General features: G+C 44.7%; 2 protein-coding genes, 1 long non-coding RNA gene, 1 other non-coding gene and 1 pseudogene across 6 annotated transcripts; 2 read left to right on the top strand and 3 right to left on the bottom strand.

The window, feature by feature from the left end:
- Window positions 1–13232: 13232 nt before the first annotated feature.
- Window positions 13233–14058, top strand: LOC105476093 (small ribosomal subunit protein uS12-like; annotated as a pseudogene).
- A 2931-nt stretch (window positions 14059–16989) lies between these two features.
- On the top strand, window positions 16990–184345 carry LOC105476092 (matrilin 2). Of its 3 annotated transcripts, none has more exons than XM_011731742.2 (19): window positions 16991–17186; window positions 35051–35218; window positions 77083–77652; window positions 88490–88612; window positions 108118–108240; window positions 126617–126739; window positions 142024–142146; window positions 150848–150970; window positions 154265–154387; window positions 154639–154761; window positions 163963–164085; window positions 165416–165538; window positions 168640–168762; window positions 175493–175906; window positions 178574–178726; window positions 180377–180448; window positions 181214–181291; window positions 181673–181771; window positions 183787–184345. In XM_011731742.2, exons 2-19 carry the CDS (start codon window positions 35077–35079, stop codon window positions 183840–183842), a joined length of 2814 nt encoding a protein of 937 aa, XP_011730044.2. In that variant the 5' UTR covers window positions 16991–17186; window positions 35051–35076; the 3' UTR covers window positions 183843–184345. The 3 variants fall into 3 exon arrangements, with proteins under 3 accessions (XP_011730045.2, XP_011730044.2, XP_011730043.2); XM_011731741.3 differs by having other exon boundaries at window positions 181157–181291; XM_011731743.3 differs by lacking the exon at window positions 142024–142146 and having other exon boundaries at window positions 16990–17186; window positions 181157–181291.
- On the bottom strand, window positions 151458–161544 carry LOC139355799 (uncharacterized). Its single transcript, XR_011606860.1, has 3 exons — window positions 160996–161544; window positions 159340–159505; window positions 151458–153395 (listed from the first exon to the last, which is right to left on the bottom strand). It is a non-coding gene; the product is annotated as an uncharacterized lncRNA (long non-coding RNA).
- Window positions 184346–190559: 6214 nt separating the features above from the next.
- Window positions 190560–194569, bottom strand: LOC105476091 (ribosomal protein L30). The gene is made up of 5 exons (XM_071067965.1): window positions 194471–194569; window positions 194310–194362; window positions 193907–194052; window positions 191762–191892; window positions 190560–190655 (listed from the first exon to the last, which is right to left on the bottom strand). Exons 2-5 carry the CDS (start codon window positions 194328–194330, stop codon window positions 190606–190608), a joined length of 348 nt encoding a protein of 115 aa, XP_070924066.1. The 5' UTR covers window positions 194331–194362; window positions 194471–194569; the 3' UTR covers window positions 190560–190605.
- On the bottom strand, window positions 191186–191317 carry LOC112425642 (small nucleolar RNA SNORA72). The gene has a single exon (XR_003016761.2). It is a non-coding gene; the product is annotated as a small nucleolar RNA SNORA72 (small nucleolar RNA).
- Window positions 194570–203085: the final 8516 nt, after the last annotated feature.

Below are 203085 nucleotides of genomic sequence, written 5' to 3'. Positions count from 1 at the left end.
TCAAGTGGAATTGGGATGTATTTGATACACTTTTGCCTAACAGCATGGAAAAGAGTTTTCCTTTCCCTGCAAGCTACATCCTGCTACTTTGAACTTCCAAGTATGTCTAGTCACCTTTTAAAATGTAAAAGTTTTCAGAAAAATGAGGATTGTTTTCCTTGTATCGCTTTTTATCTTGACTACCTGAATTGCAAGAGATTTTTATATATTCATATGTTCCAAAGTCAGCAACTCTCCTGTAGGTTCATTATTGAATGTGCTATAAATGAAGTATTTTGCAATTAAAATGAGGTTTGCTCACATCCAAGATGACCTTGTGACTCTGTGCTCATTGTGTCTGAGGACCTTTCCCTCCACATACGGCCAGGCAGATGCACCCAGTTCAGCCTAAGGAGTAGGCTTTATTGCTTGTTTTACACACAGCGGTGGGGTTTTTTTTGTTTTTTGTTTTTTGCTTTTTTTTTTTGAGACAAAGTCTCGCTCTGTCGCCCAGGCTGGAGTGCAGTGAGCCCTCTGCCTCCTGGGTTCAAGCAATTCACTGCCTCAGCCTCCTGAGTAGCTGGGATTACAGGCACCCGCCACCATGCCTGGCTAATTTTTGTATTTTTAGTAGAGATGGGGTTTCACCATCTTGGCCAGACCGGTCTTGAACTCCTGACCTCATGATCCACCCACCTCAGCCTCCCAAAGTGCTGGGATTACAGGTGTGAGCCACCGCGCCCGGCCTACACACAGTGTTTTTAATATCCCAGTCCTGATAAAATCAGCATCTTAGGCCAAGAGGAATGGGGGTCAAACAGACTCGAGCTTCCAACGTTCCTAACTGTGTGTTCAGCTGTTTTGCATATGTTTGCTTTGTGTCCATAGTGTACTTTTAATAAGCGGTTAAGATTTTTGCTACAGTCCAAGGGAGATTAAAATAAGAGAGGTAGGAAGGGGCATTTTTATCCCAAAGAATCAGCCTCAGTTATTTCTTTTGGTGTATCTCATTGGCATTCTTTTTTTTTTTTTTTTTTTTTTTTTTTTGAGACGGAGTCTCGCTCTGTCGCCCAGGCTGGAGTGCAGTGGCGCGATCTCGGCTCACTGCAAGCTCCGCCTCCCGGGTTCACGCCATTCTCCTGCCTCAGCCTCCCGAGTAGCTGGGACTACAGGCGCCCACAACCGCGCCCGGCTAATTTTTTGTATTTTTAGTAGAGACGGGGTTTCACCGTGGTCTCGATCTCCTGACCTTGTGATCCGCCCGCCTCGGCCTCCCAAAGTGCTGGGATTACAGGCGTGAGCCACCGCGCCCGGCGGCATTCTTTATAAACTCTACGTAAGTAATTCTGTTTCTTGAAGTTTTATGTCTAGAAGATTGACACAAAGTGAAACACATGAGTTACTAGAAATGGAGAAGGTGCTGGGGGCAGTGGCTATAATCCCAGCACCTTGGAAGAACGAGGCAGGAGGATCGCTTGAGCCCAGAAGTTAGAGACCAGCCTGGGCAACATAGTGAGACTTCATCTCTGCAAAATTTAAAAATTAGCTGGGTACCATAGCATGTGCCTGTAGTCCCAGCTACTCAGGAGGCTGAGATGGGAGGATAACTTGAGCCCAGGAGGTTGAGGCTGCAGTGAACTGTGGCCATGATCATGCTACTTGCACTCCAGCCTGAAAGACAGACTGAGACCTTGTCTCAAAACTAAAATAATGGAAAAGTCCTATCAGATAGTTTCATGATCCCTGGGGAAGGGACATAGGAAATCACAGTTAATTGCATGTTGTTCCCCATGATTTTTTTTTTTTTTTTTTTTTTTTTTGAGATAGAGTCTCGCTCAGTCACCCAGGCTGGAGTGCAGTGGCGTGATCTCAGCTCATGGCAAGCTCCACTTCCCGGGTTCATGCCATTCTCCTGCCTCAGCCTCCCGAGTAGCGGGGACTACAGGCGCGCGCCACCATGCCCTGCTCATTTTTTGTATTTTTAGTAGAGATGGGGGTTTCACTGTGTTAGCCAGGTTGTTCTTGATCTCCTGACCTCTTGATCTGCCCGCCTCGGCCTCCCAAAGTGCTGGGATTACAGGCGTGAGCCACGGCGCCCCATGATTTTATAGCTCTTTGCCTAATTATTTTTGCAGTATAAAAAATGATACATGGTCAGGCAAGGCACAGTGATTCATGCCTATAATCCCAACATTTTGGGAGACCTCATCTGAGGTCAGGTGTTCGAGACCAGCCCAACCAGCCAACATGGGAAAACCTCATTTCTACTAAAAATACAAAAATTAACTGGGCATGGTGGTGCACACCTGTAATCTCAGCTCTTTGGGAGGCTGAGGCAGGAGAATAATTTGAGCCCAGAAGGTGGAGGTTGCAGTGAACTGAGATTGCACCACTGCACTCCAGCCTGGGCAACAGAGCAGACTCCATCTCCGGAATAAAAGAAAAATGATGCATGGTCAAATGGAAGGAAGTGCTGATTTTGAGAGTCACATAGCGTTCTTGGAGAGAAAACAAGACTGCTGATCTCATTCATGCAGCACTCAAATAGCACCATAGACTCTGAGATATCCCTTTGTTCTCAAAGATCCCATATGCTGGCTTTTCCTGACTTGTTGCATAACCTAGGCTAAGGTCAAGAGCTGCCTCCATATTTACCTCTGCAGAGTAAGGAATTGTTCCCTTCTTGTCTCCACTATGGGAAGGTTGTGATGCTGGATTAAAATGACCTAGCAGAGCACATTACATGCCTTAGCAGTTACTGTATCTATTTGTCTCATTGCTAATCCAGATAAATACTTTTCAATGTATTTCAAATCCATTTTGATATCTAGCCCCTTTCTCCTATTTTGTTGTCCACAGAGAAACAAGCAGTTACTCCTGCAGTTTTTCAAGTCTCTTTGCTGGGGCAGAAGAAAGAGGAAAGCATACACACCCTTTGACTTAAATTGTGGTCTGTCCACCCTAGAAACAGCTTCCGCTGAACAAGCTAGTCAGATTTCCAGGATGCCAAGTTATATAAAAGAGGCTTAAGGCCAATAGTCCCTCTCCTTCCTGCACCCTCTTCCTGCATGAATACTATGTGCGCCAGCTCCTCCAGAGGCTGGTATCCTTGTTCCTGCCCGCTTCCTTTCATCCTCAAGAATGCAAGAAATGGCCAGGCGCGGCGGCTCACACCTGTAATCTCAGCACTTGAGGAGGCTGAGGTGGGCGAATCACTTGAGGTCAGGAGTTTGAGACCAGCCTGGCCAACATGGTGAAACCCGTCTCTACTAAAAATAGAAAAATTAGCTGGGCATGGTGGCATGCACCTGTGATCCCAGCTACTAGGGAGGCTGAGGCATGAGAATCACTTGAGCCGGGGAGGCTGAGGTTGCAGTGAGCCGAGATCGTGCCACTGCACTCCAGCCTGGGATTGAAAAAATAGGAGGGAGGGAGGGAGGGAGGGAAAGAAACTTCCCCTACTCCGAGACTTTCTGCCCCCTCCCCGTTTTTCACTCTAGCCCTTGAGAGAGAAGAAAGAAGAAAGAGGGAAAGAAAAGGAAGAAAGGAGGGAGGAAGGAAGAAACGGAGGGAAGAAGGGAGGGAAAAGGAAGAAAAAGAAATTTCCCCTTCTCCGAGCCTTTCTGCCCCCTCCCCATTTTTTACTCTAGTCCTAAACATATTTGTGTAGTTTGACTGCTTAACCAAACATTCCATTTGTCTTTCCTCTCTACCCTCAGTTCATTAACCAACAATACTGATTATTAATGATCTCAATAGAGATCATTATAACTGTAACCATTACAGTTATAACCGTAACTGTATAAACTGTAACCATTAAAGTTTTCTCCATAGAGAGATGTATTATTGTATTTGAACTATTCATTTGAGGAAAATCTTGCTGTGTGAAGTGAGCTTTTTTTTTTTTTTTGGTGACAGAGGAAAACTAATGAGACTATAAACACATATACTTTCTCTCTTTGATTTTTAGAGATGTGTTTAGGTTTTGCAGCCAGTCTGGAAACTGACTTAAATACCATTAAACTGCATTGGTGCTGGTCACGTGGGCAGTCTCGGGTTCTGGAGGGGAGAGGGCAGGTGTCTTGGCCAAGGTGTTGAAAGAGCAACTCATGCAAAAGAACTGCCAGCGGAAAGTGCAGGCTAAGGCTTTTCAAGGCTCCCTCTTCAGACCTAACAAACACCAAAAACAGTGCCCATGGCCCTTATAAAAGGGGTTTTTGGCAGCTCAGATACATGTGTTAAAAGGGAAGGAAAAAGGAGGATTGCAAGGATGTCTCCACACCCATGGAATCACTTAGTGTTTCTGTACCCTGGCCAAGTTTTCTGCCAAATGGCTCATGGTGTATGGAAACCAGCCAGATCTGCAACCTTCTGCCCAGAAGCCCACGCAGGCCTTCTGCTGACTAAAGTACCAAGACAGCAAGCAAGAAGCTGTGGCTTGGCCAACCCAGAAAAAGTTAAAGTCTTAGCACCATATACTCATCTATGTGACCCTTACCAGCGAGAGCAGCTGATGCTTTAGAATGAAGAATTTGGCTTAAAAGAGCACAACAACAGACTCAAGTTTTGTTTTATTCCACCTAAAACTTAGATAAACTTTTTAAAAGTTTATTTAAACAACAAGATGCTTGGCTTGAAGGGAAAACTAGATAGGATTCCTTTTTTAGAGTAATTTATTCCTACTTAAAGACAGATTGCCTTACTTGTAACAGCTACGTACAAGAAAGTTATAAAATTGTCATTGGTTTTACAATTAAAATTCTCCAGTTGAAAAGGTATGCAAGGATTTTTGTTTTTGTTGTTGTTTAAACAAGAACAAAATAACTTGCTGGAATATAGAGTTGAATGAGCATGCCACTAATGGAGAAAGGGTGTATTTTCACTGACACAATATTTTTCCCCATCCCATTTCCACTTGATGTCAATCAAAACATACCAGCTATTTAGTTTTTAAAAAACGCGACAGGTTGGGGCTGGGCACGGTGTCTCGCGCCTGTAATCCCAGCACTTTGGGAGCCAAGGGGGGCAGATCATGAGGTCAGGAGATCGATGCCATCCTGGCTAACACGGTGAAACCTCATCTGTACTAAAAATACGTAAAAAATTAGCCGGGCGTGGTGGTAGGCAGCTGTAGTCCCAGCTACTCGGGAGGTGGAGCTTGCAGTGAGCTGAGATCGCGCCACTGCACTCCAGCCTGGGCGACAGAGCAAGACTCCGTCTCAAAAACAAAAACAAAAAACAAAAAACACAACAGGTGGGGCGCTCTGTCTCATGCCCATAATCCCTGCACTTTGGGAGGTATGTGGATCACTTGAGCTCATGAGTTCGAGACTAGCTTAGGCAACATGACAAAACCTCGTCTCTACAAAAAATACAAAAAAAAATTAGCCATTATGATGGGTGGCCTCTAGTCCCAGCTACTCAAGAGCCTGAGCTGGGAGAATTGCTTGAGCCCGGGAGATGGAGGTTGCAGTGAGCTAAGATTGTGCCATTGCACTCCAGCCTGGGTGACAGAGTGAGACCCTGTCTCAAAAAGAAAAAAGTGAACATGCTTATGCACACGTAGCAATTACTTGATGTACAGTAAAGCAATGGGGAAGGAGGAAATGAAGGAATAGAGAAACCTATACTGTAGTAGTCAGGATATGGTGGAACCACATTGCAGTTTTCTAATTGGGAATATAATCTTGGTCTGTAAGAACAGAGTTCTGGAGTAAAGAAGCAGGTTCCCTTTTCAGTAGACACCTCCTGTCTGCTGCTGCAACACCTCAGTTGTATCTTCATCCTCCTTTTCCAACTGTGCAACTGTCTGTTTCATTGGTTGCCTATCAAATTGGAATCTGATCTGCCTCATTGACAAACCCTGTCCTTCACAATAGGCTTCCAGTAGTTTACTAAGATGTATGCCTCTTTCCTTTTTGTTTTTTTTTTTGTTGTTGTTTGTTTGTTTGTTTTGAGACAGAGTCTCGCTCTATCACCTAGGATGGAGTGCAGTGGCACGATCTCGGCTCATTGCAACCTTCACCTCCGAAGTTTAGGCAATTCTCGTGCCTCAGCCTTCCGAATAGCTGGGATTACAGGGGCGTGCCACCACGCCCGACTAATTTTTGTATTTTTAGTAGAGACAGAGTTTCACCATGTTGGCCAGGCTGGTCTCGAACTCCTGGCCTCAGGTGATCTCTCCACTTTGGCCTCCCAAAGTGCTGGGATTACAGGGGTGAGCAACCACACCTGGCCTAGTTTACTGAGTGGCGTATGCCCCTTAAACTGCACCACAGGCTAAGAGCAGTGGTTCATGCCTGTAATCCCAGCACTTTGGGAGGCCAAGGTGGGTGAATCACTTGAGGTCAGGAGTTCGAGACCATCCTGGACAACGTGGTGAAACCCCGTCTCTACTAAAAATACAAAAATTAGCCCAGGGTGGTGGTGCGTGCCTATAGTCCCAGCTACTTGGGAAGCTGAGGTAGGAGAATCACTTGAACCCAGGAGACAGCAGTTGCAGTGAGCTGAGATTGCACCACTGCACTCCAGCCTGGGTGACAGAGCGAGACTCCATCTCAAAAAATATACATATATGCAAAAATTAAACTTGCATCACAGAACCATCCTGCCCTGCTACCTTCTAATTAATATGATCATTGTTCTGTCTTGACTCTTTTTTTTTGAGATGGAGTGAGTCTTACCCTGTTGCCCAGGCTGGAGTGCAATGGCACGATTTCGGCTCACTGCAACCTCTGTCTCTTGGATTCAAGCGATTCTCCTGCCTCAGCTTCCTGAGTAGCTGGGATTACAGGCACCTGCTATCATGCCCGGCTAATTTTTGTATTTTTAGTAGAGACAGAGTTTCACCATGCTGGCCAGGCTGGTCTTGAACTCTCGACGTCAGGCAGCGCGATCTGTCCGCCTCAGCCTCCCAAAGTGCTGGGATTACAGGCGTGAGCCACCACCCTGGCCCTGTCTTAACTCTTTCCTTGGGCTTTTTGTTGGCCATGGCCAGCATCTCAGCTGCTGCTTCACAAAAGAGGTATCAAGTCTGCACCAAACCAGGAGCGGCAGAAGTAGATACAGTTTGTTTTGTTTGTTTGTTTGAGACGGAGTCTTGCCCTGTCTTCAGGCTGGAGTGCAGTGGCATGATCTCAGCTCACTGCAACCTCCGCCTCCCCAGTTCAAGCAATTCTCCTGCTTCAGCCTCCCAAGTAGCTGGTACTACAGACACGCGCCAACACGCCCAGCTAATTTTCGTATTTTTAGTAGAGACGGGGTTTCACTGTGTTGGCCAGGATGGTCTTGATCTCTTGACCTTATGATCCACCCGCCTCGGCCTCCCAAAGTGCTGGGATTACAGTGAGCCGTGGTGCCCAGCCTTTTTTTTTTTTTCTTCCAAAGTCATTAACAGTGTAAACACAACTTTTATTAAGATGGAAACCTCTTCACCCAGGAATTAAAAATTATGTATCCCTTGATGTATGTCAACATGTAGCAAGTATATTGTTTCAATAGAGCAAAGATAGTTTTGTAAGAACTGTGTGATTGAGGGTAGGATGCACATCGTTCACCAGCAATGAGGGTTGGAGCTGCGTTTCTCAGGAAAGGCTAGGATTGAGTGTGACATCATCCTGGCTGCTACTTACTAGTCACAGGTCTGGGCTGCAGTGTCTCAGCCCCTGCTATCCAAGTGACACGTTCCAATTTCTGGGCTCGTAGATGGGGATGTCCAAGCTAGGCCTGCTCAGGAGCAGATGAGTCTTTACCTGTGCCTAAGGAAAGCCCTGGCTCTGGGAAGACAAGGAGCAATGGGTCTGCTGTCTGTGACCAGCAACAGCATAAAGGACCATGTTGTCTCATGTGGCAGGGACACCCCTTGCACCCAGTGTGGTGGCCTTTGTGTGATACCCATTTTATTCATTTTAACTAAAGGAATGTATTTCTTTTTTTTTTCTTTTTTTAATTCAGAGACAGGATCTCGCTATATTGCCCAGGCTGGTCTTGAACCCCTTGGCTCAAGTGATCCTCTGCCTCAGCCTGTTGGGATTATAGGCATGAGCCACCATGCCTGGCCAAGGAATGTATTTCTAATTACACTCTTTCTCTATTTTACTTCGCAGGGTGTTCCTTGACTTGTTTTTAACTGTAGGTCTTTTATTAAATTTACCTTTCCTACATTTAGTTGCCTTCAGTAAAAAATAATAGCAGCTCTAAATCCCAGTCTTCTCTATCTTGACAGTCAGTTGACATTTCATATTCATTGTGCCTAAAACGGAAAATTGTCCTCTCTTTCCCCGAGATCTGCTCCTGTTGATTTAATGTGTGTCCTTTGGTGCCCTCCCTGTCATTCCTGCCTTCCTGACTTAAGATCACAGGTCCTCTTCTCCTCGCCCCTCTTTCTTTCCCTGCAGCTTCTACCCTTTTATAAGGTAGAAAAACATTTACCATTTATCGAGCCCTTCCTGTATGCAGGCATGCTTAGATATATTGTTAACTCTCTCCCCATTTTACAGGTGAGGAAACCGAGGGTTTTAGAGGTAAATAACTGGGCCAAAGTCATATAGTAAGTGGCAGAGGACTTAAATGCAGATTAATACATCAAAGTAGGTAATGCATTTCTTTGAGACATCGAGAATTTCAGAATTCTGTACATATAACTTCTTGCTGCTTCTTAACAACCATCAATTTCTACTAATTTGATTGAATACATCCCAAGAAGGAAAGCAGGTTATACAAAGCTGTGTAAACTGTAAACTTGGGGTGAATCTTCAACTTGAGGTTCGTGTTAAATAAGTAAAACTGTCAGTTTCCCATTTAATTAGACTGGAAAATGCTCTGCAAATATCAGCTTTTCATTGTTACAAAGAATGTATTCAGGCAGGAAGAGGGATCAACAGAGGTGGACCTTTTAGAGTGGTTGTTTTTAAGGGAGCAATTTCCTTTTGAGGAAATTGGGCACCATTTTAAACTATCTTTGTTGAGAAGAATATACATATTAAATTTCAAGCATAATTCAGGCTAGTAAGTAGAACAATGACATAATTTGTACTGTCTTGGAGGAATAGTCTAGGGCCACCTTACAACCCAACTTCCTTCCCTGCCCCTGCCCCAGAAAGCCAGTATCGCTGTCTATTTTCTCACCTATCCAATAGAGACAGAAAAGAGTAGTCACTTCCCATGGGAGTGTAGGCTTTTTTTTTTTTTTTCTTCCCTGTTGAAGTTAATGCACTGTATCATCTGTGTCCCTGAGAGTTAAACTTCCTTAAACATCTTAATAGAAAATCCAGGTATGAGCTGGGCATCAAGACACATTGCAAACTTGTAGGTTTTAATAAAATTATGTAAGTAATGGATCGCAAGTAAGAACAGAAAATAAAGCCAATAACTCATCCTTTTGGTCTCCATGTGAAAATGACTTCCTTCTAGAAGCCTATGGCCTACTACTGGCATTCTTTTTTTTTTTTTTTTTTTTTTTTTTTGAGATGGAGTCTCTCGCTCTGTCACCCAGGTTGGAGTACAGTGGTGCAATCTCGGCTCACTGAAACCTCTGCCTCCCCGGTTCAAGTGATCCTCCCGCCTCAGCCTCCCGAGTAGCTGGGACCACAGGTGTGCACCACCATGCCCAGCTAATTTTTGTATTTTTAGTAGAGATGGGGTTTTGCCATGTTGGCCAGGCTGGTCTTGAATTCCTGGCCTCAAGTGATCCAATCCCTTTGGCCTCCCAAAGTGCTGGGATTACAGCATGAGCCACCGTGCCTGGCCCTGGGTGGCATTCATTTTATGTTCTTCCATGGCATCCTCAGCATCCCCAATCAAGGTATATCTTCTGCTCTATGGTTACTGCTTTTCTTGTTGATAGTCCGCCAGTAGATTATCAACTCAGAGAGTCTATGTGTTACGTATTGCTCTGTTTGTGTATGCCATATATCTGGTAGATAGAAGGAACTCAAAACATATTTACTAGAATAAAATAAAATAAGCACATAAGGAAAATTAAAGCCAGCTGTAATCCCATCCCAGTGACTGCAACAAATTTTTAAAAGCAACTCAGTGGAGCTCAAGTTCCCCAGAGACAACTCAGAAGCGCCTACTAGAAAAAAATTCCATTCCACCGGGCGTGGTGGCTCACGCTTGTGATCCCAGCACTTTGGGAGGCCAAGGTGGGCAGATCATTTGAGGTCAGGAGTTCAAGACCAGCCTGGCCAACATGGCAAAACCCTGTCTCTATTAAAAATACAAAAATTAGCCAGGCGTGGTGGCACATGCCTGTGGTCCCAGCCACCCAGGAGGCTGAGGTGGGAGAATCACTTGAGCCTGAAAGGTTGACGCTGCAGTAAGTCATGACTGCACCACTGCACTCTAGCTTGGACAACAGATTGAGACCCTGTCTCCAAAAAAAAAAAAAAAAAAAAAAAAAAAGGGAAAAGAAAGAAAAAAGAAAAAAGAAAAAAATTCATTCATTCCTATAGAGATGATGCAAGGAGACCGTGGGAAAGTCACTGCTCCAGCAACCCTGCCAAAGCCACAGCTGGAGTAGTGTGTGCTGGGCTGGGGGTCTTTTAGGGGAGTGTCTTGACTCTTACAAGAAAGTTGTAAAGGTGATAATAGCAACACAGTCATAAAAGGATTGCTTTCCGAAGAAAGATTAAAGTCCTGCTAAGATGAGAGGCTACCTAATAGTCTGCCTAAATTTGAAATCAAAAGGAAACCAGCATTCTTAGTTCTCACTATTCTTGTGATCAAGTCCCATTCACGTGAGCTTAATTCAGTAGGAATCTGAATCCACAATTAAATTGCTAGATGTGTCTCCTCTTAGGAGCTTTCTCTTTTCCCTTTCCTAGTAAATCATTGTTAAAGCAATAAATGACCAAATCTAAGACACTGGTGGAACCCTGAGACCTTGGATAAATGGGGGGAAAATTCTCAACAGCTAATATGCAACTTAAAGATAGTGACCTGTTCACCTACTTCCTGGTCACTTCAGATTTAAATGAAATCCCTGTAAGACCATGCATTATAAACCTTGTTTGTCTTTCATCCTTTATAAGAAGATCACAAAATTCCAATAGTAAAAGCAATATAAATTCCTCTGTGGCAGGTAGCGTAGACTCAAGCACAGAAATTCCCACTGCAGGTAATTTCTGCAGTGGAAATGATTTTTTTTTTTCTTCAGATACTGTCTCATACTGTCATCCAGGGGAGAGTGGCATGACCACGGCTCACTGCAGCCTCAAACTCCTTGGCTCAAGTGATCCTCCCACCTCAGCCTTTCTGAGTAACTGGGATTACAGACGTGCGCCACGATGCAGACATAGACTTACTAATATCCTTTTTTTTTTTTTTTTTTTTTTTTTTTGAGACGGAGTCTTGCTCTGTAGCCCGGGCTGGAGTGCAGTGGCCGGATCTCAGCTCACTGCAAGCTCCGCCTCCTGGGTTTGCGCCATTCTCCTGCCTCAGCCTCCTGAGTAGCTGGGACTACAGGCGCCCGCCACCTCGCCCGGCTAGTTTTTTGTATTTTTAGTAGAGACGGGGTTTCACCGTGTTAGCCAGGATGGTCTCGATCTCCTGACCTCGTGATCCGCCTGTCTCGGCCTCCCAAAGTGCTGGGATTACAGGCTTGAGCCACCGCGCCCGGCCACTAATATCCTTGACAGAAGGTAGTTAGTTGAGTATCACAAGGATGAGGCTATCGGCTTCTAATAGCAGAGCACTTTGTGCCAATTTCTAGGTTTAGGAATGAAAGCAGCAGCAATCTGTGTTGCTGAGCGATGCTTCCATAAATAGCAGGTCCATCCTCCACTTCCAAAGTGAAACCTAGTCTGCAGGTAGTTTCACTAACCTAGAAATTGGCACAAAGTGGTCTGCTATGAGAAGCCGATAGCCTCATCCTTGTGACACTCAACTAACTACCTTCTGTCAAGGATATTAATGAGTCTATGTCTGCATGGTGGCGCATGTCTGTAATCCCAGTTACTCAGAGAGGCTGAGGTGGGAGGATCACTTGAGCCAAGGAGTTTGAGGCTGCAGTGAGCCGTGGTCATGCCACTCTCCCCTGGATGACAGTCTGCAGGTAGACAGGCAGTGTTTCAGCCTTGTCAGTATCCAAGAAAACAAATCATATTTGTACTTACTATTGCGTATGCATTAAGGCTCCCCACTTCACTCTATTCTCTCATTCTTTAACATTATTATTATTATTTTTTTTGGTAGAGATGGGGTCTTGCTGTGTTGCCCAAGCCAGGCTCACACTCCTGGGCTCAAGGGATCCTCTTGTCTCAGCTTCTCAAGTAGCTAGGACTATAGCCATGCACCACCGTGACTGCCTATTATCTCTCTTTTTTAAAATCTGAGACAGGGTCTTGCTCTGTTGCTTAGCCTGGAATCTGGAGTACAGTGGTGCAATCACAGCTCACAGCAGCCTTGACCTCCCCAGCTCAAGTGATCCTCCCATCTCAGCCTCCCAAATAGCTGGGACTACAGGCACATGTCACCACATCCAGCTAATTTTTTTTTTGTTTTTTTTTTTTTTTTTTTTTTTTTTTTGAGACGGAGTCTCGCTCTGTCACCCAGGCTGGAGTGCAGTGGCGCGATCTCCACTCACTGCAAGCTCCGCCGCCTCCCGGGTTCACGCCATTCTCCTGCCTCAGCCTCCCTAGAAGCTGGGACTACAGGCACCTGCCACCACGCCCAGCTAATTTTTTTGTATTTTTAGTAGAGACAGGGTTTCACTGTGTTTGTCAGGATGGTCTCGATCTCCTGACCTCGTGATCCGCCCGCCTCGGCCTCCCAAAGTGCTGGGATTACAGGCGTGAGCCACCGCGCCCAGCTCCAGCTAATTTTTAAATTTTTTGCGGAGATGGGGTTTCACTGTGTTGCTCAGGCTGGTCTCAAACTCCTGGGCTCAAGTGATCCTCCTGCCTAGGTCTCCCAAAGGGCTGACATGACAGACATGAGCCACTGTGCCAGGCCTTACCTCATCCTTGATAGGAAGCTGCATCAGTCTGATTCCACAAAACTACAAGGCTCTAAAATCCAGGTTAAAGCCAGTAACCCAGTCCCTTCTACAGCATGGCATAGGGCAAGATCTATTAACAAGCAAAAGGCCCAGTCCTTGTCCTCAGGAGCTCGTGATCCAAGTCAAGATCACATAAAAACATTTGAGTCCCCTTTGAAATGAGTATTGTTTTCCTGAACAAATTTTCAACTTGCTGTAGTTTTTTCCTGATCACTTTCATCCTGTCTTTCCAAGATGGGATATGTTTATTTAGAAATGATTTCACCTGCGACAGCTGCTTCTCTCTTTTGCTCAGGTCTGTAGCACTGGCAGGATGGGCAAGTGTCGTGGACTTCGTACTGCTAGGAGGCTCTGTAGTCACCGATGAGATCAGAAGTGGCATGATACAGTACAAGAAAGCCCATCTGGGCACAGCCCTGAAGGCCAACCCTTTTGGAGGTACTTTTCATGCAAAAGGAATTGTGCTGGAAAAAGTAGGAGTTGAAGCCAAAAAGCCAAATTCTGCCATTAGGAAGTGTGTCAGGGTCCAGTGGATCAAGGATGGCAAGAAAATCACAGCCTTTGTACTCAATGATGATTGCTTGAACTTTACTGAGGAAAACGATAAAGTTGTGGTTGCTGGATTTGGTCAAAAAGTCATGCTGTTGGTTATATTTCTGGAGTCCGCTTTTGGGTTGTCAAAGTAGCCTATGTCTTTCTTTTGGCCCTATACAAAGGCAAGAAGGAAAGACCAAGATCATAAATTTTAATGATGAAAACACTGTAGTAATAAATTTTCATATGCCAAAAAAATAAAAAATAAGAAATTATGCCACCTAGGACAATGGTGCCATCAGTCAGCCTGTCCTCAAAGGAACCCTCTGGACATGGACCCAGCTGTCCATGTAGATGGGGTATCCCAAAGGGAGCACTGCCCTGCCTACAGGGTTCCCCTCCCTGGGCTGGAGTCCAAGCTCATCCACTACCTTGCAACATTCCCTTAACCCTGCAACTCCAGCTCCAACAAATTGGCAGCTGGCCGGATATGAAGATGTTTCCTTTCCTGCCCTTCTGCTTGAGGGAGACGGGGAGGAGCTCCAATAGTTTACATGGGACTCAAACACTGTCTGTCACCTAGGGAAACAGTGCACGTGAGATGACATTGCAATTTTACATGTCTCCTCATGCATTCAGTAGAGCTTTATTTTAGGTTATAGGTCTGTGAGGCAACATGTCTGTTCTTCAGTTTCCTTATACTGTACTCTGGTTCCCTTTGGATTTGACAGTCTCATTTCAATCTGCCCTCTAGGCCAGATAGCTAGGTCTCAAGTAAGAAGGATTCTAAGGCAAAACAAAAAAGTTCTAATGTTTACAAGGGGCAAAGGGATGCTTATGTTTAAAGTCTATATTCGAGGCTGTTCACGAGTGTGAGGCCTGGGTCAAATGACTCCCCCGACCCAAATCCCTACTCCACAATAGACTCTCTGTGGAGACAGAGAACTGAGAGTTGGTCCCAAATATAGCTTAAACAGATACCAATTCCAGTTAACTCGTGAACTCTTAGGAGTTCTCAGATAATACATATCTCATTTTTGTCTGCTTACATGAGTGCCCATGTAAGAACTGAAAATCTGTTTTTTTTTTTGGGGACAGGGTCTCACTCTGTCACCCAGTCTGGAGTGCAGTGGTGCGATCTCGGCTCATTGCAACTTCTGCCTCCCATGTTTAAGTGATTCTCCAGCCTCAGGCTCCCGAGTAGCTGAGATTACAGGCGTGTGCCACTACACCCAGCTAATTTTTGTATTATTATTAATTTTAATTTTTATTTTTTGAGATGGACTCTAGCTTTGTTGCCCAGGCTGGAGTACAGTGGCACAATCTTGTCTCACTGCAACCTCTGCCTCCCAAGTTCAAGCAATTCTCCTGAGTAGCTGGGATTACAGCCTCTTGAGTAGCTGGGATTACAGGTGCCCACTACCACACCCAGCTATCTTTTGTATTTTTAGTAGAGATGGGTTTTCACCATGTTGACCAGGCTGGTCTAGAACTCCTGACCTCAAGTGATCCATTCGCCTCAGCCTCCCAAAGTGCTGAGATTACAGGCGTGAGCCATCGCCCAGTCCCAGAACTAAAAATCTTAACCCCACACTTCTGAATAAGGTTCTCTGTACATCTAGGACATGGCAGGACCTCTAGCAGAAAAGGCAATTTTGGCCTTTTCCTAATCTATAGCCTTAATTATCAACTTGCAATTCATCCTGAAGGTAACCCAGAAATCATTTCATTGTTTGTTCTGACTTTATATTTCAGGACATTGAACTTGCTTTTGCTTCATTTTTTTCTGGCAGACCTGAAGATCATCCCACAAGGTAGAACAACTCATTTGACCTATTTGACTTGGCCCCAAGTGCGCTTTGTACATAGATGAACTATTCTGAAGAATTCCAGTAGAACTCCCTGGGGGGAAAACACCCATTTTAATTGGCATACACCAGAGTCACTGGAATCAGCTACTAAATTACAATTTCCTTACAATTTGGAAGGGTTTGGGGATTGTTATTGTTTTCCTGGTAAATTACTGGATCACACTGGTGTCTTGGAATAAGGCAACACATTTTAAATTTAAGTTTCCATAAACTGTAGCTCAATTTCCCCAGTTCCTAGGGGATTTTCACTGGCCCAGACTCAGGAAGAATTTTCTTCTATGGGATCCAAGACTTCAGAGACCAAACATTTCCTGAAGACTTTCCTCTGCTTTCTGACCTCCACCTACCTCCTCCCAAAGACATAACAAAAAAATGATTTCTGATCAGTGCAGGCAGCCAAGAGTGCCCAGTGGGCCTAAGGTATTGGGTAAAGGGACAGGAATCCACAATTCTTTCTTGGTATTAAGGTACCATTGAGTTGCCTGATGGCCCGAGTATGTTAACCCCTTGCTTCATGGCTGGAATTTTAATTACCCCTCCTGGAGCTTTTCCGAAGAATTGATTTTGTACGTGGCATTTATTCACATTTCAGAAACCAACTCTATCATCAAATAGGAGTGACGGTTAATTACAAAACAAAGTTCACCCAAAGCACCAAATTATCAGATTGTGGCACATCCAAAAGTTTTGAAACTAGTTAATGCTGCTGTCTCTGCTGGTAGTTTGTTAAAACCTGAACTGGGTTAGTGGTTTGGGAACAGAATTTTGGTGCTTTATAGGAGATGTCCTGGTCTGTTGTAGAGCCACTCACCCCAGCCTCCAGGAACTGGGGAGCTAGTAGAGTGGGGTGCCTGCCACTTTGACTGTCACTGGCCAATCCTGTCTTTTGCATCCCTCCAAGGCTCCATGGGGACATCTAAGGTGAGGTTCCTCCATTTTGCAAAGTTGAAAATATCTCTGCTCATAATTTCAAAAGTCTTGTCTGAACTAGACTTTCCCTGCTCCCTCGGGGTAGGAATTTTGTCTCCTCTCCATCCTGGCATCTTTACCTCCTCCCCACCCCGGGGCCTGGTCCCCAGCCAGTGGACGCTCTGTTAATATGAACTGGCACTGGTGGGGTGCTCTGGGCACTGGCAAGACAGCTCTTGGCGCTAGTCATCAATTAGCCCAATTCTCACCACTTTTTTCTCCATCCCCGTCATCAGTGGGTGCATCCCGCAGATCATGACCCCAAGTTCTAGATATAAGATTCCTGCCATGTCTCCTTTCCCCCGGAAGACCCCTCCCCGAACTCCCACCCGACAGGCCCCTAAAGCTGCCTGTATTCTGAGCCTAGGGCTCCCGACCCCTGGAGTCCGATGCCCGCCTGGGCTCAGGCACGGACAGAGAGGAGCCAGGTGGCAGCAAGCAGGGTGCGCCGCCAGAGTGCCCAGCTCCCGGGGCTGCCCGCAGGGTAGGGCCGCCCTCGCCGCCGCTCCCTCTCCGCGCCTTCCCCATCCCCAAAGAGGACACCCCTCCTTCCGCCCGGCCCGCTCCCCACCCTTCCCGCGGCACCGCCTCCCCAGCCGCCCGCCCTTGCCCAGCGCCTCCCAGGCAGCCAGCGAGCGAGGGGAGCGCTCTGGGATGGGACTTGGAGCAGGCGGCGGCGGCGGCGGAGATAGAGGCAGAGGCTGGGGCTCCGTCCTCGCCTCCCACGAGCGATTCCCGAGGAGAGCAGCGGCCCTCGGCGAGGCTAAGAGGCCGACGAGAAAGACCCGGGTGACTGCGCTGCTGCCTCGCTTCCCAGGCGCCGGCGGCTGCAGGTGAGCGCGGCGCGCTTTCCCCCGGCTCTGCGCGGCCGGGCGGCCCCGAGGTGCAGGCGGACCGACCCACCGACAGACAAACCGAGCTCTGGCTGCCCGACGCGCAGGCGCCCTCCCCAGGCCCGCACTGCGGCCCCCAGCGCCCCGGGGCCCCGGCGCTTTCGACCCCTCCGAGGACAGCGGGAGAGGGAGGGAGGCGCTGCCCGACCCCTCAGCGGGAGAAGTCCCGCCACCCCGGCCGGGAGAGCTGGGCGCGCTCCCTGCGCAGGACAAGCCGCGCCACAGCCGCCCCGGAGTGCCCCGTGGGGGCGCTGTGGCCCGCAGCGGGGACGCCCAGACCCCGGCCACTGCGACCGGGGGAAAGGGAGACCTGTTGAGTGGGTATGCGGGGTGATTCCTATTCCACTGACAGCCGATGGCTCCCTCTTCTCTCCTTAGAACCTGGTATTTTCATGCCCGTGTCATCTGGATTTTGTTCTTGGGTTCTCTATGGCAGCTAAACCTCCAGCTTCCCCATATTATGGAAGAGGCAGAGAAAGGGGAAGGCATTTTGTGGTAGTTGCTAGAAACCCCAGAACAGTTTGGAGCCGTTTGGGGAGAGGACAGAGAAATGGGGACTGTCCCTGGTAGGGTGTCCAGGACTGGGGACACAGGAAGGTGCTCTCCTCAGGGACACTCGCGCCCACCCTGAACAAACCCAATTGACCAAGTTTCAATTAGTCATAAATCAGGAAGCCATAATGCATCTGCACCAAGCACACTTACAATCGGCCTAAAGGAACGGTCGAGAGCAGAGACTGGGGTCAGCCTGCTTGGGTTTCAACCTCAGCTGTGAAGTTGGGTACCCAACTTGAAGGTAACCAACTACTGTAAGCCTCAGTTTCCTCATCTGTCTAATGAGGATGGTAATACCCACAGAGCTGTGAGGATTAAGTGAGATATGGCGACCGGGCGCGGTGGCTCACGCCTGTCATCCCAGCACTTTGGGAAGCCGGGGCGGGCGGATCACCTGAGGTCGGGAGTTGGAGACCAGCCTGACCAACATAGAGAAACCCCGTCTCTACTAAAAATGCACAATTAGCCAGACGTGGTGGCGCAGCGCCTGCAGTCCCAGCAACTCGGGAGGTTGAGGTGGGAGAATCGCTTGAACCCAGGAGGCGGAGGTTGCGGTGCCATTGCACTCCAGCCTGGGCAACAAGAACTAAACTCCATCTCAAAAAAATAAATAAATAAAATAAAAGATGGCAAGTAAAGTCTTTAGAACATTTCCAGGAGCATCCTAAGATTAGGTGAGCTCAATTGCTTGTCTTTCCAGAAATAGCAAGGAGCTGCTATGAGCAGTGAATGTACCTCTTCCCCAGTTCAGAAAGAGAGGCTCTCCATGGATACGTGAGGGTAGCAGATAAGCCATGCCTATTCAGCTGGCCATGCAGGAGTCCACACCGGGGCAGTTCTCCCTGCTTGCTTCCAAAGGGACCACCTCATAAAACCATTTCAAAATACCAAGATGGGTTTATGGCCTGGAATGTTTCCTCTCAGTCCCTGAAACTGGGCGCTTAGAATCCTCTGTGGAGAACGAGATGCTTGTGGCTCTTCACCTTGCATTTTCCTATCTGTCCACACTTTTTACTTTTATTTCTGCCAATAGAATTCAATCTCAGGCCCCCAAGTTACCAGGACACTGTCTTCTATAAATCGGGGCTCTGGGGTTCCCTGTTGCCAGAGTGCAGACCCAGGCAACCCAGGGCCACCAAGGCCTGAACTTGCTTGTCGGAGGTGTCAGAGCAGAGTCGGAATCTGAAACACCCTCAAGCAGCTGTCGTGCCCTAAGCTCTTATCAGCGAGTGCCATATGTCTTTGTTTAGCAAAAGGTAAAAGTGTGGCCTGAGATTTAAAGAAAAGGAGAGATGTTTGCTCTTTGAAATAAGAGAGCCATTGGAGGTTCTGGAAAAAAAATTCTACAGTTTATCTAGAAACAGTTCTGACGAGAAGGCAAGGCATGAGGTGGGGAGAGGAAAAGGGGGAGTGACAGGCTTAGGCCTCAGGAAAAGCAGGTCGAAGAGGGTGTGATGGGTGTAACACTGGCCTGAGCAAGGTGTTGGGTGTGAGGCTGGACAAGCAGTGGGAGAGGCGAGTGGGGGAGGTTTAAGATCAGTCAAGCTGGCAGAGTGCCTCTAATGCTGTCCCTGGCACTCACTGCCCTCTGGTCTGTAGCACATGCAGGAGCATCCCTTCTAGGGATTCCCTGTCTTCTAGGGAAGCTATGGAGGACTCCCCTGTTTAAAGCATATGGGAAGATAACTCAGGAGGGCCAGGGAAAGAGGGAGGCTGAGAATATACCAAGGGGAGAATGGGGAATGCCATTGCTATTGCTAGTGAATTGTGCCAGGGAGGTCCTTCCAAGGGACCACTTGCCACTTGGAGCTTCAGCCCATGAGGTCATCCTTGAACCTTGCCATGTGGCTCAGCAGACAGCCACCACTGCCTGAAGGGAGCTCAGATGGAATGGCAGGCCTGGGCCAAATTCCAGAGGCCTGGGCCATTGTCAGTAATTGGTGGTAGTGACTATGACAGTGGCTTTGACATGGATGAGATGGGGTTGGGGTACAACCCAAAGGACACTGCTCTTAGCACCCGAAGGACGTGGGTTCCAGTTCCAGTCCCTCATACCTGCAAAGATTTTGGAAAGTTACTTAGACTCTCTGTGCCTGACATCTGTTTCTTCATCTGTAAATGAAGAATAGATTTTTTTGGGAGAATTAAATTAGTTAACATGTGTTCAATGCCTAGCTCAGAATAAATGATCGATATTTGTTAGCTATACTTGCTATTATTGTCTGAGCCTCGGTTATGTCATCTGTCAGATGGACATTATACTACGTCATAGGGTTGTTGTAAGGGTTAAATGAACTAATTAGTGTGAATGTATCCAACAGTGTGCAAAGGGTGTAAAGTACTCAAAGTGAGTCAATTGAAATGGAAAATTTCACAAAATACCTGCATGTAAAACTCAGTGGCTGAGCAGGTGGATCAGCTAACATTTTTGGAAAGTTATTCTAAAAGTACTGTCAGAGAAACCTTTATCTACTTATGGAAAGTGGGGCTCACTGCCCATGGGGATACCCTGTAGTTATTTTATGTTGTTGTATTAGTTGCCTATTGCTGCTATAACAAATTTCGCAAACATAGTGGCTTAAAACAACCTAACGTTGTTATCTTGTGGTTTTGAAGTTCAGAACTCTGAAATGGGTTTCATAGAGCTAAAATCAAGGTGTCAGAAGGGCTCTGTGCTTCCTTTTGTAGGCTCTTGGAAACATGTCTTTCATTTTCTGACTTCTAAAAGCTGACTGCATTTCTTGGCTCCTGGTTCCTTCTTCTATCCTCAAAGCCAGCAACAGCATCTTCCAACCCTTCTCTCCATCCTGACTCTCCTGTCTCCCTCTTACAAAACCACACCTAGAAAATCTGAGCTAATCAAGACAGAGTCTCTCCCTGTTGCCCAGGCTAGAGTGCAGTGGTGTGATCTTGGCTCACTGCAGCCTCTGCCTCCCAGGTTCAAGTATTCTCCTGCTTCAGCCTCCCAAATAGATGGGATTACAGCCATGAGCTACCATGCCCGGCTAATTTTTTTTGTATTTTTAGTAGAGACAGGATTTCACCATGTTGGCAAGTCTGGTTTCGAACTCCTAACCTTAGGTGATCTGCCCACTTTGGCCTCCCAAAGTCCTGAGATTACAAGCGTGAGCCACCACACCCGGCCCAAAGTCCCTTTTGCCATGTAAGGCAACAGTCACAGATTCTGGGGATTAGGCCATGGACATCTTTGACATATTATTCTGTCTGCCAGAAATATTAGAATATTAGATTGGGCATGTGGTAAGAAAAACTATTTAGAAAAAAGAAAGAAATATTAGAGTATTAGAGAAAATGATCTAAATCAAAGAGTTTTAGCTTACTGCTGTTTAGGGCTTCTCCCTGTACCCTCCCAGTTAAGTGAGTTTGTTTTCACATCTCTTTTTTTTTTCTTTCTTTCTTTTTTCCCCAAGACAGAGTTTCTCTGTGTTGCTCAGGCTGGAGAGCAGTGGCACAATCTCTGCTCACTGCAATCTCTGCCTCCCAGGCTCAAGCGATCCTCCTGCCTCAGCCTCCCAAGTTGCAACACCACGTCTGGCTAATTTTTGTATGTTTAGTAGAGACAGGGTTTTACCACGTTGGCCAGACTGGTCTCAAACTCGTGACCTCATGATCCACCTGATGCAGCCTCCCAAAGTGCTGAGATTGCAGGTATGAGCCATCACGCCCGGCTGTTTTCACATGTCTTAAAGACCAAAAGCTCAAGACCAGAGGGGTCAAAGCTGTGGATCAAATCTCCATTTGTCAGCCCAGGGCTTCTTGAAACTCAGTTCAGAAGTGGCTCCTTCCTGTCCTTTTTGGGCTTTCTCCCTCCCCTTGAGTAACCCTCAAATTTGTTTCTTTTTTTGATTTTTTTTTTAAACTTTTAAAAATAGACACAGGGTCTCGCCATGTTGTCCAGGCTGGTCTTGAACTCCTGAGCTCAAGTGATCTTCTTGCCTCAGTCTCTCAAAGTGCTGAGATTACAGGCGTGAGCCACCACACCTGGCCAGTAACCCTCAACTTTGGCCCTTAGAACAGTCTCTGTTTCTCCATCAACAGCATTTGCCGACTTTTCTAGCTGCTTCTCCTCCTCCATTTCTAACGAAATAGAAAAAATGCCCCCACGTCCAGAGCAAGATCTCTGTGAAGCAAATCACTCTAGTGACATTCGACCTCCCTGAAATTCCCAGACGGTGTCTGTACTAGTTTCCTATTGCTGCTGTAACAAGTTAGCACAAACTTAGTGACCTAAAACACAGATTTATTATCTTACAGTTCTGTAGGCCACAATTCTATAATGGTTCTCATGGGGCTAGAAATCCAGGTGTCAGCAGGGAGAATTTGTTCCCCTGCCTTTTCCAACTTCCAGAGGCTGCACACATTGCTTAGTTTGCTTCCATCTTCAGAGCCAGCAATGTCAGGCTGCATCCTTCTCTCACTGCCACCCCTCAGATCTCTCTTCTGCCTTCTTTTTCTTATACTTTTTTTTTTTTTTTTTTTTTGAGACAAGGTTTTGCTCTGTTGCCCAGGCTGTCGTGCAGTGGTGCAGTCGCGGCTCAATGAAGCCTCAGTCTCCTGGGTTTCAGTGACCCTCTCACTTAGGCTCCCAAGTAGCTGGGACTACAAGGATGTGCCACCATGTCTGGCTAGATTTTTTTTTTTAATTTTCATTTTTTGTAGAGATAGGGTCTCTCTATCTTGCCCAGGCTGATCTTCAACTCCTGGGCTCAAGCAATCCTCCTGCCTTGATTTCCCAAAGTGCTGGGATTATAGACATGAGCCATCATGCTCAGACCTCTTCTACTTTTTTTTTGAAACGGAGTCTTGCTCTGTTGCCCAGGCTGGAGTGCAGTGGTATGATCTCGGCTCACTGCAACCTCTGCCTCCTGGGTTCAAGTGATTCTCCTGCCTCAGCCTCCTGAGTAGCTGGGATTACAGGCGCGAGCCACCCTGCCTGGCTAATTTTTGTATTTTTAGAAGAGACGGGGTTTCACCATGTTAATCAGGCTGGTCTCAAACTTTTGACCTTGTGATCTGCCCACCTTGGCCTCCCAAAGTGCTAGCATTACAGGCTTAAGCCACTGTGCCTGGCCTACAAACTTCTTATAGAAGTATACATACAAAAAAGTACACTAATCAAGGATGCAGCTGGATTAATTTTCATGCCATAAACCCATATGTAACCAGCATTGTGATCAATAGAACATTGCCAGCACCCAGAATCCCCCCTCAGGCTCTTTCTGTGCACTAACAAACCAAATATAACCAAAATCCCGATTCCTATGATTGTAGATACATTTTATCCATTTTTGAATGTTATTTTGTTCAATATTATATTTGTAAATTTCTCATGTTATCATACGCCATAATTAATTATTTTTTATTGCTGTGTAATATCCCATTGTATCGCCACACCACAGTTGTTCTGTGCTATTGTACAGGGCTATTGAGATTGTTTCCATTCACACTTCTCCTTTTTTTTTTTTTTTTTTGAGATAAGGTCTCTCTCTGTCACCCAGGCTGAAGCACAGTGGCATGATCATAGTTTGCTGCAGCCTTAACCTCCTGGGGCCCAAGCAATCCTCCCACCTCAGCCTCCTGAGTAGCTGGGACTATAAGTGTGTACCACCATGCTCAGCTAATTAAAAAAAATTTTTTTTTCTGGGTCGGGCGCAGTGGCTGATGCCTGTAATCCCAGCACTTTGGGAGGCCGAGGCAGGCAGATCATCTGAGGTTGGGAGTTCGAGACCAGCCTGACCAACATGGAGAAACCCCATCTCTACTAAATATACAATATTAGCCGGGTGTGGTGGCGCATGCCTGTAATCCCAGCTACTCTGGAGGCTGAGGCAGGAGAATCGCTTGAACCTGGAAGGTGGAGGTTGCGGTGAGCTGAGATCGCGCCATTGCACTCCAGCCTGAGCAATAAGAGCGAAACTGAGTCTCAAAAAAAAATTTTTTTTTTATAGAGACGAAGTGTCACTTTATTGCCTAGACTGCTCTCAAATTCCTGGGTTCAAGTGATCCTCCCACCTCAGCCTCCCAAAGTGCTGGGATTGTAGGCATGAGCTTCTGCTCCTGGCCTACACTTCATTTTGAAAGGGAGTGATTACCTACCCATATCTCAATTGTCATAAATGCAATTCAACCTGCAGAAATTCAGGAAGGGAAGATTGTATTTAGCACTGGTGCAAATGTGTTCATTAGGAGAGACTTAAAAACGGTCTACTGGTTAGGATTATGTTCAGCTGCAAGTTACAGAAAAAATGAAATGACAGTGGGTTAAAGAAAGAAGTTTATTTCCGTGTTGTGTTCAAGAAGTCTGGAGACAGTGAGTGTCCAAACTGTGTGTGTGGGGTGAGGCCCCATGACCTGTGCCTGGTTGCTTTTAGCATGCATAGCTTCCATTTCCATGCAGTCTCACCCAGGATTTCGGGATGACTGCTGAGTACTAAACCAAAAAATAAAAAAATAAAAAAACAAAAAAAACTTGATGTTAGAGAGGCAGATAAGGCATTTGAAAACATTGTTTTATGGAAAAAAAAAGTTTTATGGAACATTTATAAAATGAAAAGAGCAATTTTTCTAAATTAACATGTTATTTTATAACTTAAAATGTTTTAAATGTGTTTTTTGACTAAATTGATACATTATTATAAGTAGATACTTGATATTTCATCTGTATCCTTTAAAATATTCAAGTTGACCAAGAAATTGTATGTGGGGTCTTCCAATCAGGAAAAATAGGAGCCAGGCACAGTGCCTCACACCTGTAATCCCACCACTTGGGAGGCCAAAGCTGGAGGATCATTGAGCCCAGGAGCTCGCCACCAGCTGGACAACATGGCAAAACCCCATCTCTACAAAATATACAAAATTGTGGTGGTACTGGTGTAGTCTCAGTTACCGGGGAGGCTGAGGCAGGAGGATCGCTTGAGCCTGGTAGGTCAAGGCTACAATGAGCCATTATTGTGCAACTGCACTCCAACCTGGGCATGCAAGATTGTCTCAAAAAGAAAAAAAAAAAAAAAAAGAAGTCCGGGCATGGTGGCTCATGCCTGTAATCCCAAAACTTTGGGAGAGCAAGGCGGGTGGATCACCTGAGGTCAGGAGTTCAAGACCAACCTGGCCAACATGGTGAAACCCCATCTTTACTAAAAATACAAAAAATTAGCTGGGTGTGGTGGCGGTTGCCTGTAATTCCAGCTACTCAGGAGGTTGAGGCAGGAGAATCACTTGAATCCAGGAGATGGAGGTTGCAGTGGGCCGAGATCACGCCACTGCACTCTAGCCTGGGCAACAAGAGCGAAACTCCATTTCAAAAAAAAAAAGAAGAAGAAGAAGAAGGAAGACATTATCCTCCTGTAACAGGCCCCTACATTCAGGCAAACAGTATGGAGAGGAAGACATGGGCTTGACTTCGGTACTTTTTGGATGCAGAACCAGGGCCATTTTGCTCAACTAATATTTTGTTAATTAATGAAAGATCAATACATATGTTTGTTCAAATTAATAATTTTTTAAAAAAATTATTCATACAATTTGGTACCTAGCACAAGGAGCAAACAGAGGTGACAAGGTGTGTGCTGCAGCAGACAACAAACCCATTGTCAGGGGTCTATGAAGCAATCAGTTCTCATTAGAAAAATGAGAGAATATTTTACAGCATGAGTCACATGTGAGCTGAGGCTTGAGGACTGAATGCAATTTCAATGAATGTAGAATGTAGACATTTCAGGGCAAGGGACGGCATGGATGGAGGTGCCCTGCCATGACAAGAGTCTGAGTTCTTCAAGCCCTAATGGGGAGGCTGGGGTGGATGTGGGGGGCCATTATGAGAGGTGGGCAGTGGTCAGTCAAGGAGGGCCTTGAATGTTAACATTGCACAGTGAGGCCACAGGCCGATTCAAAACAACAAGGGAAGGGCCAGTAGGTGAGGGACCCAAGGCACAGAGGGCAGTTCTGAGGCTCCTGGGAGTCTGATTGAGAAAGGGTGAGGGTAGAACGTTCGCTGCAGCAGTGGGAACCATCAGGAGGCCTGGACAGGGGAGCCGTACAGAGGCGGGAACACCAGAATTTATCCATTCACAAATGTGTTGAGGATGCAGAGGACACGTGGAGGCTGGCTCCAAGTTTCTGGTCTGGATGGCTGGGCGGATGTGGTTAGCAAGACCATGAAAGGATTTGAGGAAAAGATGACTTTGTGTCTGGACAGGCTGAATTGGCAAGCAGGCCTGCACCACTGGGTGGAAGTTACAGACAGCATCAGGTCAACATCGTGGAGAACCGAGGTCTGACATTTAGAGCTGCCTGAAGATCGTGGATGGCCTTGAGTCCTAACCAGATGTCTCCCCGTTTGCCAGGGATTCCAGGATTAGGCAGAAGACAGGAAGGTACACCTGAGATTCACGCAGCTCCAGTATCGTATGATTCTCTGTGAATGCACAGAACAGTTGGTGTGCATACCTGCTATGCTGACAGAGAGATCTTGGGCAAAACTATTGAGCCTGATGTCTAAGAATTTATCATTAGAAAAATCTTTCTTTTTTTTTTTTTGAGACCGAGTCTCACATTGTCACCCAGGCTGGAGCACAGTGGTGCCATCTCAGCTCACTGCAACCTCCACCTCCTGCATTCAAATGATTCTCCTGCCTCAGACTCCCAAGTAGCTGGAATTACAGGTGTGCACCATCATGCCCGGGTAATTTTTATATTTTTAGTAGAGATGGTGGAACAGGAATTAAAAGAAATTAAAGAATGTGTAAGCAGAAACTCAGTTGTATATAAGAAAACGCAATTCCCCCTGAGAAAGAGAAAGAGCCGGAGTCCTTTAAAAATTAACTGCCTGTTTTTCTGTGGCGAGTGAGCCTTATCTCTCCTCCTTTCCCAGGCGTTGTGAAGACCCTGTTTCTCTAGCTGTGCAACTGCAAGGTCACTAGACAGATAAACTCAAATCGTAAAACGTGTTTTTCCTTGGAAAGTAAGAAATGATGTAATGCATGTGTCTCAATTAATTGAACAATTGTCTTTGTTTCTTGCTTCTGTAATATGCTTCCCCCTGAACAGATCTCCCCCCACCCCACGAAATGCTTAAAAAGTAACTTAACTCTTTGTTCAGGGCTCAGTCCTTTGGATGTTAATCTGACTGGGCCAGTGCACTTAAATAATAAATATCCTCCTCAACCCCATCGGTCTCTCTGATTCCTTAAAAAATCCCGCTACAATGGGGTTTCACCACGTTGTCCAGGCTGGTCTCGAACTCCTGGCCTCAAGTGATCCATCCTCCTTGGCCTCCCAAAGTGCTGGGATTATAGGCGTGAACCACCACACCTGGCCTGAAAATCTTATTCTTAACAAGTAGACTGACTGCCTGAGAGGGGCCAGGGTACAGTCTTGTCTCTGCCAGGTAACGAGCTCTGAGGCCTTGGAGCGGTCTTTCCACCTGTAATCTTAGTGTTCCATCCATCAAGTTTGGAACTCATCCACCTCACAGAATGACTGTGGAGATCAAATGAGAGATACTGTGCAAAATGCCCAGTTCACTGGCCAGCCCATCCAGACACTTAATAAATATTAGTGTCCTGTCCCCTTTCTCTTTTTGTCTGGAGGTGGGGTTGCCACTGGAGAGGGGATCTTGCCACCTTCTTCAGGATAGCAGGATCTTGCCAATGGTCTGGTTTAGATGAAGAAACTTGGCTCCCAGACCATGCCTCTTATTTTATGGATGACTAGTTAAAGCCCAGAGAGCTGTTACCTAGGTGAGGTCACGCAGGTGTGTAGAACCAGGCCTCTCGTCTCAAGGACCGCAGCATACAGTTCCGGCTCTGGAGGGCATTCTACTCGCCTGTCGATTTACTTGCAACAGTGATGCTTAGAAGAACCCGTAGCTAAGACAGAATAATCTCCTTCTCTCTCTCTTCCCCCACCCCCTTGGTAAAATTAAATGAAAAGACTCATTGTCCCATGGAGAAGAGAAAAATTGCTAAAACAAAAGTCAAAGCCGTTGTATTATTTTAAAATATTCTTTCCATGTTCCCAAATGCTTCATGGAATCTGTTCAGATTGAATTAACCTCTATTTCTTAGCACAGCAATTCTTCTCAGATGCCCATATATGAAAGGAACTGTTCTCAAACACCATTCCATTTTCCAGTTAGAAATGGGTCCTGATATTCAAATGCTGACAGCTGTAAATGCCAAACTGAGAAACAATCATTGAGATGGATACATGCACTGACTTATTTTTTATTTTTTTTGTTTCACTGCCATTGCAGTTTTTAGGAAAAAATCTATCTTGTCTGGTATTGATATTGCCACACTGATTTTATTTTGGCATCTATATAGTATCCTTTTCCCATTCCTTTATTATTTATCTTTTTTTTTTTTTTTTTTTTTTTGAGACAGAGTCTCACTCTGTTGTCCAGGCTGGAGTGCAATGGTGTGATCTTGGGCTCACTGCAAGCTCCGTTTCCCAGGTTCAAGCAATTCTCCTGCCTCAGCCTCCTGAGTAGGTGGGATTACAGGCATGTGCCACCATGCCTGGCTAATGTTTTTGTATTTTTAGTAGAGACCGGGTTTCACAATGTTGGCCAGGCTGGTCTCAAACTTCTGACTTCAGGTGATCTGCCCGCCTCGGCTTCCCGAAGTGCTGGGATTACAGGTGTGAGCCGCCATGCCTGACCCTTATTATTTATCTTTTTTACAAGCCCACAGCTAACATCATAATTCCTTTTTTAAATTTCTTATGTTTAATTTACTTTATTTAAAAATATTTTATATTAAAAATATTTCTACTTAAAGTAACTTTAGAAAATTTCATGTTAGTTTTCAAGTCACTGTAAGATTTTCTTTCTATTTTTCTTTTTTTTTGAGGCAGGGTCTTGCTCTGTCACCCAGGCTGGAGTGCAGTGGTGGTGATCATGGCTCACTGCAGCTTCGACCTCCTGGGCTCAAGTGATTCTCTCACCTCAGCCCCGCCCCCCAGTAGCTGTTCTAAGTTTTCTTCCTTTGTGCCACCATGCCTGGCTAATTTTTGTATGTTTTGTAGCAATGGGATTTTGCCATGTTGCCCAGGCTGGTCTCTAACTCCTGGGCTCAAGCGATCTGCTCACCTTGACTTACCAAAGTTCTGGGATTCCAAGTATGCACCACGGTGCCGAACCGAGGTTCCAGTTTCTTCACATCCTCACCAACACTTGGTTATGTCAGTCTTTTAAAAATTGTTTTTTAATTTTTTCATATTCTCAGGTCATATTATACTCTTTTCAATTCCAGCTTATATTATGCTCTTTTCAATTTTATCTATTCTAGTAGATTTGTTGTGGCATCTTATTGTGCTTTTAATTTGTATTTTTCTAATGACTAACGCTGTTGAACATGTTTTCATATGTTTATTTTTCATTCATGTATCTTCTTTTTTTTTTTTTTTTTTTTTTTTTTGAGACGGAGTCTCGCTCTGTCGCCTGGGCTGGAGTGCAGTGGCCGGATCTCAGCTCACTGCAAGCTCCGCCTCCCGGGTTTACGCCATTCTCCTGCCTCAGCCTCCCGAATAGCTGGGACTACAGGCGCCCGCCACCGCGCCTGGCTAGTTTTTTGTATTTTTTTAAGTAGAGACGGGGTTTCACCGTGTTAGCCAGGATGGTCTCGATCTCCTGACCTCGTGATCCGCCCGCCTCGGCCTCCCAGAGTGCTGGGATTACAGGCTTGAGCCACCATGCCCGGCCCATCCATGTATCTTCTTTGGTGATGTGACTATTCAAATCTTTTGCACATTCTGAAGTGGGTTGTTTATCCTCTTCTAATTGAGTGATAAGAGTTTATATAGTCCCAGCCAGGCACTGTGGCTCACGCCTGTAATCCTAGCACTCTGGGAGGCCATGGCGGGCAGATCACCCGACATCAGGAGTTCGAGACTGGCCTGGCCAATGTAGTGAAACCCCATCTCTACTAAAAATACAAAAATTAGCCAGGTGTGGTGGGACATACCTTTAGTCCCAGCTACTTGGGAGGCTGAGGCAGGAGAATCACCTGAACCCAGGAGGCAGAGGTTGCAGTGAGCCAAGATCGTGCCATTGCACTCCAGCCTGGGTGACAGAGTGACACTCTGTCTCAGAAAAAAAAAAAAGAATTTATATAGTCTGGATAGAAATAATCGATCAGAAACATATTTTACAAACATTTTCTACTAGTCTGTGACTTGTCATGCCATTGCATTTTGTTTGTTTGTTTTGAGACAGAGTCTCATTCTGTTGCCCAGGCTGGAATACAGTGGTGTAATTATGGCTCACTGTAGCCTCGACCTCTCGGGCTCAAGCAATCCTCCAGTCTCAGCCTCCCAAGTAGCTGGGACTGCAGGTGCGTGCCACCCTCCCCAGCTAATTTTTTTTTTTTTTTTTTTTTTGAGACGGGGTCTCACTCTGTCCCCAGGCTGGAGTGCAGTGACACAATCGCGGCTCACTGCAAGCTCCGCCTTCCGGGTTCACGCCATTCTCCTGCCTCAGGCTCCCGAGTAGCTGGGACTACAGGCGCCCGCCACCACTCCTGGCTAATTTTTTTGTATTTTTAGTAGAGACGAGGTTTCACCGTGTTAGCCAGGATGGTCTCCATCTCCTGACCTCGCACCTCGGCCTCCCAAAGTGCTGGGATTGAGCCAGCATGAGACACCACGCCCAGCCTAATTTTTGTATTTTTTGTAGAGACAAGGTTTTGCCATGTTGCCTTGCCTTAGCCTCTCAAAGTGCTGGGATTACAGGAGTGAGCCACTGCACCCGGCCTTTTGCCATTGCATTTTGATAAAAAGAAAGTTTTAAATATTTTTAGATACTAATGTGTATTTAACAGTTATGGATTTGTATGTTATTATTAGGATAATATACACAAGTAAGCATAAAATCTGTCTAATATACATTAAGTGGCTTAATATGACAAAATTAGAAGTGTATGCTTTCTTTTTCTTTTCTTTCTTTCTTTCTTTTTTTTTTTTTTTTGAGATGGAGTTTTGCTTTTGCTCTTATTGCCCAGGCTGGAGTGCAATGGCATGATCTTGGCTCATTGCAGCCTTCACCTTCCAGGTTTAATCGATTCTCCTGCCTCAGCCTCCCATGTAGCTGGGATTACAGGCATGCACCACCATGCCCAGCTAATTTTGTATTTTTAGTAGAGACGGGGTTTTTCCATGTTGATCAGGCTGGTCTCGAACTTCTGACCTCAGGTGATCCACCCACCTTAGCCTCCAAAGTGCTGGGATTACAGGTGTGAGCCACCGCCCCCAGTCAACAGTGTATACTATTGATTGGTTTGATTACAGAATAATACCAATAATAATAATAACAGCAACAACAGGCCAAGTGTGGTGGCTCATGCCTGTAATCCTAGCACTTTGGGAGGCTGAGGTGAGTGAGGAGTTCAAGACCAGCCTGGGCAACATGATGAAACCCCACATCTACTAAAATACAAAGAATTAGCTGAGCATGGTGTGGCGCACCTGTAGTCCCAGCTACTGGGGAGGCTGAGGCATGAGAATTTCTTCAACCCGGGAGGCGGAGGTTGCCATGAGCCAAGATCACACCACTGCACTTCAGCCTGGGCGACAGCGAGACTCTGTCTCCAAATAGTAACAACAACAACAACAACAAATAGCTAACACTTATTCAGCACTTCCTATGTGCCAGACAGTGTTTGAAGTGCTTTAAATGTATCTACATATGAACTGATTTATTCTATACAACAATTAGGTCTACTGTTACCTCCATTTTAAAGATGAGGAAACTGAGGTCAAGAGAGGGTAAGTAACCTGCTCAGGGTTAGACAGCTAGCATTATTTTGCTTTGTTTATTTTTAACTGCTCACTCTTCACCTATCTTCAGTGCCTTTTTGTTAGCAGTGGTGACTTGGAAATACAAACATTTCTTGAAATCCACATTAAACCCAAACCACATGCAATGATGTTTGTTTTTTGGAAATGATCACACACCACATCATATTCCAAGTGTTTGATTTGAGTGCAAATGCCTCAGAGTGGAAGTGGGCCTTGAGAGCATGTTGTATACATTTTGAAACAAATAAGCCTGGACTTTTTATCTGTTCAGTTTGGAGAAAGGGGAATAGTAATAAAATAATAAATCACATATAAATGATGAAACACACTGAATAGTGTTTTATAAAATAAGGTGAGGGCATGATGGCACACCTGTAGTCCCAGCTACTCGGGAGGCTTGGGTGGGAGGATCACTGGAGTTCAGGAGTTCAAAGAGGCAGTGAGTTACTGTGCCACTGCACTCCAGCCTAGATGACAAAGTGAGACCCTGTCCTCCCACCCCTAACAAAAGCCCTGAGATGATAAATAGCAAGGCAGCTTGAAAGTAAATAGTAAGTTTAGGGTTTGAGAAAGAGGCAAGATGTTCTGTTTTCTTCCTTTGTTTAGAAGGAATCTCAGAGTTAAAGCTATGAGAAGGGACCAATCTAATTAGTAAAGAGTTTAAATAGGCTGGGTGTGTTGGCTCACACCTGTAGTCCCAGCTACTTGGGAGGCTGAAGTGGAGGGATCGCTCAAGCCTGGGAAGTTGAGGCTGCCATGAGCCATGATCACACCACTGCATTCTAGCCTGGGTGAGAGAGTGAGACCCTGTCTCAAAAAAATAGTTTAAATGGTTTAAAAAGGGCTGGGTGTGGTGGCTCACGCCTACAATCCCAGCGCTTTGGGAGGCCGAGGTGGGCGGATCACAAGGTCAGGAGATCGAGACCATTCTGGCTAACACGGTGATACCCCGTCTCTACTAAAAATAAAAAAATGAGCCGGGTGTGGTGGCGGGCGCCTGTAGTCCCAGCTACTCGGCAGGCTGAGGCAGGAGAATGGCGTGAACCCGGGAGGCGAAGCTTGCAGTGAGCCACGATCGCGCCACTACACTCCAGCCTGGGCAACAGTGTGAGACCCCGTCTCAAAAAAAAGAAAAAAAAAAGATTTAAAAAGGGGAGTGTGGAGAGTAGTTATTTGTAGTGAGCTAGTGCTGGGGTCCCCAACCCCCGCCAGAATCGGTCCGTGGTCTCTTAGGAACCAGGCCGCACAGCAGGAGGTGCGCAGTGGGCGAGCTCAGCTTCACCTGTATTTACAGCCGTTCCCCATCGCCTGCGTTACCGCCTGAGCTCTGCCTCCTGTCAGATCACCAGCACCATTAAATCCATTAGATTCTTTTTTTAAAAAATTGCTGCTGCACAAGTTAAGGCATTAGATTCTCATAGGAACATCAACCCTATTGTGAACTGCACACTCCTTATGAGAATCTAATGCCCGATAATCTGTCACTGTCTCCTGTCACCCCCAGATGAGATCATCTAGTTGCAGGAAAACAAGCTCAGGGCTCCCACTGATTCCTACATTATGTTGAGCTGTATAATTATTTCATTACATATTGCAATGTAATAATAATAGAAATAAAGTGCACAATAAATGTAATGCACTTGAATCATCCCAAAATCATCCCCCCGACTGGGTCTGTGGAAAAATTGTCTTCTATGAAATCAGTCCCTGGTGCCAAAAAGGTTGGGGACCACTGAGCTAGTGGGTTCTGGAACTTCACCTCTTATGAGCAATGTTACTTTGGGCAAGTTACTTAACTTCTCTGAGTTACTCTATGAATTAAATCACTTAATACGTTGAAGGCACTTGGCCCAGTGGCTGGCACATAGGAGATGCTAAATAAACATTCACTATTTTAAATATAATCTTAAGGCATAGTAAAATTATATTAAAAATAGTGAGCTAGTTCAACACAGCAAGTGTGAAAAACTGGACTCTGAAGGTTGACAGGCCCAGGTCCATTCCCAGGTCAATTCCTGGAAGCAATTTGCTGAACAAACAGTTTGCTGAAATAGCGAGGTTTTTTTTTTTTTTTTAAGTTTTGAAACATGGTCCCTGCCTCACCCCTGCCCTGTCCCTGCCTCTGACAAGGAAACAACTATGGCTTTTTGTGACTTGATTTCTGGGGGTTTTTCTTTCAGTTTTCTACTAATCAATGCATTGGAAAATTGACCTGTTAGTCCTGGGTTTGAATTTGTTTTACTCTTTTTTTTCTTTTTTTTTTTTTGAGACAGAGTCTTGCTCTGTCACCCAGGCTGGAGTATAGTGGTGCAATCTCTGCTCACTGCAGTCTCTGCCTCCTGGGTTCAAGCGATTCTTGTGCCTCAGCCTCCTAAGTAGCTGGGACTGCAGGCGCGAGCCACCATACCTGGCTAATTTTTGTATTTTTAGTAGAGACTGGGTTTTGCCATGTTGGCCAGGCTGGTCTCAAACTCTTGGCCTCAAGTGATCTGCCCACCTCAGCCTCCCAAAGTGCTGGGATTACAGGTGTGAGTCACTACATCTGGACTTTTTTTACTTTTTAAATGAGTTTAAAAAAATATTGTTTTGTAGAAATGGGGCCTTGCTATGTGGACCAGGCTGGTTTCAAACTTCTGGCATCAAGCAATCCTTCTTTCTAGGCCTCCCAAAGCACTAGGATTACAGACATGAGCCATGGCACCCAGCCTTGACCCTGGGTTTGAACTCTGGCTCTGACACTTGCTAACTGTGTGTGACCTTGGGCAGGCCACTGACCCTTCCTGAGCCTTATGGGAATGTGGGAATAATATTAGGTAATTGAGCAAGTTAATATAGGTAAAGAATTTATAATAGGGATTGGCACATGGCCTCAGTCTAATACCAGAGTCAAAGCCCATAACCATTGTGCCAACACTCTCGTAATAAATGTATGTGGGAGACAGGGAGGCAGGGAGGCTGGCTATGTGATGCTACTTTCTGTCAACTACACATTAATTTTATATGTATAATTTATATAAACCAATTGGTGTCATCTACTATTATTAGACTGAACGAATATTGTTACTTGGAACTCTCAGATATATAATAGTTTTTTTTGGTTCAAATCTAAAATGTAAAATGTGACTATGAGTAATTGATAATGAACTTAGCTGATAAGAAACTTCAGGATAGATTTTTCTCAAGTTTTCCATTCAGTCTTACAGTGATTACAGTGATGAAAAATTCCAACTATGCATGCCCTGCTCAGAGTGTCCAAGAAGAGCCTACCAATGGGGGCTACTTAAGCTCTCAAAGACCGAACACACAAACAGCATTTTGAGTACAAGTGGCCTGTTTGAACTCTGAAAAGGCGGGGCGGCAGGCCTGCCGCTCCTGGAGTTCAGGGAGACCCAGAAATCTCACCCTGCCGCCTTCCCGTGTTGTGTTTGTCACAGCCTTGCCCCTCTTGCTCGTCTTGAAAATGGAAAAGATGCTCGCAGGCTGCTTCCTGCTGTTCCTCGGACAGATCCTCCTCCTCCCCGCCGAGGCTAGGGAGAGGTCACGTGGGAGGTCCATCTCTAGAGGCAGACACGCTCGGACCCACCCGCAGACGGCCCTTCTGGGTGAGTGACAGTGCCCACCCCCAAAAGTGGGCAGGTGGGGGTGGTTCGGGGAGGGCTCAGGGACAGGGATTGGTGACTGTTTGGGAAGCTCTCCTTTCCCTGGGTCCTCGTTGGATGTGCTGGGCCTGGGGTCCTCACCGGTGGTGAATGCATCTGGAGTTGAGGACATGGTTGCACACGAGTTTTCAGAATAAATTTTCCTTTGAAGCTTTAATTGAATCTGAAGCTCATGGCTTTTCTCCAATATTCGGGGCAAGATTTCTCATCTGAAATGTCCTTGTTGTTGGACCTATCTGGGCAAAGGTGTTATGAAAATTGTGTATTAGGTTTGCCCAGCTAGATCTGTTAATAATGCTTCCCTGCGTGGCAGCAGGGAAGAAAGAGCTGGCCTAGAAGAGAGGCGGGGACATTGTGAGCTGAATCGAGGTATTAGGAATGGAAAATGCCAGGGGTCTATTCATCTGATCCAGTGAACATGTTTCCTAGAGAAAGAAAATGTCATGAAAACATACAGAAAACGTATAAATCAGCTGATTCTAAACAAGGGCCTTGGTAAGCCTGGCTTGTGGAGGTTATAGGAAGGTTGGGTAGTGCCAAGAGAATGAGTTTTGGCATTGACCTGGGTTCAAGTCTTGCCTCTGCTACTTTCCAGATGTGATATAACCTCCCTGAGGCTATAGATGTGATACAACGTAGGTGATATAACCTCCCTGAGGCTCAGTTTTATCATCTGTAAAATGGAAATGTGAATGCCAACCTTGGAACATTTCTGTGAGGAATAAATGAGGTAACACAGTAAGGAAAAGCTTTACCACAATTATCATTCGAATAAGTTCTTTGAAACTGTATTTGACATTTGTATCTTGTTGGCCAGCCACTTGAATCTGACCCCCTACAAAGGCTGCTAAGAGAACTGCCCAACGACCTGGTAGCCTCAGCAGCATCTGAAATTATAATCAGGGACCACAGGGACCTAAAGAGCCCTGTTTTCAGAGGTCAGAATCTTTATTGATGTTAACTAAATGAGGACCCCAGTGGTAGATCTTCCAGGTTCTTGAAAGTCCTTGTTTCCACAGTGATGTAAACAAGACTTTTGCAAATGTGAAAATGAGTGGGAAGTGTTTAATATGTTAATTGAAACGTTTTGAAAAACAAATTCCAAGATGATTAACAACATCTCTCTCTCTCTCTCTCTCTCTCTATATATATATATATATATATTTATATATATATATAAAACTGACGATGCACACAATCTCAGCTCATTGCAACCTCCGCCTCCTGGGTTCAAGCACATCTCCCACCACAGCCTCCTGAGTAGCTGGGTTTACAGGGGCACACCACCATGCCCAGCTAATTTTTGTATTTTTAGTACAGACGGGGTTTCACCATGTTGGCCAGGCTACTCTCAAACTCTTGGCCTCAAGTGATCTGCTACCTCGACCCTCCAAAGTGCTGGGATTACAGACATGTGCCAGTATGCCTCGCCAAGATACCTGATTTCTGGATCACCAGCAGTGGCTGCACAGTTGGGTTTCTGATGGGGCTGGTCTCAGGAAAAGCCACCACACACTTGCCTGGCAAAGCACACTGCTTCTCTGGGCTCCAAGTCTCTCTCTCCCTCCTTTCCTCCCTCTGATACACACACACGGACCACATCACCCCCACCTGCCCTAGTTGTCAGCATTCGCTGTCGTCCTCCTTCGCCTAGAAGCCCATTTTGCTAAAGGCACCAACCTTGCATCCAGCATTGATTCCTTCTTCTCATTTTTCAAGAGAATGTGTCAGAGACAAAGAGGGGGATGAGACACAACGTATCTTTTCCACCCCAACACTGCAAGTGGGCATGGGTGTTTTCACTCCATGAGCTGTGCAAGTGGCTGCTCCCAGATATGCTGGAGGGCTGCTTGACTTATGAAAATGGTGGAGTGGGCCAGGCATGATGGCTCACGCCTGTAATCCCAGCACTTTGGGAGGCCGAGTGGGCGGATCATGAGGTCAGGAGTTCGAGACCAGCCTGACCAACATGGTTAAACCCTGTCTCTACTAAAAATACAAAACTTAGCTGGGCATGGTGGCAAGTGCCTGTGATCCCAGCTACTCAAGAGGCTGAGGTAGGAGAATTGCTTGAACCTGGGAGGTGGAGGTTGCAGTGAGCCAAGATCGTGCCACTGCACTCCAGCCTGGTGACAGAGTGAGATTCCGTCTTAAAAAAAAAAGAAAAAGAAAACAGTGGCGTGATAATCATGAAACCGGAAGGCAAACACTATGGCTGTGGCCTGGATTCTCAAGTGCAATCTGCTTTTGTTCTGATTTTGATGGGGAACAAAAATGGAAATGCATGCTCATTGGTAGTCCTTGCCCTGAGGGTATGACCTTCTCTTCATTCTTAGAATACTATAGTGTTTTGTATTTTATGCATGTTTGCTTCTCTTGGCTCTTGGACTATTTGTTCAGAATATGGCGCAGGCCACATTTCACTTTTTAGTGGCAAATCATTTTGGCTAAAGCTATGGCATCCACTGGCATGATTTATTTTACTGGTTATTTGCTTGCAAATATGTTCCTGAAAGTTTAACAGAGTAGAAACAGCAGAATGGTTTCTTAGGTTAATTTTTTGTTTGAACTTTCTGGGTTTTAAAAATGTTTATCTTTTATGTTTAAATTCAGATCAGAGTCTCAGTAACAACTTGAGTCCGTTTGAAAAAATAACGCATCTATTTATCCACCCATCGTGTGAACATCTGCAGGCTGTTCACTCCGCAGCCTGTGATGTCTGTCCACATGGGCTTATCTCTTACCTCATTCATTTATCTGGAATTTCTGCTCTGTGCCAGACACTGGTTGTGGGGCGGGGGTAGTGTTTAAGATGAATAGACACCATCAGGAGGTGCACAGAGTAGTGGAAGAGACAGGCATGTGAAAAGATCATTAATTTGGTAGAATCGGTGTGCAAAAGTAGAGGCATAGCTACATTATAGCTCAACTCTTCCTGCTGAGCAGGCTTAGTGTAAGGTAGTGGTTCTCAAGCTTTGGTCTCAGGATCCCTCCTTTTACACTAAAAATTATTTTTATTTTATTTTATTTTATTTTATTTTATTTTGAGACAGGGTCTCACTGTCTCCCAGGCTGGAGTGCAGTGGCATGATCATGGCTCACTGCAGCCTTGACCTCTTGAGCTCAGTTTTCCAACCTCAGCATCTCAAGTAGCTGGGACTGACTACAGGCACATGCCACTACACCCGGCTAATTTTTGTATTTTTTATAGAGACAGGGTTTCGCCATGTTGTCCAGGCTGATTTTGAACTCCTGAGCTCAAGCAAGCCCCCCGCCTCAGTCTCCCAAAGTTCTGGGATTCTAGGCGTGAGCCACTGTGCCCAGCCAAAAATTTTTTTTTTTTTTTTGAGACAGAGTCTTCCTCTGTCGCCCAGGCTGGAGTGCAGTGGCCGGATCTCAGCTCATTGCAAGCTCCGCCTCCTGGGTTCGCGCCATTCTCCCGCCTCAGCCTCCCGAGTAGCTGGGACTACAGGCGCCCGCCACCTCGCCTGGCTAGTTTTTTGTATTTTTTAGTAGAGACAGGGTTTCACTGTGTTAGCCAGGATGGTCTCGATCTCCTGACCTTGTGATCTGCCTGTCTCCACCTCCCAAAGTGCTGGGATTACAGGCTTGAGCCACCTTGCCCGGCCGCCCAGCCAAAAATTATTAAGAATCCCCAAGAACTTTTGTTTGTTTGTTTTTTAAGAATCCTGAGGACAATCAAGGGAGTTTTTGTTTATGTAGGTTAGATCTATTGGTATCTACTTGATCAGAAATTTAAAAATAACAATAATAAAATCAGAATGTGTTAACAAACTATATGTGTATAAAAAACTATATTTCCTGGCCAGGTGCGTGGCCAGATGCAGTGGTTAATGCCTGTAATTCCAGTATTTTGGGAGGTCAAGGTGGGAGGATCACTTGAGCCCAGGAGTTTGAGACTAGTCTGGGCAACATAGGGATAACTTGTCTCTACAAAAAAATTAAAAAGTTAGGCTGTGCACGGTGGCTCATGCCTGTAATCCCAGCACTTTGGGAGGCCGCGGTGGGCAGATCACTTGAGGTCAGGAGTTTGAGACCAGCCTGGCCAACATAGTGAAAACCCGTCTCTACTAAAAATACAAAAATTAACCTGGTGTGGTGGTGTGCGCCTGTAATCCCAGCTACTCGGGAGGCTGAGACAGGAGAATTGCTTGAACCCGGGAGGCGGAGGTTGCAGTGAGCCGAGATCATCCCACTGCACTTCAGCCTGGGTGACAAGAGCGAAACTGTCTCAAAAGAAAAAAAGAAAGAAAGAAAAAATTACCCGGGTGTGGTGGTGCACACCTATAGTCCCAGCTATTTGAAATGCTTAGGCTGCAGGATCACTTGAGCCCCAGAGGTTGAGGCGGCATGAGTGAGCCATAATGGTGCCACTGCACTCCAGCCTGGGTGACAACAGTGAGACCCTGTCTCCAAAAAAAAAAAAAGAAGAGTGGCACTGTTTTACAGTTTTGCAAATCTTGTAATGGTCTGGCTTCATAGAAGACAGCTGGATTGTCATTTCTTGACCATTCAAGCTGTCATGAAATGTTTTCGTTAGATGATATGAAAATGCATGGATATGTAGTTGGAAAAAGGAAGAGCATTTAAATAGCCTTTTCATATAATTGTGAATGTTCTTTGATACTACACCAAAACTTGACAAAGAGTAGTTTCTTAAAGGTTAGTTGCAATGTGAAATCTAAAACCAGATCAACAAACTTTTTGTTCTCTATATACCCACAAGAGAATGTGAGTATGAAAGGCAAACATTCATGCTATTATGGAAATAGTTCTGACCTCATGGATCCTCTGAAAAGGGCTCAGGGACCCCCAGAATTCCCCAAACCACACTTAAGAATGGCTGGTTTAAGGGTATCATTCCCAGTGAAGGTCCTGACCATGGAGAGCCCTGTGGGACAGCAGGTGGCAGAGGCATGAGGATGGAGTGTGGCAGTGGGGCTCTGATGTGGTGCTGGGTCTGCCAGGCAGGTGGTCTGAGCTGGAGATAAGCCAGCAATCACTTAGGACCTTGAGGGCTCCAAGGAAGATTTTGAGCTTCATTTTGCAGGGGTGGGAGCCGTGGAGGGCTTTAAGCAGTCAACAGTGGGTGTCGCTTTGTCTTTGCACCCACTGTACTCTCTGGACAGACTTGACCTTCCTGGGTTGTGGCAAAGAGCAGGGATCTAAATAGCAGGCTGCAACAGGAGAAGGAACGAGCACCTGCTCTAGGCCAAAGGTCGCTCCAGGCAACAACGCTGGCAGGTAGAGTCAGAGAAGCTGGCTGTGCTGTACCCAGAACCCTTTGCACTTCGGATTCTTCCCCTTGACCAGCCTTATCAGTGGCACCCATCCCCTTCCACACTCCTCCCTAGGCCCTCCTCAAGGGGGCGCTAACTTGAAGGCATGCTGCCCCACTGCTAATGGCTGCCTGCTTTGTTTGTGCACACTTTTCCTCTTTGTTACACCACTTTCCTTTGAGAGGGTGGACCTATCTCCTGAGCAACCAGTGGGGTATATCAGCCTTTTTGGAAACCTTAATCCTCCTTGCCCAAACTCCCAGAGTATTCTTTATTTTTTTTATTTTTTTATTTTTTTTAAGATAGAGTCTTGCTCTGTCACCAGGCTGGAGTGCAGTGGTGCAATCTCGGCTCACTGCAACCTCTGCCTCCCGGGTTCAAGCGATTCTCCTGCCTCAGCCTCCAGAGTAGCTGGGATTACAGGTGCCTGCCACTACGCCTGGCTAATTTTTGTATTTTTAGTAGAGACAGGGTTTCACCATGTTGGCCAGGATGGTCTTGATCTCTTGACCTCATGATCCACCCGCCTTGGCCTCCAAAGTGCTGGGATTACAGGCGTGAGGCTCCGCGCCCGGGCCCCACTATATTCTTGATTCCCACCACTTCACAAATTACTCTACAGCCAGCCAGCTTGTGGTCTGTGGTGGTGGTCTGTCTTATGAGGTCTTGTTGACATTCTTTTCTAAATTTACCAAACTGGCTCATTTTATTTCTGCTAATTAACCTTGAAACCCTTTTCTTTTCTTATTATAGATTCCCCTTTGGATCAATACTACACACTCAGAAGTTATGTTTGTGTTTTAAGAGAGCATTTTGTGGCAATATGGCGTCAATTCTAGAAGTGGGAGACAAAGATTTAAAAGGAAGTTGGCCCTGCAGTCTGGTCAGGGGATGGTGGGGCCTGAGCTCCCTCCCACCCCCAACCCCACCTCACACACTGCTGGATGAATTCCAGAGGTGTTCCAAGGGTAGATACCACAGCATTTAGTAAAGTTTACATATAACAGTTAATTTACTACTTAAAAGCTAACGAAGAAAATCTAAGAATTCACCTGTTTTTTTTTTTTTAGACAGGATGTTATTCTGTTGCCCAGGCTGGAGTGCAGTGGCACTCTCATAGCTCACTGCAGCCTGAGCTCAGGCGATCCTCCCAACTCAGCTTCCCAACTAACTAGGACTACAGTCATGCACTACCACACCCAACTAATTGTTTAATTTTTTTGTAGAGACAGGATCTTACTATGTTGCACAGACTGGTTTCAAATTCCTGGCCTCATGCAATCCTCCTGCCTTGGCCTCCCAAAGTGTTGGGATTATAAGTGTGAACCATTGCTCCTGGCAGAATTCACCTTATACAGCCCCCAAATTCTGCTTTTGGGGAATCACAATGTATTAAGAGGCACTTATTTTCATTTTTGCATATATCTCTAAACCTGACATCAAAATATTCATAAAATTGCAATACATTTCATATAATGAGCTGAAACCTCTTAAGTGAGCCATGTGAAGTTGTTGGCTGCCTGGAGAATTAAATGTAAACATGGCCTGCTCTGTGTTGCTAATGGAAATTTTTACCTAGGTTGATATTTATTAACTTTTTTTTTTTTTGAGACAGAGTCTTGCTGTGTCACCCAGGCTGGAGTGCAATGGCATGATCTTGGTTCACTGCAACCTTCGCCTCCCGGGTTCAAGCAATTCTCTGCCTTGGCCTCCTGAGTAGCTGAGATTGCAGGCACCGGCCACCATGCCTGGCTAATTTTTGTAGTTTTAATAGAGACGGGGTTTCACCATGTTGGCCAGGCTGGTCTCAAACTCCTGACCTCACGTGATCTGCCCACCTAGGCCTCCCAAAATGCTGGAATTATAGTCATGAGCCACCGTGTCCAGCTCCAACCTACATTTTTAAGGCTTAGAAATCCACTCAATGGATTTCTACATCCCAAAACAATACCTTTACTTGACTTTTATTGGCCTCTTCTGTGAAGGAGGGAAAGCAGATGCCAGAAGCCATGAGAGTCTCTGGCTCTCCAACCAACCCATGGAAGCCGCTAGGCTTACATTTCCTGAAGCCGTTTTGCCATAATTAAAAGTTTGTCTCTTTCCCTGAGCTTTCCAGAGCTTTGTCCATCCTCTTCCTTCTACCTGGAATATCCTTCCCCAAACAAGACCCATTCTCATCCAGGGCCAGGTCAAATGCCGCCTCCTCCCTCTCCAGGCAAGACCTCCATTGAGGGACCACACACATTGCAGGTCCTCTGCCAAAGTGCCAACCCTCCCTGCCTTACATTCCAAGGGGTAATAGTGATACCTACCTCAGAGGGATTCACATTTTAGCTATTTTTGCACTTGTCTCATTTTACTACTAGACTGTCTCTTCAAGATAGGGACTGAATATTTTTCATTTCTCATAGCACCTATGAAAGGCAACTCTAATTTACTGAGCCCCTGCTGTGTGTTGGGATGTGTTATCTCACCTAATCCATAGCAGGAGCAAACACTGCAAGGTAATTATTGTTATATTCTATTTTCAGGCAAGGAAGCTGAGGCTCAGATAGGTTAAGCAGTTTTAGCAAACTTGTCAAGACTTCTGCAAACCTAGACAGAAAATGTCCTCAACCCCCAGCCCCTTTATGGAAAGGATGCATGGCTTAGGGGCAGATATGCCTTGGAGCAAAGAGAAAAGCACCTGTACTCCTGCTTGCTCCTTGACCCAGAGTTTTTATGTAGACCATAGAATGCCCTGCCCATCTGTATTTGGCGGTGCTGCTACGCCTGTCACACCTGGATTCTACTGACCTCCAGCCCTGACTGTGGTTCTGCCCAGGGCTCAGTGTGTATTGAACAAGTAAGTGAATGAGACGTGCAGAAGGCTGATTTCGTCCTTATTTGAATGATTTCGATCTTGATTAAACTTCTTCTTAGCAAGAGGTTATTTTATTCTCCTGGACCTCAGTTCATTCATCTCTAAAAGGAGGAGGTTGAAGTCAATGATCTCTCAGGTCTCATCTAGGATGTGGTGATGTCACCAATTCCCCTGACACCCTTTCTGTGTGGGAACCCTGATGAAATCCGCAGCTTTCCCTCACTCTGTCCAGGTAGGAAAGCCAAGGAGGAATCATATTCTGGAAGCCAAGGAAGGAGAAGTTTTGAGACACAGGATGGTCAGTAGGATCAGGCAGGACAGCAGGGATGGGTCAGTGGGATCAGGTAACACAGCAGGGCTGAGCAGTGGGTTCAGGCAGAACAGTAGGCTGGGCAGGGGGATCAGGTAACAGCAAAGTTAGGCAGTGGGATCAGTTAATGCAGGGCTAGGCAGTGGGATCAGGCAACACAACAGGGCTGGGCAGTGGGATCAGGCAACACAGCAGGGCTGGGCAGTGGGATCAGGCAGCACAGCAGGGCTGGGCAGTGGGATCAGGCAGCACAGCAGGGCTGGGCAGTGGGATCAGGCAGCACAGCAGGGCTGGGCAGTGGCGTCAGGCAATACAGCAGGGTTGGGGAGTGGGATCAGCCAACGCAACAGGGCTGGGCAGTGGCAGCAGGTAACGCAGCAGGGCTGGGCAGTGGCATCAGGCAATGCAGTAGGGCTGGGCAGTGGGATCAGGCAACACAGCAGGGCTAGGTAATGGGATCAGGTAACACAGCAGGGCTGGGCAGTGGCATCAGGTAACACAGCAAGGCTGGGCAGTGGCATCAGGTAACACAGCAAGGCTGGGCAGTGGGATCAGGCAACACAGTAGGGCTGGGCAGTGGGATCAGGCAACTCAACAGGGCTAGGCAGTGGGATCAGGCAATATGGCAGGGCTGGGCAGTGGGATTAAGCAGTGAGGTGGGGTTCTTAAACTTCATTGTGCATCAAAAGCTCCTGGAAGGCTTGTTAGAACACAGATTACTGGGCCCTGTGCACAAAGTGTCTGATTCAGTAGGTCTGGGTTGGGGCCTGATAAGTGGTATTCCTGGAGATCTCAGTTTGAGAACTATTACTGTAGAGAAACCTATAAGGTTGGGTGGGAATGGGCAGGAGGAAAAGATACTAGCAGGAGATGCTGTGGGACACGAGCCAGAAAGACAATACAAGATGAGTAACATCTGCAGAAAATTGCAGCTGCAGAGTATAAACTAACTGTAATCTGGGTCCAGCCCTTCTGAAACTTTAAAAATAAGCTGCTAGCATTGTCCAACCTTATAAGGAATTGGCAAAGGGTGGGCTTCAAGCCTACATGGGAGCCAGCCTCTTACAGCACAGCGGTTAGCAATACACATCTAAAGAACTAAGTGGCTGGCATGTGTCTTTATCATCAGAATTGATTATACAAATGAAGGTTGATGCATTGAGCCTATCAAATTGTTTTAAATATAGCAAAGGTTTTCTTTTTTAAACCCTGTGAAGTAAAACCGCCTCTGTTTCAGTGCTCAGCTGCAGTGCATCGTGGGCAGCACAATGACAGTTGGAAACGTGGACCCCATGGAGGGACTGTCATGGCCGCCCTCAGCACAGACCTGCTGTTCCCTATCAAATTCATCATCCGTGCCTATGCTCTGTTTAATATAGAAACGAACCTCTCTCTTATCAATCATTTTTTATAAACTATATGAAGTAAAATTCTTCATTCCTATCTTGTGATTAACACTGGGAGAATCCAAAAAGCACAGCATCTGACCTCCAATAAGCTATAAAGTTAAAAGCTTTTCTAGGCAATGAATATATAACCTGATTTTTTTCTCCTTCAGATCCTCTCTCTCCCCTTCTGTCTCCCTTTCCTTTGTGTGAAACTCTTTCTTTATCCCTTTCCTTTTCTATAAACGTCCTTGATCTTTCCCTCTCCAGTCCTCCCACTTCTTCATTCCCTTCATTCTCAGGATGTTCTCTCTTCAGCTTGCCCATGTGTTTTGCACCTGTAACTCATGTGTGTGTTGGGGAGTAGAGGTGAAGATTATCCCTTCCATGAGTGACAGTCACCTTTCTTTTCTTTGCTAGCTGGTGCTTTTAGGAGACAAGGTGTACAACCTTACCCCTAAGGAACCAGTCCTGTCTCTCGTCTCTCTAACTAATGATAATAATGATAACAATAGTAGTGATGATGGCTCGGTGCGGTGGCTCATGCCTGTAATCCTGCCAGCTGGGGAGGCCGGGTTGGGTGGATCACCTGAGGTCAGGAGTTCGAGACCAGCCTAGCCAACATGGTGAAACCTGTATCTACTAAAAATAGAAAAAATTAGCCAGGCGTGGTGATGGGCACCTGTAATCCCAGTTATTCAGGAGGCCGAGGCAGGAAAATTACTTGAATCTGGGAGGTGGAGGTTGCAGTGAGCTGATATCACACCACTGTGCTCTAGCCTGGGCAACAAGAGTGAAACTCTGTCTCAAAAAAAAAAAAAAATTGTAGTGATGACAAGCCACCATATGCCAGGCACTGTGGTAAGCAGCTCACACTTCACTCTGCATGTACTATTATCCCTTAAATGTCTCATACAAGGTCATTCAACTACTGAGCAGCCAGAGGTAGAATTCAAGAAGCAAACTTGCTGTTTTCTCTACTTAAACTCTTGTCACCCAGGCTGCAGGGCGGTGGTGCGATCATGGCTCACTGCAGCCTCGACCTCCGGGCCCAGGTGATCCTCCTACCTCAACTTCCCAAGTAGCTGGAATTACAAGCATGCACCACCATACCCAGCATTTTTTTTTTTTTTTTGTATTTTTGAGAAAGACAGGGTTTCACCATGTTGCCCAGGCTTGTCTCAAACTCCTGAGCTCAAGTGATCCTCCTGCTGTGGCCTTCCAAAGTGTTAGGATTATAGGCGTGAACCACCACACCCCGCCTACTTGAACTCTTTTCTCTAACCCCACCCTCCCTGTTTTATCCAACTGAATTGGTCTCATCTTTCAGGTCTCAGCAGAAGCGCTTCTAATCTTCTAGGTTAGGATTAAATACTCCAACTATTGCATTCTCATGGAGTGCTGTATGTCCCCAAAACTGCACTTAGCCTGTACAGCAATTGCCTGCTTAATTGTCCATGTGGTTTGTCATTGTACCAGCATGGCCGAGCAAGGTGCCTGGAACACAGCAGGTATTCCATAAATGCCTGTAGGAAAAGTCAATTAACTGACTCTTCCTCAATAAATATATATATTCTAGAAATTTGAGTTGTGTATTAGTTTCCTAGGGCTGCTATAACAATATACTGCAAACTGGGTGGTTAAACAACAGAAATATATTGTTCACAGTTCTGGAGCTAGAAGTCTGAGCTCAAGGTGTCGGCTGTGTTGGTTTCTTCTGAGCCCTCTCTCCGTGGCTTGTAGGTGGCCGTCTTCTCCCTGTGTCTCCATGTGGCCTTTTCCTCTGTACCTGTGAGTGTCCAGACTTCCTCTTCTTATAAGGACACCAGTCACATTGAATGAGGCCTGCCGTAATCACCTCATTTTCACTTAATCACGTCTTTAAAGACCCTAACTCCAAATCCGGTGACATCTTGAAGGCCTGGGGGTGAGGACTTCACCATCTGAATCAGGGGCAGGGAGAAGGACAGAAGTCAGCCCATGACAAGCTGCTTTGCTTTTCACTTTCCCGGTTTGTGGAGGACAGTGTGTCATCTTTCAACATGTTTCTAAATAGCCTCTTTTTCCTTTCTGATTCACTTGATGTTCCCACTTCAGGGTGACATGACAGATGCTGGGGAAGCATGTTCAAAGACTTGAGCGGTGTGTCACTTATTACTTTACCGTCGCATATTTCAGAGTCGTTAAAGCAGCTCCAGCAAGCGCAGTGGGCTGTGTAGCCGGAATCCTAGGGCTGCAGATAGGACACGAGTGCACTCTAACCAGGGTGTGAAACCAAGTCCAAGTAAGATTTTTCAAAAGCCAAGAATTAGCATGACTAGCTCAGTCCTGTTTCAGTATATCCAGGGGAGGCTGATTTATAGGGAAAGATGAAAGGAGGACAATGTGTATATTATTTTGGCTGCTCAGAAGGCCGTGGGGCTGGACAGGGGGGAGGAGGAAGTTATTATAAGCCTACAGCCAGCCAATTAGTAAGAACATCAAAGAGGAAGCTGGATGGCCAGATGGACCAAGAGCTGGGGCACAGGCAGGCTCTTCGGGAGAAACAAGATCAATGGATGCTTCGGACAACCTGAGTTCAGAGCCGGGAGAGGCCTTTGGAAAGGCATGATGGATTATGTGCACTGTGGGTCATTGCGCCATGAGAAGTCCCGGGCGGATGAGCCCCAGAGGCCCTTAAAGTCAGAGTGGACCGTTAAGTAAACTGCGGAGGAATTTCTTCTAGGAGGGCTCAGACTTGGCAAAGGCTGGGAAGGGCTGCTTTCCATCTCCAGCTCTTAATTCCCAAGCCCTGACACTGGGGCTCGCTTGTTCCAGCCTACTCGATCCATTTATTGAATAAAGATATACTGAGAACTGGCCGGGCATGGTCCGCCTGCAATCCCAGCACTTTGGGAGGCCGAGGAGGGCGGATCATGAGGTTAGGAGATCGAGACTGTCCTGGCTAACACAGTGAAACCCCGTCTCTACTAAAAATACAAAAAATTGGCCAGACGTGGTGATGGGTGCCTGTAGTCCCAGCTACTGGGGAGGCTGAGGCAGGAGAATGGTGTGAACCCGGGAGGTGGAGCTTGCAGTGAGTGGAGATCGCACCACTGCACTCCAGCCTGGACTACAGAGCAAGACTTGGTCTAAAATATACATGTATACACATACACACACACACACACACACACATATACACACACACACTGAGAACCCCCTTATTCCAAGGTCTGTGCTAGGCCCAGTAAAAGATGAGGAATCCTTACATCTTTGGGACTTGGTGGGGTCACAGGGGAAGCGTCCTTCTCTCCTAGGTACCTTTCATCCGTTTGCACCCAGATGTGGCCTGTCCCATGTGATTGTGCCACTACTGGTTGAAGCAGGCCTTTCTACTCTCCTCTTCCAGTTAAAGCTGAATTTGTCTCCAAAGTGAAGAAGAACAGGAAAACCATCAATTTTATGGAGCTTTTTAACTATACCAAAATGGTTTCATTCTGATACACTTTTTTTTTTTTTTTTTTTTTTTTGAGATAGAGTCTTTCTCTGTTGCCCAGGCTGGAGTGGAGTGCAGCGGCCTGTTCTGGGTTCACTGTAACCTCTACTCTTGGGTTCCAGCAATTCTCCTGCCTCAGCCTGCTGAATAGCTGGGATTACAGGCACGCCCCACCACACTAGGCTAATTTTTGTATGTTTAGTAGAGATGGGGTTTTGCCATGTTGGCCAGGCTGGTCTTGAACTCCTGAGCTGAGGTGATCCACCCACCTTGACCTCCCAAAGTGCTGAGATTATAGGCGTGAGCCACCGTGCCCAGCCCTGATATACTATTTTGTTTCATTATTTGCCTGGGTTTTATTGATTCATCCGCTCAACAAATATGTATTGAGAAGCTACAGTGTGCAAGGCATTGCTTTGGGTGCCAAGGATACTGCAGGGTCAGGCCAGGGTCACATCTGGCTCACCACCAGTCAGGCTTTAGGGTTTGGTACAAATTCCACGGCCTCAGGCACCATGGGTGCATAGGATCAGCAAGAGAAGTCCTTAAAGAGATGGGAAACTCACTCATCCCCTTCTGTAGAGGGGATATATTTGACAACAAATTAAATATCTTTAAAATCCATTTGTGCATTCAAGTTTTTCATTTCTTCTTAAGTCTATTTTGGTCATTGATAGCTTTCTGAAAAATTGTCTCATTTGTCTACATTTTCAAATCTGTTGTTATAAATTACAGCTCATAATACTGAGCTATGTTTTAATAGGGAACATGTGTTTTATAAATACATGTTTATAAAAATAGAGTCCCACTATGTTGCCCAGGCTGGTCTGGAACTCCTGGGCTCAAGCAATCCTCCTGCCTCAGCCTCCCAAAGTGCTGGGATTACAGATGTGAGCCACTGTGCCTGTCCAGGGGACACGTTTTTTTTTTTAACAAAAAGTGCCCAATGCTAGGCCGAGTGTGGTGGCTCACACCTGTAATCCCAGCACTTTGGGAGGCTGAGGCAGGCAGATCACTTGAGGTCAGGAGTCTGAGACCAGTCTGGCCAACATGGTGAAACCCTGTCTTTACTAAAAATACAAAAAATTAGCTGGGTGTGGTGGCGGGCACCTGTAATCCCAGCTACTTGGGAGGCTGAGGCAGGAGAATCACTTGAACCCAGGAGGTGGAGGTTGCAGTGAGTGGAGACTGCACCATTGCATTCCAGCCCAGGCAACAAGAATGAAACTCCGTCTCAAAAGAAAAAGAAAGAAAGAAAGAGAGATAGAGAGAGAGAGGGAGGGAGGGAGAGAGGGAGGAAGGAAGGAAGGAAGGAAGGAAGGAAGGAAGGAAGGAAGGAAGGAAGGAAGGAAGGAAGGAAGGAAGGAAGGAAAAGAAAAAGAAAAAAAGAAAAAAGTGCCCACTGTTTTATTCTCATAGATCACAAAGGTCTTAGCAAAAATTCTAAAGAAACACTGAGACCTGGGGGATGGGTGTGTGTTGCCAGGAGAGAAGTCTCTATTGCCTCTTGGGTTTCTCTGATAATACCTGGCTTTTGTAGAAGAGCTTCACAGTTTTTCAAAGCACCCATCCCTTGCTTTACTTCTCCCATCTCCCTTGTCTGTCTGATGCCTCCAACTTCTCAGAATTGCCAGGGCCAGGGCACTGCTGGGACCATGGTGTGGGTCTACATTGCAGTAAAAGGCTCGTTACGCACTCCCCTCAACACAGGAGTCTCCTGTTTTCAGGCAGCTTAAGAAAGCAGTCTTGTCCGTGAAGGAATGCCCAGCCTTCTTGGTGCAGATGCTGGGTTTGGGGACCCAGCTGTTTGCAGGAGTTGTCTAAGGATGTCAGCTGCCCAGTACCTAGGGACTGTGAGACTCCTGGGATGTTAGGGTCCCCACACCAGCAGGGGGAAGACACTGGCCCCAAGAGAAGTTGAGTTTAGGGCAGCCAGTCCTGCTGGGAGAAAGGAGAGCCTCAGATGCCAGCAAGCTTGTTGCCAGCCATTTTCTGACAACCCTGTTTATTGCACCATGTACGGTAATCAACATAGACTTCCATCTGCTCTGAGGGGTGAGGGTGGTGCTCCATGGAACACACACATGCACACCTTCACCCACCCTTTCCTGTACCTTTATAATTTGTGGCATAGGAACACTATACCTATTGCCCTTGGGTGTGGTTATAGTGCCACAAGGTTCTCTGTGCAGTACCTGAATGACAAGATCATATTTTGTGTCAGTTCCACGGGAAAGGGCTCTTCCTTACAGACATTGGAAGGGTACCAGTAGAATCTTAAGTTCTAGGAAGGCAAGTGTTTTTTGTTTGTTTGTTTGCTTGCTTTTTTGTCTGGCACATGATAGATGCTCAGCAAATATTTTCTGGATGGGTGAACAAATGGAAACTGGAATGAAATGGAGATGCCTAGGTGGGTGGCAGGAAGGACTCTGCCTCTCCTGGTCTTTGCCCTGTAGATGCCAAATATTCTAGGTGGGAACTGGGAAGTTGGCAGATGCAGTTCTATAGAGAGTCAGTGGAGCAAAGATTGGAAAAACATCCAGCCTGTGTCAGCTAGCAAAAGAGGGGTTTTGGGTCTATTTTGGGGTCAGAATATTAGAGGAGGTACCCTGTAACCTCAGGGGTCAGAGCGTGGTTGACTAGGAGGCTCCAAATAGTAAATGAAACCCAAGGGGACAGAGATAGGACCGCTTGATCCATCCTTATAGGTTCAGAGCTCTGTCTTATCAAATGTTTTCCCTTCATGTATTAGCATGATAATCAACTCTCTCTACTTTGGTTTGATAATGCAATGCATTATATGGATAGATTTTCTAATGTTGAACCAATCCTTGCATTATTGGGGTAAACTTTACTTGATCATAATGTACCTTTTAATACCTTACTAGAATTATTTTGCTAATTTATTTTTATATTTAGATTCATAAATTAAACTGGCTAGTATTCCCTCTAATTTTCATTTCTTGCACTGTCTGGTTTTGGTATCAAAGTTAAGTTAATTTCATGAAAATAAATTGTGTTTGTAAAGTAGGTATTAGCTATTCCTTAAAGAGCTGGTAAATTTGCTCATAAAACCATCTGGGTTGAATCCCTTCTGTAGGGGAGATATGTTTGAAACTAATTTAATTTCTTTAAAAGCCATTAGTCTATTTGACTTTTCCATTTCTTTTGAGTCTATTTTGGTAATTGATATTTTCCTTGAATATTATGCCATTTGTCTACATTTTCAAATCTGTTGGCATAAATGACAGTTCATAATACCGAGCTGTGTTTTAATAGGGAACATGTGATTCTTTAATCAAAGGTGCCCAGTGCTTTATTTCTGTAGATCACAAAGTTCTTAGGAAGAATTCTAAGGAAACACTGGGGGATGGGTGTGTGTGCTGCAGGGAGCCGAGTCTCGATTGACTCTTGAGTTTCTCTGATAATATCTGGCATATGTAAAGAAGCCTTACAGTTTTTCAACACACCTATTGCTTGCCTTATCTCTTTTGTCTTCTCAAAGTCCTTGAGGTGTAGATTTTATAATGATTCTCAATTTATAGATAAGGAAAAGCCAGTCAGAGATACCAGTTTATCTATAATATAGATGAAATCAGAAGCCACTCCTAGATCACACCATTTTAATTAGAAGAGAGTTTAGAGATCATCTCTTTGAGAGATTCTTAACCTGGGATCCATGGACCCTCAAAGTGCTCTTGGGTAGACTTCAGTGGCTCCATGCTTTGGATGAGAACAAAATTACGTTATTTTTCACTAAACTCTAAGTGCAATTTAACGTTTCCTTCTATTATGATTGCAAGCAACAAATACCAGAGTAGTAGCAGTACTATGTCTCCAATAGAGATCACAGATATTTTCATGGCACATTGTAGCCATCAGAGATAACTCAAAATATTGTTTACATTCGTCTCTACTTCAAAATTACACATTAGTAGACCCGCCTCTTGATCTTGACATGTTGTTTTTAAAAGTACGTGTTACTGTATACCAAATTTGTTTTTTAAAATATTTTGATAACTGCAGTTCAAATAATTGGCCTCCTTTCTAATCCTTTGCATTCATTTACTTGTTTATTGTGATAAAATATACGTAAGATAAAATGGACTATTTTAACCATTTATAGTACATGTTTGATGGTATTGAGTAAATTTACAGTGTTGTGTAACCATCACCACTATTTCCAGAGCTTTTCATCATCCCAAATAGAAACTCTGTACCTAATTAAGAAATAACTCCTCATTCTTCCCTTCCCCATCCCCCAGTAACTTCTATTCTACTATTTGCCTAAACACCTCATATAAATGAAATTCTGTCATATTTACCCTTTGGTGGTTAGCTGTTTTCATTTAGCCTAATGTGTTCAAGGTTCATCCATGTTGTAGCGCGTATCAGAACTTCATTCTTTTTGTAGTTCAAAAATACAGTACATTTTAATCCATTCATCTGTCAATGGCCACAGGTTGTTTTCACCTTTGGACTATTGTGGGTTTTTGTTGTTGTTGTTGTTTTTTGAGACAGGGTCTCATTCCTATCACCCAGGCTGCAGAGCAGTGGTGTGATCAGGGCTCACTGTAACCTTGGCTTCTCTGGCTCAGGTAATTTTTCCACCTCAGCCTCCTTAAGTAGTTGGGACTACAGGCACACACCATGCCCGGCTAATTTTTTGTATTTTTAGTAGAGACAGGGTTTTACCATGTTGCCCAGGCTGGTCTTGAACTCCTGGGCTCAAGCAATCCACCTGCCTTGGCCTTTCAAAATGCTGGGATTACAGGCGTGAGCCACTGTGCCTGGCCACCTTTGAGCTATTGTGAATAAGGCTGCTGTGAACATTGGAATACAAATATCTTCTTGAGTTCTTGCTTTCAATTCTTTTGGATATACACTAAGAAGCAGAATTGCCTGGAAATATGGTAATTCTATGTTTAACTTTCTAGGAACTGCCAAACTGTTCTACAGTGGCTGCAGCATGTTACATTCCCACCAGCAGTACACGAGGGTTCCAATTTCTCCACATCCTCACCAATACTTGTGTTTTTCATTACAAAAAAAAAAAAAAAAAATTACCATCCTAGTGGGTGTTGCATTTTATTTTAGGCATGTAAAAACTTTATTCTGAGAAGGAGTCATGGGCTTCTCCAGACTGCCATGGGGGTCCCTGATACAAATAAAGATTAGAAAACTAGGATGAGGGAACTCAGAGCTCAGAGATACTGTCACATGTCCAAGGTGAGGTGATGGACTAGCAGCAGCCCAGGCCTTAGAACTAAGTTTCCTGGGTCTCAAAGGAGCCCTTTTCCCTCCTACCAGATGGTCTGTTCTCATGTACATGATCCACCCCAGCCAGTCGTCAGAACTGAGTCAGAGCTGGAGCTAAGCCATTGACCAACCAGCCACCAAAGCTGAGGCCAGCACCAGACACAGACTAGATAGACATAATTAATCCCTGTTTGCAAATCGCTGCAACGTAGAACTACCATGCACCACCACGGCCGCTAAATCCTTATCCAGCCTACAAACATCCACGAACGCCTGTGTGCAGATCAAACTCCATATTCAGTTGGAGTGTTTGGGGGACACTTACCGGGACATCAACGGACAATTTGGTTTATAGGTATGAAATTCAGGAGGGAGAAATAACCCTGTGTATGTTTCATTTAATTATAGAATAGGTGTCTTGATCTCTCGTTTCTTTTGGGGACCCTCTATTTCCGCAGAGGCAGGTTCAGATGGCCTCTTGAGTTTTCTTACCGAGCTCCGTCAGCCTTGGCTCCTGAGCTTTTCCACACTTGTCAGCTCGGTTTTTGAAATAACCGTAGCTGACTTTTTTTTTTTTTTTTTTTTTTTTTTTTTTTTTTTTTTTTGAGGCAGAGTCTTGCTCTGTTGCCCATGCTGGAGTGCCGTGGTACAATCTCAGCTCACTGCAACCTCTGTCTCCCGGGTTCAAGCGATTCTCTTGCCTCAGCCTCCCGAGTAGCTGGGATAATAGGGGCCTGCCACGATGCCCAGCTAATTTTTGTATTTTTGGTAGAGACTGGGTTTCACCATGTTGGCCAGGCTGGTCTCGATCTCCTGACCTTAGGTGATCTGCCCGCCTTGGCCCCTTAAACTGCTGGGATTACAGATGTGAGCCACCATGTCCGGTCATCATAGCTGACTTTTTTTTTTTTTTTTGAGACGGATCTCACTCTGTTGCCCAGGCTGGAGTGCAGTGGCTCGACCTCGGCTCTCCGCAAGCTCCGCCTCCTGGGTTCAGGCCATTCTCCTACCTCAGCCTCCCAAGTAGCTGGGACTACAGGCACCCACCACCACGTGTGGCTAGTTTTTTTTTTTTTTTTTAGTAGAGATGGGGTTTCACTGTGTGAGCCAGGATGATCTTGATCTCCTGACCTCGTGATCCACCCGCCTCAGCCTCCCAAAGTGCTGGAATTACGGGCATGAGCCATGGCACCCGGCCCATAGCTCACTTTTAATGAGTTTTAATTCTAGCTCTCCACTGTGCAACCATGAATAAGTAACTTAACCACTGAAGTTCAGTTGTCTTGTTTGTAAAATGAGGATAATAATGATGCCTCTCTCACAGAGTGATTATGAGGATGGAATAAGACAATACACATAGAGGACTTGGCACAGAGCCTGGCACAGAGTAAGCATTTCATTAGTGCTGTCATTGTTGATTTTAACGTTTATTATTAAAAGTCACTCTGACACCTATAATCCCAGCACTTAGGAGGCCGAGGCGGGTGGATCACCTGAGGTGAGGAGTTCGAGACCAGCCTGACCAATCTGGTGAAACCCCGTCTCTACTAAAAATACAAAAAATTAGTGGCAGGCACCTGTAACCCCAGCTATTCGGGAGGCTGAGGCAGGAAAATTGCTTGAACCCGGGAGGTGGAGGTTGCAGTGAGCCAAGACTGTGCCATTGCATTCCAGCCTGGATAACAAGAGCAAAACTCCATCTCAAAAAAAAAAAGTCACTTTGTAAGTTGCAAAGTGCAACTGTACTATGAGATCTTTACAACTAGGAATTAAACCAGTTACGATGACCCATGCCTGTAATCTCAGCACTTTAGGAGGCTGAAGGGAGAGGACTGCTTGAGCCCGGGAGTTCCAGACCAGCCTGGGCAACATAGTGAGAGCCCATTGCAAAGAAAACCAAAAAAAAAAAAAAAAACCTTAGGAATTAGAGCTTCTCATCTCTGGGCCTAAAACATCTGATGGAGTAGCTTCTCAAGAACTGTATACTGAATGAATGAATGAGATGACATTTACTAATAGTAAATGTTTTATTAACTTTTATCTTTTATTTACCTATTTGACCATCTCTTGTACTGATTTAAATATAAAATAGCAGTTTTTCTCTTTCAACCTTTTTTTTTTTTTTTTGAGGCAGAGTCTCAGTCTGCCAACCAGACTGGAGTGTGGTGGTGCAATCTTGGCTCACTGCAACCTCCGCCTCCTGGTTTCAAGTGATTCTCCTGTCTCAGTCTCCTGAGTAGCTGGGACTACAGGTGTGCCACCATGCCCAGCTAATTTTGTGTTTTTAGTAGAGACAGGGTTTTGCCATGTTGGCCAGGCTAGTCTTGAACTCCTGACCTCAGATGATCCACTGGCCTTGGCCGTTCAAAGCGCTGGGATTACAGGTGTAAGCCACCATGCCCACACCCCCTAACCTTTTTTTTTTTTTGAGACAGGGTCTCACTCTGTTGCCCAAACTGGAGGGCGGCACCCTGATCTTGGCTTACTGCAGCCTCTGCCTGCCATGCTCAAGTGATCCTCCCATCTCAGCCTCCCAAGTAGCTGGGGCCACAGGTGTGCACCACCATGCCCAGCTAATTTTTTGTATTTCTTGTGGTAGAGATGGGGTTTCACTAGGTTGCCCAGGCTGGTCTCAAACTCCTAAACTCAAGTGATCCACCTACCTTGGCCTCCCAAAGTGCTGGGATTATAGGTGTGAGCCACCATGACCAGCCTCTTTCAACTTTAAATCAAGTATCAGTCTTAGAATCAATTCTCTATAGAATTTGTCATATGAGCCAGTCTGCTCTCTATTTCTATGAGTTTGGCTTTTTCAGATTCCACATATAAGTGAGGTCATGCAGTATTTGTCATTCTGTGCCTGGTTTCTTTCACTTAGCATGCCATGGGGCCAGGGAAGTTTTTTCTTTTGTTTTCTTTTTCTTTTCTTTTTCCCTGCTCCAGCTCAAAGGATGGGGCTGGGTAATCTTTAGATGAGTCGGGGGAAGGCCTCAATGAGAAGGTGACTCTTCTTCACATACCTAAAGGCAGTGACAGGATAAGGCACCAGAGTAACGTTGCAGGCAGAGAGAACAGCAGGCAGGAATATGCATGAATTGTTCAGTACAGCAGGGAGGCCAGTGTGGTTCTTTCTGAGTGAGTGAGGGGACCACAGTAGGAGAGGAGATCAGAGAAGTAACAAGCGGGCCTTTAGTGGGGCCATTGAAACAGCTTAGGATTTTCTCTGAGAGAGATGGGAGCCATTGGTAAGGGAATTACATGATTTCACTTTTTTTTTTTTGAGATGGGGTCTCGGTCTGTTGCCCAGGCTGGAGTGCAGTGGTACAATCTTGGCTCACTGCAACCTCCGCCTCCCAGGTTCAAAGGATTTTCCCACCTCAGCCTCCCCAGTAGCTGGGACCACAGGGGCGTGCCACTACGCCCGGCTAATTTTTGTATTTTTGGATAGAGACGGGGTTTCGTCATGTTGGCTGGTCTCGAACTCCTGACCTCAGGTGATCCGCCTGCCTTGGCCTCCCAAAGTGCTTGGATTACAGGTATGAGCCACCGTGCCTGGCTGATTTGGTTTTTAAAGAATCACTTCTGCTGCTGAATTGGGAACAGTCTGCAGAGAGGCAAAGGCAAGCAGTGCTTAGGAGGCTAATGCCGTTGTCCAGGGGCAGGATGATGGTAGGGTTGAGGAATCTCTGGAGTGTAACAAACACTAAGAATTTTTTTTTTTTTTTTTTTTTTTTTTTTTTTGAGACGGAGTCTTGCTCTGTCACCCAGGCTGGAGTGCAGTGGCCGGATCTCAGCTCACTGCAAGCTCCGCCTCCTGGGTTTACGCCATTCTCCTGCCTCAGCCTCCCGAGTAGCTGGGACTACAGGCGCCCGCCACCGCGCCCGGCTAGTTTTTTGTATTTTTAGTAGAGACGGGGTTTCACCGTGTTAGCCAGGATGGTCTCGATCTCCTGACCTCGTGATCCGCCCGCCTCGGCCTCCCAAAGTGCTGGGATTACAGGCTTGAGCCACCGCGCCCGGCAGAATTATTTTATTTTGTGGCAAATGTCCTAAAGCTTTCTTGAACAGTACCAGGTTGCTGGCAATGTATAGAGACAGCCTATAGAGTACCCTGCGGTTTTAGCAAGGGAACATTCATGTAATATAAAGGCATGCAGGTTGTACGCTTGTATAGTTGTGTGTATATTGGTTGTTTCCTGTAGCAAAATCATGAAGACTGTGAGTTCTAGAGTTAGAGTCCCTAGACTCAAATCATGGCTCCACCAGTTACTAACTGTGTGACCTTGGGCAAATAAATTACCCTAACTTCTCTGAGCCTCATTTTTCCCTCTAGTAAAATGGGGACAGTGGGTTGCTGTGAGGAGTAATGAGTTAGCGCGTGTACAACATTTAGCATTGTACTGATATATAACCATGGCTCAATAAAATGGTAGCTCTCATTATGGATATGGATATAACCATTTGTAAAGGTCAAGGAACGTCTCTATTTAACTTATTTTATTTATTTATTAATTTTTTGAGACAGAGTCTAGCTCTGTTGCCCATGTTGAAGTGCAAGGGTGCGACCTTGGCTCACTGCAACCTCCACCTCCTGCATTCAAGCAATTCTCCTGCCTCAGCCTCCGGAGTAGCTGGCATTACAGGCATGCGCCACCAGACCCAGCTAATTTTTTGTGTGTGTGTTTTCGGTAGAGACAGGGTTTCATCATATTGGCCAGGCTGCTCTCGAACTCCTGACCTCCAGTGATCCGCCCGCCTCAACCTCCCAAAGTGCTGGGATTACATGTGTGAACTAATTAACTTAGTTTATTTAGAGCCATAGCATACTGGAGCTGAAAAAGAACTAAGACACTTCGTTTAGTCCAACGCTCTCATTTTACAGGGGAGAATGAAAACTAGAGATAGAAAGTTACATAGCCAAAATAAAATCAAATAAAGTTATGGGCCAGATGCGGTGGCCCACGCCTGTAATCCCAGCACTTTGGGAGTCCGAGGCAGGTGGATCATGAGGTCAAGATATCGAGACCATCCTGGCCAACATGGTGAAGCCCCATCTGTACTAAAAATTCAAAAATTAGCTGGGCGTGGTGGCGTGTGCCTGTAATCCCAGCTACTCGGGAGGCTGAGGCAGGAGAATCGCTTGAACCTGGGAGGCGGAGGTTGGAGTGAGCCAAGATCACACCACTGTACTCCAACCTGGTAACAGAGTGAGACTCCATCTCAAAAAATAAAATAAAATAAAATAAAATAAAAATAAGGTTATGCGACCAGTGTCACCTAGCTGGTAGCAGAGTGGGGACCGGAACACAGGTCTCTGGACTCCCAGTCTGGTACTTTGTCTGCTATGCCACATTGCTTCCATATAACCCTTAGTGCAACACCAGGTGAGAATAATAATAATAACAATAAAGGCTTATTTGACTCTTACTTTGTGCCAGGCACTATTCTAAGTACACATATTTGCTCATTTTATCCTCATGACGACCCTATGAGGCAGGTACAATTATTGTCCCCATCTTGTGGAAGAGGAAACTGAGGGTGAGAGGGATAAAGCCACTTGCCCAGGGTGTAGAATGAGTGTGGTTTGGGAGACATGGGCAGTAGGCTGCTGCCCCATTACACTGCACAACCTGCTACTCCCTTTATGTAACAGGGAAATTGAATCCAGTCTTTCAAGTCCTTTTTCAGCCTTCAAATTTGCAGACCCTAAATGCTTTTCTATTATCGGGTCTTGAAGAAATACCTTTCCACTTCATTAAAACTGCTATCTTTTCAGCTAGTCTTCATCTTTAATGATCATCTACAAGAAAGACTATTTGCAGAAGAGCCTAGAAACCAAGTCACCAAGCCTGTGAGAGATTCCTGAAATGTTATTTCTAGCTTCCATAGCAACCCTACATAGGGCGTTAAGCTTAATGGAGTCAGCGAGAGCAGCTGGAGCTGGGCATTGAAGCGCTGAGAGCGCTGAGGAAACAAATCGTTGGCTCAATAGTTTTCCTTTTGTGTAATATACTGTCCCAGTGTGTTTAGGGAGTTACGACTTCTGCCAAGTTAAGTAAGAATGGAGGAAATGAAGCATTGTATCAAAGTGTACAGTGTTTCCAAGCAGATCAGAGGATGAGTACATGTCTACCTCTAGGGGAGTCTCTGCAAAGACGTAGGGGTGGGGAGGAGAGGCAGCTCCACTTTCCCCAACTTTGGGTGACTAGGCCTTCAGGTGAGCTTTGTGAGGACTGAGCATGCCCGGTTGCATTTTCTGTTCCAACCCGTTTGCCGACTTCAGCAGAGAGTGGGGGTGCTGCGTGAGCGAGGCATCAAAGAGGCCGAGATGCTGAGGATGACAGAGGCAGCGATGCTGAGACTGACGGAGCCACTAGGGCCAGTGCAGGAAACGGAGCTCACTAGGTATTTCAGGAAGAAAAAGGTTTAACTGCCGGGCGCGGTGGCTCAAGCCTGTAATCCCAGCACTTTGGGAGGCCGAGACGGGTGGATCACGAGGTCAGGAGATCGAGACCATCCTGGCTAACACAGTGAAACCCCGTCTCTACTAAAAAATACAAAAAACTAGCCGGGCGCGGTGGCGGGCGCCTGTAGTCCCAGCTACTCGGGAGGCTGAGGCAGGAGAATGGCGTGAACCTGGGAGACGGAGCTTGCAGTGAGCCGAGATCTGTCCACTGCACTCCAGCCTGGGCAACAGAGCGAGACTCCGTCTCAAAAAAAAAAAAAAAAAAAAAGAATAAGCCTAAAGTAGGAAGGGCACGTCTAAAACCCTTCAGTGCTCCTCATTTCTCCTAATGAAATCCAGACCTTTTATTTTTCTGGGAACAAGTTCTTGCTCTGTTGCCCAAGCTGGAGAGCAGTGGCACAATAATGGCTCACTGCAGCCTCACCCTCCAGGGCTCAAGGGATCCTCCTGCTTCAGCCTCCCATGTAGCCGGGACTATAGGCCTGCACCATTACACCCGGCTACTTTTTTTTTTTTTTTTTAATCTTTTGTAGAGACAGGGTCTCAAACTCCTGAGCTCAAGTGATCCTCTTGCCTCAGCCTCCCAAAGTGCTGAGATTATAGATATGAGCCACTGTGCCCTGCCTGAAGTCCAGACTTCTTATGCAGGAGGCACATGCCGTCCACCCACATGGCCCTGTCTTCCCCAACTTGTCCTTTAGGACTCAGCCTTGCCACATCACCTGTGGTTACCTGGGTGCGTGTGCATCCCACTCTGTTCTGGCCTCCAGCCTTTGCATATGCTGCCTTTTTACCTAAATGCACACCTCAACTTGTTGCCTGGTCAACACCTGCTCACCTTATAATAACATCATCCTATTATAATATTCATCACCTTGACCAGGGATCTTCCCCCACCCTCTATCTTGGGACAGGTGATCTACTCCAGGCTCTAGTCACTCGTGCTTTTGTTGTTGTTGTTGTTTTGCTTTTTGTTTTTAGAGACAGAGTCCCTCTCTGTTGCCCAGGCTAAAGTGCAACAGTGTAATCATAGCTCACTACAACCTTGACCTCTTGGGCTCAAGCGATCCTCCTGCCTCAGCCTCCCAAGTAACTGGGACTACAGGTGCATGCCATCATGCTTGGCTTATTAAAAAACTTTTTTTTTTTTTTTTTTTTTTTGTAGTGATGTGGTCTCACCATGTTGCCCAGGCTGGTCTCTAACTGCTGGGCTTAGGCAGTCCTCCTGCCTTAGCCACCCAAAGTGCTGGGACTATAGGTGTGAGCCATTGTGCCTGGCCTGCTCATGTTTTTTATGAATCTTAATGAATCTGTCTTCTCTGCAGGGTTATACGCTCCTCCCAGGCTGAGACTGGTTCTCATACTCTATCCCTAGCACCCAGCACAAAGAGGGGGTTCCTGCAATGTTTGTACAACTCAACCAAACCAAAATGATGATAGAATTGTCTCCAAAGACAAACTTTGCCTTTGCTGGCACAGGGGTGTGGAACCTTGTGCCCTGTTGTCTAACTAGCCCCTTCCTCCTTGCATACCTGCCCCTCCTCCCCTCCTCCTTCCAGGGAAAGGCCCTGAGGCACTGTTTTGGGACCTCCACCTCCTTCCTCTCCTGTCTTGCAGCCCAGCCCTGCATTGCTATTCACAGGTCTCTCTGCTCTGCTCTGGCTTTCACTTGCTGAATTCTCAGAAAGCAGATGAAGCAATTTATTCAGTTAAAGTGCTCCTGTGGGTCAAATGCCAGTTTGCTTTTTAAAACCTGCCTATGCTGCTTTTTACTTTGCAGAGAGCAGAAATAAATTGCCTGATTTGTTTCCTGGTGCTTTCTGCACTCTCTTGTATTGAGGGATGGGGTGTGTGTGTGTGTGTGTGTGTGTGTGTGTGTGTGTATTACAATTTTAAGAACATATCATTTCTCAATTTGAGAAAGGAAGATAGTGAGGGGGTTTGATAGAGAATATTAAAATTATTTTGTATGTATTCAGTCAGCTCATTTTTTAAAAGAAAAGATTTTAATATCACTGGCTATTGTTTTTATTTATTTTATTTTATTTTTTGAGACAGAGTCTCACTCATTTACCCAGGCTGGAGTGTAGTGGTGCAATCTTGGCTCACTGCAACCTCCACCTCCTGGATTTAAGCAATTATCATGCCTCAGCCTCCCAAGTAGCTGGAATTACAGGCACACACTATGACACCTGGCTAATTTTTGTATTTTTAGTAGAGACGGGGTTTCACTATGTTGACCAGGCTGGTCTCGAACTCCTGGCCTCATGTGATCTGCCCACCTTGGCCTCCCAAAGTGCTGAGATTACAGGCATGAGACACCGTGCCTGGCCTGACTATTGTTTTTAATTTTAACTTTAATTTTAAGTTCAGGGGTACATGTGCAGGTTTGTTATGTAGGTAAACTCATGTGTCACGGGGACTGGTTGTACAGATTATTCCATCACCCAGGTATTAAATCTACTACCCATTAGTTATTTTGCCTGATTCTCTCCCTCCTCCTACCCTCTGATGGGCCCCAGCGTGTGTTGTTCCCCTCTATGTGTCCATGTGTTCCCATCATTTAGCTCCCACTTATAAAAACCACTATTTCACAGCTTATTTATACTTCTCTTTATCAATTAAGAAAAAGACTGTTTGTATAGCAAACTCCAAGAGAGGATGTGAGGGGCATTTTTTAGTGAGACTTGAGCAAACTACTTTACGTTGCAAGGAAATTCAATTCATTGGAAACTTTTTCCTCCAGGACTAAACTGGGGCAGCTTTCATTTTGGCTCCCTCACAAAGAAAATTGTCCAGGGTCTGGAAACCACAGTTGTTGAACCTCATATGATGTCTCTTTTCTTTCAGCTCATGCAACATTTACTAGAGGAGACTGGTGTGATGTGGCGTGTTTTTCCTTTCCTTTTTTTTTTCTTTCCATTTTGCTGGCTCGTTGGTGCACACTTCCTGAGGGCCTGAGAGGGCTGTGTTCCTAAAGGAATTTATGACAGTCAGCAGGGACAACTGAAATTTGAGCTGGTGTGAACCCAGAATCCCTCAGGGCCCTGCTGGCTGGAGTCTCTGCTTTAGGGAGCATCGTCGCTACCCAGAGATGCACACCCATTCCCCAGCACCTTCATAAAACAACAACAAAAACTTGTCATGGCATTGCCAAGCATATTTTGCATAAAAACTACCCAGGATGGATTCTATCTCCATGGGCAGATGGAATCCATCCCGAAAGCATCTTTCTCTGCCAGCACACTCACCTCTCGCTGCTCTGCAAATGCCCTTCTGGGTAGTAGCTTGTTCAAGGGTACACAGAGCAAATCCGGCAATTCTGAAATTTCAGCTTTTGTTTGTGAACGTCGGCTCTGCTCAGGAAGAACTTGTCAGAATGAAGGTTGACATTCAGCCTGTGTCTCAAGCATTCTTGAGAGAAACACACAGTGCCTGGCATCTTGAATGGCATCAGCTGCTTGCTCCCCAGCTCTCTGGGATAAGTGGGTCCATGAGAGAAAATGTACACAGCAGGGAGAAGACTGCACCAGCTCTGGCAGGACAGGGAGCCTGGCTACCCCAGCTTCCTTTTCCCGAGCCATCTGCTACTTTTCTTTTTCTGCAACTAGGCATCCAAAGCAGGGTGTATGCGGGGGAAGACCCTGGAAATCACCTCCATCTAGATGTACATTGTTGCTTTTATCCTCAGTAGTTGGTCAAGGAGTAGAGTGTATTCTCTATATATCTCTATTGGGTTCATCCCCCCTTATTCAGAAGTAGAATCTCTAGGCTGGGCATGGTGGCTCACACCTGTAATCCCAGCAATTTGGGAGACTGAGGCTGGTGGATTGTCTGAGCTCAGGAGTTCAAGACCAGCCTTGGCAACATGGCAAAACCCTGTCTCTTTCAAAACTACAAAGTCAGGTGTGGTGGTGTGTGCCTGTAGTCCCAGCTACTCGGGAGGCTAAGGTGGGAGGATTGCTTGAGCCTGGGAGGCGGAGGTTGCAGTGAGCCACGACTGCACCACTGTACTCCAGCCTGGGTGACAGAGTGAGACCCAGTCTCAAAAGAAGAAAAACAGTTTTAAAAATACGAATTTTAAGAAAAGAAGAATCTCTAGTGACTGTTCAGTGTGATCTGAAGTTAGGGTGTTCTGCTTAAGCATAGATTGTGCCTATTGAATAATAATTCCTCTTACCCTGCCTAGCTCTACAGTCGCCTCTATACTTGTCTCAATGACCCCTGCACTGTGAGCTTTGTGAGGCCGGGGCCTGACGGTACAGCACTAACCATTGTATTTTGCCTGCGGGGCCTTCAGTACAGTGCCTTCTATGTGCCAGCCCTGAGCCAGGCATTGATGAAAGATGAGTAAGTCCAAGTCATGATCTCAAAGGTGGCTTGTAGATTGATGGGACTTGCAGGCCAGTAAATACCGTAAGTATCTGTGGGTCGACATCACGCACGTTAAGTTACTCATTCAGCTTACTGTCATCACGACCTGGTGCTGAGAAGGCACATTTGAACTCTGGTAGGTGCAGCAGGTGAATCACTGGGGCCTGAGCGATGCCTCCCAGGGCATTGGCCAGGGCAGAGGGTGAAGTGGGGACATTTGCACTTAGAGGACTGTGTCTTGAGTTGAGCTTTATCTCCTGAGTCGCATGCCAGCCTCAGCTGCCAGTCAATGTGTTATCTGGTGATGGGGAGGGTAAAGGGCTCTTCACTCTTGGACACCTACTGGGAGCAGTGGCTAAAAATGCAGGTATTAGAGTCAGACTGACTTGGGGCTTAAATCCCTGTTCTGCCCCCACTCATTAATGCCCTTACTGTGCACTTGCCACTTAACCCCTCTGAGCCTCACACAAGTGGAGGGCAATGGTGCCTATCTTCTTTATTTTCTGGATCTAATTGAATGCCAGATATATATGTCATGCACATGATCTGATAATGGAACAGAATATTTGCATCAGGAGACACAAGAGACTCCAGGATGTATGACTGCCATATTTCCAAGGCCACTCCTGGTTTGGGGGAAGAAGGTGGCAGGACCTCAGAATGGGGTGCCCTGCCACTATCTTCTTTTCTAGACCCTTGGCAGATGGTCTCTCAGGCTCACATATCCCTAGAGGGAGAGCTCTCAGAATTGTTGTGCTTAAGAATCACTTGGAGCAATTACGAATGCAGATTCCTGGGCCTTAACCCCAGATATTCTGATTCCCTGGGTCTAGGGTACAGCTGGGAATGCAGTGGTGCGATCGCAGCTCGCTGCAACCTTTGCCTCTCAAGTTCAAGCGATTCTCCTGCCTCAGCCTCCTGAGTAGCTGGGATTACAGGCGCCTGCCACCATGCCAAGCTAATTTTTGTATTTTTAGTAGAGGCAGGGTTTCACTATGTTGGCCAGGCTGGTCTCAAACTCCTGACCTCAAGTGATCCACCCACCTCGGCCTCCCAAAGTGCTGGGATTACAGGCATGAGCCACTATGCCTGGCCGTCCCCACCTGTTTCTGATGTTATCGAGCTGTCAGGTATCCCAGCTGCTACCCGTTCTTTATTGTGCCTCTGCTGACCAGCATTCCCAGCCCATTCCAGCTCATGGCAGGGTATCTGCAATCTTTCTCTTCCCTGCCCTCCCACACCCCCTACCCACAAGCTTTACCTGGAAGCTCATGTACACACCAAAGGGAATAAGCAAGGACCCAGACGGGCAGCCAGGTGCCTGGCACTAGACCGGGTACTAGGTATTCATAGGAGACACTGCATGTGGCCAGGTAGCTGCAGGAGATACTGGTGGAAGACGGTCAGACAGAGGTAAGCAGGAAGTGTTGGGGCTCAGAGGAAGGCCATTGAGGCCAGTGGAGAGTGGCCCATCAAGGAAAGGTTTTCAAAATAGATGACCACAGGCCTGAGTCTTAAGCTGAAGAGGCAGCTGAGGGCATGCCTAGCAGAGAGGGCGCTGCGTAGGGACTACAGACAGGCAGTGTGACATTGTTGGGGTATAAGGTATAGGGCAGGGAGTGGTGGGCTGGTGGAGAAGGCTGAGTTCATGAGTTCATTCTCCCCTGTACATCAGCAACCTTGCCATTAGTGACCCTTAGGATGGTGGCTTTTGAATAAATTGCTTTGATTGAATAACTCCCCGAGACTCATGGATACTGGCAGTTTATGTATTTATTTATATATTTATTTGTGAGACAGAGTTTCGCTCTGTTGCCCAGGCTGGAGTACAGTGGCGTGATCTTGGCTGACTGTAATCTCTGCCTTCTGGATTCAAGCAATTCTCCTGCCTCAGCCTCCTGAGTAGCTGGGACTACAGGAGCACACCACCATGCCTGGCTAGTTTTTGCATTTTTAGTAGAGCTGGGGTTTTGCCATGCTGGTCTTGAACTCCTGACCTCAGGTGATCTGCCCACCTCAACCTCCCAAAATGCTGGGATTACAGGCAGGAGCCACTTCACCCAGCCCGATACTGGGAATTTAAAGCTGTCATTTCCAGCTCTTGGGACTCAGATCAATGAAACTCACCAAAATACTCATTCATGGGAAAGTTCTGGCAGAAAGAAGAAGATTAAGGTCCATTTTTTGTCAGGAGAGTCTCTCTCCGGAAAAGCCATTGATGAAATGACTGGGGCATAAGGTTGGGAGGAGTCTAATGGGAGTGATTGGAAAGTGACGTCTTGAGGACAAATCGGTTTCTTTTCATAAGCTCCCTCCAGTCTATGTGTGATGGGAAATTGGGGTGCTGTGTCAAGAGGAATCCTGTGATTGAACTTTGATTCTGAGACCAGGACTGATTAGGGCTGTCAGCCACAGGTGCCAGGGCTGGGGACATGGGGGTGACATGCAAGACTTGGACTTCATCCTGGCTCCAGATTTTATCATGTGACCAGCTGTCTCCCTTTCTTTGGTTTATGCAGTTGATTTCAAACCCTACATGTAGGGCTTGACATTCTTACCAATTACACTTCATCATATTAGTTTCTACTCATTATTCCATCCCTCAGAAACCCTTTCTGGGCCTGACTCTTACTCAGATTATTAGCAGTTCCTCCCAGCGTTGTATGCAGTGGTGTAGGGAGAACCACAAATGCCTCCAGAATTTGCAAAAATGTTTGGAAAATGTTACCAAGTGGGAAGATTTGCTAATGAGTTCACAATATGTCTTAGACCCATTAAGTAATCCAGGGTGTCTCCCTAATACAGTAGAAGCAAGTTTTCAGAATATTCCCCAGCGTTTTTTTCAGAAAATGTGAATAGAGCACGACTGAGTCAAAGAAAGCTCTAGCTCATCAACTGCCTTCTGCAGTGTCAGGCCTGATGCAATGCCGCAGCTGGCGACTGACTAATAAGGGAATTGGAGAGGGGAGAATTGATTATTTCCTGGCCAAGGACCATGGTGCCTTAATCAAGTGCCCTAAATGCAGGGGACTGCAGGGGAAGTCGCACTGGGGTACAAAACAAATATAGTCTAAATTACATCTGAAATAGCCTTTCAATTGTCCTTAAGTACTGAGAGCTGGTCACAGTCTGGAGGCACACAGGGACAGAAGCACCTGAGGAGGCTCAGGGGTTGCATCTTGGGTGTCTGTGGACATGCTCTTGCGGGAGCACAGTGGTGGATGGGATCCCAGTGCTGTGTCGCATGGTCATCTTTGCTCTCAGTCCATCTGTCTCTCTGTCTGTCTTTGACAAGCTCATGTAGTTCAAGTCTCATAAATCAAATGCTTATAGCCGGGGTTCCCAAGCCCCAGGCTGTGGACCAATATCAGTCCGTGGCCTGTTAGGAACCAGGCTGCACAGCAGGAAGTGAACGGCAGGCGATCATTACCACCCGAGCTCCACCTCCTATGAGATCAGTGGCGACATTCCATTCTCATACGAGCGCAAACCCTATTGTGAACTGTGCATGTGAGGAATCTAGGTTGCGCGCTCCTTATGAGAATCTAAATAATGCCTGATGATCTGAGGTGAAACAGTCCCCCTCTTCCCCACTCTGTCCCTGGAAAATTTGTCTTCCATGAAACCAGTCCCTGGTACCAAAAAGGTTGGGGACTGCTGGCTTATTGGATGCAATTTCCTTGTATTCTGATGTGCTAGTTTTATATTCTTATGGTGGAGGATCCATACCACTTTCACGGTTTGATGAGAATATCTCTTCCAATCTTTCTATTTGTTTTGCTCTGACCCCATGCCCACCTGTCAGCCCTCCGTCATGAATGTGGTTTTACCTGGAAGCTCATGTGCCGACCCTTCACATGGCCAGCCTTGTCTGCCTGCCCTTATTTCTCACTGAAAAAGAATGTTAGCCCTTATAGTCAGACAGTGTCTCATATGATTAGCTAGTTTACCTCTATTCATTTTTTCAGACATGCTTAAAATTGAGTATTTCAATCTTTGTTGCAGAGCACCAGGCTCTAAGACCAGGTTGGTAGAAGGATTCTATTTCATGTGCCAGTTCTGACAGATTGTTTACTGGTACTTGAAGTGCCACGTTGAAAGGATCCAGACTGAGGGGGACAGGGCCAGAATTGATGAACAATATCTGCCAGGGACTGAAGAAAAAGGCATTGCTAAGCTTGCCTTAGAGCCTGAAATAGTCAAACATTCCCTCTCCTTCTCTACCAAGAGATAGTCAACCACTCCCTCACTGTCCTTCTCTCTCAGCTCGTATCATTAGAGACCTCCTTCCAGACTGGCTTGATATGTTTATATTTATCAACAACAGCACACTGTATCTTTTTGGTCTGCCTGCTTCATGTATCCCATTATTATTTGTGTCCCTTTCACAGTCAGAAGTCTTTTCCTTCCTTTGTATCCCCAGGGCCTGACATACAATAGGTATGTTGAATGACTGGCTCTACGTAACAGTTCTACCTAATTGTTCTGCATACAGGGAATCTGCCTCATTAGGGTCAGTCATTTGCCTCACTGAGATCCATACTACAGAGTTCCCTGGATCCTTTTGATCTGTGCCATCTAGGAATAAAACATGCATTTTTGCACACCCCCTTTTTTTTTCTTCCTTAAACTCCTGCTGGCTCATTATGATCATGGCTTGCTGTCTCTCTCTCTCTCTGTTCTTCTCTCATCATAAAACAGCTTTTTCTCCCCAGTGTCCCTTTGAAACTCTTGGTGAGCTAGTTTTTTCTCTGTCCCTTTAGGAAATTTTAATCATGTTTTTAATCATGCTTCATAGTGTTTTGGGTCACCCTTAGGTAATTTTTAAAATCCTCTGGTTATTCCTAGTTCAAAGAACAGTTTTAGCTCTTGGCTTACTGCTGCTCTGTCCAGCATTACCCTTGTCATAATTGTTGGTGATTTCAATATCCACATGAATCATGAATCATCCTTTAATAGCTTTGAGATTCTTTTCTCCAATATTCTGGTCTTCCACCAGATCTCAACCACTCACTTCTCTCTCTCTCTCTCTCTCTCTCTCTTTTATTTTCAAGATGGAGCCTCGCTTTGTTGTCTAGATTGGAGTGTAGTGGCACAATCTCAGCTCACTGCTACGTCTAGCCTCCCAGGTTCAAGCGAGTCTCCTGCCTCAGCCTCCCAAGTAGCTGGGATAACAGGTGCCCGCCACCACGCCTAGCTAATATTTGTATTTTTAGTAGAGATGGTGTTTCACCATATTGGCCAGGCTGATCTCGAACTCCTAACCTCAAGTGATCCACCCACCTTGGCCTCCCAAAGTGCTGGGATTACAGGCATGAGCTACTGTTCCCAGCTAGATTTCAGCCACATTCTTATCTTGACCGTGTAATTACAGTAACTTTAATCCTGCCATAATCTCAGTTTAAACCTATCTTCCCAGCTTACCCCTACTAGTATTCCAGCTCCAACAATTCTGTGACCTTATCTGGACTTTCAGTTAATTGATCCTGCTATTTTTTCACTGTCTTTCACCTCGATTCCTCTATTTCCTGCTTCCCCAGCTTTAATTCCATAGGGAATCACTGTCAACTACCTTTGCCCCTTTCCTGATTCATCATTCTCGTTTGGCTACATGATAACCCTGGTTACATTCAACTTTTGCCAGCCTTCCCCCATATCTGTGTAGCTGAATGTGGCTGCAGCAAAACATGCAACCACGTGGATTGGTCTCATGTGAATTTCATAACTGCAGCCTTCACGTAGGCCTTTAATGCAGCCTGGAAATCATACTCTAGTTCCCTAATCCCTTCACTCTTCCACTGTCCTAGAAACTGTTACAGTTTTTTTCACTTGTATTATTACATTTTTCACGGTTCTCTTGTTAAGTGCCCACAAACCATCTGCTCGTGGGAACTTTGCTGGGAATTGATATGGAACATCACATTTTCTGAAATCAATTTTCCTGGGTGTTTGACTATTGTGCAGACTATAGTCCTTCTATTCCCCACAGCCCTTCAAAGATTGGTGACCTCTCTCTCTCCATCACACCTATCCCATCCTTCATTCTCCCCCTGACCCTTGCTCCTACTGAGCTCTCCATAAGCGCTTGTCAAGGAGTGAGAATGGAAACCACCCACGGCTTGATTTGCTGGGCTGCTGCTATCCAGGGAGGCAAGCATCTGTTTTCATCATATTATTAGTTTTTTTTTTTTAAGCACTTGGCAGGAGGTAGGCAAGTTTGGGCCATTGCTCTCAGGCCCTGAGTCCAGGCAAGGAAAGAACTGACCCCAGAAAGCCAGTGCAGCCCTGGTGCATCTTGCATATTCTGGAAATGGCAGATCTAAAAGGACAAAATCCTTTCATATTCATCATGAGTATAGCTTGGTGGTTAAGAGTGCAGACTACGGAACCATCACGATGGGTTCAGATCGCAGCTCCTCTACTTCCTAGTGATAAAAGAAAAAAATCAACCAAATTAAATTTAAAGGAGTTTAACTGAGCAATGAACAGTTTGTGAATCGGGCAGCCCCCAGAATCACAGCAGATTCACAGAGACTCCAGTACAGCCACGTGGTGGGAGATTTATAGACAAAAAAAGGGAAATGACGTACAGAAATCAAAAGTGAGGTACACAATGGGTGGATTGGCTACAGGCTGGCGTTTTTCTTATTTGAACACAATTTGAACACTCAGCAGTGTATGAATGGTTGAAATACGGCCGCTGGGATTGGCCAAGACTCAGCTATTGTTACAGATGCATACTCCTAAGTTAGGTTTTCAATCTTGTCTGCTTACTAATCTTGGTTGCAGTTTTTCCACAAAGACTGAAATATAGAAGCATGGAGTCATTCTCAGGCCATATTTGGTTCACTTTTACACTAGGTAGGAGAACTCAAGCAAGTTATCTCACCTCTCTAGACTCACTGTCCCCATCCATTAAAGAACAGTAACAGCACCTACTTTCTAAGGTGTGTGTGAAGAGTAAACAAGCCAACACCTGTAAAGCATTCAGAACAAGGCCTGGCGCTAATTAAGTGCTCAATAAATATTAGCTATAAATTACGATTATTTTCTCTTTTGAGTCTCACAACAGTATTGTAAGGTATTATTATCCCTATCTTGCAGAGGAAGAGACTGAGGGTCACACAGGTTAAGGAGAGGCTCAAGATCATTTGGACAGAAAGTGGCAGAGGTTGGGCTTGCATGGGATCATAGGACTCTAATACTGTTTCACTTAGGATTTCAGAGCCCCCTTTGGTCTCCAGATGAAATGATTTTACCCTTGTCATGGAGATTCATACTCATTCCTTCTCCAAATGTGTCCTAACTTCCCCAGGCAGATGGCACCAAATATTTACAGTATGATTACACGGCCTTGATTGAATTTAGCCAGAACGGGAGAGAGGCTGATTAGTGACAAGGCTGCAATCTTGAGAGGAGGAAATAGTTCTGAGGTTGCACATTGTCGTTCTGCTGGAGTAGGAATGTTGCTTAAAATTGTCCTGGCTCAGTTCCCTTTCTCTGGAAGGGTAAAAGACACTCATTTGCCCAATACATGGACTTTGGAGTCAAGCTGACAGTACTGGAAGAGCTGTTAACAGAGTCCAGATCATCACTTTATGGTGAGAGGGAGGACGTTTTATTATGGGCCCACAAACCGTCTTCCAACTGTGGCTGAAAACCCTGTCATGAGAGGCCAGAAGGAAGATCATTGTATGTTCTTCTCCCAGGCCAAGGAGACAGGATGTCCTTCATCAGAACCAATTGTCAGCATAAGAAGAACACACACCAAGGAAATCCATTTCCTGGAAACATCTCTCAACAGTTCCCATGTGGAGAATATGTGAGGCTTTTCACAGCAAATGTTTTAGAGTGTTCCCAGGTATCTGCAAAGCTCCTATCATAATAGCTGGCTGTATTGATAATTTCCTAAGGGTGCCTGCCATGAGACAATGGAAAGGGCATCAGGTCTGACCTGAGGGCCTTGCAGAGATAGAGTCAACCCTCTGGGCCTCAGTTTTCTTTTCTATAAAGTGAGTGACTTGGACTCTGTTGGGAACCCTCCACCTCTAAGAGTCTACTAGTCTATGATTCCATGAATCAAACTTCAGAAGTGGTTATGCTCCCTCATAAAATGGCAAAGATTTGGGTCCTAGAATCTCTGACTCCATTAGCAGGACCACACCTCCTCTAGAACTTTTTGGCTTCGTGTTTGTCATCATCTTTTTGAACTAACTGCTCTGATTCAATCTCTTTCACCTGACGACTTGCTTCCACCAGAATTCCATTTAATTCCACAGATGTTGAATGAAGACTTTCTGTGTTTCCAACTGCATGCCTACAAAGATAAATGAGACTGGTTTCCTAACCTTGGGGAAGTCCAGTGAGATAACAAGGTCAAGACTTTATAGAACTTCTTTTCTCCAGAGAGCTCTCTATTTCTTTGACTTGTGTGTGTCCCCAGACCAGTAACATTGACTTCACCAGGGAACTTATTAGAAATGGAAACTTGCGGAATCAGAAGCTCTGGGGTTGTGGTGGTGCACTGGTCTTGCTTTTTTTTTTTTTTTTTTTTTTTTTTGAGATGGAGTTCCACTCTTGTTGCCCAGGCTGGAGCGCAATAGCACGATCTTGGCTCATAGCAACCTCTGCCTTCCAGGTTCAAGTGATTCTCCTGTCTCAGCCTCCTGAATAGCTGGGATTACGGGCATGCACCACCACAACCAGCTAATTTTGTATTATTATTATTATTATTTTTAGTAGAGATGGGGTTTCTCCTTGTTGGTCAGGCTGGTCTTGAACTCCCAACCTCAGGTGATCCGCCTGCCTCGGCCTCCCAAAGTGCTGGGATTACAGGCGTGAGCCGCTGTGCACTTGGCCTGGTCTTAGTTTTTAAGAAGTCCTCTAGAGAATTGAGATGCATATTTGAGTTTGAGAACCATTGAACTAGCCCTTTCAGGGACAAGCTATGAGACTGTGGTTCTGAGCCCTCAGGGACCCAAGGAGACATTTTGAAGAAAATTCAGTTACTTGGGCTGCCAGGACTTGGTGTTTTCAACTCAGAATTAGACCTTTCTTGGAACCTCCAACAACATTTTGAACCTTTGTGGTGTTTTTGTAAATGTGCAGGTGTTGTGGAAACTACCCATTTGTTTTGTAGGGAAAGAATCCAATTTAGCACACAATTCTCCATGGAACTTCCAGGCTTCCCTTTAAATTGATTGTGATGCTTGGATAGATACTGACACCATGACTAAGACCCATAATAAAGGCCCAATCCAAGGAGGATCCGCTACTTCCAAAGATCTCCAAAGGAAGAGAGTTCTCAGAGTGCAAGTCTTGTGTGACTTTCCCTCCCTTCAAAGGTGCCTTAATTAATATCCTTCTCCATGGCAGGGTCTAAGCCTGGCCCCTCTTTTCAGCAGATAAAGATTATTGGGTCACATTCTCCCTGCAATAAGTTCAGACATTAAGGGTGGGGAAGGTGTGGCTCTTGGAGAGGGGCCTGCCTTGGGAATGCTCTCCCTTGTCCTCCTTCCCGGGATCTGCAGATCCATCATCCACTGCCCCAATCCAGGGCTATATATAGGCTAAACCATAGGAGCCTTCATGAAAATGAGACACCCCCGCCTTTTTTTTTCTTTTTTCTGAGACGGAGTCTTGCACTGTCACCCAGGCTGGTGTGCAGTGGCACCATCTCAGCTCACTGCAACCTCCACCTCCTGGATTCAAGCGATTCTCCTGCCTCAGCCTCCCAAGTAGCTGGGACTACAGGCACGTGCCACCATGCCTGCCTAATTTTTTGTATTTTTAGTAGAGATAGGGCTTCACAATGTTAGCCAAGATGGTCTCGATCTCCTGACCTCATGATCCACCCACCTCGGCCTCCCAAAGTGCTGGGATTACAGGCGTGAGCCACTGCACCTGGCTGAAAAGCACCCCATTAAGGTGCCTCTTAGGGTGAACTCAGCCCCTGGGACTCAGGGCTTGGCTGGATTTCAGTTCCTCTCACCTCCTTGAGCAGGTGCCTGTGTGCAGCACCAACCACACAGCCATAGCTGTAACCCTGCCCCTACCCAGCCTAGGGCTGGACACGAGTGAGGGCTGATGGAGGGGTGGGCAGGGGAGAAGCTATACATGCAGCCAGCACATGTCGGGAGTTCCCACGTACTGGATCCTTCATCACATCATTTCCTTAAATTCTTACAGCTGCCCAATGAGGTGGATAGTGGTTGCACCTCTGTATGTTTTTTTCTTTTTCTAAATTATGAAAGATTTCAAACCCTCAGTGCTCCCATGTTCTCATCTATGCAGTGGGTATGAGGCTTCTTGCTCCTTTCTCAAAAACTTGTTCTGAAAATCAAATGACACCACAGTGACAAAGTGCTCTGGAAAAAAGATGTTAAAACATCCTGCAAATGTTAGGTTTCATATAGATCTTATCGCTGAGACCTCAAAGGTTCAGTTTCTGGGTCCTCTGTTTTGAGACACTCACCCTGGACTCACCCAACCCCCAGGGTTATGCGTGGGTATGGCAAAAGGTTGGTTTCTTGCCAGGCTACTGGTGTTTGGGGGGTGCCTCCTCTCCTAAAATCATTAGACTTGTAAGGCAGCAAGGATGAGGTGTGTGTGCAGGCACTCAGGGACGAGTCACAGTCTGGCAAGCTGGCCTGGACAGGATGACCTCACGGGCCTTTCCCACTTCTCATTTTTATGACTAGCTTCACTGTTTCATTTTGGCTTTCTCTCTCTTTCTTGCAGCTGTGGTGATTAGGATTTAGGGCAAGCATTTGGGATCCCTTTTCTAATCCCTTTCAAATCCTGCTTCAGCTGCAAAGTCCGGGAAGGGAGGAGAGAACGGGGGAGGAGGGACCCACCCTGGTGAAAGGCAGTAGCTCAGAATATCCGAGAAACTCCAACAGGAATGTCCAGCCTCCACCCACTGAGGCTGGAGGCCTCTCATCTCATCCAATATCATCCTAACGCTAGAAACACAAAAGGGATGAGTTTGTCTATGGACTCAAACCTTTTACAGCCTTCTTGCTTAGATGCTTAAGGCATAAATATGGTAGTCATGGTGGTAAGGGAAAGACTTAACATTTGCCTTTTTCCAATTTAACTGTGTCCTTTGTTGAAATATTTCTTAGGTCCCCTTTTCTCCATTTCCACTACTGTCCTGGGATTAGATCTGAGTCCCCCTCTCAATGAGATTAGTCCAGAAATTGTGTAGACCATCCATCTTGCAAACCACTGCCAGACTCTGTTGACTTTTCATTATGTAACTTCCCTATGGGAGAGGTGAGTTACATAATATGATGCTAAGATGCCCCTCACTGGTGGCATCATATACATAGTTCTCAGTCTGAAAGGAAAGGTCTTTTTAAACTGGCTTCAGGCCATCTCTCCAACTAATTCCTGCCTGAAACTCCTAGTATTCCCTCTACTACAAGGTCTCATCGCTTATTCTGTTACCCACCACACTCATTCCATCTTGGGCTTTGGTTCATGTGATCCGCTCCATGTGCGCCTTCTCTCTAATCTAATCACCATGCACCTGTAAGGTCAGCTAATGTCCCATCTCCTTGACCCCAGCCCATTCATATCCCTATTCTCTTAGCAGCTATTGTCAGGACCACAGTTTTCATGACAGTTATTCTTTCATGGTTTTATTAGTTAAGTCTCCCCAGGTAGACTGGAAGCTCCTTAACTTTGGACCCTGTCCTAAGCTTCTGTTATATTCTCTGCAGTGCCCAGCCAAGCTTATGTGTCATGCGGTAAAGAATAAAATAATTTTGACCCTGATCAGGTATTTGGTTACATAAAAACTGCATTGGCGACTTTCTGGAAACTAACATGTTGATTTATCTTGCAAAAGGATTGCTATCTGATTATAGCCAGTAGTCATGATCTTCCAGCCATGCACAAATATAACCTTATACTTCCATGAGTGGGGAGGAAAATTGATGAAGACTGGAGGTTTCAAAGGTGATCATCAGCCCCAGGATTTCCAACAACAGCTGGTCTGCACTGGGTCCTTAACTCTCTTTTAATGTTTTTATATTCGTATTTATATATTTTTTTAATGCAATCTTGCTCTTGTCGCCCAGGCTGGAGTTCAATGGTGCTATCTCAGCTCACTGCAACCTCGGCTTCCTGGGTTCAAGTGATTCTCCTGCCTCAGCCTCCTGAGTAGCTGGGAATGCAGGTGCCCGCCACCACACCAGGCTAATTTTTGTGTTTTTAGTAGAGACAGGGTTTTACAGTGTTGACCAGGCTGGTCTTGAACTCCTGACCTCAGGTGATCCACCTGCCTCCCAAAGTGTTGGGATTACAGGTGTGAGCCACCACGTCTGGCCTCTCTTCTAATGTATTTGACCACTCCTTTTTCCCCAGAGAGCTCCTGTGAGAACAAGCGGGCAGACCTGGTTTTCATCATTGACAGCTCCCGCAGTGTCAACACCCATGACTATGCAAAGGTCAAGGAGTTCCTCATGGACATCTTGCAATTCTTGGACATTGGTCCTGATGTCACCCGAGTGGGCCTGCTCCAATATGGCAGCACTGTCAAGAATGAGTTCTCCCTCAAGACCTTCAAGAGGAAGTCCGAGGTGGAGCGTGCTGTCAAGAGGATGCGGCATCTGTCCACGGGCACCATGACGGGGCTGGCCATCCAGTATGCCCTGAACATCGCATTCTCAGAAGCAGAGGGGGCCCGGCCCCTGAGGGAGAATGTACCACGGGTCATAATGATTGTGACGGACGGCAGACCTCAGGACTCCGTGGCCGAGGTGGCTGCTAAGGCACGGGACACGGGCATCCTAATCTTTGCCATTGGCGTGGGCCAGGTAGACTTCAACACCTTGAAGGCCATTGGGAGTGAGCCCCATGAGGACCATGTCTTCCTGGTGGCCAATTTCAGCCAGATTGAGACGCTGACCTCCGTGTTCCAGAGGAAGTTGTGCAGTAAGTCCTGCTCCTCTGTCACTCTTCTAGATAAACCATTAGAATTCATTCATTCATCTTCAGGTGTTCATTCTCTGTTACCATGTCCCAGATACTGCGCTGGCAATGGGTTTTCAACAAAGGCCAAGATAAACACACTGTGCTCCAGGGGCTTACACTTTGACCAAGGAGACACTCTTTTTCTTTTTCCTTTTGAGACAGAGTCTTGCTCTGTCGCCCAGGCTGGAGTGCAGTGGTGCGATCTCAGCTCACTGCAAGCTCCGCCTCCCAGGTTCACGGCATTCTCCTGCCTCAGCCTCCCGAGTAGCTGGGACTACAGGTACCCACCACCATGCCCGGCTAATTTTTTGTATTTTTAGTAGAGATGGGGTTTCACCGTGTTAGCCAGGATGGTCTCGATCTCCTGACCTTGTGATCCACCCGCCTCAGCCTCCCAGATTGCTGGGATTACAGCGTGAGCCGCCGCGCCCGGCTGAAGACACATATTTTTATTTATTTATCTTTCAGAGACAGGGTCTTGCTCTGTCACCCAGGCTGTAGTGCAGTGGCATGATCAAAGCTCACTGTAACCTCGAACTCCGGGGCTTAGGTGATCCTCTTGCCTTAGCCTCACAAGTAGCTGGGACTACAGGTGTGCACCACCATGCTGGCTTATTTTTTAATTATTTGTAGAGACAAGGTTTCGCCATGTTGCCCAGGCTGTTCTGAAACTCCTGGCCTCAAGTGACCCTCCTGCCTCAACCTCCCAAATGCTGGGATTATAGGCATGAGCACCCAGCTGAGACAGACATTAAATATCTAATTATACAAATAAATAACTATAGTTGTCACAGTGTAATGGAGGAAGAATTCAGGACACGATGGAGTGTACAACCCCGGGACCTGACCTAGGCCTGGGTGCTCAGGGAGATTGCCCTGGGGAAGGGACACATAAGTCCAAGCCACAGAATGAGGAACAGTAGATAGACAAAGTTTTTCTTCAGCACATGGAGCTGCCCTGGAATTCCCTAAGTTGGAATTCATGAGTTGGAGTAGGGATAGGAATGGAAAGGCAGAAAAAGTAACAATCTCTCCTTGGATGGTGTGGAATACCATGGCATTTTTGCCCCATGGTGGTGCTGGCAGAGGATGTTTTCTCAGCTGACAAAGAGGTCCAGCGTATACGAGGACCAAGGTGTGGTCCTGGCAGCTCCCTGCCTGTTAAGATTGTAGGGGCCACTCCTCACCTGCCAACTCTTTCTGCAGGAAGATGCTTCTCGGAGCTGCATTCTTCTATGTTGCAAGCTTTCTTCCCTCTTTTGCTTTCTAACCCTCTTTCCATAGGTCTTCTCTCTCCCTTCCTTCCCGCGCACTTTCCAGTTATCTCTACCCCTGCTCCTGCCCCCCTCTTCTCAGCAGGTCGGCCTGCATTCTCTGCAGTTTCCTGCCTCTGTGGCTGCCTTTTTGTTTCTTCCTCCTCCGGGAGGGCAGGGGGCCAGCAGCCCAATCCGGGAAACTCGCGTCCTGATTTGGTAAACAATGTCCCACCCTGACTTATCCATTCCCAGTGGTCCCTGTCCCCTCCAGCTACCATGAATCTTTGATGGGGAAATAAAAAGAAATAATCTATTTTTAAATGTCTATTTGTAAATGATCTATGTGTAAATATCTATTTGTAAAATGTAAAATATCTTTTCCTAGAGCAGGGTGGAGAATGAGCTTTAGAGCCAGACTCCGCACCCACTCCCCAGGAGGGGCACCCGGGAGGGGGTTCTCAGAATGTGACATATTCTAGACCCCTAAGATACAGGCCCCAGGGGAAAAAGGTGTCCTTTTGATGTGTATTACACAAAATCCCCTGCTGAGAACTAACCTCAACAAGTGCAGAGATCTCATTTGTTCTTGACTCCAGAATCAAAAGATTTATTTAAGAAATCAATGCCGTGAAGAAGAAAGAACCTTTTTCCTTGCAATGCCACTTGGAAAGTGTTCAGAAGTGCCATTTCCCTGGCACTGCAGAGGTCGTGTTGTGGTGTGCCGTGGCCCAAGTCAGCTGGAACACTTTAATCAGCAGGACACACTGCAAGCATTTCCAAGGTTTATGACTTTAAATGACTTCTGCAGAATTTATGTTTCCCCTTTCCTGAAAATATTAAAAGGGAAATTGGTTCTGTAACCATTTTGACAGTTTATTCATTTGTGTTGGAAAATGTTAATGGAGGGGTTCTTTTTATAATCATTCTGGATTTATCAGAAAATGGAAAGATAACATGATGAGGCTGAGGAGCTAGACAGTGGGACTGAGCACCCCCCTCCGCTCCCATGGTGTTGAATAGGATATACCAATGTGGACTTGTCCATGGAAAAACCATCTCTGTGTGCTCTATGGCAAGGCAGCAAAATGAAAAGGCAGTTTGGACTTTTCCTCCCTTCATCTTCTTTGTTATAATCTGGAAGCTCTAAGAAAACATCAGTGTTATCCCATTTGTTCCTGTGGCCTGAGAAATGAATCCCCTGTGAGGCCCCCCATCCACTCTGCAGGAGACAGGGCTGCTGTCTCTCCCTGCACTGCACTGCCAGGCTTTGCTCAGCAGACTCAGCAGCAGTCTTGAAAGGCTGAAGAGGCCCCAGGGCCTCTTTATCAACTGCACAGTAAAGACTGCAGTAACTAACATTTATAAAGCACTTTCCCGGATGTTATCGCAGAAAGCCCCAGGAGGCAGCAGCACACTCCTGCCTTCTCTTTTTACAGGTTAAGGAAGTTGCTAAGTGAATCACCTGAAAAACAAATAGCCAAGATATAGTTGGATGCTAATTCCAAATCTCTTGCTCATTTCACTCCTCTTCATGTTGGGAATTATAAATTCCTCTTTTAAGGTAAACTATTTTCTGATGGCCACCTCCACAGTCCAGCCTGGCCAGGTAAACCTACCTTGCAGTTGGCATTCATCTGAAATAGGTGAAACTCTGAAGGGAGCCTTCGTAGGAGGAAGAGGAGCTGACTCTAGCTGTACAATCTTGAGCAAATCTTTGTGCTCTCTGAGCCTCAGTTGCCTCATCTGTAAAATGGGATTTTATATGCAGAAAGTAGATGAGTGAACAGGTGTTGTAAATGGTAGAGCCCTATTCAGTGTGCACTGTGTTATGTATTATTACAATCAAATACACTGAGGACCGATGGGCTAGGCAGATGGCCTCAGTTTTGATCTGCACTCAGATGATTAGACAACAATGGTGAGCATTTTCCAGGTTGCAGATGACATCTCTGGGGTTTCAGAAGTTTCATTTGTTCCTTAAACATTCATTAAACTTGTAAACCAAAAAGTATCTGAGACAAGTCCCAATCAATTTAAAAGTTTATTTCGCCAAGGTTAAGGACATGCCTGGAAAAAATGGACACAAAATCACAGGAACAATCTGTGGTCTGTGCCTTTTTCCAAAGATGATTTTGAGGGCTTCAGTATTTAAAAGGGAGAGAGGGAGGGCATGGTCACATTACTGAACCCACATGTTGCAAGAGAAAAGGAGCAGGTAGGGGAATAGTCAATTATATAGTCCTCTAGCGCTCAGTAAATCAACACTTTACATAAAATAAGGTGAACATAGAGTAGCTACTTATGGAGATATTTAACCTTTTATCTGTAGCGATGTGCTTAGGAACAAAAGCAAAGGCAGTTTCTTGCATTACTCAGCTTTTAGCTTAATTTTTTTCCTTCCGGCATAGTGAATTGGGATCCTGAGATTTTATTTTCCTTTCACAAACTATACCCCAATAATAGCTAATCTTGTCCTGTGCTAGGTACTTTTAAATACAGTATTCCATTTAATACTTAAAATAGCCCTCTGAGGCAGGTACTATCATTATCTTTTTTTTCTTTCTAAGAGATAGGGTCTCACTATGTTGTCCAGGCTGGCCTCGAACTCCTGGGCTCAAGCAACAGCCTCCCAAGTAGCTGGGACTACGTGTCACTATACGTGGCTCTATTATCCCTATTTTACAGAACTGGAAATTGTCAGGGTCTGCCTGGGGGCTCCAGGAGAGCTTTAAAGACAAGGTGATACTAATCATTACTAACATTTCTTGATATTAATGTATGCATGTGTTGTTTCAGGCTATTAGCATATGTTAACTCACTTTATTCACACAACAAACCTGTCAAGTAGATGCTCTTTTAGTTCCCATTTTATGGAAGAGGAAATTCAGAACCAAAGAGGTTAAATAACTTGTCCAAGATCACACACCTGTAAGTGCTGGAGCTTGTTTTTTGTTTTTGCTTATTTGTTTGTTTTGTTTTGTTTTTTGAGATAGGGTCTCACTCTGTCACCCAGGCTAGAGTGTAGTGGCATGATCATAGCTCACTACCGCCTCAAAGTTCCATCCCAGCTTGGACTACAGGTGTGTGCCACCATAAATGAACAATTTTTATGTAAATCTTTTTTTTTTTTTTTTTTTAAAGAGAAAGAAACAGTGTCTTACTATGTTACCCAGGCTGGTCTTGAACTCCTGGGCTCAAGCAACCCTCCTGCCTCTGCCTCCCAAAGTGCTGGGACTACAGACATGAGCCACTGTGCCTGGCCTGTAAGTGGCAGAGTTGAGACGTGAGCCCAGGCATTCTGCAGGCAGAACTGAAAATCAATGCTGCATCTGCAGATTGGGACAGGCAGTGTCTGGGTGTGATCAAGGCAGGACCTTTATCATACAGTGAGGAATTGATTAGACTCTGGAGTCAGACCTCGCTGGGTGAGAGTCCTGGCTTTGTCTCTTTGGCTGTCTGGCTGTGAACCTGAGCACAGTGGAGGCTTTATACCTGCAGCCAGGGACTTCCCATACCAGCCACAGCAAGGGGAATCCTGAGGTTGCATTCTCAGGCCAGCCCTGAGACCACCAGGGAGAGAGGCCAGGTGCCCTGTGAATTGAGGTCTGTCTACGAGATGACCAAAACCCACACATCCTGGAGTCTGCCATTTTTGCCACCCAGTAAGAGAAAACACTGAATCTAGGGGCTGCAAACGCTGTCCCAAGTGTTCTGGTGATTCTTGCCACCTGGGCAGGACTGCTTTTAATTAACTTCTAGATGCTGACTTTATCAGCCTCGTCTGATATTTTGGAGCAGGGAGTCAGGCTGTTCCTACCCTAATAGCCCCACCCCACCCAGGCCAGGCACAGTTTAAGGCCCTAATAGTATTCCTAGGACACACCCTTCATGAACTGGCCTGGGCAAAGTCTACAGTGATTGTACCCCTTTGAGGCCCTGTTGTGAAGTGGGGAGGCTGGACTGACTTCACAAACGTTGAGTCTACTGTACTCAGTAATACAAGACCTCCAGCCCACCTACCCACACTGACCACTCCTTTAGTCATTCATACAATCATTAAAAAAAAAACTGTTCTTATTTCCTAGTCAACATATCCAATCCCACCAATGAGTTAGGCTGCTGATGAGTTATTCCTTCCTGCTGAACACAAGGCCTTGCCTGAGTGTAAACCCAGAGGGCCCTCTGAGAAATGAGGCTCATAGGACTGTTTCCAGCAGGCCGGTGGAGGAGGCAAGACTGTGGTCTCCCCTTAGCTCTCATCACAAATGCCCGTCCCACAGAGGGCAAGGCATGAGGCCTGGATGCTCTGAAAGGCACTCAGCACTCACCCACAGCATTCTACAGATGGGAAAGTTTTATTCTGGTTTAGTGAAGATGTTTGGGATTCTTTTGGTTGAAAGTGTGAGGAATTCCATTTTTTTCTAAAAGGTAGGGCTAGTGCATTATATTATCCATGGAAACAAGGACGGCAGTCGTGGGGGTCGTGCTTTCACTCCATCTCCCCTCCACTCCTCTCCTTCTCAGGTCCGCAGTCAGGAAGCATGGTCCCCCACCCCAGCCCCTGAGGCTCACTCGTCCTCAGTTTGAGCCCCCTTTTATTCGGTTCTGGTTCCTAAATGCCAGTAAAGGACTCTGATTGTCAAACCCTATACCAACCAACAGTGGTCAGGAGTGGGACTACCTCAGACCACCACAGCAGCTACCAGATGCAAAGTGTCTGGAGTGAGACGGAAAGGCAGTTTTTAGAAAAAGCAGATACCAGATTAAATAATAGTAAATGTCTGTACTGAGGTCCCTAGAGCCCGTCCATGCCTCTACAGGTAAAGAAATAGCCTACAAGAGCTACCTGATTTCCCAGAACTTCCCTCACTTGTTCAAGGTAGAGGGGAACTAGAACACAGTCTTCTAGCTCCCAATCCAGTGCCTTTTCCATTACACCAAGTTATAATGTTCTAGTTCCAGTTTCTCTTATGGCACCTGGCCAACATAAGCCTTAGTAACAAGCTGTCACTGTAAAACCCAATGCAGTAGTTCTTTTAATTCCCCCTCCCCACCACTATTTTTTTTTTTTTTTTTTTTCCCGATGGAGTCTCTCTCTGTCGCCCAGGCTAGAGTGCAGTGGCACGACCTCTGCTCACTGCAACCTCTGCCTCCCAGTTTCAAGCAGTTCTCCTGCCTCAGCCTCCTGAATAGCTGAGACTACAGGTGCCCACCACCATGCCTAGCTTATTTTTATGTTTTTAGTAGAGATGGGATTTCGTCATGTTGGCCAGGCTGGTCTCAAACTCCTGGACTCAAGTGATCTGCCCACCTCAGCCTCCCAAAGTGCTAGTATTACAGGCATGAGCCACCATGCCTGGCCTAATTTCCCCATTTGATAGGTGAAGAAAGTGGAGTTCAGAGAAACCAAGTCATTTGCGCAAGGTCATAGGGAGTGGCGAAGCTAAGCCTTCAGGCGGTCTATTTCCAGCAGCCATCCTCTCCTCACTGCTGCCGGCTGTCCTCCAGATATTTTCTCTCCATCACAGCTCCTGTCTTCTTATTTTGTCTGTTAGGGTCTCAGCAAGAAGACAGGCACCAGGTACATCACTTGGGCCTCCCACTCACGGCAGTGGGTGACTGCCGTGTAGTTGGCTGCCTACACACGACACTTCCTTAATTACGGAGGGAGACAGTGACATGCTGTGAGTGCCTCAGAAATGCCCTCTGCCCTTGGGTAATTTGACTCCAGCAATCCATGAAAAGAAGAGAGTCTCTCAGGATGCAAAGCAAATGCAAATTAAAAGTGGGATAATGATTACCCTTCACCATAAGATTGTCAAAACTTAAAGTTTGATGACACCAAGTACCGAAGTTTTGAGGGGATGGGCATCATTAGGACCATCATTGCTGATATGAGCTGTCTTGGAAGGCAATTAGGCCATATCCATTTAAAGTGAGACCCAGTCCTAGAGAAACCATCGCACATGCCTTCAAGGAGACATGTTCAGGAATGTTCATCACAACATTGTGAAAGTAAAAACTTGGCCGGGCGCGGTGGCTCAAGCCTGTAATCCCAGCACTTTGGGAGGCTGAGACGGGCGGATCACGAGGTCAGGAGATCGAGACCATCCTGGCTAACACAGTGAAACCCCGTCTCTACTAAAAAAAATACAAAAAACTAGCCGGGCGAGGTGGCGGGTGCCTGTAGTCCCAGCTACTCGGGAGGCTGAGGCAGGAGAATGGCGGGAACCCAGGAGGCGGAGCTTGCAGTGAGCTGAGATCCGGCCACAGCACTCCAGCCTGGGCGACAGAGCGAGACTCCGTCTCAAAACAAAAAAAAAAAAAAAAAAAAAAAAAGAAAGCAAAAACTTGGAAGCCACCCAAATGCTGACCAATGGGGAAATGGCCAAATAAAATGAGGACAGTCATATGACCAATGGATAAATCAATTGGGAGGGATAAACTAGATCTAAGATTTTGATTAAATCTAAAATACAGTTAGTTTTCATTATTCACAATAATTGTGTTTTATAAAGTCACTACAAACACTGAGTTAGAAAATACTAAACCATTGCTCCTGTGGGAATATAGGGTTAGGTTCCTGCAATCCTCTGGTGACAATATTTTTTGTCAACTAATCAATACATAGCCTTGTTTTATGTATGTTTCTGTTTAAAAACATCTCATTTGTTTTTTGTTTGTCTGTTTTTTGAGACAGAGTCTCGCTGTGTCTGCAGTGGCACAATCTCAGCTCACTGCAACCTCTGCTTCCTGGTTTCAAGCGATTCTCCTGCCTCAGCCTCCTGAGTAGCTGGCATTACAGGCGCCTGCCACCATTCCTGACTACTTTTTGTATTTTTTTTAGTAGAGACACGGTTTCACCGTGTTGGCCAGGCTGGTCTCAAACTCCTGACCTCAAGTGATCCGCCCACCTCGGCCTCCCAAAGTGCTGAGATTACAGGTGTGAGCCACCATGCCTGGCCGAAAACATCTTATTTGATATATACCATTGATTCATTAACATTAGACCCAGAGCCAACGATAACTCCTGACTGAATGAAACTTATCTAACACATATTTTCCCTGTACGGCACATTGCAGCCTTTCTGCACTGAGGAACACTAGACAGCACATCACCATTTTAAACAGCAAAATCACTTACAGAAATGAAAAAAAAAATCGTGGTGCTAAGTAGACTGCGAAAAGGATACTTGTTTATAGAATGAAAGCTGAAAAAGAAGGCGGAGTGGCACCTTATCCAACCTCAGCTGGGAACATCTGCACCAGACAACACATTTTTTTTGTAGTCTCAGCTACTTGGAAGGCTGAGGCAGGAGGATCACTTGAGCCCCGGAGATTGAGGCTGCAGCGAGCTATGACTGTGCCACTGCACTCCAGCCTAGGTGACAGAGCAAGAGCCTGTCTCACAAAAGAAACTAAATGTAGAGGTATTTTAAATTGAGTGCTTATGCACTCTGAGCATGTCCACTAGTGACCGTGAAAATGCTGTGAGTATTGGTTTGGGCTTACAAATACAGTTTAGTGAGTAGGCAAATTCATAAATGTGGAATCTGTGAAGAATGAGGATCAACTGAACATGTCGTCACAGTTTGACATCTCTGAAACTGGGGTGCATTTTAGATTCCATGAAATACAGTACACGTATCAACATGAATAGAATCTGTGATTAATGTTGAGTGAAAACTGAGTTGAAGGTCAATATATATAGGATGAACTTACAGATGCAAAATAAAACAAAATGCCACCATAATTCTCCTTTGCTGTAAAATGGTTAACAGGTATCTTCAGCATTCCCCAGGCACTATTCTCAACACTCTACCATCTCCATTAATTTACCCTTTTTGAGGTTCTTATGAGGTAGTTGCTATTTTTATCCTCATGTCATATAAAGAGGTTAAGAAAATTGCACAAAGGGCTGGGTGTGGTGGCTCATGTCTGTTATCCTAACACTTTGAGAGGAGGAGAATTGCTTCAGCTCAGGAGTTTGAGACCAGCCTGAGCAACATAGTAAGACATCATCTCTATTTTTGAAAATGAGAAAACTTCTATTTTATTTAAAAATAATAATAATAAAAGAAAATTGTACAAGGTCACAAGAAACCTGTTTGTTTCACCTTGAAGTAAAAATCACTGATTGGATCTACAAACCTTCCTAGTGTTATTTGTATCCTAACAGGAACTAAAACACAGACAATCAAACTCAGAACAGTACATTCTAAATTGTATTGTTGTGAAATAAAACAGCTTCACTTCCCTAGTTCATTTATTGTCCACCATATTTCTTACTCCAATGTAAAGAGACATAAACTTCAGATGGATTTAATCACAGCTGAGTTTTCATAAGTGCTGGATTAATGGAATTGTTCTAAGCTTTTGAGAGCTCCTTTTATTTTAGCTTCATAAAAATGTATTTCTACATATAGACACCTTTTTTGTTTATGAGAACACTTGCATAACTTGTTGTTTGTACTGTTGCTTGTTAATTTTAAATACAATCAAGTTACATTGAGTAAAGTCAGAAATTAGGACATTAAAAAAAGAGAATTTTTATGAGCTACAGACAGACTTGTGCAAGAACCAATGTACCAGAAGGCTGAGGTGCTTCAGAAACTAAATGCAGAGGGCAGGCGTGGTGGCTCATGCCTGTAATCCCAGCACTTTGGGAGGCCAAACTGGGAGGATGGCTTGAACCCAGGAGTTTGAGACCAGCCTGGGCAACGTAGTGAAACCCTGTCTCTACAAAAAAAAATTTAAAAATTAGCCAGCCATGGTGGCATACGCCCGTAGTCCCAGCTACTCGGGAAGCTGAGGTGGGAGGACGGCTTGAGCCCAGGAATTTGAGGCTGCAGTGAGCCATGATTGTGATACTATACTCCAGCCTGGGAGACAGAGCAAGGCCCTGTCTTAAAAAATAAATAAATAAATAAAAGAAAAGATGCTAAATAAAGAGATAACATAAAGATTATAGAAACATAAAACATGTGAATGCATTTTTTACTCCAAATTTTGGTGTATACTTTTGCATATTAAAAAAATTACATTACCCTTGAAATATGATTTTGAGAAACTATTGGTTCTTTAACATGTTCTTGCTTATTTAATAGCTTTTCCTCCAGCCCCATTGCTGCTTCCTAAAAATCCACACTTAAGCCAAAGCCCCCTCTGATGCTGGCAAACTTTTCTGATTCCCCACATACCCACATGGGTATTAAGTTGAATACTTAATACATGGGTATTAAGGTGAATTGGAAATTTCTTGCTTTTATTTTTTTATTTTATTTTTTTGTAGATCAAAACCAATCAAGTATCAGCAATTTCATATAGTTCAGCCTAACACCGTTTCTCTTTGATTTTCCATGCCCTTTATCTGGCCCTGTCTTGTCCACCTTGGACTGTGAGCCCCCTTGAGGGTAGGGACTGCAGCTTGTTTTTGAGTCCTGCCCATAGGAGAGAGTAGGTGCTGAATAAATGCTTGCTGGCAGGAATGGAGTGAGAAAGGGTGTCACCGTTGACTTACCTTCCTGTGTCTTCCCTTTCAGCGGCCCACATGTGCAGCACCCTGGAGCATAACTGTGCCCACTTCTGTATCAACATCCCTGGCTCATACGTCTGCAGGTGCAAACAAGGCTACATTCTCAACTCAGATCAGACGACTTGCAGAAGTAAGACTGCTTTGCTGATATATTTGTGGTTTCTTCCTCTTCCCTCTTCCCCTCTCTTCTTTTATCTGGGCTCATTTTATTCATCTGTGATGCCTCACTCACCCCAGTTATCATCTCTTGGGGACAGAAATAAAGTTTGGTATTTTCTGTTGACGCCATCACAGTGCCTAGTCCAGAGCTGGGCACACAGTAGGCCATCAGGAAGAGTTAGAAAGCTAGGTAGAAGCACCATCTCAGAAATAGCCTCTTTGAATGTATGAACTGGTCTTCTTTACATCCACGCTTGTTCTTTAGCAGGCACGACCGAAGAGCCTTTTCATCCACTGTCTTTATTAACTGTACCCTAAGGAACTGTTTCTGTATTTTATTATCTTCTATAAAGCGTGGATTTAGGAAGAGTTATTAACCTTGGCTGGGAGTGATTATTCAAGTTCTGTTTTAGAGGGGTACAGGGACCCAGTTGCTTTGGTGTGGGACACTTTATAGGTGTCCCAGATTTTAAAAAGGGGGTAAACAGATGTAAGATATTAGAACTCGCATTCTCTTTTTTGGCTAAGTGCCAAAGACTAGACAATATACTGATATTTGAGCCAGCACAAGGTAGTCTACCCCTTAAAGGACAGAATTACCCATACACAGAGTACCATGTCCTTACTTTTTAAAGTTATGGATAAAGCCACTGAGTTAACCCACAGATGACCAGGCTACCAAAAGCAAGGCATGAGGAACCCACATGGAAGCAAATAAAACTCAGCTAATCTGACACTTAGTTCATGCACTGAGTAACTGTTGCAATGTGTCATTGTTGCAATGTGTCATTGTTATTATACCTCATGGCAAGCAATTAAGCATTCATGGAAAGCAGTTTGCACAAATGGCTGTAATTAGTGTCACATTTATAGAGGCAAACCACCTTTTTCATGTTTCTTCTCACTTTTCTTCAGTTTCAGGGTTGAGTGGTTGGCTGGAGTTCTCTCCCTGCCCCTCAAGATTAGGTAACATCTGCTTGACCCTCCAGTTTTGTGTGGCCTGTGCAAGCCCAAAGCCCTCTGGACTCTGAATCGCAGGGGTGGGGTGGGGGATATGTGTTCTTAGGCTCCTCTCAGACCCCAGGATCCCAAGTTGAGTGCAGCCTGAATCACCCTTATCTTCCACTTGAAGCTCTGACGCTTCCTCAAGACCCACAACAAAGTCACTTGCACCAAATACTCATGGGTTTCCTAGAGTTTCCTAAAGAACTGGGGGAGATTGCGAAAGGACATCTCACACACTGCTCAGCAAACAACCTAGAGATCTCTTTAGACACCCCCCTCTGTACACCTCCACCTCTCCAGGTGTTCTACCTCCCCACAACCATCCTCTGGAGGCATCCCTCATCCTCTTCAGGCATCCTCCCCTCTGCCCTAGATACTTCTCTGGCCCATCTCAGCCTCCCATCCTCTTGCCCACTCTCTTCCTGCCCTTCTCCTTCTCCTCCTCCTCCTCTTCCTCCTCCAACTCCTCCTTCTCCTCCTTTCTTCTTTTCCTTTGATTTGTTTTTTTAAGACAGGGTCTTGCTCTGTCGCCTAGGCTTCAGTACAGTGGCACAATTATGACTTGCTGTAGCCTCAACCTCCTAGGCTCAAGCAGTCCTCCCACCTCAGCCTCCTGAATAGCTGGGACCACAGCTGCATGCCACCATGCTGGACTAATTTTTGTAGAGATGAGGTTGCTCAGGCTGGCCTTGAACTCCTGAGCTCAAGTGCTCCATCTGTCTCAACCCCCCAAAGTGCTGGGATTTACGGGAGTGAGCCACTGTGCCTGGCACCCTTCTCTTCTTAGGAGCACAAAGAATTCCTCCCCTTGTCTCATGTCCCACTGAGTGACTGGGATCTGGGAATCTGCTGATATTTATTTTCTGTGGGCTGGCCTAGCCAAGCCAGAGGAATTCTGACACCAGCAAATAAAAAATAAAATGTTCTTGCCCTGATTTTATGAGCAAGGCCTTCCCCCACACAGCAAGGTTTGCCAGACCCCTGCCTGGGCCTGCCACAGGCCCTGATGTCCCCCAGCTCTCAAGTACTGCTCTGGCCTTGGCTTCCTCCTGCCTAGGGATGTGCCACAGGAGAATGTGAAGCAGACCCTGCCGGGACTTCAGACAGACTGACCATGTGGAGGGGCAGGGAGGCCTCAGCGGAGGAGGGCTAGGAGCTCAGGGCAGGGCTTCTCAAACTTCAGTGACTAAGAATGAGCCAGGAAGCCGACTCCTGGGCTTACCCTTAGAGATTCAGAGTCAACAGGTCTGGATTTTCAATGAACTGACGAATGACTGCCACACTTTGAGATTCACTGGCCTCAGGCAGTGACGGGTCCCAGGGAGGGGCTTAGCCGAGCTCTGCTGTCCCATCTGACCCAGCTCTCCAGTCACCCTGAACCAGTTAAGCCATCTTAACCTTCAGCCAGACTTAGCTTAATAAATGTGCAGTGATAAAGGACAGCTGTCTCTCTTTCAGAAGATGATAACACTAATAACTCTTTTGCTTTCCCAAAATTGGTGTACCAGGGGCCTTGGTGGAAGAACAAGGCCTTCACTGTCCACAGATCTGGGCTTGAACCCTGACCTTATCACTTACCAGCTATGGCTGCCTCACTCTGAGCTGGTTATTTAAACTCCTTGACTCTCAGTTTCCTCACCCATAAGATGGGAAGGGTGGTAACAAATCAATACCTGTCTCACTGATTATGTCCTTGTTAGGCCCTGTTTTTGGTCTGGGGGACAGTTAAAAGCCATGCCAAGTAAAGGCTGTGCCATCTACTGACCCCTGCTGATGAGCAGGGAACTCTGCCTGCCAACACCGAGAGAAACTCACAGTGGGCCTGGAGAGGAGGGATGCACTCCACTTCTGGAAGCTATTTCCACTTAATTTCCATGTCCTGGGCGTAGCTGGATAATCTCCCAGAGGAAAAGCCATGTGGCTGACACCTCCTCCCCAAAGCACCTCTTACTCCCTAAGAAGTGCTTGCCATTCTTTCTTCCATACAATCATTGATTGGTTCATTTATTTTTTCATTTAACAATTGTTTTTGAGCATAAAAATGTGCCAGGCAGCATGAAAAGTACTGGAAATAAAATAGTGAATAACACAGCAATATTCTTTCTTTTTTGGAGCTCACATTTTTGCATGGGAGTGAATCAAATAAACAACCAGGGTAATTGCAACCAAAAGTGACTACAATCCATGTCCACCTCAGTGTGCAACACACGAGGTCAGGCCTAACTATAGCCACTTGTTAGGTGTTTACCATGTGCCAGGAGCTTTCCTGCGTGCTTTATATCTGCTGTCTCATTTAATTCTCACAATGAGCTCTTAAAGTGGGTTTTATCACTCTCGTTTTACAGATAAGCAAAATAAGGAACAAAAAGGTGAGACGATTTACCCAAGGTCACATGGCTAGCAACGTGATCAAACCAGAATCCATGTCCTGTTATGTCCTCGCTCTTGGCCATCATTTGAGACTGTCCCATAACCCTAGAGGACCCCCAGATGGCAGCAGGACAACCCTTCAATCAGAAAACCTTCTCCAAGCCGGGAAGACAGATAGGTTCCTTAGCCCACTAATCCCGGGGAGACTTAGAACTAATTCAGGACTAACATTCAACACATTGTTACTTCCCCAAGGTCACTACCAATTGCTGTGGTACTGTCACTGCACAAAATCACAGTGGGAGGGCTTCTTCAGCAACTGCCTTTGAATACACACATGCATACATGCTATAGAATATATACATATGTATATGTCCCCACCATCGTATATTTGTAATTCATGTGGAGAGGGGAAGCAGACACAGTTGATTGATACATTCTTCCAATGGTGGTGGACCTTGGCTATTAGACTTCTGGCTTCTTTTCCTATGGAACTTCAGAATTCTGTCCCCTGCCAGTGTCCCAGAAGGGTGATGGTTCTTATAGAATCAGGTTATTACAAAACACCTGAATCCCATATTCAGACAACCTGGATCAGCAGTTGAGCTGAAATCCTACTTGTCTATAATTTCCACTTTTGATCCTATTTCTGCCATCTGAAGCCGTATACCAAAAAGTTATTTCCTTATCCAAATAAAAAGAGAAAGCCCTTCAATTATTGAAGAGTGTTATTCCCACACACTGACCCCATTCCTATCAATTTTCTCTTCTTCAGGGGAAAAAACACATCTTTTGATGACCTAGTTTTGGGTCTCTTCATTGTCCAGGTAACCCTCTTCTGGGTGGATATTAGTTGTCTAAAAAGAGCCTTTCCATCTGAAGACTAGATCAAATGCATTAAAGAATCTTAACTTCCATCTTTTCTTGGCCTTTTGGCTAAGATCAAGGTGTAGAATTTTACCTTCCAGGTTGTGTCTATATGGGCAATTTTGAATGTACTGGATGTCAACATTGTGGATTACTTCTGCCTTTCAAAAAGTCTTCCCTATCCGATACCATTATATGAGATATATGCAAAAGCATCAGCATAATACTAGAACAATGGAATTTTATGTTCCTTCCTTTTCCCTTTAAAAAAAAAATGGGGGGGAAGAAAACCTCATGAAGTGTGCCCCTCTTCACATGCTTCCTCTTCCCCAAATTCCTGTCCTACTAACAAGAAAGAACTTTATCTTGTTTCTTTTTCTTGACGTATTTTTCAAAATAAGGAATTTTCCCTTTCTTCTGGAACATTTAATCTATCTGAAAGCTGACGATAATGCAGCATTTAGAAAACTTCATTTGGCAGAAAATGTAGACTTTCTTATCCAGCTTAAATTTTTTTTTTTCTCTCAAGAACGATACCAAATGCATTTTACTGCTCTCATTCTTTGGAAATGTTCCCAACATTATTTTTCCCAAGCTACATAAGTGATTTAATAGATTTATGTTAGAGTTTAAACAAGGAGCATGACCCAGAAAAACCACTGAATTATTAGAGAGAGATCATCATAACCAACATTCTTCATGAATTTAGATGTGAAAATTCTTAAAAATTTAGCCACTAGATTTCAACAATATATAATAAGAACAATACATCAAGACCAAATGGAGTTTATTCCAAGAATGCAAGTTTGGTTTAACATTCAAAAATCAATCAATATAATTAACCATAGTTAATTATGTGGTGTGGTGGCTCATGCCTGAAATCCTAGCACTTTGGGAGGCTGAGTTGGGCGGATCACCTGAGGTCAGGAGTTTGAGACCAACCTGGCTAACATGGCAAAACCCCGTCTCTACTAAAAATAAAAAAATTAGCCTAGTGTGGTGCATGCCTGTAATCCCAATTACTCAGGAGGCTGAGGCAGGAGAATTGCTTGAACCTGGGAGGTGGAGGTTGTGAACCGAGATTGCACCACGCATTCTAGCCTGGGCAACAGAGCGAGACTCCGTGTCAAAACAACAACAACAAAAGCCACTAAAACTAATAAATGAGTTTAGCAAGGTTGCAAGATAAAAAGTCAATATACTTAAAAAATTACTTCATTGTATTTCTGTATACTGGCAACAAAAGTCAGAAATTGAGATTTTAAAATACCAGGTATAATGGCATCAAAAATAAGTAAATTAGGGATAAATTTTAGAGATGTGTACGATTTACACATTGAAAATATACAAGATTTCTGGGATTAATTTAAAAAGACCTAAATAAATGGAGAGAGATACCATATCATGGATTGGAAGACTTAATATGGCCAGATGTCATTTCTTCCCAAATTGATTCATATATTCAAAGCAATCTCCTTCAAAATCCTCGCAGACATATTGTTTTTAGAAATTGACAACTGATTTTAAAATTTATATGAACATGCAAAAAAAAACTAGTATAGTCAAACCCAGTCAATTCTCATTATTCCCAGTAGTTATGATCTATAAAATATCCATAAACACTAAATTGCAAATTCTGAATCATTGCTCCTAGATGAAACAGAGTTGGGTTCCTGAGAGCTTCCAATCACAACATCCAATCATAAACTTGTTTGATGTTCTGTTAAAGACACATTTTTGAGTATATACTGTTAATTCATTAACATTGAAAGCTATTGTTCATGTCTGAACAAAGTACTTAGGAACAATAGACAGCATTTCAGCACTACTCTTGGGGGCCATTTTCAACAGCAAAATCACCAATGAGAAGTACAAAAAGGCAAAAAATGTGGCACTGCATAGACCACAGAAAGGATGCTTGTTTATGGGATGAGAGCTGAAATAAGAAGACAGAACATTGCCTTGTTTGACCTTACCTGGGAATATGTGTACTGGGTGACTCAAATTTTTTGCCACTCTGCGTATGTCCATGAATGGCTGAGAAAGTGTCATGGATATTGACTTGGGGTTACAAGCAAATTTTAGCAAGTAGGCAAATTCACAAATATGGAATCTGTGAATCATGCAGATTAAATAAAACTTTGAAAAAGATAAAGTTTGTCTTTAAATTTTGTTTAAACTACCTGATTTAAAGACTAATTATAAAGCAACAGTAATCAAGACGGTGTGGCATTGGTATAAAGATGAACATATAGAGCAATGGAACAGAACAGAATTGAGAAATAAACCCATATGTATGTGGTGAAATGATTTTTGACAGAGTGGGAAGGCAATTCAATGAGGAAACACTAATGTCTTCAACAAATAGTGTTGCAGCAATTGAATTGCCATGTGCAAAAAAGCAAGCAAGCAAACAAAAGGAAAATAAATCTTGTCTTTACCTCATACCATGTATAAAAATTAATTCAAAATGTATTCTAAGCCTAAATGTAAGAGCAGACACTATTAAATACCTTGATGAAATGGTAGAAGAAAAATCTTGGTCACCTCAGGTTGGCAAAGATTTCTTAAATAGTACACAAAAAGCTACAAAACATAAAAGAAAAAAAATCAGTATACTTCATCATGATGAAAACATTTGCTCTTCAAAATACTCTGCTACTAAAATGAAAAGGCAAGCCACAGATTGGGATAAAACATTTGCAAAACATATGTCCAACAAAGGACTTTAGAATATAAGGAATTCTATCACTCAGTACCAAAAAGACAAACACCACCATAAAAATGGGCAAAAGATTTGAACAGACACTAAATCACGGAAGACATATGGGTAGCAAAGAAGCACATGAAGAGATGCTCAATGTTATCAGACACGAAATACCACTATACCTCCACTAGAATGGATAATTTTTTTTTTTTTTTTTGAGATGGAGTCTCGCTCTGTCACCAGGATGTGCAGTGGCACCATCTCAGCTCACTGCAAGCTCCGCCTCCCGGGTTCACGCCATTCTCCTGCCTCAGCCTCCGAGTAGCTGGGACTACTCCGCCCGCCACCTCGTCCGGCTAATTTTTTGTATTTTTAGTAGAGATGGGGTTTCACCATGTTAGCCAGGATGATCTCGATCTCCTGACCTCATGATCCACCCGCCTCGGCCTCCCAAAGTGCTGGGATTACAGGCGTGAGCCACCGCGCCCGGCAATTTTTTTTTTTTTTTTTTTTGAGACAGAGTCTTGCTCTGTTGCCCAGGCTGGAGTGCAGTGGTGTGATCTCGGCTCACTGCAACCTCTGCCTCCTGGGTTCAAGCAATTCTCCTGCCTCAGCCTCCAAGTAGCTGGGTCTACAGGCACACGCCACCAAGCCTGACTATTTTTTTTTTATTTTTTTTTTTATTTTTAGTAGAGACAGGGTTTCACCATGTTGGCCAGGCTGGTCTTGAACTCGTGAACTCAGATCATCTGCCCACCTCAGCCTCCCAAAGTGTTGGGATTACAGGTGTGAGCCACTGCGCCTGGCCAGAATGGATACATTTTAAAAGATTGATTATACCATGTGTTTGCAAAATTGGGAACTGGAATGCTCATACACCACCAGTGGTCATGTAAAATGGTTCCGCCACTCTGGAAAACAGTTTAGCGATTTCTTACAAAGTTAGATATTTATCTGTTATGTGACCCAGCCATTCCACTTTTAGATATTTACTCAAAAGAAATAAAAATTTATGTCTAAACAAAGATTTGAACACAAATGTTCACATCAGCTTTACTTGTAATAGCCCCAAGCTGAAAACAAGTCACATGTTGATTAACAGGTGAATGGGTGATACATTGCAATACATGCATCCTGTATAATACTCCTCTGCAGTGAAAAGAATGCGCTATTGACACTTGCAGCAGCCTGGATGCATCTCCAAATCACTGTGCTGAATGAAAGGAACCAGATCAAAAAAACAGTACATACCATGTGGTTCCATTTGTATAAAATTTTAGGAAATGGTATCTACTCAATAATGACAGAGAGCAGATTAGTGGGGTACTTGGGCTGAGGAGTGGGGAGCAGCAGGGAGAGGGATAGCAAAGCGGCATCAGGAAACTTGGGGGATGATGATGATGCTTATTATCTTGATTGCAGTGATGATATATTGATAAGCCTGATTTATCAAACTGCACACTTGAAATACGTGCAGTTTATTGTATGCCAGTTGTCACTCAATAAAGCTGACATTCATTAATCAGAACAAGGTTTCGGAAGCAAGTAGTGGTGCTGGACCAGACTACCTTTCTGGAATAGTTTGTCTGTGGCATCAGTGGAGGAGGAGAGAAGGAATGTAAGCGGGGATAGATTATGGAGCAATTTGATTCTCAAGCTAAGTTCCAACAGTGTCCTTTGTTGAGTAGGGGAACTGAACATGGTGTGTCAAGGGCAAAACCAGGTCATTTTAGTAAATTGGGGCTGGTAACAATGTGTGTGCTGGATTAGAGATAGAGAGTGGGGCAGGGATGCCTTCACTTATCCGCTCATTCATTCAATACCTGTGGATTCCCCTCTATGGGCCTGGCACTCTTATGGCGTATTTTTCTTACATATTAGGGACCCAAGAAACATTCAGATCTTGGTTTCCCTTTTGCCCCCAACACAGAGAGAAGAATGTGAAAGATGGAATCAGAGAACAATTCTAATCGGTCCAGTCAATTCAGTGTATGTTTCTTATACCCACAGAATTAAGTAGGAGACCACAGCAACCATCCCAGCCTCAGGGAGGAGTTTATGACATCAGATAGGTGATGGCTGGTGGGGTCAGAGTAATTGAGACTGACATAACTTCAGAGAGGAAATCTAGTTTTCAGGGCAAACGGATGCGCCCAAGAGAGAGCCCACACACGTGGTTGGGTGCAGCTGGAGATGGAGAATTTGAGTTCAAGGAAAAGGTCTAGACAGTACGTGCTTGGTGGTGGTCATTGACCCTGAAAATAGATGAAATCTTGGAGGGAGAAAGCGGGTGTGGAAAGTGAAGGTCAGGATGTGAGCTCTGGGGCGGCCCACAGTCAGAGCTTGGGGCAAGGCTGGAAGGGTGAGCAGGCCGCACGCACACACACTCAAAGCAGCTGCCTTCCCTGACGATCAACAGCAGCCACCTGAGCTGTGGCTCAGCTGCTGTGAGCCGAAGCAGCGGGCTTGCTAAATGCCGTCATCCAGCTTCCCCTTAACCCCGGCTGTCAGACCTGGGCCTGGGAGCTTAGGGATCATTATGTGCAGTTTGCTCACCCTCTGGCTGTACCAGGACACAGCGTTTCCTACGAAAGAAGGAACCTGGGGTGAGTAGAGCCCCATGGGAGAGGTGACTAAATGTGAGTGGAGAAATGCCAATTATGAAAAAAATGTACACATCAGGGGAACATCAGCTTGAACCTTGTACAGCTTTTCCTCCGCTTGGCTGTTTTTATGAGCACCCAGGCAAATGGTTCTCAAAGTGTGGTCCCTGCGGAAAACAGTATCAGCTTTGCCCAGAACTTACTAGAAATGCAGGTTCCCAGGCTTACCCTAGACCTACTGAATCAGGATCTCTGGAACTGGGGCCCAAGAATGTGGGTTTTCCCAAGCCCTCCAGGGAATGTCGATGTTCGCTGCAGTTTAAGGACTACTGACTTAGATGTTTTAAATAAGATCTCTCCCTGGGAGCCTCCACTCAAAAGGGGGTTTATATTAACATAATGTGACAATGGTTTGGAAATTGAAAAGCACTCTACAAGAGTAGGACATTATTCTTGTTTATTTATTATTTTTGTCAACCTCATTCACTCAGATTTACCTGTATTTTAAAACTTTGTTTCAAAGATTCCCCCCTTCCTCCTTTTCCCTTCCCCAAGGAAAACCAAAATCTTGTTAGTGAACAGGAGAATTGATTGAGAAAAACTTCAACTGCTGCAGGAAAGGAGGAGACTAGGCACAGCTGGAGTTTGCCTGAAAGGATAGTTTTTCTCAGTGACATTGGGTTTGTTTTGTTTCTTTCAGTGTAGAAGCACGAGGCTGATGACTCATCTACCATGGACATCTTTAAATCCAAACTGCAGTTGTCAAAATAAGATTAGGGCTTTCAGACATGATGAAAGAGAGGGCACGGTCTCGAAAAGGCAAGCTTGGGTTTTCCCTGCATTTGTGGAGCCCCTAACTGGTAGCAAGCTTTCCTGTGGGAGTGGTCAGAGACCCCATCGTTACCCAGTTGAGTGAAATGGCAACCCTGATAACCCATTTCTCCTTCTCTCTTGCTGTGATAAACAATTTCTTTCTTTCTTTCTTTTTTTTTTTTTTTTTTTTTTTTTTTGAGACGGAGTTTCTCTCTGTTGCCCAGGCTGGAGTGCAGTGGCGCGATCTCGGCTCACTGCAAGCTCTGCCTCCCGGGTTCACGCCATTCTCCTGCCTCAGCCTCCCAAGTAGCTGGGACTACAGGCGCCCGCCTCCACGCCCGGCCAATGTTTTGTATTTTTAGTGGAGACGGGTTTGCCCCGTGTTAGCCAGGATGGTCTCGATCTCCTGACCTCGTGATCCGCCCGCCTCGGCCTCCCAAAGTGCTGGGATTACAGGCGTGAGCCACCGCGCCTGGCCGGATGAACAATTTCTGATTTCTACATCTCAGGTTAAATAACACCAAGAGCTATAAAAAGTAGAGGGTATGTTCTAAAGGTGTTTATTTACTTTAACTCCAAAGACGAGATTAAACTGTCATTGTTGTCAACAGCATGCAGTGCAGCTTGTCTAAAATTCTGAAACATTGGTAAAAACCCTTTGATTTAGCCCTGGATGATGGCCAAAGCGTTCACCCCATTCTTCGTGCTCCCCCGTCAGTTCTCCCTCCTTCCGGTGTAAGCAGATGAAAGTTTCCAAATTCTCTGGACTGAGATGCAGGCGCCAGGATTTCTAAGGGAAGGCGCTTACATCTAGGGTGCATGGGAGCCTCTGGGGAAACGGTGGTTGGATTTGAGCACAGCTTAGGGGCTCTTGGCAGCAAATCTTCACTCATTAGTTTCACCTGGGAAGACTGAGCTAACCCTCTTAAAATTCTCCAGGCACTGAAAGAAGCAAGCAGATTTTGCTGACTGTCAGATACATGCTAATGGTTGCTCCCTGGCAAGGCATAGCTCAAATTTGGCCAGGTCTTTTGTTATGAAATTCCAAATTACCTGCTTTGCTGTACCACTTCAATTCAGCATAGAACTAAAAAACCAAACTTAACCAGAGATACATTTTTAGAATGTTAGGATCTAATATTCATGTTTGTAGGATTTTTTTTTTTTTTTTTTTTTTTTTGAGACAGGGCCTTGCTCTGTCACCCAGGCTGGAGTGCAGTAGCACAATCATAGCTCACTGCATCCTGGAACTCCCTGGCTGAAATGATCCTCCCACCTCAGCCTCCCTGATAGCTGGGACTACAGGCGTGTGCCACTGTGCCTGGCTAATTTTTTGATTTTCTGTAGAGACAAGATCTCTTTCTGTTGCCTAGGCTGGTCTTGATCCTCCTGCCTTGGCCTCCCAAAGTGCTGGGATTACAGGTGTGAGCCACTGTGCCAGCCCCTAGTTGTAGCTTTTATAGGTACCTAATAAAGTGAAACTATTAGAATTGGGATGTGAGCAAAATTTGGTTGAAGTTCACCTCTCTCCCATGCTTAAGTAGGCATGCGCTACTGACACTTTTCTTTTCCCCCTTGATTTAGGAAAGGAGAAGGATGCTAACATGTGTTGAATACTTACTGTGAGCCAGGCACGGTGGCCTACACCTGTGAGCCCTGCAGTTTGGGAGGTCGAGGCGGGTAGATCGCTTGAGCTCATGAGTTCAAGACAAGCCTGTCCAACATGGTGAAACCCTGTCTCTACAAATAATACAAAAGTCAGCTGGGTGTGATGGTGCGTACCTGTAGTCCCAGCTACTCAGGAGGCTGAGGTGGAAGGATTGCTTAAACTCGGGAAGCGGAGGTTGCAGTGAGCCTAGATATTGTGCCATTGCACTCTAGCCTGGGTAACAGAGCCAGACCTTGTCTCAAAAAAATTAAAAAAAAAAAAATCTACTGTGAGACAGTTGCTTTGCCCATCTAGATGATCTCACTCAACCCTACAAATAAGATATTTAACCTCTTTATTAAAATGGAATCTCTCTAAAGTCTCTTACTGGAAGTCGTCACCCAGCTGGGGCCAAGTCTGGCTCCAAAGTCGGTATTTTTTTCACCTGCCTGCCTCACCCCTACCTTTTCTGAGGAGATGTAACTGACTTCCTGTCCTCCCCCAGTGGTAGTTCCCTTTATCATTTTTCATATCACCTCTTTCAGGTCCAAATAAAAATTTGGAGAAGGTCGAAATCATCTTTTCATTTCACACTGTTAAAAATGGAAGCCTGCTCTCTCTCACCACTCTCACCTCCCCTTTCCTGCTTATAACGTATCACAGATTTTTACCTATTTGCTTTGTTTACTATCAATCTTCTGTCAGTGATGTGCTGCTAAATGTTTAACAATCAGGTCTCCAGGAGACAAAAGCTCTGATTTGGAGTGTCTGCCAATTTCCGTGGTGTAAATACTCCCACCATGGACATTTCAAGCTACCAAGATGCACATCATCCTGTGAGTCAGTACGAGCTGCCTCTAGCACATGACGGGTCCCTCACTGGACCATCAGCTCTATAAGGGAAGGAATTTTTTTTTTGTCCACTCATTCACTGTTGTTTCCCCAGCACTCTGAACCATTTCATCATGGAATAGATTTATTCATTCAGTCATCCACAAATCCTTTTAAAATGGGCCACATGTCAGATGCTAGATATCTGAACTAGTGCACTGAGCAAGACATGCACTGTGGCTGCCCTATGTGGCAGGTGAAATAGACATGAAATAATTAGTTGCAAATGAAGTATTAAATTATCATTGTGATGAAGATTACGAAGGGAAACTCTGAGGGAGGACTTCACCCCTAGTGGTAGGTCAGAGCTTCCTGAGAAAGCAGACTTTCAGGTGAGTCCTAAAGGAGGTATGAGAGTTAGGTAGGGGAAAGGAGGTGAGGAAGAGGCTTGGGCATTCTAGGCAGAAGGAATGGCCAGTGCAAAGGTCCCAAGGTGTGAAGAAGCTTGATTTGAAAATGGAGAGGGCCGTGTAAATGGAGCAGAGAAAATAAGAGGAGGCTTGAGATAAGACTGGAGAGGTGAAGGGGTGGGCCTTGTAGCCCCCTTGACCATCACATTAGAGTTTGTGGACTTCATCCTAAAGCAGTGATAAGCCATTAAGGGTTTTAAGCAGAAGAGAGGCAGGAGCAGATTACTCTGGCTACAGGAGAATGCTAGGCTGGGATGAATACAGTTAAGAGGTTGCCATGGCTGTTCAGCCAAGAGATGATGGTGGCTCCATGGTGGCAGGGGAGATGAAGAGAAGTAAATCCAGGATTGACTGGATCTGAGGGGTACAGGAGAGGGAGGAACCCCATGACTTTCAAGTTTCTGTTGCCATCTTTGGCCCCAGGGTAAAAGTTAGCTATTCTAAAAATTCATCTTTGCTAAAGGGAAATTAAAGAATACTTCAGAATCATCTCCAGCTGTCCCATTTCTGCCCAGTGACATTTATTAATTGAGACAGTGCTCTAGGCTGCCCAGCAAGGGAGGCTGTCAAGTCAACAATAGATGGCTACTAAGCACCAACTGTGTGAAGTGCATGGCATTATACAGGCACCGTAAGGAACACAAAAACTTAGAGAGATGGCCCTGTCCTTCACAGAGCTTACAAGAGTAGGTAAGAGAGAGGAGTTAGGAACACCTGACAACCCTGTGCTTGTGTCACATGAGCATGAGTTCATTCATCCATTCAACAAGTACTTGTTGAGCAAGGACAATGTGCCAGGCACTGTGCTAAATACCGGGACGCGGTGGATAGCAGGGCACACAGGTTCCCTAACTGTCATGACAGCTTTTCTGGAGTCCATAGCTGGGGGCTGGCTCTGAGATGTCATTGTGCTCTTGATGCAGGACAAGTGAGCCCCAAGGTGGGGCTTAGCCCATGAAGGTTCTTGGCTTTATCCAGGAAAGAATTCAAGGGCAAACAGAGGTAGAATTGAACAGCTTTATTGACAAGACAGTGTTACAGCCCTGGCAGTGTTACGCCTCTGTGACTGCTCCTGCAGAGCAGGGCTGTCCTTATATGCAGAGAGTAGGTAGTAGCTCAGGGCAGTTTTACAGTCATATTTATACCCACTTTTTTTTTTTTTTTTTTTGAGATGGAGTTGCCCAGGCTGGAGTGCAGTGGCATGATCTCAGATCACTGCAACCTCTGCCACCCAGGCTCAAGTGATTCTCCTGTCTCAACCTCCCAAGTAACTGGGATTACAGGCACCTGCCACCACACCTGGCTAATTTTGTATTTTTAGTAGAGATGGGGTTTCACCATGTTGGCCAGACTGGTCTTGAACTCTTGACATCACATGATACACCAGCCTTGGTCTCCGAAAGTGCTGGAATTACAGGTGTGATACCAGTGGCCTATACCCACTTTTAATTGCGTGCAGATTAAGGGGCAGTTTATGCAGCAATTTCTAGGGAAGGGATAGTAGCTCTTGGGTTGTCAGGTCATTGACATGGAGAGGGGTGGTAACTCCCAGGTGTTGCCATGGCAATGGTAAACTGCCATGTGACACTGGTGGGCGTGTCTTATGGAAAGCTGCTTCTGCCCCAGTCCTGTTTTTGCTAGTCCTCAGTTTGATCCTGTGTCCAAGCCCCGCCTCTGGTGTTGAGTCCTGCCTCCTACCTCACTCTGAGCCCTCTTCTGGTATGTGAGTATCTTTTGCTGGGGATGAGGAGAGGCAAAGAGACTTGTAGAGAATTTTGTTCCCATCTCAGTCATCTTCTGAGGACCCCACATCTGATGGAGGAGGTGGTTCTTAGGATTTTAGGACCATCCCTCCTGGGAGGCAGGGCACCTGGGCCTTTTTCATTGTTCATTCAGCAAATGAACTCTTATGGAGGCCAAATACATGTGCTAGGACACTGTGCTAGGCTCTAGGGGGGTCAAAACTGACCTGTTTATATTGGGGCAGACAGCCGTGATCAAGTCCTTCCAATACCATGGGATCAGTGCCTAAATGCTAGAGCGGAGCCATGTCTATAGTGCTGTAGGGACACAGGGGAAGAAGCCTTAAGTCCAGCCAACTTGCAGGAGGCTTCCCACAGGAGGTGACATTTGACTGGGGCTGTGAGCCATTCACAGGGGCCACCAGGTGGAGAAAGTGGAAGGTTGTGCCGGGGTAGGGGGAGCTCTGGATGCAGTGCTTGTCATACTTCAGTGAAATCCTCCTGGCCTCAGAGAGAAAGAAGGGCTGTTTTTCAAAAGCATAAGGAATCATCCAAAAACATCTGTATTTGTTTCAAAAGGAAATAGCCACTGCCAGAAAAACAGCAAAGTTGTTTTGTCAGAACCCAGTCTGTATTTATTCCTTTGTCTTTGTTTAATTAGATTAATCCCTGAATGGTTTCCCTTGGGTCGGTACAAATCACTCATGGCCATAAATCCCCAACAATTCTAAAAACAGTAAGGAAGGACAATCCGCATGGAGCCAACTGGCAAGCTTGCTGTTTGTGGGACAGTTCTGGGATGCAAGCAGTAATCTCACACCCGCACGTAGGTGTTTGGGGTTCTTTTAGCCTCTTGGAGAGGTGAGCAAGGACAAAAATCACTCAGATTTGTTTAGAAGAGGAAAGCTGAACCTTAGGGTCTCAGTCATTAAAGGGGGAGACTGACTCCTGGATCTGGGCCCCTTCCCCACGGAGGATTGTGAGGACCTTTTATCTGTTAGGTTCGATGACATTCAGCCTGGCTGCACACTGGGGCCACCTGGGGACTTTGACAAACACCACTGCCCAAATCCTACCCCCTACCAGTCTAATTTAATTGTGGTGGGGAGTACCTTGGCATGGAGATTTTCAAAGGTCCCTGCTGCTTCTGCAGATGGGAGCTTGCAGTTACTCACAGACTCTTCTGCGGATATCCCAGCCCATCCTGAAAGGAACAAGCATGTCCTTGCCTTGCTCTGCCTACCCTGTGCAGGGAAGCCTTTTAGAAAAGAAGATTGTTCCTTCAAAGTCCTGGTTCATTGCTTTTGAAATGGTACTTTCAAAAGGGTTCACTTGTAATAGGTTGATTTTTTTCTTCCTCCATTATTATAAAAGTTCCTGTTAGAAAATGTGAAATCAGACAATTATAAATAAAAGAATGAAAAATCACCTGTGTTCACGCCACTACTTGGTAACCATGGTAGGCAGAGTTCCTGCCAGACCCCTGATGGGGGCAAGGCAGCATCTGCAGTAGAGATTGGGAGGACCCAGGTGGAGAAGTTGCTGCCACCCTTCCAGAGCTGGTTCCAACATGCTGGAGTGTCACCTCCTAGTCGTCAGGACTTTGTGCAGGGACACTGCCCACCCACTTAGGGAGCTTAGAGTCTGGTAAGCTCCAAGACACAGTACATCCATCACTCCATAAACACATAGGTAGTTAACATTATGATTTATGCCGGAAGGGAAAGTTTTCTTGGCACTTCTCTTAGGGATTTTTATCATGTCCTGCCTCGCATGTTAGTTATTTAGGTGGCATCTAACAGCCACTCTGGCATTTCTGTTCCTCAAATGGGGTCAGTTTGTTCTTCAGGACCTTTGCATTCACTGTCCTTTTGGCCGAAAATACTCTTCCTAAAGCTTCTTGTTACTACCCGCTAGTAGAATACAAGCTGTGTGACAGCAGAAACCCCTTGTCTGTTTTGTTCACCACGATATCCCCAATGCCCAGGACATAGTAGGTGCCCAACACATATTTACTGAGTAAATGAATGACTATCGTATGATTCAGACATTTCTTATATTTCTGGCCTAGCTGATTTAGGTTTTGTCATTCTTTGATTACTCACTATGATTTTTGTATTAGCTGAAGTTTTCTTCTGGTTATGGGTGTTGTCCTTACATCTGAATCCATTGGAAATCTACATTGGACATTCTGGTTGGAGTTCCTAATTGGAAATGTAAGATATAAACATACTGCTGAGAGGTAAAACACTTTGTGTCTATAAGGCTTTTTTTTTTCATCTGCTTTATTGATTTGGGAGTGAAAATACTTCCTTTAGAATTTTAAAACCAGAATTCTTATTTGTAGAATCTTAGACCTAAGCGTTTTTTTTTTTTTTTTTTTTTTTTTTTTTTTTTTTTTTTTTTTTTTGAGACGGAGTCTCGCTCTGTCACCCAGGCTGGAGTGCAGTGGCCGGATCTCAGCTCACTGCAAGCTCCGCCTCCCAGGTTCACGCCATTCTCCTGCCTCAGCCTCCCGAGTAGCTGGGACTACAGGCGCCTGCCACCCCGCCCGGCTAAGTTTTTGTATTTTTAGTAGAGACGGGGTTTCACTGTGTTAGCCAGGATGGTCTTGATCTCCTGACCTCGTGATCCGCCCGTCTCGGCCTCCCAAAGTGCTGGGATTACAGGCTTGAGCCACCGCGCCCGGCCGACCTAAGCGTTTTTAAAATGCAATGATGTAAGTTTTCATGTTTAAAATTGTTTAATGCATTTAATAGAGATGTTGAATCAAATCAGCTTTTATCTTTTTAAAAATCAATGTGATATTTTATATTTATCTAAAAGCATAATAAACTATGAAATTCAAAGATCTAGAAGATGATATTAAAATGTAGCCATTGGATTCAGTAATTAATCAAGCTTTCTAGTAATTAAGTTTTTAAAAATCATACCTGTTGTAGTGATAGCTTTTTTTTTTTTTTTAGACAGAGTCTCGTTCTGTCACCCAGGCTGGAGTGCAATGGTGTGATCTTGGCTCACTGCAACCTCTACCTCCCGGGTTCAAGCCTTTCTCCTGCCTCAGCCTCCCACCTTCCGAGTAGCTGGGATTATAGGCGCGTGCCACCACGCCAAGCTGATTTTTGTATTTTTATTAGAGACACGGTTTCACCATGTTGATCAGGCTGGTCTCAAACTTCTGACCTCAGAAGATCCGCCCGCCTCAGCCTCTCAAAGTGTTTGGATTACAGGCTTGAGCCACCGCACCTGGCCAGTGATAGCTTTTAACCAGAGAAAATTCTCTTCAATATATTCAACCCCTTTAATGCTCTCTGATTGTCTCCCGTTTTAATGGTAAAATCACTGGTACAGCTAGCTGTTTCATGGTATCCGAGCTGTTCTCCTTGCTGGGAAATAGTGTCAGAGACTGAGTCAGTGATGGATGGAAGACGCCTTTAATATTTTCATCCACCAACATATTCTTAGTTCTGTTGCAGTAGATGCATACTATAATCTGTTCCTATATTGCATGTGAATAAACAGCCAGAGCTTAGCACTTTGTGGACACGGAATAAATATTTGACCAAAATAAGACCACGAATAGGCATGTATGTATTTCTCCTTGGTAATGTTTGTTACCTCTACCTAACCTCTTTTGGCTTCTCCATTTTCTTCGTTTGTTCCTAGGATGAATAAATAGAGCACAAAGAGGGTTTTCAAAGAGCTTTGTCTCATTCCTCCTTATACCAGCAACAGAGCGAGACTCCATCTCAAAAAAATTATTTAATGTATTTCATAGAGGTGATGAGTAATTCCAACTTTGAAAAATGTGTTATATTTATTTTTATATTATTTCTTTATTTTGAAACAGAGACTCGCTCTGTCGTCCAAGCTTGAGGGCAGTGGCACAGTCTCGGCTCACTGCAACCTCCGCCTCCCAAGTTCAAGCGATTCTCCTGCCTCAGCCTCCTGAGTAGCTGGGATTACAAGCACACACCACCACGCTCAACTAATTTTTGTATTTTTAGTAGAGATGAGGTTTCACCATGTTGGCCAGGCTGGTCTCCAACTCCTGACCTCAAGTGATCCGCCCACCTCGGCCTCCCATAGTGCTGGGATTACAGGCATGAGCCGCTGTGCCTGACTGAAAAATGTGTTTTTATATACACGCAGAAACTCACCTGGAAAGAAAACTCACCAAAATGTTAACAGTGGTTGCCTCTGGGTAGGGGGATTACAGATGGGGGGATTACAGGTGAATTTTGTTTTATCTATTTTTTAATGCTTTCCAAATATTCTACTATGATCACACATCGAATCCTATAATGTTTTTAAAAGTTACTTTGGTGAGGGCTCTGGAGCTGCTTGTTGCTTCACCCTGGGCTGGAGGCGTTCTCAGATGTGCCTGACGTTGTGTTCTAACAGCGTGACTTTGCCTCAGTCCAGGATCTGTGTGCCATGGAGGACCACAACTGTGGGCAGCTATGTGTGAATGTGCCGGGCTCCTTCGTCTGCCAGTGCTACAGTGGCTACGCCCTGTCTGAGGACGGGAAGAGCTGTGTGGGTGAGTATCCCTCCGGCTGGGCTTGGTGGGGAAGGACAAGTTAAGCATGGTGAGGAGGAGGGGAGACTCACATGTACCTCCCACATATTCATTTCCTCACCTTTGGGTTTCCACAAAGTGCTCAGTTGTTTAGTGTAGTTGTTAGGCAGAATTTGAACTTTAAAAGCTTCATTTATGGCTGAGGTCAGTGTTTTCTCATTCTGGGTCTCCAGCAAAAGGAACACATATGGTAATCCATGCAAATGTAACTGTGTGTTACTGCGTCTCTTGAAAAGGATCGGGTGGATTTTCTTCAACTTTGGAGGGTATGTTTGGAATGGCCTGACTTACATAGAGCTCATGTGTTATATATGAAATTTACTTGGGTGAGTTGCTGAGTGACACCTCAAAGACAACAGGCAGCTTTCCTCCCTAATGTCACCTATAGCTCAGTGAGAGGCCAAAGTGACTTCCAGGTGGAAGAGCCCAGCCATATGGGCTCAGCGTAATCAGATAGCATGGCCAGAGGAGACTAGCAGTAGCCTCAAACACAAGCCCAGGTAATGAGGCTCAAGGGCAGTGTTTGATGCTGCAGACATCCGCCGTTTGTCTACAAAGCCTTTGCAACTTAACATGGCCTCATTCCTCCTTATACCAACAAACAGTGCCTGGTGGATAGTAGGTGTTTCATAAACTGAACTGAATACTTATGAGGCAGAAAATCTAGAAGGAAAAGAACTTGACTGACATCAAAAGTGGAATGCTAAATCCTGCATTTTGTCTTCTGTGTTCTATTGTTTTCAGGGCCCTATTTTATTTTGCTTCTCACAAACAAGGTATGCTTATTTTTTTTGCACATAGAATTTGCATTTCCCAGCACACCTTAATTCTTGGCTAGGGATATGGAAGGCAAAAACAAAACAAAACAAAACAACAACAAAACAATAGCGTAGGTGGTAGCCTGCAATTGGCAGGTGAGTGATGAGAGTATCATGAGTTTGTTTTTACACACTGGTAGGAATGAAGGCAACCTTTGCCTCTGACTCTCATCAGAGGGCCACAAATGCAGCTGGTCTCCTGGGCCTTAGGGTTGTTTTTCTTCTTAATCTGCGGGTGGTGGTCATGATAGAGTGGCAGGGTACCACACCCACTACCACTAGCAAAAAAGAAGCCAACATATATACCTATGGTTATTTTTGCTTCATTAATTTTTATTATGCAAGTAATACCCATTTGTAGAAAAACTTAAACAGATGAGAAAAATCACTATTAATAGGTTATTGTATTTTCTACCAGACTTTCTCCATATAAATATCTACTTTAAAACATTTTGTTGGCCAGGCGCGATGGCTCACGTCTGTAATCCCAGTACTATGGGAGGCCAAGGCGGGCAGATCACTTGAGGTCAGGAGTTTGAGACTACCCTGGCCAATATGGTGAAACCTCATCTCTACTAAAAATACAAAAATTAGCTGGGCCTGGTGGCATGCCCCTGTAGTTTCAGCTACTTGGGAGAGTGAGGCAGGAGAATCACTTGAACCCAGGAGGCGGATTTTGCAGTGAGCTGAGATTGTGCCACTGCACTCCAGCCTGGGCAACAGAGCAAGACTCGTCTCAAACAAACAAAAAATATTTTGTAAAGATTTAACAAAATGAGGTCACACTGTCTATTTTGTTTTATAACCTGCTTTCCCCGCCTGCCTCCGCCCCACTGTTTGTTAATTGGGTAGAAACTCTGAGTGCTGTGCGGTCAGGAGGAAATCGAGCCATTTTGAGTTAGGCGGGTGGAGGAGCTTCAGGAAACAGGATGAGGGTAATTGGTTGATTAGGACAAGGGGAGGGACAGCAGAACACAGGGCTTGCTTGGTCACAGGGAATAGATGGGGCAGGAAGCCCACCTTGACCCATGGGAAACTGGAGGCCACTGAAAAACCCATTTCTCTGAGTGTTTCCAAATAATTACCTGCTTGTCCATGTGTAGTAGAGAACCATTGTATCTCTGAGGATTTTGCTGTAATTTTTGGGATTTGACATTTATTGAAGAGCTACATGCATGAGAGGGTAGATGCTGTCATTGCCAGAGAGCTTTGGCGTGCTGTTTATTAGAGATGGGCGTCTCTCTGTGGCTGCTTGTTTGCGTATAAGAATGTCTGCATTTTCTCAGAGGGGATCCACTCCGAAGAGTGGGAAAATGGGAGAGACTGCATCCCATTGCAACCCAGGTCTCCTCCGTCAGATGATCCTAGCATCACCAGCCTTACCACCTTTCCCCAATGCCCTTTGTAGTGATTCACCAAGCACCCGATCTGTTACAGGCTGGGAGTGAGATGATTAAGCAGCCAGGACCTTTGTTGCCAGTAGCCTTTCTTAGGGACTCCAAACTAAATCCCACAAGGTTATTTGCTGCTCAATAGGGCTATGGTGAGTGCAAAGCAAATGATAGAGAAAATAGAGGCCACAGAAAGTCAGAGAGAGACATCCTAATGGCTAGGCTGGAAGATCTGAGTGTGAAGGAAGGGTGGCAATTGGACAAATGTCCAAGGCAGGGGGAGATATGAAGGGCAGTGACTGTGGAGGTGGCAATGCTCTTCAAGCATTAGAGCTAAGGCTGGCCTGGGAGGGGCAGGGCCAGCTCCCGGGAGCTGGTAGGTCAGAGTCTGTTACAGTGAGAAGGCCAAACTGAAAGCTAACCAGGTGGCCTAACCTGAGGGCTGGAAGGGGCTTATCAAAGATGGAGACTCCAGATACCAGACTTAGAGCAGAAAATTTAGAGGAGAGAAGAGACTGGTGAGGACTCTGGACATATACCATTAGTAGCTGATCTGAGGTGGCCTGTGTATAGATGGCAAGGTAACATTAAGAACAGAGTGATCATACCTCCCAGTTAATATAGGATAATACCAGTTTACGTCCTGTGGACCAATTCTTTTTTTTTTCTTTTTTTTTTGAGTCTTGCTCTGTTGTCCAGGCCATGATCAGAGCTTTGCAGCCTCGATCACCTGGGCTCAAGTAATAGTCCCACCTCAGCCTCCTGAGTAGCTGGGACCATGTGTGTGCACCACTGTGCCCGGCTAATTTATTTTTTTTAGAGACAGGGTCTCTGTACATTGTCTAGGCTGGTCTCAATCTCCTGGGCTCAAATGATCCTCCTGCCTTAGGCCTCCCAAAGTGTTGGGATTACAGGTGTGAGCCACCTCACTTGATGCCATTTCTTTTTATTTTTAGACAGGGTCTCACTCTGTTACCCAGACTGGAGTGCAGTGGCGTGACCTCGGCTCACTGCAATCTCCGCCCCCCAGGCTCACACGATCCTCCCACCTCAGACTCCCAAGTAGCTGGGACCGCAGGTGCATACCACACATCTGGCTAATTTTTTGTATTTTTGGTAGAGATGGGGTCTCGCTCTGTTGCCCAGGCTGGTCTTGAACTCCTGAGCTCAAGCAAGCCACCTGCCTCAGCCTCCTTAAGTGCAGGGATTACAGGCATGAGCCACTGCACCCGGCTGACCCCATTTCTTACCCAGCTGACCTCATTTCTTGATGGCACATATTTTCACTTTGAAAATGGTTCCAGTTTGGATGGTAAATTACATAATCACCCTAGTTAAGGCTGTCCAATTTTGACTTAAACTGTTAAGCTCAGCAGAGAATTCCTGTATGCATGAAGTAGAGATGAAGCTGAAGACAACAGAAGGAACTGGATTGTTCAGGGTTTTGAAAATCAGATGTAAAACCTAGATTTTATCTCTGAAGAAGAGCCACTGAAAGGTTTATATTTGGGTGACAAATGCAAAGCTTCATTTTTAGGAAGTGTAACCTCATGGGGAATCGCAGGGTATATTCCAGGAGAAGGATGACAAGAAGTGGGAATACCAGATAGGGGACTGTGGCAGTTATCAGGTGAGAGAGGACAGGAGCCAGCCAGGATTTGAGGTGTGACTGTAGGAAAGGAGAGGGAGACAGTAAGGAATTAAAGGAGGTGCTATACATAAACGGAACAAGGAAAAGTCAAAAGTAACTCTAGGCCAGGTACTGTGGCTCATGTCTGTAATCCTAGTACTTTGGGAGGCCTAGGTAGGAGGATTGCTTAAGCCCAGGAGTTCAAGACCAACCTGGGCCACATGGTGAGACCTCATCTCTACCAAAAAATAAAAAAATTAGCTGGGCATGACTGGGTGCGGTGGCTCATGCCTATAATCCCAACACTTTGGGAGGCTGAGGCAAGCAGATCACCTGAGGTCTGGAGTTTGTGACCAGCCTGGCCAACATGAGGAAACCCGGCTCTACTAAAAAAAAAAATACAAAATTGGTCGGGCATGGTGGTGGTCATCTGTAGTCCCAGCTACTCTAGAGGCTGAGGCAGGAGAATCACTTGAACCCGGGAGGCAGAGGTTGCAGCGAGCCAAGGTTGTGCCATTGCACTCCAGCCTGGGCAACAAGAGCAAAACTCCGTCTCAAAAAAAAAAAAAAATTAGCCAAGCATGTTGGCACGTGCCTGTGGTTCCAGCTACTTGGGAGGCTGAGGTGGGAAGATTGCTTGAGTCCAGGAGATCAAGGCTACAGTGAGTCATGTTCACACCACTTTACTCCAGCCTAGGCAACAGAGCGAGACCTTCCCTTAAAAAAAAAAAAAGACTCTATGATCTTGAGCTTCCATGACTCTGAGAGTGATGGCAACAGTGATAGAAGAGTGATGGAATAGATTTTCAAAAAGATAAGGCCAAGTGTGGTGGCTCATGCCTGTAAACCTAGGATTTTGTGAGGCCACGGTGGGAGAATTGCTTGAGACCAGGAGTTCTAGACAGGCCTGGGCAACAAAGCAAGGGCCGTATCTACAAAAAAATTAAGAAATTAGCTGGGCATGGTGGTGCACACCTGAAGTCCTGGCTACTCAAGAGGCTGAAGTGGGAGGATTGCTTGAGCCCAGGATGTTGAGACTATAATGAGCCATGATAGTGCCACTGCACACTAGCCTGGGCAACAGAGGAAGACCTTGTCTCAAAAAAAAAAAAAAAAAAAGGTTGGGGTGATAATTAGTAGTCATAGACAAGGTGAATTTTGAATTCAGGTCAGACACCACAAGAACATGTCAAGAGGAAGCAGAAAACTCAGCATTAACATGACAGAGAGAGGTTAGAGTCAATGCTGCAGTCAGGAAGCAGCATAGTTTATTTCTGAATTTTCAGTTATTTTCTATTTTAAATATTTATGTATTGGTTCATTTGTTTTGAGGGCATCTGGACCTTTAAAACAGTGCTATCTGAGCTGAAATCCCAACTCTGCTATTTGCTAGGTGTGTTAGGCCATTTGCATTGCTATAAAAGGAATACCTGAGATTAGCTAAAAGAAAAGGTTTAATTAGCTCATGATTCTGCAGGCTGTATAGGAAGCGTAGTGCCAGCGTCTGCTTCTGGTGAGGGCCTCAGGAAACTTCCAATCATGGAAGAAGGTGAAGGGGAAGCAGGCAATGTCACATGGTGAGAGCAGGAGCAAGAGTTGGGGGGAGGTGACACACTGTTTTAAGACCAACCAAATCTCACATGAACTAACTGAGCGAGAAATCACTCATCACCAAGATGATGACACTAAGCCACTAATGAGGGATCCACTGCTGTGATCCAATACCTCCCACTAAGCCCCACCTCCAACATTGGGAATCACATTTCAACATCAGATTTGGAGGCAACAAACATCCAAACCATGTTATTCCACTCCTGGCCCCCCATATCTCATGTCCTTCTCACATTTCAAAATACAATCATGCCTTTGCAATAGTTCCCCAAAGTCTTAACTTGTTCCAGCCTTAACTCAAAAGTCTCAAACTCCAAAGTCCAAAGTTTTATCTAGAGATGAAAGCCTTCCACTGATGAGCCTGTGAGATTAAAAAAAAAAAAAAGTTATTTACTTCCAAGGTACAACGTGTTATAGGCATTGGATAAATATTCTCATTTCAAAAGGGAGAAATTGGCCAAAAGAAAGGGTGATAGGCCCATACAACTTTGAAACCCAGCAGGGCAGTCATTACAGTTTAAAACTCCAAAACAATCTCCTTTGACTCCATGTCCCGCATCCAAGGCATACTGGTGGGAGGGGTGGGCCCCCAAGGCCTTGGTTGGCTCTGCCCCTGTGGTTGCAGGGTATAGCCCCTGAGGCTGCCCTGACAGGTTGTTGGGTGCTCATGGCTTTTGCATGCTAAGGTTGCAAACTGCCAGAGGCTCTACTACCATTCTCAAGTCAGGAGGGTGGTGGCTCCCTTTCCACAGCTCCACTAGGCAGTGCCCCAGTAGGGGCTCTGTATGAGAGCTCCAACCCTACATTTCCCTTTGGCACTGACCTAGTAGAATCTCTCTATGAGGCTTCGCCCCTGCAGCAGGCTTCTGCCTGGACATCCAGGCTTTCCAAGACATCCTCTGAAGTCTAGGGAGAAGCTGCCAATCCTCTTTCATGCCTGCATTCTGTGTGCCTACAGACTTAACACCACATGGTACCCTCTAAGGTTTATGGTGGCTTGTACTCTCTGGAGCAGCAGCCCAAGCTGTACCTGGGGCCCTGTGAGGCATGGCTGGAGCTGGAGCAGCCTGGATGTGAGGAGCAGTGTGCTGAGGCTACACAGGGCAGTGGTGCCCTGGACCTGGCTCCCCAAACCATTTTTTTTCCGTAGGCTTCTGGGCCTTTGATGGGGGGGTGGGGTGCTGCCTAGAAGATCTCTGAAATGCCTTTGAGGCCTTTTTCCCATGTCTTGGATATTCGCACTTAACTCCCTCTTAGTTATGCTAATCTCTCTAGCAAGTGGTTGCTCCACAGCCTGCTTGTATTCCTCTCCCAAAAACGCTTTTTCTTTCTCTGCCACATGGCTAGGCTGCAAATTTTCCAAGCTTGTACGTTCTGCTTCCCTTTTACATATAAGTTCCAACTTTATTTATTTGCTCCCATGTCTGATCATAGGCTTGAATGCTTTGCTGTTTAGAAATTTCTTCCACCAGATAGCTACCTTAGGTCATCACTCTTAAATTCAAACTTCCACAGATCCCTAGGGCATGAACACAACACAGCTAAGATCTTTGCTAAGGCATAGAATTGGTGACCTTTACTCCAGTTCCCAATAAATTCTTCATTTCTATCTGAGATCCCATCAGCCTGGCCTTTACTGTCCATATCTATCAGCATTTTGGTCACAACCACTTAACAAGTCTCTAAGAAGTTCCAAACTTTCCTTCATCTTCCTGTCTTCTCCTAAGCCCTCCAAACTCATCTGACCTCTGCCCATTACCCAGTTTCAGAGCTGCTTCCATACTTTCAAGTGTGTTAATAGCAACACCCCACTCTCAGTACCAGTTTTCTGTGTTAGGCTGCTTGCATTGCTATAAAGGAGTACCTGAGACTGGGTAATTTATTTTAAAAAGAAAAAGTTTAATTGGCTCACAGTTCTGCAGGCTGTACAAGAAGCATGGCATTGGCCTCTGCTTCTGGTAAGGGCCTCGGAAAGTTTACAATCAAGGCAAAAGCCTAAGGGGGAACAAGTATGTCACATGACAAGAGCAAGAGTGAGAATTGGGGCGTGGGGAGGTGCCACACTCTTTTAAACAACCAGGTCTCATGTGAACTAACTGAGCAAGAACTCACTCATCACCTAGGAGGTGGTGCTAAGCCCACCTGGGGGATCTATCCCTGTGATCCAATACTTCCTACCAGGGTCCACTTCTAACATAGGAGATCACATTTCTTTTCTTTCTTTCTTTTTTTTTTTTTTCTGGAGACAGAGTCTTGCTCTGTCACCCTGGAGTGCAGTGGCACAATCTCGGCTCACTGCAAGCTCCACCTCCCGGGTTCATGCCATTCTCCTGCCTCAACCTCCCAAGTAGCTGGGACTACAGGTGTCTGCCACCACGCCCGGCTAATTTTTTTGTATTTTTAGTAGAGATGGGGTTTCACCATGTTAGCCAGGATGGTCTGTAGCTCCTGACCTCGGGGGGATCACATTTCAATGTGAGATTTGGAGGACACAAACATCCAGACCATACCACTAAGCACATGTCTTTAAGTCTTTAATTTCTGAGCCTTATTTTCCTCACCCATAATGTAGAATAATAATATCTACATTGTAAGTTTTTATGGGATTAAATAAGCTAGTGAATGACATTCCCAGTATACTCTAGGAACTTAGCATCATTATTACAACACCTATTATCATAATATCCTGTATATAGTGAAGTATGGAGCGAGAAGAGAGTGAAGGACTGAGCCTTGGATTGCAGCCACATGTAGGAAGCAGGAAGTTGGGGCAGGAAAAATATTCATGAAGAAGTAGCTGAAGGCTGGGGGAGAGACAGAAGAATCATGGAACATGATAGGAAGATAATTTCTTGGCCAGATCAATATTAATGTCATGCTCCAGCATGGCCAAAGGTAACAGGACTTAGAGAAAAAGCCATCAACTTGAGTCACAGATTCACATCTGCAAACATTTCAGAACTCTGCCAGGGACTTTGCTAGGCTTGAGGAACACAAGGGTGACCAGGAGGCCATTGATAATGGCAAAGGGGGGATGGGTAAAGGGCAGATTTCAAAAGTCAGGGAGTGGGTGATGAGAAAGTGTGGGCAGCAGGTTCAAACTATTTATTTAAAGAAATTTGGTAGAAGTTAAGCATGTCCAGCTGATGCAGGGCAAGGCACGTCCCAAAGTGGAGCTTAGCCTACCTGGGTTCTTGGCTTTGCCCAGGAAAGAATTCAAGGGCAAGCCAGAGGTAGAAGAAAACAGCTTTATTGAAGAGAAAGTGTTATAGCTCCGTGACTGCTCTTGCAGAGCAGGGCTACCCTGTAGGCAGAGAATAGCAGCTTAGGCAGTTTTGTAGTCGTATTTATACCCACTTTCAATTGTATGCAGATTAAGGGGAGGTTTATGCAGAACTTCCTAGGGAAGGGGTAGTAATCATTGGGTCATTGCCACAGAAAGGGATGGTAACGCCCAGGTGTTGCCATAGCAACAGTAAATTGACACGGCACACTGGTGGACCTGTCTGAAGGCTGCTTTCACCCCAGCCCTGTTTTAGCTAGTTCTCAACCTGGTCTGATGTCTCTGCCCCGCCTCTGGAGTCAAGTCCTGCCTCCTACCTCACAGTTACTAGTGAATTTATGCGGTAGGTTTTCAGTTTCAACACTTTCATAGCAGTGGTTCTAGTACTTCTTTTGTTACCAAAACATTAGGGGTTCAGTCTAGGTCCTTTTGCTTGTTGCACAGAAAGCCAATCGCTGAGACAACAAGTATTACCAGGAAAGAAGGTTTCAATCCGGTGCCAAGAAGATGGGAGATCAGTCTCAAATCCATCTCCCTGACTGACTAAAATTGGGGCTTAGGCTGGATGTGGTGGCTTATGCATGTAATCCCAGCACTTTGAGAGGCAAGGTGGGAGGATCACTTGAGATCAAGAGTTTGAGACCCGCCTAGACAATATAGTGAGACTCCTGTCTCTGAAAAGAATTAAAAAAATCAGCTGGGTGTGGTGGTGCACACCTGTAGTCCCAGCTACTCAGGAGGGAAGACTGCTTGAGTCTGGGAGGTTGAGGCTGCAGTGAGCCATGATTGCAACACTGCATTCCAGCTTGGATGACAGAGTGAGACCCTGCCTCAGAATAAAATAAAATAAAAATTAGGGGTTTATATAACAGGGAATAAATGTATAATAACCATATGGGGGAAAACAGGAATTAGGGAGGAGTATGGAAGAGGAGTTTGTCAACACGCAGCAGGTGGTTGGTTAGGCAATCATAAATGGTGAGGGGTCTGGCATGTCATTGTGCAGACGCAGTGATCTAGTAAGTTTCAGCTCCTTGATACTGTCAGGGAGGCCTGATGGTTTGTTTCTTGAGAAGGGTTCTCAGATAAAACAAATGTAATTTTCTCAAGTTTCAAGACTGGAAAGGTAAATTTCTATGTTTATTCAAAATAAACCGTAAACATCAGTTCTGTGAGACAATTGGGCCAGTTTCACTTTGATTCATCCCTGAATTATTACTGTGACCTGCATGAAAATTCAGTTCTTAGTCATGGACTCAGCATTTTTTTATAGATTTCCACATGTTTGAGTAAGTGGAACGTTCAATTCCAGCACCAGAGTTCCAACTCCCTGAGAGCTCATTTCACCATTGGCAGTCCTGAATTTATTTCCATATTCAATGGTGGATTGCTGACTAAGAACCTCCTTTGCTTTAGTGGAGTCCCTGAATTTATAATTCATCAGCTGCCACTAAAGTCACATTCATTGCCATCCAAAACTGTTTTTCAAAGACCCTTTATCTTGATCTCTGAACATGAATTTTCTGCTGTACTTGCTCACCTGGTGTTTACAAACTGCCTTTTATTTTGGGGGAACTTTGGTCCTGTTTGCATCTTATCTACGCAGGCAGATTGTAAACCCTTGAGGGCAGAACCACTTGTACTTTTCATCTTTCACAGACTGGACTTGAAATACATTTTTCTTGAAGCACTGACTGAGGTTGATCGCAGTCTCATGCATTCATGTTTTATAAAAAATATTTTCCCCACTGACTGATTTTTAAATTATAAAGTCATTTTTGTTTATTTAAAAAAAAGTCAGACCAGGCATGGTGGCTCAAGCCTGTAATCCCAGCACTTTGGGATGCCGAGGCGGGCAGATCTCTTGAGCTCAGGTTTGAGACCAGCCTGGTCAACATGGTGAAACCCTGTATCTACAAAAATAACAAAAAGTAGCTGGGGGTGGTGGCACACACCTGTAGGCCCAGCTATTCAGGAGGCTGAGGTGGGAGAATTGCTTGAGCCCAAGGAGGTGTGTGCCACCACTCCCAGCTAATGGCCAAACCCCATCTCTACCAAAAATATATAAAGAAATTGGCCAGGCATTGTGGGACATGCATGTAGTCCCGGCTACTTGGGAGGCTGAAGTGGGAGGATGGCTTGAATCTGGGGGGCCGAGGTTGCAGTGAGTCGTGATTGTGCCACTGCATTTCAGCCTGGGTGACAGAATGAGACCCTGTCTCAAAAAAAAAAAAAAAAAAAAAAAAGGAAGACAGAAGGAAAATAAAAGAAATTTTCTCTGGGTTTTAAATCCTGCATTTGGAATTCCAATTATGCCGTGCAGAGGAGAGGTTTTGTGAGTCTGACTGTGTGTGTGTGTCTAATGTATGCTCAGCAAGTAAATTGGTTCTACCATTTCTCTAGATGACAAATTTTGTTTTTCTTACTTTGTTATCAAAAAACTTTAAAATCCAAGTGCTCCTCTCTAAAGTATCCTGTTTCTGCTAATGCCATACCCTTGCAGACTGAGTCCTGCTGAGAAAACCTTATAATTGGAACAGCTTATAAATCAGAAATCATTGATTTTAGGGTTTTATTACTGGCAGCAAGGTATCATGTATTCTTAGAGACAGTGGAGTGATTTCTCACACATTGGGCAGAGAATGAATGTGGCAAGACTGACTTCTGACTCTGGGATCTTAGCACTTGTGATCTGGAGGGCTAAAGAGCTACAGCTGGGGAATTACTCTTTCCATTTGTAAACAAGAGTGGAGAAATTTCAGGCATAAATGACTGAGAACAGATTTTGTTGAAGTAGATGAGAACTTGAAACAATAGAGCCATCATTGAGTTACGCACAAGGTCACCTCCATACATCTGGCTCCCTAATCTTGACCTCTCTTTTTATGAGTACAATTTTGCAACCAAGGAAGTTGTGCAAAGAACCCAAACCACTTGGCAAATAACATTAGAGCTGAATGCACTAGTACTCTCTTGGCCTTAACAAACTGTTAGGTTCACGTGCGTGGCAGGGGGTTCTTCATGTCTAACCGCTGCACTGATGGCCTTATCTGCTGTCTCCAGAAGCCTAGCAGTGCATCAGTGGGTGGATCTCAAACTGAGATGAGATTTGACACCTTGGAGTTCTATAGACCAGAGACTTGGGACCCAGGAATGCGTGAATCCTGCCTTGCCAATCACATCCTCCCCCTTAGTTCCCCAGAGATCTGTATACACAAAGAGCAAAAACATGAGAGTCAAGATCCAGAGAAGCTCTCTTATCCCATGAATTGGGCCTGTGGTTAGCTGAATTAATGGAAAATATCATTCAGAAAGGGGAATCCTAAAAAACTACATGTGCAAACCCATGCTAGTCATTTTATTTTTGTTTAAAACACATAAACGTATACTTAGTAAAAATCACTTTTATGCTTTTTAAAAATACTAATTTTAAGTTGAAGAAAAAATATATTTACAAATCTTTTTTTTTTTTTTTTTTTTTGAGACAGGGTGTAATTCTATTGCCTAGATTGGAGTGCAGTGGCGTGGTCTTGGTTCACTGCAGCCTCAATCTCCCAAACTCAAGCAATCCTCCCACCTCAGCCTCCCAAGTAGCTGGGACCACAGGTGCACACCACCACGTCCAGCTAATTTTTGTATTTTTTGTAGAGATGGGGTCTTGCTATATATCCCAGGCTGGTCTCGAACCCCTGGGCTCAAGCAGTCTGCCTGCCTTGGCCTTCCAAAGTGCTGGGATTATATAAAAATATTTTTTGCATAAACCATACCCATAATGTATTGTCTATGATTTTTTAGTTTTGGTTCCTTTAAATTGGAGCAAGGATTTCAAGACATCTGTAAAGCAATCTAACAGCAGAACTCTTGTAAATTTTAGTGGAAAATTTCCCAATGTTTTACATTTATTTCATCCATGCCTGGTTCTATAGCAATTTTGGTTAGCAAATTGCTTTAATTTTTTCCAAAGCTTTCAACATAATTTTTATTTTTAAAATCTCAATTTCTTTTAGTGCTTATATTTTATTGGTTTTTATTTTATTTATTTATTTATTTTGAGACAGAGTTTCACTCTGTCACCCAGGCTGGAGTGCAGTGGCACAATCTCAGCTCATTGCAACCTCTGCCTCCCGGGCTCAAGCAATCCTCCCACCTCAGCCTCCAAAGTAACTGCAACAACAGGTGCCCACCATCATACCTGGCGAATTTTTGTATTTTTAGTAGAGACGGGGTTTCACCACGTTGGCCAGGCTGGTCTTGAGCTCCTGGACTCAAGCGATCCACTGCCTTGGCCTCCCAAAGTGTTGGGATTACAGGTGTGAGCCGCCCAGTTTTTTTTTTTTTTTTTTTTGAGGTGTAGTCTCGCATTGTCGCCCAGGCTGGAGTGCAGTGGCGCAATCTCGGCTCACTGCAACCTCCAACTCCCAGATTCAAATGATTGTCCTGCTTCAGCCTCCTGAGTAACTGGGATTACAGGCACCTGCCACCACGCCCAGCTAATTTTTGTATTTTTAGTAGAGACGGGATTTCACCACGTTGGACAGGCTGGTCTTGAACTCCTGACCTTGTGATCCGCCTGCCTTGGCCTCTCAAAGTGCTGGGATTACAGGCTTGAGCCACCACGTCTGGCCCCAGCCCAGTTTTTATAATATTTAAATTACTTACAATAACATGTACAAATGACATATACAGGTTGGGAAACAAAAGCAACCTTGCCTCTAACAATGGCTCTCAAATGTTAGCATGCCTCAGAATCACCTGGAGGGCTTGCTGAAACACGTATTCCCGGGTCCTACTCCCAGAGCTTCTGATCAGTAGGTCTGGGATGCAGCCTGAGAATGGGCATTACTGACAAGTTCTCAAGCGATAGTTGATGCAGTTGGTTCACAGACCACACTTTGAGAACCAATGTTTATAAAAATACATCTCAGTCAATGGAAGAAGTACACAGGTGTCCTAGAGCCCATGTGTTCCACCAAGGCTGCTTTATCAGCATACAAGTCAGCCATTGCGAGGCATGTACAGGTGTTTTATTTTTATTTATTTTTATTTTTTTGAGATGGAGCCTCGCTCTGTCGCCCAGGCTGGAGTGCAGTGGCGCAATCTTGACTCACTGCAACCTCCGCCTCCTGGGTTCACGCCATTCTCCTGCCTCAGCCTCCTGAGTAGCTGGGACTACAGGCGCCCGCCACCACACCTGGCTAATTTTTTGTATTCTTTAGTAGAGACGGGGTTTCACCGCATTAGCCAGGATGGTCTCGATCTCCTGACCTCGTAATCCGTCCGCCTTGGCCTCCCAAAGTGCTGGGATTACAGGCGCAAGCCACCGCGCCTGGCCACAGGTGTTTAAAACACAGGTGTTCTAACTGCCTTGAGTGTGTAGCATGCCCTGGGTTTTCAGGATTCATATGGTCAGAGGGAATAAAAGCATTGCTTGATCAGGAGTTGGCTAAAGAGTTATCAATTAAAAGAGCATCTTAGTACAACTTTTTTTTTTTTTAAACATCCGAGCCAATTTGGATACTCTATTCTAAAACATTCTGGAAAAGGGGAAAGTTTAGAGTATGTGGCTTAGATCCGAAGCCTAAGCCAAGCCTTCAACACCTCTCTAAATTATTACATTAGTCTAAATTATGGGGCCAGCATAATTATGAGGTATCATACCTCTGAGGGACAGAAGTGGCTGGGCTCAGATTATACCCCATGGTATAAGAGAGAGGTAGAGTCTGAGTTTCTGACTTTTAGGTATAGTGACTTGATCACTCATCATTGCAGCACCATCAATGTCCTACAAGTTGGAAGTCAGATCAGCAGCTCCTGTTTTTGTAGGGGATACTAAGAAGCGGGTGGCCATAGATAGGACTGGATGACTGATGGCAGGCACCCATATCCGGGATTGGGAGAGTTTCATGATGGTGAGTCCAGCCCAGCATGAGGAAGTTGAAGCTGGGGATTGTTGCCTGCTAACACAGGCCCATGCAGGCTCTGGTATGGCCAACTCCTGTGACAAACAGACTGGACCGTGTGCCAGGGTTTAGCCTTCCTCGATCTCAGTGTTCCCAGTGTCACCATTGATTCATTTAATGGTCCCTTGGTTCTTGAGAAATGAGAAATGAACTGTTAGAAGGGGGTGGTGCTAGCTCAGTCGTTTTGACTCCACTCTAGCAAGCGGCTAACGTTCCATGACGTTCAGACCCTGAGACGACATGAATGCCCTATCCCCAACATAATGACTTGTGAATTTAACCTGCAAATACTAGGTTCTACTAGAACTCTTTTTTTTTTTTTTTTTTTTTTTTGAGACGGAGTCTCGCTGTGTCTCCCAGGCTGGAGTGCAGTGGCGTGATCTCGGCTCACTGCAAGCTCCGCCTCCCGGGTTCACGCCATTCTCCCGCCTCAGCCTCCCAAGTAGCTGAGACTACAGGTGCCCGCCACCACGCCCGGCTAGTTTTCTGTATTTTTAGTAGAGACGGGGTTTCACCATGTTAGCCAGGATAGTCTCGATCTCCTGACCTCGTGATCTGCCCGTCTCGGCCTCCCAAAGTGCTGGGATTACAGGCTTGAGCCACCGCGCCCGGCCCTACTAGAACTCTTTAGGGAGCTGAAGTTACAAAAACAATATTTAGACTGAAACTTTTTTTTTTTTTTTTTTTTTGAGACAGAGTCTTGCTCTGTCGCCCGGGCTGGAGTGTAGTGGTGCAATTTCGGCTCACTGCAACCTTCATCTCCCGGGTTCAAGCAATTCTTCCTGCCTCAGCCTTCTGAGTAGCTGGGATTACAGGCACCTGCCACCACGCCCAGCTAATTTTTGTATTTTTAGTAGAGACAGGGTTTCACCATGTTGGCCAGGCTGGTCTTGAACTCCTGACCTCTGGTGATCCACCCGCCTCGGCCTCCCAAAGTGCTGGAATTACAGGCATGAGCCACCACTCCCGGCCTAGACTGTAACTTAATGAAGCTTTGGAGCAAAAGAATAAACTTAACACAAGTTATTACCCTTTACAAATCTTTAGTGTTTTCCCTTTGCATCTTTTTATTACTATGCTAAATATGTCATCTTCTCCATGCGTGGTTTTGCTTTTTAAAATTTTACATGTGTATTAATTTTGTAGATTCTATTTCCTTGTTATTATTTACACACTTTTGATACTAATATATCCTAAAACATTGTAGGGAATACTTTTTTTTTGAAAAGGGACTTGTCTTAAGCTCCTGAGCTCAAATGATTGCCCTGCCTCAGTCTCCCAAGTAGCTGGGATTTCCAAAAACTTTTCCTTTTTTTTTTTGAGACAGGGTCTTGCTCTGTCGACCCCAGAGTCGATCCTAGGTGCACTCTCTTTTTCTCATTTCATCTCTAATCCAACAGGAATCCTGTTAGCCCACCTTCAGTATTTACCGGGTGTGTTAGTTTGCTAGAGCTGTGCTCTGGTTTGGATATGGTTTATTTGGCTTCACCAGGTCTTGTGTTGAAATTTGATCTCTGTGGCCAGGCACAGCGGCTCATGCCTGTAATCCCAGCACTTTGGGAGGCTGAGGTGGGTGGATCTCTTGAACTCAGGAGTTTGAGGCCAGCCTGGCCCACATGGCGAAACCCTGTTCCTACTAAAAATATAAAAATTAACTGGGTGTGGTGGTGCACACCTGTAGTCCCAGCTACTTGGACGGCTGAGGCAGGAGGATCACTTGAACCCAGGAGGTTGAGGCTGCAGTGAGCAGAGGTGGTGCCGCTGCACTCCAGCCTGGGTGACAAGAGAGACCCTGTCTCAAAAAAAAAAAAAAAGAAAAGAAAAGAAAAAAGAGAAAATAAATTTGATCCCCAATGTTGGAGGTGGGGCCTGCTGGGAGGTGTTCGGGAACACCAGTCATATTAATTAGAGCTCACCACCCTAATGAGCACATTTTAACTTGGTTACTTCGGCAAAGACCCGATTTCCAAATAAGACCACATTAGTAGGTACCAGGGTTTAGGACTCCAACATGTCTTTTTGGGGGACACAATTCAACCCATAACTTCCAGAACACCACTCCCCCTCATCCCCTGCAACATCCCGGTTTAAGCCTCCACCCATCCCCGCTGGGATCACTGGAGTCACTTCCTTACTGGTTTTCCACTCTCACATTTGCCCTCTCAGTCTGTTCTTCTGGACTCATGGGTCCAGAACCCTGCAGTGACTCCCAACTCATTCAGACTAAAACCTGAGGTCCTTGCATGGCCCATGGGTCCCTCCTGACTGCCCCCTTCTCATCTCCTACCTCTCTCCCTCCTCCAGCCACCCTGGCCTGTTTGCTGATCCTCCAGCCCCCCAAGCAGAGTCCCACCTCTTGGCCTTCACACTTGCTGTTTCTTTTGCCCAAGATACTATCTCCCAGATACCCTCATGGCTCGTATGTTAGTCAGCACTGTTCCTAACCACCCACCTTCTCAGAGAGGCCTTTCCTGACCACCTCTATTACATCCCACCCGCTACCCACTCCCCCACTGACCCTACTCCTATTCATTGTTTTGTGTTTCTCCAGAATTTTCTTTATTTCCTAATAGTCTATGCTATTTACTTATTTTATTTCTTGTCTGTTCCCCAGTTCCACCATCATTATCCAAATGTAAGCTCCTCGGGCTGGAATTTTGGATTGTTTTGTAACTCGTTCTATCCTTAGCACCTAAAACAGGACCTGGCCCATAGTAGGTACTCAGCAAATACTTGTGGAACTAATGAAAAATCAGCCAGTCTATTTTCTCATACATTATTAAACCATTTACCCTTATTCAATGTTCATCTTATTTTCTAAGGTTTTTTGTTGTTGTTGTATACAACGCTGTTAATAGCTTATTGTATATAATATCACCCTTTTCCCAGCTGTTTCTTTGGGTTTCACATCCAGGGTGAACATTATCAAATTGCCTTCTGAAAGGATCTTTCTCAATTTATAATGCCCCCACCATTAGTAACGCTGCTGCCTTTCTACCACTGGGTTTTCTCTCATCTTATTTTTGCCAGTTTACTAGCTGTAGGTGCACCTTGTGATGATTTTGATTTGCAGTTCTTTTTTTTTTTTTTTTTTTTTTTGAGACGGAGTCTCGCTCTGTCCTCCAGGCTGGAGTGCAGTGGCCAGATCTCAGCTCACTGCAAGCTCCGCCTCCCGGGTTTACACCATTCTCCTGCCTCAGCCTCCCGAGTAGCTGGGACTACAGGCGCCCACCACCTCGCCCGGCTAGTTTTTTGTATTTTTTAGTAGAGACGGGGTTTCACCGTGTTAGCCAGGATGGTCTCGATCTCCTGACCTCGTGATCTGCCCGTCTCGGCCTCCCAAAGTGCTGGGATTACAGGCTTGAGCCACCGCGCCCGGCCTGATTTGCAGTTCTTTAACTTTTAAATGCAATAGTTCACTTGTTCTTTAGTTTATCTTCCTGTATGAATTGCCTGATATAGACTCCTGATTTTTTTTTTTTTGAGGAGGGCAGAGACCTTGGGTTCATATCTGTTTATTCTACTCTTTTTGGGGGGCAATAATATTAATCCTAATTAATATCTGTTATCAGTATGCCCTCATCCTACCTTTCCCTTTTCCTCTGTTTGCATTTCTAATTCTGAATGTGTTTTATTCTCTCCAGCTGTGGACTACTGTGCTTCAGAAAACCACGGATGTGAACATGAATGTGTAAATGCTGATGGCTCCTACCTTTGCCAGTGCCATGAAGGATTTGCCCTTAACCCAGATAAAAAAACGTGCACAAGTAAGTTACACATATATGCACACACAGAGAAATGTTGATGTTATTGCTGTAGTAACTGTGGCCATGGAAATCTCTCAAGTATAGATTAGCATGTAATTATGTCATGGGGGTCTAATACCTTTTGCCCCATTCCTCTTCTGTCAGAACTTTCATGACTTGGCTTAAGACCATAGACCACTGTATCTCAACATCACTATTCAGGGAATATGATGAAGGTACCATGACTGTTCCTTCAGCATCTGCTGAGCGTGCTGACAATCAGACGAACTTACTTCATGCTAACTCAGCCTGACTGTGCCCATCAGCACTAACAGGGCTTGAGATGTTTTCATTGAAGGTTTGTGGCTTGTGGGCTTTAGCTCTGACTCCACACAAGAAAATCGCTGAGCCAAAAAGAATCGTAAGTGGTTTCTTCTGGTGGACGGCAGTTTGCAAAGAACTGCTCATTTTTTGCTTGAGATATTTAGTTCAATTTGATTTTAACTATATACATAAAAATCAGAATTAATTTCACCTCCCAAAATCTGAACATAAAACTCTATAAATTAAAGATGATCATTAGTTTTGCACAAAAGATAATAACTAGTTGCAAAAAGATTCCAAAAGTGTTCTATTAAATATAAAGGTATATCAGGAGACTTAAGGGATTGTGTGTGGATTATTATCCTTCTATAGGGAGAATCACTTGAGAAAAGCTTGTTTTTTAAGTATTAGGGCCAAGCATTTATAAAAAGTGAACTTTAATAACAATCTAGAATAATGTAAGGCACCTCAGAGACATGCATCAGTGAGAAAACAGGATTTTAATTCATAAACAGTTCATGTACCTACAACCTTTCTAAAATGCTAAAATATATTCATTATGTAAAACAGGATATGTCTACACAAAACCTTTTTCAACATAAACTTACTTCCTACTCTTCAATACCTAGATGTCAGCAGCTTACAAACACCAGAGCTGGAGGTGTGGGTGATGTATGGAACTATAAGGGACACATTAGGTCAAAAGCATACATTTCTGGAGCCCCAGCCATGTGCCAATAGAAATGAATAAGGCAAAGTCCTTAATGGAGAAGATACTGTGGCTGAGTCTTGGAAGTGGAGCTGTCATTCACTAGGCAGAAAAGGGTGAGGTGGGGGTTCCAGGAGAAGGAAAGAAGTCGAAGATGTGAACCAGGCAGAGAACTGTAGTCTCCATGCCCCGTGCATGACTGGAGTATACTGTGGTTTATTTGTTTTGTTTATTGAAAGAGTAAGTAAATGAATGAGTGGGCTTTTGTGTTCCTGGTCTCCCTTCCCTTCTGAATATTCTGAACTATAAAATAGCAGCCTGGGCTGTCGTTGTGGTTGGGGAGTTGTGGTTGTTGGGCTGATGAGTCAGTGTTCCTCATCAAAGAGGAGGTCGTGGGCTGCCAGCAGCCAGCCTTGGTTCCAATCCCAGCTTCTCTGCTTTTTCTTTTGGTGATCTTGGGCAAGTTATTTATGCCTCAGTTTCCTCAGTTACCATAGAAGATGATAATACTGCCTACTACATAGCATTATTCTTTCCTTTTTTTTTTGACACTGGGTCTTACTCTATCACCCAGGCTGGAGAGCGGTGATGCAACCTCGGCTCACTGCAACCTCCACCTCCTGGGTTCAAGCGATTCCCCCACCTCAGCCTCCCGAGTGGCTGAGACTATAGGCTCGCACCACCACACCCAGCTAATTTTTTTGGTATTTTTTGATAGCAATGGTGTTTCACCATATTAGCCAGGCTGGTGTCGAATCCCTGACCTCAAGAGATCCACCCACCTCAGCCTCCCAAAGTGCTGGGAATACAGGCATGAGCCATAGCACCCGGCCATAGCATAATCTTGAAGACTAAATGAGGCTGGGCACAGTGGCTCCCGCCTGTAATCCCAGCACTTTGGAAAGAGAAGCAGGAGGATTACTTGAGCCCAGGAGTTTGAGACCAGCCCTGGTAATGTGGAGGGACGCTATTTCTACAAAAACTTTTTTTTTTTTTTTTTAAATTAGCCAGGCATGGTGACAAGTGTCTGTACTCCCAGCTACTTGGGAGGCTCAGGTGAGAAGACCACTAGTTGAGCCTAGGAGGTTGGGGCTGTAGTGAGTCATGATGGCACCACTGCATTCCAGCCTGGACGACACAGTAAGACTTTGTCTTAAAAAAAAAAAAAAAGGCTAAAAAGGGACGATGTGGGCTTCAAAGACTTTATTTCTTTATTTATTATCATTATGTTTTTTAGAAATAGGATCTTGCTCTATCACCCATGCTGGAGTGTAGTGGTGCAATCCTAGCTCACTGCAGCTTCCAACTCCTGGGCTCCAGCAATCCTCCCACCTCAGCCTCCCAAAGTGCTGGAATTATGGTCATCATGAGCCACCACACCTGGCCTCCAAAACTCTAAATTTTTATTTATTGTGCATATACCACATGTCTGGGCTAAGTTTAAAGGTGCATAAACCGTTCAAGATTTCTACTGCAGGCTGGTGAGGGACCCTAGCCATAGCCACACTGAGTAGCTGAGTCATGGTGCCAGGAGTTATGTGACCAACAGCCTACAGTGTGATGCAACCAGGACTACAGCAGGAGTTAGAGGAAGGAGACCAGTTAGACCAGAACAGGTGAGATGCTGCCTTGCAGGGATGAGGGCTGGAGAAAAACACATATCCTAGCCAGTCTCCTACCTGCCTCTCCAGACTGCACCCCCTGGCTGGGGTCACCTGATTTCCACCCCAGCACCAGCCCTAGTTCCCAGAGTGGCACCATCTTCCCCACCCTGTGGCTCAGCATGCCTCCTGTCCCAGATCCCCAGCCCAGGGTGGTGCAGGCAAGGAGAGTGTTGGAGCCCTGGAATCGGACCCTGGAAGTAGATACCGCAGCGTAGGGGGACTGGGAGAGGAGGTTTGGCTAGGAGCCACGGGAGGGGCTGATCCAGCTGTGAGGTCTCACCAGCTAGGCAGCGAGCCCAGCAGTGCAGTTGTCAGAATCAAGACCCAGAAGTGGGCTGCCCCAATGCGTGGGCAGGGAAGAGGGCTGGGAGATTGGAGGGTTCCGGCAGGCAGCCTCAGGGCAGTACATCCCTTAGAAGAGCCCTCTTCCCACCATGCTTGGGGTGGGCAGGAGCCAGACCCAGGAGGAGGGAGACAAGAGGAAGAGAGGAGACAGAGTACTTGGAAAGCTAAAAGTAGAAAGTAAGGCAAAAGCTCAGTCGTAAGAGTGAAACGCTCAGGAGTGCTCCAGATCTGTGGCAGGGACAAGAACTGAGAAACAGGGACCAGTTAAAATTACAGAAACAGGATAGAGGCAGAAGCTCAGATCCGAGGCAGCCACCCTGTTAGTACGAAGGCCTCCCACCGGCTTCCAGCCAAGTCAGCCTGGCTACTGCTGTGATGTTGAAAGATTTTTTTTTTTAATTCTACTTCTTATAAACTTGCAAAAAATAAAATAAACTCAGTTTCTTAAATTTCAGCCTATATTTTTAACCAAAAGTATATTTGAAAGCGAATCAAATTAGTACGTATGCAATTATTGTCTAAAATATGTAGACTAGTCAATGTAATAAACCAAGCATGGTTAATTTATGATTAAGCCAAAATGTACATAATAGGGCTTCATGTTCATGAACTAGTACTATAATTTGAAATATGTAAGTGTTGTTCAAAAAAGCACTACCTTTATGTCAATTTCTTACCCTGGAGCAGCCCATCCAAAGCTAGAGGGGAGAAAGGTGGAAACAGGTACCATCAGTTTGCAAAATGTTAGCAAGACTTTTTTTTTTTTTTTGGTATTGTTGTAAAACATACATAATAGAAAATTTATCACTGTACCCATTCAGTGGCATTAAATACATTCACATTGTGAAAAACGCATATCCTAGCCTGTGTCCTTCCTGCCTCTCCAGACCACACCCCTTGGCTGGGGTCACCTGATTTCCACCCAGCTATAACTATCCTCACCATCCATCTCCAGAACTTTTCGTCATCCCAAACTGAAACACTGTACCCATTGAACAATAACTCCCCATTGCCTGCCCTGCCAACCACCATTCTACTTTCTGTCTATGAATTTCACCACTCTCGGTACTTCATGTAAGTGGGATTGTACGGTATTTGTCCTTTGCTGTCTGACATATTTCACTTAGCATAACGTCCTCAAGGTTTATCTGTGTTGTAGTATATATCAGAATTTCCTTCCTTTTTAAGACTGCATAGTATTCAATTGTATGTATATACCCCATTTTGTTTATTCATCTGTTGATGGACATTTGGGCTACTTCCATCTTTTGCCTATTGTGAATAATGCTACTATAAACATGAGTGTTCCAGTCCTTGCTTTCAGTTCTTGTGGGTTTTTATACCCAGAAGTGGAATTGCTGGTCATCTGGTAGCAAGACTTTTTGAGATCCAAATTGAAACCCTTACTCTTTAGCCAAGCATGAGAAAGAACACTCAGATATCCAGGGTCTTTTCACCAGAAAGATCTATAGAGGACTTCAGTCCGCTGGACAGGGATTCATGTTTTTGGTAGCAAGGAGACTGTGGGCTTTGAGTCTAATGCTCAATCATCTAATGCCTGTAATGATGAATAAAGGCAATTGTGGACACCATCTTTTGCATGTTGCCATTTATTATTTTTGTACTTGGAGGTCATTATGCTCATTGATTTTCAGTCTCCAGTGATAACTTGGTTGACATTTCCATCCTTATTTTTCAAATAAGAATGTTCTGCACAGAGTAAAGCACTGAATGAATATTTTTGTGTTTGCACTAAAAACAAAACACAGAAGGAAATAAACTTTTTAAAGTAGAGATGAGATCTGCTATGTTGCTCAGGTTGGACTAGACCTCCTGACCTCAAGTGATTCTCCCAGCTTGACCTCCCAAAGTGCTGAGATGAGCCACCATTCCTGGCCGGAAATAATTTTATACTGAATCCGCAATAGAAGAACTACAAAGTATCGGTTGTCAGGTTTCTTGGCCAGGGCATAGATAACATACTGAGTGCCACTACCTTCCTATAGCCTGTAATATGTCACTTTTGTGACTCCCTATGTGCATAAATCAAACACTTTCAGCTGGAAGAGGCCTTAAAGTTCAACCTAGTTCTTGCCCAACTATCCATCCTACAATACTCTCACTGTGCCATCATCCAACCTGCACTTGAATACCCCTACTGACAGGATATTCACTACACCCCATGGCAGTTCGTTCCACTTTGTATAGCTCTGACTCTTAGAAAGTGATTCCCTAGACGGAGCTGATATCTATTTTCTTGCTCTTAGAAATAAATCAAACAAATTTGGCTACTTGCATTCTTTGTGGCCACTAAGAATGAGTCATATCAGAGTAACTTTATTTCATTTAGTAGACTAGCCAGGCGTGGAAAATGTAGTAGCGACCATCTAAACTTTAATAGGCATTTGACCAATTTGTGTGTGGAGAAATTTGTGCTCAAGGAATGATTGGTTGGGTTTGTAACTGGCCAAATGTCTGTAACCACAGGATGCTGATTGTTGAACTGAGATCCTCCTAGAAGGAGGTTTTTAAACAGTTTGCTGGGAAGAAGCCTTATGGAGGGCATGGGAGCTGTCTTCCATTCGTAATGTCCCCCATGTTGCTTCTTGGTGTGCAATGTTTATGTATCTAAACCCTCAAAAAACACACTCCAGTAAGAGTAATACCAATAACCTTTATTCATTCCACAAAATATTTGTTGAGTAGCTACTATGTGTCAGATATGATTGTAGACACTGGGCATGCAGTAATAAATTATACAGACCAAAAAAACCCCACCAATATCTGTCCTTATAGAGCCCACATTCTATTGGAGCAGGATAAGAGAATACTACAGGTCTCAACAGCAAAGTAATACTAGCCTTTGATTAAAGATTTGAAGGCAGTGACAGAGGGAGGAAACCTGAGGCAGAGGTAGAAATGAAATTCTATGAAATAAAATGATCTGTGATACTATCACACAGCACCAGTACAAAATGGATATTGTTTTAGTCCATTTGTGTTGCTATAAAGGAACACCTGAGACTGGGTAATTTGTAAAGAAAATAAGGTTTATTTGGCTTCTTATTCTGCTGGCTGGAAGATTGGGCATCTAGTGAAAGCCTAAGGCTGCTTCCACTCACAGCGGAAGGTGATGTGGAGCCGAGTGTGCAGAGGTCACATGGTGAGAGAGGAAGCAAGAGAGAAAGGATGGGGAGGTGCCAGGCTCTTTTTAACAACCAGCTCTCATGAGAACTAACAGAGCCAACGTACTCATTACTGTGAGGACAGCACCGAGCTATTCATCAGGGATTCCCCACCAGGACCCAAACACCTCCCATTAAGCCCCACCTCCAACACTGGGGATTAAATTTTAACATGAAGTTTATGCGAACAAACATCCGAACTGTAGCAGATATGCACCTGAAGATATATATATTGTTTTCAGCAATGTTCCCTGATTATTTTCTTCTGCAAATCACAGGACACTTCCTACATGGTCCTTTTTTTTGTTTTGTTTTGTTTTGAGACGGAGTCTAACTGGTCGCCCAGGCTGGAGTGCAGTGGCCCTATCTCGGCTCACTGCAAGCTCCGCCTCCCGGGTTCATGCCATTCTCCTGCCTCAGTCTCCCAAGTAGCTGGGACTACAGGTGCCTGCCACCACGCCCGGCTAATTTTTTGTATTTTTAGCAGAGACGGGGTTTCACTGTGTTAGCCAGGATGGTCTCAATCTCCGGACCTCATGATCCGCCCGCCTTGGCCTCCAAAGTGCTGGGATTACAGGCGTGAGCCACCGCGCCCGGTGCATTGTTCCTTTTTGTATATTATTTGGGCCATTTTCCATGGCAACTAGTTTCACAATTACAAATGTGTACATTTATTTTTAGTACTTTTTCTGATTACAAAAGTAATACAGGCTTGTTGAGGGAAACTGGTTCCTATAGAAATGCAATTCTATGAAATAAAATGATCTGTGATACTATCACTCAGAGAAAACCATTGTTTTTGTGTTTTGTTTTGTTTTGTGAGACGGGGTTCTCACCATGTTGCCCAGGCTGGTCTTGATCTCCTTAGCTCAAGCAGTCTTGTGCCTCAGCCTCCCAAGTGTTGAGATTATAGGCGCACACTACTGCACCTAGCTGATAATGATTGTTTATGCCAATTTGGAACATTTCTCTCCAGTCTTTTTTTAATGTATGTATATGGATTTTTTATAGAGTTGAGATCATGCAGTATAACAATAAATCATAAGCATTTTGACATGTCACTTCAACGTTATCAAAAACATTTTAATAACTGTGTAAAATTCTGTTAAAGGCATATGTCAGAATGTATTCAGGTTTTTTTGGCTGCTCAAATAGTATTGTGATAAACATTCTTATGCTTGAATCTTTTTTTTCTGATCATTTTCTTAGGAACACAACAAAAAAGGAAATGTATTGAGTCAAAGGCTATTAACATTTTTAAGGCTTTTGATACATATTCAAAATTATTTTCCAAAAACATTGTACTGATTTATACTCTACCGTAAGTGTTTAAGGGAGCAATTTTTATTTTTAAATTAAATTGTTTATGATTTCAATAGGTTTTTGGGGAACAGGTGGTGTTTGGTTACATGGACAAGTCCTTTAGTGGTGATTCTGAGATTTTCGGTACACCCATCACCTGAGCAGGATATGTAATACCCAATGTGTAGTCTTTTATTCCTCAGCACCCTCCCACCCCAAGTCCATTGTATCATTCTTATGCCTTATGCATCCTAAAGCTTAGCTCCCATTTAAAAGTGAGAAGTGGGATATTTGGTTTTCCATTCCTGAGTTACTTCACTTAGAATAATGGTCTCCAACTCCTTCTAGGTTGCTGCAAATGCCATTATTTTGTTCCTTTTTATGGCTGAGTAGTATTCCATGGTGTATATAGACACTATATTTTCTTTATCCACTTGTTGATTGATGGGCATTGGCGCTGGTTCCATATTTTTGCAATTGCGAATTGTGTTGCTATAAACATGTGTGTGCAAGTATCTTTTTCACATAATGACTTATTTTCCTCTGGGTAGATACTCAGTAGTGGGATTGCTGGATCAAATGGTAGATCTACTTTTAGTCCTTTGAGGAATCTCCACACTGTTTTCCATAGCAGTTGTACTAGTTTACATTCCCACCAGCAGTGAAAAAGGAATTTGTCTATTTCATCTTAACACATGGACACATGGTAGGGAACAACACACACCGGGGCCTGTAGCAGGAAGCAGGGAGAGGGAAAGCATGCGGAAGAATAGCTAATGGATGCTGGGCTTAATACCTGGGTGATGCGCTGATCTGTGCAGCAAACCACTATGGCACATATTTACCTAACAAACCTGCACATTCTGCACATATACCCTAGAACTTAAAATAAAAGTTGAAGAAAAAAAAAGTGTTTCTTAAGGGGGCAACTTTAAAAAATTTTGCTGATTTTCTAGGAGAAAATTGCTTCTTTATGCTTTTTTATCATGTCTTTAATACCTGTTCTTCATAAAATTATCCAATTATGTATATCTAATTTATAAATGTATATTTATTGGTGTTATTATTTGATTACTGAATATTTTCCAATATAAGTGATTGTAAGGGAATCCTACAAATTTCATAAAGCAAGGACCGTGCCTCTTTGTTCAGTGCTGATCCTAGTGCCTGCCCCGTGGCAAATGCTCAGGAGTGTTTACTGAATAAATGAATGGACAGGGAACTGAACATGTCTTCATATATGAGACATTGAAGAGAGAGGGAATAATAAAGATCTGAGCTAAAATAAAAGGAATAGAAGACATAAAAGCAATAGAGAAAATTGGTAAAAACCAAAATGTGGTTTTTTTAGAAGATTAAAAAAATTGATAAATGTCTAACCAGACTAGTCAAGGAAGAAAAAAGAGAGAAGACACAAATTCCTAATTAGGAATGAGAAAGTGGACATCAATACATATCCTACAAACTTTGAAGGATAATACAGGCCAAGCATGGTGGATCATGCCTGTAATCTGAACACTTTGGGAGGCCAAAGCAGGAGGATCACTTGAGGCAAGGAGTTCAAGACCAGCCTGGGCAACATAGAGCCCATCTCCACCAAAAAAAAAAACATATATATATGTATATATACACACACACACACACACACACACACACACACACACAGAGACACACACACACACGTATACACACACACACATATACAGAAAAATCATGAACAAATTTATGCCAATAACTTTGACAACTTAGATGAAATGAACAAATTCCTTGAAAGACACAAACTACTAAAGTTTACCCAAGATTAAATAGAGGCTGGGCATGGTGGCTCATACCTGTAATCCCAGAACTTTGGGAGGCTGAGGTGGGAGGATTGCTTGAGGCCAGGAGTTCTAGATCAGCCTGAGCAACATAGCAAGACCCCATCTCTACAAAAAATTAACTGGGCATGGTAGCAAGTGCCTGTAGTCCCAGCTACTCAAAAGGCTGAGGCAGGAGGGTTGCGTGAGCCCAGGAGGTTGAGGCTTAAGTGAGCCATGATCACACCACTGCACTCCAGCCTGGGCAACAGGGTGAGACCCTGTCCCCTGACAGACTAAAAAAAAAAAAATATATATATATATATATATATACACACACACATATTTATATATATATACACACATATATATATATATACACACACTATATATATATATAGTCTGAATAGATCTCTATCTATTAAAAGAAATGGAATGTGCACTTTAAAACCTTCCCACAGAGAAGACTTCAAACCTAGTTGGCTTAACTGGTGAATTCTACCAAACATTTGAAGAAAAACTAATACTAATTCTACACAAATTATTCCAAAAAATTAAAGAGGAAAAACAATTTTCAACTGATTCTATGAGGCTATCATTGCCCTGATGCCCAAACCAGAAAAGAAAGACATAAAAAAAGAAAACTAGACACAAATATTTCTCATGAAATACCTGCAAAATTTCTTTAAATAGTTTCTAGCAGTCAAATTCAACAATATATTAAAAAGTACAATACATCATGACCAAGTGAATTCCAGGAATTCAAAGTTGGCTTAACATTCAAAACTCAATCGATGTAATTCATAATATTAACATACTAAAAAGTCAAAACCGTATGAGCCATCTCAATAGATGCAGAAAAGACATTGGATAAGATCTGACATTCATTTATTCTTCAAATAAACTTTCAGCAAATTAGGAATGAAGGTAACTGCCTCAATCTGATAAAGTACATCAATGAAAAAACCATCAGCTAACATCATACTTACTAGTGAAAGACAGTGCTTTCTTTCAGGAATAAATTTTCTTTTTCTTTCAGGAATAAAATTTCTTTTCAGATCAGGAATAAAACAATGTCCACTCATACCACTTCTATTTAATATTGTACTGGAAGTTCTAGCCAGTGCAATAAGACAGAGAAAGATAAATAAATGATACCTAGATTATAAAAAAAAAAACAACCATCTTTATTAACAGATAACTTGATCACCTATGTAGAAAATCCAGTGGAATCTACAAAAAAGCTACTAGAACTTTTAATAGCAAGTGAATTTATCAAGGTTGCAGGACACAAAATTAATATACAGAAATAAGTTAATTTTATATACTTACAATGGACAATCAAAATATGAAATTTTAAAAATATCTTTCAGGCTGGGCGCGGTGGCTTATGCCTGTAATCCCAGCACAATGGGAGACCAAAGCGGGTGGATCACTTGAGGTCAGGAGTTTGAGACAAGCCTGGCCAATGTGGTGAAACCTTGTCTCTACTAAAAATACAAAAATTAGCCAGGCATGGTGGCAGGTGCCTGTAATCCCAGCTACTTGGGAAGCTAAGGCAGGGGAATTGCTTGAACCCAGAAGGCAGAGGTTTCAGTGAGCTGAGATTGCGCCACTGCATTCCAGCCTGGGTGACAGAGCAAGACTCTGTCAAAAACAAAAACAAAAAACAAAAAAACAAGAAAACAAGCCTCTCAATAAAAATGGGCAAAATATTTGAATAGGCACTTCACCAAAGAATATATGGAGATGGCAAAGAAGCATTTGAAAATATATTCAACAACATTAGTCATTAGGTAAATACAAAGTGAAGTCATATTGAGATAATCATGCCCACTAGAATGACTAAAATTACCAAGTGTTGATGAGGATACGGAGCAACTGGAACTCTCATAAATTGCTGGTGGGAATGTGTAAGCAGTTAAGCATACATGTCCCATATGACTCAGCCATTATGCAAGAGGAATGAAAGTGTATGTACACACAAAAACTTGCACATTAATGTTCATAGCTGCTTTATTTGTGATAGCCCCAAACTGGAAACAGGTAAACAGCCCTTCAGCAAGTGAATGGATAAACAAATTGTGTTATAATCACATAGTGAAATACTACTCTGCAATAAAAAGGAACAAACTATTGACACACATATGAATATGGACGAATCTCAAAATAATTATGCTGAATGAAAGAAACCAGACCAAAAAGAATACATACTATATGATTACACTTATTTAAAATTCCTCAGGGAGATAAAAAAAGAAGATAAAAATAAAATTCTAGAAAATGCAAACTGATTTATCTGGATAGAAGATAAATGGTTATTTGGGACTGGAGAGAGTAGGGAAGAATAATTAGAAAGGGGCAGGAGGAAAGTTTTGAGAGTAATGCATATGCTTATTATTTTGATTGTGGCGATGGTTTCATGGCAGGTTACATATGCAAATGCATCAGATTGTTTTTCTTGAGTATGTGCAGTTTGGTTTTTGTCCATTATACCTCATAAAAACTAAAAAAAAGTAGAAGAGACTGTATTATTCCAAAATTGCTATGCCATAAAGCACAAAGAGAGGCTGTGGAAATGTTCTGGCCCATCACTATCCAGTGGGACACTCTGGTGGATGGAATGCTCTGTTTGCATCAGACAATACAGTAGTCAGGAGCCATATGTGGCCATTGAGCACTTGAGATACAGCCAGTGCAACCCAGCAACTGAATTTTTGTTTCTTTTTTTGTTGTTGTTGTTGTTAGAGACAGGCTCTTGCTTTGTTGCCCAGGCTGGAGTGCAGTGGTACAGTCATAGCTCATAGCTCACTGCAATCACCAACTCCTGGGCTCATAAGATCCTCTGGCCTCAGCCTCCCTTGTAACTGGGACTATAGGCAGGTGCCACCATGCTCAGCTAACTTAAAAAAATTCTTTTTTTGCCGGATGCAGTGGCTCATGCCTGTAATCCTAGCACTTTGGGAGGCTGAGGCGGGTGGATTGCCTGAGTTCAGGAGTTCGAGAACAGCCTGGGCAACACAGTGAAACCCTGTCTCTACTAAATTACAAAAAATTAGCTGGGTGTGGTGGCGTGCGCCTGTAGTCCCAGCTACTCAGGAGGCTGAGGCAGGAGAATTGCTTGAACCCGGGAGGCAGAGGTTGCAGTGAGTTGAGATTGTGGCACTGCACTCCATCCTGGGCAACAGAGCAAGACTCCATCTCAAAAAAAAAAAAAAAAATTCTTTTTTAGAAATGGGGTCTTGCTGTGTTGCTCAGGCTGGTCTCAAATTTCTGGGTTCAAGCAATCCTCCAGCCTCAGCTTCACAAAGCGCTGGGATTACAAGCATGAGCCACCACCCCAGCTGAATTTTTATTGTTATTTCATTTTAATCAATTTTAATTTAAATAGACATATTAGGCAGCATGGTTCTAGATTAAGGGAGACTAAGCAGATACGAAAACAAAATACAGTCTCTGACTCTAGACTAGATCCTGTACTGGAAGGTGAAAAATGCTCTGATGAACATAATTAAGTCAACTGACAAGATTAGAATATGGATGGTAGATTAAATGTAAGTATTGTATCAATGTAAACTTATGAAATTTATAACCATACTGCAGTTATATAAGAGAATATCCCTCCTCTTAGGAAACACAGACTGTTTTTAAGGGAAAGGACCAGAATGTATATGATGTACCCTTACATAGGTCAGAGAGATGACCAAGTAATCACAAGAATGGGGTAAAATGTTAACGAAGGTGAATCTGGGTAAAGAGTATATAAGTGTTTCTTGTACTATTTTTATGTTTATAACTTTTTGTAAGCTTGAAATTGTTTTAAAAGGGAAAGATTTTTTAAATGCCTTTATATATGACTATGGTATTGCAATTATATTGTTTATAAAGACTCCCAGTGTTTTAAAGCTACATTATGAAGCATTTATGGACAAAACAATACAATGTCTGGGCCAGGTGTGGTGGCTCACTCCTGTAATCCCAGCACTTTGGAAGTCTGAGGCAGGTGGATCACGAAGTCAGGAGTTCTAGACTAGCCTGGCCAAGATGGTGAAACCCCATCTCCACTAAAAATACAAAAATTAGCTGGGCGTGGTGGCAGGCGCCTGTAATCCCAGCTACTTGGGAGGCTGAGGCAGTAGGATTGCCTGAACCCAGGCGGCAGAGGTTGCAATGAGCCAAGATTACGCCACTGCACTCCAGCCTGGGTGTTAGAGTGAGACTCCATCTCAAAAAAAAAAAAAAAAGAAAATTAGTCAGGCATGGTGGCACGCACCAGTAACTCCAGCTACTCGGGAAGCTGAAGCAAGAGAATTGCTTGAACCCGGGCGGCGGAGGTTGCAGTGAGCCTAGACTGCACCATTGCACGTCAGCCTGGGCAACAGAGCGAGACTCTGTCTCAAAACAAATAATAATAATAATAATAATAATAATAATAATAATAACAATATAATGTCTGGGGTTTGCTTCAAAGTAATGTGGGATCTTACTATAGAGAGTTGGAACGTAGTTGAAAGCAGAGCAGCCATAGATTGATTCTCCTGAAGCTGGGTGATATGTACATGGATTTATTATACTACTCAGTCCATTTTTGAAATTGGACATGATTGTATATTTTGCTTAACGTTTCCATAAGTTTAAATTGGGAAAAATTGGCATCTTACTCAACATTTTTTCCTTTCAAGAATATTGTATATCTTTCCCTTACTCAGTTTGTTTCCTCTGGTATGGATTGGGAACTCTCATTTATACCAAATTATTTATTAGGAAGATTATTTATGCAGTTCAAATGTTCCTTAAAATAATAAAAACCCTCATCAAAACAAAGACTCCTTTTAAGATTCCATCAGTGGTCATTTATTTCAAGCAATTTTAAACAATGTGTTCAAGTTCCACTATGGGAAAATACTTTGCTCAAATTCTGCAATAAAAGTTTATTTCCATATTTAAAAATACTTATACAAAAAATATGAAAAAAAGAAATAAAAAATAAAGAACAAAAACAAAAAAATACACAAGTAAAATTTCATTATGACAAATTTCATGAAATACTTTTTTAAAAAAATATTTTGGTCTAAATTAGTGTATCCCTAGAGGTCACATTCTCTGTGAATCTTGAGGTAAAGATCCTGTTTATGTGCAGCCGAGCCCAGTAAAGTAACCAGGAGGTGTTTCGAACTCAGAGTATTTATTCTTTTCACTCCTAGGCCTTATTTTTCCCAGGATATGAGTTTGTGTCTTATTGTTTGGCTCACTGTTTGATGGGTATAAGTGGTTTGGAGTTTGGCTTTGGGAACGTTTAATTGTTTTAATTGCTTAAATTCAGTAAAACACTCAGCTAAACCATTCTCAGCCTACAGTCTGGCAAATACCCCATTTTCATTTTAGTGGCTCCTACATGAATCAAGACAAGGACAGCATGTTCACAAATTTGTTGGTTGCATAAACGTTTTTTAATATGTCAGGAAGTTTGTCTTTGCCTAGCAGAAGAGTCTAGGTATAATAACAATAATAATAATAGAAGAAGAAGGAGGAAGAGGAGGAGGAGGAGGAGGAAGAGGAGGAGGGGGAGGAGGAGGGAAGGAAGGAAGGAAGGAAGGAAGGAAGGAAGGAAGGAAGGAAGGAAGGAAAGAAGGAAGGAAGGAAGAGAGAAAGAGGAAGGAAGGAAGGAGGGAAAGAAGAGGAGGAGGGAGGGAGGGGGGAAGAGAGGGAGGAGGGGGAAGGGAAAGAGGGGGAAGAAGGGGGAGGAGGGGAAGGAGGGAAGAGGAGAAGAAGGAGAAGGAAAGAAGGAGAAGAAGTTTCTCTTAGGAGAGGCCGTATCTCTAAACATGGAAGTAGCTTTATTAGGAGACCCCTTCATAGTGTGACTCTGTGAGGTGTGGGATTTTACCTGTTTAGGAAAATGAAGACTGGAAATCCCTGGTTTTCATATGGTAGCTGTATTGATTGGTTTGCCATTCTTGTGATTTTTCCTTCTTGCCAGAGATAGACTACTGTGCCTCATCTAATCACGGATGTCAGCATGAGTGTGTTAACACAGATGATTCCTATTCCTGCCGCTGCCTGAAAGGCTTTACCCTGAATCCAGATAAGAAAACCTGCAGAAGTAAGTTACAGTGGGAGCTGGAGAAGGGCTTGTTCTGCTAAATGCTCCTCTAGTTAGTTTTCCTTTCCGTGCAAATCTTAAGCAAGATGTACTTGTATTCAGCATTGTTTCTATTAACATTATTCTGCTGTTTACTTTACTTTTTCACTAGATCCTATTATGTGGATTATTTTTGGATATTGAATAGGTCTGGTCATTAGATTCAATTAGCCAAGTGGGGACCCAAGCTGAAGCTCCCACCTATGTGAAATGCAGGTGCACTCTCCCTCCCCCTTATTCCCGTAGCATTGCGATCTTGGAAGAAGAAAAGAATGGGCCCAGAGATGAGAGGTAGAAGGAGCTGGTTTCTTCTAGTCCTACAAGATAAGACACTTGATGGATGCTAAGAGGGAGGACATTGCAGCTTTATTCCCTTTGATAGGAAAGAAGAAGAAAAATGAGTCTCTAGGACATCCCAGCAGGATTCAAGGGGTACAGGGTGTCAGCGGGATGATATTGAGGATGTGCTGAGTGCCTCAAATGCCTGTCATCTGGCACATCAAGGGGCATGATTGGGGATCTGAGCACAGGCCCCAGAGGGCACCTGTTTAAGACAAACCATTCCTGAGAGACTGCTAGAATGGACAGCCCACAAGGACAGAGGCGATTATCTTTTTCTCACTGCTGAATTCTCAAAAGCTCAAAGAGTACTTGGCATTCACAGATGTGCACAATGTTTGCTGAATGGGAATGAGTGAGTGAATCTTTCTATGATGTATCATCCTGGAGAAATTGTGGGTATTTTTTTTTTTTTAATTCATCAATCTTCTTAGAAAGATAGCCTTCTTTAGGCGTGCAAGTTGTGGATTTTTTTTTTCAGGAAATCTTTCCCTAGTCAGTCCACACTTATGCACACTGAATTGTTTGGGGTCTGCTGACAATGTCATTCATAGAACTCTCTGGAGCGTCCATTGAGGGATGTAATTTTCTGTATGCTCCTTCACCCATTTCTTCCTGATGGTGTGTACAGCAGTGTTCTGCATGGCAAGACTGTGTTTTCAAAGGTTTCACATATATCTTTTTTGAAAAGCACCATGAGCTGTTTAACTGAATCCAGATGAGTCACATTCTGCTCATAGCACAGATTAACTTTTATACTCATTCTAGCAAGTGTTAAACTGTGTATAGTGGCAGATGGTTGCAAATCCCGGATTTTGAAACGGAGCCTCTCTTATAAAACTATTCCCACTGCCTTGTGAGGGTACAAACCCTGGACACATTCAAGCATTAAATGAAAATTTTAATGGAGAGCATTCAGATGTGAAAACAATTAGATAAGCTATTTTCCATAAGACCACACATGCCTGCAATAGGTCAGAGGGCCAACTTTTCTGGTCTGGCCACTCTGTGCTATTTACACCTTTTGCTAGGAGTGGGTGTGTGAGGGACTGACTGCGCCCAGGGGAAGTCACTCCCAGGTGGACTCACATTTGCAGACCCAAAGCTCTTCTGTGGGTGGGGATTCGATCTGGTTCAGCTCAGATGCTCAGTGCAAGCTTCCTCATGTGTTACTAATGGAGGGGGAAAAAGGAAACAAGTCAGGCCTGGGGCTATGGACGGAGGACATTTTCTTGACGTTCTGCATCTCTTACCAATTGTCTGAGTCCCTCGACTTCTGCTACTCCCTCCACACCCTTCCTGGAGAGGCACTTGGAATAAGAGGAGGTCCAGTGCAACGCAGGTATGCATGGGAAGAAGAAGATTGAGAATGGAAGGGCGAGTAGAGAGGGAGTGACCATTTGGGAGTGGTCTGAGTGCTACAGATTGGTCCCCAGGTGGGCCTGTTTGCAAGCTAGCTGTGGCCCAGACCAGAGTCCCTAATGCTCATCCATGTATATTCAGTGGGTATAGCACCTCTTTAGCCAGGCACCCTACTTCCAAGAAAAACGAAATTTGTTCCTAAAGGCTCGTGTCCTCATCAGCCCTCACCCAGTGTCCTGCCTCATCGTTACATTTTCCATTGTCTTTGCTGTGAACCCAACCCTGACTCCTGAGGTCAGCCTGCAGGAGCCGCCCCTGACTTCATGCTTGCACTCAGTCCATTAGGGCAAGACAGCTGTAAACGGAAGCGAGTGCTCACTGTCTCTCTGGAGCATTATGTGGATGAGGGAAGCCAAGAAATTGGGCTTAAAAATCTGGAGTCCGTTATTAGAAGCCTGAGGTCTCTTGAGTGATCTAAGCATTACAAATCTGCAGCCCAGGGTACAGCCGTTTACATTTAATAGTAGGTTGATGGATGTGGGCAATTTTCAAATCTAATATGAAATCTGTTTTTAAAGGAATTTGATGTCATCCAAATTAAACTGGGGGAAAAAAGATCAAGGCAGAATCCTACCGAAGAAAAGACTCTTGGCCAGGATTTGTTCTTGCTCCTCATCTGGGCACAATTTCTCCTCCTGGAGAGTGCTGTCATCAGTTTACAGCATGAATTATTAAGGCAACAGTGCAAAGCACAGAAACTGTGATTGCCCTTCCTGCCCAGGTAGAGCCCTAGGGCCAAATCAGATGTGGTTCATCCCCTGTGCTGGACTCCAGGATCCCTGATTCTGGTACCATGATGAGTACTCTCAAGAATCGGTGTGAAGCCCACGGGTTTGACTGAGCCAAGAGACGTGACGTCCAGGCTTGGCAATGTCACTCATATTGGTTATGTGTCCCTAAGCAGCTACTTTCTACTTCTCAGGACCTGGATTTCCTAAACTGTAGGAACAGGACTTCCTGCCTTAACACCCTGTTGCCTCTCCAGTTTTTTGGAAACTTACTATCTGTGCACTCTGTTGGTATCAAAATGTACTGCCTGGGGATCTTTCATGGTTTCAGTCTTACCTCCTCAGGCCTCCAACTCTTTCACAAGTCAGCACTCAGAAAGATCGTTTGATTTGTTTGCTGACAGTCCTGTCATCTGACCGCACAGAGCTTTAGTGGACACTTTGGGCCTTACCAGATTAAGTTGTGTCCCTCCTGACCTGTGGGTACCACATCAGAGCACCTATCGTGGTACCAGATACAGGATGCACAGTAGGTCCTCAATAAATATTTAGTGAATGAATAAGTGAGTGAGTGAATATCTAAGAAGCACACACATGAGGAAATATGACAAAAGGGTGGTGAGAAGGCAAAGAGCCACCGTTAAACCTCTGCTAAAAAGAACCATTTGGAGAGGTTTTTTTTGTTTTTGTTTTTGTTTTTGTTTTTTTCAGACACAATCTCCTTCTATTGCCCAGGCTGGAGTGCAGTGGAGCAGTCTTGGCTCACTACAACCTCTGTCTCCCAGGCTCGGGTAATTGTGTCACTTTGGCCTCCCGAGTAGCTGGGACTACAGGCGTGCACCATCATGCCTGACTAGTTTTTGTATTTTTAGTAGAGATGGGGTTTCACCATGTTGTCCAGGCTGGTCTCAAACTCCTGGACTCAAGTGATCCACCCACCTCAGTCTCCCAAAGTGCTGGGATTACAGGCCTGAGCCACCACACCCAGCCAAAAAGGGTGGTATTTGAATTGCTGTGAGCCAGATTGCTGGGTGATAACCTCTTTAAGAATCTAAATGTTTTTCAGTTGAATTGCCTCATGTGTAAATCATTCTTTAAAAAAAAAAATCTTGCTTGAAACATTGTTTACTAATTTATTTTAATTTTTTAAAAATGTTTTTCTTTTTATATTTTTATTATATGTGCTGCCGAAGTGAGCACTCCTTTTTATATTTTTAAAATTGATACAACGCAGTTGTACATCTTTTTGGCATTTATTTTTAAAAAATTGACAAAAATGGTATACTTTTATTGTGTACAATATGTTGTTTTGAAATATGTAAATATAAATTTTTCTTAAAGACAACATTGGCTTTTTTATTGTGGCAAAATATATATAACATAAAATGTACCATTTTAACCATTTTTAAGTACATAGTCCAGTGGTATTAAGCACATGCACATTACTGTGTAACCATCACCACCTTCAATCTTCAGAACTTCTTCATCATCCCAAACTAAAACTCTATACCCATTAAACAGTAATTCCCCAGCTCCTCCTCCTCCATCTCCTGGCAGCCACCGATCTACTTTTTGTCTATGAATTTGACTATTCTAGGTGCGTCATATAAGTGGAATCATAGAATGTTTGTCCTTTTGTAACCAGCTTATATAGCTTGACATAATGTCTTCAAGGTTCATTCAGTTGTAGGACGTGTCAGAATTTCCTTCCTTTTTAAGGCTGAATAAGATTCCATTGTGGCCGGGCGCGGTGGCTCAAGCCTGTAATCCCAGCACTTTGGGAGGCCGAGACGGGTGGATCACGAGGTCAGGAGATCGAGACCATCCTGGCTAACACCGTGAAACCCCGTCTTTACTAAAAATACAAAAAAAAAAAAACTAGCCGGGCGAGGTGGCGGGCGCCTGTAGTCCCAGCTACTCCGGAGGCTGAGGCAGGAGAATGGCATAAACCCGGGAGGCGGAGCTTGCAGTGAGCTGAGATCCGGCCACTGTACTCCAGCCCGGGCTACAGAGCAAGACTCCGTCTCAAAAAAAAAAAAAAAAAAAAAAAAAAAAAAAAAAGATTCCATTGTATCTATACATCGTCCTTTGTTTATCCACTCGTCCTGTGACAGACCCCTGGGTTGCTTCCACCTGTTGGCTTTTGTTGATTAATACAGCTGTGAACTTGGATGTGTATACCCAGAAGTGGAATTGCTAGATCATATGGTTAATTCTAGATTTAATTTTTTGAGGAACCGCCATGCTGTTTTCCACAGTGGCTGAATGCCGGGTTTTAAAGAGAGAGTTGACTAAAGATCATTTCCCCTTTCCCTGATGGTGTAATGGAGTGATTCCTACAGGCCCCAGACTGCGGGCCTTCATGTTCTGTGTTTGTCTGTCTGTCTGTGGCTGGTGTTTCATCTCATTTTTCTCCATCGAAGCTCTTGGCTTGTTTCCTGGCACTCAGTTACGGCCTGCACAGGTGAGGCTGCTGCTGAGTCAGGTAGGTGAATGGAAACTTTACACAGCTAACAATATCTTGCCTCTCCTCACATGGGAGTGGGTTCTAGAGAGAGAGCGCCAAGGGTCAGTGACTCAGCAAGGTGGTGTCTCTTCTTCTAGGCCATCCATGCGTGTTGTAGCCTTCTCCCCATGCACTCTGTCTGCAGCCATTCTGCTCATACTCTGGGCGTGAAGCAAGCTCCAGCCACCAGTCACCTGGGAGGGCACCTCACAGATTCTTTTTTTTTTTTTTTAATCTTTTTTTAAGGTGGAATCTCGCTCTATCACCCAGGCTGGAGTACGATGGTGTGATCTTGGCTCACTGCAACCTCCATCTCCTGGGTTCAAGTGATCCTCTCACCTCTGCTTCCTGAGTAGCTGGGACTACGGATGTGTACCACCATACCTGGCTGATTTTTGTATTGTTAATAGAGGCGGGATTTCACCATGTTGGCCAGGCAGGTCTGGAACTCCTGACCTCAAGTGATCCACACCTTGGCCTCCCAAAGTGCTGGGATTACAGGCATGAGCCACCGTGTCCAGCCGGATCCTTTAATAGACCCTTTGAGAGGTCCCTCAGGTCTGGGTCCCACTCACATCTCCATTTTTACTAGCAGTGGGTCTTGATCAAGTTATTAACCTCACTATACCTCAATTTCTCAGCTTTGAAATATGAATAATAATCACACATATCTTGCAGGGTCAAATGAAGTTATGTTTGTAAAATGGTTGGCACAGCATCTGGCATTTAGCAGGTGTTTAACAAATGGCAGCAGCTATGATTATCATTACTAAAGTTACTATCAAATTGCCACTAATAGTGAGAAAAATAAAGATGGCATGGTCCCTGCTTGTGAAACTCAGTCTAGTGAAAGAAACAGACTTTGAACCATCACAGATACAAAATATACTACGTAACCATTGTGATGAATGCTATGAAAGAGAGGTCCTGTAGAAAGAACTGACTTCATTTGGGAGGTCACAAAGGATGACCAAATGACGCTGAGCTGACTGTGAAGGAAGGTAGAGGTTAGCCAGTGCAGCGAGGAGCCACTGAGGCAAGAGGGTAATGTGTCATATCTTCAAGTGATTTGTGGATGTGAACTTCGTCAAATAACTTTTGGGCAGATACATGGTAAGAATAAAATGTATTCATTACTTTGTGATTTCAGATCATTTTCCCTGTATCAGTTATAGTGTTTTTTGTTCACACAGAACAGGAAATCCAATTAATGGTGTCTTAAGGACATTTATTTTGTACCTAACAAGTCCAAAGGTGGTTGGTCCTTTGGATGGCTCAGTGACTCAGTGATATCATCAAGAATCCAGACTCTTTCTTTCTATTCTGGCAAAGCATGTTGCATTTTCATCTTCATCCTTGTCACCTCTTGGTTACAAGATGGTTGCTGCAGCTCCCAGCATCATATCCTCACACTAGTAGACTCAAAGGCAGAAAGGACAGAGGACAGAGAAAAGCGTTTCTCTTCATACACCTTTTTTTTTTTTTTTTTTGAGACAGAGTCTCAGGCTGGAGTGCAGTGGCACAATCTCGGCTCATAGCAGCCTCTGCCTCCTGGGATCAAGCGATTCTCGTGCCTCAGCCTCCCAAGTAGCGGGATTGCAGGCGCGTGCCCCCATGCCCAGCTAATTTTGTTTTTGTTTGTTTGTTTTTAGTAGAGGTGGGGTTTCACCATGTTAGCCAGGCTGGTCTCGAACTCCTGACCTCAAGTGATCTGCCCACCTTGGCCTTCCAATGTGCTGGGATTACAGGCACAAGCCACTGCTCCTGGCCACCTTTGTCTTTTCAGGAAGAAAAATTTTTCTTGAAGGCCCCCAGTAAACTTCTTTTGTTTCATTGGTCAGAACTAGGGCATATTCTCACCCCTTGACCAATAACTGACAAAGAAGAACATGGTTGCCACGCTGGCTCAGACCAGCCATGACTCATGCTTGGGGGTCATGGGGTAATGGTTATTGGCAAGACAACCAACAGTGTCTGCCACATCCCCAGAGAAAGAACAATGCTGTGCAGTTAAACTGATCCAGCACATCCAATGAGGTCGGTGGTGACCTTTTCCCGCAACGCCAGTCTCATAAAGGGTCTCCACAAGCTCATTTTGTGTCCTTTTCCAGTTCTCCGTCTCCCCTGGAGCCTGCTATGTATGGGGTCTTACGGCTTTAGCATTTTCTACCAGTAAAGGAATTGCTTATTTGCTGGTTATGACAGTTTCCATCTGCTGGCAGAAACACAGCATGGATAGAGCGACCTTACCATAGGACAGAATTGCAGTAGTCTGGGGCAGCATCAGAGATGTGCCTCCTCCAGTCCCATGATAGGATGCCAGCGTGATCTCAACAGACAAAGGTGAAGCATTTGGACCCTTCTTCATGAAACTACCAACTCCTGCCTCCCTAAATAACTGGATATTTTGCAAGATCACCATTTGTTTATTCTGCCTCGTGCCATCCAATGTCACTATCAGATGTCACTGTAGACAGAACTCTCTACATGCTTTGAGCCCTAGTGATCAGGTTAATTTGAGAGAGAGACGATTTTCTTAGTTTTTCTATCTTTCTTGGAAGGAGGTAGGCTGGGGAGTGTGGCCCTCACCCCAGCTCTCAGCTCTTTGGCCATTGACTCAGTTCAGCTCAGCTCAACTGAGCCTTGGCTTGCTCTTTGGCCATCAAAGAGGGAAAATGCTAGAGAATCCACAGGTATACTTCAGGTGCCAGGCTCTCTTTTAAGCAAGCTCCGGGAGAGCAGGAGCTGTTTTCTCTGCATCCTATAGCTCACCTGGTTTCCTGAAGATTTAGTGTAGTTTGCCTGCCTTTCCACCTCTACTGCAAAGTCTTCTTCAAGACATAACTCTGGCCTTGTCACCTCCACCAAAATCCTCACCTCCAGTCACCCGTTTAGAGCCTTCACTGATCCATCCTGGGGCTTGCAAAGCCCACACGACCAGCCATGCTCAGGTGGGCCAGCTCCCTCTGCCTCCCAGCCTCATCTCTCTCCCATGCTCCAGCCATACTCAGCTCCTCACAACTCCCCAGGCATGCCTCTCGCCCTCATCCCCGGGCATTTGTGTTCACTCTCCCCTCATCCCGGGGCATTTGCGTTCACTGTCCCCTCGTCCCGGGGCGTTCACGTTCACGGTCCCCTCGTCCCTGGGCGTTTGCGTTCACGGTCCCCTCGTCCCCGGGCGTTCACGTTCACTGTCCCCTCGTCCCCAAGCACTTGTGTTTTTTGTCCCCTCACCCTCAGGCGTTTGTGTTTGCTATCCTTGAGTCCTCACATTCTCCTTCCTGTGGAGCTCCCTTACTTATGGAACTCCTCCTCCTCCCTGGGGCCTCCAGTTGGCCTCATCTCTTCTTGGAAGACCCTCTCACCCCAGGACTCACTGAGGCCCCTGCTCTGTGCTCTGCATTGTCTTACAGTTGCTGTCCTTGCCTGACTCCTCACCAGAGCCTGAATCCCTTGAGGCAAGGCCTCCATCTTAGTCGTCATTAAATCCCTGCATCTAGCTCAAGGCCTGGCACTTGGTTGGCAGACGCATGATCTGTCCCAGCTCACCTCAGCAGGTGGCACCCACCAGCCCTCTCCATGGGGGTTTGTGGAAGCCCAGAGCGGCTGCTGTCAGCCCTGGGAGAAGCCCAGAGTCTGAAGGAGGGTCTGCCCTTCTTCCCCTCAGGGATCAACTACTGTGCACTGAACAAACCAGGCTGTGAGCACGAGTGCGTCAACACGGAGGAGAGCTACTACTGCCGCTGCCGCCGTGGCTACACTCTGGACCCCAACGGCAAAACCTGCAGCCGTGAGTGTACCCTAGGGGTGGGGGGGCTGATGGAGGGTGGGGTCCACTCACACGCGCTGGCGGGCTCACTAGCAACCAGTCATTTCTGGAGCCCCTGGGGTTTCCTGATAGTCCATCAGGTTCATCATCCATAGAATGTGACTATTAATACTATTGGCCTACCCAACTTGGGTTTCAAGGATTAAAAGAATTAATAGGAATAGGCGGGCATTGTGGCTCACGCTGTAATCCCAGCACTTTGGGAAGCTGAGGCGGGCGGATCACCTGAGGTCAGGAATTCAAGACCAGCCTGGCCAACATGGTGAAACCCCATATCTACTAAAAATACAAAAAATTAGCTGGGTGTGGTGGCGGGCACCTGTAATCCCAGCTACTCGGGAGGCTGAGGCAGGAGAATTGCTTGAACCTAGGAGACAGAGGTTGCAGTCAGCTGAGATTGCACCATTGCACTCCAGACTAGGCAACAAGAGCAAAACTTTATCCCAAAAAAAACCAAAAAACAAAAAACAAAAAAAACGCGTAAAATACTTAGAACAGTGCTGCTAGGCATAAGCACTCATTAAATGTTAACTAATATTAGTATTTGCTGTTGAGCGCATTTATTAGGTCAGACAGGCCTAATTTCAAATCCAACCTCTCCCACCTACTAGATGTGTGTGACCTTGGGCAATTTATTTAACTTCTCCATGCTTTGATTTCCCATCTATGACAAAAAGCAAAACTAATAGTCATATTGTTCCTGCAGGGTTTTTATAGGGAGAAATCGGGGCCATTTCGATACGTTAGCCTGGTGCCTGACACAGGGTAAACTTCCAATCAAGGGGAACAGTTGTGGAGCCTGTGAGAGTGCCAGTGCCTGGCGCCACACTGGGACAAGAGGCCGGAGGGGACAGACCTTGGAAAGCAATGGGCTACAGAGGCTGACCTGAAGGCAGAATCAAGAAACATGGGATTTTCTGAGAAGGCTTGTCTTAATTTTCTTGTGTCAGAGCCACAACAAAGCTCCACTGGGTGATGTAAATGTATGGGAACTTGCAGGCTCTGCCAGCTGGGCAGCTCCATGGTTTTTTATGAGGTACCGTCTCCACAAGTCCTGGCCAGCAGGGTGGGAGCGCCTGAGTGTGGCGATGGACCCTATGCCCTTGGCATGCAGGAGAGGGCCCCACCTCCATGACATGGCCTATGCAGAAGGGGCCCTTTGTGTGCCTTTCCACTCAGCAAGCTCCACATCTGCTCCCCTTTGGAGACAGAGATAGATTGTGAATAAGGACAATGCAGCTGTTGAGCACTGGGCTCCACACGGCCGGCAGGGAGGTTTCCCAGATGAAATAAGAGGTCCAGGGCAGTCCTCAGGAAAGCGGGCCCCTCCAGTGTCCAGAGAGAACAAAGTGCCTCGGTAAAGGCTTTCTAAGGACTGATCTCGGAGGCCAAAGGGCTTTTGAACTGGAAAGTTAGTACCAAAGTCAGTGCCTGCTGTGTGTTGCCTCTGCATGTCTGTGAGTCCTCATGAGAGGCCGGCGGGGAGCGGGTCTCCCATTCGACGGGAGATGCCCTGGTGACCATGGATCTGTGTGTGTCCTGTTTCCTGGAGTGTAAGGTCTGCCTGCTGATGGCCCTGGCAGTTTTCCCAGGGCAGGTGGTCTTGACCTGACTGAGCCCACACAGATCACCAGGGACTTGGCCTGACTGCCCCTCCCAGCATGCTTCTGGGGGCCAGAAGAGTTCTAAGGACGGACCACAAGAGATCCAAACCTTCCCTTCTCTCTGGGATCTAGTCAACTCAAAGTACAAACCAAGCCATTTCTGTCTCGCAGTTCTTAGAGAAAGCCATGGGCTTCTGCTTTCCCTGAGGGATCAGGGAGCCCAGGCCATAAAGACAGCAAGCGCTTCTGAGGCACTCACTCTGCAGGCAATGCCCTGAGCATCCTCCATCCATAAACTCCCTGCATCCTCACAGCCGCCCTACTAGGCACCCACATTCTTGTCCCCATTTAAACCACAAGGGGAAACTGTGACACAAAGAGATTAAGTCACTGTCCTAGGGTCCTGTGACTAGCAAATGGCAACATCGGGATGTGAACACAGGCATGTATCTCCCAAAATCCACAAGTGTTCACAGGAGGTACATCCACCAGTGGAATGTTCCAGAAGGCACTGGTCCCAGGCTCTGTGGGAGTCAAGAGGCCCACTTGGCAGTCCTGCACAAGGCCGCCAGTGTCTGTCCAGTCTCTGGAGGTGCATTTTCTCCATCAGGGAAACCGGGGAGGCAGCCTGCAGGGCTGTTAGTGGGAGCCGTCCACCACAGCTGTGTGTTCATTAGCCTTCGGCGCTTGCTGCCCGGAGGACCAGCTGTGCAGCATTCGGATGCCAGGATGGGCCACACATGCAGGCCCAGGCTTTGGTTTGTTTTTTTAATCCGGATGTCCTGATGATGGGGGTAAAACAACGAAATTGATTTCATTGAGAATGACAATTCTTTTTCATTTTCAATTAGAAACGAAATGGTACAACTAATTCTTAGCACTACTTGATAATAATAATGTGTTCATTAAGTGGTTGCCGTATGCCAGCTACTGTTCTGAGCGCTTTACGTGAATCAATTCCTCTTATTCTCACCCTGTTCCTATAAGAAAGCAACCATCAACATCCACATTCACAAATCAGGAAACGATGGCAAAGAGGCCGTGGGACTGCCCAGCATCCATAGCTAAGAAGTGGCAGAGGTGTGATTTGAATCTAGGTAGTTTGATGCCAGAACCCGCACTCTAAGCACTACTCTATCAGCTGTGTGGCTTTGACCTTGACCTTCCTGAGCCTCACTTTCCTCTCTGTGAAATGGGAATTGCACCTGCTCTCAGAGGTGCCCTGAGGCTGTGGATTCTGTGCACCATGGCCCTGGCAGAGTACTGCTGTCATTAATACCAGGGACAGCATTTCCCAGCCGTTGGGGTTGTATGCTTTACTCTTTAAACAAAGAAATGGGAAAGAAGGCTGGGCGTGGTGCCAGGCACCTGTAACCCCAGCTAGTGACTCTGGAGGCTGGGGCAGGACAATCACTTGAACCCAGGAGGCGGAGGTTGCAGTGAGCTGAGATCTCGCCACTGCACTCCAGCCTGGGTGAAAAGGGAAAGAAAACCAACAAGCCAGGCTGATTTTCTAGAGGGGCCAGGGGTGTGGGGTAGAATGACACCTTCCCCGTGGCTCATTATGCCTCCGGTTTTGTTTTTCAATCTTGGTTGCTGGTGGGGTGTTGCCCCCTCGGCTCCTCTATGCTTTCACATGTGTGAAATGCAGGAGTGGACCACTGTGCACAGCAGGACCATGGCTGTGAGCAGCTGTGTCTGAACACGGAGGAGTCCTTCGTCTGCCAGTGCTCAGAAGGCTTCCTCATCAACGAGGACCTCAAGACCTGCTCCCGTGAGTCCCTGCACGCTCCTCTCATAGGGGAAGGTTTGCACCAGGAGTGAAACCTATGTGACTGCAGAAGGCACAGGTTGTACGTGGGCACTCCTCCCCTGCCCCTTGCTCTGCTCCGGGAGATGGTGGGGATGTCCACTGGGACTGCATGCCTTCGAGGGAGGGTGGGGTGGGCATGATGGTCACTTGATCCCATCACCGTCGCCCAGAGGTCTCACTGATAAAGGGCTGCCTGGCTTTTGGTTTTGCAGGGGTGGATTACTGCCTGCTGAGTGACCATGGTTGTGAATACTCCTGCGTCAACGTGGACAGATCCTTTGCCTGTCAGTGTCCTGAGGGACACGTGCTCCGCAGCGATGGGAAGACGTGTGCAAGTAAGTGTCTGAAGGACAAGCGGGACCTACACAGGTGTTCCGTGGGTGCGGGTGTGGGCGCGCTACCGACGTGTATATGTGCCTGTGTGTCCTGTCTCCAGGCTTTGCTGGGCCCGAATGAATGTGTGTGACGGCATCTCTTAGCCATTGAGCCTTGGTGGCTACTCCACCCCTCCCCTCAAACTGCCTTCCCCCATGCCCTGAAGTGGATTTTTGCTGTTTCCATAGCCCACCTCCCTGTCATTCCGAAGCTGGACAGAGCCCTAGTCCTCAGCTCTCTCTCTGCTCTACCCCCAGCCGTCTAGTATGGCACATGAATAATCATGTGGACCCCTCGCTGACTGCTGGCTGCGTGCTGAGCACTGGGCTAAGCACACATGCTGTTGCATTCAGGGGACAGATGAGGGAAAAACTGTAGCTCGGATTAAGTAAAGAGCCTAAGGTCACCCGCTAGTAAGTGGTGGGTTCAGACTCTGCTGGGTGTGATTCCAAAGTCAGTCCTGGGAGAAGAGGATGCTCCTGAGAAACGCTTTGCTCTGCTTTCTGATCCCGGTGATCTCACAGCACATGGTAAGGCTGGCAGTGATGGGTCCTGGGTACACATTTCCTTGCAGCTGGTCCCAACCCCTGTCTCCATTAATTAAAAAAAAAAAAAAAAAAAATGCTCCCAGACCTCCTTCTCTCCTTCACTGAAGAATGCTGGTGTGTTTGCTGCCCTGCAATTCTGTTTCTAAGTGGACCAAGATAAAGAATTGAAACATAGTCATTTTGAGAGAAGGGATCAGAAATGGAAGAAAAGGACCACAATGTATCTTCCCCAGCCTGCTGGTCTTTCTGGTTATAGGGCCAAGTTCCCTGACCACTGGTACAATTGTAGGCACAACCTAATTTATCCACCTTTTTATATCATCCATTCATCTAGGCAGATGAGCTGGCTGCACAGCTGGGCGTGCCTCTCTATGCTGCCTGTGAGAAAATATTTCCAGTTTGGGACAGATCCTTGAATCTCAGCAAATGGGTTATCCGTGTTATAGCTTTCGGTGGCTCCCCGCCCAGCTGCCTCCCCGACTGCTTCTGCAGCCAGCTCAGGGAGGGATTGGGCACAGGGGATGCAGAAAGAGGGTGGGTGTGTTGAATTGCATCGACATTGACAGCATGCCAAAGCCAGATGTAAGGGGTTTGTTGGTTTGTTTAATTCTCCATCATTTTAGATTGTTCTGAGAATAAGAGGAGTCCTTCTTCTGTCTACCTCGTTCCTGTGATAATCAAGAATGGACTATAAGATGGTTATAGGACCCTAAGAAATTCTCATGAGTCCTTCTAAACAAATGCAGCCCCATCTCCTTTGAATCATGTGCCCCTTCCTCTCCCCTGCCCAGGTCCACACCTGGATTATGACTTGGCCACTTTTAAGTGTTGCCCATGTTCTCATTTAATGTGGGTTTCTAACCAATGGCACAGAGGAACCATCTACATGAGTAAATGTTCAACAATGCAATGAATAGTGAATTTTGTTATTTATATATGGTTGTGTCTAGATGAGGACTTGTGAGATAATCAGATAAGTTAGAATTGTCCTCAGGAACTGTACATGAGAGATGCATTTAACCCACCAGCTGATACATATGTGTTGAGCTATTCCTCTAATTGAAGACTTTCTGCCTGCCCCAGAATGATTCATTCTGACTGTCCTGTCCTGTAATAATGGGCTAGGTTTTCAGTGTGGCCACAGCTAACTGGGGGTTGGGATGTATGTTCCCCGGCTCTACTCGAGATGACAAAGAGCCAGACGGCATGACTGTACCTTTTTGGTAAAGCCTGCGTGGGGGCAGCCAGGCCTGGCTCAGCAGATAAGAATGTTCTTGGCTCTTTATAGAGACAGCCTCTACTTAGAGCTTTGATAGCAAGTGGTCTTAAGAATGTGTCACTCATCTTCTGGAAAGTTCTCTAAAGCGTGGAGGGTTTCCAGGGGCCCTGGGATGAAATGGGCACTGCTGTCCCCCTTACCCCTTCAGGCACCTTGGGTTCTCTGGCCTCTGGAGTGATGTGCCCTCCCTTCCTCCAGTCCCCTGACCCCAAGCTCTGCTTTCCCAGATTCTCCCAGAGGCCTTTTTGCCTCTGGCGGTTAGATGCACAGACTCAGGGTGTTGGGGGGAGAGGATGAGGCGATCTCTTTTACCAGCTTCAGCTGAGAGGACTTCTTCCCTCTCTAGACAGTTCCCTGAGATTGACCTTGTGCAAGGGGATCCCAGCACCAAGAAAGACTCCACAGGCCTGATGTGCATGGACTACACAGGCCACTGGCCTGCGAGCTCCTGGAGGTTGGAGGTCAGAGGCCAACATGAAATGACTGGGAGTGTGAATGGACAGAGGCCACCCCACAGCCCCTGGCACAGGGTCCGCTCTGCACTTGATAACCCTCAGTGGCTTTCCACTGTCTCCTAGAATAAATTTCCATTACACTCCTTGATTTGGCAGAGTGAAGAACCCCCTCTTCCACTTCTTTAGCCTTGCCCTGGGCCCTCCCTGAAGCCTCCTCCTGTTCTTCAGTCAAAGTGGCAAGTCCCCTCTTCTCTGAACAGGCCTGGTGCCTTCCAGCCCATCCCAATGTCACCCCCATGGGCAACCTCCTCCCCTACCTGATGGGCTGTCCTCTCCTCCTCCCATCCCAGACTCTGCTGGGGCCTCTCTTCAGAGCTCTCCTGCCTGGCGTCATCCTGGGGTTCTCTGTGCACACGTCTGAGAAACAGTGTGGCAGAGCAAAAACAGTACTAAACTGGAAGTCCAAAGACTGGGTTTAAATCATGTCGCTTCTACTCTGGGCAAGGGAATTGGCCCTCTCGGGGTCTGAGTGCTCATCTCTAAACTAAGAATGGTCATTGCTGCCTTTCAAGGCCACTGTGTGGTTCGGGAAGACTGCTGTTGCAGTGCTATGTGAACTTGTGAACTGCCGTGACCCCTAAGGGATTCCTCTTCTTGTCTACCCTCCTCAGCATCAGAACCCCCTGCACTGAGGAGACTCAGAAGGTAACTCCTGGCATTGCTGCCTGGAGACACATCTCCCAGGGCCATGCCTGCTCTCCTTGGAGGGGCCCCAGAGATGCACAACTCTGGAAGGGGCCTGGACTCTTTCCAAGGGCTGTCCTATGAGGGACCCTCCCTTCTGCAAGCGGAGGACACCAACAGGGATCAGAGCCATCAGCCTAGGGCACTGGGGCATCTCTGCTGGTGATACTCCCAGTCCAACTACTACAGACAGATCTGTGAGGGCCTGCTAGGCTGAGGCAGCTCTAGGCAAGGCTAGGGGAGTGTCTTAGTCTACTCAGGCTCCCATCACAAAATATCATAGACTGAATGTTTTTTCTTAACCACAGAAATTTATTTCTCACAGTTCTGGAGGCTGGAAGTCCAGGATCCAGGTGCTGGCATGGCTGGGTTCTGGTGAGGGCCCTCTTCCTAGTTTGCAGACAGCCAGCACCCCACTGTGTCCTCATATTGCATGAGTTGTAGGGAGAGAGAGCAAAGAGTACAGGCAAGTTCTCTAGTGTCTCGTCTTATTATAAGAACACTAAACCTATCAGGTCAGGATCCTGCCCTCACAACCCCATCTAAACCTAATGACCTCCCAAAGACTCCACCTCCACATACCCTCACATCAGGGCTAATATCAGATGTGAATTTTGGGGGAAACAGTCTGTAGCAGGGAGTAGGGGGAGGAGACCACCCTCACTGTCAGGTATTTATATTACAGGCTTGATGCAACAGAAGGAAGGTAGAGATTTTCCCTTATTTTGTGGGAAACAGACACATGGAGGAAAACGATGCCTCCAAGCTGGCCCTGGTGGGGGAGTCAGTAGCAGAGCCAGGACCAGAGCCGAGTCCCCTGATTTCAGGATCTTTTGCCCAGTGTGAGATGCCCTGGAAAAGCACATCTCAGTTCAGCTGCTTCTTGGTTTGTCTGAGAAAAAGCCTATATTAAGTTAGCAAAGGATTGGCTGCTCCTAGTTTTATTACAAGAAAAGCCAGGAAGCAGTGTAATTCTATCTGTCGGCTTCTGGTTACTGTCTTGGCAGATGGCCGCTGTGGCTTTCCATCTCTGGGGTTGGGGTTGGTTTTAACAGCGTCTTACGTGGAGCCCCAGATGCAGGATTGCTGTCTGTCATCACGGCAGAGGTGCAAGTCCACAGAACACGTTGCCCCACAGTTGCTGCGCCACAGACATATGTGACTCACCTGTGTCAGCGTGCAGGGCTGCTAGACGTGGACCCTAAAGACCTGTGCTACATCCTAAAACTTCTCATCATCCTGAGCACACACTGCAGAATCCATTCACGATGAGGGTTTAATTAAAAACGTAGGCCTGGGTCCTTATGTGTAAAAGGAGGAGAATCCTTCTTTGAGAGGAAGAATGTTTTCTTCCTCCCTCTTAAGATTTCTCATACGTCCTCCCACCTGTTTCACTTAAGTGATGGCTCCTAATGGAGTCTGTCTTTGCTCTCCTCTCTGGGTTTGAATCTAGGTACTTCCTTAAGCACTTGGTTCCTTTACCCTCGTTCTCTACGAATATTTACTGTGTACCTGCAGTGTGCGGGGTGCTGGGGATCTCTGGGGTTGATGCAGATTCCGTTTGTGCCCTGACAGCGTTTAAAGCTTCTTGGGGAAGAAGGATAGCAGAGACAGCGTCCATTCCATGGGGTGAGAGTGGTGATGTGGGAAGGAGGGGGCCGCGGGAGCCTCCCCTAGTCTAGAGAAAGAGATGTTTAATCAGACACCCAGAGAGCGAGCACAGTGAGCCAGCCAAAGATGGAGGGGAAATGCTTTCCTAGGGGCCAGAGAGCAAACTGCAGGAAGTTCCGTGCTCTGAGTATGGGGTACTGAGTGCAAGAGGGAGGCGGGTGAGAGACAAGGCTGGGGACGCCGGCGGGACACACATTACCCACCTACAGCCTGCAGAGTTACGAGAGACTTCCTGGCAGGCATCTCTTGAGAAAATGATTTTTGTCTAGTTTGTCTTCTGAGAATCTGCCAGGCTGCCTCAGCACACCCTTTTAACCTAGGATGATCCGTGGATGTGCAGCTGGACCAGGGACACGGAGGTAACAGGTTTGAATATAGTCCCATCTCTGCCCCCAGGACAGCTAAGACCAGTCCCCTCTGAAGGTTCAGGGACATTGGGAAAGTCACTTCCCCTCTGACCGTCAGTTTTCTCATCTCTAATGAAGGGGTTGGACTAGTTCATATCCAATAAGTTGAACTTCCAGCCCCCAAACAAGGATATTGCCTGGCTCAGATAAGTGTTCCGTAAACACTTGCCGAATGAATGAACTTACTGTGGTGCCCACCATCGTCTCCCAGGCTGAAGACACCCGGTGGTAGTGAGTCAGGGTGGTGGCTCTCTTTGCCTGATAGGGGACCACTGAAGCATTTTCCTATAGGGGAATATCTTTGCCCTAAGGAGAAACTGACTCCAAGTTGGTTTCCAGACTTGGTGGATAGAAAGCTAGTGCCTATGGCCGGGCGCGGTGGCTCAAGCCTGTAATCCCAGCACTTTGGGAGGCCGAGACGGGCGGATCAGGAGGTCAGGACATCGAGACCATCCTGGCTAACACGATGAAACCCCATCTCTACTAAAAAATACAAAAAACTAGCCGGGCGAGGTGGCGGGCGCCTGTAGTCCCAGCTACTCGGGAGGCTGAGGCAGGAGAATGGCGGGAACCCGGGAGGCGGAGCTTGCAGTGAGCTGAGATCCGGCCATAGCACTCCAGCCTGGGCGACAGAGCGAGACTCCGTCTCAATAAAAAAAAAATAAATAAATAAATAAAAAAATAAATAAATAATAAAAAATAAAAAATAAAAAAGAAAGCTAGTGCCTATGGTCAGGAGGTTAACTATCGTCCGACTTTGGCATTCTCTAATTTCCCATCCGTGGTTCTTTGAATTTATAAGTGGCCCAGAACATTCCTGCAGGGCAGAAACTGGACATTTTGCTGAAGAAATATGAGTCGTGCATTTTGCAAGGGGGTGTGTGGGAGAGAGTGGGAAGCCTAGCTGGCCACAAACATCTACACACCCCATGGGTTCTTATTTAAAACATCTGCACAAAACCCCTGTGAGGTGGATCTAATTACCCTCAATTTTCAGAATAGAAAACTGAGGAAATGTTTCCTTTTGTTCAACAGGATTTCCTAGGGGTCTGTTAGGTGCCAGGCATTATGGCCACTGCCAACATCTCACCTCTGATGATTCGTTGAAATCATCTGTGGGGCTTGGAAAAAGTCTAAAGACCCAGGCAGCATCCCAGAAACCCTGAATCAGAAACAGAAACAGAGACTGTCTTACATTGTTGGTGACGGTAGAGATTGAAATAATCTCTTTGGAGGGTGATTTGGAAATATTTATCTGCCTTTAAATATTCATACCCTTTACCTAGGCAATTCTGCTTCTGGATGTATAACTTTCAGGTATGCCTTCACATTGTACATAAAACTACATGCACAAGAATATCCATTGCAGATAAGTTGTGGTGGCTCATGCCTGTAATCGCAGCACTTTGGGAGACTGAAGCAGGAGGATCACTTGAGGCCAGAAACTTAAGACCAGCCTGGGCAACATAGTGGGACCCCGTCTCTACAAAAAATATGAAAATTAGCTAAGCATGGTGGCATGTACCTGTAGTCCCAGCTACTCAGGAGGCTAAGGTGAGAGGATCACATGAGCCCAAGAGCCAAGGCTGCAGTGAACCGCAATGACACCACTGCACTCCAGCCTGGGCGACAGAGCAAGCCTGTATCTCAAAAAAAAAAAAAAACCCAAAAAACAAAACAAAAAAAAAACAGCTTGCTCAGAGGGGTCTGTCTAGATTATGGCTTGACAAGGCTGACATGAAAGAGCTATAGCTATTTTATTACCGTGGAAAGTGGAGTAGTATTGTTATTATAAATTCATGGTAGGGGGAAAAAAACACCTTACCTCCATGGCCATCCAGTTGTCTGTATCATGGATTACTTAATTGTACTTTCCATTCTTACACTATGTGAGGAACTACCCCAAGCCATTGGGAAATGTTCTGCATTAGTAGTGAGTCTAGAATTTGCCTAGAAAAGTAAGTCACGCTCAGGGCAAGCAGGAGTGTCCAACTTGGCTTTGAGCCTCCTCTGCAGCTGTAATCGCAGTTATCAACCTTTTCCCATTCTTCAAAGATGTTGGCAGTGCTTCTGCCCAAAGAAAGAGAGGCAGAATTCCCTTCACGTTTGAAAGCTTGCTTTAGAATATAGCAATGCAGTATAGTCAGAGAAAACGGGGATTTATTTATAAGGTTACAATTTTTGTCTGGTTCTTTCTCTTGTTAACAATTGGTCTTGACAAGCCATTAGCCTTCCCAACCCTTAGTTTACCTAGCTGGTGAGGGAGAATAACAACAGCTGCCTTAACTAACCCAAAGGTGGTTCTGAGGAGGCCTCTCCAGAGAGATACTGCAAAGATGCTTTACCAAAAAATATGTGTGGTTTGTGCCTGATTATAAAGGTCATTATGTGCTTTGGGGCCTTTATTTAAGAACTCCAATTCGTGTCCATTTTAGAAATTCTACTCAATCTGAAAGGATTGAGTTAACTTTCAGAAATATGTATGGTTCCTATAAAAAGTCACCACCCACCTATCCTCAGTATTAAGCTTTTAAAATAACAGCCTGGTTTTCACAGGTTCACAAACCTTCTAGTCCCCCAGAAGCCACCCAGCCCTATAAGATGGCAACACCATCCTTCAGTTGCTCAGTCCAGCAACCTCGGAGTCTTCTTTGACTCTTCCGTCCTATCCATATGGACTCTTTATTAATACATGAGCAAATTTTATAGTCTCTACCTTAAAATACAGCCAGTCTGACCACTTCTCACCAGCCTGGTCTGGACCACCAAGATCTTTGCACAGGGCTGCTCCTAGCTGTCCGAGCTCCATTCTGTGCAGAGTGATCCTTTCAAAACAAACCCATTTCATGCCACTCCACTGCTCGAAACACTGCAGTGACTGCCCTTCTCCTTCAGATCTGACCCCTACTGTGAACCCCACATGGTCTGCCCCAGCCAGCCTTGCTGGCCTCATCCCCTGCCAGGCTCCTGGATGCTCCAGTCACAGTGGTCTCCTTGCCTTTCCTGAAACACACCAACCAAGCAGCTCCTGTTGCTGCAGTTTGCAAATGCTGTTCTTTCTTGCTGATCATGCTCTTTCCCAGACACCACCACTCACTTCCTCTCCTTCTGCAGGGCTCTGCTCAGTGTCACCGTATCTGACACACCATATAACATAACAAGCCCTCCCTACTCTCCAGCCCAGCAGCCACTCTCCATCCTTCTTTCCTGCTCTTCCTCCATAGCACTTTTTCCCACATGACATATCACATGTTTGTCTGTTTTCCACGCATCCCTCTTCCCCTGACACCTGCTGCCAAATGTAAGCTTCACAAAAGCAGAGACTTTGTTTTGTTCGTTGCTGTATCCCCAGAGCCTAAAACAGTACCTGGCTCATCACAGGGACTCAAAAAATATTTGTGAACTGACTGAATACGTGAATGAATTGGTTACCTAAGTGTAATATATACATACATACATAAGTAGATATGTAAATAAGTTGATATTATAGTTATATAATAGCCAATTAGGTTAATCTTATTTTCTAATATTTATAAGTAATTTATCTCGCATTCTGTAACTTGTATTCTCATGTTTTTTGTTCATTTTTCTTGTGGAGATGATCATATTGTTTGAATTTTATGTGCCATGTACATATTAAGAATTCTTGCTCACTTTGGGAGTCTGAGGTGGGTAGATTGCTTGAGCCCAGCAATTCGAGACCAGCCTGGGCAACATGACGAAATCCCGTCTCTACAAAAAATTAGCCAGGTGTGGTGGTGTGTGCTTGTAGTCCCAGCTATCCAGGAGGCTGAGATGGGAGGATCACTTGAGCCCGGGAGGCGGAGGCTGCAGTGAGTTGAGATTATGCCACCACACTCCAGCCTGGGTGGCAGAGTGAGACCCTCTCTGAAAAAGGAATTTTTGCTCATAGACACGCTTTATATTCTGAAATGTGTACTGTAGGATAAGGTACTGTTTTAATTCAAGGTGTCTGAAATGTCTTTTATGATTGAATAAGCCACTCAGTATGAGTCATTTTCTTCTTCTGTTTCTCTAATTCCCATTTGATTCTCAGAACTGGACTCTTGTGCTCTGGGGGACCATGGTTGTGAACACTCGTGTGTAAGCAGTGAAGATTCGTATGTATGCCAGTGCTTTGAAGGTTATATACTCCGTGAAGATGGGAAAACCTGCAGAAGTAAGTTTGTACTGGAGCTGGCTCCTACTACTCTGCCAGACCACTGTGTGAAATTGCTATCCTCACCTCTGTATACATCAGTTCCTCTCAGAAGTCAATGCCACACGGCAAAATGTAATGTAGTGTCCTGGATAGGACCCTGAAAGAGAAAAAGGACATTAGGGAAAAACTAAGTAAATGTCAATAAAATACAGACTTTAGCTAATAATCATGTATCAGTATGGGTTTATTAATAATAACGGAGGGACCACACTGATGTGAGGTGTTAATAATAGGGAAAATTGGTGTAGGGTATATGGCAATTCTTTGCACTATCGTCTCAATTTTTGTGTAAATCTAAAACTGTCCTAAACAATAAAGTCTATTAAAAAAATGGACAAACAAAGTGGATGCCAGAGCTATTACTGAAGTTCTTCATTTATATGCTCTGTGGCAAGAAACAGTGGTTTGGCAGTATACTCTAGTGGAAAGATGGACAGTCAGAAATCCAAGATTCAATCAACTTCTGTCTCTGCCATTCATTAGCTGGGAAAGTTGTCTAACTTCTCTAAGCCTCTCTGCTTATTTATCTTTAATAATGTTGTTGTTGTTGTTATTTCTGGTAGCACAAATCCTTCCCAGAGGGCACCTTGTGATGAAGCCAGTTTTGCCTTTCAGAAGGCAAAGCCTCTTAGATGGGGCTGCAGCCAGCCAACCCAGGACAAGCAGCCTTAGAGTGACTTGCTGGCGTAAATCTCAAGACACATCTCTGAATAATCAAAGGGGAGTGTGTGACCCTGGTTTCCAGCCCTATCAGTTATCTTTTTGTCAACGTCTCAAAGCACTTTATAAAGAGCAACTCATGTTGACACTTTTGTAAGGAAAGATGGGTAGCTGGAGTAATTACTCTCTCATTTTTTAGACAGCAAAGCTAAGACTCCAAGAAGTTAAGTTATTCTCCTAAGTCATACACTATGTCAGGCACAAAGCCAAAGTGAGATTTCAGTGCTGCTAATCTAAATTGAGGTTTCATCTCCTAAGGAATCATATCAACAGTGTTTCCATTCTGATATCAGAAACTATGTCTACAGAAAGCTGATGATGGACTGCATTTTAACACTAAAGTAGTGCTGGTGAATGATGATGGTGAAGACTGTGAAACAGTTTGAAGGGTTAGCCCGAATTAGAGCCCCTAAACTTTGTTCTCAATTGTATCTTCCTGCCCCGCAGACCACTGAGCTCAGGGGGCAGTAGAATCCGGTAGCGGACTTCAGCAGATGGGTCCTCCAGGGTGAAGTCCATGTGAAATGCATGTTGGCGAAATTGTTGAAACTTGCTCTCCCGTCTTCAGGGAAAGATGTCTGCCAAGCAGTAGACCATGGCTGTGAACACATTTGTGTGAACAGTGACGACTCATACACATGCAAGTGCTTGGAGGGATTCCGGCTCGCCGAGGATGGGAAACGCTGCCAAAGTAAGTAGCCTTGAGGTGGAGAAGAACTTTTCCCTCTGTGGACTCAGAATTAGAGAACTGCATTTAGTCCTTAAAGTCCTCCTTTATTACCACTGTCACAAGTGTCAGTTCCTGCCTTGGGTGCTCTGAAAGTGATTAGCTAGAGATCAGTTCAGTAGCCTCTTGCTTTTTTGGGAATTTCTCAGTCAAGGCCTGAGTTTTGGGTCCTTTGCTTCTCTTCATTTTCTGCCGGCCGTCAGCTCTTTCCACAGCAGCTGTGTGGGTGCCCAGAGCCTCGCACGGTGCCTGCCTAGTCACTGGACTGAATTAGAGCCTCTGCTAGCAATCACAAGGATCAAAAGTTAATTACAGAGCTTTCTCCTCTTGGCAGACCTTAAAAGTAAGAGCAAAGGGTGAAAGGGTGTATTTGTCCATTTTCACACTGCTGATAAAGACATACCTAAGACTGGGCAATTTACAAAAGAAAGAGGTTTGATGGACTCACAGTTCCGCTTGACTGGAGAGGCTTTACAATCATGACAGAAGGGGAAGGGCACATCTCACACAGTGGCAGACAAGAGAAGAGAACTTGTGCAGGGAAACGCCCTTTATAAAACCGTCAGAACTTGTGGAGATTATTCACTATTAGAATAGCACAGGAAAGCCCTGTCCCCATGATTCAATTACCTCCCACCAGGTCCCTCCCACAACACATGGGAATTTTGGGAACTACAATTCAAGATGACATTTGGGTGGGGACACAGCCAAACCATATCAGAGGGATGTCCTGTGGATTTTATTTTTCTATTATTTGTATCATTTGCTTCTATAGGTCATCCAGAACAGGCTCTGAGAGTTTAGTTAGAAGGTATATTCACCAGAGTTCTCCAGAAAAACAGACCTTCTCTATGTATATCTTCATCTTCTATTATATATAAATATAATAGAAGACATATATAATATACATGTCTTCTATAGTCTGTTCTATCTTCTATTTATATATATCATAGAAGATATATTTATACACACATATATATGTACGTGTGTGTATATATATATATGTATACTATGGTCTGTTTCTATCTTCTATTAATATATCATCTCCACAGGAAAAATGGACACACACACACACACACACACACACACACATATATATGGTGAGAGAGGAAAACATTGGTTGATTTTAAGGGATTGGCTCACAAAATTGTCAGGGACTGGCAAGTTCTAAATCTGTAGGCAGCCTGGAGACCCAGGCAAGAGCTGATGCTGCAGCCCAAGTCTGAAGGCAGTCTAGATGCAGAATTCCCTTTTCCTCTGAGGACCTCAGTCTTTTTCTCTTTAGGCCTTCAAGTGATTGGATGAGGCCCATCTACATTATGGAGGGTAATCTGATCTGCTTTACTCAAAGTCTACTGATTAAATGTTAATTGCATCTAAAAATTAGCTCACAGCATCATTTAGACTGGTGTTTGACCAAACAACTGGGCACAATAGCCTAGCCAAAGTGACACATCAGATTAACCTTCATAGTACCCAAAGGAAGAGAGGGATGTCATACGAGCTCAGTGAGGTGGGCTTTAGGAGAGTACAGAGCAGGGATTTTTCCCCACCATGAGATTCTGAGGTGGTAATTCCCTATTTGGCGGGGAAGGGTGGTTGACAAAGTCTACTTGCTTTTGTGACACTTTGCCCCAGTGGGCAAAATGACCCTTTTTAAATTAAGTCAAAATAAGTTCAGTTGCTTTTGAGGTTGATTTTTGGGAATTTTCTCACAGACTCCTTTGAGATAACTGGGGACATTCCACAAGCCAGCAAGGCTGGGTTGGATGGATCTCAGTACCTCGCTTCTTCCACCGGGAAGAGGGACTCCTGCCTTTACCGAGAAGTTCTGTGTGAACGACTGGTGCCTAGGATGCCTGTGGTGCCCTGGCCTGACGCTGCAGGGATTCCCCTCACAACTGCAGGTTCAGCTTCACACGGCAGTGGCCCTCTTGTGGGGATTTTTCTATAATTCTGCCCATTGTGGCTGTCTGTGCTGCTTTGTTCATGCTTTTCTTTTTGTTTGTTTTTGTTTTGAGACAGGGTCTTACTCTGTCACCCAGGCTGGAGTGCAGTGGCACTATCTTGGCTCACTATAACCTCCACCTCCTGGGCTCAAGCAATCTTCCCACCTCAGCCTCCTGAGTAGCTGGGACTACAAGCATGCACCACCACACCCAGTTAATTTTTGTATTTTTTGTAGAGATGTGGTTTCACCATGTTGCCCAGGCTGGTCTTGAACACCTGAGCTCAAGAGATCTGCCTGCCTTGGCCTCCCAAAGTGTTGGGATTACAGGTGTGAACCACCACGCCTAGCCCTCTTGCTTTTCTTTCTGCAAACATCTGCACACTCACACACACTGTTTATTCATTCAACACATTTTTTGCTCAGTAAATTAAGCTACTGTACACAAGGTACAACTTCTACCTCTGGAATTTGATCCTAAATCAGATTTCACCATTCCTGCTTCCTAGAGGGATGTGTACTCACTGATTCCAATTTTGTGTGAAGCCTCTCCTTTTAAGGGCTAATGACAGGAAAGAGCCATAGGCTCTCAGGCTATGGAGGAGCACTCGGGAGACAGCTGTGTCATCAACCTGCCAGATGACCGTGGGCAGCAGTGAAGCTTTCTGAGGATCTGATTCTTCATTTATACCTTGAATATAATTACCCCTGTCTTCTTCCTCTCACAGGGTGTTGTGAGGGCTAAAGGGCTGTAAGTACTTCGAAGAGTTTAAATTACCTCACACATGAGAAATGTTCATTAGACAATCTGAACTGGAGTGTTTGGGATGTCTGTGGCAAAATAAATTAGAAGCTAAAGCACATCTAATAATAGGATAGTAAATCAAGGACACCTAATCACCCATCATACCATTCAGACTCATGGGAGCTGGAGCTTTCTGAGAGGAGCTTTTTCCCCATCCTGAGTATGAGACTAAAAAAGACATTATGAAGGAGGTTTGAAGAGAGGTGTATTTTCTTTAAAAGAGATTACTTCCACCATCTCTACTCACATGACTATTCAGTTCACCTCATTTCTACACTGATGGGATTGTTCAACTCCCTACATTTTCCTCAGGGAAGGATGTCTGCAAATCAACCCACCATGGCTGCGAACACATTTGTGTTAATAATGGGATTTCCTACAGCTGCAAATGCTCAGAGGGATTTGTTCTAGCTGAGGACGGAAGACGGTGCAAGAGTAAGTGATCTGAACTTGGCTCTCTGCTTTAATTTGGTTTTGGAGCAACTGCTTTTTGGAGTATTTTCAGGCAACAAGTCCCTCACCTCTGCTTCTCCCATAAATATAAATGCATATGCACAAATACAGAATGGGGAAGCGAGGGCTTAACTGCAGCCCCTGTGAAAACACTTTCAGTTTTAATTGACAGTAAATTCATTATCAGCCAAGAGGCTAGGCTGATCATAGGCTGAACAGCAATGTCTGGATGAGGGAGGTGGAGACAGCTGTGCTCTGCTCTGGGCTGGAGAATTACCTTCAGTTCTGGGCATGGTACTTTAGGAGAAGAGAGATAGATCAATGGTTTAAACATTAAAAAAAAACACACACACACACACAAAAGAGCAAAAGGAGCCTTTTTTTTTTTTTTTTTTTGAGACAGAGTCTTGCTGTGTCGCCCAGGCTGGAGTGCAGTGGCTGGATCTCGGCTCACTGCAAGCTCTGCCTCCCGGGTTCACACCATTCTCCTGCCTCAGCCTCCCAAGTAGCTGGGACTACAGGCGCCCACTGCCAGGCTAATTTTTTGCATTTTTAGTAGAGACGGGGTTTCACCGTGTTAGCCAGGATGGTCTCGTTCTCCTGACCTCGTGATCCACCCGCCTCAGCCTCCCAAAGTGCTGGGATTACAGGCATGAGCCACCGCGCCCGGCCGCAAAAGGAGTCTTGAGAGAATTATTTTATAATCTGAGAGAAGATCTTTCTAAACATGACATGAAATTTAAAAGCCATAAAAGAAAAACAAAGGAAAATATATAGTAAGAGAGTAAAGCCGTGATACCTTTTTTTAACCTATTAGTTACCAGAGATCAAAAAGTTTGATTCCTTATGTTGGCAAAGGTATATTGTAGTAGGGAATGATAAATGGATCAGTGGGTGTCTGAATTGGTATAACCTTTCAGAGGGCAATTTGGCAATGTTATGAATCCAGTTCCACTTCTAGAAGTTTATCTTACAGATATGTGCATGTTTACAAAGCCATGTACAAGGATATTTTATACAGCACTATTTGTAGCAGCAAAAAACTGGAAACAAGCTAAATGATCACCCATGAGCCTGGCTGAATAAATTAAGGCACATCTATGTAATAAAACATGACGCAGCTGTTAAAACAACAAGCAGCTCTAGATGTATCCCCAAGATATTTTAAGTGAAAAAAGCATGGTGCTGAATGTTTTTTATAGTTTGTTACCATCGATATATTTTGTAAAACACTCTAACATACAGTCTCTCTTTCTCTATATATACGTGTGTGTGTATACCATTATAACACATATAATGTGTATACCCTTATACACACACACACACACACACACACACACCCTTTTTCTAATATTTTTTGTTCCAAATGCATGTATTATTTTTTAGAAAAAAAATAAGATAAATACGATTTAGAAATAAGAATCATGATCTTGTGAGGAAGTTCAGTATTAAGCAGAAAAAAATTAGGAAACTGGGGATCTTTGTAGAAAAAAACTTTTGAGGGCCGGGCGCGGTGGCTCAAGCCTGTAATCCTAGCACTTTGGGAGGCTGAGACGGGCGGATCACAAGGTCAGCAGATCGAGACCATCCTGGTTAACACGGTGAAACCCCATCTCTACTAAAAAATATAAAAAACTAGCCGGGCGAGGTGGCAGGCGCCTGTAGTCCCAGCTACTCGGGAGGCTGAGCCAGGAGAATGGCGTAAACCCGGGAGGCGGAGCTTGCAGTGAGCTGAGATCTGGCCACTGCACTCCAGCCTGGGCGACAGAGCTAGACTCCGACTCAAAAAAAAAAAAAAAAAAAAGAAAGAAAAAAACTTTTGAGGTACTAAATACCAACGTGACTGTCATCTCACTCATGATTTGTATGATACCCCATCCCACCCCACCCTACCCTGGAAAGAAAGGACACTGGGAGAAGCTACAGCTCAGCACGAGGACAAAGAAGCTTTCTACCAGGGAAGCTGCATGTCTAATTAGTTCAGCACATAAGCTTCAGCTCAGACAGATCTGGATCTGAACTCTGATTCATACTACCTGTGTGACCTTGGTCAAATTATTTAACCTCAGCCAGGCACTGTGGCTCACGCCTGTAATCCCAGCATTTTGGGAGGCCAAGGCGGGCAGATCACCTGAGACCAGGAGTTCGAGACCAGCCTGGCCAACATGACGAAACCCTGTTTCTATTAAAAATATAAAAATTAGCTGGGTGTGGTGGCACGCATCTATAATCCCAGCTACTGGAGTGGCTGAGGCAGGAGAATTGCTTGAACCTGGGAGGCAGAGGTTGCAGTGAGCCGAGATCACGCCATTGCTCTCCAGCCTGGGCAACAGAGCAAGACTCCATCTCAAAATAAATAAATAAACAAACAAACAAAAATTAGCCAGGTGTGATGGCATGCACCTATAATCCCAGCTACTTGAGAGGCTGAGGCCAGGAGATGGAAGTTGCAGTGAGCCAAGATCATGCCACTGCACTCCAGCCATGGTGACAGAGCAGGGCTCTGTCTCAAAAAAAAAAAACAAAAAAACCAAATTATATAACCTCTCTGAGTCCCAGTTTCCCCATCTATAAAATGAGGATGATACCTCACAAAGCCATCACAAGGAATACATGAGATCATGTATCCAAAGGTGCTGAACAGCCAGGTGTGGTGGCTCACGCCTGTAATCCCAGCACCTTGGGAAGCTGCAGTGGGAGGATTGCTTGAGCTCAGGAGTTCAAGACCAGTCTGGGCAACATGGTGAAACCCTGTCTCTACAAAAATTAGAAAAATTAGCTGCTTGTGGTGGTACGTGCCTATGGTCCCACTTACTAGGGAGGCTGAGGTGGGAGGATCACCTGAATGCAGGAGGCTACAGTGAGTTGTGATTGTGCCACTTCACTCTAGCCTGGGTGGCACAGCAAGACCCTGTCTCAAAAAATTTTTTTTAATAAAAAATAAATAAAGGTGTTGAGCCCAGTGCTGACACACATAAGTGCTCAAAAAATGATCACTATTACTATTCACAATAGCAAAGACATGGAATCAACCCAAAATGCCCATCAATGATAGACTGGATAAAGAACATGTGATGTATATACACCATGGAAGACTATGCAGCCATGAAAAGAAATGAGATCATGTCCTTTGCAGGGACATGGGTGGAATTGGAAGCCATTATCCTCAGCAAACTAACACAGGAACAGAAAACCAGACACTGCATGTTCTCACTTACAAGTCAAGCTGAACAATGAGAATACATGGACACAGGGAGGGGAACAACACACACTGGGGCCTGTTGCAGGGAGTCAGGGGAGTGAGAACATCAAGATAAAAAGCTAATGCATATGGGGCTTAACACCTAGGTGATGGGCTGATAGGTGCAGCAAACCACCATGGCACACGTTTGCCTATGTAACAAACCTGCATGTCCTGCACATGTATCCCAGAACTTAAAATAAAATTAAATTTAAAAAACAACAGACAGGCCAGGCGCGGTGGCTCATGCCTTTAATCCCGGCACCTTGAGAGGCTGAGGTGGGCAGATCACATGAGGTCAGGAGTTCAAGACCAGCCTGGCCAACATGGTGAAACCCTGCCTCTACTGAAAATATAAAAAATGGCCAGGTGTGGTAGCACGTGCCAGTGGCTCTGGCTACTTGGGAGGCTGAGGCCGGAGAAGCACTTGAACCCAGGAGGCGGAGGTGGCAGTGAGCCAAGATTGTGCCTCTGCACTCCGGCCTGCGCGAGAGAGCGAGATGCCATTTCAAACAACAACAACAACAAACAAACAGAATTATCACTATTGTAATCATCAACAGCAGAAATGTCCAAAATGGGGCTTCAGTGGTAAGGTGACAATTCCTCAACAGGAGAGGCGTTGAGGCCCAGGCCAAATGGTCACTGGGTGGGGATGTTGAAAAGAAGATGTAAGCAACAGCGAGGCTGGAGTAGATGATCTTTAAAGGGCTTATCCATGCCTGAAGTTGTAGAACTTTCTGAAAATTATGTTCTGAAAGCAAGTCACAGCTCCGTTCCAGTCTTATCAACTTAACTATCAAAAAGAAAATGCCCAAGAAAAGTGGGAATTACCCTCTGGCAAAAAAATAGCTAACAAGTGGGGCTGTCCTTTCTGTGTCTGAAAGCAAATATGCGGGCCCTGCTATCCCTGATGTTTTTCCACTCTGCCTTGTTTTGTGTTCCCTGGAGAAGGCTTCTGGACCCCATTCTGTGTGTGGGGGTTGCAAGTGCTAGTTTTGTTCTGTAAGAAAAATGTGTACAGAAAAGAGGAGAAAACAGACTCACTGCTGGAAAATTATTTCAGTATTTTTGAAATCTGCTGAAGAGCCACATGCATGCTGCCTGAGTCTTTTTTTGGTTCACTTAGGAACAGACTATGAATGTAAATGAAGCTTTGAGTTGGCCTTTTCCTCTTTCACTAATAAAAGATCGGATAGGTTGAGTGATGAGGAAAAGCACTTAATGGAGAAACAGAAGAACCCAAACCCCCAACATGCTCTCTCTCTCTCTCTCTCTCTCTCTCTCTCACACACACACACACACACACACACACACACACACACACACACACACACTCTCTCTGACATTAAGCATGTTATACTGGCCAAGCACAGAAATGGTTTTGCATGTGTGTGTCTTTACATGCTTATATTGTTGTGCCTCACTTTGAAAGATTAAACAGTTGCTTGATATATAAAACAGAATGTTTATCACAGATTGTGGATTGTTTGAAATGAGATCATCTGGCCCAACGCAGTGGCTTACACCTGTAATCCCAACACCTTGGAGGCCGAGGCGGGTGGATCACAAGGTCAGGAGTTCGAAACCAGCTTGGCCAAGATCATGAAACCCCGTCTCTACTAAAAATACAAAAATTAGCCAGGCGTGGTGGCATGTGCCTGTAATCCCAGCTACTTGGGAGGCTGAGGCAGGAGAATCGCTTGAACCCAGGAGGCAGAGGTTGCAGTAAGCTGAGAAAGCGCCATTGTACTCTAGCCTGGGCGACACAGCAAGACGCTGTCTCGAAAAAGAAAAAGAAGAAGAAATGAGATAATCCATTTTGGATCTGTCCATTTTTCTTTTGCAGTCCTAAATAATAAAAAGCCTCTCCATACCCAAATTGCTTAACATAAAGCTTTTATTTCTGTCTTACTATCAACCATCTATTAATAGTTGCCTGAGACCGGGCACAGTGGCTCATGCCTGTAATCCCAGAACTTTGGGAGGCCAAGGCGGGTGAATCACCTGAGGTCAGGAGTTCAAGACCAGCCTAGCCAACATGGCAAAATCTCGTCTCTACTAAAAATACAAAAAAACTAGCCAGGTGTGGTAGCGTGTGCCTGTAATCCCAGCTACTTGGGAGGCTGAGGCAGGAGAATCACTTGAACCCAGGAAGTAGAGGTTGCAGTGAGCCAAGATCACACCATTGTACTCCAGCCTGGGCAACAGAGCAAGACTCCATCTCAAAAAAAAAAAAAAAAAAAAAAAAAGCCTGAAAAGTTTCCATGTAAAGAATTTATGGTGATAATTTTTTGTTGTTTTTTTACAGAGAGACGCAGGGTCTTGCTCTGTCACCTGGACTGGAGTGCAGTGGCACAATCATAGCTCACTGCAACCTATAATTCTTGGGCTCCAGTAATCCTTCTGCCTCAGCCTCCCAAGTAGCTAGGGCTACAGGCATGCATTACCAGCTAATTTTTTAGCCCAGCTAATTTTTCTTTTTTTAAGAGAGACAGTCACTCTGTTGCCTAGGGTGTTCTTGAACTCCTGTGCTCAAGCCATCCTCCTGCCTCCGCCTCCCAAAGTGCTGGGGATTATAGGTGTGAGCCACCGCACCAAAGCTAATAATTATTTTGTCAGCTTTAATAGGTCAGTAGGGTACTTACACGTGTGCTACCCAATGAACATCACCTCATTCACTTAGTCTGTCACCACACATTTACTGAACACCTTTTTTGTGCCAAGTATTGGGGGATGGGGCACAAAAATGAATGAAACACAGTCCCTGCTGAAGAGGAACTCACAGACTGGAGGAGGAAACACATCATTAAATAATTATTGTACAATGTGGAACACTATATAGAGTACATTAGATTGTATGCAACTTGGTGTCAGGAATTGTGTCTTGGTCACTATTGCAATCCTGCTACGTCCACTGCCTTGTACAAAGCAGGTCCTCAATAACTTTTTGGTTGAATAAATTAGTAGTGTTAGGGGTATATAGAAAGCAATACAAGCTGAGTTACAAGGAAGGCTCCCCGGCAGAGATGATGGCTGAGCTGAAGAAATCTCTTTCTCCATTGACTGTCAGAATGCCAGCACTAGGGTGACGTCACCCTCCTGGAGTAAAGTTCTGGGAGTCTTTTGGGTATTGTTAGACCCTTCCGTGTTCTCTACACCCAGCTCCTCCCAGACCTGTCAGTGTTCCAGGGTACAATATAGACTTGGTTTCCTAGACAATTGTACATCTGCCATTTTGCTTGTGAAAAATACTATTTTTATCAATATGACAAGCCAACCATAAAAGTATATGTGAAAATTATTGTTGCTTGTGGCCCTCCCAACACCTCATCTGTCCTGTGTATTATCTAAAGAAGAAGAAAACTGGTTCCCCAAAGTGGTTATGCCTCCAACTGAAGCATCATTTTATTCTACTCTTGTGCATAAATGATTTTTTATCTTTTTTTTTTATCAACTTTCCTTTTATAGAATGCACTGAAGGCCCAATTGACCTGGTCTTTGTGATCGATGGATCCAAGAGTCTTGGAGAAGAGAATTTTGAGGTCGTGAAGCAGTTTGTCACTGGAATTATAGATTCCTTGACGATTTCCCCCAAAGCCGCTCGAGTGGGGCTGCTCCAGTATTCCACGCAGGTCCGCACAGAGTTTACCCTGAGAAACTTCAACTCAGCCAAAGACATGAAAAAAGCCGTGGCCCACATGAAATACATGGGAAAGGGCTCTATGACTGGGCTGGCCCTGAAACACATGTTTGAGAGAAGTTTTACCCAAGGAGAAGGGGCCAGGCCCCTTTCCACAAGGGTGCCCAGAGCAGCCATCGTGTTCACCGACGGACGGGCTCAGGATGACGTCTCCGAGTGGGCCAGTAAAGCCAAGGCCAATGGTAATATGGGGTGGAGGTGCGGTTTACACCACTCAAGGTTCAGGTTTCTTAAACTCACTCAGTGGTCTCTGCTGGCCATAGGGGGAAGCTTCTTTGAGTATGCAGAAAGGCCTCCTGGCAACTGCCATTATATATCTTTACTACCCTGCCACCTAGAGGCCTTAAATAAAGTGGACCCCACAGGAGTTAAATAAAGTGCTCAGGAAGAAGTCTGGTGACTAGAAGGTTAGGCTAAGCTGACCACAGGCGGGTATCCTCTCCCTCTGATTTACTAGCCAGTGTGTGATCTCCAATGTGAGAATCACCTAGAACATGCTATTCAACCACAGACATATATACAATAGTTCCAAAACACTGGTCTGGTTGCTCTAGAATCAACTGAAGAGCTTGTTAAATTGTTTCTGATGGGAACTTTTACTGATTATGTATATATATTCTTGTATTTTTTAACCAATACTTCAAGCGAACATTCTGAAAATGCAATAGCCTTAGGATGGATAATACTCTTGTGTTTGCAGGAGGCAAATTTAGCTTTTCAGAAAATCAGATGATGGAAGAGATTATGACTCTAAGCTCTTGTTGCTCAGTAAAGCCCAGCCTCTTCTCGGGTTTTGCTGACCTGAGGGTAACTTCAGTTGCACAGATGTGAAGCGTGCTTGAGGAGTATGACCCTTGGCTAAAGGAAACCCAGAAGCTAGGATGATTGGTAGAGACAGTTTATGGTGAAGTTTCTAGATTCCTTGACGGAGATAAGAAAAATTGAAGTAGTGAAGTAGTTTGTTTAAAAACTGCCTTTTTTTTTCTCTCTCTCTGGTTTTTTTTTTTTTTTTTTTGAGACGCTGTCTCGCTCTGTTGCCCAGGCTGGAGTACAGTGACGCAATCTCGGCTCACTGCAAACTCCGCCTCCCGGGTTCATGCCATTCTCCTGCCTCAGCCTCCCGAGTAGCTGGGACTACAGGCGCCCGCCACCATGCCCAGCTAACTTTTTGTATTTTTAGTAGAGACGGGGTATCACCGTGTTAGCCAGGATGGTCTCGATCTCCTGACCTTGTGATCCGCCCGCCTCAGCCCCACAAAGTGCTGGGATTACAGATGTGAGCCACTGCGCCCGGCCAAAAACTGTCTTCTTAAAGTACTTGTTGAGGACACACTGCTTTAGCAAGTCCTGTAAGAGGAAATAAGGTATGCACAGATCAAGGCCTCATCCAAGACTTTATGGACCCAGGGCCTAGATCAGGCCTGGCACATAGTAGATGTGTGACAACTACTTGCTGAGTGAATGAAGAAAGGAGTGAGAGTACTGGCAGTCCCATTGGTGAACTCCATTCCTCCTCACAGAAAGGCTGGTTCACATCGACATTCACTTGCTGTCTTTGTGAAGGAGGTCATTTTATTGATACTGCCTACCTTCCTCTTTTTCTAGCCCGAGAGTGGTAGCCACAAATTGTCCTGCCCTGAATCATCTGGGTAGATTGTAAAACTGGCTGTTCACGCTAGCCTAGATTGCTAGAGCTCATGTCAAACTCATAGGCCCCCTAGTCTGCATTCTTAAAAATAATTAGGGGAAGCATCTTGGTCTCCAGAGACAGTGGTTAGCACTTTCATCTCACTGAAACTAATCTACCTTACCCTTTGCTCCATTTAAATGTCTCTACATATCACCTAAAGATAGGTGGTAGGAGAAACTGATGTTTATTTGATTCTTGAATCAACAAGATTTATATGAGGTGACATCCTCTTATGAATTTAACTACTCTTATGTATAGCAAACAGAATCTTAAAATAGTAGTTATCCTTTTTAGGAAGTTATGCGTAACATCACTGGGCTCCCGGACAAATATGCTGAACTTGGTTATTGACCTTACACAGACTCAGAACAAGGCATCATAACTCTTGCCCCTTGTCTTGAGCCATTTTTAAGTACGTTTTTAAGAATCTAGTCTAATAAATTAGCTAGAATAAGTTATCAGTGCTGAAAAATGTTTGGACTCAAGCAGAACATATTCTTATTGTGTTTTACTTTCAAATGAAGAGTATATAGGGGAAGGGAGTCTAATGATCAGTGTAAGAAAAGCTTTTGAAGCAAACGCATATCCCTGTTGAAATTTAAGGCTGATCTTGGGTTTGTTCTTTTTCCTGACTTTAGGGGTTTCCAATGGTCTGCAGATTCTCCTTTTCAGCTTAGCACTTCCTCCCAAGGTTGTGTCGTCTTAAGAGAAGTGGGCAAAAAGCAGCTTCACTTGGCCTCAGGTCACTTACATTTGAGTAGAAACTAGGTTATTAGGTCATAAATTGACTTGATTCTTAGAATTCTTCCAGAAGAGATTCCCATTTAGCAAGCCATAAAATAGTGCTCACTTCTATGAATCCAGAAGGCTAATTCAGAGGGAAGTTGCAGATTCGTTAAACAGCCCAGCCCAGAGCTGAGGAACAGGTTAGTAGTTTAGCTCGCCAGCATCTCCCAGATGCCTCACTTCTCTCTTGGATCCCTCCCTTTTGTTCACAGGACAAAAATAAAAATGGTAGAAAAGTAAAAAGGAAGGTTGGCATGCACCTTTCAAATCACACCACTTAACATCTAACTGGCTTTGGGTGCAGTACACACAACTTCCAGACCCTGGGAACACAACTCTAACTACCTTCCTCTTAATTTTTCCTGCACCCTAGGTATCACTATGTATGCTGTTGGGGTAGGAAAAGCCATTGAGGAGGAACTACAAGAGATTGCCTCTGAGCCAACAGACAAGCATCTCTTCTATGCTGAAGACTTCAGCACAATGGATGAGATAAGTGAAAAACTCAAGAAAGGCATCTGTGAAGGTACTATAGCTTACGCAAAGACCTTCGCAGACAGGGCAGCATGAACTCTTTTTTTTTTTTTTTTTTTTTGAGATGGAGTCTCACTCTGTCACCCAAGCTGGCGTACAGTGGCACAATCTCAGCTCACCACAACCTCTGCCTCCTGGGTTCAAGTGATTCTCATGCTTCAGCCTCCCGAGAAGCTGGGATTACAGGCACCCACCACCACACCCAGCTAATTTTTGTATTTTTAGTAGAGATGAGGTTTCACCATGTTGGCCAGGCTGGTCTCGAACTCCTGACCTCAAGCGGTCCACCCACCACAACCTCCCAAAGTGCTGGGATTACGAGCGTGAGCCACCATGTCCGGCCCATACAAACCGTTTACTGATAAATTCTCAACCAAAAAAAGTGTCTCCTTCATGGGCAGGACCAGCAATGCCTAGAAACAGTACAAAAAGAAGGGCTGGGCACCATGGCTCCCGCCTGTAACCCAAGCATTTTTGGAGGCTGCGGTGGGAGGATTGCTTGAATCCAGGAGTTCAAGACCAGTTTGGGCAACAAAAGTAAAACCCTTTAGGAAACAAAGTCTCTGAAAAAAAATTTTTTTAAATTAGCTAGGCATGATGACACACACCTGTAGTCTCAGCTACTTGGGAGACTGAGGAGGGAGGATCGTTTGTGTCCTGGAGGTCATGGCTTCAGTGAGCCATGATTGCGCCACTGCACTCCAACCTGGGTGACAAAGCAAGACCCTGTCTCAAAAAAAAAAAAAAAAAAAAAAGAAAGATGGGGGGAACAGGGGAGGTGGGAAAGAAAAAAATAATAGCTACCATTGTTTGAGCCCTTGCTCTGCGCCAAGCAGTGTAATAAGTGTTTTGACATACCAGCATGCTTCATCCTCACAAACACCCTAGAGAAATGATCATTTAACTAAAAATCAATTATTATATAAATCAGGAGAGCTGAGGTGCAATTTCAGAACATACCTATAATTGAAGTGGAAAGGGACATAGTCCTTCCAAGCCCACTGTTAAAATTAATGCCTTTCTGCGTGGACTATTTGTTTACAGAATATTAGACTGCCCTTTAGACTTTAGATTTTTGTTATGCATGCTTTTCTCCAGTTTACTAAGTGTGCCAGGTATGCTTACGGATAGCAGTTCTGCCCATTTTTCCTTGTACTCATGTCCCCGGTTCAGCAGTTAGATCCTAGTCTAGGTGCTTTGTCTTACCCCTCTAGAGAAAGAACTCTTGAGATGAGGGGTAACAGGGAGGGAAGGCCTTTCAGATTTCTGTGAGTAGAGAATGTTTTGCCTCTTGATTGTTTCATTCAAGTTGAAATGCCTCAAGTGGAGCTGCTGCCAGTGCAACTAAAATCCCTCAACAACTTCACCTTTTTTTCTGCCCTACTTTCTAGACATGACCTTTTTGGGAGCATTCTTAAGTAAGATGTACTTAAGGGGTCCAAGCTTCTCTTACGAGAGAGAATTGCCCTAGAGTGGTCATAGGTATCAATTGCTTTTTTGAATCTTTGGTGTTACCAAACAAAACCAAAAGACCTTAGGTTATGGCAGGTAGGTAAGGAGGTGGTCTGGGACCAGCTTCCTGAAGAACACACACATGCCTGTGGACAACCGTCACTCCTTTTGGTCATCTTTTTCTGCTCAGCTCTAGAAGACTCCGATGGAAGACAGGACTCTCCAGCAGGGGAACTGCCAAAAAGGGTCCAACAGCCAACAGGTACAGTTTTTAAGGCAGTGTTTTTAGAAATGTTGGTGGGTGCTTCTACCATGGTTTCCCTCCAGATAAAAGTTGTAAAGAAGTGAATGTAAGTATGTTCAAATTATGATGATTAAGGCCTTTTTTCCCTCAAAAAGATAGTTAACTTTTACTCTTACATTAAGCCATATTTGGTAACTAGCATCGTTTCAGGTGACAGTGTTTTTGTTGTTGTTGTTGTTTTGAGACAGAGTTTCATTCTGTTGCCCAGGCTGGAGTGCAGTGGTACAATTTTGGCTCAATGCAACCTCCACCTCCTGGGCTCAAGTGATTCTCCTGCCCCAGCCTCCCGAGTAGCTGGGACTACAGGCGCCTGCCACCATGCCTGGCTAGTTTTGTATTTTTAGTAGAGACAGGGTTTACCATGTTGGCCAGGCTGGTCTTGAACTCCTGACCTCAAGTGATCCACCCACTTTGGCCTCCCAAAGTGCTGGGATTACAGGCATGAGCCACTGCGCCTGGCTGTTTTTGGTTTTTTGCTGTTTTTTTATTTGTTTTTTTAATAACGATGTTTACTCCACTGAAGGTAACAGTCTTTTTGCTTCAGTATGTCCCAAAGTAAAGCTCGGCACCAAGTGCTAGGAATACCAAGTACCTTACTCTGCTGATGGCTGTTTTATAACCAAAAGCGTTAAGCAGGTTTGATTGCAGTTTTCTTTCTCTTTACAGAATCTGAGCCAGTCACCATAAATATCCGAGACCTACTTTCCTGTTCTAATTTTGCAGTGCAACACAGATACCTGTTTGAAGAAGACAATCTTTTACGGTCTACACAAAAGCTTTCTCATTCAACAAAACCTTCAGGTAATTCCAAGTAAAATATTACTATAAGATAATTTCAGCCTTTCAGCTTGCCAACAACCTTAGCTTAGAAGGAAAGGAAAGAAGGAAGTAGGAAATGGTATAGAGGAAAAGAGAAGAAAGAACTTAAGTAAAATGAGAACTGAAACATAAACTAAAAGAAACTGGAGCAGTGTTCCTCACTAATCCACAGTAAGGGCCACTTCCAGTGTTGGAAGCATATACAGCGCTTTCCTGGTATTACTTTACTGGATCTGGCTGCATGGAAAAAGTGGAACATGTCTTTCATTATGGTTTCCTCCATATGCTGATTCATTCCTATTATTATGTGTCTGGGAAGTCTGGTGGATTCTAGAGGTGAACACTTTCCATCTGCTTTCTCAGGAAGCCCTTTGGAAGAAAAACACGATCAATGCAAATGTGAAAACCTTATAATGTTCCAGAACCTTGCAAACGAAGAAGTAAGAAAATTAACACAGCGCTATATCCTTTTCTTGTATTAGGCTTTTGTATGGAATGCAAAGAATATTATCAAAACTTCACACACACTCTATGTAGGTTTTATCAACTGAAGTCAATCCCGTGAAGTCACGAAGAACAGTGAATTCCAGGAAAGGCTTTTTGCTTTAAAAAGCAGCCTGACAGGTGTTTGAGAGCCAAGGGCAAGCCAAGCTTAGTAGCAACAGTCAAGCACTTAGTTGCCATCGGCCCTTCTAGGGGGCTTAGCAAGAAGGCCTGTCAGTCAGCATACAAAGTAAGGAAAAGAGACTGACCTAACTCCCTCTCTGCTAGGAGGGTATGTAGGACATGAATGAGGTCTGAAGTGCATCAAAGGTACAGCAAGTATAGGCAAACAGTGTTGTAGAATGAAGAGGTTTCAAACTCAGTCTAAACTCCAAACTTTTCCTTTAGCCCAAAGGAACACCACAGCCACATACGGATTCAGTGTGTGTAGTTTCTGGAGGACAGGGATTGTTTTTTTTTTTTCCTTGGCAGCAGAGATCTTCTCTTATCAGCACTCTAAAAAATGAAACATTCCACCAAGGGAACAGCAGGATCCAGTGATTCATTAAAACAATATTACAAATGAAAGGAATGCTTGGTGATAATAAAGAGGATTCAGTGCTTTTGCATATTGAACACCCTGCCAAATGCTCTAAACTTAAAATTACAGTAAGCGTACTAAAGCTGTCTGATATCTCAAGTGCATCAACTAGTCTACAGGGAAATGGCTTAATTCTGAACTATCTATCTCTGTGCCAATGGGCTTATGTAATAAGGAACAACAGCATAGAGCAATTCCATTTCTGAAAGTTGGAAATATGCTCCCTCAAGTAAAATGAAATAATCTTCCTGAGAGTGGTTAATATACATTGACGAATCTGGGCTCTCATTCTGCCCTCAAGTGGGCAGATAGAGGGTATTGAGGAGCTTACAGGGTAGACCAATACCTATTCTAATGCCCTTTTCCTCTCGCTTGCCTGTCCCACCCCAAAGTTCTACTCACAAGAGACTAAAGAAGGTATATTTTTACATAGGTCAGAATTCCTCAAAACTGTGGCCTTATGTGGCATCATGGTGAAAACTCCCTATCTCCCTCTGCTTCTGACTTCGTATCTTACTTTCCAAGGTTGAATTCTTTCATTGTCTTCTCTTCACCACATTCTCAATATTATCAATTCTGGCTCCTAGCAGTGTGCTATGGCAAACTAATTTACAAGCATTAAGAGTGGAAGTGGAATTACAATTAAAAAAAAAAAAAAAAGACTGCAGCTGGGTGCTGTGGCTCACACCTGTAATCCTAGCACTCTGGGAGGCCAAGGTGGCCTTGCTTGAGCTCAGGAGTTCGAGATCAGCCTGGGCAACATGGGGAGGCCTTGTCTCTAAAAATTAATAAATAAAATAAATAAGGCTGGGCGCAGTGGCTCACGCCTGTAATCCCAGCACTTTGGGAGGCCGAGGCAGGCAGATTACCTGAGGTGAGGAGTTCGAGACTAGCCTGGCCAATGTGGAGAAACCCTGTCTCTACTAAAAATACAACAAAATTAGCCAGGCGTGGTGGCGCATGCCTGTAATCCCAGCTACTCGGGAGGCTGAGGCAGGAGAATCACTTGAATCCTGGAGGTGGAGGTTGCAGTGAGCCAAGATCGCACCATTGCACTCCAGCCTGGGCAACAAGAGTGAAACTCTGTCTCAAAAAAAGAGAAGGAAAAAAAACCAAAAATAAATAAAATTAAAATTAAAAAGACAAATTCACACTGAGCTGTCTGGCTTTGATGATGTTTTTAAAAAAAACGCAAAATATTTGTCTTAACAGAAATGTTAAATGCATTCTATAAATTTACAAGTCAGGGTTTTAAAATACTCGACAGAAATGGGGGAAAAAAACCCAAAACCTTTTCTATTTCAGAAGCCAAAATTTTACATGGATAAATCAAGTTATATTTAAATGCAAATAAAAATAGACAATTCTTCATCTTCCTTAATTTGAGATTTACTAGAAGAAATGACACAGAGAATGGAAGCCCTGGAAAATCGCCTGAGATACAGATGAAGATTAGAAATCGCGACACGTTTGTAGTCATTGTATCAAGGATTACAATGAAAGCAGTGCAGAGCCCCAAAGCGCAGGCTATTGTTAAATCAATAATGTTGTTAAGTAAAACAATCAGTACTGAGAAAGCTGGTTTGCCATAGAACAAAGACAAGAAGTAGACACTAACTTGTATAAATTTATCTAGGAAAAAAATCCTTCAGAATTCTAAGATGAATTTACCAGGTGAGAATGAATAAGCTATGCAAGGCATTTTGTAATATACTGTGGACACAACTTGCTTCTGCCTCGTCCTGCCTTAGTGTTGCAATCTCATTTGACTATACGATAAAGTTTGCACAGTCTTACTTCTGTAGAACACTGGCCATAGGAAATGCTGTTTTTTTGTATTGGACTTTACCTTGATATATGTATATGGATGTATGCATAAAATCATACGACATGTACTTGTGGAACAAGTTGGATTTTTTATACAATATTAAAATTCACTTCAGAGAATGGTATTCAGTGCAAAATTCTTAGTTTAACTTTAAATGGAAGATATCTATATATGAGAAATGGCCAATATGCCTATGAAAAAAATGCTGAATCTCATTAGTAATCAGGAAAATGCAGGTTAAAACAATACCATTTTTCACCCATCGGCTTAGCAAAAATGAGGATTTTTTTAAACAAGTGTTGGTAAGGATGTGGAAATGTGAGGCTCTTCTAAGAATGTAAATGGAGCCGGGCACGGTGGCTCAAGCCTGTAATCCCAGCACTTTGGGAGGCCGAGACGGGCGGATCACGAGGTCAGGAGATCGAGACCATCCTGGCTAACCCGATGAAACCCCGTCTCTACTAAAAAATACAAAAAACTAGCCGAGCAAGGTGGTGGGTGCCTGTAGTCCCAGCTACTCGGGAGGCTGAGGCAGGAGAATGGCGTAAACCCAGGAGGCAGAGCTTGCAGTGAGCTGAGATCCAGCCACTGCACTCCAGCCTGGGTGACAGAGTGAGACTCCATCTCAAAAAAAAAAAAAAAAAAAAAAGAATGTAAATGGCATTCTTTGTAGAGTAAGTCTATTGACATCTCATAAAACTGAAAATACACACAACCCTGTAAATCTAGCAACTGCACTCAGTTATCTAACTAGATGATTTCAGCACATACATACAAAGAGACCTGTATAAGAATGTCACTAGACTCTGTAAAAGCAAAAAACAAGGAACAACTTAAACATCATCAGAAGGGAAACTGATAAACTCTGGTGTAATCCATACCACAGAAATACACCACCACATGTACAAGAATGTGCTACATCTACACAAATGCATGGTCAAACTCAAAACAAAAATGACTTTTAAAAGAATGACAAAATGTTTAGCACACCATTCCTGAAAATTAAAAAAAACCAAAAATGTCACTAGTTGTTCAAAGACATGTAAATATGTATATGTAAGTATAGGAAATGTTCTAAAAGGATATACCTAAATTGAGAAAATAGAGAAGTGAGAATAGGGCCAAAGACTTCAACTTTATCAACTCAAGAAGGAACTTATAGCAAGAAACACCCTAAGTGGGAGCTTCAATAAGAAACGAAGATAGCCAAAATGACATCCTTTCCATGGAAGTCACTGTATTTTAGAGTCCAAATGATGCTTTACAAACAAGACATGTTGAATAAGCTTATGTTTACGTATTTAAAGACAAGTATTTCCATTAGAATGTCCTCTTAAGGGACAGTGCAGGAGAATTGGAAGACCATCTCCTAGGCCTCGACTTTATTTGAAAATCATGATTCTTTCTGGGTATAGAAGTTTTGATTCAAAGTATTAAACCTTTAGTTTATATTACATTTGAGTAATCCATTTGACCCTGAAAACACAAGTTTTCATTAGGAAGTAATACTAGTTTGGGTTGACATTACTTTTGAGGTAGTCATGCATCACTTAATGATGGGATACGACCTGAGAAATGTCATGTTAGGTCATTTCATCATTGTGTGAACATCAGAGTGCACTTAGAAAAACCTAGATGGGGCCGGGCACGGTGGCTCACACCTGTAATCCCAGCACTTTGGGAGACTGAGGCGGGTGGATCACGAGGTCAAGAGATTGAGACCATCCTGGCTAACACAGTGAAACTCTGTTTCTACCAAAAATACAAAAAGTTAGCTGGGCGTGATGGCAGGTGCCTGTAGTCCCAGTTACTCAGGAGGCTGAGCTTGCAGTGAGCCGAGATCGGGCCACTGCACTCCAGCTTGTGGGACACAGCAAGACTCCGTGTCAAAAAAAAAAAAAAAAACCAAACAAACAAAAGAAAAACCTAGATGGGTATCCCACTACACACCTAGGCTATGTTATATACCCTATTGCCCCTAGACTACAAACCTGTACATCATGTTACTGAATACGGTAGGCAACTGTAAAACAATGGTGTTTTATCTAAACACAGAAAAGGAACTTTTCAGCCTTATTATAATCTTATGGGATCACTGTTGTATATGCCGTCCATCACTGGTGCATGACTGTTGTGTATGCAGTCATTATGGTGGTGCATGACTATCAGTTCTGGCATTGCTGCCAAGGTGGCTCAATTCTACTTTACTCTCTGTTGTGTTCAGGCTCCACCTAGTGGCTCAAAAGACTGCCTCCTCCTTTTCAGCAATTAAATACCTTTGAACCTAACATTTTCTCTCTCTGCCATGAGAATTTTTTTTTTTTTTTTTAAGCTATTAAACACATTTCTCCTGGGGGAAGAAAAACCTCATGGCAAAAAAAAAAGGAAAAAAAAAAAGCCTCCAACCAATGCATTAAAATCTACAGATTAATACAAGATATTTAACTTGAAGATTGTCTAAAATGTTATTTCTCAATTTTCCTTGTTTCTGCCACTTGTACATCTCAGTGTAAGGGTTCTGCATTCCATTTTCATCACTTATTGGATTTAATCTGCAAAATAAGGCTAATAATAATATTGAGTGGTCAGAGGACTAAATGAGTTAACATACACACTATTTTGTAAGGTACTTAAAACTTTTATTATTTATTTTTTGAGATGGAGTCTCGCTCTTTCACCTAGGCTACAGTGCAGTGGCGTGACCTTGGCTCACTGCAACCTCCACCTCCTGGGTTCAAGCAGTTCTCCTGCCTCAGCCTCCCAGTAGCTGGGATTACAGGCACCCGCCACCACACCTGGCTAACTTTTGTATTTTTAGTAGAGGCGGGGCTTCGCCATGTGGCCAGGCTGGTCTTGAACTCCTGACCTCAGGTGATCAGTCAGCCTCAGTCTCCCAAAGGGCTGGGATTACAGGCATGAGCCAACATACCCGACCACATTATTTATTTTTAGAGACAGGGTCTTGCTCTGTCACCCAGGCTAGAGTGAAGTGGCACCATGATAGCTCACTGTAACCTCAACCTCTTGGGCTCAAGCAATCCTCCTGCCTCAGGCACCTGAGTAGCTGACACCACAGGCCTGTGCCACCAAAATGGGCTGTTTTTAACTTTTTTATAGAGAACGGATCTCATTACATTGCCCAGGCTGGTCTCCAACTCCTGGCCTTAAGTGATCCTCCTGCCTCAGCCTCCCTAAGTCCTGACATTACAGGCGTAAGCCACAGTGCTGGGCCCTAAAACATTTTAAATGTTCAGTATTAACTGTTATATTTTTACTCTTTAGCAGCCAAGAGTATTGGACACAAAGATGGTGCTAGAGCTAAGTATATGTTGAGTGAATGCGAGGACAGAATAAATGCTGACCTGAGGAAAGTAATCTGGCAGATTCCCACCCCTAAACCATCTTTTGAAGCAAACAGGCAGTAGTAAATTAAATAATGGTAAATGCATAAGAAATTTAAGAACTACTATTAACAAACTTCTGAACTAGAAGGGCACAAGTGTATCAATAAGAGAATTAAGTAAATGTTTAAGCCCTAGTAGTCATTATCCACTCTAATTTTTGATAAGTGACACAAAGTTGAATACCTTGAGTCCCTGTCCTGCAGAATCTTAGTTAGAGAGAGGTAATCAATGCCATGAAAAAAGGTTCTAAGGTAACTCAGAAGCACCTGTTTTAGACTGGGTGCTAGGCTGACCCTCAGAACAAGCACAGGTCGGCTCAGAAAAGGGAGGAATGGGGGAAGGAAACCAGATTCCACTGCAGGTGAAGGGAGTAGCAAGTCTAAGTAGTAGTTGGTAGGTGGAAGACAGGGGATGGAAAACTTTTCCATGACACAGATGATTATCTTCCAGACAACCCAACTATTAATAGTTGTATTCATAATCAGCCTAAAATTTGGTTTCTTCTCTACATTCCTTTTGCTCCTGCCACCATCCCATACCAACTGCAATTCTTAACACATTCTACAATATCCAACCTCTTCTTTCAGATTTCTATTTCCATATCTAAGAGTTCAGCAGAGGTATGGAGTAAATCCAATTGGCTGGAATTTCCTACAATCCTCTGAATATTAGAGCTACCCAGACACACTGCTTTCATTATAATCAGAAAAGAAAATTGAAATGTCACCTTATACTTTCCCAGATCTTCCTGGTGTCACTTTCTCTCTTACAGCAGTTTTAAGAGCACTTAATCAAAGGTAACATAGGCCAGAATAAGTGAGGAATGTTTCCTATCTACTAGCTTTAAACTTCTTGTCTCTCTAAACTTTCTTGCTGAAAGAAAGAATAGTTGTGACTGCACAAAAAAACGTGTAATGAAAAGGCAAAAACCAAATGATCTTATAGCATATCATTAATAGAAGGCCCTAGAAATCATAAATTTTCTAAAAAACCATCATTCCAAAATGCCTGCAGTCAGAAAACCACAACAGAAACCACGCAAAGAAAGGGTACACCAACATTCTGCAATATTGTAGTCTTCAGGTCACCACCCTTTGAGAAATTATATTCGAGCTAGTCAACCTGAAGGAAAAACTAACCCAAATAGTGTGAAAAGTCAACTTATGGGAAAAACTGACCAAGTAGATATAAAGCACACAAACTGCCTTAACCACGAGACTGAAACATTTTGAACTATGAAAACACACTATTAGAGACCAGTAGTCAGACCAAGCAATTCTTATCAAAGATTCAAATATTTTATATCACTTTCGCCACACTGGTCTCTGGATATGTAAACATGAACACCTTAGAACACTTAAAATCGTTCATATATTCAGTGACTCTTAACCAGGAGAGAAGCTGGTTTAAAAATGTGGTGACATTTGGGGGTGATTACAATGACATGGAAGGAAAACCAAGAATGAAAAATACCTGCAGTATCCACAGCCCTCCACGACAAAGAATTGTCCCATTACACAATGTCAGTAGTGCTCCCAAATTGAGAAATACTGAGTAAACTGGTAAAACTACTAAAAACCAGACTCTCCAAAGTATTAATATATCCACAACCTCAGATTAACTTCGGACACAAACTAAAATCATGAGCTATTCCCTTGAAAAAAAACAAACTCCTAACCCCCACCTATCAAATTGGGAACATGACCCACCCAGGGCTGTTATATAGCTATTAAGAGCTGGGGTCCTCTGACTCCAAGTGCAGTAAATGCTTGATTGTCTGCATACTATTTAGAAGGCATCCTCATTTACTGTCTCACTCATCTACCATCAAAAACTGCCTGAAAGAGGGGAGGGAGAAAAGAAGGAGCAAGGAGATTGAGTCTAAAATCCAAAAGACATTGTCTTTTCTGACACTTCTGTGGCCTCCCTCCCTCAAAGCCCAGCTGACGACATAGGGCATACGTTACTAGCACCATTCAACTCTGTAAATTAACATCTAACTAAATCATTATTTCCCCTCAAATTAATTCCTTTGAATGTTCCAAAGGATATTAACGTATGAAGGACTCCCTGGGACATACTCTTGGGGGATGCAGTATAGTTTCCAAAAATGTGAATACTTAACGTACTTCACAGTGTATCTTTTAGGAGTATATGATTTAAAACATACTTGGGCAAACATGGACTTAACTACTGATTATCTGGGATTACTCAGAAATTGTCCAAGTGCACCAACTACTTACCTTAGGAAAGATTATTCATTAAAGTAAAACTTTTCTTGACCTATGACAGCATTTTGGATGGAGAAACATTTCAGTTAATCTTTTTTAGCTACTCAGATTTGGTAAATTGCAATTCTGGCTAAATTCTGGGCATTTAACCTTGTTGCCTCCTAAACACACTCAAATATAAAATGCAAACAACGTCCTGAGAATGGTATTACAAAACTTGAGCATCTTAAAACTCTAGTACTAGAAAGGAACCCAGTGCCCTCCCTTTACAAAAACTGGGCTGGGATCGGTGGCTCATGCCTGTAATCCCAGCACTTTGGGAGGCCAAGGTGGGGGGATCATGAGGTCAGGAGACCGTGACCATCCTGGCCAACATGGTGAAACTCAGTCTCTACTAAAAAAAAAAACAAAAAAAAAAAACAACCCCGGTGTGGTGTGCACCTGTAGTCCCGCTACTCAGGAGGCTGAAGCAGGAGAATCACTTGAACCTGGGAAGCAGAGGCTGCAGTGAGCCAAGATTGCACCACTGCCTCCAAAAAGAAACAAACAGCAACAACAGCAACAAAAAAAACCCTGGAAAACAGAAATCAGGATGTGTAACTACTGAAAAGTCTTGCCACCACATCTGCCTCATCCTCTCTAATCCAACCTTCAGGAAATTGTATTGAAACAAAAATAGAGAAAAATACTGAAATAGATACAATGTTTTTAAAACAATTAAATTTTATTAAAGGAAAATTTTGCATGGTTTACTTTTCACCAGTCTGTTCTGGCATGCTTCTAATGATGTCAGAGTCACCTAAAAAATAAAAATATAGTAATTTTACAATTTATTTAATAGCAACTGGTACCATAAAATTTCTCTACCTTTGGTTATCCCTTCTGTAGACAATGGTCTGCAAATTAGCACTGTTTTTTTTTTTTTTTTTTTTTGAGACAGTCTAGCTCTGTAGCCCAGGCTGGAGTGCAGTGGCGCGATCTCGACCTTGGCTCACTGCAAACTCCGCCTCCCGGGTTCACACCATTCTCCTGCCTCAGCCTCCTGAGTAGCTGGGACCAAAGGCGCCTGTCACTGCGCCCGGCTAATTTTTTGTATTTTTAGTAGAGACGGGGTTTCACCGTGGTCTCTATCTCCTGACCTCGTGATCCGCCCACCTCGGCCTCCCAAAGTGCTGGGATTACAAGCGTGAGCCACCGCGCCCGGCCAGCATTGATTTTTTGCAAAAGTTATCACATTACCTGTACTGTCATTTTTCTTAAGGTTAATCAAAGATAACCCAGAATCAGAGCCATTATATGATCACACAAAACGATCATATAATAAAATTGGTTTATCACCAGCATTTATAAAACCAGACCTAGGGAAAGAACTAGGTCTGGGGACACACGCATGGTCTTAATATAGCGAATGTTTAGCCTGTCCTGACTATTACAAAATCAGAACAGCGAGAATATTCGCAGTATTCTATGAATCAAAGATTCACAATTGGAAAACAAAATGATGTAGATTTTTTGGCACTTTTTTTTTCCTCAAGCTAATTTTACATGTCTATTCTCTGGAAGCAAGAATTACTTTCTTCTGTTTTGCCAGATTATTCTCCCCTTATAATTTCACCTTTTACCAAATCTCTAAGTCATTATCGCACAGGTACTTTATCAAATGAAATTTATTATCTGACAGTAAAAATTTTAATTTATAATAAAGCCAATTATAATGTGTTGACATTCATAACCAATTCGCTACAAAAGACAACTACAGGATTTGCCTTGCTATATCCATATTCTATCTGAATTTAGGAACCAAAGACATTTGCGTAGTAAGAAATACTTGTCCAGACATTACATTAGAAAGGCAAAAAAAAAAAAAAAAAAAAAAAAAAAGACTTTATGATTTAAAAAGCATACCTGGATCAATGATAGCCAGTGTGCACACTCTGTAGTATTTTCCGCATGCTGTGCCCAGTTCAATATTATTTCCACTGTAGTGATGGACACCAGTTTTAGCCAACATTGCATAGTACTCTATTTCAGATTTCCTTTGGGAACCAAAAAAAGGCAAATAAATAAATGCAATACCAAGTGACTGACAGACTAAATGTTACTACTTCTTTTACTAGTGTTAATGTTCTTAAGGCCTTCAAAAAGTAACAAAATCACATACTACCCTTAAAAACATCATATTCATTATCCATCCTTTGCAAGTGAAGGGGCAACCAGCAAATATCTACTCAACCCCTACCATGTTTAAGACAGTATTAATACTCACAGAAGACGGTAGGATGCAAATAAACAAAAGCAAAGCATTATTTGTGCAGTGGCACGATCTTGGCTCACTGCAGCTTCCACCTCCCGGGTTCAAGTGATTCTCCTGCCTTAGCCTCTCAAGTAGCTGGGATCACAGGCATGTACCACCACACCCAGCTAATTTTTTATATTTTTGGTAGAGATGGGGTTTCACCATGCTGGCTAGGCTGGTCTCGAACTCCTGACTTCAAGGGATTCGCCCGCCTCGGCCTCCCAAAGTGCTGGAATTACAGGCATAAGCCACTGCACGCAGCCCTATTTTTTTTTTTAATCTAATGAAACTGAGCCACAGAATAGTAAGTGGAGGATCCAGAATCCAAACCTTTAAAAAATAAGCCATTTCTATCACTATCCCCCATTGCCCAGAATTCTAGACAGGGAGTGACACCATTTTAAAGTTAAAATTTCTGGCCTCATGCGTGTAATCCCAGTACTTTGGGAGGCCGGATCATTTTGAAGTCAGGAATTCCAGATCAACCTGGCCAACATGGTGAAACCCTGTCTCTACTAAAAATACAAAATTTCAGCGTCAATTTAGTAGACACTAATGGTTTTAGGAATCGGAAAGGAGTCCTATACTATCTTGCCACTCAATTAGGTAGATCCACACACCAGCAATAGTGCTACAATGTACTAGTTTAAAAAGAACCTCAAGCTGGTAGCTCACGCCTGTAATCTCATCAGTTTGACAGGCTGAGGTGGGTGGATCACCTAAGGTCACGAGTTCGAGACCAGCCTGGCCAACATGGCGAAACCCCATCTCTACTAAAAATACAAAAATTAGCCAGGCATGGTGGCGGGTGCCTGTAATCGCAGCTACTCAGGAGGCTGAGGCAGGAGAATTGCTTGAACCTGGGAGGCGGAAGTTGCAGTGAGCTTAGATTGTGCCACTGCACTCCAGTCTGGGTGACAAGAGCGAAACTCTGGCTCAAAAAAAAAAAAAGCACCTCGGGCCCCATCCCAAATCCAATGAAATCATAACTTGCATTTTAACATTACCCATGTGACTCCTTTGCACAGTGATGTTTCAGAAGCACTACTACAGAAGACAGGCTTTAAAGTTTCAAAGAATGGTTAGGGAAAAGCCCAACCCATGGGACAAGACAGAAAGGGCCCTCCAGGCTTTGACAATAACTAGACACCCTATATAAAACGCTGTAAGCAGCTTATGCATTACCACAGAAAATTTGGTCACATGGTTTATATTCTGCAAGGTCCAAGTTTCTTTAGCTTATTTACAACACCCCCTAAGTTCAATTTCAGGAACAGTGAGTCAAGCATAAACCTTGACTCAGAACTGATTTAGTGGGCTAAACTAGGTGATTCTATGATAGCCTGCAACGCCATGGCCCAGCCTCAACTTTTCTTACCTAGTTTTTTGACAATAAAACAGGTTCACACAATGAAGCATTAGACACCTCAAAGCTAAAAGAACCAAAAAAGCAGGACACAAAATACATGGAAAAAACAAATAATGTGTCTGTGCTTCCATCAAACCCCAATGTCCTGTTTTCACTCCTCCTGCCACACACACGTTTCTCCCCCAGAAATAAGCTCACAGAAGGGGAGCACATGATTTGGGGGTGGGTGGGGGAGACGGCAACGAAGGGCCAAACACCACAATCGCTACCATAATTATCCTGCAAGTGTTCGAGTTCATGGTACTCAGATTACAAGTTTACTCTCCTGTATATTCGTTCACGATGAATTCGCTGTAGGCGACGCTCGTTCAGGTTCTTCGATTACCTCAAAGCTGGGCAGTTGTTAGCGAGAATGACCAATTTCGCTTTGCCTTGTCTGATCATCTTCAGAGTCTGCTTGTACCCCAGGACGTACTTCCCACTTTTCATAACGAGTTGGAGCCTAGAGTTGATCGACTCCAGCGACTTTTTCTACAAAGCAAACATTAAACACGGACCTAAGGGCCTCGTCTGCAACCACTTCAAAACTGGACCCAGCTTTTTGAAGCCAAGCCTCTTAACTCCCGAAGTCGAGGACCCCAAGTCATTGAGAGGGCCACTGGGATTCCCTCTGGGGCCCTCCAAATGCCAGCAGACATGCTGTCACCCCAGTGGGCTCACATCTGCCCGCCCCGGCCGAGACATCTCTCCACGTGAATCGGCTTCCGGGCCTGGCCCGCCTCACTCACCGTCTTCTTTGCGGCCACCATCTTCCTGCCTCAGGTGCGGGACGGCCCCCAAGCTAGAAGAGACAGAGGACAGGACAGGAAGTTTAGGATCCGGAGTTCCAAATGGCAACCCGCAAAGCTCCCCGCGCTGCCTAAACCTTGGTCAGCAGGAGCCCACTCACCAAAAGCAGCCACTAAGATGGCCGGGGAGCGAGAAAGGAAGGAGTTCCCACAATGCAAAGCTCTTCACGGCAGAGCCGGAATTGCAGGACCGGAAGCGGAAACAGATCGCAAGCAGAAGGGGCGGAACAAAAAGCGGAGGGCCGCTGCGGGTTGCTATTGGTACCGCTAGCTAGAATGGCTGCGGGAGCAGTACGCGGCGTCTCATACCTTTAATCCCAGCACTTCAGGAGGTCGAGGCGGGAGGATCTGTTGGGTCCAGCTCAAGGCCAGCCTGGGCAACATAGTGAGACCACCCCCGTCTCTACAAAAAATAAATAAATAAATTAGCCGGGCGTGGTGGCGCGCTCCTGTAGTCCAGTTACTCCTAGCTCCGCCGGAGGCTGAGGCGGGAGGATCGCTTGAGCTCTGTAGGTCGAGGCTGCAGTGGCCGTGATCGCGCCACTGCACTCGGCCTGGGCGACAGAGTGAGACTCTGTCTCAAAGAAGGGAAAAAAAGAATGGCGGCGGGGGTGTTCGCTTTCCTTCTTTGCGGGCCTTTAAGCTTCTCGGCGTTGTGTTGCTGTTGGGCTTGGAGCTGCGATCTAACGAATCGAGGAGCTTAGAACCCGGAGGGAGTTGGAAAAGCAGACTGAAGGTGAGGTGGGAGGGTCGATGAGAAGAGGCTGCGGCGGCTGCGACCACGGTCTTAATGCGACTGAATTCACCTTTTCCCTGAGGCGCGGCTCTTGGAGAGCCTTGTGGATGACTCCGCTGCGCCGCAGCCCCCGCATTTACTCTCCGCTTGGTAGAAGCAGCAGTGTCCTCACCCCTGCGGTCACGCAAGTTACCTGTCCCCTTCCCCTGGAGAGCTGTGGCGCCCTGCGCGAGTTTCCCAAAATTCGCCTTTTGTGTCTGTGTTAGCGTGAACTTGTGAGCCGAGTTTGCACTGAGAGCGCGAAAAACAGGTCTAATTTTTAAAAAGTATTTCTGCTGTTAACGCTGGATCTTGGTATAAATGTCCAGAGACAGACCACTGAAAATATTAGGCGCTGAAAATCCCCACCTAATCAATCAGACCAGTGGGTAAGCTACGTGAGGGAAACCTCTTCCCCTCCTTAATTAAGCCTCACCAAAAAACGCGTGCTGTACCAGGAATCATTTACATATATGTATTTAATACTCACAAAATTTCCATGAGATAGTAACCCTTTTATTGTCCATTTTACATATCTAGGGCTGTTGTCAGAGCTAGGACCAGAGCCCAGGTAACTTAGGTCTCTTCACAAAGTTGATTCAGGCCGGATGCGGTGGCTCACACTTGTAATCTCAACACGTTAGAAGTCCGAGGTGAGCGGATCACCTGTCAGGAGTTCGAGACAGTCTGGCCAACATGGTGAAACCCCTTCGCTACTAAAAATAAAAAAAAAATAGCCAGGTGTGGTGGCTCGTGCCTGCAATCGCAACTACCTCGGGAGGTTGAAGCAGGAGAATCGCTTGAACCTGGGAGGCAAAGGTAGCAGTAAGCTGAGATCGGGCCACTGCATTCAACTGCCTGGGTGACGAAGCGAGACTCCGTCTCAAAAAAAAGTAAAAAGGCCGGGCGGGGTGGCTCACGCCTGTAATCCCAGCACTTTGGGAGGCCGAGGCGAGCGGATCACAAGGTCAAAAGATCGAGACCATCTTGGCCAACATGGTGAAACCCTTTCTCTACTAAAAATACAAAAATTAGCTGGGCTTGGTGGCGCGTGCCTGTAGTCCCAGCTACTTGGGAGGCTGAGGCTGGAGAATCACTTGAACCCAGGAGGTGGAGGGTGCAGTGAGCAGAGATCAGCAAAGATCATTCCAGCCTGGTGACAGAGTGAGACTCCATCTCAAAAAATAGTAATAATAATAATAAATAAAATAAAAATAACGTTGATTCAAGTGTGTGCCCCTCTTTGCTGAGAAATTAACCAAGTTGAATTAGATTATCATAGTACTTGCTTTAATATTTAGTCATAAATTACTTAATACTGCAAATCCAGATAATTGTCTTCCTCTATTACCCTAGTTCTATAAACAAACTCTTTTTGTTTTTTACTAATTTTAGAACTAACAGATAACTAGTTCTCTGACTTAAAGAAACTGAGACCTGGAGAAGTTGTGGTGCTGCTACCTGATAGAGTAAAAGTTGAAACATCAGTCCCCCTTTTAATCCTGTGTTCTTTTTTTTTTTTCCTGGTCCACGTTTCATTTGCGGTTGTCATCCTATTATAAAAAACTGAATCCTCAAGAGCATTTTCCATTGCAATTCACTCCAAGTACCATTTGGAAATGTTTACAGTCTGCCACTGACATTAGACATTCAGATATGAATCTTTTTTTTCCATTATCGTCAAACATTTTTCTTGATATGCAGAGAACTACACCCTACCTTCAGTAGGCTAATAGTCATGTTGAGAAGGCAAGACCTATAAAGACAATTAGTACAACTCTAACTGCCATGTGAAGTTGTCGTTACAGATGTTACGTGTTTATTCCACAAACAGTACCGTGTGCCATCAGCTGTGTTGAGCCTGTGGTCATAAAAGATTCCTTCAGAAACCTTGCTGTCTATTGTCTGAAGGAAGGTATAAGCAAATAGCATAATGTGTTTATTTAACAAATAGATATGATGAATTCTTCCTCACTCCAGGAAATAAGAATATACAAAGACATGGTGACTGTTCTTAAAGAGCCTACTATCTAGCTAGGCCTTAAAGGACAGTAATATAGGAATAATTAATTTTGTATAGACTTTCTTGTACTTTTCACAAACCTTAACTCATGGTTACAATAACCTCATAGACATTATTATCCTTACGTTACAAGGGCTAAGATTAGAGAGAAAAGTTGTTAAATAATTTAGTAAAGGTTAGACAGGTCAGAGCTGAGATTTGAAGTCAAGCACTTTGCAGGATTAACTGAAATCAAGGAGGGGATGCATTCTAGTCAGAGAAGAGCAGAAGCAAAGCTAAAAGGTGCTCGCTTCAGCAGCATGTATACTAAAAATTAGAACGATGCAGAGAAGTTAGTATGACCCCTGTACAGCAATGACACACAAATTCGTGGGGAAAAAAAAAAAAAAAGCTAAAAGGAGACAAGAGTGGTTAGAACAGTTTGGCTGGAATATAGCATTCATGAGAAGGAAAGAGAAAAAAAGAATACAAAAGAAAAGTGGAATGTTAAAGCTTTAAATGTTACAGTTGTAAGTTTGCTTTAGAGTGGAATTATAAGAAATCATTTTACACTCAAATTTTACTGCCTTTTCTAACCTTTTCCCAGAAATTTATTTAAATCCCTGGAAATTCCTTGTCCATTACTGAATCGCCTTTGGGAGAATGAATTCTGAATGGAAGAGGCGTGTTGATCAGTGATGCCATTGGGACCTGAAAACAGTGAAGGCTCTAAAATTAAATAGCCACCAGGAAAATTAAAGTTAGATATAAAATATTAAATTATTTCTAGAGATGGGATCTCACTATGTTGCCCAGGCTGGTTTTGAACTCCTGGCCCCAAGTGAACCTCCTGCTTCAACCTCCTAAAGTACTTGGTTATAGGTGTGAGCTGCTGTGCCAAAGTTTTTATTTATTAATTTAGGAGAGAGGAGATGGAAGGAGAGCAGAGAAAAGAGCACAAAGCTTTTTTTTTTTTTTTTTTTTCTTGAAGGACAGATTGACAGTGTGTCAAAACAGAATGAACATTACCTATATAAGCATTTCGTGTGAAGATATACAAGATGACAGTGGCTTCCTCAGGAAAATGGGATTGGAGGTTGGAAGGAGGTAGAGAAGTACTTTTTATTAAAATTCCCTTCTGTGCTATTTGAGTCTTTTGGCCCAGTGATTCAACTTTTAGGAATTTATCCTGCAGAAGCAGTCACAGAGTTGCTTGAAGACATGGGAACAAGAGTATTTATTTCAGCTTTATTTATTTGTTTTTTGAGACCGAATCTCCCTCTGTTGCCCAGGCTGGAGTGCTGTGGCGTGATCTCGGCTCACTGCAACCTCCACTTCCCGGGTTCAAGCAATTCTCCTGCCCAGCTAATTTTTGTATTTTTAGTAGAAACACGGTTTCGCCATGTTGGCCAAGCTGGTCTTGAACTCCTGGGCCCAAGCAATCCACCTGCCTCGGCCTCCCAAACTGCTAGGATTACAGGCATGAGCCACCATGCCTGAGCAGCATTATTTATAACAGCAAAAAATTAGAAACATCAAATGCTCATCATTCTTAAACAATATACAGTCATGCACTGCATAACGTTTTGGTCAATCATGGACCACATACACAACAGTGGTCCCATAAGATTATAATACATTCTTTTTACTGTATGTCTTCTGTGTTTAGATACACAAATGCCACTGTGTTACTGTTGCCTACAGGTACAGTAGCACGCTGTACAGATTTGTAGCCTAGGAGCAACAGGCTACACCATATAGTCTAAGTGTGTAGTAGGCTGTACCATCTAGCTTTGTGCAAGTTCACTCTGATGTTCCAACAACAATGAAATCGCCTAACGATGTAGTTTGCAGAATGAATCCTAGTCATTAAGTGATGAATGACTATATATTTGTATAGGCATAGAAAACAGACTGGAAAACTATATATTTGTAGAGGCATAGAAAAAAGTCTGGAAAAGTCAGATATCATCAAAATGTAGAGAGAGGAGAAGAGTGGGTCATGAGAAAGGGACCTTTACTTTTTCTTTAGGTTTTTTTAGTACTGCTTGAATTATTTTACAGTAAGCATTAATTATTGTTACATAAAAAATCCTTTTTTAATATTAATAAAGTGTTCATTTGTAATAAATGTGTCATGAAACATCAATTACTCCTCCATATAATACTTCTCAAAGTCTGGCTCTCAGATCACCTGCATCAAAATCAATGATTCAAACTCCTGGACCCCACCTAGGCCTATGGAAGAAATCTCTGGGTGTGGATCCTGGGAATCTGAGTTTAGCAGTCATCCTAGATTATTGTAATAATTACTAAAATTTGAGAATTAGAGACCTAAAGAATGAGACAGCCAAATTGGTTCTGAGACATACCTGCTTAGACAGAGGTATAAATTAAACAATAATGATCCCTTGTATTGAGTGCTCTACTTTCAAAGCTTTTTTTTTTTTTTTTTTGAGACAGAGTCTTGCTCTGTCACCCAGGCTGGAGTACAATGGTGCAATCTTGGCTCACTGCAACCTCCACCTCTCAGGTTCAAGCACTTCTCTTGCCTCAGCCTCCCAAGTAGCTGGGATTACAGGTAACTGCCACCATGCCCAGCTAATTTTTTGTATTTTTAGTAGAGACGGGTTTTTGCCATGTTGGCCAGGCTGGTCTTGAGCTCCTGACCTCGTGATCCACCCGCCTCGGCCTCCCAAAGTGCTGGGATTACAGGCATAAGCCACCATGCCCCGCCTTTTTTTCCTTTCTTTTCTTTTTTTGAGACAGGGTCTTACTGTGTCACCCAGGCTGGAGTACAGTGGCACAGTCATGGTTCACCGCAACCTCAACCTCCCTGGCTCAAGGGATCTTCCCACCTCAGCTTCTGAGTAGCTGGGACTACAGGTGTGTGCTGTCGTGCCTAGCTTTTATATATATATGTAAAATATTTATTGTACAGACAGGTTTCACTATGTTGCCCGAGATGGTCTTGAACTCCTAGGATCAAGCGATCTTCCCATCTTGGCCTCCCAAAGTGCTGAGATTACAAGAACGTGCCTCAAAGCTTTTGTTTTATTTATTTTTTGAGACCAGGTCTCACTCTGTCATCCAGGCTGGAGTGCAGTGGCACAGTCACAGCAACCTCGACCTCCTAGGCTCAAGCAATTCTCCTGTACCAGTCTCCAGTGTAGCTGGGACCACAAGTACATGCCACCATGCCCAGTTAATTTTTAAATTATTTCTAGAGATGAGATCTCACTATGTTGCCCAGGCTGGTTTTGAACTCCTGGCCGCAAGTAAACCTCCTGCTTCAACTTCCTAAAGTACTAGGGTTATAGGTGTGAGCTGCTGTGCCAAAGTTTTTATTTATTAATTTAGGAGAGAGGAGATGGAAGGAGAGCAGAGAAAGGAGCACAAAGCTTTTTTTTTTTTTCTTTTCTTTCTTTTTTTTATCTTTTTTGAGACAGAGCCTTGCTCTGTCACCCAGGCTGGAGTATAGTGGCAGTGATCTTCACTCACTGCAGCCTCCGCCTCCCGGGTTCAAGCGATTCTCCCACCTCAGCCTCCCGAGTAGCTGGGACTACAAGCACCCGACGCCATGCCCGGCTAATATTTGTATTTTTTGGTGGAGTCGGAATTTCACCATGTTGGTCAGGCTGGTCTCAAACTACTGACTTCAAATGATCTGCCTGCCTTGGCCTCCCAAAGTGCTGGGATTACAGGTGTGAGCCACCGCGCCTGGCCACAAAGCTTTTAAATATTCACTTTCCTCCAAAGTAATCAGGATAGTTGCTGTCCCTGTTTTACAGAATGATTAAAGTGCATGAGGTAACTTTTCTGAGGCACTTTTCTTTATATGATACCAAGTATCCTGTCCCAATTGTGTGCTATGGTTTGAATATTTGTGTCCCCTCCAAAATTTATAGGTTGAAACCTAATGCCCCAATGCGATAGTGTTAGTAGGTAGAGCCTTTAAGAGGTAATTAAGTCATGAGGGCAGAGCCCTGATGAATGGATTAGTGCCATAAAAAGGGCCGTGAGAAGGTTCGTTGTCTCTTTTGCCCTTCTGCCTTGTGAAGATGAATTATTCCTAACTGCAGAGGATGCCGCATCCCAGGCATCATCTTAGAATAAGAATCACCAAACCTGCTGGCACCTAGATATTGGGCTTCCCAGCCTCCAGAACTGTGAGCCAGTAAATTTCTGTTTATAAATGAACCAGTCTCAAGTGTTCTGTTAAAGCAGCAGGAAAAGACTAAGATACTATGTGTCCTCACTATACTTTAAAGAAAGGACTTAGTTGCTTTCTCCTAAGGATCTTACCATGATTTTGTACTGGAAACCAGTGATGCCCAAAGCACTCATTTTGTGTATGAATCATGACCACAAAATGGGAATGCCTCCTAGGGAATCTTAACTGAATCCACTGTATCTCTCTTTGGAGACAGACTTGAGGCCTTGGTTTCTCTGTCTCTCTGTTTCTCTCTCTTTCTTTCTTTTTTTTTTTTTTTTATTTTTTGGTAGAGATGGAAGTCTCACTTTGTTGCCCAGGCTGGTTTCAAACTGTTCCTGAAGCAGTCCTCCCGCCTCAGCCTCCCATAGTTCTGGGGTTACAAGTGTGACCCACTGTGTCTGGTCAACATTTCTCTTTCATACCTGCATGACTTTGAGCAATTTTTAAAATCTCTGCGGCTGGGTGTGGTGGCTCACACCTGTAATCCCAGCACTTTGGGAGGCCAAGGTGGGCGGATCACCTGAGGTCAAGAGTTCCAGACCAGCTTGGCCAGCATGGTGAAACCCGTCTCTACCAAAAATACAAAAATTAGCTGGGTGTGGTGGCAGGTGCCTGTAATTCCAGCTACTTGGGAGTCTGAGGCAGGAGAATTGCTTGAACCCAGGCGGCAGAGGCTGCAGTGAGCTGAGATCGTGCTGCTGCACTCCATCCTGGGTGACAGAGTGAGACTCCATCTAAAAAAAAAAAAAAAAAAAAATCTGTAAGCCCCCATGTCCTCATCAATAACACTGGATAAAATAGAATAGGCCAGGCGCAGTGGCTCCTGCCTGTAATCCCAGCACTTTGGGAGGCAGAGATGGGTGGATCACTTGAAGTCAGGAGTTCAAGATGAGCCTGACCAACATGGTGAAACCCTATCTCTACTAAAAATACAAATATTAGCTGGGCGTGTTGGCATGCACCTGTAGTCCCAGCTACTCAAGAGGCTGAGGCAGGAGAATTGCTTGAACCCAGAAAGCAGAGGCTGTAGTGAGCTGAGATTGCACCACTGCACTCCAGCCTGGGCAACAGAGTGAGACTCTGTCTCAAAAACAAGCAAAAAAACTGGATAAAATGAAGATGTGTACCTCATAGTATCGTTGTGAGGATCACAGCAAATATTATAGCACCAATCACAGGGCCTTGTATAGGAAAACCAGGCAGTGGATATTCCTCAATCTCACTCCTACCTCCACACCACTGCAACCCATACATACCTTTTGCAGTTAATCACAACAGCACAAAACCTATACACTAGAGGGAGAAACACTTGCGATGCAAAAATGACAGCCAGATCCTTTGGTTCATGAATATTTTGTAAATATTTCCACATACATACTTATTAGAGCAGGGGCTGGCAGACTTTCTGTTGAGAACAAAATAGTAACTATTTTAGATCTTTAGGTCCATATGGTCTCTGTGACTACTCAGTTCTGTGGTTGTAGCACAAAAGCAGCCATAGAAAATATGTAAAGGAATGGGCACAAATGTGTTCCAATAAAACTTTATTCACAAAATCAGGCAGCAGCTGAATCTGGTGTGCAGACTATAAGAAGATTACTATTATTGAACATAACTATTTTTAAGCCATATAGAGAATACCCTTATTCTAAAGAGATGTACATTGACATATTTGGGGTGAAATATCATGATTTTTTCCATTTATTTTCAAATAGTTCAAATA

Source organism: Macaca nemestrina, chromosome 8, assembly GCF_043159975.1.
Source record: "Macaca nemestrina isolate mMacNem1 chromosome 8, mMacNem.hap1, whole genome shotgun sequence".
In the NCBI taxonomy this organism is placed as follows: domain Eukaryota; kingdom Metazoa; phylum Chordata; class Mammalia; order Primates; family Cercopithecidae; genus Macaca; species Macaca nemestrina.
The sequence above is the reverse complement of the archived record's forward strand: the minus strand, read 5'-3'. Positions and strand labels throughout refer to the sequence as shown.

What these genes read in the sequence shown, in the direction of transcription:
- LOC105476092 (XM_011731741.3), top strand. Translation starts at nt 35,077, where the DNA reads ATGGAAAAGATGCTCGCAGGCTGCTTCCTGCTGTTCCTCGGACAGATC. An exon ending in AGATGGGAAAACCTGCAGAA is followed by an intron (nt 164,086 to 165,415) that starts GTAAGTTTGTAC and finishes TCCCGTCTTCAG; the next exon opens with GGAAAGATGTCTGCCAAGCA. An exon ending in TCATTCAACAAAACCTTCAG is followed by an intron (nt 181,292 to 181,672) that starts GTAATTCCAAGT and finishes CTGCTTTCTCAG; the next exon opens with GAAGCCCTTTGGAAGAAAAA.
- LOC105476091 (XM_071067965.1), bottom strand. Translation starts at nt 194,330, where the DNA reads ATGGTGGCCGCAAAGAAGACG. An exon ending in AACAACTGCCCAGCTTTGAG is followed by an intron (nt 191,893 to 193,906) that starts GTAATCGAAGAA and finishes TGGTTCCCAAAG; the next exon opens with GAAATCTGAAATAGAGTACT. An exon ending in ACTGGCTATCATTGATCCAG is followed by an intron (nt 190,656 to 191,761) that starts GTATGCTTTTTA and finishes TTTATTTTTTAG; the next exon opens with GTGACTCTGACATCATTAGA.